The sequence below is a fragment of the Medicago sativa genome, chromosome 4 (assembly GCF_051527215.1).
Source record: "Medicago sativa cultivar Bolivia chromosome 4, Bolivia_mono, whole genome shotgun sequence".
In the NCBI taxonomy this organism is placed as follows: domain Eukaryota; kingdom Viridiplantae; phylum Streptophyta; class Magnoliopsida; order Fabales; family Fabaceae; genus Medicago; species Medicago sativa.
Genome location: NC_140752.1, coordinates 83,116,070 through 83,404,427, shown reverse-complemented (window position 1 = coordinate 83,404,427; position 288,358 = coordinate 83,116,070). Strand labels below are relative to the sequence as shown.

Below are 288,358 nucleotides of genomic sequence, written 5' to 3'. Positions count from 1 at the left end.
TTACCTCAGAGACAGTGTGCATGCTATGTTTTTCAACCATGAGTAAAGCTATGACTCTCAAATCTAATTACAATCACCAAAATTCAATCACATAGCTATGCCTCTCCCAACACAAAACTGCCCCAGGAAAGCTCCCAACACAGACAGCAGCTGTCCAGACCAAAACAACAGCAGACATGCTGCGCAACAGACAGAAAACACCACCAACAGCTGCTGTTCCGTCATGACAGCAGCACCAAAAACGGTACTCGGACCACCCCACAGCCGAAGCACTCTGAAACACCATAGGACAGCAGCAACATTACCTCAAAAGACACTCCTGAGGCACCAACTCCACTCATAAAAAATTACACAACGGTACTTGCATTCTCGTCTACATATGAAAAAAAATTAAGAATCAACTTGTAATAATAATTGTATTAGAAGCACTGATTTCTGGCTGATGGACTTTGAAATGAACTATAAATATGAGTGAAAATAAGACTTTAAGATTTGTTTTAGGGTAAGAATACAAATAAATTTTTACAAAATAAAACTTTGAAATTTTTACATTATGTTGATCATAGAATTACTCTTATATTCCACTCCCTATAGTCACATAACTTGGTGCAGTGCATATACAAAATGAGATATTATATTTTCTAACATCTCTATCAATGAAGCAAACTAAGGAAATCAAAATAAATTACTACCAAAATCATAACATAAGCATAAATGTAGACTTTGTTCTATATATCTACATCAATACTAAATAAGACTTTTACAACCCGTCAAAATGGCCTGAAAATAAAATAAGGCAATCAAAATGTTTAAAATTTATGAGCATGTTAAGCAATTAAAGGTAAAAGCAGTGCTTCATTTTAGCTAAGTGATGAATTGAAGCATATTCTTGAATGGTTCTGTGGACCTATTTTAAGAGACCAATTCAAGCTTTTTGTATTTTATTGACTGGAATCTGAATCTATAAAAGATAAGAGATCCACTCCAATGATCAAACCAATCATCCTACTATCATGTTTATCTTAAATCTCCATAATTGTTACTCAATCAAACATGATTGAAGAAATTTAAAGGAAAAAATATCACCAGGAAAGCATACTTTTCAACAAAGAAAAAATCAAATTTGATTTGTGATGAGGAAGACTCTAAGAAGATTAATCAGAAGAAACATGATTAAAGGCAACAATGGTCGGACTCACCAAGCAAATGATGGCTAAATGTGCAGCCAACTGATTTCCTTTATTAAAGTCAGTGTCAGATCACCAAGAAAGGGGATCTACAATCAGAAACCCTCCTAAGATACTTGATCCTTCAATGTGCATATTTAAAGAACAATTGTCATAGAGAAAGAGAAAAGAGCAAAACAGGAACTTGTAGCAAGAAACAATGAATGAGGGACAAAACATCATGCTTTAAAGCCTAGCCAACGATCAAGATGACCAAAATAGTCAGGGAGGATGAACTAATTACTATCGCCATCCAAACCAGAAGATAGAAATAAATAAAAAAGAGCTACAAAATATAAACCTGATTTTTTAGCAGCAACAACACAATGAAACAGAAAGGCATATGAAACATGGTGAGTAATTAAGTAGCAAAAAAACATTGTCTCACACAGTCACTAATCAAGATATGAAAAAAAAAATGATATGAAGAAAAAGACCCCTAAATAAACTTGTTTTTTTGTTATTTTAGAGATAACGTGATTTAATGTCGTTGAATCGTTACAAAGGAAAATAGCTAAAAATGTAAACATCATAGATTAGTATAACGTCGCAATGGAATTCTTAAGAAACACACTAATTATTTTCTTACTATATCCAGATTTTGGTTGTGCTACATCAAGGCAATAAGATAAACGCATTGGAAGTCATAACAAAATAAAATCTGAGGTAGAACCTTGTTACCTTGGCCATGTTTCAAATTGAAAGCAATATAACAATCAGCTGCCTGGATAGAGTAAACATATTGATCACTCATGTCAGATAGCCAAAAGGTTTGTTACGACTTACCTACCATATTTTAACTTTTTAAACACAGTAAAGAGGAAAGCACACATGATAAACTGTAAGTATGAGGTAGGGTATGCACCAGAACTAACTCAAGCATCAATTTTCAATGCACACACATATTCTAAACAAAAAAAATCATGAGAAGGAAATCTTACCCCGAACTCTAGTTACTTCTCCAACATATATACATAGTTGGCTCCGTAAATCATGAGTGCTAATGGAGCAGTCAATTCTTATATCTTTCATTGACTCCTTTTAGCCATGCCCAATTCACTGAAAATCACATTGCAACAAATCAATGCCTTTTATTTTAAACAAAGCAACAATATCACAACTAAAATATAATCATCATTAACAAATTGATACCTAAATATCTGATAAAAAAGACTGATATAAATATTTTGCAGAAAGAAAAGTTAAACTCATAACCTGCTTGTATCCCCTTTACTTTACAAATTGATCCATACCAAATCCATGGTAGACATTTGTTTCTTTATTTCATTACTTAATAAATTGCACTCATTTCATTCCTTAATAACCTCAACTGAATTAATTGACACACATTCTTCTTCCAAACAATGCCATTCAGGGTGCATAGATGTTGAAAAACTCACAAACTAAGAATTTCAGCTCTGCAAACATACAAAACAGGCTTAAGTGCAGGAAATTATTAACTTAAAAAATATCTTGTCTTCAATGTTACTTTGACCAGAATGACTGCTTAGGAAATACAATGTGTCAATCAACTTTGTTCAATTGGTCAACTATAGTGTTGTCTTCGGCTGTTATAATGGACCCAACCCATATGAATCCATTACAGCCAAATATCAAATCAATAAGATACTTGTACTGTTATAAAAGATCTGAAATTGCTCAAAGTAACTTATGATGGATTACTCTTAAACTCTTTTAAAGCATCAACTCTAGTTAATTACAAAGCTTACTAATGAAAATAAGACCATTGAAAACATTAAAACACAAAATGATTCAAATACACAAAGAAACGAAACTGTTTTTACAAAGTCAACCCAAAAAATTTCTCAATCTAAGGATAAATGCTATTGATAGGATCTGAAAAGGAAAATAAAATAAAATTCAGCAAAAACAATAAAAATCAAAGAAAAGTAAACAATTCAATTGCTCTAAATTCAGCTACCATTAGAGAAGCAGATCTCAGCACTACCTCAATGGTGGAAACCCAATTGTCACCGACAGTTTCTAAAAGTTGTATCGGTGTATTCAACAAAGTAAATAGTCTTTAACTATATCTCTTCAAAGCTTCTAATCATCTTCACACTATCCTCATGGAATTCATATCTTCATCACCGTAGAACCACTCGTCATCACCGTTGAGACATATGACAATACATTGTCATTGAAGCATATCAGTAGTGGTTGTCAAAATGAGAGTCGCAAAATATTTAGCTCAAAGTAGATAGGCAAAACCAACAAAATCATAAAACAGTGGATTCGCTGATAATCTAGTTCTTAACATAACCAAAGAATTAATTACCAAATATTCTCTCTTCAACAGTGGATTTCAAAACAGTTTTGAAAGACAAACTCAGTCAAAAAATTCAAGTAGTAAAAGAGGAATAAGGTGAAAAGAAAAATGTTGATATACAAATCTAAACATGCGCATCTATGAGTACCGCATTAAAAAAGCTCATTCGTGTTCAGTTATTTTTGTCGGGAGCGAACCAAATATGACCTGCAAAAAACATAAACATTAATTTGATTAGCGAAAACATATATGAGGGAGTTTTGATCTAAGAAAAAAGACAATGAAGAAGTAAAGTACCTTAAATTAAAAGGGAAGTAAACAGAAACATGTACTTAATTGCCACTAAACCTTCACAGGAAAAAAGAAAAATTAATTTGATTGGTAAAATCAAGTACGAAAATCTCAAAATTGACATACAAACCAAACCCCAACAAACACTTAACACTTACATCCCAAAATAAGATTACATCTGCAAATGAACCTTCAATGGTTGTCGCCGGTGCGAACACGCCGAAAGAGAAAAACGTAGAGGAAGATAAGAATTACAATGTTTTTCCAGCAATCTTGAGTGTTGACATCGACGTCGAATTCGATTATGCATCTCGTGACATGTATTCAGCGGTGGAGAGAAGCAACGTGAAGCGGAGTGCGGTTATCGTAACTTGTGGCGGTGGTAGGATTAGAGATTTAGAATTTCCGTTGCGGTAGTTTGTGGAAGGATGGTGAAAGATGGCGCCGCAATCTCATGATTCTTGCAGATGACAACTCTCGTATTCTCTCTCCTCCGCTTTGAACATTAGCGGTTGGTAGTCTTCTAAGAACGATGGCCGGAAATAGAAGCGGTAAGGGAGACTGGATTGTTGTGAGAGATGAAGAAGAGAATAGATGAATTTGTGTGGAGAAGATTGTAGATATTCAGTATTGATTTTTGGGTAATAGCTGAGAGTAAATGAATGTGATGTACAGTGGCATTGGAAAGTGATGAATTTACAGCACAGGTCAAAGATTGCAAAGAAATTTTGAATATGCAAGGAGAACTCAAAAGCCACGTTCATTCATTGGAAAGAGATCAGCATTACGTGTAGATGATCAACGGTTGATTTTGAATGGTGCTTAAATGATGAGCATCCAATGGTTTAGAAAAGCGGAGGAAAAATATTAGGGTTAGGGTTAGATTGGAGGGAAAATAGAAGAGAAAAATATAAAATAGTTGTTTCGGAAAATAAAAAAGATAAATATGAAATAGTTGTTTCAGAAAACAGAAGAGATAAATATGAAATAGTTGTTTCGGAAAAATAGGGTTATAGATAAATATATAAATATATGAAATAGTTGTAGGGCCAATTTGTTTCGGAAGTAGAGATAAATATGAAATAGTTGTTTCGAAAAATAGAAGAGATAAATATGAAATAGTTGTTTCGGAAAATAAAAGAGATAAATATGAAATAGTTGTTTCGGAAAATAGAAGAGATAAATATGAAATATGATCAATGGCTAAAATTGAATGGCGCCTAAATGCGCAAGATCCAATGGCTTAGAAAAGTGGAGGAAAAAATGGGGGGAAAAAAATTAGGTTTAGGGTTAACTTTACGGGTTAAGCTTTAGTAAATAAGATAAAGTAAGGTTTTTTATGCCACGTGTCACTTCCACATTCATTCTCAATATTTTTATTATTTTTTCTATTTTTAAAAACCAATATTTTATTTAACATAAATATCTCAACAAACTTTTGATCTTATGCACTCAGTATTTTTTATCTCAACAAACTACACATCAATCAATCAATCAATCAATCAATAGTATATATATAAAGTAAGGTTTTTTATGCCACGTGTCACTTCCACATTCATTCTCAATATTTTTATTATTTTTTCTATTTTTAAAAACCAATATTTTATTTAACATAAATATCTCAACAAACTTTTGATCTTATGCACTCAGTATTTTTTATCTCAACAAACTACACATCAATCAATCAATCAATCAATAGTATATATATAAAGTAAGGTTTTTTATGCCACGTGTCACTTCCACATTCATTCTCAATATTTTTATTATTTTTTCTATTTTTAAAAACCAATATTTTATTTAACATAAATATCTCAACAAACTTTTGATCTTATGCACTCAGTATATTTTATCTCAACAAACTACACATCAATCAATCAATCAATCAATAGTATATATATATAAAGTAAGGTTTTTATGCCACGTGTCACTTCCACATTCATTCTCAATATTTTTATTATTTTTTCTATTTTTAAAAACCAATATTTTATTTAACATAAATATCTCAACAAACTTTTGATCTTATGCGCTCAGTATTTTTTATCTCAACAAACTACACATCAATAAATCAATCAATCAATAGTATCAATAGTATATATATAAAGTAAGGTTTTTTATGCCACGTGTCGCTTCCACGTTTATTCTCAATATTTTTATATTTTTTTCTATATTTTATTTGACATCTTATTTGACATAAAAATCTCAGCAAACTTTTGATCTTATCCACTAAATATTTTATTTAATTTTATATTTAATTCCTAATGTTTTGTGTAGCCAAAATATTTCAACAAACTGTCCATTAAATCTTCCTTTATTTTTTTCTTTCTTTTTTTTTAGGAAAAGAAGTTTCTATTAGTTTTTTTTCATTGAGGAAAAAAAGGCTTCGATTTGTTTTTTTTTTTAACTATAAATAAAGGAGAATTTTTTAATCACGTAAACACATATTTTGAGGAGAAACTGAAACTGAAACCTTCTTTTGGTCTAAGCTTTTTCTTTCTTCAGGTTTGACAAACACCTATACTATTGTTTCTTTTACTTATGCTTAGATTTTTATTTTTATATATAATATGAGAGGGAACTAACACCTACGAGTGAGTTTACCGATTGTTTTTTTTTCTTTCAGGTCCTTGAACTATTGTTGCTTGCATCCATTACAAACACCTACAAGTTTCAGGTCCTTGAACTAACACATATACTATTGTTTCTGTTTCAAGTCCTTGAACTAACACCTATACTATTTTTTTTCCTTTCTGTTTCAAGTCCTTGAACTAACACCTATACTATTTTTTTTCCTTTTCGTTCCAACAGTAGCGTTTTAATATTATTAATCACCTATACTATTATCACCTATACTATTTTTTCAGATCCTTTTCGTTTTAATATTATTAATCAGTAGCGTTTTGATTTTAATAATAATATTTCATGACGTGAAATATTTTTATTTAATTTTATATTTAATTCCTAATATTTTATGTAGCCAAAATGTCTCAACAAACTATATATAATACTTTCAATACTATTCATTAAATATTTTCTTTTTTTAGGAAAAGAATTTTCAATTAGTTACTATCTCTTTTAGCACCATATTGTTCAATTAGTTTTTTTCATTGAGGAAAAAAAGGTTTCGGTTTGTTTTTTTTTTAACTATAAATAAAGGAGAATTTTTTAATCACGTAATCACATATTTTGAGCAGAAACTGAAACTCAAACCTTCTTTTGACCTAAGCTTTTTCTTTCTTTAGGTTTGACAAACACCTATACTATTGTTTCTTTTACTTTTACTTATGCTTAGATTTTTATTTTTATATATAATATAAGAGGGAACTAACACCTACGAGTGAGTTTACTGATTGTTTTTTTTTTTTGCAGGTCCTTGAACTATTATTGTTAGCATCCATTACAAACACCTACGAGTTTCAGGTGCTTGAACTAACACCTATACTATTGTTTCTGGTTCACGTCCTTGAACTAACACCTATACTATTTTTTTTTCTCTTTTTGATTCAACAGTAGCGTTTTAATATTATTAATCAGCTATACTATTATCACATATACTATTTTTTTCAGGTCCTTTTCGTTTCAATATTATTAATCAGTAGCGTTTTGATTTTAATAATAATATTTCAGGTCCTAAAATATTATTATTTCACCAGTAGTGTTTTAATATTATTAATCACCTAAACTATCATTTTATGATAACACCTATACTATTATTTCAGGTCCTTATTTCTAAATCAATAGTATATATATAAAGGAAGGTTTGGTATGCCACGTGTCACTTCCACATTCATCTCAATATTTTTATTATTTTTTCTATTTTTAAAAACCAATAATTTATTTTTTGTCAAAAAAAAACCAATATTTTATTTAACATAAATATCTCAACAAACTTTTGATCTTATGCACTCAGTATTTATTTTTATTTTTATTGAATTTCTAATATTTTATGTAGCAGAAATATCTCATTAAACTACACATCAATCAATCAATCAATAGTATATTTATTCTCAATATTTTTATTATTTTTTCTATTATTAAAAACCAATATTTTATTTAACATAAATATCTCAACAGACTTTTGATCTTATGCACTCAGTATTTTCTTTAAATTTTTATTGAATTTCTAATATTTTATGTAGGAGAAATATCTCAACAAACTACACATCAATCAATCAATAGTATATATATAAAGTAAGGTTTTTTATGTCACGTGCCACTTCCACATTCATTCTCAATATTTTTATTATTTTTTCTATTTTTAAAAAACCAATATTTTATTTAACATAAATATCTCAACAACATTTTGATCTTATCCACTCAATATTTTCTTTAATTTTTTTTTGAATTTCTAATATTTTATGTAGCAGAAATATCTCAATAAACTACATATAATACTTTCAACAAAGTTTACATATATGATCTTATTTTATGATTAAAAGACTTCAATTTGTTTATTTGTTTTTAGGAAAAAGAAACTTCAATTAGTTATTACTAATCTTTTAGCACTGTATCATTCAATTAGTTTTTATGTTTGAGGAAAAAAAAAGGGTTCGATTAGTTTTTATTTTTGATAAAAAAAAGGTTCGATTAGTTATTATGTTATATTTTAGCAGCATATTCTAATGCAATGTTAATTATAAATAAATAAATTTTTGTTAATCACATATTTACATATTTTGAGCACAAGCAGAAACCCCAAACCTTCTTTTCATCTAACATTTTTCCTTTTTCAGGTTTGCCAAACACCAAATTTATTCCCTTTCAATCGATTTTTTTCATGGGCCACGAAACAAACTCATGACCACATGTTTAAAGGGACCCAAAACTCTTACCACGTGGACTAATTCATTATTGATTTTGTTACACTTTTTATTCTAGCATTGGACATTCATCTCATCATTTATATATATTTTAAGATATTATTATAATTGTAAATTTAAATAAATTCAATCTAATATACTTACATGTGTATTCGTGCACACAAACTTATAAAACTTACTATTTAATATCTAACCCGGGCAGCGCCGGGTCTCTAAACTAGTATATATATAAAGTAAGGTTTTTTATGCCACGTGTCACTTCCACATTCATTCTCAATATTTTTATTATTTTTTCTATTTTTAAAAACCAATATTTTATTTAACATAAATATCTCAACAAACTTTTGATCTTATGCACTCAGTATATTTTATCTCAACAAACTACACATCAATCAATCAATCAATCATTAGTATATATATAAAGTAAGGTTTTTTATGCCACGTGTCACTTCCACATTCATTCTCAATATTTTTATTATTTTTTCTATTTTTAAAAATCAATATTTTATTTAACATAAATATCTCAACAAACTTTTGATCTTATGCACTCAGTATTTTTTATCTCAAAAAACTACACATCAATCAATCAATCAATCAATCAATCAATAGTATATATATATATATATATATATATATATATATATATATATATATATATATATATATATATATATATATATATATATATAAAGTAAGGTTTTTTATGCCACGTGTCACTTCCACATTCATTCTCAATATTTTTATTATTTTTTCTATTTTTAAAAACCAATATTTTATTTAACATTAATATCTCAATAAACTTTCGATCTTATGCACTCAGTATTTTTTATCTCAACAAACTACACATCAATCAATCAATCAATCAATAGTATATATATATAAAGTAAGGTTTTTTATGCCACGTGTCACTTCCACATTCATTCTCAATATATATAATTCGAACTGTATCAGCACAAATTCTAAACATGTTTGTAACATGGATAGTCATTTTAGGTACAATATTAATCTTCCTAACTCTCATCCTTCTGTTTTTGGGTCATTGTTACCTGTTCTTAGTCAAAAATCGGGTTTTCGGGCTACTTGATCGGATTGCTCCGAAACTTCCCAAGAAATCAGAAAATCCAAAATCCAAAATTCAAAATTCAAAATTCAAAATCTAAAAAATCTGAAAATTCAAAATTCAAAATTCCATCATTTAGACCCATTTTTCATTTTTATTAATTTTTCATATTCTCAAAAAAATTTGAAAAAATTTGAATTAGTTTTATTTGATTTTTAGAATTTTTTGGTACTATTTTTATATTTTTATGATTTTATTTGACAGGTTTTTAACATTTTTTACTTAGTTTTTTTGTTGTTTTTAAAAGCAAAACTCAAAACTATTGAAATGTGAGAGAGTCTGATGGATGATTATACATAAGAATTGTCCGGATTATAAAATCCGAAATAGTAAACATGAATCCGAATTTTAAAATCTGGAATGCACAAGGGCATTTTTGGAAATTTTACAGGGCGCAGGAGAAGACAATAGGGTGGGAAAGTAATAGTCCATGTTTAAAGGGACCCAAAACTATTACCACTTGGACTAATTCATTATTGATTATGCTACACTTTTTATTCTTGCATTGGACATTCATCTAATCATTTATATTTATTTTTAATTTTTTTTGAAATATTTATATTTATTTTTATGATATTATTATAATTGTAAATTTAAATAAATTCAATCTAATATACTGACACGTGTATTCGTGCACACAAACTTATAAAACTTATTTAATATCTAACTCGGGCAACGCCGGGTCTCTAAACTAGTTAGCTATAATAGCGGGCTTTCTTCCTCAAAATTAAGATGGGAAAGAGTTTTTTTATCATATTTATTGACAAATTATTGCTTTTTTTTTTGACAAATGACAAATTATTGCTTTCAAATTCAATGAAAATTTAGCAATAATAGTATATATTATATTAGCATACTAATATATGTTTATATACTATATATGTTAATTTTTTGATTTCTGTATATATTATATTAGCATACTAATATATGTGTATATACTATATATTTGACAAATGACAAATTAATTTTTTGATTTTTTTTAGAAGATATGACGTAAGGATATTTTTGTAGTCCTAATTATTATTATTAACTTAATATTCTTCCATGGGCTCCCCACCCACACCTTTCAAATCCTTACGCATATGTTAGAAAATTTCATCAGACAAAACAATTCTTATCTAGTAGAAAAGCCTTTCTCATAGTGCACTGAATTTTAACTTGAATAACAAGTTTTCTATACTCCACGAGTTTTTTTTTTTTTTTTGTGTGTGTGTGGATAAAAGAGGTATTCCACAAGTTTTGATGACTATTTCCTAGTCTTACAGCATAATACTATATGCTAGTAAATCAATCCACATCACTAATCACTTTTTGGCCTCTAACTCATTTTATTTTTTTCTTCTGAATAATTATTTCCAATTTGACTTGAAGGCTAAAGTCAACATTTTATCAATCATAGACACATTTACGCCACTTGGAATGTTCCAACTTGCCCTAATTTTTTAATATATTTTGTCATATAATCGTTGATGTATAAATAAATAAATTTATTCATAGTATACGGCAGCACGGCTTCCAATGCTTCCACACTAGAGTTGAGTTATTTTTTTGAGTTGAGTCTTTAATAATGTGAAAGGTTCCTCTTTGATTTGATTCTTTCATAAGTCAAGCATATTATTGACTGTTCTACCTACTATAATCCTTTCCACTTAGCATTATTTATTAATTAATTTAAGACGTGTTTTGCTCTTCATATGACCCACCAGCATGATCGAGAAAGAAATAGTCCTTTTTTCTACATTAATAATTAAGTACGTATTAGTCAAAATCGTTAATTGTAAAAAATTGTACTATAGTAGCTAAAGTTTAATTTGACGTAGTCATGTCTGATCACTTTTTTACCATATTGCCTTTCTCTCCAAAAGAATTGTCAACTTTTGTTCTTATTTCTGTTATATGCAAATGTTATACTCATTTCACAGATTGTTTCTATCACTTTCATGATCCGTGCCATTTTCAGTTTGATGAAACAGATGAAAATCCTTGTCAGTAATTAAAATGTAGCATAGTGTTACATAAGTGGTGGATTTATACTTGACAGTTGACTCATCCTTTAACCATTTCTAATGGGATTTGATCCATGGTGAGCGTGTATGAAAAAGATGTATATCGATCTCTTAAATGAATATCAATTACTTTAAGAGGTTAAGGTTTATAGTTATGAGCAAGGAATGCAATAGTTTATCAAAAACTACTAATAATTATAACCAGACAAAAATTACACATTGAACACTACTTTTGAGAAATCAAAAAGATGAAATCTTTGCACAAACTAAAGCACATCTACAAGATGCTTGAGTCGGCTAAATGGTCAAACAATCCAAATTAGGGTTTAATACCTCAAAATTTTGGGACAATAAAAAGTTTCACAAAATTTAATTTAGTTATAATGTAATATAACACATTAAGTATATGTATTTGCCTAGATAAGTTGGTCAAATGATCGCAAATCCTCAAGGTCCTAGTTCAAACCTTGTACTCAACAAAACTTTATATATTTTTAATCTTTTTATAAGCATTGTGTTAATATTTTATTTATTTTTTAAATATACACTGTAAAATTTGTTTTAAACCTCTTAGCATTTTAAGCCGATCGACCCTGCAAGAAACAAAAATGAAATAATAGACAACTTACAAATTGAATGTGATTCGACCCTCCATACTACATTCACGAACTTACAACAAAATGTTTTACTAAGATAAAATTACCAACCTTCTCACACAATTTTTTACAGAAAAATTGCAGCAAAACTTATATGAAAGATATGTTGTATGTAATAAAAACTTATTTAACCTATTCTCTTGTAGTTTCTTATTTCTCCATAGTTATCTATTTCTTTTTACCTGAAGTAAAACAAGCTTGAACTAGATATATATAAAAAATAAAAACTTAAGCATTTGTTAGATATAGTTAGAAAATTGTTAGCATTGGTTAAGGTAGTTATCAGTAAGATATAATTAGTTGATATTTGGTTATATTAGTTATCTTAGAATGACTATATAAAGAACATTCTCCAAATTTCTTATTTCTCTCGTTTTATTATTCTCTTCGTTGGGATCTACCATATTTCTCAACATAGTATCAGAGCTAGTCATTTTAAAGTAAATAATATAACCAACTAGCAACTAATTATACATAACTAGTAATTACCTTAATCAATACTAACAAATCTTTAACCATATCTAACAGTGTTCAAAACTCAAGTAATAAACTTCTAGAACACAGTGAGAAAGCAAGATCATGCAACTGAGATATATTTGATTGATTCTTCCAAAACCCAAAAGAAGCTTTTGAAATTTACAAACGTTTACCAAGTCACAGATATACTAGTAAAACACAATTATGTTGAACTTTCTATTCAACAATGAATTAGGTTGAATTCTCATAAACATAATTACCCGCTATCATTGCTATTTTGTTTGTTTTTCCAAGATGGAAACATAAATAATGATTGTTGCTTACACAAAAACAAGCTAAACAAAATAAAAAGAAAATGTTAAATGAAAACATAATGAAAGCAGCCTTTTGAGAACAAAATCAAAAAACCACACCTAATTCTTTCTTTTTATCTAGTATAGTACTACAAATTAAGACCCTTTTCATACTATGAATGAAAACCAAAAAAGCATAGTCTATCATTTAAATAATAGTCCAAAATTCAATTGGTTAATGACAATACTTACCTAATTCCAACTAGCCTACTTTATGCAAACAATCAGTCACATTCACATGTTTTTTAATCACTTAAGAATCTATGACTTGTTTGTTTTATTTTATCTCACTCAATTAACCTCTCCAATTGTGCCAAATATAACTTTGTCAAACAATTAACATGGAGAATGCTGCCAAGGTGAGTTTACCTTGAACTTTGTTGTTTAATATGCTTTCAATATTTTTCTTAATGGTCAAAAGACTGCACAAGTCATAGATAATGTGTACCTTTGACTAGCACTATGTGTTTTTGTCATTTTCTTTTTGTTTGGTGGCTTACTTGATGCTTCTTCCATCAAAATGAAACCACTACAAAAAGATGCAACCAGAACTTAATTATATATGTTGTATAAATTTATAAACTAGTTGTGGAAGAACAATCAAGTTGCTCAAAAGTATGAAAGGGCTATATAGCTTGACAAGTCAAAAGGTTTAAATTTTTGGAATGTTTAAAATTTGTCAAAGATGTCAGGCTTTTTAGATAAATTTTTTAGCCCACCACTCAAATGCACTCACTCATCTAGTAATTTTAGATTGCCTGCGATCAACAATCTCTCACATTCATGTAGTTAGTATTTTAGTTATTGTTTGATCGTAATCAGATCGTAATCAGACGATCTAAATTTTAAATTCACTATTTTAGATTTTTTTAAATAAAATGAATTAAATCGTCCGATTTCAATTCGACGACCAATAATTTTGTTAACCGCGTGAATATGTGAAATTTGTGAGTGCATACAATCCAATCCAAAGTCCCCTTCTAGGGCCTCATCATAAATGAATATTGTTCGTAAAGAGCTTAATTATTATTCTCTGATAGGATCAGTTTCAGGGAGGAATATAAAATGAATCTACATCTTAAGTTTTTGTCCTGTTTAGCTTATATATGTGGCCTAGCTATGAATATTTTTCCCTTGTAAGCTCAATAATGCATGTTGCCACGTGGTATACAGTAGATCTATGGCAATTATATATAGAGAGAGAGGGAGAGGGAGAGAGAGGGCATCATTGGAAGACACTAGTATTTTCTTACTTTTAACAGTTCGGTCAAATGCTGACTTAACCAAGGTCCAAGAAGATTTCAAGATCAATATTCTCTTGGACAAAATCAAATCTTGAGACCTTTGCTATGACAGTTTCATCCCAAATCTCAACAGTATTTGTTGCATTAGGGTAACTTCCTCTATCTCTCTAGCAAAATCTCACTTCAAAGAGATGGTAGAATTTGCCTTTTTTTGAGAGCTTGAATTTAGATGCATCTGGAGGTAACCTATTAGAAACGACTGATCACCTTAAAAAACAATACTATATCAAGTCCCAAAACCCAAAGAAAAAAGAAGTTTCATATTACTTGCTTTGTAAGGCATGTGCACAATATACAGCATTCAAAAACAATTACAACGAAGTAATATCTCGTGACTTGGCAAAATGAGAACTATAACCTTGGCTAATTGAATCATCCTGGCAAAAACAATACCAAGATGTTCCATATTGATTTGAACAATAATCAAGAGATATTATAAAGAATAAAGACATACATTTTCAAAAAGAATATGTACAAAATAATTATTTAACCAACCAAAACTGTCCCCTCCATTTACCACAAGCCATCTCATCAACCTAACTATACTGTAATTGATAATACCGGAATTACATCAAGATCAATTGCAAAATGCCGGCAAAAGAACTCAGAATTTCACCAGCATATCGTGTGCCTCGTCAAGTTACTGATTGTGCGACAAAAGGGTATGAGGGGAAATCACCAGCATGTAACTTGATAATCTATTATCCTTCCTAACCCTCAAAAGAAAAAAGTTTCCATCAAATGTGGTCTACACTAATCAGCATGCAACTTGAGAATCTGGCACTCCCTTTTTTATGTGACAGCAATGGATTTAGATTCCCCTTGCTCCTTGGATAGCCCCGACGCTGATCGAGCTCATCAATTATGACCCTCCATGAGATCACCAAGTGTTATTTTTCCACAGTTTCCGGTATCTAGTCTATCAAACTTCTCACTGATCTGCATGATGTCCTTCTCCGTCACTTTTCCCATCTCCTTGAGCTTGTATATAACATATTCTGATTTACTGCATACCAAAAACTTAATATATTCAACAAATGCACAAAATATGTGTAATCAAATTCAATCAAAATAAATTAACAAGTATTACTTGGATAAAAGTTAAAGAACATGGTTCAAACAAGAAAAGGCACTTGATCAGGCTTTCCTTTGTCAAAAATTTAATTAATAAATAACGTATTATCCTCCCTCAAAAAAAAAAAAAAAAAAGCTTTTTTCTTCCTCTTACAATATGCTAGTGATTCATATATAAAGATTTGTTCTTTTCAAGTCATACACTGGCAGCAGTAAGAAAGGGTTGTTAAGTCTTGTTGCTTTGCTGTCAGCCCATCGCTTCTTATGCCATATCCTGTCCAAAATGTCTCTGGGTCTCGACTGTTTCACATATTTTGTTGCGGCAAGCCCATATGGTTAATTTTTTTGTTCTATACTTTTTTTTTTCTCACTATTTAACAAGCATGCACAACTTGCCAAGAGGAATACAGTTTTTAAAATCCAAATACTTAATATGACTGCAGTTTTTCTTAATCTCCCTCTACCTCTAACTATAGGAATTTCTTTTATTTAATTTACCTTCCTTCATGGATGTTTCATGGATCCAATCCACATATACCCAAACATCTAACTAAAAGGACTCTACCATCTCTGTCCATTTGTAACCGTATGAATGAAAAATAACAACATGCAGATAGACTGGTAAATTAGTGCAAGTTATATCCTCAAGTGGTTTATAATTACTACAAACATCCACTTAAATGGCTCCTAGTAGCATTTCACTCCGACCTATCCATAGAATAGATATAGTAACTAGATACCTAATCATTACTAAATAAGGAAACTAATAATGAAATATAAAGACTAAGCACGGACAGTTATATAAATATTAATACTTGATTCTTAGTCCAAATAAAACAAGAAAATTAATCATCATAACAACTTAGATTCCTAATCTTAAATGATAAAGAAGCAAATCATGAAATATATTAAAGAAGCATGGAAACCAATTCTAAGAGATACTGCAAGATTCAACCCAAACATTATGAGATATTTTTATAAATTCTAATACTCCCCCTTCAAGCTAAAGCTTATTAAGTTTTGAACTTGTTACAAATAAATCCTTAAAAAATGAACATATAATTTGGGCTTCAAACATAGCTAGAAAGGAAACTCAGGGATAATGGAGACGCCAGAGAGACGAGCATTACTGGAAAGACAACTTAGCAAGATGGTTGGGAAGACCATCAACACCAAGAACTGGTTGGAATGTTGTTGCATAACCAAGAAATATGAGACTCACTGGAATAAACATCAATGCGAATTTCAGGGAAAACAATCTAATAGAAACTGCAATCAAAGAATAATAACTGAGAGAAGTAATATTCCAAATGAAGTAAACGAATACAGTGTATATCACTCTATAAACCGAAATGAAGTATCTGGGTATCAGAAATGAAAAAGGAAAATGACCAGGGAAATCAAGGATCCGACTGTATTCCTACCAAAGCATAAGTCATAACATCAATGATAAAACCTCTCTGCCTCTCCTTTTCAATATAGTCAAACACAATGCCCTAAGTAGGACCGGGAAGGCAGTGAAAGATCGTAACATGAATCATAAAAGGGTAAAATTGTACTTATATATATACAAACACACACAAACATGCGAATTATCACACATGAACAAAATAACCTCTAAATCCCAACATGAAACTAAGTTAATTAAAAATTCATAACCATCATTCCATAAGTTCATAAAAACCAAGGGAAACTGATTGAAAACAGGGGAGGAAGAGAGAACAGTGTCGCAACGAGGGTGAGAGTCAGAGGACGGCGTCTCAGGGAGTTAGGGATCTGTTTGAAGTAAGAAGGGGGGATGGACGAAGGGATTTACGCGTTTTAAAAACTATTTGTTTCTTCCACAAAACCTGACCCGTTTCAGCAAGGCCTGTTGCGGAATAGGTCGCCCAACACGAAACACATTAGGATCCTGCTCCGAACTTGTGATCTCGATCAAGACGCGCACCTCCGGCATCTTGCCTGAATCGCAGCACGCTTCTATGGCCAATGATTGTAGGATCATACGATCTTACGTGCTGGCACAGAATCTTGACTACATTGCTCCTATTCCTCCTCTCCCTCCTATTACAGATTCCCGACTTCCCTCACCCCTCGTGGGGCCCACACCTTGCCTAACCATCATAACCTGAATCCTTCTCCATGCATGCCCCCTTTCACCTCCTCCAATATACTTGTAAGTTCTATTAACCCCTCAAATTCATGGTTCACCTGCGAAACCGGTAATATTCCCTTATCCTATGCATTTTTGGACTGAAGATTCTCATCACAATCATACAGCAAGGATTAAAACTTCTCCAAATCCACCAAGAACAACATTTAGAAGCATTAAACCTAAAGAAAATTTAGTATATCAATAATAATAAAAGAAATTGAGACCAAGGCTCATCTGCATCACAACCACGGATAATCCATCATAGCATGCCTTATCAATAAGACAGGAGAAATCACTATTGGTATAACTCACAATGGGATATTGATATGAACTACAGCTAGTTCATCGCCAATCTGAAATATCCAAGGCCAAACTACATCTAAAATAGTTCAGGTTGGACTGAATTTGGAACAGTTGGGATCAAACTTCATCTGGGATAGAATTGCATTTGGAACAGTCAGGTTTAAATTTTATCCAAGATAGTGGAAGGCTACCAAAAGAGAGCGCGACAGTGAGAACTAATCTAAGGCTTTCGAGACATGCAGAAGTAGAAGGTGAAAAATCGACCAACCAAACGTGGTCATTCTACCAACCAAATACAAAAATATACAACCAACCACTAATTAGTAACTGAATCTACTGCTCTTAGGAAGTAGGGTGAACAAAAAAGGAAGCTTCATCAACCTCCAAGTACTGCACATAGTAACTACTAGCTGTCAACCTTGAAACAGAGAAGTTGAATTTATCCCATCTATGACAGACTATGAACCAATTGACTTTCTACTTCCCTGTCAAATTTTCAAGCATGAACCAATTGACTTTCTACTTCCCTGTCAAATTTTCAAGCACACACTCAAGATGCTTTTTTCTCTCAAATACAAATCTGTAAAGCAAGTTTTCGTAACACATTAATCTAATACTAGCGCACTCTCTGTAGGCTATGCATGATTACAGAAGCTCAACTTAAATAGTCCTGAATTCTAGGAGAAGTATAAACACGGGCATCAAAGAAGCACAATATACAATGTTATTTCATACGGAATTTATTACCATGGGGTATGAGCAAGACATGCAGACCTCAGGAAAATTACTTCACCAGGTTTCACATTCCTAGTCAGTCATTGAACACTGCTATAATAACCACCGAGGTTCAGCACACAGTTTCTACCCATACTTCTAACGTTATCAGTATTTTAGTCCCGTAGCTAATATCATTTAGTCTCTCACCGATAACATGATGATACCTTTCAGGGGCAAGCTCAACACTCAAGCAAGGACTAGTCCTATGTATAGGTGTAGTAAGGACAGCACATGCTCTATGGTAACATCATGTCTCATATGAGATAGAGATTATAAATTCAGTCTCGCTAAAAACAGATATTCAACCACAAACAATTACTCTGAATTGAATTGGATTGAATAGCAGAGATTAAAGTATATTGAAAATGTTTGTATGCATTTGTGCAGATACAAAATTCATACTTCAGAATATAGTCCGAAAAGCATGTTGGTTACGAAAAGAAAAAGTATATTGAATACCTAACTAGTATATATTTCATGTTCTACTTTCACAGACAGAAACATTTATTGGTATAAAAAATAATTTAACCTTTATGCAATGGAAACATATTATTGGTATAAAAAATAACTTAACCTTTATGCAATGGAAACGTATTAATCCATACCTCACAAATCCATTATTGTCTATGTCAGCAGCAAGAAACTCAGCAACAGTCATATCCTGACCAAGAATCCACTTAGCCATCCTCCTATGCCGCTTATCCACTCTCGCTTCAGCCAAATAAAGGAACGCTCGGGCAACCGCAAGCGTAGACACGAGCAACCAAATTGCAGCGAAGATACGACCATGCAAAGTCTTGAAAGCATGATCACCATACCCAACCGTCGTAACAGACATAACGGAAAGATAAAAAGAATCTACCCATCCAAGCCTTTCAACAAAATGCATAACCGTGACACCAAGTCCAATACAAAGTACCACTACCCCCAATGCCAATGCCACCTTCATCCTAATCCTCATCCTCCCTTTTTTCACATCAACTAAATATGACCTCCCATCCTTCTCCCCTCTTCCCTTCACTGTCCTCAACAAATGATTCTCTTGCAAATCAAGAACATAACTAACCATTCCACTTAGCAGTATATCAATAAAACCAAAACCAATCAACACAAACAATATAGAGAAAATCTTGGTTGCAGTACTATTAGGTGTAATATCACCATACCCTATTGTACACATTGTAACTATACAAAAATACAATGCATCAACTATAGGATGAGTTTCAGTTGCTGTAAAATTATGCCGATTAAACCAATAAATAACAACCCCTAAAGCCAAATAAAGAACAAGAAGAATAACAGCTTGATGAACAATAGATTGACTACCAAATTGAGGTCTTTTATCAGATGGATGATGATTGAAATCACTTATAACAGCCATCGCCGGGGCGGTTTTCGACCGGTGTAAATTTGTTTTCCTCCATGGATAATTAGGATCAATTAACCAAGAAGTCAATTGTTGTTGTTGAGAGTGTTGTGATGAATCAAAATCATGTGAAGATGAACTTGGTGAATTACGTGAAAGTGTTAAGGCATCAGACAAAGGTGAAGGGTCTCTTGGTGAAGGACCAAAAATGAGACGATCCTTGAACTCAGAAGGGGTAACAGGAAGAACCATTTCATCGTTTTCTGGTAAAGGATAAAGTTGAGATGGTAATGGTGAAAGCTTCTTTCTGGGGCTGAAATATGATGGGAGCAGTGGCTCCTTTTCCATGTGGATTCAAAAGAAAGAAAGACTGTAACTTTATTGGATTAAACCGCTTTTCTTGATGTGGGTCGGTTTCAGAACAGAGAAAGATTGTTCATTGAATAAAGAAATCAAAGAAAAACAAGTTACAGAGAAAAAATTTAAGCGCTTTTTATATTTAAGTTGTTTTATGTTTTCACAATGAATGAACGTGTTATGTGGGGATGGAAGTTGTTATGATTTGATTGAAGTGCGATCATTTTTGTTTCGTAGGTACAAAAAATGGGGACGGTGTTGACGTTGTTGTGTTGGGGGTGATAATGTTCTGTATTTGTTTAACTTATGTTATTGGTGCCATTCATTTTTTTTAGTGTGTTAAGGTCACGCGCTTATGAGTGGCGAGTGCGATAAATGTGGACCGTGTGATGTGTTGTGAGAGTCAAATTTTGAAGATTATTATAGACTTCTAGTAGAAAATAGAGAAAGGTGCAAATTATTGTGATGATTGGAACAATAATAGAAGATAAACTAAGAACTTTTGGGTTCAAAATAATAATCATTGATCATCAACTCAAGTAAAATAAGAAAAAGAGGATATCGTCATAGGCCATGTTGTGGCAGGTCACTGTGTTTTGCTTTCTGGTGTTGAGTTCATGTGTTACACGGAATTGGTCCCATAAATATTACACGGATTTGGTTCTGTCTGCACGTAATTAAGGAATAGAATAGAATACGATCTAGTCCAATATTTGATGCGAGAGGTGCTTACATTAATAGTTGATTAGACTTTATTTACTTTCCCTAAAAAAAGACTTTATTTACTTGTCCAACAAAATACTCCCTCCGATCCTATTTATAAGAGAAATTTAGGTCAACAAAAGTCGATGTATCTGGTTAAAAATTCAGTCCAAATACATTCACTTTTGTTGACCTAAATTTCTCTTATAAATAGGACCGGAGGGAGTACAATGCTGCTTAACAAACAAATCTGTCCCATGTAAAAAAAATAAAATAAATAAAGTTTGTTTAACTATCCTTAAACTCTTAAATTTTTGAACGATTTTTTTAGATAAGTTTAGAACACTATGAAAGGTTCATTCACTAAAAAGAATTTTTTAACATGAAAAGAATTAAATATGAATTTTTTAAAACGACGATTTTTTGTATTTTAGTAATGTTCTTAACATGTCTGCGAAAAAATTATTCAAAAACTCAAGAGTTTAAGCATAAATTAAACAAATTTGATTTGAGTAGGGACTAATACTGAGTGCAGAATTTTTTTTAAGGACTAAAAGAACTATTAAAATTAAGTAAGGACTAATCTTAAAAAGTCCCAATTTTATAGAGACCAAAAACATACTTAACCCATAAAGTAATTATGACAATCCAAACCAAATTCAGATAATAAAGTAATTATTATAAAAAAAAGAAGATAACAATCTGTTATTCGACCATGAAATTGGTTAAAATACATTTCCCTTATGAGTTATTTAATATAAGTATTCTAAGTTTTACTCCACATCTAAACTCGGTGTTGGCATGATTAAAAAAAACTCATTTATTAATAATATAAATTATGAAGAAAAAAAAAATACCATAACATCATTTAAATAGTTTTTTTTGGGTAATAGTCACTTTGGTCCCTGAAATTGTAATGAGTAATCAAAATAGTCCTTCAATGTATCAAAATTTTAAAGTAGTCCTTGATTGTGCATTTTGTTAGTCAAAATAGTCCTTAATGTTAAAATATTTCATTAATATTGTCAGATTAATCCTCCAATATACTTACTTATTGTCATATTAGTCCTTATAAGTACATGTTTATTGCCATTTTAGTCCCTGTATGAAAAGGGCTATTGTGAACATTGAGAGGTTATTTTAGTGTCAAGGACTATTTTGACTAACAGAATGCACAATCAGGGACTATTTTGAAATTTTGATACAATGAAGGACTAAAATGACTAATCATTACATATTCAGGGACTAAAGTGACTATTACCTTTTTTTGGAAGGATGATTTAAATAGTTATTATGTTCTCATATGTCACAAATACATGCGTTTAGATAAACTTTTTTGAGTATAGATACGTGTTGATCTAATCTATAATTGTATGGACATATCACTTTGTCAACCTAAACGTTATGAATCAACTTATTCCAGACATGTTTTTATTTATCAATGAAGACAGAGACTGATGTCATCCATGTATCGTGCTTCCAGATCAGTTATACCAGATATTAGGATGCAGGGCTTTGTTTTTAGGATTGATGCAAAGTACCTTTTCTCGTCAAATGATTGCCAAATTTTTAATCATTAGTTTCTTATGCTCAAGCTAGATGTGACAAATTCGTTCAAATAAAAATTCACCAACCACAAGGCAACAATTGTAATATCAAATAACACAGATTAAATATTCTCCTTGCTCTGCATAAAATACTCGTCTTACTTGCAAGTAGACGTCAATGAGGCAAGAAACAGCTGTAGTAATGCCTCATGGCATGAGCCATTGGACGAACACCTTTCCCATCCACAATTAACATACCTTTCACAATCATTCATTTGCGCACATAAATCAAATATCCAGTTTAATTTGGTGGCAGGCAAGACGCCCCAAATTTCAATTTCAATGTAAAACATTTCACAGCCAACTTACAAAATAATTTGTCCGTCAAATACACATATACATACATAATAAAGCATGAAGTCAATAGTCAATAAACCAGCTAAGAGACCGCGAAGCTAATCATCATCCTCAAGAACACTTCGACGTCTCGTTATCTGAAAAAGTAAACGGAAAAAAAAAAATGAAAAGTAAATAAAAAAACTGATAAATGAAAACGGAACAATGCAGCTAATATTCTACAACTTACCGTAACTTTTGTCTGCTTTGCTGTTTGGCTGTTAATCTGCTCCAGCAGTGTTATGAGTCTTTCTTCAGTAACCTAAGTATTCAATTTCATAAACAAGTCATGGAAGTTATCTTGGTACAATGATACTTCATATTGACTAATTACTTAATGTCCACCAGGACATGATATCTGTATATAAGCAACAAAAAAGAAATACAATTTGAACTAGTAATTTCTTAGTTTCATTTTTGAAAGGAAAATTTAATAGCTTTTATTATTCAAGGAAATATGGGGGTGGGGGCATTACAAAATGAAACAGCCTAGGGGAAAACAATGTAAAACCATCATCCAACAGATTTATATCAACACTAACACTATTGGAACTATCAAATATAGTGAAACCTCCAGTGACCTGAAATTGGATCACGCAAGTCACCATCAAAAAACCAAATCCTTGCATTTGAACATATTATAGAAAATCCACCTAAACAACTCATTCTCAACCAAGCCTCAGACTGCCTAACTGATATCTTCCGACTTTCAGCATCACTGTCAACCAAGGTTGTCATAATTACAACTCTAAATGTAGAATTGCACTACTATTGTGCAACTATCCATTCCAAGCCCAGTACCAAATTCTTGAAACACACTAACAAACCTGAACAAACCAAGGATAAACAAACACCTCCACCTCCAAAGAAAAAACTAAATGTATACCCACAACCAGCGAGCTTTGCAATGGGAAGGCAATTTCCCTTCTGAGACTAAGTGCTTCATGCCTGCTACTGATTCTGCCTTTGCAGTCCTGCAAAGTATCCATCTGAGTTGCTACTTAAGTATTTCAAGCACCAACTTCAATTCAGATGAGTTGAAACAGATTTATTGGATAGTTTTTGCAACGTGAGTTTGCAGGAAAAAGCCTTCCAGTGTTTCCCATCGCAGCACAGACTCATCTTTTCAAGTTTATATACGATAATAGCTTGCAAGGAAAGGGGGAAAAAGGTGCCAGTACTTTATTTCACTTGTATTGTAGTAGTATATAATTTAATTTTATTGTAATTTCTAAAGAATAACCATGTGAGGTAAGACCTAACGTGCCATATTAAGAACTCATGTGTCTAGTTCCCTACTCTAGTATAGGATTCTGAAAAAATTTATATCAAAGATCATTGTAAACAAAATAGTAGGGTTTTGGATGCAAGTTACATGATAGATTAGAACACTAAACCTCTAATATTGGAAAACTATGTTATACCATTCGTGGAATTGTTGCCAACATTTTTATAAATCCTAGATAGAGGACCTTTCTCGGCCCAACAATTGATTGAACAAATAGATGGTATAACTAGAACCTCACAAATCGTATGACAATAGATGCAATAAAATATTACCAACAACTTGTGATAAGTATGAGAAAGGTTGCAGCAAAAGACATGATCCAATATACCTTTTCAGCTATCTGACCCATTTGAGCAGCTCTCAATATAACATCTTCAACACCTTTTGCTTTCTCTGGTTTCACCAAAGCAATTCGAGCAACTGCACACAATTATATCACAAATTTAAAGGAGCGAAAGAAAGCCAACTCCATGTAGTAAAATACTTCATTCCTTCAAATTTTCATAGGAAAATTCAGAGGTAGATTGGCAAACATGTTTTCGATGTTTAAATATATAATTTTGAAATGCAAATGTGATTTATCATACCATGTCTACAAATAACTAAGACAATTACACTCACATCTTCATACTTATGTAAGTTTGAGGCAAAATGGTTCCATCAAATTTTCAACCCTACTTCGTTGAGTACATTCATAAGACAACTTATCACCTCCTAAATCCATCATCCATTTTTGTTGTTAAAAAAACCAGATACATCTCAGATTAGCAAGGCTTTTCAAAAAGCATACCAGCCCCAACAAAATGCTATCATCCTACGCCCCTTAATGCTAGGAAGTGAAGCAGGTATCGAGACCAACCATAGGGAATCTATCCTGTGATTCACCCGATTATACTCATAGGTTAACTACTTAGAAGACATATGCACACGGGGATAAAAGGAAAACAAGGGTAGAGAGGAAGAAAAATTACAAGTAATTTCTACTTACCAAACTACAGGTACGAAGTCTCAGAAAGACAAAGACATCACAAAAGTTACATTTTTCTATTACTGGATCAAAACCATAGAGTGAGTAAGAGACTCTTTGAATTATTCTAAGATAGACTTCAAATGTACCTTGAGTAAAAACCACGCTATTTAGGCACAGTGAGTACATAGTAACGCCCAAATATACTAATATTATTTATTGACTTTGATATAAAGTCTGATGGAAGACTTTATTCATGAGAAGATAGTACAAGCAAAATGGGTACTTCTTAACATATATATTCTATTCTGGCATATGATGTATGTTTTATAATTGTGAAGAACCTCTATGAATTAAGTTTGGTTTGTCAAAATATCTTACAGAATCCCGATGATACAGATACAATATATGGAAGTTCAAGAAAATACAAGCAGCTCTGCGCTATAAACTTATATACTCATCATTAAAGCCTGACTGAAGACATAATTTAAATATTAATTAGGCAAATGCAAATGACAAAGTTTTTGTCATTCAAAAAAAAAAAAAAACAACAGTACTATAATCGATAAAAGTCAGATAAAATCTAAGGAAAGATTATGTTATATACTTACGTCTTTCTCGTGCTTCAGCAGACAATATCTGACTAAGCATCATTTGTCTTCTCTCCTCTGCCTCCCTAAATTAATTATTTTTCAATTCAAATAAAAAATCGACGTCACTCCAACGAAAAAAAAAACATGGAAGCATATCATAAAGATAAGTGGATGGACAAGTTCTTGGAACTAAATCTATGCAACTGAGTCGAATAATCAGAATAACAGCGCAAGAAATCTATATTCATAAACTAACCTCTTTGCATCTTCCTGGGCACTCTGTTGTTCAGGGTTTGGCTGATTTCCCTGCAATATCAACAAAATCACAATCAAAGTCTCACTCTCTCATGCGAAAGAGTAACGATAAACGAAACATAGGAGTATGACAACGATAGATTACCGCGGCGCCATGTCGGCCCATAAGCTCCTGCATCCTTCTCTGTCTGATTGCTTCAAGCTCAGGATCAGCCTGAAATTACCAGTTGATATATAAACAACAAAGAAGCAACAATTATGATAGAAAATAAGCAAAAAAAAAAAAACAAAACAAAATCTGCACTATTAGAGCATAAAGCCTTAACACAAAATTTGCTATTTAACCATCCTAATAATTAAGGCAGTTCATAAAAAGCTCAAACGTAACATGATTTTGAGCACCACAGAACGCTAACATGTAAAATCTGCTATTAAGAAAATGGTTTCATAAAAAAAATCATCGACGCTTTTTCCATTCGAAGATTAAAATGCTTTGATTAGTGAAAAGATTGAACAATAAAGAGGGAAATGATGGAATGGGAAGTTACCATTTGGTTAGGTTAGCAGAAGAAGAAACCCTAGCTGGACTGTGAAATGAATGGGGGTTTTTGGTTTTGCCTTTGATTCTTCTGAAGCACCACCACCACCACAGATCGCGTTTGGAATAAGCGCTTCTTTACGACCCAAAATCTTGATGTATGTATTTCGATGGGTAGATTGATTCTCTTACACCCCCTCTTTTTACTTATACAGACTAATTTTCCTTTATTTATAGAAGGCCAAATACTAGATCTGGGCTGACCCGGCCCATCTATCTGGTGTTTTAATTCAAATCAAATTTTTTCACTAAATCAAATTCCACGGCAACAAACATAAAAACAACTATATATATTTTCTTTAAAAAAAAAAAAAAACTATATATTTAATTCAATTCTTGTTTATTTATTCTAGTATCAGTGTTACACCACTTCATTTCAAACAACCCACATTACATGTGTCAAATTGCTCTTTTGGTCCTTTAACTACTTTTAAGGTATCGTTTTGATCCCATAACGAATTTATGTAACAGATATATATTCAAAGGACTCAAACGGATTATAAGGTGTAACTTTTGCACAAAAAAAAAAGCACTCAAACAGACCAAAAATTAGTTATGAAACCAAAACGATATCTCAAAAATAGTTAAGAAAACAAAAAGAACAATTTAGCCTATATTCTTTACCTTGATCTTTCCACGCCTTTCACATCCCTTACCATTGCTGATCGGTTTAAATGTTGTTCGCTAACAACGCCAAGAAAGAAAAATTTGTGTTTTAATTCTAAAATTTGATTTAGAATACAACTTAAAATCACGATCATCCGATCATCAATGTACAACATAGGTTTAAATTGAGGTTAAAACTGCAGGAAATTAGACTAATGTAGTCCATTTCCACACTTCACATTCTAATTTCATTTATTAACCATTTTTCGTTCTCTATATGTTTACTCTATCAAGTGTTCGGCACTTTGTAATGGCAAGATTATTCCTTACATGTTCTAGCTAGATGGAGTAGATATTGCTCTCACTGGGAAACTTCTGCTGCATTGATACTATTTTTTAGAGCATGATAGGTCATATTACTGATGAATGTTGTTGATATTAAGGTTGTTGTAGATGTTTGGAACTATGGGTAGAAATAAAACCAATATTTTGGCAACGTGTTTAAATTTGAGTTTTTTTTTTTTTTTTTTTTTTTTACGATTCCTTCTTTCCTGACTGTTGTAAATTTGGATTTGGGGAAGACAGTGGCATTGTTGAAAGATTTGACTGTTTTGGTTGATTGTACACTAAAATGGTCGATTGCATACTAAAATGCTATCAACTTATTTTAAATATCGTTATGTATAAAACAATATGATATAATTGATCCAAAATGATAAATAATTTTTTTTGGTGGTGGTCAGGGTTCGAACCCGGACCTTGCATATTTTATGCATTGTCCTTACCAACTGAGCTAAGCTCACGGGGACAAAATGATAAATAATTTATTCATACTAACAATGATCCTGGCTCATACTCATACTTTCTATCAAATGCCATTCCTTTTAAATTTTTTATCATACGACCATCGAAGGCCTTTATTTATTTTGTTGGAAATGTAGCTTAGCATTTATCTAGCAGTCTATTCAAGCCTATTTTGTATGTACATGTACAAATGCAAAGAAGTCATATTTCCATATAGTGACTCTGTGAACAACGAACAAATCCCCATGAGCTTGGACAGGAAAAAATATTATTGCTTCTTACAGTATTATTTAAGCCTGCATATGCAGGTTTGAACAGCAAACTAATCCTTATCTCACTTTAATGAAAAATATAGTACTAAAAATACAAATCAGACCCACAAGATCAAACCACCACGCTCCACAGATACTTGAGCACAAGCTACAATTTAACTTCCTTCTGGTCTCTTGCAAGTCCTCCACTAGTAGGGCTAAAGTGTAACAGACATAAAAGGGAATTAATATCTGATTGGCATAAAGAATATTAGAAGATCAAATTGTCACCAATGAACAGTTATGCACATCATAACCAAGGTAGTGTATGCATAGAGAGCACACATACACTTGGCTAAGTAATCTCCTTATAAAACCAAACGGTGGTATTAAAGGATTTGAATTCAGTGAAGTCTGACTGTATGCAGTCAGCACATCTAGACCGTCCGATCTTGATCGGACAGTCCAGATGTGACCGACTGCAGTATAGTCACTACCTCCCGACTGCACACAACCCAGGTCCGGTATTAAACTACTTATAACATGCTTGATGAGACATATATGAAAACAACATGCACTGCATACAAATTTCTTTATGGTGGGTACACGCTAAAACAAGCAAATCTACAAAATGTACTCTTCATCCAAAACAAGACTATTGGAAGCTAAGCATGAAACTAGGAATGTGATGTTAAAAATTTGTTAGACAATTTACAGTTTACCCACGTTGAGATACATAGTTCACTAAAAAGCTCCCCTTCAGAAGTTTCCCTAATACTAAACACCCCAGACATTTGAATTCTGTTGAAAATATGACACTTAAAATAATGTATTAAGTTCAATCGAACATTCGCGTCAGATGCACATTTAGCTTCCAAGTACAATGTTAACTTCGCCAACATTCCATTGATGGATAAACATGGAAAGATATCAGCCCTCAACTCCAAATCGGATTCCCTGATGTACACCTTATGCAAGTTTAAATAAAAAACATAACAGAGGCAAACGAAATATGTGTTGCTTTTTTTGTAACTCCAAATCTCTGTTGTGGTGCCATGGTGGGAACCTACATGCCTTCAACTGTTGAAGAATTAACAAAATCTTGAAGTCTCAGGCAAGGAATGGATCTAGTCTGATAAGCTGGGAAAATATGACAGAAATGTCTATCAAATGATGGTGTTGGAATAATGAGGGGCCACTAATGGCATCTGGGGTTGAATCCTAACCAGGACATGCATTTCTGAAGATGTTTCTTGGATGGGCCTGTTGGTGCTGAAATATGGTGAGTGGAATGGTCTGATTTTGCTTCTGCATTTAGTGCTCAATTTGGTGCTGCATAGGGGTTCAAGATTGGTGCAAATATAGGTGGTTCAGATATGGGTTTATTGAAGAGGTGCTTAATTTGGTGCTCAATTGTATGCACTGAATTGGTCAGTTATCCTATTGTAATGTGATGCACATACACAAGTACAAAATTGAAATGTAGAACATAAGACACGGTATATTATGTTTCTTCATCAATGGTGGAGTCATATCATATGCATGTCACTTGTAGTCTGAAATATTAAACTTGACAGAAAATTTCAGTTGCACATAAACAAAATGGCTTTAATGTTTGTAACAATTCTTAAGACAAGTTTTTCTTAAAAATGTGTATCTCACAGGGGTGAATTATAAGTTTCCCTAATTTATTATATTACTGAAGAATTTAACATATTTCAGATTACCGGTACAACAACAACAACCAAGCCTTATCCCACTAAGTGGGGTCGGCTACATGGATCAAATTACGCCATAGTGTTCTATCAAAAACCAGATTACCGGTACATATCATGGAAAAGATATCATCTACGAAAGGATAGCTCAACAACAGAAACACAACTTATATCAACATGAATCTATCAGATCATATTGAAACTTAAGTTTCGAATTCTCACAAAATTATATTGCCTATTATAATACAGGAAAACTTATTAAAAAAGGTTTATAGTACAGGAAAAATTGATAAAAGAAGTCACTTACAATCCAGATAGCACTTTTATAGTGTCATATAGAAACCACTGCAAAGTTACAACTGGTCCTAGAAGTGCAATGCGAATAGGAAGACTTCTAGTGAACAGATTTATGAACCCAATGTTCTTGATAGCCTGAAAGTAAGCAAAACCAATAAAGTTAATTTGATTGATTTTTAATATTCCAAATGAATCAGGGCATAACATGTAATCCTACCTGCATAGCAGATTCAGCCTTTTTTTTATAAAGACTGGTCATGACATTGTCAGCCGGGTTGGAAATTACAGTACCAACAGCACCAGCTGTATAGGCTGCTAAGCACGTCACGCCAAGTTGTTGTGCTGTAGAACAATCCTCCTTTCTTCTATGCATGATTTTTTTATATATTAGGTCCACTGAATGCTCAAATGTTGAAAACATGACCATCGAGACTGTCAAACCAAAAATTAAGAAAACATAAATGTCATTAACAGTGTGCAACATGGCAATGGTTATGGTACATATGTGTTAAAGAGTACTTGATTTTAATAACTATAAAAGGGGTTTTGTTTCGAGATTGTCACTCATGATCATTGCATTCTGTTAGGACCCTAAGAGGTTAGGTAGAGAAAGAGAATTTTCTGTCTTCTCTGCGGAGCAATTCTGCTCTGGAAAACTTGTAATCTCACCCCATTTCATATTTTCAATAGAATAACATCATTCCTTCCCTTTTTCCAATACCTCTGTTCTATCACAACTTTTCATAAAATGTCAAGTTGTCTGATTTAATTAAATAGAAACTATATGCTACAAGAAGAGTCGATGACCTACCTCTTTTTTATCATCACAAGATCCCCAATTTCAATGCTCAAATGCTAATTAGCCCAATATGAGGACTTTTCTATGAAATGTTGCCTAAATAGTAGGAATGGAATTGGAAACTAAAAAAGGTGAGTTCTATGTGCATCAAATTGTATAATCTTTTTGTTTCTACCATAACAAGGACCACTCACAAGTCCAAATTATCGTTTTGACCCAAATCCAAAACAAGGCTTAAATATAAGAAGGATCTTGGAAGCCCGCCTTAAATCAATAAAAGGACAATAGAATAGAGAAGTTAGTAAGTGATGTGCCAAGTCCTCGTAATGAACAACAACCAAGACATTAATCAGCCTAGAAACGAATTTCTAATACTTAACCAGAGACGTTTCAAATATTTGAACTTACCCATAGACTTGATTCCAAATAGCAAAAGTGGAGCAATCCCATTCAAACTCCGTCAAAAGATCTATATAAAATGGTATCCCTCCTAGATGGGTCAATCCATCTCTCATCCACATACTCTTTTGTCTGTAAAATCTCTTGCTGTCGATAAGTGCATCGAGTGACTGCAAACAGAACTTCACCTCCTGTTGTTCTCCATAGCCTATTGTCAAAACCAGAATTTCTGTGTGGTAAAATCTGTCTTTCCATTAAGACGGACAAACATGATATCATGCTTGGCAGTGAGCATGACGCCGAGGAAGAAAAAACGCAAAAACTGAGAAAATGGTGGCAATGAAACAAGGAACTCAGAAACGACGGGGAATTGTGATTTCAATAGGTTTGTGGCGCCAAAAAAAAGAAGGAAATCAAGGTTGCGATTTTATCAGGTGGCAAACCCAGAAACCAGAGCAACAAGGTCTGGATTGCAATTTGTGCGTGGTAAAATCTGTCTTTTCCATTGGAGAATTTTTCTTTAATAATACTGATACAATATGATATGTAGCCTTAAAACTTGCTAAAACTGCAAACTTAAAGCTCGTTCTAACCAATTAGGAGAATGACTACATTACTAAAAATATGAACAAACCGGCACAATTAATGATTGATAAAACTGCCTAATTCCATTGGCATTTATGAGTTCGATAATAGTAGCTTGCAATAACTTCACCAAGGATGAATGGTTCGGGAGAACCCGAGTTCGATTCCTGCTGGAATAGTCCTTACCTCACGGCCGAACTCCAGATTACCAAGGAAAGACCGGAGGGTTAACACCAAAAAAAATAATATAGCTAGCAATATACCATGATTGATCAATGACAATACAAACAAACACTTTGCATAAGAGAAGGTAGGATCTTACTTACAGGGAAGATTGCGGCTCCACAATGGAACAAGGCCCCTATAAAAACCAGCAAGACCTTCATTTCTATATACTAACGGAAACCCATCCACTAAACCCTTAGCAAAATTAGGTTGAATTTGAACACGGATTTTAACAGCTTCAAAAGGAGCAAGAGTAACATCAGCTAAAAGCTGTGCAGACAAACCACTAAGAAAGAATACAGAATTCCTATTAAGCTTAATCAACCCATGATCATCGTCGGCGGCATAGAAGTTTTTGAAATACTCATAAAGACCGTATTTGAACCCTCCTTGAATACCATATCCACATAATTTGCCAGACCAGCCTCTCCAAAGAGCATAAGAACCTTCCTCTTTCCAAATGGTGGCAATGCCGGAGAGAATTCCATTGTTCTTGTATTTTTCTGGATTGACTTGCATGTTGACTTTGAGTACATCGAGAGGTGTTATAGCGAGATGGGTGGCGCCGGAACTAAGCATACCTCCGATAAAGCAAACTCCGTAATAATCATATTTCGACTTCGACGGAGGAGGAGGAGGAGGAGGAGATGCATTTTCTTCTTCAACGTCTTTCATTTTCTAATTATCTTCAAAGCATTGCTCAACAACGAAACAGAATCGTTGAGTTCAATTGGGAATGTTATGGGTTTGATTGATGAAAAGATTGAATAAAAAAAGAGGGAAATGATGGAATGGGACGTTGCTACCATTTAATGAGAAATATCAAGTGATTAATGCTGGATGCATCTAGCCCTAATTAATTCCCCATCATTTGTGTGCAGTGTGCCCTCCCATCTCTTACATACATACATACCTACTCACAGTTGCGTTGCATCCCATCTCTAGTTTGTCCTCTTCTGTCAGCATTAATTAATAGCACAAAACTTCCCCCACCGCCTCTCGCTGTACATGCACCAAACCGAAATAGAAAATTCAAATGAACTAAATTGAAAAAATATATTTTGTTTGGTTTGGTTCAACAATACCGAAACAACTTAAACTGATCTAATTTGGTTTGGACGTTCTCGTTCAAAAATATCGAACCAAACCAATCTGAGCTGATCTAATTTGGTTTGATTCTCGATTTATTATTTTAAGATCCAAAGAACCGATGAACTAAATCAATACTCTGGTTGGACTATGACCAACAATGGCACAAAGCATCGTCACTTGCAGGAGTAGAGGAAGAGGCAGTACAGACGTGTGCAGAACATTCCCAGACATCCGGACTTTGTGCCTCCCTTTCATTCAGCCCAAATACTCCATGCGTTCCAAGACTTCGTGATTCATGTCATACTATTGGCTAAGCGGGGTCCGGTGGCAGTGGATTCGTGGCAGACTGATACGGGGTACACTATATGGCTCTACAGAGTCTCTCATCTGTTGATGATCCCACCTACGGAGGTTGTTGAGCTACCACCTCCTAGACCGCCTAATGAGGACGTCATTATTGAGAAGGATCATGTCAGAGACCGTCCCATCATACTCCATATCATATGGACCGTCTGCGCCATGGCGAAGGAGCAGGTGTGTGACGGTGATTCAGTGGAGTACTTCTAGGGTCTCCTCAGAAACCACGCTTTAGATAACCCGAAGGAAAAGGCAGTAGTTTTATGAGTACTTGTTTTTTAGAATTTTTGCGATCGTAAATTATCGTTTTTCTATGACAATATTGTTCTTGGTGTAAATTAATGACATTTGTGTATTTTTCTATGACATTTGAATGATTTGGGAGAATGGATTTTGATTTTGCGTATTTGCGTAATTTTAGGTAGAATTGATTTTTAGACAAGGAATGTGTGGATGATTTTTTTTTGACAAAAAGGAATGTGTGGATGATTGAATGAATGAATGCGGTGAATAAGTATGTGTTTCGTTTGACTGTGAGAAAATTGATTTTGATAAAATTGAGTTTGAGAAAATTGATTTTGGTTGAAACTGAGTTTGGTGTGAATTGATTTATGTTTTGATATACTCACTTAAAAGTGATTCTTATGAGTTATGTTGTTTGAATAAAAATTTATTTTAATGAACAATGACTAAATTATCCTTTTAATTTTATTTAAAATCGAATATCTCAATTCTCATTTTGAATAGTTATTTCAACTTATCTAAAGTCATAAATTCATTTTTATCAGTTCATAAGTTCATTTTTTTAAAAGGATAAATTCATTTTAAAATGTTAATTCATAAGAGTCATTTTTAATATTTTTTCATGTTGATTTTTTTTAATAAAATACAAGAATTAAAGAGAGTAAACAAAAAAAAAATCAAACACTACTTATATCCACGATAATGGAGCACAACGTAAATAGGCATGACAATGGGCGTGGGGTGGGGACGAGTTTTACTTTTCTCGTCCCCATCCACAACTTATAATACTCACCCATTACACTACCCATATTCAACGGGATGAGAAATTGAATCTCATCGGGTTCAGGTATCCCCGCTCAATCTTCGTACTCGTCGTGTATCATTTTTTTTATTATAAAAAAACAAAAATATTTTTTTGCCCGAGGGAAATATTGTAATGCATAATGCATTATCCATCAACATGCTCACTTTAACGTTTCAAAAAATATGACCCTTTAACAATTCCCCTTTAACATTTCAGTGATCGAGGGTGTGAGATGATGGTGATTAATGGCTGTGATGAAGGAGAAAAGAGAGAACTCGAGTAAGTGTCGTCTGAGAGATACACTATGACTACATGAGTGAAATGGTTTAGGATTTGAGTTTCTATTTTTATATAAAAGGATCAATAAAATAGTAATAATGTAATATTCTACCCGTCCTGTACCCGTGTTTTGAAATTGGGAAAAACCTAAACCTAGTCAAAGCGGAGAAAACGCGTCATATCGGGTAGTGGTTTGAGTGGATAATTGTGGATACGGGTTTTTCTTCCATAACTAAGCGTAAAAGAAAGGAGCACCAACTTTCAACCATGGAAAACAACATGTTTGGTTCTTCCATAACTAAGTTGAGTGTAATAAAGGAAAAAAACAAATTAATTTTATAATTAAATCTTGCCGTTAGCGCAAAAGCTAGAAATAGTTTCTTCAACAAAACGATTTTAGAATGAAAATCACGTCAAAATTTGGAGAACCAAACATGTTGCTTTAGTGGTATAATTGATTATGTCAATGGAAATACACGTCTTAGGCTTACAAACAGGAAACCAAACAAGCACTAGGTTTGTGGTGAATCATACCGTGAATGATTAGAAATGAAAGAAAAAAAAGCAAGTTTTCATCATTAAAAGACAACAATTTTGTCAAGAATGTTGTGATGTCTACATATGAGAATCCAACAATAGTTAACCGTCATTGAGGTATTAATGTATTTTTAGGGTGTCGGTGAGTAATTTCTTAAGTTATATGAGCAATTTCCCAACTATATAATGATTCCCCTGTGAGCTTGTTTGACCTTACTCGCCAATTAAACGTTTTTTCTATTATATTTTAGAAAAGATATATAGAAGTCTCTCAACTTGGAAAGGTAATTTCCTTAATAAAGTGGGGCGGGTTTGCCTAGCCAAATCAGTTACTACGACAATGCCTATTTATACCATGTAGATGCATTATTTACCTACAAAATACTTGTGTTAAGATCGATAAAGTCACCAAGAGCTTTATTTGGGGTGGCACATGTCGTAATAGGAAGCAAAATAGAGTTAAGTAGTATACTGTTACTTCCCCTAAGAATTTTGGAGGCCTCGCCGTTAGGGAAACTAGACTATGTAATATTGCTCTTCTTGGGAAGTTAGATTGGAACCTTCATTATGATCATCTGGAACTTTGGGTGAGGGTTTTATCTCACAAGTACATAAAATGTGGCGACATTTGGAACATTAAAGCTGAAGGAAACATTTCTCTAACCTCGAGAAGTATTTTAAAGGCATTGAAAGCCTTGAGACAAGGCTTTCGATTCCGCATCGGTGACAGATGCTCCTAATTCTAGTTTGATAACTGGACCGGGCTAGGAGCGCTTTGTCACATGGTTGATTTAGTCAACGTTTTGGATACTCAATTATCGCTTAAGGATGTTAGTTTGATTGGACATGAGATTGGAATAAACTGATGGCAATGGTTCCAAACGAGCTTAACACGATTGTTGATCAATCCCCCTCCTTTGGACTTTGATGATAATATTCAGGATATATAGGTTTGTAGAGCTTCTCAAACATGAAGGTATTATTGCTCCACAACCTATAGTTGGCTTTTATCTCGTTATAGAGAGTTAAATGATAATGAAAGTTGAGATTTGATTTAGAAATTGTTAGTTATGGCCAAAGTGCAACATTTCCTCTGACTTTCAATGCACAATGCGATCCCAACTAACAAGCTTCAACATTATACTGCAACTTGGCAATATCTCTTATCTGCCAATAATATGGAACACATGATGAAGATGTGCTTCACTACGTCAAAGATTGTACTCCAACGAACGAAGTTTGGCAACAAATATGTAGTGTTAATCATCCATATTTCTTCAGCTTCACATCCTTAAAAACATATATGAAGGACCTTTTGGTAACATGTATACAACAGTTATTTGGTGGATTTGACGCTTCATAAATAACCATATATACTTTTGGCGACAAGAAATGGAAAACCCCAAATGTCATTCATTTTATAGACATTATGCGTACTGACCTAACATCTGTTAATATTCACTTCTTTGAGCACCACATTAATCGTCACATTGTTAAATGGATGGATGCGTTAAGTTGAATATTAATTAAAGTTGTGGTGCTTCCGATGACATTGGTTCTGGTGGTTTACTTCATGACAACAAAGGAAATTGAATGGCTGGATTCTCTTCTAACGAAGGGCATGAAGATGCTCTTTTTGCTGAGCTATTTGGGGTTTACCACGGTTTGATGTTGGTAATCAATACAGATTCTTTAGAAGTCCTCAATCTTCTTCAACATCCGGATCACTTCCATATGCATGTATACGCTTCTTTGTTATTGAAGATTTTCGGGTTAAAGGAGCATATTTCTAACATGAGGGGCAAGCATTGTGCAAATTTGTTGGCCAAGCTGAAACGCTCTTTAAGATTAGGTGTTACCTTTTGACACACTTTCTCATTAGAGTTAAAATTAGTGTTGAGACTTGATGCCTCGTGTTCAGCTCAAGTTTTAGGCTTTTATTTTGCTTTGTTTTCTTTTCATTCTAAAACAAAAAAAAAAAAAGAGCTTTTTCTTTGCAATTTAAATACCGATATAATTTGTATTTGATTATTACATCCTTCCTTCAAACACGGTTAACACTAATTCACGACTTTACGTTAAAGACTTTCAAAGTAGTAAAAAATTTCCAAAGATAGAACGATTAACGAAATCAAATGAATATTAAACACTCCCGACATGATCCATGACGAAATTCACGTGCATACCGCTGTCTTGCCCTTCGCATTTTCTCCTATTTCTTCTATTCACCCAAGTTATTTTTTTTTTATTCTTCCTCGTTAAGTTACAAAATTTACAATTTAAAACAAATATGATACCACTGAAAAACAAAAGAAACGCAAGAAAATCTGTGTCTACGTGCCAAAAGCTGAAAGTGATAACCAATTCTTTTGTCCTCATTGTTCAATGTTCACTATAAACATACATAAATAGGGACCCCATAAATAGAGAAGCATCCATAATTCTATGTTTATATTTACATCATCATCAAGACAGTAAATAAACACTTAACCCAGATTGGTCCCACATATATTACTACTAGTAGTACTAGATCATGATTCATAAATCAAGCAAACTTAGCTTAGAATCACATCACATATCATAAATGTTAGCACCACAGAGTGACACTACACACCTACCTACTCCAGTAGTACTAGCTCACTTCTCTCACCAACACTCACTCACATGAAATACTAATTCCAATTTCCAATTTCCAATTAGTCAACTCACAAACCCCACTTGTTAATCTTAAATTATCATACTACTAAGCTTCTCAAATCCCAATTAATCAAAACAAATAAGGACAACATAGTGAGCTAAGTTACTCTACTCTGAGCTTAAACAGAAGAAGAAGAAGAAGAAGAAGAAGAAGAAAGAAACCAAATGGGTTTCACATTCAGCACCATGACACTAAACCTTCTTCTCCTAATAGCAATGGTAGCAACCAACATTCTCTCTCTCTACCACCTCTCCACAACTCTCCAATCCCCTAAATCCCCAAAACCACTTCCACCAATCCCCGACGAACTCCTCCGTCAACTTCACACTATACGCGCCACCATTAACCACCTCACGCGCCTCCAAAACACCAACCCTAACACCAACGCAAAATCCTCAATCCCTTCAGATCTACTCCTCTACTCACACCTCTCACCAATTGCTTCTTCTTGTCATAACCACCCTGATCTTCTTCACAAGTACATGACCTACACACCGTTCTCGATTTGTCCTTCTGATTCGGAGCTCGCTGAAAGCTTAATTCTTCGCGGTTGTCATCCTCTCCCTCGCCGGCGTTGTTTCTCTCCGACGCCGAAGAAACAAACTCCGTCCAATTCGCTTCCGAAAAACCCTTTTCCTTCTTCCTTACCTGATTCCTCTGTTATCTGGGACCGTTATTCATGTAAATCATTCGATTGTTTTAACCGTCAAAACCCTGATCTCGGATTTGAACCTTCTCGTGAAGTTTCTAAGTTTACTAGCTACAATACTGACTTAGATCTCCCAGTTCAACAGCTTCTTCAGATCGCGAAATCAGCGAAATCGGTTTTACGGCTGGGGCTTGATGTTGGTGGTGGTACTGGCTCATTTGCGGCGGCGATGAAAGTACGGAATGTTACGGTGGTTACTACGACGATGAATGTTGTAGCGCCTTACAGTGAGGCGGTTGCGTTAAGGGGACTTGTGCCGCTTCATGTTCCGTTGCAGCAGCGGTTACCGATGTTTGATGGTGTCGTGGATATTGTTCGGTGTGGGAGGGCGGTGAATCGATGGATTCCGGTGACGATGTTGGAGTTTTTGTTGTTTGATGTTGATAGAGTGTTGAGAGGTGGAGGGTATTTGTGGTTGGACCATTTTTTTAGTAAGGGTGTGGATCTTGAGAAAGTGTATAAGCCTTTGATTGCGAAAATGGGTTACAAGAAAGTGAAGTGGGCAACGGGGAATAAGACTGATGCTGGTGGTGTTAAGCATGGAGAGCTTTACTTGACTGCATTGCTTCAAAAGCCTCTCTCAAGATGAGAGTCACATTCATAGGTAAGGAACTAACTATCTTTTTAATGGCCCTTTATCACTCATCCATGAAAATATTGATGGTTAAATATTGACAAATTTGAAATTGATGATTGAATAATGGTGCTAATGTGCTATTTTAGTGTTACACGTTAAGGTTTGCAAGCAAGAGTGTCGGTAGTTTATAGTCCATTATGATTCTGACATAGGTGAAGTTTTAAGGTTGATATGTTGTTAGCCATTTGCTTGCAGACAATGTGGTTTGTTAATGAGTTTGAATTTGATGCATATTTTAATGATGTGTTGACGCATTGAATTTTTTTGTGGCCGCACAAACATTTTTTAATAATTTGACTATGTATGATTGTATGATATTTTTTTTTTTTTGAGGGAATGTATGATTGTATGATAGTTTAAAATGAATTTTGCCATTGATATAGTGGTTTCATAATTTGACAATATTAGAATGATGCTACTTTATGTAATCATTATAAAGAGCTTTCCATAAGTGCACTGCTTCATCGCAATTAGATATGCATCGAGGATGGATAGAAGGCACGAGATCGACAACTTTAAAATTTATCTATATATAGTGATTTTTCTCTTTCACAAATGCAACACCAAGCAAAAAAGGGTGGTCTGGTGTCACACATTTGAGCAGAAAATGTGTTGTGATTTATTGTAATAAAAAATTGATCACATTCATGCCATATTTAGAAGCTATAATAAGGCTCATGTCAGACATGACCATCCACTTATCTTCTTTTAGTCTTCTGCATTTCCTTGATGGTTAGACACTTTATAGTACATTTATTCCTTTACGACACCTAAATAACTAAGTCATGTGTATTTCTGTTACTTTCAATCTCTTCAATCAAATTTCCACAAACTTATCAATAAACTCTATCTTTACTTTGATAATGTATAATCACTAAAACATTACAATGTTCTTCTCTTCAAAGTCGAAAATATTAGCAACACTCTTTACGAGTCTGGAGAGTATAAGCAAAATTCGTATGGTGGGCGAAACATCATGTAATCTTTCAGCACTAAAATTTTTTATCTTCAGGGAATCATCAACTCATTGACGAATTAGTCTTTGATAATCTTGTAGAGATGAATTGTAGGCCCTTGAGAAACACTATCAATTTCCCAATGTCTTCTTCCAAGTCCCTAAAATCAATTTCTACAATATTGTTAAGACTAATTTTCCAATAAGCTGATGATTCAGCGAAGCAAATGATTATGGTGTTGAAAATGTGTGTGATGTTTCTCCAACACGGTCAATTTTGATTTTATTCTCCAAATTCCCAATGAGATGCAACCATATATTGTGAATATTATTTGTGACCTTGAGGGAGATGGACATTGTGGTTTTCGTGTGATTGCTCGTTGTCTTAGTGAGGATGAGGTTTTATTGGTCTGAACTATGTAGGGGGATTTGATTGAAGAGGTTGAAAATAACAGATGGATATGACTTAATATCTTGGTCTTAAAGACATAAATGCATTAATCACTTGTCTAACCGTCATGGGTAAATAGAGTGTAGAAGGTTATAATTGGTTAACCATGCCTAACATAAACCTTATTATAATGTTTAAATACGTTGTAAACATGATCAACTAGTTGTTATAGTCAAGTACAACATGTTTTTTTCTTAGAGTTGTATCATCACGCCACCATTGTTGGTTTTGCAAATCTGATAACTTTTAAGGTTGTCCATCCCGTAGCTTTCCTTGAGTAGATATCTTATTGCGAAACACATTCATGTAAAACAATTTGTGATAATTGCATTAGGCATTATCATTCTTTGTTTGGAAAATCAAATTCTTCTTCTCCCAAAAGACATGTGATAAACCAATTTCCTAGAGCTCCAACTCCGATACCATCTTAAAATTTGGGTTGAACTGATTCAGTTCTTACGGAACCAATTTAAAAGGTGAAGTAAAGACTACTTACCACATTGTACCAAAAAAAAAAAAAAAGACTACTTACCACTTATAAACACATTTTCAGGCCTTATCTCATCTAATGTCAGACTCTTAATTGTTTTCTCATGAAGATGAAAATCTTATACAAGATAAATGGAAAGGATACGAGTATGGAAAGTTAAGTGTTCTCTTTACTTGCTTGGTTGGTAAGACTAATTGAAAGAAAGGGATTGGTATTTTGTGCAGACATTTCTGCTCTTATATAAAAAAAAAAGCATAAAAAATCAGTGTGAAGTAGTTCTGAATTAAAAAATGCGATGGGTAAATTTAGTATTTAGAATAAAATAGCGTATCAGCTCTTTTTTTTTTTTTTTTTTTTTGTCTTTTTGTAGACTTTTTGTATTGTCGGATTCGGTTCCACTATAGCAGTTCCATCTCAGGTATTTTTTTATGCAAACCAAGTGAGAGCAATGCTCGTTTTTGAGTCCACTTCCCTCACATTGACTCCCGCTTCTTGCACTTCCGTTGGAAGTTGAAAAAAACGTGTATGTTTGTTTAAGATTCTTCCAACTTCAAAGGGCCATTTGTCCCGATAGAGAAAATCTCTGATTTTGAATTTGGTATCTCAATGCGTGTTGTGCCACTGCTCTATTAGATGTTAGTAAAATAGGTCAGTAGATGTTCTGTTAAATTATACAAGTGAATTGCAGACATCAATTCTCATTTTAATGTATTACTACAATTTCCTAAAGTGGGTTGAATGTTGTGTGTTATTTCCTGTTTATAGTTATATTATTCTGCAACTTCCTTTTCTGACTCTGATCCGGTGGAATTTTCCCTCCTTTTTCTGGGCATGCAGTTCGATATATGCTGTAAGGAAGATTAACATGCCAGTTCATCCCGATATCCTTTGCTTTGGGTTTTAAAGGGGAGCTTAATGAAGCAGTTTTCATGTCCAATGTGATCCATCATCTCAATGTTGTAAAAAAAAAAGAATCACACATGGGAAGAAACCTAGAAGGAAGTCAAGCACAGGTGCATATCCGTGTGGACTTAGGAACTGGTGGGGGAAAATAGTATTTATGATAGTTTTTGCTTCTTCTTTTATTAAATTAAATAAATTGTGCTATCCCAATATTTGTTTTGGAATAAATTCAATAAACGTCGTTTCTTGATTTGCGTTCACTTTCACGCGTAGTTTTTGCTGCTTGTGATTGAGCGATCGGTTGAACCTTTGATCATCCCTTTTTATTTTGTCTTGAAAGTTTAACCTTAATTTATGATTTTTTAATCATAAAAAAATTGTTTTTTCTTTAAACTTGGTATCCGGCCAAAAGAAAATACCGACTGATCTGCTGAGTCTGATTTCACCAGTCACTTGCGGGGAGCAAAATTTTGGATGAACCAGCTTGTTGAAATTGACACCGGCGTAATCAAATTTGAGACCTTAAGGGCAGCAAAACTTTAGACCTTAATATTAAAAAAAAATGATAAATAACAAATCGGTTCCTTCGAAAAGAAAATGCTACAAATCGGTATATTTATTGGTTTCCATTTCAAATTGATCCATTTTCAAATAAAATAAAATTCTAATATACTTTTTTTAATAGAAAAATACTAATATACATTAATTACACAACCTTGTAAAAAAAAAAAAAAATCAAATTTGCCGATATGATCTTAAAAAATGGATTGTTTGCATTTATTTTCTAATTTTTTTTGGATAACTTCTATTTTCTAATTTAGAATGACCAGAAACCTCATCGTGGGAAATGTTAAGCACTAAGTACTCTTTTTTTTTGGATTAAATAACCAAAAAAACGATATTAATAATGGATATTGAAGTGTGAAATGAAAGATTGTGTCATATGAGGAGGTGACTCTCTATAGTGCACTTTCATTCGTTCATCTATAATAATAAATACAAGTGATTCTATACTTTGAATACCTAGTTTTCTCATCAAACAAACCTTAACTCTGTCGTTTCCAAAATATATTTCTGAGGTACGCAAGTAACGAAACTCAAGTCTTTCCATGATCTTCTCTTCTTTTCATTGATCACACTATACAACATTAATTTTTTTAATATCTCTCTGTGACTGCAATTGAACCTGCATCAACTGTATTAATATTATTGCGTTACAATGTGACTGCGATTTAACATCTTGATCATCATTGTATATTATCTTGCCCTTTTTAATATTGCTGTGCCTATGCATTTTACAAACTCTTTCTGCCTTATTTATTGTAAGCTTACTTGAATTCATCAAAGGCTTCCTAAAGACTACTTTGATCATTATACTCATCTCTGAACTCTGATTGAATAATTCTCTTGCAGTACTATCATGTCCGAATTTTTATATGAAAATAATACATTTGTTGCGATCTGTACCTGTTTAATATTTCTTTAATCAACAATTAGTTAATTACTAATAACTATTTTCCTGACAGATCAATATGTGTTCTGTATCTGGAGTTTTGGTATTTTCATTGGCCATATTTCTGCTTCTGATTGGCACACCATGCTCAAGTTCTTTTGTGAAGACTGAAGATAAGATAAAATCAGCTGTTTTTTTGTCCCCCAAATTTGAGCTAGGACCTGGATCAGTTATCAATAGATATTATTATGATATTGATTTTCCAAGAGGCCATATAGCAATCAAGGATTTCCATGCTGAAGTAGTTGATGAATCTGGAAATCCTATACCTCTCCATGAAACTTATCTCCATCATTGGGTTGTTGCAAGATATCATCAAAGAAAACATGTTACACACACAGAAAATGATAGCCACAGGTTGCTACAAAACTCTGATCATGTACTTGTGAGAAACAGTGGCATATGCCAGGGAAATTATCTTGGACAATACTTTGGCCTTGGATCCGAAACACGAGGAACAATGACAAATATTCCCGACCCTTTCGGTATAGAGGTAGGTAATCCTGCAGAGGTTCCAGAAGGGTTTGATGAGAAATGGATGGTTAATGTTCATGCCATTGATACGCGAGGCGCAGAGGATAAGTTAGGGTGCACTGAGTGTAAATGTGAGCTTTATAATGTTACGGTGGATGAGTACGGAAGGTCTGTAAGGCCGGATTATAAAGGAGGTATGTTATGTTGTTATGATTATACACGGTGCAAGTTGAAGGAAGATTTTGAAGGTCCAAAGAGAAGCCTCTACTTAAGATACACTGTGAAATGGGTTGATTGGGATGATTTTATTGTGCCTGTGAAGATATATATAATTGATGTCACCGATAGTTTGAAACCATCAGATGATTCAAAAGGAATGAACTTGGATCATGATTGCAAGGTAAATGAATTCATCAAGAAACATTTAGTTTGTAGAATGGATTCCGAGTAATTGAGAAAATACTCTGCATTTATGCACTCAATCCATCAGTGACGGTTGTGATGATTGCCTGAATGTAGAGTGAGAGTCTATCGACTGCAGGGAATCCATATTCATTGTTTGTTTATCTCAATCTTAGTTTAGCTTTTAATACATATATAACACTAGTCCATTACGTTGTTGGGTATAGTGCGAGCAACATAGATTTCTTTGTTTCAGGTTGAGTATGAAGTTGAATCTTGCAGCATAGATCAAAAGGAGGGAAATGGGTGTGTTCATGTGAAGAGGACGAGTCTCCCATTTCAAACTGGTGGCTATGTGATCTATGGTGTTGCTCATCAGCATTCAGGTGGAATTGGATCAACCCTATTTGGACAGGTAATTTGCAATAGTCGCAGTACATATATATTATAGTAATTTTTAAATACTTGGAAGGGTCTAATCAATAATGATTCTGCCTCTCACGAGGGATTCCATATTTACACCCAATATAGCACTGACACTTGAGATTAAAGATGTGTAACACGTGTCGGACACCGAGACAATATTGACATTTTTTATCATATATAATCATCTCTATTTGTTCATGTAATAGTTTTCGATCGAGGGTTACAAATGTTTAATAAAGAAGAGAATGGTGTCACATATTTTCAATTTAGTACTATCGATGTTTCTTATACTTTTGACCCAGAAGTTAAACATTATATTTGTATATTAGCTTGTTTTGTGAAATTTGTGGATTATGTTTTCAGGATGGGAGGGTTATATGTTCTTCTATACCAAGTTATGGAAATGGAAGCGAAGCAGGAAATGAATCAGGCTACATTGTAGGAATGTCCACATGTTATCCTAAACCAGGTTCTGTTAAAATAATTGATGGTGAAACTTTAACTCTAGAGTCTAACTACAAGAGCACCAAGGAGCACACCGGAGTAATGGGGCTTTTCTACCTATTGGTGGCAGAACAGCTCCCATATCAACAACTCAGTCTTTTTTCTCGTTCTTCTTTTGGCGTGGATGTAAAATTTTCTGATAGTTAGTTACATATATGATAATATAAGTGCCGTGTCATTGATGGTATTATAGTAAAATATGATCGATTTATTAAAGATGAATAAAGACATGATTGGAAAGGGTAACTGAATAATTTACACTTCTTTGTATATTCAGCTAGCTATAGGAGAAAAACAAATTTGTATTTTTGGCTTAATCCACTATTTTTTGTTTCATATATGGCTATGCCAGAAGTTTGTTCTACCATGTAACAACTGTGGGAATGAAAGAATCAGAGAAAGAAGGATTGTGGGGCATTGTGAAAGAGAGCAGCGAAGAAACTCTCGAAGTATCACTGAAACCATAATAACTCTGTTTCTCAGTTATTGTCTTTTGAAATCGGCAAAATCTTATTAAAAAATGTAGCACTCACACAGGAGATACAAGCCTCCCCAATACCGAACGCAAAAACAATAGAAAGGCTAAAATAAAACCTACTGTCATGCGTAACAGCACAGTTCCGCAAGGAAATTGCTGCACACAGCCCTAGCAAACAGCCCAAACAGGCCAGACCCAACAACATTTCCGCAAGGAACATCCATGTTGCGCCCAGACCAACAGCCACATCCCAAGCTGCCTGCAGAAAAAACAGCTAGCCATGGCTACCACAAAAATCCTCCTATTAACACACTCCACAATCCCTTGGATTCCAACGCCACTCATAGTACGCAGATGGTGATACACAGATGGTGGAATCTTAAGCCTTTTCAACCCCATTTCCAAGACAAAAATTTTATTTCGTCAAACAAATCCTCCACTGTGCAAACCTCATTGTTCAAGATTCTATTGTTCCTAGCTCTTCAAATCACCCAAATGGTTGTGTGCCAAATAAGTCAAAGCCCTTTCGACAACCAACGGCATGTAACTGAAATGCTAGAAAACCGGGTATTGTAACTGGTGGGAAAATAAATTAATTTTTCGTCCCTAAAAATACTGTGAATTTTGATTTTAGTCCATACAATATAAAACAAAATGTTCTCGTCCTCCCAAAGTTTCTAGTTTCATTTTTAGTTCTTAATGGACATAATATAACACATCCTTGACATTTCTTTAACATAATATGGTCATATGTGAGTTGGATATAATAGATTGACATAACTTGGGCATATCTTGAACATAAAAGGATCATAAGTTTAACATTGATTGAACATAAAATGACCATTATGTACAAAAAACAAAACAGGAAATTTTGAGAGGACAAAAACATTTTGTTTTATTTTTAGGGACTGATATCAAAACTCTGTGTTTTTAAGAACGAAAAACTTATTTAATCCTATAAAAATATAGAGGGAGTGCATGTAAAGTGCAAGAGACGACTTGTGGATCTAGCACATAAATAAAAAGTAACAAACCTTACACTACAAGCAGAATTCTCGATGACAAGAACAATATTACAACCCATACTCACACACACGTTGAAACTAAGTTGACCTTGCAAAACTATGCAGTGTGTCGAAGAAGGATGTTAGCCTTGACCTTACCATATTTTGATTGCACATTACTTCTTTTTTAAAACCCGAACTTCAAGTTCTTTGTAAGGCAGAAAGTTATTTCAACAAATGCATACACTTTTCTACGCTAAAGTCACACAAAATAGAGTTCCCTCTTCAGATATTCGAGGACAATGTTCGACGTTAATTTCCATGATATTTGTGAGAAAAGGGACAACACATACATCGACTCGTTTCTTGGATGAACGTACACGTTAGAATTTTACTTTTTAACTTGTCAAGAACCCACATTAAAACTCAAATATCGAGTTTAGTCGGAGACAAGCTAATAAGGTCGCTCATGAACTAACTCCCACCTCTACACTGATATACCGGCATGTATCTGGTCCATGATTTATAATGAAAAGAATTGAGTTTGTTTCCTTAAAAAAAAAAAAAAAATAGAACGTTTTCCATCACTTTAAAAAATCACTTGTTTAAAAGTTCAACTCTAACTCCAAGACAAGACAAACGCCATAACCGGTTATAACCAGGGTTAAGTTAGTTAAACCTCACTTTGTTTATTTTTTATTTTATTAATTATGGTGGAACATTGACTAAAAAATGGCTGTAATACATCATGGCTGACCCAGCATATAAAAACGACAGCATAGAACTTAAGCAAAGAAATAAATATATTAATACTATCTATCAAGAACAAGAAATGCTTACGATAGATTAGCAAAATAACAAAGAAATGCTTAAGATAGAACTTAAGCCACAAAGATTACAACATACTACATAGAACTTATGGGTCATCTCCAAACTATCTTTCTGAGGTACACAACTTAAGCCATTCCATGATCTTCTCTTCTACATGCCTATTTCATGTTTCTAAAAAACATGTTGGTCATAAGTTTATGTTAAGGTTTTCAAAATATTTTTTGACCACAATAGTAGTCACAACATTAATTTTTTTTTTTTTAACGTCTCTTTGTGATTTAAAATCTTGATCATCATTGTCTTCAAACAAATGTTCTTTCATGTTTATTTGTGTAGTTCATTCATTTGGTGAATAGAATCCCACAGTATATATTGTTACCCTTTTTAATATTGATGTGCCTGTGCAATTTGCAAATTCTGTATGCCTTGTTTATTGTAAGCATAATTCAATTCATCAAAGGCTTCCTAAGAAGACTACTTTGAAATTTATTTTCTACCTCTTGATTTACCTTTTGTGAAAATAATACATTTGTTGCAATCTGCATCTATTTAATATTTCTTTAATCAACATTTAGTGAATTACTAATATATATTTTTCTGGCAGATCAACATGTCGTTTGTACCTAAGTTTGTATTTTCAGTGGCAATACTTCTGCTATTGTTTGGCACACCATGCTTAAGTTCTTTTTTGAATGCTGAAAATAAAATAAAATCAGCTGTATTTTTGTCCCCGAAATTCGAGTTAGGACCTGGATCAGTTATCAATAAAGAATATTATGATATTGATTTTCCAAGAGGTCATATTGCACTCAAGAGTTTCAATGCTGAAATAGTTGATGAAGCTGGTAATCCTATACCTCTCCATGAAACTTATCTCCATCATTGGGGTGTTGCAAGATATCATCAAAGCAAACATGTCACACACACAAGAAATGATGGCCAAAGGATGCTTCAAAGTTCTGATATTGTGAAAGTGAGGAACAGTGGCATATGTCAGGGAAATACTCTTGGACAATACTTTGGCATTGGATCCGAAACACGAGGAACGGCAACAGATATTCCGGAACCTTTCGGTATAGAGATAGGTAATCCTGCAGAGGTTTCAGAAGGGTCCGAGGATAAATGGGTGCTTAATGTTCATGCCATTGATACACGTGGCGTGGAGGATAAGTTAGGGTGCACTGAGTGTAAGTGCGAGCTTTATAATGTTACGGTGGATGAATATGGAAGGTCTATAAGGCTAGATTATAAAGGAGGTTGGTTATGTTGTTATGATTGTACACAGTGCAAGTTGAAGGAAGGTTTTGAGGGACCAAAGAGAAGCCTCTATCTAAGATACACAGTAAAATGGGTTGATTGGGATGATTTTATAGTGCCTGTTAAGATATATATAATTGATGTTACCGATACTTTGAAACTATCAGATAACTCAAAAGGAACGAACTCTGATCATGATTGCAAGGTAAATGAATTTATCAAGAACACGCAGTCAATGCATCAATGAATGTTGGATCAAGACCAGTCAGTTCACAAAATATAAAAATTTGTTTGTTTTGATTAAAATCCAAAATACCGAGCTTGAAATCTAGGACTGTCCGATCTTTGATCCAACAGTCTGTGCTGATTGCGTGAATGTAGAGTCTCTCGACTGCTAGGAATCCAAATTTGTAGTTTGTTTGTCTCAATCTCGATTTAACTCTAAAATATAACACTAGTCCATTGTTGGGTATCATAATGAGCGACATGGATTTCTTTGTTTCAGATTGAGTATCAAGTTGAATCTTGCAGCACAAACCACAAGGAGCGAAATGGCTGTGTTAATGTAAAGAGGACAAGTCTCCCATTTCAAACTGGTGGCTATGTGATCTATGGTGTTGCACATCAGCATTCAGGTGGAATTGGATCCACCCTATATGGACAGGTAATTTCCATTAGTTGGAAGTACTGACACTTGAGATTAAAGACGTATATGAGTCGGACACGGAGACAACACTGAACTTTGTGATTATATATAATCCCTTCTATTTGTTCATGTAATAGTTTTCAATTGAGGTTACCAACTGTTTAATTAACAAGCAAATGGAGTGAATAATTAGCAGTTGAGGACTATCGGTGCTTGTTTTCATTGTATACTGGCTTGCTTAAGAAGTTAAACATTTTATAATAGATCAATAACTTGTTTTGTGAAAATTGTGTTTCATGATTTCAGGATGGGAGGGTTATATGTTCTTCCATACCACGTTATGGAAATGGAAACGAAGCAGGAAATGAGACAGGCTACATTGTAGGAATGTCAACTTGTTATCCTAAACCAGGTTCCGTCACGATAATTGATGGTGAAACTTTAACTCTAGAGTCTATCTACAACAATAGCCAAGAACACACTGGAGTAATGGGGCTTTTCTACCTATTGGTTGCAGAACAGCAACCATACCATCAACTCAGACATTCTACTCGTTCTTCATTTTTTATGGATATAAATAGTATACTTTTAGATAATTAGTTACTTATATGATAATATAACTGGCGTGTCATTGATGGTATATAACTACTAGAAAAAGCAAAATTAGGGAGGAAAATTAGTGACGGAAAAAATGAAATGCCTCACAAATTTCCTCAACGTAAAATCTAGTGACGAAATTAGAGAGGGATTTCACGTTTTCCCTCTCTAAAATTCCCTCACTACTTTTTGTTTTTTAGTACTCAGAGTAAAATATGAAAGATTTTTCAAAGTTGAATAAAGACATGATTGTAAAGGGCAACCGAATACTTACACTTCTCTTTGTATTCAGCTAGCTATGTGAGAAGTTTGTTCTACCATGTAGTTGCTTCATTGCAATTGTAATGCAAAAGGGACTTCCATTTATGCAATTTTCAGAAAAAAAAAGTGAATTTGGGAGACCAGAAGTGTCATTTAAGCCAACATAGTTTATGCAATTTTCTTATCCTAATGAACTTAGAAAAAGTGAATTTTCTAAGTGCAGTTTGAAGTAGAGAAATTGCATTTAAAACAGAAGTACTTTTTCATAACCTAATGAACTTTTATTTATGTAATTGGTGCAAGGTTTATTTATTTCAGTGTGGCTGCAAGTGTTTGGGAAAGGATTTGTTGTGCAGGGCCTATTTAGAGTAATCTGCATAATTATGCAGGTTGAGTCTTGTATGTGTGATTGGAGAATGGCACAAGAGGTGTCAATAGAGCCCCAAATTTCAAAGCCCACTTAAAAAAGCCCCCACCAAGCCCACTAAATTAAAGCCCCCTAATTGAAAAGAATTATTTGGGGCCAAGCCCACTATAAAATCTATTTATTTGTGGGCCTAATAAAGCCCCATATTATAATTTTTTTTCTTAACAGCTTACTACGATCTTATTTTAAAAAACAGCTTATTCAAAACAGCTTATTTATGCAAAACAGCTTATTACGATTTCATTTTAAAAAACAACTTATTCAAAACAACTTATTTATGCAAAACAACATATTTATGCAAAACAACTTATTCAAAACAGCTTATTTATGCAAAACAGCTTATTCGAAACAACTTATTTATACAAAATAGCTTATTTGTGCAAAACAGCTGTTGTGAAAGTGACTCAAAATTGGAGTTTGGAGGCCAAAATTGATGTTTGCTGAAAGTACAAATCGGTGGCCGATTTGGAAAATCGGTGGCCGATTTTGGCTGCCTTTTGGGAGGTTTTCTGTTCGGGAAAAATCGGTGGCCGATTTGGAAAATCGGTGGCCGATTTCGCGTGCTGTTATTTTTCAGAAACGTACTTTTGGGCCAGATTTGTTACAATTTTATGGGAGTTTCTTTTACTATAAATATAGGCCTTGTATCAGACTATTTTGAGAGAGATAGAGGGGGCTGAAACAAGGGTTTAGAAATCAAACTAGGGTTTGTATAGAGTTTGTCTCTTGGCAACAAACTAGGGTTTGAAGGTTGATTCACCTTGGGAAACACTATTAGGATTGAGTCTCTTGGTTACGGGAAGAGGCTGGGATTTGGGTAGAATTAGGCGGGAGACTTATTCTTGTAACCCATTGAAATCTCTTTTGTAACGTTACTCATCATATAGTGGAACGGAGGGCTGCTCTCTCCCCCAGACTAGGTCAATTTGGACCGAACTGGGTAAACAGATTCTTTGTGTTCTCTCTTCCCTTTTTCTCGCTGTTGTTTTCTACTTTTGGCTTGTGTTAATTGTTCCATACACTTTGATTTTGGTTGCTTAATTATCCCTTGCTCCACACATCAAGTTGTTATTGGTGTGAGTTTTTCATCGAATTCGCAACAACAGCTTACTCAAAACAACTTATTTATACAAAACAGCTTATTTGTGCAAAACAGCTTATTCAAAACAGCTTATTTATACAAAACTGCTTATTACGAATTCATTTTAAAAAACAACTTATTTATGCAAAACAACATATTTATGCAAAACAACTTATTCAAAACAGCTTATTTATGCAAAACAGCTTATTCGAAACAACTTATTTATACAAAATAGCTTATTTGTGCAAAACAGCGTATTCAAAACAACTTATTTATACAAAATAGCTTATTTGTGCAAAACAGCTTATTCAAAACAACTTATTTATACAAAACAGCTTATTTGTGCAAAACAGCTTATTCAAAACAGCTTATTTATACAAAACAGCATATTCCGATTTAATTTTAAAAAATAACTTATTCAAAACAGCTTATTTATGCAAAACAACTTATTCAAAACAACTTATTTATGCAAAACAACTTATTTATGCAAAAACAGCTTATTCGAAACAACTTATTTATACAAAATAGCTTATTTGTGCAAAACAGCTTATTCAAAACAACTTATTTATACAAAACAACTTATTTGTGCAAAACAGCTTATTCAAAACAACTTATTTATGCAAAATAGCTTATTTGTGCAAAACAACTTATTCAAAACAACTTATTTATGCAAAACAGCTTATTTGTGCAAAACAGCTTATTCAAAACAGCTTATTTGTGCAAAAACAGCTTATTCAAAACAACTTATTTATACAAAACAGCTTATTTGTGCAAAACAGCTTATTCAAAACAACTTATTTATGCAAAACAGCTTATTTGTGCAAAACAGCTTATTCAAAACAGCTTATTTGTGCAAAACATCTTATTCAAAACAACTTATTTATACAAAACAGCTTATTTGTGCAAAACAGCTTATTCAAAACAACTTATTTATGCAAAATAGCTTATTTGTGCAAAACAGCTTATTCAAAACAACTTATTTTTGTATAAGTAAGTTGTTTTGAATAAGCTGTTTTGCATAAATAAGCTGTTTTGAATAAGTTGTTTTGCACAAATAAGCTGTTTTGCATAAATAAGTTGTTTTGAATAAGCTGTTTTGCACAAATAAGCTGTTTTGTATAAATAAGTTGTTTCGAATAAGCTGTTTTTGCATAAATAAGTTGTTTTGCATAAATAAGCTGCTTTGAATAAGTTGTTTTGCGTAAATAAGCTGTTTTGAATAAGTTATTTTTTAAAATTAAATCGGAATATGCTGTTTTGTATAAATAAGTTGTTTTGCACAAATAAGCTGTTTTGTATAAATAAGTTGTTTTGAATAAGCTGTTTTATACAAATAAGCTATTTTGTATAAATAAGTTGTTTCGAATAAGCTGATTTGCATAAATAAGTTGTTTTGTATAAATAAGTTGTTTTGCATAAATAAGTTGTTTTGAATAAGTTGTTTTTTAAAATGAAATCGTAATAAGCTATTTTGTATAAATAAGTTGTTTTGAATAAAAAAAACTTTAAAAATAGTTTTTTTTTAAAAAAAACTTTAAAAGAAAATGTTTATAGAAATTTTGGGTCTTGGGGCCTTGAGGGCTTTTGATTTGTGGGCTTGCATGAATGTGGGTCTTTTAATCTTGTGGATTTTTAAGCCCCATTACTATGTGGGCTGGGGCCAAAACTTCAAGGCCCCATATGATATTGACACCTCTAAATGGCACAGTTTGGCAAAGTGATTGAGTGCTACAATGAATGTAGTAATTGTTGGGATGCTTTGTTTTTGTAATTTGTTTTTTTTGTTTAGCTAGCTTATATCTGTTAGATTTTCCTCGCAATGTTTCATCTCGGCGCATCTTATACTTAAGGACATTTATTTTAAGGTAAATGTTAACTTGTAACATAAAGACATAATTTGTACCCTAAAAGTACAAGATAAAAAAATTAAATGTAAAAATATAATCTTGAAAACACAAGTTAGCATAACCCTTTTTAATTATAAGTTGTTTTTATCTTAAAAAAGAAAAATTTAGTTTGACTTCAAATATACTTCTTCATTCTCTATTTTTCATTTGAGGGATTTCATTCACCAAATTATCTTATAAACTTTTTATAATTAGAAGTTGAAAAGTACTTTTGATAGATATTGTCCAAGGTGGCATTTACCATGGGAAGGGAAAGGACAATCCTTTCCCACCATGGGAAAAGTGCTTTTTTACCTGCAGTTGCAAGTCAAACAGATTGGCATTGGTTTTGTTTGGTGTTGCAATTCAGACAAAAAAAATCATTAATGACTTATTTGTTATAAATATTATAGTGGATGTCCAAATAGCAAATGGGTTAATGAGCTATACTACTAGATCATTGGGCATAGTTCATAAGCTATTCTATTTCCCTATAAATAGAGCTCATTTGTAACATTCTCAACTACATCAGAGAATAATAATACTTCTCTCTATTCTATCTTCTTCTCCTTCTCTCTATTATTGTTTCTATTTACTTAGTTTCATAACATTATTATATTAATCTGTGAACTACACCCCCATTCTAACAAAATCAAAATAGCATTTTCTCTAGTCAGGTTACTTCTTTTATTTCTTTCTCATCATAATATTAGGGGAAGATCCATCACCCAAATAGATAAAACGCATGTATAGTTGTATACTCTTATTCTCATTAACGCTAATTCCTTTAATTTTTTTTTTAAAAAAAAAACAAAATCAATTGCATATATATATAAAGAGTATGGTACAGTACATAGAAAGAGTATTATACGATACAAATATTAAATTATGAAGTGTGTCTCAATTGCTTGATTAATTTAAAGTTTCGATCATAATGTAAACTAAAAAGTTATATGCTGCTAGTGTTTAGAATTTTTTTCATTGTTGTTTACTTTTATTATTACGTTTAATTTTTTCATCCTTTATATTTTATTGTTAAGTTTATTTTTCTATAAAGTATAAACACTAAAATCAAAATAAATATAAAAATAAAATTTCAGCAATTAAAAATTAATTTAATAATAATATATAAAAGATGTATTTGATCAAAAAAATAATTTTAAATTACTAAATTCTAAATACTTGAATACTACTCCCTCCATTCCTTTTTAAGTGTCTTTTTAGGGTGAATTTTTCGTTACTGTTTAACTGTCATTTTGATATTGATATTTTTGGTCCCTATAAATATACAAACTTTTTGTTTTAGTTCCTATAATTTTTTCTCGAATTTCAGTCCCCTAAAAGTTTTTCATCGTCACTTTTGGTACCTCTTTTCAAATAAACTCAAATGTAGAATTCATATTTTTTAATAAAATGAAAAAAATATTATTTTATCGATGCTTTAAGTTCTGAGAACATGGTTCAGGAGGTCGAAATTATTTTACCAAATTTATTTAACCAACTAATACTGAATGTTTTGGTTTTTTGCGGAGTCAGAAATATGTAGACTGGGTTCCAATAGAATGTTTTGGTTTGGGTTTTGTGATTTTCGTTTGAATTTTGCTCTCCGCCTTGCACTTTTCGCTCGCGCCCTGCAGCCATTCCGAAAATACCCTTGCGCTAGTTACTAGCGCAAGTGTAAAAAAACGGGACTTAATATTTACACATGCGTGACTTAAGTCACGCTACGTGAGTTAACTCACGCAGAAATTAACACTTACGTGACTCACGCAGAAATTAACACTTACGTGAGTTAACTCACGCAGGTATTGTTTTTCATATTAACAATGCTTTAGCATATTCACAATGTTTTTCATCTTCAAGAAATCATCATTTTTTTTTCCAAAATTGAAATGACCCATTACAATTTATAGAATCCAGAAATTGAAATTGAATCTGAAATTAACATAGTAACCATCATCTTCTTCCCTCATGTTTTCAAAATGGAATCCGAAATTGAAATTAAAATTGAGCCATTTTGTAGTGAGTTTGAATGATCTAAATTTGTTAAAATTATGGGTGTTGAAGATTGAGTTTAAAAGTTCAAACTGTGTCTTGAAGATTGTTAAAAATTTAGATAACATGGCTCATTGTAAAAAGATTGAATTTAAAAAAAAATTATGGGTCTTCCTTTTGTCTTTTAAGATTTTGGATTTTTTATTTTACGGATGAAAGTGATGAAGATGTTAATGAAGAAGATAAAGAAGATATGAGGGAAGAAGATGAAGAAAAACAAATAAAACAAGATGAAGATGATGATGGTTACTATGTGAATATGCAATACCTGCGTGAGTTAACTCACGTAAGTGTTAATTTTTGCATGAGTTAACTCACGTAGCGTGACTTAAGTCACACATGTGTAAATATTAAGTCCCGTTTTTTTACACTTGCTCTAGTTAACTAGCGCAGGGGTATTTTTGGAATGGCTGCAGGGCGTGAGCGAAAAATGCAGGGCGGAGAGCAAAATTCTTTTCGTTTTACTATAGGCCCATTGTCCATTATTGTGCCAATAGCCCAAAAAATATAATATCATTAAACCTTATCATGTGGAGTCAATTTTTTTGTGAAATCTTTAAAAACAAAAAGTCAGCAATGGGTTGCTAGTGGACAATCTCAACCATTCAATATTTTTATTAATATATTAAGGGTTCAAATTCACCTTTTCCAGGGAAAGGTTAATCCGTTCCCATGGTAAATGCCACGTTATACTTTTGGTATGTTTGGATGTTTTGTTTTTCAATAGAATTCATCTCTGGTCCAATAGAAAATGTTGATGATTCGACTTTCTTGTCCTTTTCAAAAGATTGTTTTTATTTCCTTACAAATTTTCGAGAAATGATATTCTAACAACCATTTTGTGACAACCTATATGACAACTTTATCTCTCATACTCACATTATCTTTTTACTTTCTCTCTCTATTGCTTTGGTTTCCGTGTCACTATCTACTTTTCCTTTGAAAATTTGTGGTTATCACAAAAGTTGTTGATTTTTGGTTGTTAAAATATCATTGCTCATCAAATTTTCTCTACCTCTTATCGCTCTAATGCGTCATGGCTGACCAAGCATATTAAAGTGACAGCATAATACATAGAATTTGGTTTCCGTGTTTAATCCGTATTTGGATGTTTCAAATTATTTTATAGGGCATTTATAAATTTACCTATAATTATCAATGACTAGACAATTTTGTCAAAAAAAAAAATCAATGACTAGACAATTGTTAAAGTTTTGTCAAAAAAATTAATTGCTAAAGTTTCTCTCAAAAAATTCTATTTTGTTAAGGTTGCATCGATAATTAGTTGTTAGATTAATATTTATTTTTTCGTTTAAATTTTAACTTAGAATTTACAACTTCTTATTCTTTAATTCAAACTAGTTGAATTATCTAAAATTTTAATAGTTTCTTCTTCTAAATTCTAAGATGTGTTTACTGTTTACCACTCGAATACTAACTTTTATATTTCTACAAATATATTTAAAACAAAATTTTAAGATTAAACCATGAATTAAAGATTTGTGATCTTCATATATCTTTTGTTTTTTTCGTATGAGAGGAAATGCTATATAAACATATGTTTATGGTAATAATCGGTATCATATATGCTCTAAACTCTAGAAATAAACTCTTTCTAGTTCTTAAATAATATTAATTAATAAAACTCCGTTCTAGTAGTTTTAGAAATTTGCGATCATAAATTTGACTCATTCACGCAACATATTTGTGATGGTCGGATTGAAATCGCATAATTTATATAACTTCAGGATAGACAATTGTGAATAAAAATATCAAAATTTGTGTAAAACATAAAATAAAAATATCAAAGTTGAATTTTTAGTTTGTCTGATTTTGATTTAACGGTTACAGATGGATCATGGATACATTTTCAATGTGACTAAACAAAATCAATTTTTAATATCTTATAGTTTAACAACTGAAATTTCAATCACAATTTCAATCGCTAAACATATATATTATCAACTAACTTTAGTCATTAAAAAAAGAAATTTCTCATTTTTTATTTTTTATTTTTAAATTCTAGAGTGGCCGGCTACACACACTATGCTTTATGGATGAATGCCTTAAGTTGTCGACCATATATTTTCCAACACATATCCAAATTGAAGAAAGAACAAAACAGACAAATAATGAATCCAAATAGCTCGCTCATTTGGACTTTACTTCTCCTCCAAGTTTGAAAACACAGATTTTGTAGAACGTTCTCACGTGATGAGGTGGCTCTTTAGTACACTTTCATTCATTAATCTATAAATATAGCTGAAATTACTTTGAATGATACCGACCCACACCCAGTTTTCGTCAAACTTTTTGAGGTACGCAATCTTTTTTACATGTTCTTTCTGCATATTGCTTGTCATATCCCTAAACATTTATCCAGGTAAACTTTTTTTTACTTTCATCTATATATTCTTCATCATATACTTGCATGGTATTCTACAATCTTACCATTTTGCTTCACGTTTCTATAATCAGCATCTAATGCTAATTCATAAGTAACAAGTTTATAAAGATAGACACCCCCAACTTACAATCTGGTTTTGCGGTTTTGTTAGGATTAGTTAAGTCTAATATGAAATTAGAGCATATTGATTCGGCCACCCAATGTTTTGGAAAAAACAAGTCCCACATAGATTAAAGATAACATCTAACTCGAGTTTATAAATAGATTAAAGATATTGTTTGATAGACTAGAGTTTATAAAGATAGACACTCATCACTGTGAGCCGGTTTTGTGGGGGTTTTGTTAGGTGACTGCAACAGTTGTATTTATTTTGTTGTGACTGTGATTTAAAATTAAAATTTTGGCCATGATTGTGTTCAAACTATTCTCTTGCCCTTTTTAAACTAACTTAATTCAATTCTTCAAATCCTTCTTAAGAGGCCTACTTTACAATACATTGTATAGCTCTATATTTACCTTTTGATCACTATACTCATTTCTAAAGCATTATTATATGGTACTTACATATCAGTGAATTTTATGAAGACCATACAATTTCACAATCTGCATCATCTGTTTGGTATGTCTTTAATCAACATTTAGTTAATAACTAATAACTTTTTTCCTGACAGATCAACATGAGTTTTGTATCTAGAGATTTGGTATTATCATGGGCAATATTTCTGCTGTTGTTATGTATACAATGCTCAGGTTCTTCTGTGAAGACTGAAGCTAAGATAAAATCAGCTGTATTTTTGTCCCCGAAATTTGAGCTAGGACCTGGATCAGTTGTCAATGGATATTATTATGATATTGGTTTTCCAAGAGGTCATATAGCACTCAAGAGTTTCAATGCTGAAGTAGTTGACGAATCAGGGAATCCTGTACCTCTCCATGAAACTTATCTCCATCATTGGATTGTTGTAAGATATCATCAAAGTAAACATGCAACACAAAACTCTGATAATGTGCTTATTAGGAACAGTGGCATATGTCAAGGAAATACTCTTGGACAGTACTTTGGCCTTGGATCCGAAACACGTGGAACTGCGACTGATATTCCGGATCCTTTCGGTATAGAGATAGGTAATCCTGCAGAGATTCCAGAAGGGTTTGAGGAGAAATGGTTGCTTAATGTTCATGCCATCGATACGCGAGGTACAGAGGATAAATTAGGGTGCACTGAGTGTAAATGTGACCTTTATAATGTTACAGTGGATGAATATGGAAGGTCTATTAGGCCAGATTATAAAGGAGGTTTGTTATGTTGTTATGATTCTAAACAGTGCAAGTTGAAGGAAGGTTTTGAAGGTCCAAAGAGAAGCCTTTACTTAAGATACACTGTTAAATGGGTTGATTGGGATGATTTTATAGTGCCTGTTAAGATATATATAATTGATGTTACTGATACTTTGAAACTATCAGATAATTCAAAAGGAATGAACTCAGATCATGATTGCAAGGTAAATGCATTCATCACAAAACATGTGGTTTGTTGAAATGGGTTCAGTATAGTTGAGATAGCCTGAATTCACACAATCAACGCATCAGTGACTGTTGGATCAAGATCGGTCAATTCACAAAATATACAGATTTCGATTGTTCTAAAATCCAAAATACTGCGGGCATGGAATTTATTATCGTTCAATCTTGATCCAAGGGTTATTGAGGTGCTTATTGTATGGATGTAGAGTCTCTCAACTGCAGGGAATCCGCGCACGTATTTTGTTTGTGCAAATCTCAATTTAACTCTAAAACATAAAACTAGTCCATTACTTTATTAGGTATTATAGGGAGCAACATGGTTTTCTTTGTTTCAGAATGAGTATCAAGTTGAATCTTGCAGCACAGACCTTAAGGAGGCAAATTCCTGTGTTCATGTGAAGAGGACAAGTCTCCCATTTCAAAACGGTGGATATGTGATCTATGGTGCTGCTCATCAACATTCAGGTGGAATTGGATCAACCCTATATGGACAGGTAACCATATATGTAATATGTTCTCTGTTTGCGTTTTATGTATCTGTTTACTTTTGAACCGGAGTTGCTATTCTAACAATTTTACTTTTGATCAAGAAGTTAAACATTGTGTAGTGGCTTGTTTTGTGAAATTTGTGGATTATGTTTTCAGGATGGAAGAGTTATATGTTCCTCTATACCAAGTTATGGAAATGGAAGCGAAGCAGGAAATGAAGCGGGCTACATTGTAGGAATGTCCACATGTTATCCTAAACCAGGTTCTGTCAAGATAATTGATGGTGAGACTTTGACTCTAGAGTCTAACTATAACAGCACCAAGGAGCACACTGGAGTAATGGGACTTTTCTACCTATTGGTGGCAGAACAGCTTCCATACCAACAATTCAGACATTCTACTCGTTCTTCATTTTTTATGGATATAAATAATATACTTTTAGATAATTAGTTACATATATGATAATATAAGTGGAGTTTCATGGATGGTGTCAAAGTAATATATGATTGATCAAAGAGTAATAAGTTTGGCAAGTGTAACTGAGCAATTACACTTCTCTCTGTATTCTGCTAGCTATTGGAGAAAGACAAGCTTGATGCCATTTTTGTGATATATAGTTTGTATTTTTTACTTAATCCACTCTTTTTTGTACCATATGGCTATGCAATAAGTTTGTTCTAGTATGTAGTTGCTTCATTGTAATCGTAATGTAAATCGCACTTTGTTTGATATTAGGAGCAAGAGAATTAAAGAATCCTCGATTAAACCATGCTATTGCAACGATGCCAAGGCGTGTTTCATGTTGCGAGCTGAGGACTTGTAATGGCTACTATTGAGAGATGGTGTAGTGTAACCAATACAGTATTGTAACTGAAACTACCAGCTAGTCAACTAACTGAGCTCTAGCCAACTTATTTTACATCCTCTTCGTTATTGTTTATTAAATAGATTTTTTGACAAACAAAATGATCAATAGTAGTAAAACTCAACATACCAAATGCAAATGATAGGAGACAGTAAATAAGAAGTGGCAACATAATTGAAATGTCTTGGTTTACTTATCCAAAGAAACATCACACGGGAACAAAACTCATTTTAATCAAACTTAATTTTGAAAAATTATATTTAATTAAACTTTGTATATACCTTAACAGCAAGCCCTAATCAATGCCTAAGGGAAAGTTGTTAGCCTTCTCCAAACTTTAAAACTCATCCTAGATTGCTGTTCACCTTAAAACTTCAAGTGTTTTAGTGTATGTTTAGTAAAATGTAAATTCACGATATCAAGCCACTGTCGGACAAAAGCTATGTTTTGTTTATAGATTTGGTTCAACTTTTAATATATATTTGGTGCAATTTATGAAGAGGTTTTTCAGGGATAAAAATGCTATTTTTTAGGTGGATTTGTTGTTAATTTGTACTACATCACTAGTGCTTTTCAAGTTGAGCTCCATGGGCTAATTAATGCTATTGGAATAGTTTATAAGAAGAATTTGAGCAGACTTTAGTTAGAGACTCACTCTCAGCTAGTTACTATGGCTTTCAGAAATTCTAGTATTGTTCCATGACACCTAAGAAGTAGATGGTTAAATTGTATAAAGTTAAAAAAAATTAAAAAATGCAGTTCTACATCCCTCATACTTTTAAAGAGGGCAATAGACAAAAAAAATTAATGTTGACCTTTAGTAAAATGAGATGCTTTAGATGGATTCTACTTCGCCTTGCATATTTTTTTTGTTTAAATCGGAATAGATTAGGATTTACGACATTCCAATGTTGTTGATGTTGCTCTTTATCAAGGGCCTTATTTTCCTTGTTGTTTTTATTATTTTTTTTTTTTGAAAAAACTTGTTGTTTTTATTGTTGTTCGCTCTGTACTCATTTTTTTCATTTTTCTTTGTTAGGTTTTATCCATTTGGATTTTTCTGATAAAGTTTTTCATGAGATAGATGCTGAGTTTTCTTGATTACTCTAACTTAGAATTTGATCTAATCCCATCAAATGCTTTTGTATCTTTCTTTTCTTTTGATCTAATAATATTTCTGAGTGTTGTGATTGTTAGGTGGTGGTCAATAGAGGTGTCAATAGAGCCCCAAATTTCAAAGCCCACTTAAAAAAGCCCCCACCAAGCCCACTAAATTAAAGCCCCCTAATTGAAAAGAATTATTTGGGGCCAAGCCCACTATAAAATCTATTTATTTGTGGGCCTAATAAAGCCCCATATTATAATTTTTTTTCTTAACAGCTTACTACGATCTTATTTTAAAAAACAGCTTATTCAAAACAACGTATTTATGCAAAACAGCTTATTACGATTTCATTTTAAAAAACAACTTATTCAAAACAACTTATTTATGCAAAACAACATATTTATGCAAAACAACTTATTCAAAACAGCTTATTTATGCAAAACAGCTTATTCGAAACAACTTATTTATACAAAATAGCTTATTTGTGCAAAACAGCTTATTCAAAACAACTTATTTATACAAAATAGCTTATTTGTGCAAAACAGCTTATTCAAAACAGCTTATTTATACAAAACAGCTTATTACGAATTCATTTTAAAAAACAACTTATTCAAAACAACTTATTTATGCAAAACAACTTATTTATACAAAACAACTTATTTATGCAAATCAGCTTATTCGAAACAACTTATTTATACAAAATAGCTTATTTGTGCAAAACAGCTTATTCAAAACAACTTATTTATACAAAATAGCTTATTTGTGCAAAACAGCTTATTCGAAACAACTTATTTATACAAAATAGCTTATTTGTGCAAAACAGCTTATTCAAAACAACTTATTTATTCAAAATAAGCTGTTTTGTATAAATAAGTTGTTTTGAAGAAGCTGTTTTGCACAAATAAGCTATTTTGTATAAATAAGTTGTTTTGAATAATCTGTTTTGCACAAATAAGCTATTTTTGAATAAATAAGTTGTTTCGAATAAGTTGTTTTTGCATAAATAAGTTGTTTTGCATAAATAAGCTGTTTCAAATAAGTTGTTTTTGCATAAATAAGCTGTTTTGAATAAGTTGTTTTTTAAATTGAAATCGGAATATGCTGTTTTGTATAAATAAGCTGTTTTGAAAAGCTGTTTCGCACAAATAAGTTGTTTTGTATAAATAAGTTGTTTTGAATAAGCTGTTTTGCACAACTAAGCTATTTTGTATAAATAAGTTGTTTCGAATAAGCTATTTTGCATAAATAAGCTGTTTTGAATAAGCTATTTTGCACAAATAAGCTATTTTGCATAAATAAGTTGTTTTGAATAAGCTGTTTTGCATAAATAAGCTGTTTTGAATAAATAAGTTGTTTTGAATAAGTTGTTTTGCACTAATAAGCTATTTTGTATAAATAACTTGTTTCGAATAAGCTGTTTTGCACAAATAAGCTGTTTTGCACAAATAAGCTGTTTTGAATAAGCTGTTTTGTACAAATAAGTTATTTTGTATAAATAAGTTGTTTCGAATAAGCTGTTTTTGCATAAATAAGTTGATTTGCATAAATAAGCTGTTTTGAATAAGTTGTTTTGCATAAATAAGCTGTTTTGAATAAGTTATTTTTTAAAATTAAATCGGAATATGCTGTTTTGTATAAATAAGCTGTTTTGAATAAGCTGTTTTGCACAAATAAGCTGTTTTGTATAAATAAGTTGTTTTGAATAAGCTATTTTGCACAAATAAGCTATTTTGTATAAATAAGTTGTTTCGAATAAGCTGATTTGCATAAATAAGTTGTTTTGTATAAATAAGTTGTTTTGCATAAATAAGTTGTTTTGAATAAGTTGTTTTTTAAAATGAAATCGTAATAAGCTATTTTGTATAAATAAGTTGTTTTGAATAAAAAAACTTTAAAAATAGTTTTTTTTTTTAAAAAAAAAAACTTTAAAAGAAAATGTTTATAGAAATTTTGGGGCTTGGGGCCTTGAGGGCTTTTGATTTGTGGGCTTGCATGAATGTGGGCCTTTTAATCTTGTGGATTTTTAAGCCCCATTACTATGTGGGCTGGGGCCAAAACTTCAAGGCCCCATGATATTGACACCTCTAGTGGTCAAGGGGTGTCAACATTGTTGAAATGTTTTGGTCCATCAAGTGATGCTTTTACAAAAATCTTTTGTTAAAAAAAAACAATCCTATTAGAGGTGTCAAAATTAATTCTAAAGATGTAGAATTGATTTTGATATATTTAAATGTTTTCAATAAAATTGAAATTCTACTCCAAAATTGATAATAATTTGAATTTAAAACTCGTAGTTTTTTAGACCTCGAGTGTGATTTTTATATAAATTGTTTGTTATCACTTTGAACAAAATTTAATTTATTCAAAATTAATTTTTGTTAGTGTTGTACTTAAAACAAAAAAGAAAAGAAAAAGGAAAGCATTCAACTTAGCCCATGTTTGGTTACCCGGTGAGAGTCTTCCAAAACAGCCAACATCACCAAACGCGATTTTGACTTGTTTGGCTCTCCACTGAGACTCCGCCGCCATCGCACTTTTTCTCTGTAGAATCGATTTTTCGTGAAGCTGTTCATCCTAGCTTTTTGAAATCGAGTCTCCCTACCTTGGAAACACATAACATCAATTTGTCTCTTTTACCCTTGAATCTAATCACTTCATTTCACATACCTTTTATATTTGAAAAAACCGTTTCACCTATCTGAGAAATTCATTACTCCATAATTCTATTGATTGAAATCTGCTGATTTTTTGTGTTGCTGTGAATTTTTTTTGGGTTGTTGCAGAAATCTGAAGGTTGAAGATGACACTGTTTAGTGGAAAGCATGATTTCTTCTTTGCTTTCTCAATACAGGCTCATCCCAAAGTCTTTATTAATTAATGGCCCACGATCCTGATAGAACCAGTTTTTTTTTTTTAAGGGATAGAACCAGTTAATTTTTATGTTTTTATAAAGATAATAATATGAATTTTAGTTACCAAATGTTTTCTTTTTTAAATAATCTTTGAACATTTTTTTTTCGGGTACAAATCTTTGAACAATTCTATTAAATTTAGTATTGCAACGTAAAATTAAATAATTAAAAATGGAATGAAATATGTAGCAAAAAATAAATGAAATCTAGTTTAAAATCCAAAAAAAAAAAAACCCATTTTGGTCATTTACACACCCAAAAGCAATTTTAACACAAAATATCCAAACAACATTTTTCATTCAAATCACTTCTATTAAGAAGATATCCAAACATAAATCACTTTACATTCAACTCACTTTTAACTAAAATCGATTCTAAAAAATCAATTCACTCAAAATCAATTCTCGCCGCCGCATAACCAAACACATTAATATAAAAAAAAAAAAAACTAAAATTTTGTAGAGTTTCCCAACCGTGAGTTGAGCTCCATATTAATTTGGAAGCAAACGTGCTATTATTCAAAAGCTATACTTTTTCATATAAGATATTTCCATGACCAACTCTATGGTGTATAAATGATGCAAGCATTGCTTCATACACAAACTAGGTTTATCATTAAATAAATAATACCATTAAGTCAAATGAGATATGATATAATTTAGGTTTAAACGTACTTTTGATTTCCTATTAAAAAAAACCACTTTCCAACCCCTTAACTTTACCTCCTTTTGCAATTCATAGGTCCCCTCTAATTTTGACCCGGTCAAAGGCCACTGTGTAATTTAAAATTAAAAAAAAAGATTAGAAATAATTAATAGGCTTATGATTAAAAATCAGTGGTCAAGATTAAAAGAACTCACATGGTCCCTCTCTTAGCTAATAATTTTCGTTAAACCCATTTACATTTCATCTTCTTCAACCTACCAATCTATTTGATGTTAATTTTTCATTTTCCAAGGTACATTGATACTCCATTCGTCCAATAATAACTGAGCATTTTGTTTGTTTCGCACATATTAAGAAAAAGTTTACAAGTTAAAGAGAGAGAAAAATGGTTGAGTATCTTGTCAAATATTTGGTGCATTCTCCATTATCATAAATACAAAATAGAATATATTGAATTGAGAGTGATGAAAATATTATTAATTAGAGTTATAATTGAAAAAAAATTAATATTACATTGAAAAGTGAAATGAATAAATTATTTTAAGATTTTCTATTTTTTGCAAATGGCTGAGTTATTTTGAGACGGATGGAGTAGTTCATTAAAAAAAATACATGATAATATTCACAGGGAGTATATTTGAATAGAGAGCCAAAAATGGCTTTAATTTTTTTTTTTTAGGAATAACATAATTTTTAACAACAAAATAAGCTCAACTTATCCGCTTTTGAAAAAAATTGAATTGCTTTTATTTTGGTGGCTGAAGGCCACTAATCCCCATTTGACCCTGTTTTTCCACAACTAATGGCAATGTCCTTTTGTTTGTTTAGGCATTTTGTTAAGAGTGCGACTTCGCTCCATTTGGAGTGTTAATGTATGTTTTCTTTTAGTGTTATGTGGCCGAGTTGCTCCTTTTTTGGGCTTTCATTATTGTCGTTGAACTTTTAATTCTTCTCTAATATGTTGTGCTAGGGGAAATGTTTTTTGGATATAAATATTTATTCTATTTTAGCTTGTTAAAAAAATGCCTCTAAAAATTTATAGATGATTTTATATTATATTTAAAAACAAAAACTTTTTTTTAATGATCTTATAATTAAGGAGAAAACGACTCTTGGAACTTGTGTTGGGTTCTGCCGCAATAACCTAATCAATAAGATGAACATGATGAATATTGCACATATATTGCAAAGCGTGTTTGAGACACACTAACCTTTAGGTTCGATTCCCCCCACCCCCCAATTATGTCAACCGGATGCAAATCGACGAATCCACTTCAGGATACGATGAAATCTTTGATGTGACTTGCACATTCACACAAAAGCGTATCGACAATGGTAGTTTACAGAGTAAAGTTCTGTCAATTGCTCTCGTGCACTAGAGAAAAGAAAGAATGCTTTAATATAATTTTTGGTAAAATTTAGATTCATTTCTTTCAATTTTCCTATATTTTTCTCCCTCCAAAATGTCTACATTTATAGAGAAACTTTTGTCCTTTGGTGAAAGGAAACCCTTTACAAGATTTTGTTCATGAATGATTACATTGCTTCAATTGTAAAACAGTACATCTTTTATCTAAAATGTCTCTTTTAACCATTGCAACTTTCCAAATATATTTTAGAAAATTTCTTTCACAACGACTACTCGGAATTGTAGAACATTAGTAGTACATCTTTTATCTAAAAAGTCTCTTTTAACCGTTGCAACTTTTCAAATATATTTTTGAAATTTCTTTCACAACGACTACTCGGACAAATTAATTAGGAACGGAGGTAGTACTTCTTTTATCTAAAAAGTCTTTTTTAACCATTGCAACTTTTCAAATATATTTTAGAAATTTCTTTCACAACGACTACTCGGACAAATTAAGAGACTTATGATTTAGAATGACATTGATTCAACTAACTTACCAACAACTGTATCGAATTGCCGACATCCTTCAACAAAAAAAAAACGTGCATCAAATTGCCGACTTATTGTAGATTTCTATTTCTACTGTATTAATGAGTGATACGGCGAGGCTTAGATTTTCCATGACGTGCCCGTGTCCCCCGTGTCCCAAACGCATTTCAAGAAAGAACAAAACAAATGAATTCCAAGAGGCATATTAGCAAAAAAAGGAAAAAATGAATCGAAGAGTGAAATACTACCTTTGTCACTAAATATAAGACTATTTTAAAAAAAAATTGTCTCTTTTTATAAGTTCCTTTTATCATTTCTAAGTACATTAATTGATTCTTTACCATCTTTTTCTTTAATCAACATTAAATACTATATTGAAAACATAAACTAATTCTCTCTCTTCAAGGATAAAATTGTAAAAACAATAGTAATTACAAACAAATTTATTACCAATATCAATTTTCTTAATTTCCGTATTTTTCTAAAAGGGTCGTATAATTAGAGACGGAGGTAGTAATATAAAATGAATGAATAGTAAATTCAAATAGTTAATTTTTTTTTTTTTTTCATATAAAAAAGTTAAGCAAATATATAAAAAACCAACCACCGCTCCTTTCCGCTCCTTTAATATAAGGCGTACCAAATGAAGTTAAAAGATCATGATATTTATTACAAAGAAATAGTCAAGCTACCACAAGGTAGCCATCAAATACCAAAATTACATTTCAATTTGAAAACATAACAAAGAATTCATCCTCCAAGCCGTGTAATCAAAATAGAATAGAACATAATACGATTTTAATCACCAATAAGCTTAGAGTTTCACCTTTGTCAATGAAGAGATAAGTTGTTCCGTCTTATTATGAAAAAACCTCCTATTATGATCCTTTCAAATAATAAAAAGAACCAATATCAAAATTATATTAAAAGCCAAGCGAGACTTGTTGGAGAAGCCCCCAAGACCTCCAAACTGAATAGAGTGATCAAGGAAAGAACTATGAAAAGTCGTCGAGATGCCTAACCAACCAAATGTCAAGGGCCAAATTAGTTGACGATAACCAACACAAGAAAAGAACAAATGATCCTGATTCTCTACCAAGTCGCACGCAGCCAAGCACAGGATGTCAAGATAACCCAAAATATTTCTCTTAAACATATCCATCTTTGTTGCTAATCTATTCAAGAACAAACGTCAGATAAAAATATTGAATTTAAGCGGCACTTGCTTACGCCACAACACATGATTAAACCCTTCATTAAAAACAACTTCAATAGTAGTCAAATTGTTATAAGCGTTTTTGATTGTCTATCGTTGTGAAGAATGAAGGCAGAGTTTATCGATTTTTAATTATAAAACTATTTACAAAAGATTGTTGATATATAAAATCATCTACACTTTTTCAGACATATTTATAATTCTTTTGTAAAAAAAAGAAGATATATTTGTAATTCTTTTTTTTTTAAAAAATATCTCTTTAAGTAACAATTTGTTTTGGGATATAAAGGTAATATTAAATGCATTTAAATATAAAAGATAATACTCCCTCCGTTTCATAATGAGTGTCACTTTAGCTAAAAAAATTGTTTTAAAATGAATGTCACTTTACATTTTCAATACAACTTTAATTTTTTTCTCCCAATTTTACCCACAATAAATACTATAACTTTTCTCTTGCACAATTTTCAATGCAACTTTAAGTTTGTCTTTTTCTTGGGCAGTTTAGTAAAACTGTTATACCTAATGATTATTTCATTTCATTCCTTAATTTGTGTGCAATTGGTTAAAACGACACTCATTTTAAAACGGAAGAAGTGTAATAATAATTACATAAATTAGATCTTTATTATAAAAAGGGACATAGGGTAGCAAATTGGGACTTTACTTTCCCGAGAGTGAAAGTAATTTGAATGTTCTCACATGAGGAGGATGCGGCTCTTAAGAAGAAGAAAAAAAAAGCAAAATTACATAATTTGTTCATTAACTTCATTTCAGATAATACTTTCGTCATTTATCGTTTATTTATTCCAACTTAATCCTTTATAAAAGGGCAATCCGGTGCACTGAAGCTCCCGCATATGCAGGGTCCGGGAAGGGTCCCACCATTTGGTGTATTGTACGCAGCATTACCCTGTTTTTACACAAGAGACTATTTCCTTTACACAAGAGACTATTTCCAGGACTTGAACCCATGACCTTACGGTCACATGACAACAACTTTACCAGTTGCGCCAAGGTTACCCCTCTCAACTTAATCCTTTATGTTATGATAAAAAGATAAACGACGAAAATGTTATTTGAAGAAGATAAAAGACGAAAATGTTACATGATTATAACATAAAGGATGAAATCGAGAAAATAAAAAGACAAAGGACGAAAGTGTTACAAATTAAGTTAAAACACGAATCGTGTAATTTTGCAAAAAAAAAAAAAACACTTTCCTACGATTCAACCCTATGCACCTATAAATTACAAGTGTGTCTATTTTGTAAGGACTAAAAATAAAATTCTGAATATTTATAAGGACCGTTTACTTAATTAACCCTTTAATAAATAATTGTTGGTTTTCACTAAAAAGTTCTTACTTTTAGTTCTTTAACATATGTAATATAACAATATTGCATTTATTAGACAAAAGCTTTTATAAAAAGGGACGTTGAGCAGCAAATTTCGACTTTACTTTTCCGTGAGTGAAAGTAATCTGAGGACGTGGCTCTTAGCTCAGTTGGTTTGGACAATGCATTAAGATCCGGAGTTCAAATCTTGGTCACCACAAAAAAAAAAAAAATTATATTTTCAAGACAAAATTTCTATTTATAAATTTTTAACTATTGCTTTGAGGACACTTGTTAGCAAGACCTACATGATTAATGTAGTAAAAGTACATCAATTCAGCATAGGGACCCGCCACGGATGTGGCTTGCTCTCAAGTAAAAACGATGCTTTTATTGCCACCATGATAGAAGAATATCTTCCTATTTTATCCAACTTTGAAAATAGCAATTATTCTCTTTCTGTTACATTTTAAACGACATGATTAAAAAAGTGCATCATTTATATATCATATTTTGATCATATTTTTTATTTGTTTTAAAGGTATATCATATTTTTTTATTAATATACAAAGATAAATTGTAGAATATAAGATGTTGTTGGATTTATCTCAATAAATATTTTTAAAATATCAAACTTTTATAATTTTTTCTAATAGTTTATTAAATATATTTAAGATCAAAATTATGCATTTACATGCGTGACAAAATCAAAAGTGTCACATAATATTGAAACGTAGGGAGTATAATTTAGAAAAGATCAAATTAATCGATCATATATTATTTTTATCGAAGATGCTAACATGTACATTTAGAGCAAAGGTTAGTATATCAAAAATAAAAATTATGTATTTAAAATTGTGTGAATTTATAAAAAGTTAATTTTTTTTTTAATAAATACTTATTATTTGTAGAATCCTTAATATATATATATATATATATATATATATATATATATATATATATACACACACACACACACACACACACTTTTAAGCACATAGCATAACTCTATTTTTATTAGGGGGGTGTTTGTTTCACCTCTATAAATTAGATTCCCAGGAATCTAAGATGGGAATCATTTATTCCCCAAGCACATAGCATAACTCTATTTTTATTAGGGGGGTGTTTGTTTCACCTCTATAAATTAGATTCCCAGGAATCTAAGATGGGAATCATTTATTCCCCATGTTTGGTATACATGCACACAAAAATGTTCCAAGGAATAAAACATGCCCAATAATTTTCTTTCAATTATGTTACTCTCTTTTTATTCCCGGCGTAAATGGATGGGAATGATGTATTCCTGGGCGGTTGACACAAGTTATTTCTTAAAAGTTCATTTATACCCTTTAAATAACGGCAATGCAAACCCACTACATGCACGTCTCTACACACAATTTATGTGCCACATTTTCCATTTATGCGGTTAAACACTTTTTCTTCTTCATAAGCTTAATCAATTTTTATCACTTGCTTTTATTGATTGAATGTGGTGGTGCATTTATTTATTAACCGAAGGTGTTAGAACAATAAAACACTCATGTTATTTTGACAGCATTAATAAAAGTGGACATGGATAAATTAATGTATGATCAACTAAAATTGTCTAACAAATTAGTTTATATTGTTGCTACAATGACCAACAATAATTTAGAAAAATGAGCACATGTCTAGTCTAGTCTATTTTACATAGTAAGGGTATTTTAATAATTACATCATTTTCTTACAAACGAATTACTGGGATTCCAAATCAACAACCAAACACTTTTTTCAAACTTTCCTAGGAATAAAGTTTCCAATGTTATAATCCTGGAAAGTTAATCCTGAGAATATATTTTGATTCCATGAAACAAACGCCTCCTAACAATTATGTTAATTTAAACACACAAACACTATATACAAATGAGTATGAAAGCATATCTTATGTGAGAAAAAACTGACATACGAGCAAGACCGACATAATAATTATCGAGGTTTATATCGAACACTAAAGCAACATGGGCAAAATATTTTTTTGACTTATTTATACTTTTGGTACTTACAAATATAACTTATTTAGAGTTTGGTTCATGTACTTACTAATTATTTCAAACAGTCACTACAATTATTAATCACTTATAAATTACAAGTGTGTCTATTTTGTAAGGACTAAAAATAAAATTCTAGATATTTATAAGGACCGTTTACTTAATTAACCCTTTAATAAATAATTGTTGGTTTTCACTAAAAAGTTCTTACTTTTAGTTCTTTAACATATGTAATATAACAATATTGCATTTATTAGACAAAAGCTTTTATAAAAAGGGACGTTGAGCAGCAAATTTCGACTTTACTTTCCGTGAGTGAAAGTAATCTGAGGCTCTTAAGAAAAACACTTTCATTCAATTCAACCACATTCATCTATCTATAAATACATGTGAGTCTATTTGAATGATACAAACCATCTCACACACACTAATTTGAGGTACGCAATCTCTTCTACATGTTGTTGCTTTTTATGTTCGTCATATCTTACTTTGGTGTGATCAATTGTTATAATACTCCATATACTTGCACAGCACTCCACCCTTTTGCATCAAGTTTCTATAATCACCATCTATTGCTAATTATAGCTTTGTCTTATTAAAAAAAGTTGTTTGGCTACAAGTTTATGTCATAATTAAGCTTTGGCTATAAGTTTATGTCATAATTAAGGTTTTAAAAATCTTCTCTTAGGTACAATTCGAAAACTCTGTATGCCTTGTTTATTTTTTAAGCTTAATTATTCAATTCTTTGGAGGACTAGCTTAATTTTTTATCATTGTATATATATATACTCATTTTGTTGCAGTCTTTTTTTATTAGCACAATGCATTTCTCACAATCTTCTATTTAGTACTTTTTTAGTCAATAATTAGTTAATTACTAATAATATTTTTTTTTTTGGCAGATCAACATGTGGTCTGTACCTAGAGATTTTATTTTTTCATTGGCAATACTTGTGCTGTTGTTTGGCACAACATGCTTAAGTTCTTTTGTGAAAACTGGAAATAAGATAAAATCAGCTGTATTTTTGTCTCCAAAATTCGAGCTAGGACCTGGATCAGTCGTCAATAAATATTATTATGATATTGATTTTCCAAGAGGTCATGTAGCACTCAAGAGTTTCAATGGATGCTGAAGTAGTTGACGAATCAAGGAATCCTGTACCTCTCCATGAAACTTATCTCCATCATTGGGTTGTTGAAAGATATCATCAAAGTAAACATGTCACACACACAAGTAATGATGGCCAATGGATGCCTCAAAATTCTGATAATGTTATGCTGAGGAACAGTGGTATATGCCACGGAAATGACAATGCACAGTACTTTGGGCTTGGATCTGAAACACGAGGGACGGCGACCGATATACCGGATCCTTTTGGTATAGAGATAGGTAATCCTGCAGAGATTCCGGAAGGGTATGAGGAGATATGGATGGTAAACGTTCATGCCATTGATACGCGTGGTGTGGAGGATAAGGTAGGGTGCACTGAGTGTAAGTGTGACCTTTATAATGTTATGGTGGATGAATATGGATTGTCTTTAAGACCAGATTATAAAGGAGGTAAGTTATGTTGTTATGATTATACACAGTGCAAATTGAAGGAAGGTTTTGAGGGGCCAAAGAGAAGTCTCTACCTAAGATACACTGTAAAATGGGTTGAATGGGATGATTTTATAGTGCCTGTTAAGATATATATCATTGATGTTACTGCTACATTAAGACTATCAGATAACTCAAAAGGAACGAACTTTGATCATGATTGCAAGGTAAATGAATTCATCAAGAAACACGCAGTCAATGCATCAATGAGTGTTGGATCAAAACCAGTCAGTTCACAAAATATACAAATTTTGATTGTTTTAATTTGATTAAAATCCAAAATACCGAGCTTGGGATCTAGGACTGTCTGATCTTTGATCCAACAGCCTGTGTTGGTTGCGTGAATGTAGAGTCCCATGAGTCTAGTTTGTTTGTCTGAATGCAACATTATTAATTGTTGGGTGTTATATAATTAGCAACATGAATTTATTTGTTTCAGATAGAGTATCAAGTTGAATCTTGCACCACAAACCATAAGGAGGGAAATGGCTGTGTTGATGTAAAAAGGACAAGCCTTCCATTTCAAACTGGTGGCTATGTGATCTATGGTGTTGCTCATCAACATTCAGGTGGAATTGGATCAACTCTATATGGACAGGTAATATGCACTAGCTAGTTACAACTTACGGTTATTCTTGAATACCTGATGTCGGTAATATTTTGACCTTACAACCTCAAGATATAGAGTTTGAATTCTTTCGGAGATAATTGTAAAATTGTTATTAGTGTAGCATTAGTTATAGAGTAAATTACCCTCCCCTCCCCTCCCCTCACCATTTAGTAATTTTTCACATATTTTTATTTTATTTTTTGTTGTTTCATATTTTATAATAGGGTTTAAAACTACATGTAAATGAAATTGTGAATAATAAATAGCAAAAAATATGTATTCAAATTTTGATTATATTTAAATAGACCCGCAATCCTATTTTTTTTCCCGAAGTGTGTTAGATTATTATTTTTTTACTAGATTATTAGAAATAAAAAAATTTGAGAGAATAAAGTGTAAATTTTAACATAAGAGGGGAGGGGAATGTAATTAATTCAAGCTTCTTTTAGGGGAGGGGAGTGAAATTTTTTCTAATATGTTTTGAATAAGAGGGGAGTATATATTTTAACATAAGATGGGAGGGGAGTGTAATTCAAGCATCTTTGAGGGGAGGGGAGGGGAGTGTAATTTACTCTTATTTATATTATATAAGAAGTGTGTTTTGTGAAATATATGGATTATGTTTTCAGGATGGGAGGGTTATATGCTCTTCTATACCAAGTTATGGAAATGGAAGCGAAGCAGGAAATGAATCAGGCTACATTGTAGGAATGTCCACATGTTATCCTAAACCAGGTTCTGTTAAGATAATTGATGGTGAAACTTTAACTCTAGAGTCTATCTACAACAATAGCCAAGAACACACTGGTGTAATGGGACTTTTCTACCTATTGATGGCAGAACAGCTCCCAAATCAACACTTCAGACTTTCTACTCGTTCTTCATTTTTTATGGATAATGTAAATAAAATATTTTTATATAAGGAAAATGTTAACTAGTGCCCCGGGGGCACTAGTTAAGGACTTTAAATAGTAATATTTTGTAAAAATTTGTGTAATAAAGTGCATTGAAAATTGAAAACTTTGACATTTTTATGAAATACTTACTTTATTTGGAATGTTTAAAGAGTGCTTCGGGAGCACTCGTTAACAAGACCCCTTATATAATTAGTCACATATTTGTAATATATGTGGAGTGTTATGGATTGTAGAAAAGTAATGTATGATTGATCAAAAAAGGAATAAAGACAAGTCTGAATGTGATGACTGAATAATACAGTGTGTAACTATTGGCTTAATCCACTGTTTCCTGTATCATATAATATTCAACGTGATATGTTTGTTGTACTGCCATATATATCTGCTTAATTAATGTAAGATGCAACGTTAACGTGATATATATATATATATATCTACTTAATAATTAATGTAAAGGGACATCAATTCAGCATAGGGACCTACCATGGATGTGGCTTGCTCTCTAAAAATGATAGTACTCTATTCTATTGCATGCATGATTGGAGAAGATCTTTATGTTATGATGACGTTTAGCATGCGCCTATACATGTATTCACCACACTAAATCTTATTTCCACACATCAAATATATTTTTGGGAAAAATACTAAAGAGGGTTCTTATGACATTAGTTAGGAGGATCAAATAGAAATATTGTATCGGAAACTTGTTAGCATTACTCTATATTTTTTATTCTTTCTCTTTCTTCTCTTCCTCTATGCGAATGTAAAAGCATCCATAATGAAGACACTCATTTTTGGGTTCTTAAATGGGTCCCACACATACACATCAATTATTTATAATTTTTTAATAGTAGTACCTAATAAGTACTCAATCCCTCCAACCCAGATCTCACACAAAGTTCTTAAATGTGACACACTAATCAACTATCAATAATTTTATATCACTACATTTAAATTTTTTAATATTAAAAGAGTGCGGGTCCCGTTTAAAGTTGGGGGTCTTAAGTAAGACCCCATGTCTTATAATACTCTGAAAAAGATTATCCTCAATGGGGATACCTAATAGGTATCGGGTCTTAAATGTCTAAGACCCTCCCATTGGAGATGGTCTAACTTGTCAGAAACCCTTTTTCTTCTCCATCCTTTCTCGTTATTCTCCATCCTTCTTCTCACCATTAATGGTGATTTATACAATTGGAGAACCCTTGCTCATTTATGTTAGCTAAACACAAATTCATTTTCCTCTCTCATTCATAGTTAATACCATCTTGTTTTTTATCCACCATTACCTATAGCATTACCTATAGATAAAGAATTACCTATAGATAAATAAAATTAATCATTTAGGGCCTGTTTGAAAGAGTTTTGATTTTTAGTTTTTAAATTCTATTTTTTAAATTAGTTTTAGCAAACTGTTTTGAAGAAGAAACTAAAAAAAAAATCTGTTTGGTAATCTCAATTTTAAAAACTGTTTTGGAGAAGTGTGAAGGAAAAAACTTGTTTGGCAAATAAATTTGACAGGTATTGTGTTGTGCAATTATAAACGAAAATCATTGAGAAAAAATAAGAAAAAGTTGCAAGTATTTACAGGCTTGCCATTATTGAAAAGTGTCTCTTCTCCGCGTGTTTTCTGTTTTTCACTTTCGAGAATTAAAAGCGATGAAAATCGAAAAGCAAAACTACTATTAGCTGTTTTACTTTTTTAGTTTTTAAAACTGATATTTAGCAAACAGTTTTGAAAAATACTTTTGCAAAATTGTATTATCAAACAGGTTTTTTGTTTTGAAATTTTTAAAAACTAAAAAACTGTTTTGTAAAACTGAATCAAACAGGCCCTCAGTGTTTGAATAGAATCACAAGCAAAAATAAGGAGTTCGACAACTAAATCTTGATCTGAGATTTTCGGCACGCATGTTTATTATCATTTTGAAGCATTGTGGGAACGAGGCAGCGTTGTTTTTTGGTGTTGTAAGGGTGGCGATTGGCCATTTTTTGACGGAGGAAATCACCTATGTACGATAGAGATTTGCAACAAGATCATATTCTCCATCACGATGGTTGTGCCGAAAGTGGAAACAGTGACGAGTAGTTGCTGTGAATGTTCAAGATGTTTGTATCGGTTGGGGTTTATCAATGTCTATGGGTATATTCATAAACCATAACAATGAAATCAAAAACAAAAAAGTACGCAAGAAAAATACACAATTTTGATTAAAAAGGGTAACTTTATATATTTAGTCATAATTTAACGATAATAAGGGTATAATAATGAAAAAAAATAATAAATACTGCATTGATATTGTAAAGTGACAATTGTTTTGAGAAAAAGAAAAAATGTTAAAGAGACCATTATTTTAAGACGCATGGAGTAATAAACAACGAGATAAGTTTTGCTAGAATGACATATAAGATCGAACGGTGAGAATATATATATGAGAATGATAACTAGTGTCATAACGGCAATGATTAAGGATCTAAAACAAGTTTTTATGAAAAAGTTGTATAATTATTACTTTATCAAAAATAACATCTTATATTCAAAAAAAAATCTTATATGTCTTCGTGAGCTTAGCTCAGTTGGTTTGGACAATGCATCAAGATCCGGGGTTCAAATCCTGGTCACCACACAAAAAAAAATTATATTTTCAAGACAATTTTTAGTTGTAAATTTCTTAACTATTGGTTTGAGGACACTTGTTAGCACGACCTCCATAATTAATGTAAAAGCACATCAATTCAGCATAGGGACCCGCCACGAATGTGGCTTGCTCTCAAGTACTCCCTCCGGTCCTTATTATAAGAAAAAGTTGACTTTTTAGGTTCATAGAATAATTAATGTATCTTAGTGTAAATATAGACTAGATACATCACTTACACAATGAACCAAAAAAATCAATTGTTTCTTATAATAAGGACCGGAGGGAGTAAAAACGATGCTTTTATTGCCACCATGATAGGAGAATATCTTCCTATTTTATACAACTTTGAAAATAGCAATTATTCTCTTTCTGTTACATTTTAAACGACATGATTAAAAAAGTGCATCATTTATATATCATAGTTTGATCATATTTTTTATTTGTTTTAAAGGTAGATCATATTTTTTTTATTAATATACAAAGATAAATTGTAGAATATAAGATGTTGTTGGATTTATCTCAATAAATATTTTTAAAATATCAAACTTTTATAATTTTTTCTAATAGTTTATTAAATATATTTAAGATCAAAATTATGCATTTACATGCGTGACAAAATCAAAAGTGTCACATAATAATGAACGTAGGGAGTATAATTTAGAAAAGGTCAAATTAATCGATCATATATTATTTTTATCAAATTGCTAACATGTACATTTAGAGCAAAGGTTGGTATATCAAAAATAAAAATTATATATTTAAAATTGTGTGAATTTATAAAAAGTTAAATATTTTTTTTTAATAAATACTTATTATTTGTAGAATCCTTAATATATATATATATATATATATATATATACATACACACTTTTAAGCACGTAGCATAACTCTATTTTTATGTTAATTTAAACACACAAACACTATATACAAATCAGTATGAAAGCATATCTTATGTGAGAAAAAACTGACATACGAGCAAGACCGACATAATAATTATTGAGGTTTATATCGAACACTAAAGCAACATGGGCAAAAATTTTTTTGACTTATTTATACTTTTGGTACCTGCAAATATAACTTATTTAGAGTTTGGTTCATGTACTTACTAATTATTTCAAACAGTCACTACAATTATTAATCACTTAAAATTTGGTCCCTCAACTCGGTTAATGACTACCACGTCACTGATTAGTTGACTTGGTAGTGCTGACTGATTAAATGAGATGACGAGCCAGTAAATAATAATGTAAACTGACAAAAATGCCCATGGGACTTCAACCAAAAACAAAATGACCATTATGCCCCCAAACTCTTTCTTCAATCCAACTATTCATCTTCAACCTAAACTTAATCTTCACCCCATTTTTTTTTAACTTCAATGAATATACAACAAAAACCCATAAAACAATTACATAATAGAATCAAAACTTATTTCCCTTTCCTTTCTTGCTTTCTCGTTTCCCTTTTTCCCTTTCTTCCTTTCTTACTTTCTTTACTCCCTTTTCCCTTTCCTTTCTTACTTTCTCCTTTCCCTTCTTTCATTCTTCGGTACCAACTTTCATACCAACACTCTAGACATTCTACTTGTTCTTCATTTTTTAGGGATATACTCCCTGTCTCATTTTAATAGTCATCTTAGAGTTATGCACGATTTTTAATGAAATGATTAGTTTAGTTGACTCCAATGGTTAAATTAATATTCCCTCTAGTCACATTTATAAGCAAAAATACACTTTTTAGGTTCATTGAATACAAAATGTATTTGACATATATATTGACCAAATACATTAAGAATTGAATGAATCTAAAAAGTGGTTTTTTTTGCTTATAAATGTGACCGGAGGGAGTATAATGCAAGTTTAAACACACTCTCTCTCACTACAAGAAAATATGTTATTACCCAGGGATAAAAGCCGTCTGAAAGAGCAAAAAGCCGTGGGTAATTTTAATTACCCACGGCTTACCGAGGGTCCCGAGGCCGTGGGAAAATGCCTCGTCGGTAACGTTGCCCACGGCCATGAAAACCCTCTGTAATTACCGTCGGCCACATCATGGATAATTTGTGGGTAATCATGGTTTCAACAACAAACTATTGGTCATATATTACCCACGGCTTAGCCGTCAGTAACATTACCCACGGCTTAACCCACGGCTTAGCCATCAGTAACATTACCTAAGCCGTCTGTAATGCTTTAAACTTCAAGCATTTATACCCATAGCTAAGCCTGAGAAATGTTTTTTTTTTCCCTGTATACAAGGATACACACAATATATCTCATTCGATTGATGGTTCTTTTGTTTCATATATGGATTGCACCTTAGCTTTTGAATTGTTATTTTAGAACCACCTATATATCACATTGACCTTTATGTAATCATTAAAAGCTAAAATAAAATCCAAACTCAATAACTTTCATAACTCCAATGGATTTTAACATAAACAAGTCTCAATCATTATCAATCCACAATTCTCCGAATGAAATAAACATTAAGTTTGACATAAAGTTAAAGAAAACATAAAACAAGTCTTCAATAAAACATAGTGCGGATGTAAAAGTAATACTAAAGCAGAATTAAATCCTCTATGCTGTCAACAGAGTCGGCATCGGTGTCAGAGTCATCGTCATAGTTTGGAAGGCGACGGTGTCCGCCACCCTTGATAGAAGCAACACTCAGCCAATTCCTTCCAATTCCTTCAGTTGTTTCTCCAAATCATGTGTGCGCTTATTTGCCTTGCGATGTTCCTCCAACTCGAGCATCATCCTCTGCTGCATTTGCTCTGTCTTCAATTGCTGCCATCTGTGCAGCAATCCCGGCAGAAACTTGGCTACTATATGGAGATACATGTGACTGCTGGGTCAAGGAGGATAAACCTGGCTTGTAGCGCTTGGTGATGGTGCCATTATCAGATGCCTTATCCATCTTCTCCTTATATGTTTCCTGCTCAAGAGAAAACAATGTAACATACATATTACATTTAAGCTGTCACGCAATGTATGAAATTACTTATCAATCAAAAGCATACAAACATGCTCATTTTCATATGATGACCAAAGCATATAATAATATGGTGTAATCAATTAAGATACCCAACCTGCACAATTTATTCAACATTCCTGTGAAAATTGAAAATTATATGCCACTAATATAGTCTTAAAAAAAATGTCACTAATATAGTAATTGCAACATCAATTCACATAGAAGTAACACCAAATAGTTGACAGTTATTCAACATGATTGTAGAGGTGCAGTTAACAATTTTTTGGGTGTAAACCCATAGGTCTCCTACCATTGGAAGGATTCTTGTCTAAGAATTTTAAATTTTTTATTTTGAAAGAGGAAGGATTCTTGTTTAAAGAATAGTTGGGCATTATATGTGAGCGCCTCGTACAAGAAAAAGGACAGACTATAATCCAAGAACAAAAACAAATATTATTTGAGCAATAAATCTACACCCAGCCTTAAATCTATAAAAATGGAATGAATGCAATAAATCTATAAATAACTTCAAAATGTAATTATTAAAGGAGCTACGCCTACAAGGAGGCCAAAAGAGATTCACAAAGCTATGAACAAAAAGAACACTAAAGAGGCCGAAACCCAAAAACAGCAACACCCAAAATAGAAACTACATCTGCTGAACAACAATAGACACTTTCTTCCCAGCAACAGACTACACTTCCCCCTTATATTGGAAACAGAAAATTGTGACAACAACCACCACCAAACCATCTTTTAAGTGAGTATGAATCAGCCGTAGAAGTTATTACCATACTTTTTAGTTTTTTTTCTTCTTCATTTTAATAACCTCAAGATAAAAATAAAAAAACTAAGTTCATTAATTACACTTACATATGCCCAGATGCCCTGTATCCAGCAGGTCGGCATCCCGTTCCCCTGCATCCCGCTCCTCTTCATTCAGCTGATATGCATCCCACTTCTATGGTGTTGAAGCGTTATCGCTGAAAGGCGACTTCACAGCTGATGTATGTAGAATATTAGTCGCTTGTTTCAACTTATGCGACATAATCATCCGCTTTTTCATCTGTGGACCTTTGACCTTCTTACGGTTTTCTTTAGGAGCCATGATCTGTCCAAAAAACATCAACGAATATAGTTGATAATGAGAAACAACAAAAAATATATGCGAACTTTTAAACATATGGTATTTTAGAACATAAATTAGTAAAAGAGATATATTTATTACTAAAGCTCAAGGGCTGAAGCATAAGAGCAAGTATGGTATATAAATTAACACTATAAGCTCAATTGGATAATCAATCTAGATATAAAAATCGAAGGATTATTTTAGAAATTGTGTGACTCCCAATTGTGCATTTGGCATATGACTTTGAAACATATTAGTGCTGCTCAGTTAGCTAATACATTAATTCACTTACACTTTAGCTGTGAAATCAGGGTGAAGTTTTAACTCTGCAATATATTCTCCTGTTTCCCTGATCTCTGGAAGATTAACAATTCTCTTGTCCACTTCCCTAAAAATGAATCATAGAAAATCATGAAAATCTGATTAATTGGACTACAAAACACGTGTGAACTTAGACCAACTGAAGTAAAAATATAAATCATCAACTGGTCCTTGAGAACAGCCAGTCATGTTCGGCCATGGACTATGATGACCATTTCAAGAAAAATTAAACATCTGGTATGGAGAATTTCAAAAAAAACGTAATCCAAGTTTCTTCTAATTTTTAGAAAATTGCATACACTGAACACATACAAATGAATCCACACAATTATGTCTATCATATACCCAACTGTAATCTAGAGGGTAACCATCCATTTTATGGAAGTTATCGAAAACGAAGGATCTAAAATAAATAAAAAATATCAGCAGTCTTACTTAAGAAAATGACAAGCAATTCAACATCAAAATTCAGAAGATATTTGGAGATGACATTAATTAAAGAGAGGTAATGCATCATAATAATTTTTCAACATTCTAAGGGAAGTCGCAGAAAGGTAGCTTTTATAAGTGAAAGCAACTTTTATAATAAAAACAAGGAAAAACAAACAGTGTTAAGAACCATATATTATTGAAACAAATCCGGCACAAAGCATGCTAAACGGGTAGGCACCCGAACATCAAAGAAAAGCAAAAACAGAAGCTTCTGTAACAAAAAAACAGCTGCTGTCACGCCTAATACAAAAGGAAAAAACCCTATTGCAGCCTCTAAACACGGCACAACAGAACCAGTGACTAACCAAACGGAATCAGCTTATACAAAAACAATTTAACAATATTTATAGACAAGTGTTTAAACATCTAAATTTTTAAAAAACTTGCAACTTGAAACATTTGTTTACACTAACAACACGATATCACGAAAGATAACTTTTGAACATGTATGGCTTACAAGTAGTATAGAGACATATGCTTATTTTAATGTAAATAAGAAGAAAAATGGATATCATGGATACTCTGTGATTATGCAAAAAACTTATGCTCATTTTTTTTTGTAAATAACTAGCCTTTAAATATTTCCTAACCACCATCATAGGTATTAAAGTTCACATAGTTTGATATGGTTTTGAATTTTTGTGAACAGAGCACTGGACAAGAGATACTTTGTGGCTTTCTAAATGACGATATGCTTTTTTTTAAATCAACTAAATTTTATTTCTGCCAACCCCTGCAAGACGCAAGAAGATGGGAACTAAACAAGGAATGCAGAGTTCCATATATATGCGGAAAAGCCCCAACTCACACAAAGCCTAAAACACGACTGAAGCACACACCTAGGCAACAACAAACCGCACTAACAGCAAAAAAATAGGCCTCCGATAAAACAACTTATAGCTTATACAAAAACAATTTAAGGCACAATCTTTACACGTTCAATATAGCATATAGCTTATATTGAAAACAACTTATAGCTTATACAAAAACAATCTTTACAATATTTTCATATAAACTATAACTACCAATATGAAAATAGATTATAGCTTATACAAACACAATTTAACCATATTTAATCTGTTCATATAGAAACAACTTATTGACAAGTGTTTGTCATGATTATATACAAGAACTAATAATATGAATCAGCCACAATCACATTGAACAATTTGAACCACAATAAGCCACAATCAGAGTCAATTGAAAAGCACAATCAAATGAAAATCTAAACCCTAATAACCACAAATATGCATGTATGGAACACAAATTTGTAATTAACGATTAAGAAGGTGAGAAGACTTACAAAAATTGAAAATGGAGAATCCCCTTCCTCTCGCGAACCCCTTTTCTGACCAGAACCCTTTCTCACGAGAATCCTGAAATCGATTAGAGACAGAGAGAGAGAGAGAGAGAGAGAGAGAGAGAGAGAGATAGGAAGCCGGTGGGTGATAGAAGAAAAGAATGAGATGGTTGGGCCATCGGAGTAGGACAGTGGCCAATCGGAAGAGATCGTGAGCGATCAAGAGAGATACGACCGGGAGAGTTCACGAAGAGAGGAATGGTAACTGTTCTGTCAATAGGAGTTTTTATTATACGCTATGTCTTAGAGAAATGATATTTTGACAACTACTTTTTGACAACTTTTGCACAACTTTCTCTCTCATACTCACATGATGTTGTTATTCTCTCTCTTCCTTTTTCTCTCTCCATTGTTTTTGATCAATAAGAAGTGAGAAAAACAAGGTTGTCAACAAAGTTGTTATCAAACGGATGTCAAAATATCATTACTCTATGTTTTATTTCTCTATCAATAGGAGTTTTGGCAAAAAAAAATTGGAGCCAAATAATTGAAATTTTGAGATTAGTGGACAAAGTTTGGAGCCAAAATCAAAAACAAATATATTATATTGTTGCAATTATGAATATGAATTAATATAAATAAATAAATGCATCATATAGAGGGTTAGACCGTGGGTAACTATTGACGAGAAAAAACCGTCTATAATTATTGATGGCTAAGCCGTGGGTAGCCATTTCAAAAAATTTACATTGAGCTGTTAACCTTAGAGACGGTTTAGCCGTGGGTAATCCGTCACAACTCTAAAAAATTACCCACGGCCTGACGGCCGCCGGTAATTGTTCGTGGGTAATGATAGATTTTCTTGTAGTCTCTCTCTCTCTCTCTCTCTCTCTCTCTCTCTCTTTCTCTCTCTCTCTCTCTGTTGTGATTCATCAGCTGTCGTATCCACCATCCACCAAAGAGGGATGGTTTAGGGTAAATTTTTGACCTCAAATCACCCCTCTAGATCGGTTTTCTTCTTCCCATTAATTTTAATAAGTGATTTTCACATTTGTTTCGTTTTTTATTTCATGATTTCCTTGTCTTAGTGTGATGTTGTTTTGTTCCTCGTCTTTGTGCGACATTGTTTGTCTTTCCCGTCTTGTTCAAGTGTTTGTTCGGTTCAAATTGTCTGATTAACTTCTATCCAGTGCAAATCAAATTAATGATTTTGACGTCGTCAACATTGCATATCCAGAGACACGAGTATTCCGGAGACTTGAATATAGTCATATTTGTACTTTGTTGTTTTATACTGTTAATAGATATGAATGTTGTAAGTTTGTTTGCAGATTTATCATTTTTGTTTTTAACGAAGTTGAATTGTATCGATGTATTCTATCAATTTGAATAAATAAATATAGTTTAAACTTATTAAAAAAATATAGTTCTCTTTTTCTTAAAAAAATAAAAATAAAAAATATATAGTTCTCTCTGTATTCATCCAGCTATAGGAGAAAAATAAACAAGTATGACCCGGTATAGTTTCCATCAATTTTTCTGATGCCGTGTTTTAGTGATATATAACCAGTATTTATTGGCTTAATCCACTTTTTCTTGTATCATACGAGTATATGACTGTGATAGATAAGTTTGTTGTAGCATATATGTTCCAACAGTTTCCTCTCTAAAAATGACCTTTGCATGCATGATTGGAGGAAAAACGAGTACGAGTTTCCATCAATTTTGTATGCCGTGTTTTAGTGATATACTCCCTCCGTTTCAAAATGAGTGTCGTTTTAGGTGTTTACACACATATTAAGAAATGCAATGATTAAAAGAAAGAGAATGGTTATCTTACCAAATTATCCTTATTAACTATTGGTTAGTTTTAAAAGTAATATTTTGGAAGTAGTGTGCAGAGTATTAATTGGAGGGTACAATTGAAAAGAAAAAGTTATTATTGCATTGGAAACTGAAAGCGACACTCATTTTGAAACAAATTTTTTTGGCTAAAGCGACACTCATTTTGAAACGGAGGGAGTATTTCTCTTGACCCAAGAACCGGCATTTTTTTATGAATCAAGAAAGGAAGATATCGAAAAGCAACTAGACATCCCATAGTAGCTTCCGTCCTCTACCACATGCTCTAAAAATTTATTAAAGAAAATAAAAATTATATAGGAGGAGAGACTAGGTCAAAATTCTCAAAAATGAAAACAAAACAAAGAACAAATAAACTAAGAGAAACGAATATTCGGAATACCATATTTATCCCTAAAACGGGCATTTAAAGTGTTTTAGTGTTAGATAGTTTGTACTTTTGAACTAATCTACTCTTTATTGTATCATATGGCCATGTGAAAGTTTGTTGTACCTTATATATAATTGCTTAATGTAAAAGGGAATTCCATTTAGTATAAAATGTATCTGTTTTCGCATAGCCATGTGATACATTAAAGAGTAGATTAATCCAAAAGTACAAACTATCTATCACTAAAACATTTTAAAATATAGAACACTAATTCCTTATCTGTTTTCCTGAATTTAGATCTCATATGTGATTTGTGATATTTTATCATCATATTCAAAATTGAATCAACTAATCATCACTTATTGGGATTTTAATTTTATAAAGAGGGGACTATTTTTGTGAATGAAAAAATAGGGAACAAAATTACTGCTAAGCCTAAAATATAAAACACTATAAATAATTAGTGTACTATTTAAAAAAATAGGTTTAAATGCAATTTTTTCTCTCTAAGTTTTTCAATTGTTCGATTTAGAAATACCATTTTTTCAATTATGCTATTTTGACCTCTTACATTTACCTTGTTTTTTATTTAATAGTCTCAATTTGTTTTCTTCAAATAATACACCTTGTTGGGAAATTTTGATGACTTGGAAGTTGGAAGTATTGTCATCTAGCCGGAGTGGACTTTAAAAAATCAAAACATTAAACTAATTAACTAAAAATAAATAAGAACTCAATTGCAAGTTAAATATTGAATATGATACTCTTCAACAAAATTAAGAATAAATTGTCAATCAAAAAAAATTTACTCATTATGAAACGGGAGTTAACTCTAGCTTATAAATGGAAATTAACTTTAGTAAAATTAAGGGAATAAACAATTTTTTTTCGTTAAAAAAAACAATTTTAAAAGGGAGAAGAATAATTTTCAAAATAAACTAATTTTCAAAATAAACTATAAAGAAAACATGCATATAATGACGATAGTGTGACTGTGAGAAACTTTCTCATGTGAGATACGCAACTCAAGCCCTATCCATTTTCTCTTCTAGTTTGAATTTTTTCCATCTATAAATATAAGTGAATCTAGTTTAATACCACACTCTAATTTTCTCATCAAACAAAGCTCAAACTCTGTCATATCCAGGTTCTATTCTCGTTTTGAGGCTCTATTCTATTTCTGCATTCTGTTGCTGCCTATTTGCTTGTGTTCATTAAATTTGATGTGAAGTTGCATTTTTTTACTTTAATTTCATCTATTTGTTCTTCAATATACCTGCACTATACTTCACCCTTTTTCACTCACGTTTCTCTAATCAGCGTCTAATGTGATTCATGGCTTTGTTTTATACTTCATTCCCCTTATTATAGGAACTAGGGTCTAGGAACCTCTACATAAAATTATGAATATTAAGAAAAATTATTGGTGTTACATATTTTTTCCTATAAATTATTAATTTTATTATGTGGAGTATCATAAAAGACAACATGCATGTATTTATTTTAGGGTAATGCTAACCAGTGCCCCCGGACACTGGTTAAGGAAGCCAAAATAGGAAATTTTAAGCCAAAAGAGGAAGCATTTAATGCATTGATTACACAACTTTAAATGCATATATTACCCTTTTTGAGTCATTATTTAAGTTTTTAATGCAAATATACTATTTGACTTTTTAACCAGTGCCCCGAAGCATCGGTTAGCATGCATGACACTTTATTTTATTATTGGTAAATTAAACGGGAGCATTTCTATAAATAAATTATTGTAAAAACATACCTGGATGTGCAAGCTTAGTGGTAAAAGCTTGACATTTAGCATGGTTGTTCCAACGGTGACATTGCCGCAAACGTGCATTTCATAAGAAACTACTCTTTATGGCTTTTATTTTTCACGTTAAAATTGTCTCGTAATGCGAGAATTCCAAACTAGCCGAGTTTCCAAACAAATCATTTGAAGGTATTGAGTTTGAGTCCTCACGAAGACAATTCTAAAAATACTTTAGTGCCACTCATTAATAATATTAATAGATTCCCCTTTCTCAAAAAAAATAATTCTTGTTTTTTTTTAAAAAAAATCTTATATTACATGACAAAGAAAAATAGAGGAAATATTTTAAAAAAGAAAGTGAAAAGAAGTCATATAAATGGTGAGAGGGAGTAATAAAAAAATACTAGTGTTTGATCTTTAGTTCATGTCAGACGAGTTCTTTGATGGACAAATTTTATAGTTGGTATATCATGAACTGGTGTTTAAAATTATCTGAAATTTTAACGATTGTGGACGACACTATTTAAAAATAAAAATTTCTGACATTTTTGTACCAAAAAAAAAATCTGACATTTATCTTATTTACAGATAAAACAGTGACTTGATTAACGTCCGTTGAATACAAGTTAAATATTTATTTTCCATTGTTTTAATAAAATTAATATCAATTAAATTATTATTTCAGCCTATAATGTAGCTATGATAGCTCTATGAATATTTAAATACAGGGGCAGAGTTGGAATTACATATTTCCCACTTTTCTCGACACTATTAGTGTGTGAGTCTAGCAATTATATTACTTACTAAAAATTACATATTCCTTCAAAAAAAAAATTACATATATTATTTCAATTATAAAAATGAAGAGGTTCATTACCATTTACTATCAAGAAATGACATATTTCGTCGTTAGATGTTTAAATACACTGTGTGTATTGGTACACTTATAGAAATTGTTTTGTTTTAATCAATAATTAGTAATTACTAATAAAAAAATTCATGACAGATCAGCATGTGTTTTGTATCTAGAGATTTTGTATTTTTAGTGGCAATACTTCTACTATTGTTTGGTACAACATGCTCAAGTTCTTTTGTGAATGCCGAAGATAAAATAAAATCAGCTGTTTTTCTGTCCCCTAAGTTTGAACTTGGACCTGGATCAGTTATCAATAAACATTATTATGATATTGATTTTCCAAGAGGGCATATAGCACTAAAGAGTTTCAATGCTGAAGTAGTTGATGAAGATGGTAATCCTATACCTCTCCATGAAACCTATCTCCATCATTGGCTTGTTGAAAGACATTATCAAAGAAAATATGCCACACACACAGATGTTAACTACATGATGGTTCAAAACTCTGATCATGTTCTTGTGAGGAACAGTGGCATATGCCAGGAGAATGTTATTTCACAATACTTTGGCCTTGGATCCGAAACACGTGGAACAGCGACCGATATTCCGGATCCTTTCGGTATAGAGATAGGTAATCCTGAAGAGATTCCAGAAGGGTTTGAGGACAAATGGGTGCTTAATGTTCATGCCATCGATACACGGGGGGCAGAGGATAAATTAGGGTGCACTGAATGTAAGTGTGACCTTTATAATGTTACGGTAGATGAACATGGAAGGTCTATTAGGTCAAATTATAAAGGAGGTTTGTTATGTTGTTATGATTCTACACGGTGTAAATTGAAGGAAGGTTTTGAGGGTCCAAAGAGAAGCCTCTACTTAAGATACACAGTTAAATGGGTTGATTGGGATGATTTTATAGTGGCTGTTAAGATATATATAATTGATGTGACTGATACTTTGAAACTATCAGATGATTCAAAAGGAATGAACTCAGACCATGATTGCAAGGTAAATGAATTCATTATGAAACATTAGTTTTTAGAAATAGATTTCGTATAGTTGGGCTACCCTAGATTCACGCAGACAAATCATCTGTGAATGACGGATCAAGATCAAAAAGTTCACAAAATATTTAGCTTTTGATTATTTTAAAATCAAGGACACCGGGTTTGGAATCCAAGACACTGTTTGATCTTGATCCAACAGTCATTAATGTGCTTATTGCGTGTATGTAAAGTCTGTCGACTGCAGAGAATCCTTATTTGTAGTTTTTGTCAACTCAATTTTACCCTAAAACATAACAATAGTCCATTACTTTGCCGGGTATATGGTGAGCAACATGGATTTTTTTGTTTCAGGTTGAGTACCAAGTTGAATCTTGCAGCACAAACCATAAGGAGGAAAATGGTTGTGTTCATGTGAAGAGGACAAGTCTCCCATTTCAAACTGGTGGATATGTGATCTATGGTGTTGCTCATCAACATTCAGGTGGAATTGGATCAACTCTATACGGGCAGGTAATTTACAGTTTTCAATTGCAACAGGTAGCTACAAGTTACAGCAAAATATTTTGATTTGATTAGATGTCACTTTCTAGTGGCATAAGTTTATTCAAAAAAGAAATCATTGAAGGATCTAATCCATAATGATTCTCTGCTCCTTAAGAGAGACTCTCAATTTACATCATGTATAGCACTAACACTTAGGATTAAAGATGTGTTCGAGTGTCTGACACATGTTGGACACCGAGACACATTTGTGACTAAATATAATCTCTTCTATTTGTTCATGTGATAGTTTTCAATTGAGGCTAACAAATGCTTTCATTAACAAGAAAAAGGTGAATAGTAGCTTGATTAAGAAGTTAAATATGGCATAATAGATTAATAGCTTGTTTTCTGATATATGTGGATCATGTTTTCAGGATGGCAGAGTTATATGTTCTTCTATACCAAGTTATGGAACTGGAAATGAAGCAGGAAATGAGGCAAACTATATTGTAGGAATGTCCACATGTTATCCTAAACCAGGTTCTGTCAAGATAATTGATGGTGAGACTTTGACTCTAGTGTCTAACTACAACAGCAGCAAGGGGCACACTGGAGTAATGGGACTTTTCTACCTATTGGTGGCAGAACAACTCCCATACCAACAACACTTCAGACATTCTACCCGTTCTTCTTTTTTTATGGATATAAATAACATGCTTTTAGATAATTAGTGACATATATATATATATATAGGAACATAAGTGGAGTGTCATGGAACATGGATAGTATCGAAATAATATATGATTGATCGATCAAAGTGGAATAAAGACAAGATTGGGAAGTGTGACTGAATACTACAGTGCTACTATGTGATGTTGTTTTAGTGATATATGTAGTTAATTACTACTATTTTTGTCTTAATTCACTCTTTAGTGTATCATATGGCTTTGTGATAAGTTTGTTGTAACGTATAGCTGCTTAATGTAAAAGGGAATTGCTTAGTATGAAACTTATCAGTTTTTATCAGATTGCCACAACCCGTCCTCGTGAGCTTAGCTCAGTTGGTAGGGACAATGTATAATATATGTAAGGTACGGGGTTCAACCCCCGACCACTACAAAAAAAAATTTTTTTTGCAACAACCCATAAGCTATGCATGTTTTTTTGTGTTTTGATGTTACACATCACAAGTTATAGGCCGTGAATATGGACAAACCAAATATGGTTTAATATTTGAATTGAAATGAAGAATGTTTGGAAGTTGCCTCAAACATTTGAAACGAACTTGCTAAGTGCAACTTATTTTTGAAACGGGTGTGGCTTGGTCTCTATAACAGACTTTGCATGCATAATTGGTTTCCTAAAAATCGTAGTATTGTATGTATATACTGATTTTATTTACCCTTGTAGAAAAAATTGTTAGAATTTAATTAATTAATTAATTAATTTATATAAACTCAAGTGGCTAGTATATATGATAACCTGATATGAAGAATGTCTTCTTCAACCAGATAGCCGTCCCGTGACAGAATAGCCTAGTTTAATGCATTGTCAGCCTTGTTTTCTAACCTATATTGTTTGACTTTGTTGTTAGGAGTTGGGACCACAATGCTAGTTTCATGATTGTTTTGAGATTAATTAATTTGTTAATAGAAAAGAAACAAACCAATATTATGGTTGCTATTTTGGTCATCTTTTGCTGCTCCTTTTGTGTCAAAATAAATGTCGTTTCTAAAATTTATAATTAATTAGTCTCTTATCAAAAAGTTATAATTTTTTTGGAACGTCATGTTTTAATATCGTTAACATGCATGTAAAAAATGAAAATTTTTAACTTTGAAGTCACTTTTCTGGATTACGCGTATATTAAAGAATAAAAAATAAAAAGAATCTCAAATTACAGAGTTATAATATGTATTTTTATTTTTATGGGTTCCAGCCTTCGTGTATATTACGATGTCAATTTGGACAATTAACTCATAAATATATAATATTATTAAATTAAATAAGATATAATATGATTTATTGATCCAAAAATAACACTTGTGTAGAAAAAAAAATAGCACTTGTGTATAATGTAAAGCTATTTTACCTATGTGTGTCAAACAAAGTCTATTCTCACTTATGGCCACACTTTCTCACTTGTATTGGATTTAGGGTTGTGTTATTTTAACATCCATTTGATTGACAACTTTTGTAACAACCATAATTTTACAAAGAAAAAGAGGTATTGAGACAAAAACCAAAACTATAGAGAGAGAAAGTAAAAGCATAATGTGAGTATGAGAGAGAAAGTTGTCACAAAAGTTGTCAAAAAATGATTGTACAAATATCATTTCTCTTGGATTTATTGGATTTGTGTAGTATGGAAAATGTTGATGATTCGATCTCTTGTCCAAATTTTCAAAGGAATGTTCTTATTTCCGTCATAGCTATACACGTGTTGCTATACCCCTTATACACGTCATGGCTGACCCAGCATATAAAGAATTTGGTGTACCGGTACACTCAAAGTATTGGGTGTACCATAAAATTTGCCAATTTATGTAAGTTCTTTAAAAAATAATTGATCTCCGTGTTTAGTCCGCCTATGGCCGTTTAAGAAAGAGAAGAATTAATCCGTGAAGATAACTCAGTTGATAAACACGTTCAAATATAAGAAATCTATTTGAACTCGGTATTTTTCATATTATACACATTAATAAATGAATTTATAGCTCAGTTGTCAGGGACATGCATTGTTATATACAAGGGTCGGGATTCGAACCTCAGATACCCCACTTATTCACTTTGAAAAATGTAAAATTCTAACCACTAGATTACTTGAACAAAAAAAAAATTATAGCTACTAGGTTATTTAAAAAAATGGATGAATTATTTAAGCGGACATAATATAGACCTATAATTGTGAATTCTTGTGACTTTTTCTTTTAACTAGATTGCCGACCCGTGCGTCGCACGGGTCTTATAAACTGAACGAATTCATATATAATTGCATGCTGATTTAATTGAATGTTGAAAAATCTAAGTTTTTTAATAGTTTCATGACACGGTGAACTTTTCGAGATTCTCAAAACAACATATTAGATCAATTCATATCAATCATTTCGAAATACTTCTTCGCTAATTATCATTATCTTCATCCCTTCATCCGTATGCACATAATGAACCTAAGTAAGAGAACTCCCACCTATCGAAGAGCTATTGATGCAATGAGTGAGAGGAAGGCTAACAGATGTTTCACCACACTATGTTTTTGTCTACAACCTAAATTAATGCCCTTGGGAAGCAAACAGCCGTCTGACCCAAAATTGAATAAATATCAGTCTAATATTTATTCCCATTGTTTTTAAAATCATCAATAGAACTAAAACGTTAATGATTGCCATTGTAATTTCCATTGTTTCTTCATCGTTTTATCCATTGTATTTACCACTGTCAACAACAATCACTTCAACTTCTTCTACTAATTTCCCCGTATATGCACACTCAGTTAGAAAATTGAACAACGAATACATTTGCCTACTTTCATAACAGTATTTGTTTTCTTTCTAAATGTTGGATGAAATTAGTATTCAACTCCATGATAAAGGAAACAAATTTCAGGTATTGTTCTTATTATTAAAAGCCTGTCAGATTTTGTTATAGTTCAGTGCTGTAGTTGCTTATTGTCATGAATGATTACTAATTAATATGTATAAGTTGCATATCAGAAGTTTTTTTTTGTTGATAATATCAGAAGTTGCTAATTGTCTCTTTTTTCCTCTACTTCTATTATTTCCTCCTCAGTCTTCATATTCACCGCCCACAATTGTTTTTCCACCATTTTAATCATAATATAGTCAACCCCTAATGGTTAGGTGCTTACACAAAAATTATGAATACAACTTGTACCAAAAATGAAATCATGAATACAACTTTAATCATAATATAGTCAACCCCTAATTGTAGTTCATAGAATTTTTTTCCTGACATGCACTAAATCACAACCAAAATATAGAACCTAGAAATAATTCACTAAATCTTACTAAAAACCCAAAAACGAAATTCAAATTATGAACAAAAATCAGAAATCAGAAATGAAAAGCACCCAAAATCTATGTAAATTACATATACCATGATGGGTTGAAGGGACTCTCCTGAGTACACCGCAGAACACCAGCCACCGTAAAAACCCCATCGAAACTACAATCCTTCTGATTGCATCTGTTTCAGTGTACTCTCTAGCACAAGCACAACGACCAGGATAACAATTAGAAGCCGATAGAGCTTGTAGGCAGAAGGAAGCTTCGTTTATAAACCCAGCAAAGAAGGTGATGGTAGAGATTATATGACTACTTATTTGAGATCAGCTTTGAAGAACCAAAAGAGAAGATTGAAGATGGTTTATGGGAAAATTTGAAAGAGACATAGATTGATTTTGTTTTGCTTGGAAAGAAACTAAACCATCTGATTTTGTTACTATAATCTGATTTTGAAATAGCTTTGCGTTGGAAACTGATATATTTAATCAGATACCCACTTATTTTTGCATGGGGTATACCAAAGTTTTAAATTGAAAGCAGACATATGGATTTTTTGGTATTGAAATAGACTTGCATTAATTCTGGAGCGCATTAGAGCATGTGCAGGAAATACAACCATCAAAAGTTTGAAATTCAAATTGGGCATCAGCCGTTTGAAATACAACCATCAGCCGTTAGCTATTTAAACGTCATCCCATCAGACGGTTAATTGTATTCTGAACATTCTGGTGCTAAACGGAATGAGGGTAGTCATCCCTCTCATCCTTCTGCTTCTTTGGTCAACCTAATTCAAGGTACACAATTTCTTGTTCTTTCTTTGTTATTGATAATATGCTATAATTTGTATTTAGTGATCTATGGCTAAAAATTCTAAAACTTTTATCAATTGGTATCAGAGCCAAATAAATACAATTATGGCTATCACGTATGAACCCTATTTTGGTTGAATCACAATTTGTGTATAAATCGATTCAATTATTCTTGATATTAAATTAGGGGTTTTGTGTATGTCGTATATGGCTTTATTATTTTACTTGTATGTGGCACGACTTGAAATTAGTTTTCAATCATATATGGGTGTGGCTATTTGAATCAATGAATTCCAATAGTATTAACAATTCTCAAAATTCTTAAAAGGTTTTCCTTGTTCAATGTATAGCGACTGTGTTCCTTAACAAACCCAAGTTAATCGCTGTGTATTGGTATGTTATGAGAAATCTATGGTTTTATATTCTAATTTGTCAAAACCCAGTTTTTCGACGTATGATTTCAATCTATTATTCATTCATATATATATATATATATATATATATATATATATATATATATATATATATATATATATTATTCTAAAAGTTGTTAAACGGATTCTCTTGGTTAATCGCGAACAAAACCCGATATTTTCGATTTGCGATTTCCATGAACTGGGTCGATATACCTTAAAATTGATATGTGGGTTCTTTTCTTCTCTCAATTTTGATCAAATCCGTACCAAAATATCCGTGTTTCACCGCTAAATCGTCATAAACAGTCGGGTCATCGGCGGGTCAATCTCGACCCGTTTCAACCAAACCGGGTGAAGATGAAGACAGGCGCGTGGTAACACGCGCACATAAAAAAAGGGAAAACTCTATTGCAAACCCACGCGCGAACAGGCGCGTGGGAGCGCGTGTGTAATGATAAACTTTTATAATTTATAGTGGGAGTATTGAAAAAATTTATTCTAAGAGTTCTATTCTGGATAAAATAGAAAACTATTTGACACACTTGTATTCTAAATAATAACTTTTGTTATTATACTACTTCATATAAATAAATTAAGTCATATTTATGATGTGCTAATTTTAAATATTGTTAAGCACATTTTTCTATTATTTGAATATGACCAAAATTGAGTAAATTAAGAATTGTTTATGCATGATATTATTTTATCATATTCTTTTAGGCATAAACATTATTGATTTGTATAATTGTAATCTCACCTATCGTGGATACAATTATGCAAATTTTGTTAAATAGATTAGCATTATATTGGTGACAGTCATACCCTATCGGTGTTTTGTTATTAATATAATTGTTATTATTCAATGTACATAAAATGTTTATACTTATGTCAATTATAATACTCTATCATTGTTTAAATTTTGAGACATAAGAATTGTACATTGTGATGATATAGTTCTTACTTATTATTATCCTTAAGGTCCTTGAACGAGATTATAATAAGTAAGTTACTCTATTAAAAGACATGTAGAAAATTGTATAAATTTTCCAATCCAATATTATTACATTTTGAATTAAATTTTTACCTAAATGTGATTTTATATATATATAAATATATCGGATTGCTACTATCCCTTTGTTATGTGAGTGACGGACATACCCTATCGGTGTGACGTTACTTAACATATCATTTTGTGATAGAGAAATAGTTGAATATTTTATTAAAATATCTTTCAAACTTTTTAATTCAACTATCATTGTTTATTCTCTATCAAGTGGGAGAATCATTGCTATGTATTGTGTAACGTGATGGACATACCCTATCGATACGACATTACTTAACATAATCATCCTTTTGTGGGTAAGATGGTTTAACTATCATTCTCCACCAAGTGGAGAAAATATCATTCTTCAACAAGTGAGAAAAATTCTATGTCAACTAACTATATCTCATAAACAAATATATTTATTTGTTTCTTAACTTTAGATATGAAATTATTGTAGAGACTTATATTGAGGATATTAATTATGCTATTGCTATTCTTTAATACTTATGGAAGCTTATGACTATTTTCTCTTATATCCTCAGTAATAATAAAATATAAGTCTTGTGTATTTCCGCTGCTTGTAACCTAATTTTTTTTTTCTTTCTCAAATGTGGGGAAGTATAATTGCAGCATTTGAGTTTTGAGTGAGTTACTAAAAATTGTGAATAGAGTCTTATATCGTATTTTATAATAATAAGATACTTATCTCACTCATATGATGATAAACTTTTTTTCATCATATTCTGTCATATAAAGGTTACTATATTTATAAAATTCTTTGGAATTTTAATTGTGAAAAGGAGATCTTGTGTTATAAAATTCTTAAATGAAAATTTACATTCTCCTTAATTCCAAATGCAGAATATGTGGTTAACTATGAAAACCAATTTTTGATGATATCTGTCATTGATAAAATATGTATTTAAGGGGTTTTATATTATCCTTGAGTTACCAATTGTGTTAATAATTATGCTATGCTTATGTTCAAAATATGTCGTTGAGTTCATGCAACTCTGTTAGTTAAAATGATATAACCACTTTTGTTAATAATTTTGCACTAGCAATTAAGTATCCCACTCTAGAATATTACATTATTATAATATTTTTATATCAGTGATCACTAATGAGAATCCCACTTACTCTTGTTTATATATATGTGGGATCAGTGGGAGTGTGTACACAACACTATATATTATGAGCTCAAATGAGAAATCTCACTCTTGTTTATATTATATGTGAGATCAAGAGAAATCTGTACACAATATTATTTTCGTCATCGCCATATACTCTTGTGCACACTATAAAATATGGCATAGCTTACGAGACTTTAAACTTTAGTCTCATTCTATTATATTGAGATATATATTAAAATTCTATCAATCTCAATGAGCATCATAATTGGATGCTTAAGTCAATTTTGTTGGAATATGCACAATAACTTCTTGGCATGCAAATATACATTGTGCTTCTGTTTTACCAACATTCCACATTTTATGAGGTCATAAATAGTAAGTACAAAGTATAATATCAATACTCCTATCGAGTATGATATTGTGTTCTTGTGGTACTTATAATTTGAGATAATCATAAATGTTCTTTTGTTATTGACATTCTAGTGGCCACATTAATCCACATCTTTTTCTTTAAATTAAGTGTCTATGTTAATCCAATTTGGGGATTATTGAATTTCCTATTTTGCTTTTATGGATTTTCATAGTCACATTTTTTATAAAACTTGGATTAATTGAATGTCGTAGAACATTTATTAATTTTGACTATATATAATTACACTCTCTTAATATGATATCCCTATAAGTAATTACTATTCGTGTACCTATGTGGATATATGACTTCTGTAATATTGAAAACTCATTGGCAGAACCACTAACCACAGACTTATATATATGAGTATTGTAACTCATAATGATTTGATTAAGTCTATGTTATTTTGGGTTAGTGGGAGTTTGTTATAGCATTTTAAAATGGTTGGGCTATTCTTTAGTGACACATTCTTTTAATTCAAACGTGTCACTATAAATTCATCATTTGTTAGAAAAATGAATCTTTGATCTGTATGTTTTGTTTTCCCTAACGGATTCAATTTCTACAGCATTAAAGCTTACTTCTCTTTTGAATGATTAGTGCTTTGACCATACATATAATTTTAAAATTTAAATTATTTATGACAAGTGAATTTTTTTTTATTCTTTTAGTAATTGAGTATTGTCATCCAAGTGGGAGATTGTTGGATTAATTATTTAATTAATCAATTATGGATTGACAATAATCAATTATTATAAGTTAATGTCATAATATAAATTATGGTCTATTGTGTTAAGCACTAATTAGTTCATGAATATGTGTGATTGGGCTATTCTTTCTAAATGGACCGTGATGGGTTGGACCATTTAGCCAAGCTCAATGAGAGGTCTCTGCCCTCAGCCGTTTAGCTATTTAAACGTCATCCCATCAGACGGTTAATTGTATTCTGAACATTCTCGTGCTAAACGGAATGAGGGTAGTCATCCCTCTCATCCTTCTGCTTCTTTCGTCAACCTAATTCAAGGTACACAATTTTTTGTTCTTTCTTTGTTATTGATGATATGCTATAATTTGTATCTAGTGATCTATGACTAAAAATTCTAAAACTTTTATCAAGAGGCAGATAAATTTTTTGAAATTCAAATAGGTTAGTAGAAGAGGAGGGTTAAAAAAATTAGGGTTGCTTCTATTAGTAATTAATGCAGGATTAGTGGAGGGAAATATTAGGTTAAGTGATAAGCTAGATCTAATAAGCTTTAAGAGTATGTGATAGAATATAATTTTCAATTACTAAACGACAGTTAAAATTGTACTAGGTATTTATCTTTCTAAATTTTAAGATGTATTTTTTTTTCCTCAAATACCAATTTTTATATTTTTAAAAAATAATTAATTATCATACAAGCTAGTGAGAAATGAATAAAATATGTAATCTTGATTTCCCCCTAAAAAAATGTATTATATAAAATGTATATATTTTAGGGTCTTGTTAAATTGTACCTAAAAGACACATGTTAAAGAATATAAAAGTATAAGTTTCGTATTGGAATGATTAATTTGTAAAGTTTAAAGAATTGAATGTACATATGCAATAATAATGTCGATAAACTATCAAACTTTAGTAATTTTCTCTATTTATAGCATAAACACAACACAAAAGTGTCGATTATTATTATACCAATGTTAGCATACATAGACTTGATCGAAAAAAATGTTAGCATACATAGTTCATAATATTCAAAATAAAAATTTAAATATAAAATTATGGTTATATAAAATATAATCAATCCCCACTTACTTTTGTGTAGAAATTTGTAGATGATTTTATATTTAAAAAACAAAACTTTTTTTTAATGGTTTTATAATCAAGGACAAAATAAGTACCGATTCAGATTAATCAAGAGACTTAAAATTTGAACTGACATCGATTCAACTAACTTACCAATACTTCCATGAACTTATTTACGAAAGAAATTTGGGTAAAAAAAATTAATATATATTTTTTTTGGTGGTCGGGGTTTGAACCACCGACCTTACATACATTATGCATTATAATTATGCATTATACATACCAACTAAGCTAAGGAGAAAAAATTGATAATATTTACTGGCCCGATTGTGTGTTCCAATTGCCTAAGTGTATTGAATTGCCGACTCATGGTTTGTAGTTTTCAACTGTATTAATGAGGGATACGACGAAAAATATGAATAAATGAACCCACCATTCGGAAAAAATGAACAATGAATCCAAGAGTGATATTAGCAACAAAAAAAAAATGAATCCAAGAGTGAAATAAATAATGAATACTTTCCTCAAAAAAAAATAATAATAATGAATACTGGTAATAATAAAGGAAAAATAAAATGACTGAATAACGAATTCAAATAGTTGATCAGTTCCTAGTTACAAAACTATTTACAAAAAATTGTTCACATATAAAATCATCTACAAATATATTTATTACTCTTTTTTAAAATATACTCTTTATTGATACGGACAGGTCAGAACCTTGGGTTGTGCAAGGAGCTCGATGGAGCCGGGCTTCCCCAAGGTATGGGTCTCAAAAAAAAATTATAGTCAAGTAGTACTACTAAGTACTACCCCATTAAAAAAATCCTTATTCTCTTTCTCTACCATGCGTTCCATCACCATCACTCCATCGGACTTTCCTTTTCTTCTTCTCTGATTTGATTTCCTTTTTCGATTCTATTGTCTTGTTTTAGGCTTATTAGAATTGAGTCAACTTGCTTTTGGTGTTAGGTGGGTGTTTTTCTGGGAGGGTGGTTTGAGGTTCCTCGTGTATACGGTAGTGATTTTCACTTTTGGGTGTATCGCATATATACGGCACCTTGTATTTATCTTTTAAAATTTTTACATAGAACATTGTTCTTTTAAAAAAATACATTTTTATTTTATTACGGGCCTCTTTTCACTTACAAAACCGAGCCTCCGGATTCGTAGAAACGACCCTGGATACGGAGTATCATTTTGTTTTGGGTATAAAAAGTAACATTGAATACATTTATTCATAAAGAATAATATAGTAATAATCACATAAGTTTCAAACAAATTTACTACTCCAACAACTTTTTTCAATAATCATGATTTTTGTTATAGTTTTTTTTTTTATAAATGAATTCTTCTATCATGTGAAAATTTGCATATGTTAAGGAAATTAAAATAGTAAGTTTTGTATTGAAATTTGTAGATTTTATATTAAATATATAATTTCTTCATTTTTTTCACTAAAAAGTTGCTATTTATAGTTTCTTTAACATGTGTAATGTAGCAATATTGCACTTGTTTGACAAACCCTTTTATAAAAAGGGTCGCTGAGTAACTCACTTGAGTTGTCCTGGTGGTATTGGCTTGGGACCTGGGAGTGTGCTCCTCCTCGAAATCTTAGGTTCGATTATCTCCAGTATCAATTTAAGTGGGTTAATTTAACTTCTTGAAAAGAAAAAAAAAAAAAAAAAGGGACGCTGAGTAGCAAATTTGGACTTTACTTTCTCATGAGTGAAAGTAATCTGAGGACGTGGCTCTTCAAAAAAAAACACTTTCATTCAATTCAACCCCATTCATCTATCTATAAATACATGTGAGTCTATTTGAATGATACAAACCATCTCACACACACTCTAAATTTGAGGTACGCAACCTGTTCTACATGCTGTTGCTTTTTATGTTCCTCAAATCTTACTTTGGTGTGATCAATTGTTAATACTTCGGCACCGTCTACCGTGAGAGACCTTTGTAGGTCTCCTACGGTGCGCAAGATTGATTTTTTTTTTTTTTTTTCTGACAAAAGTGCACAAGAACAAATTGGCCGTTGGATAATAAAGGCATGTAGATCTTATTGTACATTGTCGGCACCTATCCATCTCCCTTTTCATATTCTCTCTCCTTTCAACCCAGATATGAAGCTATCAGATGCACAAACAGTACCGCACCACAACAAAATTATCAAGATCTGGGCAAGGAAGGAATGCTATTATCCATTGATGTCGTCGCCGTTCCAAACCCTGCACGTCAATACCATCTACCGAAAATACTTCCTCCGCCGACATGGGTGTTGCAATTGTTTTGATTCCTTCAAAGAAAGTACTATTACAAGTTTAGATTTTTCAAAAATTAGAGAGAAAATTTTCTAACCTCTTCCATTTTCATCCAATATCATTTTTTTTTGAGGGATCATCCAATATCATTTATAAACCATGAAATAAAAATCAAATAAAAGTCAAATAAATCTCCTTCGGTGCATCAAATTTGTTGTTGTTATGTTACTGTAAGGGTTTAGCTTCTTATTAATTATATCATGTGTTCTTTTCTGCTATGAATTCCATTTTTTGGGGGTCTGTTATTCTGCTATGAATTTATGTTCTGGGTTCTTTTTTTTCAATGGGATGAATAGAAAATTAATTGAAAATGGGTTTAGCTTCTTATATGAATCGAAGAAAATTAATTGAAAATGGGTTTAACTTCTTATATGGAAAGAAAATTGATTCATGTCATGTTTTTCTCCTTTTTCTTTGTTGATGAAATTTGAGTCGCAACAACAAGAAGATCACCAAGGTTAGGTTGGTACCTGGTTGAGAGAGAAAATAGAAGAGTAATTTAAAATAAAAGAAAGTGATTGGATGTTGTTGGTGTATAGTAAGTATTTTGATCAAAAAGTTAATTAATTCTTATCCAATGGTTCATACTCATTTTGTTAAAAAAAAAAAAAAAAACAACCATGTCTCCTACCGTAGGTACACGTATTCACACATTCACATATTAGAATATGTTCGATCAAAATTGGACGATCCAAAATCCAACTCGATGTTTTATAATAGTAGAGTAAATATTAAAAGGGAAATGTTAAGCAGTGTCTCCGGGGCACTAGTTAAGGAATTATAAAAGAAAATGTTTTCTCAGAAATTGTGTATTTTACTTTTTGAAACTTGAAAAAAGTGTTGCTTTTAATGCTGACTTTGTTTTTACTTTCCATTTTTAGCTGTTTAACTAGTGTCTCGGGGACACTAGTTAACATGATCCATGTTAAAATATGCATTTTCTAAGGTGTTAGATCTAGATCTGACAGTCACTAACGTTTTGACTTTATGAATGCATGAAAACACTGAAATGAAATCAGAAAGTTGTTTAGCTCTCAGTTTATGTCATAATTAAGGTTTGGCTATAAGTTTATGTCATAATTAAAGTTTTAAAAATCTTCTCTTCTATGCAATTTGAAAACTCTATCTGGCTTGTTTATTTTTCAAGCTAAGTATTCTATTATTTGGAGGACTAGTACTTTGCAAGTTTTTTTTTTTTTTTTTATCGTTATATATATACTCATTTAATTTCATAATTTTGTTGTACTAATATGAACACAATACATTTTTCACAATCTTCTGTTTAATATTTTTTAGTCAATGATTAGTAAATTACTAATAAATATTTTTTTGGCAGATCAACATGTGGTCTGTACCTAGACATTTTGTTTTTCCATTGGCAATACTCTTGCTGTTGTTTGGCACACCATGCTCAGGTTCTTTTGGGAAAACTGAAAATAAGATAAAATCATCTGTATTTTTGTCCCCCAAATTTGAGCTAGGACCTGGATCAGTTATCAATAGATATTATTATGATATTGATTTTCCAAGAGGTCATATAGCAATCAAGAGTTTTCATGCTGAAGTAGTTGATGAAGCTGGTAATCCTATACCTCTCCATGAAACTTATCTCCATCATTGGGTTGTTGAAAGATATCAACAAAGTAAACATGTCACACACATAAGAAATGATGGCCAAAGGATGCCTGAAAATTCTGATAATGTTATGCTGAGGAACAGTGGTATATGCCAAGGAAATAAAAACGGACAGTACTTTGGGCTTGGATCTGAAACACGAGGAACGGTGACCGATATTCCGGATCCATTCGGAATAGAGATAGGTAATCCTGCAGATATTCCAGAAGGATATGAGGAGATATGGATGGTAAACGTTCATGCCATTGATACGCGCGGTGTGGAGGATAAGTTAGGGTGCACTGAGTGTAAGTGTGACCTTTATAATGTTACAGTTGATGAATATGGAAGGTCAATAAGGTCAGATTATAAAGGAGGCGTGTTATGTTGTTACGATTATACACAGTGCAAGTTGAAGGAAGGTTTTGAGGGTCCAAAGAGAAGCCTTTACTTAAGATACACAGTTAAATGGGTTGATTGGGATGATTTTATAGTGGCTGTTAAGATATATATAATTGATGTTACCGATACTTTGAAACTATCAGATGATTCAAAAGGAATGAACTCAGATCATGATTGCAAGGTAAATGAATTCATCACGAAACACGCAGTCAATGCATCGAATGTTAGATCAAGATCGGTCAGTTCACAAAATATACAAATTTTGATTTTTTTTATTTTTTTTTATATTAAAATCCAAAATACGGAGCTTGAAATCTAGGACTGTCCGATCTTGAACCAACAGTCTATGTCGATTGCGTGAATGTAGAGTCTCGAGAATGCAAGGAATCCAAATTTGTAGTTTGTTTGTCTCAATCTCAATTTAACTCTGAAATGTAACACTATTCCAATGTTGGGTATTATAGTAAAGCAACGTGGATTTCTTTGTTTCAGGTTGAGTATCAAGTTGAATCTTGCAGCATAAACCATAAGGAGGAAAATGGTTGTGTTCATGTGAAGAGGACAAGTCTCCCATTTCAAACTGGTGGCTATGTGATCTATGGTGTTGCTCATCAACATTCAGGTGGAATTGGGTCCACCTTATATGGACAGGTAATTTCCAATAGTTACATACAACTTACGGTTATTTTTAAATACTTGGTGTTGCGTAATACTTTGATCTTGCAACCTCAAGAGACATATTCTTCGAATTTTCTCGAGGTTAAGTATAAAATTGTCATTAGTGTCATTTTGTTACATAGTAGTGTGTTTTATGACATTTATGGATTATGTTTTCAGGATGAGAGGGTTATATGTTCTTCAATACCAAGTTATGGAAATGGAAACGAAGCTGGAAATGAGACAGGCTACGTTGTAGGAATGTCCACCTGTTATCCTAAACCAGGCTCTCTAAAGATAAATGATGGTGAAACTTTAACTTTAGAGTCTAAATACAACAACACCAAGGAACACATTGGAGTAATGGGACTTTTCTACCTATTGGTGGCAGAACAGCTCCCACATCAACACTTTAGACATTCTACTCGTTCTTCATTTTTTTTGGATATAATGTAATATGCAACGTGATAAATTTGTTGTACCAAATATATCTGCTTAATTAATGTAAAACGAACTTCAATTCAGCATAGGGACCGGCCACGGATGTGGCTTGCTCTCTAAAAATGACACTGCATTGCATGCATGATTGGAGAAGATCTTCTTTGGCATCTTTCATTGAAAAATGCGTATGGTAAGTAAGAATAAGAATGAACGGAAGGATGAGTCGATTAGATTAAGAGGAAGGAGGAGTAGGCATCGACCTAGTTAGTCGTTCTGAGTGAAGCTGAGGAGGTTCTTGGACTAGTTTCTCATGTATAAATAAATAAAATAATAAGGCTGCTTCTTTCTAGAAAGGGTATTTTGTCCAACTTTGAAAATAGCAATAATTATTTAGCAAAGGTCAAATTGGTAAATCATATATTATTATTGAAAATGTTAACGTGCGTCTAGAACAATGTTAGTATACCAAAAATAGAAATTATGTATTTAAAATTGTGTTTATTTATCGAAAGTAAAAGATTTAAATTTTCTTAATAAATATTTTTTTTTACAAATTTATTAATAAAATACATGTTATTTATAGAATATTTAAATATATAGCCTCAAGACACATATCATGACCCTATTTCTATCGACAACTTTGTTATTTAGACACAGAGATGGACGCTGTATACGAATGAGTATGAAAGTTAACCTTATGTGAGAGAAAACTAACGGAGGAACAAGACCGACACAATAATTATTGAGGTCTAAAGTGAACACTAAAGCAATATCAGCAAAATAAAAGTTTTGGTCCTCCAAATATTTGACGTCACCACTTTTGATTCATACCTTTAATTTGTGTTAACTCATGTGTTTCATACAAGATTTTAATTTATTTATTTTTTGCAGTCGGGTTTATTATAATAAAAAAAATCCTTTTTTTTGCAAATTTTTTGAATTTTTTTACAAAGATGAATTAAATATAAACTTTTATATTTTTGGTGCGTAAAAAACTCATTTAATATTTAATTCATGTTTTGTTAAAAAAAATGGAAGAGATTCTCATAATGTCTTAAAAATTCGTGAAAAGTCATTAAAAAATGTGAAAGGTATACACGACATGAAGCATTGACCAAAAGTGTTGACGAAAAATATTTAGAGGATTAAAAATTGAAGAAATTTTTTGAAAGACTAAAAGCGAAACTTAAAAAATTTATAGGGATAAAAAAATAATTTAACCCTTATATTTTTTTAGGGGAAATTTAACCCTTGTTTAAATTTTACATTTCTTGCTTTATGATGTGGGCATAGCGAGCCAGGTTTGTTCAATTTTTCGAAGAAAATAAATTTTAATCAATTTAAAAACTTACGTTTTTTAATGATAAATTGAAAAGGAGCATTTTGTAAAGAAACAATACTTATAAAACTTTTTCTTCAAAAAAAAAATACTTATAAAACATTGAAAATGATATTATATTTCCTCTTACCTTAATTATAATTAAGAAAAAAATTGTATTTGTTGGCATGAAATACAAGCAATCATCAAATAATAATATATCCCCGCTTGTCCCCACAACATAAGAAGCCGATTTTGTAATAATGAGTTAGGCCCCAAATTTCAACAGTATTTTTGATCCCGTGAGCTTAGCTCAGTTGATAGGGGTATTGCATTTTATATGGAAGAGTCGGGGATTCGAACCCTGAACACTCCACTTTACCACAATTAAATTGTGTGAGCTCTAGCCACGAAACTACTTAAAAAAACTGCGAGGAGGTGACTATCAATTACGTGTAGGTATAAGTAATTTCTTATATATTACACGAAATCATAACATTTATTTTCAATTATCATAAGTATCTTCCTTCAAGCAATTATTATAAGTAATTGCTTTTTTTCAATTATAAAAAAACTTATTATAAGTATCTTCCTTCAACAATTTAAATAAATTGTTGTACCCTGCGAGCTTAGTTCGGTTGGTATGAAAATTGCATGTTATATATAGAAGTTGGGGTTCGAACCTCGGACATTTTACTTCTTCATATTTAAAATTTAAAATGTGTGGACTCTAGCCACTATGCTACTTAAAAAAATGTTGTACCAAATAAACACTTAAATAATCTAATAATGTTTGGCTAAAACTTAGGACAAGTCCATGTGATGATCTACGTGTTAGCTAGTAACTTGGGTTGACCCACTTTGTAAAAGAAATGGACCTTGGACCAATTTGGAACACTGCTAATACTCCCTTTGATCCTAAAAACTTAAGTCGTGTTTAATGTTTATACAAAAAAAGTCGTGTTTAATGCTATGTTGAATATTGAATATGTGTGCTATTCAACATCGAAAAATCCAGCTATAGCGGACTTTGAAATTTTGCGTTAAATTTCTTTTTATTTATATTTCAGTATATATATATATATATATATATATATATATATATATATATATTTCTTAAATTAAAATTTGGATCATTTGATAAAGCATGTGAGCATTTAATGACTTGATGAGAGACGTCGGATTAAAATGGATTGATGGTTAGGATTTGGTGTCAAATTTAGTTTGACACCTTGGTGTCGGCAAAAGTTATGGTGCATAAGAAAATCCTTATGCACCGTGCATAAATCATTCACAATCATCAGATCTAGTGTACATGTGTAATAATCCTAGGTTTCTCCTCTCAAACTACACCAAATCTTTTTTTTTTTGACGTTTACACCAAATCAAGGAATAAAGAAAGAGGTATAAGTGAAACATAAGTTAAAATGCTTCTCTCTCTAAATTATTTTAGAGAGAGAAGCTCTGCAACAAAGGTTATCTTCTCCGATCAAAATTAAAATGCCGGCGCGGTGATGGCCGACCCAACAGGGCGGCGCCACCGCGCCGGAAAATTCAACGTTCTTTTTTTTGAAAACTGAAGACACTTTTCGACATCCTTTTTCGCACTGGTTATGAATATGGCCTTAGATTTTTCGAAAACTCAACGGTTTGTTCTAGATCTATAAAAATAGATCACGGTTTTACCTTTCCTTTCTTTTTCTTCTTCTTCTTCTTCTTCTAGATCTAGAACCAGCTTTGTTTTGTACAGATCCGGTTCGGATTGTGTTGTGATTGCTTGAGTTCGGATTTGTTGTGTTATTCTAGATGATGATGATTTGAAAAAGGTTGTTGTTATTTGTGAGATAAGGAAAAAATATTGATGGAGATAGTGTTGTTCTTGAAATCAAAAGAAAAAGATTGTTGCTGGAAATTTTTATCTGATGATTGTTTGCTGGAAAAGTGTTTGATGGATTTGTAGTGAAAGCTCAAAAAATGAATTGCTGGAAAATATTGTTCATGTTGTTCTTGCTGGAAACCATTCCCACAACAAAATGGTTTTGGAGTACAACTAACAGAAACCATTTCCACAGCAAAATGGTTTTAGAGTACAACTCACAGAAACCATTTCTTTCCCCCTCCTCCAATTGTGTTAATCCAAAACTGAATGATGGCAATGACTCTAGGTCCTTAGTTTTTTTCACCTACTGAAAACCATTAAGTACATCCAATGGTTTTGGAGTACAATTCACAGAAACCATTTCCACAGCAAAATGGTTTTGGCATAATTTCATGTTTTCATTTTTTATTACATGTTTTCATTTTATCTAAGACATGTTGAGTTTTTTACATGTTAGTGTACAAAATTTCTGAACTGGAGCATTTTTCTTTGTTTTATTAAAATGATTTTAAGCATTTACGTGAACAATTAAACTGAAATTTCGATTGTCAAAAAAATAAAAATTAATTAAACTGTGATTCACGTAAATGCTTCAGGCTACTAATCAGACCAATGATCACTACTAATGTGAGAAAATAGACAAATATTAATTAGGACATTATGAAAACAAATTAAATTCCGTAAAAACAAAATAAATGGTAATGAGATATTAATTGTTATTAGAATTAAGCTTTCACTTGGGGTGTAGAAACAATTATGTTGGGCTACCGGTTAATGGACTGAGATTTATGCACGGTGCATAAGGATTTCCTTATGCACCATAACCACACCCCTTGGTGTCATTTGATCCTATCCCATATATATATATATAATCAATTTTCTTATGATTTAATAGTTTGAGGACCTATCCACAAATTGTAAATAAATTTTAAGGATCGAATTAGATGATACGTCTACATTGACTAACCGTTAACTAACGAAATGATTTTAATTAAAAATATGTATTTCTTCTAGTCACTATTATAAGAAAACACAATTTTTAAATTCATTAAATAACTCGTGTATAAAATCAATAATGTAGACTAAATGTATCATTTATTCAAAGAATAAAAAAAATGGTTTTTTATTTAAAGGGTGACCGAAGGAATAATATATGATAGTTTAAAGACATGGTTATCATGGATATTTAAAAAGGAAAATGCTAAACGGTACGGGTAATGTTTCCACGAAATTTCACGGATGATTAATTTCAATAAAATCAGAACAATGTCCCACATATTATATTACTAAGTTTGTTCTCAAACTTCTCAAACTTCATATTTAGAAAAGTAAATTCATCTCTCCTGCATCACAGATTAATATCGGTCCTGATAAATCTCATCACAAATTCCTTTTGATTTTATGATTAATTAACATCTAATTGATTCTCATTTCATTCCATTACCATGTATAAAATCACCCCATTAGAAGATAAAGCTAGGTGAAATCATATCAAACAAGCTCAGAAGTTTTATGCAGTTTTGGAATGGACCCCTAATAAATCACCACTTTTGTGCATGAATGAGATACAGTTCCAAACAGAATCAGTGAAGAGAAAAGAAACATATCGTTTATTTTTTTTTTATGACTCAGTATGTAAAATAACAGAGTTGGTTTAATATTCTTTTAGAAAATTGTTGCTGACACATCTTGTTAGGCTGAGAAACACGAGTAAAATACCAAAATATCCTCTCGGTAGTTAACTGCTGAGGAAATATGAAACCGGCTGCAGTTAACTACTGAGGAAAACCTCGGCAGTTAAGTACCGAGGAAAACCTCGGCAGTTAACTACCGCTGGTTTCATATTTCCTCGGCAGTTAACTACCGAGGAGCCCTGATGCTATATCAAGGGCAGAAGCTTCAGCTTCTGGTCCTGCAATATGTTAAAAACACAAACATAATGTCATCACAAATAACACAACTTAATTGGCGCATAATGTGTTCAAATGGCAAAACAAAATTGGCTCAATTTAACAAACACTGATTAAACGAAGAAACTAATGAACCAATGTCATCAAAATACATACAACATAATGTAACACCCCGTTTTCCCAACATAAAAATTTCATTTAAAATCAGAGTATTTTGATCACAACGGAATGTCACATACTTCATTTAAATCATAAAACGGATAATAATAATTATCCTTCAAATTCAACATCATGAAAATCTTAAAAATTGTTGCAGCGGAAAATAGTTCAACATCTAAAAGTCTTGGCACGCAGGCCTTATTGGAAAATCTCATAAATTAGTTCATAAAAGAGACACGTAAGGAATAGAAGTAAAAGCAAGCCCCCATCCCGTTACGTATCAGAGCACCTAGACACCAACAAAGAGTCCACTCACGAACGCCTCTAATCTTTATTACCTGCACATTACCCACGGTCGAGGCAACATATACGTAGAAGGGGTGAGATTTCATAATCAATACATTAAGCATATAATCCAATAAAATGCATTTAACAACTTAAACATTAATAACATATCAACAATTAACAATTAGCACATTTTTCATTACATAACAAATACAATCATCAAATACCATTACTAATTTTCATCACAAATCATCCTTGACCATGCAACTCTATCAACTCAACAACAACTTAACAACACGACTCATCTTTGACCATGCAACTCTATCAACTCGACAACAACCTGACAACTTAAACATCATGAACTTCTTGATATGCAAATGCATGTGGTACCAATCAGCAACAAAATGAGCATAATAGGCTCTTCAACGTGTGAGCACAAAGGCTGCCGGGCCTAAAGCCCCCAACTTTAATGAGCACAAAGGCTGCCGGGCCTAAAGCCCCCAACTTTAATGAGCACAAAGGCTACCGGCCCTAAAGCCCCCAACTTTAATGAGCACAAAGGCTGCCGGGCCTAAAGCCCCCAACTTTAATGAGTATGCAATGAACTCAACTCCCAACAACTTAGACAACGACGTGTACAACTCATATGACTCATAATCTTGGACAACTTCTTAAATTCCAACAACATAGACCGACTCATGCAACCTCAAGACACTAACAGTCGACAACAGAAAACAGCAGCAACATACAACAATTAACAACGCTTGATTGTGTTAACGTTCACATAAAGAATTAATTACATCAATATAAATATCATAAAACATCATTATAGCATTCATGCAGCAACACTTCTAGTTTCAGTCACCATAACAGACTTCCGGAGCTTATGAAAGCATCCTAAACAGCTCTCTAACTTACTTCTAAGGTCATCTCAAGACTACACGTGCGAAAGGATCGCATCGGACAATTTTGGGCAACTAACAGCCTAACTCGCAGTGGCGAGTAACTTCACTCGCAATGGCGAGCAAAGTGTGCATTCTGGATGCCTACGTATTTACTCGCAGTGGCGAGTTATTCTGCTCGCAGTCGCGAGCTCACAGGTCACTCGCAGTTGCGAGTTGTGTTGCTCGCAGTTGCGAGTTCTGGGTTCTAGCTCGCAGAGGCGAGTGTTCTTGCTCGCAGGTGCGAGCGATGAATGTCAGTACGGCCAGAAACCTAAAAATTCCAACTTTTCACTTAATCTCCTAATTCTAACCTCAATTTAACATCTAATTATCATCTTATGGCATAACTAAGTTCTGTACACTAATTTAGCATCAACCTAACATCTTTTCATGATTCAATCATCAAATTCGGTCTTAAACCTAATTCCCAATTCTCACCAAAACTTAACCTAATCATGCCAAATTCATCCTATAGAATCATACCCTTAATAGTAATGAAAATTAGTCTCACCCTTACCTTGTAATTGCAGAGTCGATAGCCTCTCCCTCTGGTTCTCCTATTCTGACTTTTCTCCCTTTTCTCCAAAAGCGTTTCACGTAAAAACGTTTCCCACTTATGTCTGTATTATTTATTTACTCTTATTACTCATCTCACCTATAAACTTACTCTTTCCACCTCACAGCCTAACTTCTAATATTTTTATTTTATTTCTAATATCTTATTTTATTTAATAATAAAATAAGTCACACCAACATAACAACTTCACAACATCCTATACTCCACATAATTTCTTCATAAATCGTATAACTTACTCAAATCATAAATCATATAAATTACTCAAATTATAAATCATATAAGCATATATTTATAAATATATTCTAAACTTCATTGAATTAATTAAATAGTTAAGACGGGCGTTACACATAATGTCATCAAAATACAAACATAATGTCATCAAAATCCGAAAAGTAAAAAACAAGTCCTAATTCTACTGCTGGTCTAGGTCCTGCTGATGCTGTTGGTGCCTCCTCCTCGGCCTCTGGCCTCGCCTCCTGGTAATGATCGGCGGGATCTGCTGCCTAACATCATGCAAGGCCGCATACAACTACTAAGGGGTCATGCTCATCGCCTCCTGACCCAAAAACTCATCAGCATGGGCAACAGCGCCGCTAACCATGTCATAGGTATCAGGCGAGCTTCTCGCCTCGTACCGCTCCCACTGCTCTAAAATGATCTGCTCCTCATTTGGAGGCCTCGGAATATCTCCCGAGAGAAGTGGCAAAATCTGAGGGTGAGACACAACGGTGTACCATCGTACATAGCCATCTGCCATACGCCATGTCTGCTCTCCTGCATGCTCACCCCAATTGGCCGCCTTAAGTGTGTGAGTGCGGAAGTCAGCGAAAGCCTACACAATCTCAGCCGGTGACAACTCTACAACATCTGACGGATGTCAAGGAACGATCTGGACGTATCCGTACTGCCTCAAAACCCTCTCGGGAAAGTGACGGTACACCCTACGATCACCGCACATAATCCAGCCTGAATACCAGAATACCTCCTCGAAAGCCTGAAAGTCCCTGTGCTCTTCGTACGGCCTCCAGCATATGTCAACAAACGTAATACAATCAAGCAATGACCGATACGTGACCCCCTCTCCATGACCCTTCTGAAGCTCCCACCTCGCTGCAACCGGTAAGTTTTCAACATAGTCGGGGTTTGGACAACAACATAAAACTTAGGAAAGTGCGCCAAAAACCATGCTTGCACAAACCAAACAAATCACATTTATAAATTATTACGCACGGAAAATATATCAAAAAAATAAAATATAAATTTTCTTAATTTTCTTACAGTGAGCAGTGTCACGCTTCCCCCAATTTGCCTGTCTCCAGGCAAACCGGCCTCAGCTAACTCGCTGTATAGGTATGCAAGTTTCATCCATCCCCACGAATAATTATGCATCCCCGCGTAGCCGTCCTCCATGGTCGTCAAATAGACCAACTCGATGCGTTTGTTGCTTCTATCCCCAAACAACAAGCATCCAACCAAGTAGAGAAGGTAACACTTCACACAATAAGTCCTAACCCTCTCCAACTCCTCTAGCTCCTCTGGATCCTCTGTATCCGCCAAAATGTTAGCCTTACCAAGGCTAGTTGTATATAATTCCTTCAGCTTTGGATAACTAATGTACGCATCATACTCTTTATTGCAAATTTTCTCTGCCTCCCTCTTCGACGCACCCAAGTGCTTCACCAGTAGTGCCTCTCCCTCCTGTCTCAACATATTCTTTCGGTGGCCCAACATCCGCCTTTCAATCTGAACATGCATAAGACATGCGACATCCTCCAAAGTCACGGTCATCTGATGTAAGATTTTTCCTACATGTCATATAACTATGTACACGTGAGTATATATAGGATCGTTTCCACAGGGAGTTACGTTAATTATAAGCATTTTCACAATCGTTCAAGTTAAGGGTTTGGATATAATTTGTTTGTTTGTAACACTATATCCATATTTGACACTAAAGTAAAAACGAGAGGGGATCGAACTATTTCGCTTGCGGTATAAGATAACGAGCAAGCATAACAGCAGCAATCTCTCGATCGATTAACAGACTCTAGCTTTATAACCAATATTATTACAATCATTTCTACAATATCCTTCGTGTCCAAAGCGATATCGTTATTTCCAAGTTAGCGTTTAAACATTCGTGTCCAAATTCCTTAAACGATAACAAAGTCGATCGGATAACTTAATCGACCGTGTCCAGCCTGATTAAGTATCCGAAAGCATTAAAAGCTTGATTAAAAGTAATTATCAAAGGTTTTCAAACTTGTCAAGAGTGATATAACATAAGATAGATTGTTATTCTAGTTCTAGATTCAAGAGTTTGTGTCCAAATCATCTTGAATCTCTTTGAAAGCATTAAAAGCAAGAATAACAACAATATTGAATCATTAAGCTAGAACCTTATATATTAAAAGATCAAAAGATTACATAATAGCTTGATAGTTACCTCAATACTACAAAGAAGGTGATAGTTACACATAGACATGTAAACTAATGCAAGGAATGAAGGAAAGATGAAGATTCCATGCCAAGATCCTTGATGTCTCAATGAATCTAGGGTTGAATCTACTCCTTAATCACTTGCTTTGTGTTTCTCTCTATGAAATAGCTCTAACCTCTCTCTAGAAATGTATAAAATGTTTCAATGGAATAGTGAATAAAATTAGAGAGAGGGAAGAATGCTATTTAAATGGGCCTGCATTAATGCACCTGCACTAAAAGCGCAACTCACGCTAATAGCGTGGTAAGGCGGCCTATTTTCTGGCCAATAGGAGTGTGCCACGTTGGCCCTGCCCTGATGCTACGCTCCAGCCACGCCATTAGCGTAGCTCTCTGGAGTATTTACGCTAATAGCGTAGGTTACGCCAATAGCGTAGTTCTTCATGGTTGCTACGCTCCAGGTACGCATATGGCGTAGCTCTCTGGACAATGTACGCTAATAGCGCAGAATACGCTAATAGCGTAGCCTTCAAGAGTGCTCCAGATCCTACGCCCCAGGTACGCTAATGGCGTATCTCTCTGACCTTGGTCATTTCTTCATCACGCTAATAGCGTAGGACACGCTAATAGCGTGGGACCTTGAACTTTGACGTTTCTTGCTCCTTGCTTGTATTTTCCTGCACAAAAAGGGTAGAATAAGGCTCAAAAGCGTAAATGACATATTTACACAATAATTGGAGTTTTCCATAGAGAATCTTGCAAAACAAGTCACTAAAATGCCTAAACTCCTATATGAAATAAATCACTTTTAAACACTTATCAAACTCTCCCCAACTTGGCTTTTTGTTTGTCCTCAAACAAATCAATTGAAAAGGAAACTAACAAGGCTTTGGACAAGGTTTTCAACATGGTGTCAAACAATTCAAAACAAAAATAAACAAATGGTGATTCAAATATGATCGCGTGGATAAGCATGAAGTCCTCCGCTACTCTAGGTTCAAACTAAGAATGCGAAAAATGTCCTAAGCACAAACTATACATCATAAACTTCAAAACATAAACATATCTATCTATGAACCACACCTAACACACTTCTTTGAAAGTAAACGCAATATAATGATAACAATGAATGAGGTAATGAACACACATCCAACAATCATGCTAACATCCTATTTAAGTTAGGTGTCCATCCAAATATCATCTCAAAAAGCATAAAAGCATGGATCAAAAGGTCTTGCAAGGGTTATAACTTGGCCGGGCTACAAAAGAAATGTCATATGTGGGACAATTGATCAGAAAGCCTATCAAAGAGGAACATTTTTTTGTATCACAACTTGAAATCCATATACTTCCCTACCAAGAATTAAAACCTTTGGTGATTAACAATCAAACTTATAACCTTGACAACTTATTCTCTTTTTGATTTTTCTCTTTCTTTTTCTTTTCTTTTTCAAATGTACAATTTTTTTCTTTGATTCAATGTTGTCAGGTTATTTTACAATTTCACCATAACTTAACATATAATGCCTCCTTTTCCTCCCCAACTTGAATACAACAAAACTCTAATTGAATGTTCCCCTATCCTAAGGCAAGGGACAAAGTACAAAAAGGTTAAGGGTTCAACAAAGTAAAATTATCAAAGTCCTATAAGATTCAACCATGAACTGGATTTTTGAAAAATTTCAGGCAAATTCAACAAGCATTGTGCTTATGAATATTGACAGTTCATGTTTGAGGACTTGATTCATTTGGCTCAGATTGGGGTATCAGATACTCGCTCTTCTCACAGGTAGGCTTTATGTGGTCAAGTAGGTTACTCTCAATTCAAAAAGTGCCTTGATCCTTTCCATGCTTTCAAACAATTCAAAATAATTATCAGATTTAACATAACTAAAACAAGTTAGACGATGATTATCGGTCTCCAGCATATATACAACAGATTGAAGCTACCTCACATTTAGGTTAAGTACTAAGTGGTTCAAAGATATTTATGTTTATGAAAAGACTTACATGATATATATTTTGTGCAAAGTACAAGTTTCAAATTCTTATTAAAAACCTAGAATAACAGGAAACCAATACCTTGGCCTTACGCTTTATCACAAGTAATATCATTATCACTCACCTGCTTTTGCTCAAACATGGCTCCATGGAGCACTTTAAAATTTATTGTTCATGAGCAATTTTATTTTGAGAGACACAAGCAAGATGTAAACAAAAATTTCATCCAAAGCATAAGTTATTAAACCAAAAAGCTAAGTTATTAAACCAAATATAAAGTAACAAAGTAACAAATCAAGCACTAAAACCACAGTGCTTGAAGAGTACAAAATACAACCAAATAAACAACTGTTCCAACATGAAATAAAAACATAGAGTTAGAAAGCAGAAAGAAAAAACATCACTAAAAACCCAGATCACTGATCATCCTCTCCAGCATCATCCATATCAAGATCCTGGTACACATCATCATCACCCACAACTCCAGCATCATCAGGTGTCGCCTCATCATCAACAGCATCAGCCACCCCCACATAAGGATTTGGCCTGCCCTCAGGCCAATGAACATAAGCCTGGTACTGCTCAGGAGTCATAACCGGGTACTCAGCATTTCCCGGATGCATGTGAGCATTGTAGAGGTCCTGGTGTATGCCCATGTTGCTCCTCCAAATTGCCTCATTCTGATCCATTAAGAAGCTGTTCTGGTCCCTCACGTACTGGTTATGCATCTGCTGCTCCAGCATAAAGGTCTGCAAACCTGAAAAGTCAAAAGAACCAGCACCCTCAGATGGGCCACCTTCATCATCAGAGAAATGGTATTGGGCTGCCCTCTGCTCTGATTTCTCCCAGGTGCGAATATGAGTGTCAGTAATGGCCCCTTCAATATCTTCATCATAGGGTCTAGAAATGGGCACTCCATTAGCCTTAAGCAATCCCATAATCAAACCCGGGTAGAACAATGCCACCTTCTTAACACCCGTGGCAACTTTCAAAGCCACAGCCTTCATCTCATTGGCTATGATGCGAGCAATATCAACAGGCACTTCTTTCATAATGCACCAGATGAGTGGTAGAACGGCTTTTGGGGCATCGGATGTATGGGCTCTAGGAAGGGCATTGTGGACAAGGAATTGGAAAACTAAGCGGGCAGTAGCGGTCATCTCCTTGGTAAGTGCATGCCTAATCTCTCCCTTGTCATTCTTTACAAAGCACCTACCCTTGTTCATGATATCACGCTCAATTTGCTGAAATTTCCAATTGCCTTGAGCGTTTCTCTTAGCATAGGTACACAAGGTGGGCATTGTGGGGTCTTCAGATGGTTCAAGGTTTAAGGCATTTTCAAGGAAATCATTGATTGCATCCCTATCAAATGGGATTTGCTTTCCTCGGACATAAGAAGTCCAAGAGAAAGTCTCAGCAAAGGTAGCGGGTGAGGCATCAGGGACAGCATTACAATAGAACTCCCTGATTAGGTCGGTGTTAATCTCAGTTGCGGGCACAAGGAGTTTGGTCCATTTGCGACCAGTGAAAATGTGGAGCATATCAGCATGCTCACCACTAGGGTGAATGTCAAAGGTTTTCTCGTGCCAGGTTTTGTACTGTGCCATCTTCTTAAACCTGGCAGAGTGGGCAGGGGTGGGGAAACGGTTTGGGATTGCAGGTGCAGCAGAGGTAGAGGCACCTTTGCCTCTTGGACGTTTGGTCCCGGTAGTTTTTTCAACATTTTTCGGTGCCATCTGCAACAAAACCAGGAAACACCAACATATTGCATAGAAAATATTAGCACAAAGCAGAATTGGTTATTTAAAAACATCAAAAATTTTGAAAATCTGGGCAAGTAGGAAGATCTACGCTATTAGCGCCTGCCACGCTAATAGCGAAATTTTTCTGGGAAACTTTCGCTATTAGCGTAGGGTACGCTATTAGCGAAATTTTCTGGAAAAGTTGCGCTATTAGCGTATATTTCGCTATTAGCGTAGTTCTTCGTACCTGCAATTTTCAAATTTTCAAAATCTTTGTTCCTGCAATTTCACAACACCAACCAGCAAATTTCAACCCTAGGTTTCATCCTATGTCTCTAAAACACAATAGAATCATGAAAAGGAATCAGAATCACAACCTTGGTACACAAATCATTCAAAACCCTTATTTTTCAAATTTACAAAATGGGTCAAAATCAAAAGATGAATGTTTGTTGCATGTGGGTTATGATTATTGTTCCTTTTCCAACTATTATCAATGAAGAACAATCTCTATTCACAAATCAAAACTCTAACCCTAACCTAACCATCTCTAATCATGTCAAAAACATGGATTTTTTTAAATTCAAGAACAAAGATAGGAAGAGAAGATCAAACCTTGTTAATGCAGAGAGAAACAACACAAATGCAAGAAGATATGATGCAAAAAATGGATGCTTGAAACTAATTGAAAAGTGGGTTTGATTTCTAGGGTTAGTGAGTGGGAGAGAAGTTTTTGTGTGTGGTTATGAGAAAATGAAGTAATGAAACCGTAAAAGGGGAAAATGAGGGGTTGTGGGAAGTTAAGGGGAGTTAATCCCCTGGGCCCACAAAAAAATTTTTCTCCCACGCCAAACTCACGCTAATAGCGTGGCTCTCTGGAGCTCTCACGCTAATAGCAAAAAATACGCTAATAGCGTGAGGCTTCAGGATCAGTTTTTCAAAGTCTTTTATTTCTGCTTGTAAATGTATATGTACTACTACTATATGCAATAAACATAAAAATACTTACAAAATTGGGTGTGCCTCCCAGCAAGAGCTTGTTTTACGTCCTTAGCTTGACGCATTTTGAATAAATCATGGCTCGATTAGTGAAATCGTCGTCAAACACCGATCAATTTCACCACCGAAGTAGGGCTTAAGCCTTTGCCCATTAACAGTCCAGTTGGCTTTGGTGACTGGGTCCTCAAGTTCAACAGCTCCATACGGTTTGACCTCTTTAACCATGAAAGGTCCGGACCACTTAGACTTCAATTTGCCCGGAAACAACCTCAGTCTTGAATTGAAAAGTAATACCATTTGTCCCGGCATGAATTGTCTCAGAATGATCTTCTTGTCATGATACTTCTTGGTCCTTTCTTTGTAGAGCTTTGAAGATTCATAAGCTTGATTTCGCAATTCTTCAAGCTCATGCATTTGAACTTTTCTTCTTTCACCGGCCTTCTCTTGATCAAAGTTTAGGAACTTCAATGCCCAAAAGGCTTTATGTTCGAGCTCGACCGGTAAATGACAAGATTTGTCATAGACCATTTGGAAAGGAGTGAGGCCTATAGGAGACTTGTATGCAGTCCTATATGCCCACAAAGCTTCATCAAGTTTAGCCGACCAATCCTTCCGAGATGTAGAGACCGTCTTCTCAAGTATGCGTTTGACCTCCCGGTTAGAAACTTCGGCTTGTCCATTCGTTTGCGGATGATACGGTGATGCTACTTTGTGCTTGACTCCATAATGATCTAGGGCCTTGGCAAGTTGTGTGTTGCAAAAGTGTGACCCTCCATCACTAATGAGAACTCTTGGTGTACCAAACCGGGTGAAAATATTCTTTTTTAGGAACTTCACTACCGTCTTGCTATCGGCTTTAGGCGATGCTACGGATTCCACCCACTTTGAAACATAATCAACAGCTACCAAGATGTACTCATTTGAATATGATGAAGGAAAAGGGCCAACAAAATCTATACCCCAACAATCAAACACTTCCACTTCAAGGATGAGTTGTAGAGGCATCTCATTTCTTTTTGACATTGATCCGGTTCTTTCGCATTCATCACAATACTTGCAATGTAAATTGGCATCTTTGAATAAAGTTGGCCAATAGAACCCGGATTGAAGTACCTTTGCGGCTGTTCTCTCCCCGTTGAAGTGACCTCCATAGGGCGAATTATGACATTGCCATAGGATCTTCTTTGCCTCTTCATCATCCACACACCTACGCAAGAGATTGTCCGCTCCAATTTTGAACAAATAAGGCTCATCCCACACAAAGTGGTTAGCATCATGAAGGAACTTCTTGCGTTGTTGCCATTCAAAATCTTCCGGAATGAACCCGGTTGCTTTGTAGTTCACCATGTCGGCAAACCACGGTCTCACATTGATTGCTAGCAACCGTTCATCTGGAAATTCTTCACGAACCTCCGGTTCATTCTTGGTTACCTCATTGTTTGTCAACCTTGAAAGGTGATCAGCTACAAGATTCTCTGTGCCTTTCTTATCCTTGATCTCTAAGTCAAACTCTTGAAGCAACAACATCCAACGGATGAGCCTTGGCTTTGAGTCGGACTTAGTAAGGAGATACTTGATAGCTGCATGGTCAGTGTAAACAACAATTTTGGAACCTACAAAGTAAGAACGAAATTTCTCCATTGCATAAACTATTGCAAGTAACTCTTTTTCAGTTGTGGCATAATTAATTTGTGCCTCATTTAAAACCTTACTTGCATAGTGAATAACATGAAAAATTTGTCCTTACGTTGACCCAAGACCGCACCAACAGCATAATCACTTGCATCACACATTAATTCAAAATTTAAATCCCAATTAGGAGCAATGATTATTGGTGCGGTGGTCAACTTTTCTTTTAAAGATTCAAATGCATCAAGACATTCATTATCAAAAACAAAAGACTTATCTTTGTTGAGCAAGTTGCTCATTGGCTTTGCAATCTTTGAGAAGTCTTTGATGAATCTCCGGTAGAACCCGGCATGACCAAGAAAACTCCGAACACCTTTGACATTTACCGGTGGAGGAAGCTTTCCTATGACATCGACCTTTGCTTGGTCTACCTCAATACCCTTAGCAGAAATCTTATGACCAAGGACAATACCCTCGGTAACCATGAAGTGACATTTCTCCCAATTGAGCACCAAGCTAGTTTCAATACACCGCTTCAGCACGGTATCCAAGCTATTCAAACACGTATCAAATGACGAACCGAAAACCGAGAAATCATCCATGAACACCTCCATGCATTTTCCAATAAGTTTGGAGAAGATTGCTTGAACACACCGTTGAAAAGTTGCGGGTGCATTACACAAGCCAAATGGCATTCTTCGATAAGCAAAAATACCAAAGGGGCAAGTGAAAGCCGCCTTCTCGTGATCATCTGGGTTCATGGCGATTTGATTGTAACCGGAGTAACCATCTAGGAAGCAATAAAAGGATTGACCGGAGAGTCTTTCAAGCATTTGATCCATGAAGGGCAAGGGAAAGTGATCCTTCCTTGTTGCTTGATTGAGTCTTCTATAATCTATACACATCCTCCATCCGGTGACGGTTCTAGTTGGGATCAACTCATCTTTATCATTAGTGATCACCGTCATTCCTCCTTTCTTGGGAACTACTTGAACCGGGCTTACCCAAGCACTATCCGAGATAGGATAGATCATGCCGGCTTCAAGCAACTTCACTACTTCCTTTCGCACCACCTCTTTCATATTTGGATTTAAGCGGCGTTGTGGTTGTGCTACCGGCTTGAAGTTTTCTTCCATCATAATCTTGTGCATACAATAAGATGGACTTATCCCTTTCAAGTCGGATAACTTCCACCCTATTGCTTCCTTGTTGGCCTTGAGAACCTCTACCAACTTTGTTTCTTCATCGATGGACAAGGAGCTACTAATGATCACCGGTTTTGTACCATCTTTCTCAAGAAAAACATATTTCAAATTAGATGGTAAAACATTTAATTCTACCTTGGTGTCATCAACTTTGGCTTCTTCCTTGGATTCTTCTTTCAAATCTTCAAGTATGGCTTGATTAGGAAGAACCTCCTTCAAGGAATCTAGCTCCTTCACACACTCTTCAATGGCACTTGCTTCGTCTTCATCAATAGCATTGAGTGCGTCCACCAAAGCACTCTCAAGGGGTGTTCTATTGTGCATTTGCTTCCGAGTAGTCAAGATGACTTCTTCGGTTGCATCCATTTTGAAACACGCACCCTTGTCTTTCGAGTACTTCAAAGCTTCTCGGATGTTGAAGGTAACCTCTTCATCATTTACCTTGACCTTCATGATATTATCATCAAGATCAATCATCATCCGAGCCGTTTGCATGAAATTCCTTCCCATTAAGATAGGCACATCCTCATCTTCTTCGACATCCATAACCACAAAATCAGCCGGAAAAATAAATTTGTCCACTTTTACAAGAACATCTTCGGCCATACCTAGTGGTTTTGCAAAGGATTTGTCGGCCAATTGCAACATCATCCTAGTCCGCTTTATACAAAGGTCACCAACTCTTTTGGCAACGGACAAAGGCATGAGATTGATGCTTGATCCAAGATCAAGTAGTGCTTTACCTACATGTGTTGTGCCAATAGCTACCGGTAGAGTGACTCTTCCCGGATCTTGCTCTTTCTTTGGCATTGTTCTTTGAATAATAGCACTACAATTGGCATCGATTTGGATCGTCTCTTCATCGTTGATTCTTCTTTTCTTGGAAAGGATATCTTTCATGAACTTCGCATAGACCGGCATTTGCTCCAAGGCTTCTGAGAATGGTATATCAATTTGCAACTTCTTGAAGAGTTCAAGAAACCTTGCGTATTGCCGCTCTTTGTCTTTCTTCGATGGAGCATGTGGGTAGGGTAAGCGTTGAGCCACCACTTGCTTCTCAACCACTTGTTTCTTCCCTTTATCTTTCCCCACATCTTTATTCTTCCTCTCCATCTCCACTTGTACCTCAAGATCTCTTTTTTGATTTTTTTCTTTTTCAACTAATGCTTCTTTATTCTTTATATACACTTCCTCCTCTATCTCTACACTATCCTCCTCGAACTTCTCTATATCCTCCTCGTTAACAACTTCATCTTCCTTCTCTTCAACAACAATATCATCACCTACCCCTTTACCTACTACTCTCTCACTCCTTGTAGCTATAGCTTTTGACTGCTATGCCTTGTGGTGCTCCTTAGGATTTGGTTGAGTGTTAGCGGTGAAAGCTCCCAATTGCGGAGGACCTTGAGCCATTTGTTGTGCTAACTGACCAACTTGCGTTTCAAGGCCTTTGATGGACGCGTCAGTGTTTTTCTGGTTAGCCATGGACACTTGCATGAATTGTTTCAAGACCTCCTCGGTGCTTTGGGAATTATTCGGTTGTTGGGGGTTATTTGGTGGTGGGAATTGGTATTGATTATTGAAGGGTTGTTGAAATTGGGGGAAAGGTTGTTGGTAGAAATTTGATTGAGGATATTGGTAGTTATTGTTGTACGGTGTTCTCCAAGGTCTTTGTTGGTTTTGGTTGGCCGGATACCTTCCTTGGAAGTTGGAAGTACCCGGATTTTGTTGTGAGGTTCCGGCTTGTTGTGGTTGGTTAGGCCTTTGTTGGTTTCCCACATAGTTGACCTCTTCCTCTTCAAAAGAACCGGGTTCGGGACAATAGCCGGTTGGATGATCCCCCGTACAAAGTCCACAAGTATTGACTTGAGCGGTTCCTCCTTCTTGCTTGAGAGATTCAAGAATTTGTTTAGGCATAGCTCTCATCTCCTTTTGCATAGCTTCTATTTGTTGAGTGAGGAGCTTATTTTGAGCTAAGACCGCATCATTTGCTTCTAGTTCCAGAATACCGACTTTCCTTTGATTAGGATTCCGGTTGTGAGAGGATTTTCTTGTGTTGAGAGCCATTTGGTTAATGATTTTAACAGCTTCAGCTGGGTTTTTCAAAGCAATAGAACCTCCAGCACTTGCATCTAGCATCGTCTTGGACATGTCTTGTAGCCCTTGACGAAAAAAATATAGTTGCATTTGGCTATCAAATCCATGCTTTGGAGAATTCCTTAGCAATGATTTATAACGCTCCCAAGCTTCACAAAGAGTCTCACTTTGGCCTTGAGCAAAAGTTGTAATTGAAGTTTTAGCCTCAAGATGCCTATCCTCCGGAAAGAACCTTTCTTGAAATGCTTTCTCTAGCTCACCCCAATTTTCCATCAAAGAAGTTGGTTGATCAAGATACCACTCCTTAGCCTTCCCGATCAAAGAATGAGGAAACAATTGCACAAACACACCCTCTTCCTCATCTTCCTTCATACCAAGTGTACCGGCGGTAACATAGAAGTTGGTAAGATGTTTATATGGATCCTCATGATCCATACCGGTAAACTGGTTATGAGTTATCAAGTTTATCAACCCCGACTTCAGCTCAATTGATTTGGCATTACGATTGCCAAGATTAGCTACCCTCCTCGGACTAACCCACATAGGTAGAGCATTCTCATCTTCATTAGCCATGTCTACTTCTGGTTCATTCCTCGGAGATGAATGTGCAGAAGAATGTGAAGAATCACCTAGTGATATAGTATGCACCGAACCTGACGGAGAAGGAATAAAAAGTAAAGATTCCGGCTGAGCCAGCCTGGCTAATCTCCTAGCTTCCTTTGCTTGCTTTCTAAGTAACCTAGCAGTTTTCTCAATCTCTGGATCAAATTGTAGGTCTTCGTGAGCAACTGTACCTCGCATAAACAAAGTTCACCAAGACTATACCAAGTGGTTAGCATAAAAAATAATGAATGATATATGTGTATAAGTATATGCATGAAAGAATTTTGTGCAAAATTGACTTAACATGACAAAATTGTTTCCATACTTATAATAAAATTTCCGTTACTCCCCGGCAACGGCGCCATTTTGATGTAAGATTTTTCCTACATGTCATATAACTATGTACACGTGAGTATATATAGGATCGTTTCCACAGGGAGTTACGTTAATTATAAGCATTTTCACAATCGTTCAAGTTAAGGGTTTGGATATAATTTGTTTGTTTGTAACACTATATCCATATTTGACACTAAAGTAAAAACGAGAGGGGATCGAACTATTTCGCTTGCGGTATAAGATAACGAGCAAGCATAACAGCAGCAATCTCTCGATCGATTAACAGACTCTAGCTTTATAACCAATATTATTACAATCATTTCTACAATATCCTTCGTGTCCAAAGCGATATCGTTATTTCCAAGTTAGCGTTTAAACATTCGTGTCCAAATTCCTTAAACGATAACAAAGTCGATCGGATAACTTAATCGACCGTGTCCAGCCTGATTAAGTATCCGAAAGCATTAAAAGCTTGATTAAAAGTAATTATCAAAGGTTTTCAAACTTGTCAAGAGTGATATAACATAAGATAGATTGTTATTCTAGTTCTAGATTCAAGAGTTTGTGTCCAAATCATCTTGAATCTCTTTGAAAGCATTAAAAGCAAGAATAACAACAATATTGAATCATTAAGCTAGAACCTTATATATTAAAAGATCAAAAGATTACATAATAGCTTGATAGTTACCTCAATACTACAAAGAAGGTGATAGTTACACATAGACATGTAAACTAATGCAAGGAATGAAGGAAAGATGAAGATTACATGCCAAGATCCTTGATGTCTCAATGAATCTAGGGTTGAATCTACTCCTTAATCACTTGCTTTGTGTTTCTCTCTATGAAATAGCTCTAACCTCTCTCTAGAAATGTATAAAATGTTTCAATGGAATAGTGAATAAAATTAGAGAGAGGGAAGAATGCTATTTAAATGGGCCTGCATTAATGCACCTGCACTAAAAGCGCAACTCACGCTAATAGCGTGGTAAGGCGGCCTATTTTCTGGCCAATAGGAGTGTGCCACGTTGGCCCTGCCCTGATGCTACGCTCCAGCCACGCCATTAGCGTAGCTCTCTGGAGTATTTACGCTAATAGCGTAGGTTACGCCAATAGCGTAGTTCTTCATGGTTGCTACGCTCCAGGTACGCATATGGCGTAGCTCTCTGGACAATGTACGCTAATAGCGCAGAATACGCTAATAGCGTAGCCTTCAAGAGTGCTCCAGATCCTACGCCCCAGGTACGCTAATGGCGTATCTCTCTGACCTTGGCCATTTCTTCATCACGCTAATAGCGTAGGACACGCTAATAGCGTGGGACCTTGAACTTTGACGTTTCTTGCTCCTTGCTTGTATTTTCCTGCACAAAAAGGGTAGAATAAGGCTCAAAAGCATAAATGACATATTTACACAATAATTGGAGTTTTCCATAGAGAATCTTGCAAAACAAGTCACTAAAATGCCTAAACTCCTATATGAAATAAATCACTTTTAAACACTTATCATCATCTCCCCCATGGGCATGTGAAAAGTGTTTGTCTCGGGATGCCACCTCTCGCATAGAGTCATCAGCAAAGCATGAGGCACAATGGCGTAGCCCAAAAAAACCAAATCATGTAACCCGCTCTCCCTAAGCGGATCCCAAAACCATCTCTGATTACTGTTTGGACGTCCGAGACTCAAAATCTTAGTGCCATGATTAATCTGTTTTACATAACGGAACTTACGACACTGAAATAATAGAAAAATAAACATAGTTTAAAGAGACTCAAAATCTTAGTGCCATGATTAATCTGTTTTACATAACGGAACTTACGACACTGAAATAATAGAAAAATAAACATAGTTTAAACAATGTAAACATTTAACTAATAAAAATAAACTTAACAAATGCAAAAATAAAAATCACAAATTTAATTTGCCGCACATATTTTTAATTTAAGACATAACACATGTAAAACTTAAAAAAACACATAACAAAAACAATTTAAATCATAATTAAACATAAAGAAAACAATAAAAGTTGAAAGAAAATATAAAGAAAATAATTAAACATAAAGAAAAGAATTAAAAAAAAACACATATAAAAGTTGATGTAATAATTAAACAAACACACGTATAAAGAAAATAATTAAACATAAAGAAAGAACATTTAAAAAAATTACACTTACGTTCTCGGAATTATACCAAAGCGGCAATGCCACATGGTTGGCATAAAAGTGCAGCAGAGATAGGTTTTCCGGTCCTCCAGGAAAGGGAGGGTCCACATGTAACACCTTCGGGGCAGCCGCAACTGCAATGTCATCCTCGTCTGGTATATGTTGCTTCTCTGGCATATACTGCTCGTCGTACCCACCATCAGTGACATCATGGTGATCCTGATAATTCAGGTACTCCACCTCCTGGGTCAGGTCAACCACCTGCGACTCTTCAGGCTGTGCCTGAGAAGCCTCAGAAGCATGAGAAGTCCCTGAACCATCCCCCCTCCGACCTCTTCCCCTCTTTGGGATGTGCCCCCTTTGCCTCTCCTTCTGGTGGCTTTGAGTCATCGCACGCCTACCACCAATCATCTTAGATGGATCAAAGGGGTCTTGATCGGCCATATCTACACAAAAATTTAAAAAATTAACATCATTTCCATAACCTAATCAAACACATTAAACCTAGACTAAACATAAACATTAACATTAAACCTAAACTAAACATAAACATAATCAAACACATTAAAAGTACAACAATGAACATCATTTCCATAACCTAAAATCATTCAATATAATCATCATTACAATAAAATTTATGTCCATCATAACTTAATCATTTCTATACACATCATTTGTGTCCATCATAATTCTCATAACCTAAACTAACTAAAAAATCAATATACACTTAATCAAAATATAATTAACATCATTTCTATCATTTCCATAACCTAAGCTAACAAAATAATCAATATAATTTTTATTGAGGCATTTGATCAAACACTTTGTGTGCAAGGTATAAAACATATTCAAATTGTGTTCATTTGCCACCATTCAAAGCCACGTTATCACTTAAACAACATAGGCAACAACTACATTCATTTATCAATTCATAAACTACACATGCAATCATCAAATTGTCAATTTTAAAATCAACCCTAACCACATGCAAACTACTCTAACTTTTTTTAAAAAATAAACCTAAACAAACTAACATTATCATTAAAATGATTGATATAACTTACTTGTGATAATGTGCGATTGATTTGCTTGCAATTCGTGAAAATGGCTTTGGTGAAGATTGGAAAGAATTTGAGAAGTTTGGAGAAGTTTTGAAACTGATATGTTTGTGTTTCTGCTTCTGTTTATGTTCAGCACGCCTCAGCAGTTAACTGCCGAGGTTTTCCTCGGCAGTTAACTGTAGCCGGTTTTTGAATTCCTCACCAGTTAACTACCGAGGGGGCATTTACGTATTTTACTTGTGTGCCTCAGCCTTATGAAATGTGTCAACAACAATTTTCATTCTTTTATGACTCAGTATGTAAAAGAACATAGTCAAACCTAGCACGCATGGGAGATAACGTTCGTGAATTTTCGTAGATGAGAGATCCGTACTATATAGCATCACTCATTTAAAAATTGTCATATACTATGTGTTATAAGGCACAACCTACCTTTCATAAAAATAAAAAATATTGGAGTCAGTCATCTAAAACTCTAATTTTTTCTCCTTCATCCATCAAAGATTGGTGGTTTAGGATCAATTTTTGATCCTAAACTATCCCTCTAAATCGTTTTTCTCCTTCCCTTTTATTTAAACAAAATGATTTTCACATCGATTTAGGTTTTTCTTTCGTGATTTCGTCGTCTTAGTGCGACGTTATTTTGTTTGTCGTCTTTGTTTGGCGTTGTTTGTCTTTCTCGTCTTGTTCAAGTGTTTGTTCAGTTCAGATTGTCAGATCAGCTTCGATACAGTGCAAATCCAACTAATAACTTTGTCGTCGTCAACATTGCAAATCCAAATGCATGATTATTCCGGAAACTTTAACATAGTCATATTTTTAAATCTATGTCAGGGCCGTCTTAACAAATTCATAGGCCCGGTTTAATTTTATAAGGGATGCAAAAAAAATTAAATTCCGGGCCCCAAAAAAAATAAATAAGCCATTTTAAAAAAAAATTATAAATCATACTTTGGTGGGTCTTGAACACATGACCTCACACTCAACAAAAAATGGCCATGCCACTAAAGCAAGCTGTACAGATTGAAATAATTTGCTTTTATTAGATATATATAACCATTATTTTCGTGTCTTACATATAAAAAAAAAAATATTTTGGGCCCCAAAAAATTGGAGGCCCGGTGTCGTCGCCCAACCTCGACGGGCTATGGGCCGGCCCTGATCTATGTATTTTATCGTTTTATGTTTTTAATATGAATGATCTGAGTTTGTTAGTTCTCAAATTCATCCTTTTTATTTTTAGCAATTTTGTATTATATCAATGTAGTCTATCAATTTAAATGAATATTGTTTATTTATTTATTTTTTTAAAATATTGGAGGGAAGGAGTGCTTAATTTGAGTGGAAGCCACGCGTCTCACAAATTCAACAAAGAAAAAAAAAAAAAGGAGTGTTTGCAACACTCTCTTTTCAACAGTCTCTCCAATACTCACTTTTTAATTGGCTTAAATTATGGTGGGTCTCACACTTTAAAAATAGAAATGAGTTTCACTTAAAGTGGTAGGTCATACATTGATTTTATCCAATAAAAGAATGAATGTTGAAGAGAGTGTTGAAAAGAGAGTGTCCTAGCTTTGCAAATATGAATGAGTCCGTCCGAATAGAATAATAGGTAGCAAATTCGGACTTCAGATTTCCTTTTGTTCACATAGGCTGTGAAATGAAAGGATGTGAAAAACGTTCTCATGCGAGGACGGTGGCTGCCTCTCTACACATTCATTCATTCATCTTCATCTATAGATATAATATAAGTTAATCTATTTTGATAACCATACGCTCTAAATTTCGAGTCAAACAAAGCCCAACCTCTCTCTTTTTAAGGTACGCAATCCTGTTTCTACCTGTTGCTTCTTATTTTCCTCTAAATTTACAATTCCTCAAAATTACTCTCTACTATCCAGTCACTAAATTAATTAATTAATTACTAGTAAACATTTTTGTGACAGATCAACATGTGGTTTGTACATGGAGATTTTCTATTTTCATCAGCAATACTTGTGCTGTTGTTTGCCACACCATGCTCAACTTCTTTTGTGAAAACTGAAAATAAGATAAAATCAGCTGTATTTTTGTCCCCTAAATTCGAGCTAGGACCTGGATCAGTTATCAATAGATATTATTATGATATTGATTTTCCAAGAGGGCATATAGCACTTAAGAGTTTCAATGCTGAAGTAGTTGATGATGCTGGTAATCCTATACCTCTCCATGAAACTTATCTTCATCATTGGGCTGTTGGAAGATATCATCAAAGTAAACATGTTACACACACAGAAAATGATAGCCACATGATGCTACAAAGCTCTGATCATGTTCTTGTGAGGAATAATGGCATATGTCAAGAAAATGTCAATCCACAGTACTTTGGCCTTGGATCCGAAACACGAGGAACAGCGACAGATATTCCGGATCCTTTCGGCATAGAGATAGGTAATCCTGAAGAGATTCCAGAAGGGTTTGAGGACAAATGGTTGGTTAATGTTCATGCTATTGATACGCGCGGCGCAGAGGATAAGTTAGGGTGCACTGAATGTAAGTGTGATCTTTATAATGTTACAGTCGATGAATATGGAAGGTCTATTAGGTCAGATTATAAAGGAGGTTTGTTGTGTTGTTATGATTATACACAGTGTAAATTGAAGGAAGGTTTTGAGGGGCCAAAGAGAAGTCTCTACCTAAGATACACTGTAAAATGGGTTGATTGGGATGATTTCATTGTGCCTGTGAAGATATATATAATCGATGTTACTGATAGTTTGAAACCATCAGATGATTCAAAAGGATTGAACTCGGATCATGATTGCAAGGTAAATGAATTCATCAAGATACTAGTAGTTTGTGGAAATGGATTTCATGTAGTTGGGTGAATACCATGCATTCACGCAGTCAATGTACTGATTTTGATTGTTTTAAAATCCAAGATACCAAACTTGGAATCTAGGACAGTCCGAACTTAGTCTAATGTTTGATGATGTGCTGATTGCGTGAATGTAGAGTCTCTTGACTAGCAAATCCATATTCGTAGTTTGTTTGTCTTAATTTAACTGTAAAATATAACACTGGTCTAATACTTTGTTGGGTGTTTAATGAGCAAGATGGATTTCTTTGTTTCAGGTTGAATATCAAGTTAAATCTTGTAGCAGAGATCATAATGAGAGAAATGGTTGTGTTAATGTGATGAGGACAAATCTCCCACTACAAACTGGTGGCTATGTGATCTATGCTGTTGCTCATCAGCATTCAGGTGGAATTGGATCAACTCTATATGGACAGGTAATTTGCAATAGTTACAACATACATTCATTGTTAAATACTTGGTGTTAGCTAGGGCTAAGACTTAGACCTTTTAACTGTTAGGAAAAACAACAAAGAGAAATTAAAGAACACCCTTAGAACACAAGAACAATATAACATGGAAAACTCCAAAACTGGAGGGGAAAAAACCCGCTATTGTCTAATGCCAATCATTGTTGTAACTCATAGACTTCTCTCAAAGACCTCACGAGCTCAATACTCACCCTCTCCAAAGCCAATATCTAACTTACACCCCACAACACTCTAAAACCAGAATATAAGAGAAAAAAAATAGTCAGATATAAACTTGGTGTTTCTGACCGGTGCATTTTGTAACGAAGAACTAGAGCCCATGTATATAACCTTAGCCTCCCCCTTCCTTTACAATACTAGGCAGTGTGAGACATTTTCCAAGATGATTCAATTTCAACCTACACCAAAATAACTTAAAAGGGACAAAATTCAAATCCCTTCCGGGTCAATTGTAAAGTTTAGTTATTACTTTCTATATGCATTACTTCATTCAGAAAGTAATAATGGAAGGGTCTAACCAATAATGATTCTGCCCCTTAAAAGGGACTCTAGACTAGCACTTTTTCCCCCTTTAGTCTTTCCATGTCGTAGTTTTCAATTCAGGGTAACAAACGTTTTAATTCACTAATGGTGTGAATTATTGGCAATTGAGGACTATCTGTTTTTTTTTGTTGAGTTGATTAGCACGAGTATGGATCAGGGGTAATCTTGTCAACCAAACTGTAGTATTCAAACAGAAGTTGTAATATATTAAACTAGACAGTAGACACAATTGGCCGAACGCCATGATAAAATCTCGAGTGTTTTCTGTTTGCATTTTTTGTATCTGTTTACTTTTGTATTAGGGTTGCTGCTCTAACATTTCTACTTTTGATCAATAAGTTAAACATTGTGTAGTGGCCTGTTTTCTGAAATATGTGGATCATGTTTTCAGGATGGCAGAGTTATATGTTCTTCTATACCAAGTTACGGAAATGGAAATGAAGCTGGAAATGAGACAGGCTACATTGTAGGAATGTCCACTTGTTATCCTCGACCAGGTTCTGTCAAGATAGTTGATGGTGAAACTTTAACTCTAGTGTCTAACTACAGCAGCAGCAAGGAGCACACTGGAGTAATGGGACTTTTCTACCTATTGGTGGCAGAACAACTCCCATACCAACACTTTAGACATTCCACTCGTTCTTCATTTTTTATGGATATAAATAATATACTTTTAGATAACTAGGGACATATAAATGGTAATATAAGTGGAGTTTCATGGACGGTGTCAAAGTAATATATGATTGATCAAAGAGGAATAAAGACAAGATTGGGATGTGCTACTGACTAATACAGTTCTCTCTGTATTCAGTTAGCTCTAGGAGAAAAACAAGTGTGACCCGGATGTGGGCATATTCTCAAGTTTCCATCAGTTTTTTTATGCTGTGTTTTAGTGATATACGTATATATTTTGTATTTTTTGCCTTAATTAACTCTTTCTTGTATCATGGCTATGTGATAAGTTTGGTGTACCCTATAGCTGTGATTTCCATTTAGTACGAAAATATATCTGTCAATCTTTTTCGTTTTTATTTTTAATTTTACACATCGCAAATTATAGGTTGTGGATATGTACAAACCAAGTTTGGTTTAATACTTGGAATTATGAGTGGCTAATGTTGCTTATGTTTCAAAGTTGCTTCAAACATCTATCTTGAAAAGGAATTTGGATTCTCTCAATTGAAAATTCTCTCAAATTTTCTCAAGTTGAATCTCAGACCATCAAACATAAGAGAGAAAATGAGAATTAAATTATAAAGAAAAGTGGTTGAAGGGTTCATGGGCCAAATGGACCTTTTGGGGCCGATAGGTATTACATATGTCTTTGTTAACCCGATATGAGTTGTGCATGTTCGAACGACCAATGCGATTGAAAAATTACCGTAAACCACAGTAATTTTGTGAGGCTACAAAGTATAATATTTGTTAAAGGCGGATATCTTACTATGATATTATCTATCTCACTGTTCACTCAAATATGGACGAAGACGGTCTTCTTCAACCAGGGATACGTGACATGATAGTCAAGATACCCCTTGCCAGTCTGGTTAGATGCTTGTCATTTTCAGGCTTGTTCTCCAAATATTGTTTGATTTTGTTGTGAGTTGGGACCACAATGCTAGTTTTGTGATTGTTTTTCAAACACGCGACCTGTGGGGGGTTAATCACAGAGTTTCGTGATTGTTTTGAATTTACTTTGCAAACAAACAAAATAAAAGAGGAACAGACCAAAGACTTCGTACACTCATTTTTTGTTATTATATGACTTGTTTGTATTTGTAATTTCATTTTTCTGTTTTTCACACCTTTCGTTCTTCATTGGCAAACTAGAACAAATTTTGGATATGTTTTGGTGCACTTAATTAGTTCCCAAAAGATCTGATTTGAGGTGTTTTTTGAATGGTGTTAGAAATATCTCAACAAGTCTTATGTATGTAAAATCATTGACCTCATACTGTGATGAAAAATTGGTCCAAAGTTGCATGTGATGTCTTATGTTGGCAGGTTGTTGCATCCAACCATAATATAATGATTTGTGGGAATCAAAATTTATTTAAACTAAAACTAAATGAAAGTTTAAGAGACTAATTAACAATTTTCACGAAAAGCTTTCCAGCTTTTAGATGATATCAAGATGCTCTCGTTTTGGTGGCTTAGGGCAAAATTTGTCACCTTTGATTTGATTGTAGTTATCAAACTTGGTGGCTTAACTCTTTTATGTGTTTGAGCATTGGCTAAGCCCCCTATTGTTTCTCCTTTCTTACTTACTTATGTTTTGAACTTTATTATTGTTACAATAACTTTTGTATTCTTCTTTGATAGGTTTTGTACTAAGGAGAATGTTTGTTCGGTGTTATATAATTTATATTGACTTATTCAAAAAACAAAATGTTTGTTCGGTGTTATATAATTTATTTTGATTTATTCAAAAAACAAAATTCATGAAAACACTTCAATTTAGTTCATATGTTATGGGCCAAAGTGTATTAAACTATTGAGTATTAGGATAAATATGATAAAAGAGCTTTGATGTACTCAAATGAGAGTGAAACATATTGATCAAAAGATTGTGATTTGTGTACATAATACATTGGGTCATGTTAACATATAGCTTCACAAAATACAAACACATTGGTCCTAAAAAAAGAAATTAGCATTGGTCCCCTAACATGTAGTTTCACAAGATACACAAACACATTGATCTTAACATGTAGCTTCACAGGTTGTTCCTAAAAGAAAAATTAAATTTTTTAGTCTTTGACAAAAACAAGTTGAGACACATAAGTCTCTAAACCAGAATCTAGTCAAATACGATATGATAAATGTTGTTAGAGATTTATAATCTCTTACATAGACTAAATTATCATTTTCATGTATGTTAAGGTTATGACATATGAAATGTCACACTAGTTCAAATATGCGGAAAAAAATAGTTGTGCTAAAAGTTTGATTGAAATTTAACATGTTTCACTTTAGAGATGTTCACGTTAGTCTTTGAGAATGTTAAAAAGCCTCACATCGGACAAAATATGACATGAATATGCATTTATAAATAGGAGTAATTAGTTCACAAACCGGTTTTATAAGGATGAATTTGACCTCAAATCTTAAGATGGTATGTGCTCAAATATGATTATGTGGAGGGAACAAATATAACAAAAAAAAAATAAATTTTCAATTTAGTTTTTAAACTAAAGATTATGCCAGTGAAGGAACCTACAAGAAAAAGGTTTGTATCTAAAAGACATTTTTGAAATTTTTAAATAATTGACTACACAACTTTCAATATTTTATTACTATATTTACTTGCTTAATAAGCACCATAGCATTTTCCTTAAACTATAAGTATAACTTTACTTGCTTAATAAGCACCATAGCATTTTCCTTAAACTATAACTATAACTATTAATTAATAGATTACTATGTCTTTCTTCTATTTGGTGTATAAAAAGAAAAATGCTATGTACTCCCTCCGATCTCAAATGTAAGAAACTTTTCACTTTTTAGGTTCATTCAATAATTGATGTATGTTGTCCATATTATAGACCACATACATCAATCATTGAATGAACCTAAAAAGTGAAAAGTTTCTTACATTTGAGACCGGAGGGAGTATTCCTTAAACTATAACGTGAATTGTAACACGATAAATGTGGCATGTATTCCACTCACCAACTAAGTATTGACTTTTGAAAATTGCTGTTCACACATTAGAGAAGGCTGTGACACACATGTAAAATACGTTTTTGCCCCCTCGGCAGTTAACTGCCGAGGAATTTAAAATCCGGCTGCAGTTAACTGCCGAGGATTTCCTCGGTAGTTAACTGCCGAGGTTTTCTGAACATAAACAGAACGAACAGAAGCAGTTTCCAGTTTCAATATTTTGTTTCAAACACATCCAAATTCTCTCCAAAATCACATTTTCACGAATTGCAAGCAAATCATCACCACATTATCACAAGTAAGTACCCTTAATCATTGCAATGTTAATGTTATTTTGTTAGGTTTATTTTTTTAAAAAAATTAGAGTAGTTTGTGGTTAGGTTAATGATGATTTGATGATTAAAATAGACAATTTGATGATTGCATGTGTAGTTTTTGAATTGATAAATGAATGTAGATGTTGCCTATGTTGTTTAAATGGTAATGTGGCTTTGAATGGTGGCAAATGAACACAATTTGAATATGTTTTATACTTTGCACACAAAGTGTTTGATCAAATGCCTCAATGAAAATTATTTTGATTATTTAGTTAGTTTAGGTTATGGAAATGATAGAAGTGATGTTAATTATAGTTTGATTAAGTGTATATTGATTTTTTAGTGTATTTAGGTTATGATGTGAATGATTAAGTGTATAGAAATGATTAAGTTATGATGGAAATGATGGACATAATGATGATTGTATGAATGATTTTATTGTAAGTGTATAGAAATGATTAGTTTAGGTTATTGATTTTATTGTAATGATGATTGTATGAATGATTTTAGGTTATGGAAATGATGTTGATTGTTGTTAATGTTAATGATTAAGTTATGACTAGTGTGTTTAATGTGTTTGATTATGTTATGGAAAATGATGTTAATTTATTAAAAATTTGTGTAGATATGGCCGATCAGGAGCCCATTGATCCATCTAAGATGATTGGTGGTAGGCGTGCTCAGACACAAAGCTACCGGAAGGAGAAGGAGAGGAGAAACGCACATATCCCAAAGAGGGGAAGAGGTCGGAGGGGGGGGGGGGATGGTTCAGGGACTTCTCAGCCTTTTGAGGCTTCTCAGGCACAGCCTGAAGAGTCGCAGGTGGTTGACCCGACCCAGGCGGTGGAGTACCTGAACTATCAGGATCACCATGATGTGACTGATGGTGGGTACGACGAGCCATAACAGCCGCATATGCCAGGGGAGCCAGACGATGATGACATTGCTATGGCGGCTGCCCCGGAGGTGTTGCCTACGGACGCTCCCTTTCCTGGAGGACCGCAGGACATATCTTTGCTTCACTCTTATGCCAATCATGTGGCATTGCCGCTTTGGTATAATAAGGATGAGGTAAGTATTTTTTTTTTTAAATGTTCTTTCTTTATGTTTAATTACGTGTTTTTTATATGTGTTTTTTTATATGTGTTTTTATATGTGTTTTTTTATATGGATGACGTAAGTAAAAACAATTATGTGTTCTTTCTTTTAGTTAACTTTTATATATGTTTTTTTTAATTCCTTTCTTTATGTTTAATTATTTTCTTTATTTTTCCTTTCTTGATTTAAATTGTTTTATTTATATGTTTAGATTATATGTTTTATTTATATGTTTTATTGATATGTTTTATTTATATGTTTTATTTATATGTGACTTTCTTTAAATATGTTTTATTTATATGTTTTATTTATATGTGATTTTCTTTAAATTGTTTTATTTATATGTTTTCTTTATATGTTTTATTTATATGTTTTCTTTATATGTGATTTTCTTTATATGTTTTCTTTATTTTTATTTTAGCATTTGTTAAGTTTAATATTTATTAGTTAAATGTTTACATTGTTTAAACTATGTTTATTTTTCTATTTTTTCAGTGCCGCAAGAAGCGTTTTGTAAAACCAATTAATCATGGCCCCAAGATTTTGAGTCTCGGACGTCCAAACCCCAATCAGAGATGGTTTTGGGATCCGCTTATGCAGAGTGGCTTACATGATTTGGTATACTTGGGCTACGCCACTGTGCCTCACGCTTTGCTGATGACTCTATGCGAGAGGTGGCATTCCGAGACCAGCACTTTTCACATGCCTATGGGGGAGATGACTGTGACTTTGGATGATGTCGCATGTCTTATGCATGTCCCGATTGAAGGGCGGATGTTGGGCCACCGGAAGAAGATGCTGAGACATGAGGGAGAGGCACTACTGATGACTCACTTGGGTGCGTCGAGGTCGCAGGCAGAGAAAATCTGCAATACTGAGTATGGTGGATACATTAGTTATCCAAAGCTGAGGGAGTTTTATACGACGCACCTTGGTAGAGCCAACCTTTTGGCGGATACACAGGATCCAGAGGAGCTGGAGGAGTTGGAGAGGGTTAGGACTTATTGTGTGAAGTCCTACCTTCTATACTTGGTTGGATGCTTGTTGTTTGGGGATAGAAGCAACAAACGCATCCAGTTGATCTATTTGACGGCTATGGCGGACGGCTACGCGGGGATGCGTGCTTATTCATGGGGAGGGATGGCACTTGCATACCTGTACGATGAGTTAGCTCAGGCCTGTTTGCCCGGAGACAGGCAGCTTGGGGGAAGCGTGACACTGCTCACTGTAAGTAAATTAAATTTAAATTTAATTTTTTTTGTTAACTATTATTATTTTGTTATATTTTGTTATATTTTTTTGTTAATTGTAAATTTTATTTTTTTAGTTAACTTTAATTTATTTATATGTGATTTGTATGGTTTATGCAGGCATGGTTTTTGTCGCACTTCCCTAAGTTTTACACTGTTGATCCAAACCCGGACTACATTGAAAATTTACCGGTTGCGGCGAGATGGACTCTTCAGAAGGGTCATGGAGAGGGGGCCACGTATCGGTCATTGCTTGATCGCATTACGTTTGATGACGTATGCTGGAGGCCGTACGAAGGGCACAGGGAGTTCCAGCCTTTCGAGGAGGTATTTTGGTATTCTGGCTGGATCATGTGCGGCGATCGTAGGGTGTACCGTCACCTGCCGGAGAGGGTATTGAGGCAGTACGGATACGTCCAGTCCGTACCTAGACCTCCGACGGATGTTCCAACGCTGACACCGGCTGAGATTGTGCAGGCCTTCACGGACTTCCGCACTCACACGCTTAAGGAAGCTAATTGGGGTGAGCAGGCAGGAGAGCAACCATGGCGTATGGCAGAGGGCTATGTACGATGGTACACGGTTGTGTCTCACCCTCAGATTTTGCCACTTCTCCCGGGAGATGTTCCGAGGCCTCCAAACGTGGAGCAGATCGTTGCAGAGCAGTGGGAGCGGTACGAGGCGAGAAGCTCCCCTGACACCTATGACATGGTTAGCGGCGCTGTTGCCCATGCTGATCAGTTTTTGGGTCAGGTGGTGACGAGCATGACCCCTCAGGAGCTGTATGCGGCCTTGCAGGATGTTAGGCAGCAGATCGCGCCGATCATTACCAGGAGGAGAGCCCAGAGACCGAGGAGGAGGCAGCAGCAGCATCAGCAGGACCAGGACCAGCAGTAGGATTAGGACTGCTAGTATTTTATGTTTAGGATATATTTTTAGGACTTGGTGTTTATTTTCATGACATTTGGCCGTTTTGTTAGTACTTTCAGTACATTTGTTGTTACTTTGTTTCGATGACATTTTTTTATGACTATTGTTCGTTTCCGTATTATATTTTCAATTTCAATTATGTTGCTAATTTTCTTTGATTAGGTTTTATGGTTTGGCATTCAAACAATGTGTTTACAATGTGCAAAAACACATGTAACAGGTTCTGCCTTCAACAGGTTCTGTCATTTTCTGGCTTCAGGACGACTCGGCAGTTAACTGCCGAGGAAATAATGAAACCGACGGTAGTTAACTGCCGAGGTTTTCCTCGGTACTTAAGTGCCGAGGTTTTGTTTTTTTTTTTTTTTGAGGGAATGTTTTGTTTTATTTTGTTTAGAATAGAATTGTGTTAGAAAATGTTAGGAATTATTTAGAAATTATTTTATGTTATTTGAAATATTGCGATAGAGTGAATTCCAATAAATATTGCGATAGCGTGAATTCGAATAAATATTGCGATAGTGTGAATTTCAATAAATATTGCGATAGCATGAATTCGAATAAATATTGTGATAGAGGTTTCGTTACATTACATAAACTATCATTACATTACATTCGAAAATGTACCTTCCAACTACAACAATTATCTTACCTTTGAATGGGTTTAATTCAAACTAGCTAAACAGCAGGACTCTAGCATTCGTCCAGAAGTGCTTTTGTTCCATTCCAAATGTTAAATTCTTGTTGGTCTTGGTTTAAAATGATAGTATCTAAGTGCCAACGGAATGAGGTCCAGACCTTGACACTTCGATACCATCATTTAAACGAAGCCAACAAGAAATTAACACTTAGAATGGAACAAAAACACTCCCGGACGAATGCCGGTGTCCTGCCATTTAACTAGTTTGAATGACCCCATCCAAAGGAAGACAATTGTTGCAGTTGGAATGTGCATTCCAACTACAACAACTGTCTTACCTCTGAAATGGGGTAAATTCAAACTTGCCAAACAACAGGACTCAAGCATTTCGCCTCGCGTTCATGCTTTCCTTTGAAAAGAATAAATTTTTGTCAGATTTGATTTAGATGATGGTATTCAAGTGCCAACGAAATGAGGTCCATTCCTTGACACTTAATACCATCATCTAAATCAGTCTAACAAGAATTTAACCTTTTCAAAGGAAAAACATGAACGCGAGGCGAAATGCTTGAGTCCTAGCCGTTTGGCAAGTTTGAATCACCCCATTTCAGAGGTAAGACAATTGTTGTAGTTTGAATGCACCTTACCCTAACTAATGACGATCTTCTCGCGGAATCAAGCTGTTGATGATATCTTCAGTTGATCTCAGCAACGTCACCCGCATATCGATCCACTGGAACTTGGTGTGCTCCCAAAACATACTCGTCACGTTTTCGTCGTTCTTTAACTCCACCCAAGTGAATGATACGCTCCCCTCGTCGAGCTTTGGACGTTTATACCGAACATTTTGCACCCTTCTTGTGTCTCTTGGGTTGACTCCTTGGTTGAATTCATTCAGTTGATCCTTGAGATCTCTTAACGTTACATCAAGGCACCGAACCTTCAACCTTTGAGGTTCTCCTCCGTTGAATGTTGCATGAACGTCGATCCATCCGGCCATTGTTTCAAATCTACGCACATAGAAATTTAAAATAATCAATGAAAAACTCATTCAAACATTTCATCAAACACTTAATGTGCAAATTATACATAGACTCTAAAAATCATAAAAATAACCCTAAAATGTAATTGTCTAAAAAAAAATTAACGTAAAATATAGCAAAATTATTCAAATTATATTTACTCTTAAAATAAATCATATAGTCTTACTAAAATAAAATAAAAAATATAAAACACCAAATTAAAAAATAACCTAAAATTTTTAAATTATAACATAATCATCATGCAAACATTTTAACAAAATTAATCAACTAACATCTAATCTAAAAATGATTTATAACATGTAAATCTAATTAAAAATTAAAATAAAAAATTAATTTAAAACACCAAATCAAAATATAACCAATAAACTTTAAACTATAACATAAACATCATACAAACATTTTACTCTAAAAATGAATTATACTATGTAAATCTACTCAAAAACTAAAATAAAATAAATCTACTCAAAAACTAAAAAATAAAAACATTTATAACAACTAAAATTTAAGTTAATAGCATTATAATTACTTACTTGTGATTTTGTTGAATAAATTTGGTTGGATTTGGTTGGATTTTTTAGAGAGATTTGTGAGAGAGATTTGAGAAAAATTTTTTGAAGATGTGATGAATAATGGAGATGAGAGAGCTTCCGCCAGACTTGTAGCAGAAGATCCTCGGCAGTTAACTACCGAGGAAATCCTCGGCAGTTAACTGCAGCCGGATTTTAAATTCCTCGGCAGTTAACTGCCGAGGGGGCAAAAACGTATTTTACATGTGTGTCCCAGCCTTCTCTAATGTGTCAACAGCAATTTTCTTGACTTTTTCCCTTCAAAAAAAAAAACTAAGTATTGACTTCCATTAATATCTCCACCCTTCCTTAATATCCACTTTACTCAAATTTCTCATTGCTATCAGGATAAATTTGCGACAATTCTTTTTCGTTATGTATAACATGACTATACTTTTAAATTAATCGAGAGACTAAGTGGATTGATAAATACTTCAAGTTTGTCAATGAGCTTGTTGATTCTCATACTTTTAAATTAATCGAGTGACTAACTTGATTGATAAATACTTCAAGTTTGTTCTGGAATTTGTTGGTGTAAGTCTTAGAGACCAATATGTTAAACTCATGTCATGTATCATGACTTGTATTATTGTTGAAATTGACTAAAAATTTCATGGATGAAGAATATTGTTGCTAAAAATATAAAAGATTTGTTTCAAATATATTTTGTGCTTCCAGAAGATTGTTGCTGAGAATATAAATATATTTTTGTATCATATGAAGGAAGATTTGATGCAAATATTTTTTTTTTTTGACAATTTGATGCAAATATATATTTGAAAAGGAGTATTTGATGCAAATATATTGTGCTAAAGGAGAAAAAAAGAAACGTATCCATTCCAAATTTATGAGTTATATTTTTTTATAAATATAAACCTTGTATTAGATGAAAGATAAGAGAGTAGAGAGCAGAAAACAAGGGTTTAGAAGCCAACATCAAAACTAGAGTTTGTAGAGAATTCTCTTGGCAACAAACACTAGGGTTGGAATTGATTCACCTTGGAGAAACACTATTAGGATTGAGTCTCTTGGTCACAGGAAGAGATTCGAGACTTTAGGTAGAATTATGTTTGAAGACTGATTCTTGTAACCCTTTGATATCTCTTTTTTGTAAATGATATCTCTTTTTTGTAAAGTTACTCATCATTATAGTGAAACGGAGAGCTGCTCTATCTCGCATAGGAGGTAACAAATTTTCGTGTGTTTTATCTCTCTATTTCTCCTTTGTTGTTCTATCTTTTGCTTGTGTTTATAGTTGAACATTGATTTGTAGTTAGGCTTTAATATGAATTGAGATAATAATATAAAACTTAGAGACTATTATGTATATAGACTGATAACCACATTTAACGGGTCATGTTTATACATATGTATAAATATTAGGAGTTATATTTATACTAGATTGACCGACCATGGGAATACTACATAATATCTAAGAGGTGCGGGAGTCACATGGTACTGAATAAACTAATCATTTTTTTTTTTTGAGAAACCCTACTTGAAGCTTTGATTGACTTGGCTAACATCGATTACCGGAGAATATCTGTTCATGAGGACTGATTAGATGTACTTCAACAACAAAATTTCTTCATGTCAAGAGGTGTTAAAACACGCATTTATCATTGATTCATGACAAATTTGTAACAATAAAGGGAAATAAATTTTAATGGTATGTTACGTGTTATATGCTGATTTTCCTTTAAAACTATAATTCATTCTCATACTTTTAAAGTAATAGAGTGACTAACTTAATTGATAAACTAGTTTAAGAATCACATATATACTTCTATAATAATACAAGATCAAATAAAAGAACATCAATGACAATAACTTGATTTGATTGAATACATACTTAAAAAAATTATTTGTTTTTTAAAACTCGATATCTGATTAAATTAAAGATGGATGATGTGTTAAAACTTAACTTGCAAGTTAGTAGCAGCAATGATTCCGTTACGGAACAGGGACAGTACGCTTTTGGCGTGAGACTGAGTCTTAGAATCTGAGAGAGCTAAAAACACTTAAAACTTTCCCTCTTTCGTCTTCCACTCTTTTTCCTTAACACTTCATTTCATTCTATAAATTGCTACTCTACTTCATTTTTCTAAACCCTAATTTCATACACATTCATTCTTCAACAACAACAAACCTTTAGGTACATTCTCTCGCTCTCATTCTTCAACTTTCTTCACAGTTCCGATTCTCGCTTTTTCCCTTTTCCACTCACACTCGCTTTCAATTTCACTCTTTCATTCTTGCTTTATTTTATCAAAATCAACGTTATTACAATAGATTAGCGTAGTAACATGCCTATTTTTGCATTATGCTTCTGAAAAGTTGTTTTTTTTTTTTAATACTTTTTTGTTTTGTTTTTCATTTCTATGTTTTAGGGTTTAAGCGTTTTCTTTTCCTTTTTGTGTGTGTTGAAGATATTGTTGCAAAATTTCTGGAAAATGCGCATGGGTTCACAAGTATTACTTAAAGTTACACTTTTTATTATTTAGTTTTTTTTTCTTTTTTCAAATGCCGATTAAAAGATAAATTAGCTTTTTATTTAGTTAATTCTTCTTATAAGTTCATTCCTAGATTTTTATAAGTCACCCTTGTAATTAATTAGTTAATGAGTATTGTGTGTAAAGCCCAATAGACACATGTGGTTACATCCAATTAATTATTATTTTTTTCAAATTTTTACGGATGTCAAAGTGTTCGTGTTTGTGCCGTGTTCAGAGTATGTGTTTGTGTCGGTGCTTCATAGTTTTTGGCTGATATATTGTTTTATGGTTGATTTTCAAGAATACGCTGGAAATGTTCTGAGCTTTCTCATGGCAACAAAAGAACGTCCTGTGGCTGCGCCGAAAAAACCAGCCCTTACACCGAAGGCTATAATACACCAAAAGTTTGGTAAAAATGCTTGCTATGTGGTAGAGGAAGTGAAAGAGGTCTCTCAAAATGAATGTCCAGGGTTAAGCATTCCTCAGACGAGGCCATCTCTTTACCGTTGCACACTGCAGCTTCCAGAACTTACAGTTGTGACAAGGACATTTAAGAAAAAGAAGGATGCAGAGCAATCTGCTGCGGAGATGGCTATAGAGAAGGTATTACTCATTTCCAATCAGTAAGCAAATTATTGATAATAATGAATAATATCGTTGTGCTTGTACTCGATTATCCTTTTACTTACATGTTCATTTCTTTATTGGTTCAAACAAGTTATTTATAGTTACCAAGAAGTGGTAGAATTGAACTGATAAAATACTTACTCGGTTACATTTAGTTATTGATGATTATTTCTTATTTTTAGTCCTGCTGTGAAGATGATAATAGCCTAAGTAGAAAGTTGAGTTTGATTTCTTGCATTTGGAGATGTCAATGCCAAACACACACTTATATGTTAATTTTACTTTGTTGAGTCTTTTCAGTAATACAGTCATGCATTTGAAATGTTACATAACTTATAATGCTATGGTAGACATTTACTAACTTTCAGTTCCTCCAACCCACTTGGGTTGACCTGGTGGTGCTGGCTTGGGACCTTGGAGTGTGCTCCTCTCAAGGTCTCAGGTTTGATTTTCCCCGGTGTCAATTTCAGTGGGCTAGTTTGGCTTCTTCAAAAAAAAAAAAAAAACTTTCATTTTCTTCTTGTTGTCCTCATTCAGCCCAACAAACGATTGACAAATATTGATCAGATGGGCTCAATTAAAATGGCAATTTTTCACTAGAATTTCAAGCCCTTAAAATTTTCTAATGATTTTTGTTTTTGTTTTTGGGGTCAATGTCTTGTATTTTAGAGGCTTTTTTTAATGTAGGTTTCAATTGTATTTTATACCGACTCATTGTTGCAAACTATATATTTTAAATACAGAGGATAGGCAAATGGATCTTTACCTAGTGCCGATTATACAGTAACAATTTATTCAGTATGCATGCTTCCTATCTGCATATTATTTTTTAAATTGCCACTGCTATGTAGGAACTCCTTTGTGTTGTATCATATCTGCTATTTCAAGTGTTTATCTGTTTTGAGAGGATTATGACATTTAAACTTTCACAATATTACAACTATGAATTGCTCTCCTGCAGATTGGTATCATTACAGAGACTGCTGATCTTACTCCTCAGGATGCACAAGAAAGTTTAGTTGCTCGAATCGCCTATATCTTTTCAGAAAAAGTAGGTAATTTTTTCTGTGTATTGAATGATGCCTACTTTCAGTTATGAAAATAAAGTATTTTAGGAGTACTGCAGTCCCTTTTATGTAATAAGAGGTGTTTGGAAGAGCTTATTTGAGCCTATCTTGTGACAGTAGCGCTTATGCAAGTGTGTGAATAGTTTTTAGAAATAGTTTATGATAGTTGGCTTATAAGCACTTATCTTGTGTTTTTGGTATATATGATAAACACCTTCTATTGTAGAAACAGGTTATATACTTATATGATAGTAGTGCTTAAGTAAGCTGTTCTACAAACTCGCCCTAAATCATTTTGTTGTGTTTAGCCGGATGATCCAATGATCCTTCAGGTTTCTAATTCCGTTTCACCTGGCCATCCCTATGATTTTTTTTTCCTAACTGCTAGATTGCTCTGTAAGTAGCCAGTTCTTGGTTGAGCTGGTAACTAAGACATTTGGTGATGAAGTTTGAGAACAGATTCCTCACTGATGTTGCTGTGTACTATTTAGTCTGTAGTTAGTTTCAAGTTATTGAACATCAATGTTTGTTGCAATGAACATTAAGGATACACTACTAGAAATTACTATATTCTTATTCCCTTCATTCCCGATTGTTTGATGGCAAGCAAATAATTCTTTTAGAACTGGTCTGATCTCTGAACGTTGTTGGACATTCATAGGTTGAAAACATCAAGTTTATGAATTTTATCTTTCTTCTTTCTTGTAGTTTTTTTCTCCTGTATTTTAGTAAGATATGACATACAATTACACCTTGCTGGTCATCACATTGAAAAATTAGTCAAAATGAAGTATTATTTTTTTGGACTTCATGATTTTCCAATATTACATGTGTTTGTCAGTGAATTTAAATTCAGTCTGATACCATTTTTCTTTGCCATTCATCACCTATACAGTTTCTTATATCTGATCATCCGCTCAGTGGTCACATTCGGGCTAGTTTGAGGACGAAGAGCGATCATTGTGGATCAATTCCTATTTCTGTCATTGCTGTCTGTGATGCAAAGATTTCTAGTTTGTGTAAATGTATTAATCCTGAGGTGGAGTCAAATCCGTTTTTGGTCCTTCCATATATAGTAAGGGCTGCTACAAAGTTAAATGAGTTTCTTGTTACATCTGAACAACATATCTGGATTAGAAAGCTGAGTCCATATCCACAAGATATTATAGAGTCGTTAATGGAAGAGGGTGATTCACAAGAATGCATTCAGGTTGAGGCCATACGCATTCCTGGTTCAATGGAAAAACATGTTGAAGCTGTGACTCTCTGTATGTCTTTAAGAGAGTACTACCTTGATATCATTGCAAATGAACTTGGGTTAGAAGATGGGGCCAATGTTCTGATTTCAAGGTATGATGTATTTACAAAGAATTTTCTTAAACTAGATAATTGCTTTCTAACTTATTCTTGATCTTTGTGGCTCCAATAGGAATATAGGCAAAGCTTCTTCAGAGACCAGACTGTTCTTTGCTGCTCGACAATCATATCTACTGGATCGGTCTTTTGTATCGGGAAATGGAAAAGAAACCATTCATTTTGAAGGATCTCTAAATGCAAGGGCAAGATACTTGTCTGGGCAAGATATAGTTGGTGATGCAATCTTAGCATGCATCGGATATACACGGAAATCTAGAGATCTTTTCTACGAGGATGTAACTGTTCGGTTATATTACAGGTCTCCTTAAATTCAAATGTTTATTGAAATTGTAATAGTACAATGGTCAACCTTATATTACATTCTTGGCTAAACTTAATACTTGGTGAAAAGGTGTTATTATGTCATGCATTTTTGCTTTATTATTGCGGCCAACTGAAGTATTTTTATTTTGGGAGACCAACCTGTAAAAACCTTTGCTGTTTTTGATAACTGAGTAGATTTCCTTTTAACTCGTCATAATTTAAAACCTATCTATTAAATAATTTCTCCAGGTTTTAATTAGGCATCCCACGGTTGCTTAGGCTAAGAAAGATAAAGGGACCTTTCTGATGTTGCTGTACAATGAATGTTCATAATAAAAGTAGAAAACTTTGATTATTTGACTAGGAGGTTTTTCTGATCTTCCAACTTTTGTTTCTCGTTTGCATGATGTTTTTTTGGAGACGTATACTAGTTTTGTCCTCCAATCCATTTTTGCATCCATTGAATTCTTTTAAATGAGTATTTGTCTTTTTTGTTGGTTAGAAGTATTTGTCAGTTTCTGTTTGTGTAAAATTATTCAACTTTGCATCATTTAGTGATTGCTAGGTTTTCTATACAGGATGCTTCTAGGGAAGACTCCCGGGGGAATTTACAAATTATCCAGAGAGGCACTACTCACAGCTGAGTTGCCTTCAAGATTTACCACAAGAGTTAACTGGAGGGGTTCCCTTCCTAGGGATATTCTTTGTATGTTTTGTCGCCAGCATCGCCTGTCTGAACCTCTCTTTTCCATTATAAGTCATCCTCTCAAAATACCAACTGAATCATCAAAGTCATGTTTTAAGGCTGCAGGCTTGGGAACTGATGTGATTGAATGTGCCAACGGGGCCTCTGTAAATGGATGTCCAAAGCAATCAGATTCAGGGATGTTTAAATGTGAAATAAAGTTGCTTTCTCGGTGTGCGGAAGTAATACTTTTTTGTTCCCCTGAGGATTGTTATAGGAAGCAGAATGATGCTATTCAGAATGCCTCATTGAAACTTCTATCATGGCTGAACAAGTATTTTAATAGTGTAACTGCTCCTTTTGAACGGCTCTATGAGACTGCAGGGAACTTCAGCATCCACGTTTTTTCCAAAAACCTTTTCAGAGAGATTGTAATTGGTCAATCCATTCAGAATGGCCATCTTTATGCAATGCAGTGTAATAAATCACTTGAGCCAATGTGTGCAAATTCATTACAAGACATGTTAGTAAATGGCGTTTGCAGCTTAAAGATTGAAGGTCCAGACTCTGGTGTCTGTCCATGCAATGGATCTTTACCTTGTATTAGTTATTCAGTATCTTTGGTTGTGGAGGGTGAAAATATGAAAGAAGTTATTGAATCTTGTAATGAGTTTGAGTTTGAGATTGGGGTTGGTGCTGTGATTTCATTCATTGAGGAGGTTGTGATGCAGATGTCTGTTGGCCAGTATGCTTATTTCAACACGAACTTGGTCAATTCTGATTTGATTTTTGCTTCAGCTGGTGATTCAGCCATAATGCCGTCCTTATCTTCTAGTGAGTTACTTTCTCCTGTTACCCTCCCCCTAAGCACCCACACATGTACGTTGTTTTGCAAGTGGCTAAATTGCTGATTCTAAATTGCAAATTGTGTTGATGGTTTTATATTCTTATTTTGCAGAGGCCTGCTGTGTGGAGTATGAAATAAGTTTGACCAAAGTTGCAGAACCTCCAGAGGAAAGAATGGAGCAGGCTCTTTTTAGCCCTCCACTTTCGAAGCAACGAGTGGAATTTGCAGTGCAACACATTTTAGAATCACATGCTACTACTTTGGTACGCTTAACTTTCTCAACTTATTTTCTTTTGTTAGTCCGAGGTCCAAGTTGTGAGTTTGAGGTTCTCCTTCATTGCAGCTTGATTTTGGATGTGGATCTGGAAGCTTGTTGGAAGCATTGCTAAATTACACAACTTCGCTGGAGAAAATTGCTGGTGTTGATATTTCACAAAAGGGTCTTACACGGGCTGCAAAGGTTTACATGCACTTTCCTATCTCAAAATTTGCATTGTAGTTTTTTTAAGTAGAGTAATTAGGGTTTAGGCTTAGATGTGCAAGAAAAAAAGTGTCTTCTATAGTTTGGAATATATAATACCAGGGAGCGCTGTCTGCACAAGATTTATCCTAAATATGCCAAAGTAATGACTTTTGTCTGACCGTGAATTCAAGATAACGAAACATTTTTTTATTGAATGATAAAGGTTAGCTCAAAGGCTCTACAATGGTGGAATAATAGAAAAGAAAGGATAAACCGGAGTGTGAACACTCTTACCAGAGCACAATGCTCCTAACCAGAGAGAGAACTTTCCTAACTAACTTCTAACAATCTCAATGGGTTCCTCACTACATTCCCCTCCCTTTTATAATAGAATATTCCCTAAAATCAACGAAAGTGCCAACTAACTCTCATTTCCTATGCTTCTGCAATCTTCTAGAATGTGCCTTGCCTAGGTGTCCTATCATTGTCCCGACTCCATCAAGATCTTTAGAAGGTGTTTATTATGTCCATCTTGTATTATGTAGTCTTTGTGCATAATTGCCAGGAACCCAAGAATTGAATTTAAAAGAATTAATGAAAGAACACTTTTAGTGGTAAAATAAGAAAGAATAAGAGAGAACTCTCCTCCAAGGGTTTCCCACTCTCTACAATAGAGCTACTGCTCTATTCACCAAACGTTAACAAATATTATTAATCCTTCCCTTCTCTACACAAAACCATATACATGATAATCCTAACTACCCCACTACCTAATACTTCCCTAACTCACTTCTAACCTCATATCCTAACAAACTCATCTTTATCCTTGTCCTAACAATAATGCTGCCCATAACTTTTGAAAATAGAAAAGTAATTGGTCATACAATTGTCATTATTATGTTGAGTATCATGTACGTGCCTTATTTAATAGATGCAGATATTTTAATATTTGAGTAGATGTCTTTGACTTGATTTTTACTGACTTGAATTCTGCTCAGTGTGGAAATATTGTTTAAAGTAATGAATTTATGTTGGATGAATAGTTGATGCTGGCAGCCTTTTGATCTTGGAGGTCTTGGTCTTATACTTTATAGGACCTTCTAGTGCTTTGTGTTGGAAGCTGAAATCATAATTTTGTTCTTGTATGTATGTGAAATTTCTTTCTGTAAGCTGCTTGATTTTGTGTGCATAAATTGTGCAGGTACTGAATTCAAAATTAGATGCAAATCCAGATACTGGTGGGACAAGAACTGACATAAAGTCAGTTATTCTTTACGAAGGTTCAATTACAAATTTTGATTCCAGGTTGCATGGGTTTGATATTGGTACTTGTTTAGAGGTATTTCTTAATCCATTTTATATTCCTATTATTGTTGACTTCATATTTTTTGATAAAATGTTGACTTCATTTTTGATATGGTGTGTCCTAAATCAAGATATATTAGTTCTTTATTACTTGTATAAAATCATCTATGATGCATGGTTTGTTTGGCGCTGAACGTGTAACATGTTTATGTTTATCATATGATAATTAAGTTCACTGGTCTGTAACTTGCTTGAGTTTGTTGTTTTAAATTGCACTGTGTCTGATGATTTCATATTGTGATGTTTGAATTCGAAGAAATCATGTGACTTAAAAAAATTCAATTTAGCTCTTCCGTTTAAATTGCAAATATGGAAGAGTTTCATGAAAATTTTAGTAAGGAATCGATATCACATTAGCTCACTTTAGAGGAGATAAACCCACCCCATGTTGCTACCATTCATTTTAACACGTTTAAATACTTTAGGCTTAAAAACCGGATAATACTGCTGATGTGGTCGTTCTTTAGCCCGTAAACAAGCACTTCTACATAAACTGATGCTTGCTAGCATTCATTTTAACATATCCTAGTTTAAACGCTTTAGGCTTAAAAACTGGATAATGCTGTTGATGTGGTCTTGCTCTTTACCCTGTGAACAAGCACTTCTACATTTTTATCACTTGGAAATACCTCTGCTTCAATTTGCTGGAATATACTTTATACATGCAACCAGTGTCATGTTCTTGGAAATACCTCTGTTTCAATTTTGCTCATACATGATGTTTAAACCTGTAAATCTGCATTTGTGTAGAAACTCTGATTATCTTGGTACTGAATCAACCGATATAAATTGCTTATATAATAATGCAGGTGATTGAACATATGGATGAAGATCAAGCTTGTCTCTTTGGGGATGTGGCATTAAGTCGTTTTTCTCCAAAGATTCTTATTGTTTCTACACCAAATTTTGAATACAATGTAGTGCTACAGAAGTCGAATCCCCCTACCCAAGAACAAGAAGAATTGGACGGGCAAACCCTCTTACAGTCATGCAAGTTTCGCAATAATGACCACAAATTTGAGTGGACCAGAGAACAGTTCAACCAGTGGGCATCTGACTTGGCTGCACGGCACAATTATAATGTGGAGTTTAGTGGGGTTGGTGGTTTTGCTGATGTCGAACCAGGTTTTGCTTCACAGATTGCTGTGTTCAAAAGAGAATGGAGTCATGAAGATGAAGTCCAGACGCATACTGATATAGATAGCCATTATAATGTAATATGGGAATGGAATAGCAAAAAGAAATAACTTTTTTTTTTCCTTAAAAGAAGCCAACAGAATGAGACTTATATAGTTCTGATTGCTTGGCTTGCAAGAAGACAACCAAAATAGAATGGATGCTAGGAAATAAGGGAAGGAAGTATTGATAGGTTTAGTTAAGGGATAGAGTCTGAAATTGCTAGGATATATGTGGTGAGATATTTTGTGAAGCTGGATGTTTAAATGTTAGGGTCTTCCCCTAGGGTGACATGAAGTTTAAAAGAATACACATGATGGTTTTTTATGGCAGAATCCTATTATTATTTTATTATTAAGATAATGGCGATGTTTGGTTTATTTTGCATCCATCGACACAAAAGATTGTGTTTTGGTTTTTCATCAATTCATTCGGCGTATTCAATAACACTAATCAAAAAGTTGTATATATAACTTAAATATCAACTATTCGTATGAGCAGATTGAAAGACAAGAGAATTGCTATAAATGAAGTTCAACACAGTGGCTATTAGTTATACGCACATGACCCACGAAAAAATTTTAAAGAGACATTTGCTTGAGTTAAAGAAATTTGAAACAATATTACAGAAAACAAGACAAATATGCATAAAATGCAGGAGCATGTAAGCTAGAACATAACAACTATGCATGAAATATCATCACAGCTTCCAAGAGATTTGGCTTCTTTGACTAACTTTGTAGCTGCTTTTTGAGCATCATCCACATCCTTGATACAGTCACAAGCCTCTTGATTCGTCATCACCTGCAATAGTAAACCCAATGTTTAAGTTGATAATTACTTAACACAATTTATTATCATTAATTCTAGCATAAACGAAGTATCCACGTACCTTCCACAAACCATCACTTGCAAAAATGATGAATTCAGTGTCCTCATCAATTTTCTTGATCATCACGTCTGGTTCTGCAGTGATGTGCTCCTTCAGTTTTCCATCTCCAAATGATCTTGTCATTGCTAACTGGCCATCCACTCTTGGAACATCCCCTTAATAAAATGGAGGGAAAAATGACGCATATCGAGTTATAGACAAGAGAACTTCAAGTTGAAAACTTTTAATCTTTCATTCTGATAGTTATATTATTATTAGAAACCTCTATCTATTCAGCAAAAAAATAGGTGTCATGCCAAGACTTGAAATTCTTATGATATACAAAAGTAAGGTTATGTTCATGTATGAAAAAAGAAAATTATTACATGATGAAGGAAGTTATGCATTTATAGATTTTGTTGAATTTATTTCATCATTACCAGGTCTCTTAAAAACACAACCTCCTCTGCTCTCAACCAGATCTTTTTCCTTCTCCGGTTCGTGATCCACAGTTAGTTGGTTTGCAAGACCATTTTTACATGATATTGCTCGAGAATCACCAACATTTATTACTAGTAGCTTTACTCCGTTAATTAGTATTGCTGCCACAGCTGTTGATCCTCCACGCCAATCGGCTATGTTTTCTAAAATCTCGTTGTCTGTAGCTTTACATGCTTTCTTAACAGCATGCACTGGATTCTCCCAGAAATCAGGCTATCCATGCAGGATTAAGAAATCAAATGGAAGTGAGAATAATAATGTGTAGACTGAAATATATATAATATATCGACCACTAAAGTATATACCTCACTCAGTATATGTTGGAATAGATGGTTTTGCAAATATTTTGCAACATCAGGACCTGCGTGTCCATCGAATATTGCATACAGTCCTAAATCATATCCATTGAGCTTCCGGTGTTGAGCAAAAACATAGTCCTCCATTCCATGGTTCATCTTTCCTTCAGCTAAATGACATCCATGGCTGAAATGTCGAGTCGAAGTCTTATTATCTTCATCAGCATCTTTCGTGAACATACCTTTGTGAATTCCGTCCTGTGAGAAGAATAGAAAAGATTGTTATAAAACGTATTTTGTAATCGTCAAGTATTCGTAAGTGTAACTTTAGTTTTTGATGACATTGCAAGAATGTATATACGACAAAATTTCCCACGAGATAAACTGAAAATGTATACTTCTGTAACTGCAGTAGGACCGTCGTCTCCTAGTAAGTACTCTCCTTCCTCTTGTTGATCATCAGTCACATCATCATCTCCTCCAGATTTTTCTTCATTGTTGTCATCACCGGCTTCGTTGTTATCTTCATCCTCACTAAGTTTTTCTTCTCTAGTAAAGATATCTTCTGCCTGCTGTTAAATGAAAATTATGAATTTGCAGGCTATGATAACGAGGAAGGTGCAGTACCAAGGAAGTATCTTTGAAAGAATGTTTATTGATGTAATTTGTTTTATTTCTTTGCTTTATCACTTGGACAATTCTAAAGTAAATCAATTCATGTGATTTGCATGTTCATACCGTGTAATACTAGCTCTATTTTCCACTATATACACCTGCATCAGCCTTTGATTACATTGTAATGCTAATGGGGAAAACAAGAGTAAAAGAGAATAACCTTTCTGTCAAGAGTCTCCACATAGCTTCCCTTTCTTGATGTCTTCTAATATACAAGGAGTTAACTTAGATCATTGATTCATATAAGCTTGTGATATCAATAGAAAGAGACGTATATATACCTTAAAAGCAGCATGATTCCCATCAGCAATCAAAGTAGACTTTCTCTTATGCAAGTTAGAATGAGCCTGATCAAGACACAACAAAATCATATGTGAAATGTAAAATACTGAAAATGTGAAGACTAAATGTAAAAACCAATGGTCAACCCCTTTTCTTTTGGATTTATCCATGAGCATATTTGATCAAATTATTATCAATGGCTGTGTCGTGTATCCGTGTTTTTAGTATTTCGCATGCTCAAAGTCGAAGAAACTATGTATTTCTACACTATCTAGAATTTCTTTACCTTACCTCTTTTCTTTTTGTTTCATCTATATACTCAAAGAGTCCACAGAAGGAGTACATTTTGCTTTGCTAACAGATCACAATTACCTCTACATTTGTTTAGGCAAATCCAAAGTTGAAACACCTTGTGTTTTTCAAACAACTTTCTCAAATCCCAATGTTTTTCCCTTGACAACTTGAATTAATTTCCTTACATTCTTTCTGAGAATTTGACTTAGTTTTTACCATCTTTGACAAGACTTTGCCAAAGAAAAGGTACACTATCTTTTATGACTTATCCAAACAATTGGATTCATGCACATACTATACACTCATATTTTGAGACATAACTCCTAAATCTAAACCCCATGGGATACATGCTGTTTCTTCTTCTAATTATAGAAAACCAATCATCAGATGCAAACAATGTTTCAAACCAGAAAAACAGCAATGTTTTCTCAGATAATTTGCTGGAATATGCTAACTTCTAATGCAAGCAAGAACCGATTTTATCAGTGAAGAATGAAAATAATGAACTTTTACCGAAAGAGGGTAGGAAAAAATTGTTAGTTTGTTTGATTGAACTTTCTGCAAAATATATACAAGATTGACACTGTCTCTTTAGTTAAAGATATTGCCTGGACAATTCTCAAAATTTAAATTTTCGCATAAAATTATTCTTGTTTTCAAGATAAACGTATAATATAAAAGTTCCCTTAATACATGATAAGTAACACATGGACACATATTATATAATATAAAATATATAATACATGATTATTTTATTTTTTTACAAAATGATTAAATATGTTTTTATTCCCTATGAAGTTCACTGCTTTTAAGTTTAATCTCTAATGAAGTCTAGTCTAACTTTAATCTTATTTTGCTTTTATAGTGACTAAATATAGAACTAAAAACAGTATTTTTTTTTTTCAAACAAGTTTTACAATGACTAATATTGGACAAAATTTATGCCGAGGCTAAGTTTAAAAAGTAGTAATTTTGTAGAAACATGAAAACATATTCAATATATATATATATATATATATATATATATATATATATATATATATATACATACACACACATTAAAGTTTCAAGCAAAATGGTGACAAATTCATAATGAGCAATGATATATCTCTAGAAAAATAACATCAAGAATTCTTCAAGAATAAAGAGTAGCCAATCACAATGCACTATTTGCCACAATTCAAGGAGGTGTGACTGAAAAATAGGAAGTGGACAAATAAATCATCCAATTAAAATTTGCCAACTGTGTCTTGAAAAATTCTTGAAGCTATTTTTCTTGAGAAGTAGCATTTTCCATTCATAATGGAGTGTGACACACATATATAGCAGCGTCTTGAATGATTTAAGCGTACCTTCATGATATTTGTTTGATGGATGAATTTCTCTACGGTTGAGTTCAATACTTGAGGACAACAAACAAAAGGTGGTGAGAGTTGAGAAGAGAAATGATGAATCATAGTTTATAACATGTAACAATTTAGATATTTTAAGAATGTGCTATGTGCAAGTGTCGAGTGTGTAAGGAAGTATAATTCTTTGCAGGGAAAGGAAATACACGTGGTTATAGAATGTGTAGGGCAGTGTCCCTCACCGTTTGCATTTGATTTTTGCAAACTCACAACACAAGTAACCATTTTATATTATCAAAAGAAAAAGATGGTTACCATTTGAGATATGAATTACTTCTCTTGGGACAGTTAATACTGTGACTCTATCCTCAGTAATTTACTAAAAATAATCAAGAATAAACTTAGTTAGATAGTGATAGATCCAGTATAGTTAACACTTAACAGATAGCCAAGTCCTCTAACCATGTTGCCTTGAGTTAAATTTAGTCTGCAATCTGCATATATAGAAAATGTCTTGTTGATATAGATTAAGTTCACTTTTAGTTGGGTTTAGTATGTAATCTGCATGTGGATTAGTTTCTATAATTTTTTATTGAAGAATAACTTTTTATTTGATTCAGCATCCTTCTAAAACAATCAACTATTTGTCAACAAATAATTATTTTAGGACTGAAATTTATTAACTTAATTTTTTCCAAAACGAGAGATGAAATTGGGCCTAGATTGGACCCATGATGCACTGAGTCATCCAGGCCCAGGTTGCATTCATTTTGTTTTCTTGTTTAATTTATGACTGTTACTTTTCTCATCCTATGAGTTTATCGCATGTCCTATTCGGATTTTAAAATCCAAAATATTTTAACGTGATTTAGAGGTTTTTATATGGTGTTTATGCCGTTTGGATTCTATAATCCGAACTTCATAAGACGTGCGAGAAACACAAAGTGGGAAAAGAAGGTGTCTTAATTTGTTTAATCAAATAAAATTGAAGTGACTTTACAAAATGAAGATAACATGAAACATAGTAAGCACTTAATTGGGAGAAGTTTCTAGGGAGGTCACAAACACAAATAAAAAATACCTAGCAACATACACATAGATAAGAAAAATTAAAAGATAAAAGTAAAAAATGATGTGACTAATTTATTTCTCTTGTAATTTTACTAATTGTGTATGTGTACCCAAATGTTTTTCATATAAGATTGTGCTTATAGAAGAGTTGTTCGTTTGTGGGAAGGGAGGGTTTGAGAAATCTAAGTCTATATCTTGATATATATTTGATATTTAAAAAAAAAATAAAAGATGTCGTTATTAATGATCATATAATAGTTCAATCAGAGCCAATTGACTTTGAAAAACTTGTTATAGTCTTTGCAATTCCAAAAAGAAAAATAAGTCCTCTCATCCCTTCCTCTTCTAAACCCTCCATCCAAAAATACCCTTAAAATTTTTGAAAAATAACTTGTCAAATGCTCAGCTGGTCTTTTTTTTCAGGCTTCAGATGTTAATTTAATGATTAGTGTTACCAAGTTTCATATGGTCACCTTGAGGAGTGGGTGAATCTCATGGTACAAGAATTAAGAAATTTTACTTGAGGAGAAGTGCTTAAAAGTTGGCCAAGAAGTTTGATGTGTTTTTTGCTCCTTGCCAAACTGTTTGAGTGATGGGAAAATCCAGAAGTGGTGCTGTTAGGAGAAACATTGCTTGATGAGCAGATGTTATTTTGCTCATTTAAACTCTTAAAAGGACAAGTTTAGGTGAAACATTAATAGTGTTGGAACCATTTATATGTTTTTGTCTAAAAACATTGTTCTTAACATGGTATCAAATTTTTCAAGATCAATCATTCGTGTTTCACTCAACAAACAAATTATCTAGGACAGTTAACATGTCACAGCATTATATCGGTCTCTAATTTCTATAACTGAGCTATCAACGGTTTTTAGCAGTTTCATTCAACAATAATATTTTAAATAGTTGGTTAGGAATAAAAAAATATTAACTGATAAGGTTACAAATAAGAGTGAAAAAGGGGAAAAAAATCTCCATCATATCCTCATAAATTCTAATCAAATTCTCCCTTGAGATAAAATTTATACTTAAATGAATAAAAAGATATTACAATTTGAGAGAATATCTTACCTTTTCCTATCTTCTTTATCTCACCAAATGGGAGTACACACAGAAAACATAGACATGTAGTTAATTTATTAGTTGATTATATCTTAAATAATCATTTTCTTTATTTTATTTGGAATAGGAGAAACTTTTGAATCCGTTGATTTTTGCTGTTATTGTTAGTTGGTTGTCCGGCTTGCTTCCATTGGACATGGAGTTGGTCAAGGTGCAACTGCAGGGAAAGCTACACAAGGGATTGCATGCAACCAGTGGCAAAAAATAAACTATGGAGTAGGAAACTTTGTGATGCAACTTCGAAGTCTCTACTGCCTCCATGACATTTGGTGACTGTGTTTGCACTAAACGCTTCCAAGCTTGCATGACGAAACCAAGAAAACCAAAAAAGTTAGAAACAAGCATAAACAAACATGTAGTTCATATGATTTGTGCCTAGCCTATCTCTCTGCTTCTCATGACATTAAAAAATTGGGACTCAATTCTAGACACAAAAAATTCTCATGATTTGGTCATGTCAGATTTTGATATGGGAGGATCCAAACTGAGGGTCCTAATGTGTATGTTTAATAACAAATCTGAACTGTTGAAGCGATATTCAAAGCTAATATTGATATCCTTATACCTATAGCTTATTTAATGTAGAACAATAATAGAAATGAAAAAGACTAATTGGTAGAAAATCAGAACAGTTCTCTTTCTTCCCTTCGTAGAAATATAAAAGATGCAAGTGAAAACAATGTTAGTTTTCCTTTTGTAGCAGGCATGCTTGCGGAGATAATTTCCCGTAACAGACACACCAACACAAACAGGTGAATTAGTCCATTCAAGGTTCCTCCATGTCCCATCATTATAAGGAAAAGATTTGCGTTTATATATTGATTATCCCTTTCACAGAGGCTGACAGGATTGAAACCAGGCTTAGCTTGAGGCAAACCATGCAATCTGGACAAGCATATTCTTTATCCCTGGTGTCCTATATGAGTTTCAAGCAACGTTGGTTCACATACGATGTTAGAATAAGGTTGTTTGATAGACAAGAAGGCTGCAGCAAGGAATGGTTAAAAATTAACGTTGCTGCAGTTTTGGCTTGGTGTTTGTCAGGGATCATGCGAGTCAGAAATCACAGGACGACTCTTTTGGGGCAGGATTGCTAGCTACTACAGAAGGGATTTATTTATTTGGAAGTTGAGCTACTGAGTTTGTTTGGAAAGTCATGAGTCTGTACCATGCCCTTTGAATAGGAAATAAAGACTTTTCATCTAGTGAACCTTAACTAGGAGATATCAGTATGTAAGTATGTATGCCGTTTGGTTTGATGAATGGGACTGAGGGTACACTCTTAGATCAACATAGTTTCAGATGCTTCTATTTCTAGGGGTTCACCTCAGGCATGGATTAAAGATCTTGAAATTCTTTGTAGCATGTTACTTTTGAATTATTCTAGTTAGAAATCTAATATTTACATCATACTGTAAAACCATTAAAAATTTTACAGGTGCAATAACTCAGTCGAAAAAGATTATAAATTTTGTTAAGGTTTGGTATATTATCCAGTCATAAGAAAAACTAAAAGAGAGAATTGATGTAAACGGTAACACAACTTCAGTATAATGCAATGTTTTCAACAGGGAAGTCTAAAATCCAAATTGGATTGCGCCCGCCTATAGAATGAATTGGATTGAATTAAAATGATAAGCAGGATTCAGTTAGACAAGCAGAATAAATAAGCAATAAGTACATGTGAAATAGAAGGCAAAAAATAAATAATGGATTTACACTTCAACATTTGGGATATGAGCTATCTTGTGCCAGTCACTGCCTGTATTTTGGTCACATCTCTCGACTAGCTGAGGACATCCATATATCTTTAAATTCTGAAGGTTTTGAAGGCGATTCATGTGTTGGGGTAGTGTCAAATTTGGACAGTCAGCAATGAGAAGCGTCTCGAGTGATGTTAGATTTACCAACCATTCTGGCAATGCCATTAAACTCGAACACTCTGAAATGCCCAAGTATCTCAATGTTGTACCAGCTCTTCTAAGCCAACCAGGTAATGCTACCAAATTTGGTAATTTGTCAATTGAAACCCGTTCAAGTTTCAAGGAGTAGTTTTCATCCTCTTCTCCTTCATCCTCAAAACTAATCACCTCTGCACAAGCCTCAATAGTCAGTCTCTTTAAAGCAGTCAAGTGCCTCAAATCACGTGGAAGGGAGACCAAATTATCACAATTCCACAAAATTAAAATTTGTAGATATTTCAAGTTTCCAATACCTATGAAAGACAAATCAGTGATTTTTGTGGTAATCCACAAAACCCTAAGGCTGATAAGATTCGGCAAATTTTTGGGAATATATGCAAGTGCTACACATCTACAGAGATTTAATACCTCTAGGTTATGAAGCATGCAAATGGAATCTGGGAGTTTTTCCAATCTCTGGCAATAGCTTAGATCAAGATACCTCAAATGCTTCATTTTCTCGAAACAATCCGGCAAGAACTGAAAATTAGAACCTTGAATATTTAACACCCTTATGTACTTGAACTTGTTGGAGATCCATTTGACAAACGGTTCGGTGATTGCAAGTTCCTTTTGACCTGCATGCCAGAATCCAATGGTTCGGATCTTACTCGGCATTTTACCAAAGGTAGGAACTCCTTCACCACTGTCTGAAAATGATAAATGCTGCACTTTTTCTTTTATATTTGTTGAATTAAATTTTACGACTGCCCTTTCACTTTGCATTGTGAACACGGCAAGGTCATGAACAAGATCATGCATTTTGAAAAAGCTGATGCCTAGAAGTTCAAGTTCTTCAGAAATAAGACCGTCAATAACCAATTGTTCTTCAGCAGCACATTCAAAGAAAGACCTTGAAACTAGCTCCTGAATATAAATCTCCCCAAGATCTTCTGGTTCCTCATCTTCATTTTTGGTTTGCAGTAGTCCATGTGCCATCCAAAACGAAATCAGCTCCAAATTAGTATACTCGTAACCCTTAGGAAAAATTGAACAATAAGAAAAACATTGTTTCAATCCAGATGACAAGTGATTATAGCTTAGTTTCAACGCAGCCAAAATGCCATCATCATCTTGAGGGTTCACTTTCCAAATTTCACTATCTCTTACTTTCTTCCACTCACTTTCACTAGGCCTTGCTCTAAGCAAGCACCCTAAACTTACCACTGCTAGGGGTAACCCTTTACACTTTCTAGCAATGTCCTTCCCAATCTCCACAAGCCTTGGGTTGTGTTTCCCCTCTCCTGCTGGAAATGCACACTTAGCAAAAAGCTGTAAACAATCTTCTTCTGGGAGATACTTCAAGTTGTGCTTATAAGCATTCCCCATTATCGAAGCAACCCTGTCACTACGAGTGGTCGTGATAATCTTATTCCCAAGTTTATCATCATCATCGTCATGCATCCCCAGTAAAAGCTTTTTCAATTCAAGCCATTCTCTATAATCTTCATTCCAAACATCATCCAGAACAAGCAAAAATTTCTTCCCCCATAACCTTTCGCGAAGCATATTTTGCAATTGATCAAAACTATACTTGTGAGCATCTATTTCCATTCCATGCATAGCTTTAAGAATCTCTAACACTAACCTCTTAACATCAAAATCATCAGAAACAAAAACCCACATACGCAAATCGAAAAGCTCAATGACCCTATCATCATTATAAACTAATTGAGCAAGTGTTGTCTTTCCCAACCCTCCAATTCCAACAATTGGAATAACATCAATCTCATCATCATCACTTTCTAATGGTGGATCCATCAAAAACTTAATAATCTTTTCTTTCTCTCCATCTCTACCAATCACATGAGAAGGTCTAACATAAGAATGAGTCTCTCTTGTAACCCTAGTACTAGTACTTCCACCACTTCCACTTCCACTAGCATGATTCTCTGATACTATTAAACCCAATTTCATCCTAAGAGAAGCAATCTGATCTATTCTAGTATTCATGTGTTTGATCTTATGAGCCATTTTAACACGAAATGTAAGAGGGTTAGTAGAAGATGAGAGAAAACGTTGTACCTTAGTGTTGAAGGTTCCATGTTTTTTGACAACATGTTTCCTTAAAGATTCAAATTCAATCTCATCAAAAATGTCCCTAGCATCAAACAAAGCATCTTTGAGTTGTTGAAGCCATAGTGAAATGGAGTTGTTTTGTGTTTGTTTGTTTTCAGCATCAAGAATGAATGCATTGATGATGGTGAGAGTGTTTTGGAGATTGGTTACTTCACCTTGGAGACCCTTTGCCATTGAAATGTTGTGGAAAGCTGTTGTTAGTAGTTTGTCTAACATGTTTGTTAACAAACCTGAAACTGTTGAAGCCATGTTCTTGTTTTTCTGTAAATGTGAAAGTTGAAGTTTAAGGAATAAACAAAGTACGATAAGGTTCCAACTTCCAACTACAGGATCTGCAACTGGGGATACAGCAGAGATGGAGAAAAATATAATAATGTGAAAAGGATGGTAAAGTTAGAAAGGTGCTATGTAGTGATTTTTTTTTGGGAGGAATTCTATATATCAAGAAAGATTTTATCAAGAAAAATTCAAGAATGACATGGCAGAATAACCACCCTTAGAATCCCAGACTTTGTATATTTTATGCATTGTCTGTATCAACTGAGATAAACTCACGAGGACGGTGCTATGTGGTGAATACTGAAAGAGGTATATTTCCCGAACACTCTTTAAATATTTTAAAATAAATAATTATTCATTTGAGAAATATGTTTTATCAAGTTTAATATTGAAATGTAATCATATGAAATTATTGATAGATGATCAATTAATTAATTGTATTAAAATATCCTAGAGAAATGGTTAAAATATATATATTTTATATTAAAAAAAACTTTTCAATTTTTAAAAAGTTGAATCCATCATTTTCCAACACAATCCATTAGAATTTTGTTTTAATGATTCTCTTTTTTTTTTAAGGGAAAAAAAAAGTAAATTACTTGTTGTAAAATAAAGGAAGAATAATACTTTCTATTTTATTTTTATTGTTTATAATTTTAGTCGCATTAGGTCGAGTTGACAAAAGTCCAAACTAAGTGTAATAGTGAATCACATGAAAGTGAATTTGGACCAGACTGCTTTCAGACATGGTGGCATTTAGCCTACACACTGCACAAATTTGTGTATCATACACAAGTTAAAGAAAGTATTTTCTGAACCATTAGATTAAAAAGAACATTGATCTTTATTGTAGTCTGCCCATATCACATCTTTCTTACTTTGTCTTCACCAAACCAATAACACCATGTTATTCCAAGTCGTTGTTTCCAGATTGTCTTGATTAAAAAAATAATCAAAATCTTTTCCTTTTCCATTCCTTCATTCATTTCATTCTCCAGACTCAAAAGCATAAAACTTCATTTTTATTCCTATATCTTCATTTTAACATTTTCTACGATCTGATTAAAGTTGAACCAAAAGATAAACGGTGGAGGAAGATGGGGACTTAAATCTGGCGGTGGTGCTACCGTCGTTCATCACCAACGGAGAATTTTCTCGACGGCGCCACCACCTGTAACCGTTGGCTCCAGTTTAGATAAAAAATCGTTGTTCATCAAGCATATCAAGTTTTTTTTTTCCAGATCTGTAATTTATAGATCTAGTTTGTAAAATCAATTATCTGCTGATTGTTCTTATTATATGCAGATCTGTAATACATTTGGATACAACTCTGTACAATTATGTGAAAACCATATGTAGATTTTATGTGAAAATGTGAAACAAGATGCTAAGTTTGAAGAGGATGAGTTGTTGAAGAAAATGCTTGTTTGTTTATTTTTCATGGGTTAGTTGAAAATATGAATATATTCAATACTTTTACAGAAAAATAGAATCTTTAACGAAATGGTTCATGAGCAAAGATGCACACGTTTTAACCGGATTGATAAGCCCAGCCAATAATCTATTATTTGAATCCTGTCCTTTTCTACACATTCAATTATTTGAATCCTGTTAAAATGCTAAGCCCAGGCAACAACAAACTTATGTTGGGATTTTATCAGTGGTGTGTGAATGTAAAATTCTGAAATCTGAAAAAATTAGTACTAATGGAGGTTGAAGACAACATGATAAAGAATGTAAAAAATATAATACAGCTAGACCATGATAAAATCGGTACTCCTCATTGATCTAATGGTGTACCAAAAACTTGTGCATTGAAAAAGTAACTTTGTAAATGTGCACAAATTTGTGCTTTGTGCATACTAAATGCCACCTTCAGACATGCGTGTTTCTTCTTTCTTGTGATTTCCAATTGACTGTGTCGTTGGCACTAAAGTGGTGATTTTGTCACTCTAGATTAAATCTAACGGCTGAAAAACCAGAATAGAGACCGCAAGTGATAGAAGCGCATTAGGTGATCTGAATTCTTTTCACCTTTCTCCCATCTTCCTAATTCCCGCGACGCTAACCCTGAAATTAATTGAAATCTGAGATGAATAAAAAAAATTGCATTTTGAGCACTGATCATTGAATTGGTGTTTCAATTTCAACTTTCATGGCCTTGTTTCTCATAATCGCTTCTTTCATTTTCCTTTGGATTATTTCTCTTTGCAAAATTTTCCTTCTCCCTCGTACCCCTTTCACCAAACATTTTACCCTCAATGGTAAGCTTCACTTTCTTTCTCAACTTTTTTTTTTTTTATTTCATTCTAAAATTTATTCTTTTTCTCAATTTTCATTTTGCAGGTAGAGGTTTTCGCAAGAGAAATGTCTTGCTGGTTATTGCTCACCCTGATGATGAATCCATGTATGTTCTAAACTCTCAATATTGTTATTATTTTTCAATTTGCTCATGATATTGATTCAAACACTTATATCTATGTAGAACTGACACTTCAGATTGATTGAAAGAGTGTCTCATGTTTGACATGTGTCGCTGTCCGACACCACACACACACAATGCCTTAGAGGGTGTATTTGAAAATTGTTTACTCAATCTGAAAAGTTTTTGATAATTGACTGCTCGGACTACTAAACGCCTGCTATGGTTTAATTCAGTGTAGAGCTATTTTGTTAAGTTTTGATTAGTGTTCCTTAATTCTTTTTGCATATCACTGATACATTTGAATGAAGAAAAATAGCATATAAACATTGGTGTGTCTCAGATAGTCACCTATTATGTATTGATTGGCTGTTGTTTGCCTATTATGTTTTTGAAAATATAGGCTGATTAAAATTGGCTGGAACTATGTATATGAAGTTCAATGCCAAGTTGAATCCTCTGTATGCCTTATAGGGTTGATGGTAGCAATTTAGTTTGAGGCAAAATTAACTTCCGGAAATCAGTGAGAAATTTGGGAAATAATTTTTGCGTGCCTTCTCATTCAGTCAGAGGAAATTTATAGACTGTTTGAATATTCTTGATCATCCTTTCATTTTGTAATGCTAATTACACACTCAAACAGACTATATTTGCTAAATGAGTTCAACAACCTATTTTGCCGACTCTAATGTATGATTTAGGCATGCGTATATTCATCGTTTTGGGCTTCAACTTCTTAATAAGATGTCCTATTATTCTTCAGGAGGCTTGTTAATGAGTTATGACTAATTCTAGAACTGTATTCCTTTCATTTTCATTGGCGTTTCCTATACTATCTGCTCCAAACAGGGATACAAAATATGTCTTTTAGATTTTATTCATCATTGTACTGATTCTAATTCTGAATACTAAATAATAAGTAAACCTTGAAGACTAAACTCCTAATTGAAACTGTACGAAATTGATTCATGTTTACACTTAAACGACAATTTCTTTGTATGTGAATCTAACAGTTTTGAAGTTTATATTTTCTAACTTCATTATAATTTTACACTGTCTTGAAAATTTATTCCATTTCTGCAGGTTCTTCACTCCAACTATAAATTTTCTGACTTCAAGAGGGCATAATGTTCAAATACTCTGCTTATCTAATGGTGATTACTTTAGATAATTTGTTTATATTGTAATTTATAGCAGTAACGCTATGTGTGTGTTTATGTTGATTTTTTTGTGATCATGACTTTTAGTTATTCTCATTTTTAATTAATTTTAAATTACTCTTCGAGTGGAATCTTTGTATATGAAGCAAGTTCAAATTTGACAAAATATTATTTTTATCCGTTTTCAATGTAAATGAACTATCTGTTGCCACTAAATACATCCACACCTTGTCAATGGTATTTAGCTAGATTAGTAATATGCAAAAAGAAGTCCAATCTTGTTGATCATATGCTAATAGACGTCAATGTTATCAAATAGCGGCCATAGTAGAGTGCAGTAGCAGATCTTTTCTTAACCACTGGCTAATTTGTGAAGGATGACGCCGCCATGGCGTTTTATGGCGGAAATGGTACATATTTTGCTTTTGCCATCCGCAATCGATAAACAGTGATAGACGTATATGTTATCATCAAACTAATTAACTATAGTAGCATTATGAATCTGATTTTATTCCTAGCTGCATAATTCATATTAATTATTATATGTTTTCACTGTTTGCATGCAATTAGAATTTCTTGTTTGTGTTTATTTGTTTTTCTATAATTCTATTTAAAAGCCTTTAAATTATGGAGGATTTATTTTGCGTGTGAAAAATTTATGGCGTGGATTTTTCTTTGAACGTTCTATGGGATTCTGGACGTCACAGAATCAAAGATTCTACCTTAGGCTTTAATAATGATTAGATGTTTATGTTTCAGTCCCTTAGATGGTTTTTATTTTTGATTTTTTCTGTAGGTGATGCAGATGGCAAAGGAAATGTCAGAAAACAAGAGCTATTTCAGGCTTGTGTATCACTCAAGGTGATTTACAAAGTAGATTGAAATTGATGTGGTTGAAGTAGTCATAGTTAATAGCCATCCTTATAGCAAAATTTTCTTGGAAAACATAGGAAGTCTTTTGCTTGAAAATGTTATTTTCTTATTTACTTAAGTTAAAGGTAGTCTCTATCTACCAATTTGATAAGGGTATTGTTTGTGTAACATTGGCACACAGGTTCCTATGCAACATGTGAAGATTGTCAACCATCCAGATTTGCAGGTTTTGGTCAAATTTGTCTATTGGAGTTATAAAATTTAGTTTTACTAATTTTTTTTTTTGTTAGTTCCTTATATTGCCCTTGTTTATCCTGTTGTTATACGTAGGACGGTTTTGGTAAAGTTTGGAACCATGACTTAATGGCAAATATTATTGAGCAAGAGATAACTAGTCACTGCATTGATATGGTAAGATCCTGCCTTTGTAAACATAGTTTAAGTCCTGAAGCTTCCATTTTTGCTGCCATAAACATCTTTTGGCAGATTACTATTTCTGTCCAAATATATCTTTTAAGGAGGCAATTCTCATTTATGCCTTTTTCCCCAGATTATTACTTTTGACAAATATGGTGTCTCGGGACATTGTAATCATCGTGACGTGCATTATGGAGTATGGTAAGTTGAATTTTTACTATGTATGACTATTGATTGATTAATATACAAGTACTGCAACTGGAAAAATCTGGAGATATAGCACATACAGTTTGAGATTTATTTGACAAGATATAATTTCAGAACTAAATTAACAATAAACGAGTGATAATGGTGTGCACAATACTCTTAAGTCAATTCCCCGGCCCTCCTTTACCATGCTATGATCCCATTTGCATCTGTGTAGTGTTACTTTATTCTTGTTATAAGAGGAGTAGCTTAGTCCGTCTACTTAAAACACTTATAAACTCAAATAATCTTGAATAGCCTTTCTAATTCCTGTCAGTACCTTTTTTAAACATGGTGAACTTTTATTTCATAAGTTCCTGCAAGCTAAAGTGGTTCAGATTATATCATCATGTTAAATTTGATATCGATGCCTGACCACACATGCTTCTGATGGTAATTGTTTGAATTTTATGAGTGATCTTTCTGTTTATTGCACCTTGCTGATCATAAGAATTGTCCTTCTCAATTCTTTAACAGTTCTCTTATTCCTCGTGTCATGTGTGTGATCTCTAGCACAGTATCAAAGCAAATGAAAGATTAAGTTTAGTGCAAGAAACAGATTATATTCATATTTAGATTTGATTCAGTAAACTAATCACATCATTTTCTCTCAATCTTATGCTTCTACCTCTGACATCTAAAAAATTTCCATGTTGTAAGCAGCAGGCTACTACATGATAATTCACGAAGAGATATTGAAGCTTGGGAGCTTGTATGTTTTCACATTCTTAATTTTATTCTCTTATCTTATTTAGCCAAGTGCTTTATTAGAACTTGTTCGAGTTGACTTACTCTCCTTGTGTGTCTTCATTATTCTCAGGTCAGCACCAACATATTGCGCAAATATAGCGGTCCAATTGATATATGGTTGTCCATGTTTTGGGTCATGCTGCCCTCAAATGGAACAATGCAGTGTTTGGTGAATGAACATACACGTAGAAGTTTTATTGCTATGGCCCAACACAAAAGCCAGTGGGTTTGGTATGTGCATGCTTCACCTAATTTTTATTGTGAAGCTGTATGCATTACATAACAAAACATCATGTTTTTTTCCTCTTCTAACAATTGATTTCGTTTCTACAGGTTCCGCAAGCTTTTTGTAATCTTGTCTAGTTATACCTATATGAACACTCTTAGAAAGATTGAGTGAAGTTACAAAGTGAAAAAGTTGTGTTGCTTGTGAGATCAACTTTCATTTGCTGCTATTCTATTTGGATCTTCATTATCAGACATCAAACTTCTATTGGTTCAAGCTATTCATTATGTGGATCTATGGTTCAATCTTCAGCGACCTTCCCACTTTCTCTCAACAAGATTGAATAGAATCTGCTAATTTTCTTCAAATTATCCTTAGATGTTATAGGTTCATTAAGGGTGCTCTAAGTGAGGTTTTGCTTGCTTAGTTTGTAATTATTTGTATTAGTAAAGTAGCACAATAGTTTTTCTTTACAGCGATATAGTTGAATTTGGATGAGGAAGTCAATAAACTATATTTATTTAGTCCCTGCAATTAACAATGTGTACACCACTACATTTTTAAAACATCCTTCATCCACTCTGCAGTTTGCGCATATTTTTTTTAAAAAAAATGTGTGCCATTTTTGTTATTGACTCGCAAAATCACTTCATTTCATAGATGATTTGAGGAGAATAAAAATCATTATGAAGAGTCTTCCTCATTATAAATAAGGCAAAATCAAGCCAAACTAAATGAGTGCTCACAATTATTTGTAGAAAATGAAGATTAGGCAAGCTTCAGATCACATAGTTTAAAAAACTAAAAACTAAACGATTTATATACAATGAGTAATTTCGTAAATCAAAGATATGTAATATATTTCAAAATTCACATTAACCAAGCGATAGTTATATGAATATCTTTTGTTCCTGAAATCAAATATAGCTGCCCCAAATCAAATACATCGAATAAACCACCAATAAAATTCAAATCATGGTCCAATAGGACCAATGTTAGAAATATGCACCCTAATGTTAGAAAATGATAACATAATAAATTGAGTGATAGTAAAATGTACCCTAATGTTAGAAAAAATCGAACTTCTCATATTTTAAATCTTCCTCGAGTAAATGGGACCTCCCAAAATATGACATGATTAAGGTACCGTTTGGCCCGGTTTTTTTTCAGCTTATCTACATTTTTAAGGAGAAGCTAGGTCAAACACAATATCAATAAAACACCTTCTAAAAAAAAGTACTTTTTTTAGAATGCATAAAATTGAATGGAATGAGCTTTGACCAAAAATTGTTGAATGCTACTTAAAAAAACCACTTCTCGACAATTTATTTCACAAGGACCTCTCTTCAACTCACGCTGAAAACCTTTTCTTTTATTTTTTTCAATATGCTTTTTTCTTCAATTTTATTTCATTTTATTTTTTTTAACCGGTCCATTTATGTCTGTCTGTTTGTTTTTTTTGTTACGCTAATGCATATAATTTTTTTTAGTGTTGCTTAATGCGTATAATTATTTTTATAAAATTTTGATTTTAATTAAAAGTACAAGTATAGTTGCCTAAAAAAAATTATACTTATATATATTTTACACATTTGTACTGTAACAAACTATGCATATCTTCTCTCAAAAAAAAAACTATGCATATCTTTTTCTTATTAAAAAAACTAAACATGTTTTTTTCAATGACACCAGCAATGTAACAAATATAATATTATATAATATAAATTCTTATCTTTTTGACTGACACTAAAAATATGGTATTCTTATAACAAAATTTGTTATAACAAAATTTATTATAGAGTATATTTGAAAAATAAAAAACCAACTATTCTCATTATACACACACACATATACATATTATAGATATATTCTTCAGCTCCACAATTCATAATAAATTCAATGTTTTGCCCTTGTGAGCTTATCTCAGTTTATAAAGATAACGCATAAATATATACAAGGTCCGGGGTTCGAACCCCGGACACCACCAAAAAATTTAATAAATTCAAAGTTTTGTACAATATTTTGCCAAACAACTTTTAACTTAAAAATAAATTTAAAACTAAAAAATAATAAAGAAACCAAACAGTTTTAGCTTCTTCCTTAAAGAGCTTTACTTTAACTTTGTTTTAAAGTAGCTTTTACACCCAAAAAAGCCTGGTCAAACAGTACCTAAAGATATTAGAATTTACACCTCTTATTTTAGTTTCTTATATTTATGTTTTTTAACTGTGATTAGTCCTATGAAAAAATGAATATTTTTTCTTGCATATTAGGGCATGTAAATATATTATTTTCTACTTACATGGCACTCATAATTTATACTCCCTCTGTCTCACAATATTAGTCGTTTAAGGTTTGTGCATGAATATTTTTTCTTGCATTAGGGCATGAAAATAATAAATGCTGCATTGGTATTGTAAAATGACAATTATTTTGAGAAAAATAAAAAATGCTAAAGTGACAATAATTGTGAGACGGAGGGAGTATTTACCCAACCAACAAACATTAATTGTGAAATGTTTCAAAACACTAGTTTTTTTTTTTTTTTGAGAGGAAAACACTATAGTTGTACTACTTTTTAATCAAAATGTAATTATAAAACATTACTAAGCTAAAAAAATACACTCAAACAATTTTATGGAGTATCATAAACATAACTAATTATCTTTGCAAATATATCTTTGCACGCAAATATTTTTCTTGGCTTCAAATATTTAACCACAAAATCAGTTACTAACAGTATATTTTTAGAACAACAACACTAAAAAACAGGTAGAAAAAAGAAAGGATTTGGGTGGTTGCAAGATTTCCACAATACAATAAAAACCAACTCATGAATATAAAAAAATGGAATAAAATTTTCACAAAAACAAAACGACAGAAAAAAGAAATAACGAGTACCATTAATTCAAACCCGTCAAAAATAACAATTTTCAAAACGACACCGCACAATCGCGCCTTTAAATTCTCTTAACCAATCACAATAACGCCAATTCTCTCGCTTTCTCTCGTTTTCTCTCGCGCATTTTCCCTCGCTTTTCAATTTTCCCGAGAAAATGAGAGAAATCCTCCACATCCAAGGCGGGCAATGCGGTAACCAGATCGGAGCCAAATTCTGGGAAGTTATCTGCGACGAACACGCCATCGATTCCACCGGACAATACAATGGCGATTCCGATCTTCAGCTTGAACGTATCAATGTCTATTACAATGAAGCTGGTGGTGGAAGGTACGTTCCACGCGCCGTGCTTATGGATCTTGAACCTGGAACCATGGATTCTCTTCGTTCCGGTCCGTTTGGGCAGATCTTTCGACCGGATAACTTCGTTTTCGGTCAGTCCGGTGCCGGAAATAATTGGGCGAAAGGTCATTACACCGAAGGCGCTGAGTTGATTGATTCCGTTTTGGATGTTGTGAGGAAAGAGGCTGAGAATTGTGATTGCTTGCAAGGTATCACATTATCAATATAATTCAATTTTCAATTATTATTAACGTTTCATTGAAGTGTAGTAACTAAGCACATACATCTGACACGACTTGAACACGTGGACACAATCACACAAATATAATTTGATAAAATAACATAATTCTACGTAACTGACACACTAACATGTCAGACGCCGATAATAATTTGAGAAAATGATATAATTCAATGTAATCTCATGTGTTGATGTCGGACAGTATCAGACACCAGACGCGTCCTCGGTCAGAGGTGTTGGTGCTAGAGACTAGTTTATGTGTTGTGTGTTTGAGAAGTTTGTAATGTGTGAACAGGATTTCAAGTGTGTCATTCATTGGGAGGTGGAACTGGTTCTGGAATGGGAACGCTTCTTATATCGAAGATTAGGGAAGAGTATCCGGATCGTATGATGTTGACGTTTTCTGTGTTTCCTTCACCTAAGGTGTCTGATACAGTTGTGGAGCCTTACAATGCAACGCTTTCTGTGCATCAGCTTGTTGAAAATGCTGATGAATGCATGGTTTTGGACAATGAGGCTCTCTATGATATTTGCTTCCGTACATTGAAGCTTGCCACACCAACTTGTAGGTTTCTCGTTCCTTTATTCTGTTTGAATTTCACTGCAGTTTGTGCTGTGCATTTTATGATATCCTGGCAATTTTGGTTTTGATTGTTATTAGTATTAATATAAGATCATTAGATTTTGATGAATATGATTAGATAATGATTGGCAAATAGGAGAGGACATGATTTATTTGATGTCTTTTGTAGACAGAATGGAATATAATAGAATGGACCAGGGTAGATAACTGTATTTGATATGTAATAAAAAATGAAAAAAGAGAAACATAAAGTGAAAGTGGTACATTTGGTATGCTTGAAAAGATGGCATTTAAAGAGAACGGATGAAAGCAGATGGTTTGTTCTGTTTTATTCACGTGCCAATAACTATCTTGTTGATGGTGTTGGGCTGTTGTTTCTGCTAGTGTTGATGGCAATGCTGGTGTAGTTATTTGTTGTGAATTCGGACAAAATCACACCAATGAATAACAAAGATGTGTGGAGCAAAGGAAGTGGTAATCAATAGATAAAGTGTCTCCAAGCAACAACAACAAAAACAGATCTAAATCTAAGTGTAGAGCAACACCACAAGCATAATCAAAGCAATAAAGATAAGCAATGAAAGAAAGGAACAAACACACCAAGATGGTAACCCAGTTCGGTCCAATATGACCTACTCTGGGGGAGAGAGCAGCCCTCCAATCCACTAAGATGAAAGTGATACAAATGGGTTACAAGAAATTAGCTTAAAAGCTCTCAAAAGAACAAGACCTAATTTCTACCCATTTTCATGTCACCCACACTCACAATGAATCCTAAGAGAAAACACAAAAGGAAGCTTTTGATCCTTCCAATGGTGAAATCTCACTACCCAAGGTGTTTACAATGTTTCCCAACCCAAGAGATCCTCACTACAAAGACATTCAACCCTAAAGTTACCTCCTTTGTAATCCAAGTTTCTCTCTCTTTTTGCTCACCTTCAAAATCTGCAAAGAAACACTTATATAGCAGTCTTCAGATCTGTCAAAATCGTGTCACGTTTGTCCAAATCGTGCCACGATTGATACGTACGACCCAAGGTACGACCAACCTTATCCTGAAAACGTGCCCAGCAAGCCGAAAATCGTGTCACGTTTTCCAAAAATCGTGCCACGATTATACACCAGCAAAACATGCTTTCGGCATAGCCAAAATCGTGACACGTTGATGAAATCGTGTCACGATTTCTCTGTTTCTCAAAACCACAAATTTGAAGCCAAAAACAACATTCTCCACCTTGACTTCTAATTTGGTGATGATGTCAGTTTAACCATCAACCACCATGCTGCTCTCTCCAAAAGGGAATTACTCTTCAACAAACTTGATCAAGTCCAAGCAATGCTTGAACCTTGATCTAGGCAATGACTTGGTAAACACATCCGCCGGATTCTCTTCCGATGCCACTTTTTCCACCACAATCTCTTTTGATTCAATCATGTCTCTAACAAAGTGCAAGCGAATGTCAATGTGCTTTGTCCTCTCATGATACACTTGATGATTCGCCAAGTGAATGGCGCTTTGGCTATCACAATGTATCTTCACACATTCTTGAGTAATTCCTAACTCACCAATCATCCCTTTCAACCATATGGCCTCTTTCACCCCTTCAACAAGGGCAATATACTCCGCTTGAGTGGTAGATAATGCCACCACGGATTGTTGATTTGCCTTCCAACTAATAGCCGTGCCATAAAGAGTAAACACAAAACCCGATAGAGATTTTCTTGTGTCCACATTGCCCGCATAGTCCGCATCAACATACCCCTCTAAAGCGTCTTCATCTTGAGCTGCTCTTGTGTATTTCAAACCGCACTTCAAAGACCCGTTTAAATACCTCAACACCCACTTCAAAGCTTGCCAATGCACAATACCCGGATTTGCCATAAACCGACTCACAATGCTAACCGCATAAGCTAAGTCCGGCCTACTACAAACCATTCCATACATGATGCTTCCAACCCCACTTGCATAGGGAGTACTTTCCATCGCTTGCTTCTCATCCTCAGATTGAGGACATTGTTTTATGGACAACTTTGTGTGGTGACCCAAGGGAGTGCTCACGGTTTTAGAGTTTGTCATTCTAAAACGCTCCACCACCTTCTTCAAATAACTAAGTTGAGATAAGAAAAGTTCACCTTTGTCACGATTCCTCAAGGTATCAATTCCAAGAACTCTCTTTGCCGGACCAAGATCTTTCATCTCAAATTCACCATTTAACTTTTCTTTGAGCTTCACAATCTCATCCTTGCTAGAGCTTGCTATCAAGATATCATCCACATATAGAAGAAGGTAGAGAATGACTTTCTCACCCCTCTTCAACATGTACACACAAGAATCATACCCGCTTCTCACAAAGCCGGTCTTCAAAAGAAATTCATCAAACCGACGATACCATTGCCTTGGGCTTTGCTTCAACCCATACAAAGATTTCTTCAAAAGACATACCTTAGACTTATCCTCCACAAAACCTTCCGGTTGCTCCATGTAGATTGTCTCTTCAAGGTCACCATGTAAGAAAGCGGTTTTTACATCCATTTGTTCCAACTCAAGATTGAATTGATTCACAATAGCCATAAGTATCCTTATGGAACAATGTTTCACCACCGGTGAGAAGGTCTCATTGTAGTCGATCCCCTTCACTTGAGTAAAACCCTTGGCCACAAGTCTTGCTTTGTACCTAGGACCTTCAACTCCCGGAATACCTTCCTTTTTCTTGAAGATCCACTTGCATCCAACTACCCTTTGGTGTTTAGGTAGCTTCACAAGTTTCCAAGTTTGGTTCTTTTCCAATGAATCCATCTCTTCATTCACCGCCTTCAACCAATACTTGCTTTCTTTGCTCTCAAATGCCTCCTTGAAGTTTCTAGGCTCCGAGTCTTGCACATCTTCAGCCGCATTTAGAGCAAAACACACCAAGTCCGCATAACCATATCTTCTAGGTGCCGTAATGGTCCTCCTCTCTCTATCTCTAGCCAAAAGATAATCGGGATCCACTACCGGTTGAGTTCCACTTGTATCCGATGTTGAAGCTTCATCTTTCTCTTCATTTGGAAGCTCCACCTCAAACTGAGTTTCCTCCACCATTGTTTCTGGTTCTAAAGTCTCTAGGTCTTTACACTTCATCCCCATACGGGTCTCATCAAAGGTAACATCCCTACTAATCAAGACTTTTGATCCTCCACTAGAGTCCAATTTCCACAACTTGTAACCCTTCACACCTTCCGGATAACCAATGAAGACACATTTCAAAGCTCTAGGCTCAAGCTTGTCTTGCTTGATATGCGCATATGCCAAAGCTCCGAAAACCTTCAAAGAGGAGTAATCTGCCGGTTTCCCACTCCATACCTCCATAGGTGTCTTGAAGTCTATTCCCGTTGATGGACATCTATTGATCAAATAAGCAGCAGTTGTCACTGCTTCACCCCAGAAACTCTTAGGTAACCCAGCTCCTAGAAGCATGCACCTCACCCGCTCCAAAAGGGTCCTATTCATCCGTTCAGCAAGACCATTTTGTTGCGGTGTTCTCGGTACGGTTCTATGCCTCTTGATTCCTTTTAACCTGCAAAACTCATTAAATTGCTCTGAAACAAACTCCAGGCCATTGTCAGTTCTCAAACCTTTTAGTTTAGTTCCCATTTGATTTTCTATGAGAGTGTGCCATTCCTTAAACTTCTCAAATGTGTCACTTTTGTTTTTCAAAACAAAGACCCACACTCTCCTAGAATAATCATCAATGATGGAAAGAAAATAGGAACCCCCTCCATGAGTAAGAGTCTTGGAAGGACCCCAAAGGTCCGAATGCACATACTCAAAAGGTCTACTAGAATGATGCATACCACTACCAAACTTCACTCTATGTTGCTTGCCTAGTATGCAATGCTCACAAAATTCTAGCTTGTCCAATTTATCTTTTCCTAGCAAACCTTGTTTAGCTAGTTCAACTAAACCTCTTTCACTAACATGCCCCAATCTCAAATGCCACAATTCAGAATTATTATGAGGTACAACACTAGCTACCGATGCATTACCAATTACTATGGAACCATCTAAAATGTATAAGCCATTCATTTTAGACCCTTTAACCGTAATCAATGCACCATGCGAAATTTTACAAACCCCATGCTCAATTCTAGTGCTATAACCTAGACTATCAAACATGCTAAGGGAAATTAAATTTCGCTTAAGTTCGGGAACAAACCTCACATCCTTTAAAAGGAATTCATGGCCATCAAACATCTTTAGACGAACGGTGCCCATGCCTTGGACTTTGCACGCTTTGTTATTTCCGAGTCGAACAACTCCTCCTTCTTTTAGAGCCAAAGTCTCAAAATATTCCTTCCTAGGACACATGTGATAAGAGCATCCCGAGTCCAAAACCCAACTCTTCTCCGGTTCCCAACTTGTGACCACTAGTGCACCCGCACTCTCATAACCATCTTCATCGGACGCCACCGCAACTTGAACGGAAGAACTACCATTGCCCCCTTTATCCGGGCAATCCTTCTTGTAGTGACCTTGCTTATGACAAAGAAAGCATTTATACTTTGATTTGTCAAAGCCCTTGGACTTAGACTTGGACCTCGACTTCCCCTTGCCTTTTCCTCTTTGCTCACTTCTCCCTCTTGTAACATTCAAGCCTTCACCACCATCATCAATCTTCAAGTCCTTGAACTTGGTCAATTCCTTGGTTCTCAAAGCCGATTGGACCTCCTCCAAAGTAGTGGTGCCCTCCTTACCATAAAGGATGGTATCCTTGAAATGCTCAAAAGACTTTGGTAATGAACAAAGTAACAACAAAGCCTTATCCTCATCTTCCATATTAACTTCAATGTTGGCCAAATCATCAAGAATTTTGTTAAATTCCGCCAATTGCTCCGAGATTGTTTTAGACTCCACCATCCTAAATGAATAGAGTTGTTGTTTCAAGAGTTGCCTATGAGCCAACGATTTCGTCATGTATAATGACTCCAACTTAGCCCACATCGACGCCGCGGTAGCCTCCCTCGCGACATCCCTTAAAACCTTATCTCCGAGACATAAAACAATGGCACTCTTTGCCTTGTCTATCATCTCACGCTTCTCCGCTTGTGTCAAATGTGCCGGCATCGCCGCTTCACCCTTCAATGCTTCTACACACTTTTGTTGTGTCAAAACCGCTTGCATCTTAACCTTCCACAACCCGAAATCATTACTTCCGGTGAACTTCTCGATGTCCCACTTTGAACCCATGATACCAACTTTACCAATTCACGCCTATGCCCCACGGTGGGCGCCAATTGTTGTGAATTCGGACAAAATCACACCAATGAATAACAAAGATGTGTGGAGCAAAGGAAGTGGTAATCAATAGATAAAGTGTCTCCAAGCAACAACAACAAAAACAGATCTAAATCTAAGTGTAAAGCAACACCACAAGCATAATCAAAGCAATAAAGATAAGCAATGAAAGAAAGGAACAAACACACCAAGATGGTAACCCAGTTCGGTCCAATATGACCTACTCTGGGGGAGAGAGCAGCCCTCCAATCCACTAAGATGAAAGTGATACAAATGGGTTACAAGAAATTAGCTTAAAAGCTCTCAAAAGAACAAGACCTAATTTCTACCCATTTTCATGTCACCCACACTCACAATGAATCCTAAGAGAAAACACAAAAGGAAGCTTTTGATCCTTCCAATGGTGAAATCTCACTACCCAAGGTGTTTACAATGTTTCCCAACCCAAGAGATCCTCACTACAAAGACACTCAACCCTAAAGTTACCTCCTTTGTAATCCAAGTTTCTCTCTCTTTTTGCTCACCTTCAAAATCTGCAAAGAAACACTTATATAGCAGTCTTCAGATCTGTCAAAATCGTGTCACGTTTGTCCAAATCGTGCCACGATTGATACGTACGACCCAAGGTACGACCAACCTTATCCTGAAAACGTGCCCAGCAAGCCGAAAATCGTGTCACGTTTTCCAAAAATCGTGCCACGATTATACACCAGCAAAACATGCTTTCGGCATAGCCAAAATCGTGACACGTTGATGAAATCGTGTCACGATTTCTCTGTTTCTCAAAACCACAAATTTGAAGCCAAAAACAACATTATTATCTAGAGATAAAGTGTTGGGTTAATTAATGATGGATATAGTGATGTTGTTGATTTTTTACATTTACAACAAATTAAATTAGGATTATAATCATCATGGTGGTGGGAGGATTCTAGTAGGTTCAATTATAGGCCTTGTTTGATCTCACTCATAACTGCTGGTTATGGTTGTTGAAATTCTGTAATCATTAGGTTTTTGGGAAGCTTTTTGTAAATACTGAATTCTCATTTTAGCCGTATGTTCCATTTTTAATTTTTTATATGTTTTTATTGCAGTTGGTGACCTTAACCACCTCATTTCTGCTACCATGAGTGGAGTTACTTGTTGTCTACGTTTCCCTGGGCAGCTGAACTCTGATCTTAGAAAGCTAGCTGTCAACCTTATCCCATTCCCTCGTCTCCATTTCTTTATGGTTGGGTTTGCACCCTTGACATCAAGAGGATCCCAGCAGTACCGTAACTTGTCTGTGCCTGAATTGACTCAGCAGATGTGGGATGCTAAGAATATGATGTGCGCTGCAGATCCACGCCACGGTCGTTATTTGACTGCTTCAGCAATGTTCCGTGGTAAGATGAGCACCAAGGAGGTGGACGAGCAGATGATTAATGTGCAGAATAAAAACTCTTCATACTTTGTTGAGTGGATACCCAACAACGTCAAGTCTAGCGTGTGTGATATACCACCAAAGGGACTTAAGTTGGCATCCACTTTCATTGGCAATTCAACATCCATTCAAGAGATGTTCAGGAGAGTCAGTGAGCAGTTCACAGCTATGTTTAGGCGCAAGGCTTTCTTGCATTGGTACACTGGTGAGGGAATGGATGAAATGGAGTTCACTGAGGCTGAGAGTAACATGAATGATTTAGTGGCAGAGTACCAGCAATACCAGGATGCTACTGCTGATGAGGAAGAGTATGAGGAGGACGAAGAGGAGATTGGTGCTTGAGGCCTCTCTGCGAGTTGTCAAAGTTGTTTCAAACTGCATTATGGATGACTTTGAACAAGTTTAATTTGTTGATATTCAAAATACACTGACTTGTTCATGTGGTGTTTGTATGAAATTGAAGTCATTGTATAAGCTGGTTTGTGATAATGCTTCTGTTATTAAATCATTGGATGTTTTACTAGGTAGATGATTTCCCGATTCAATTTTTTCTTTTATTTGTTCATTTTATGTCAATATATGTCAATTACGATTGGTTGGGGCATGGAATTAAATATGAATTCATACTTTTGCCTTTCTCATTTGATTGGAATATATTTATGTTTGGATATATAATGGAGATGAACAGGATGAAACGAAAAAAATAAATCAATAAATATAATAGGAATTATCATTTTATTATTTTATATTTAACTTATTTAAATAATGAATATTTTTAAGATAAAGTTTTGATAAGCCACTGTGATTTGGTTCGTGGTGAGGTCCTATAGTTTGCATGAAGTCAGGTTTAATCTTTTTTGCCACTAAGGTCTAAGGTACATAAAAAAAAAAAAAATTGGATAGAATTTTTAACAAATGTTCACATAGAATGAAAAGTAGAAATTATTCTATCCTTTTTCTTTTTATCAACTGAACCATTAAGATATTGTTTGGAGTGAAGAAAGAAAAACACAGTTAATTTGTCTAAATCGCTTTTCATAGATAAGTTACTTTTTCAACTTAGATGTGAATATAGGTAAATGCAAATCAGTGTTTTTTTTGGTCTTGTTCACTATTCACGTTCATTTCAATTTTCATGAATGATTTGTAAAGTTGGAATGATATTTATGATTTTTTGGTTCCTTCCAATTTCATCGGTGATCAAAACACTTGACAGTTTCAATTTCATTCACTTTTTCATCATCTACTTTTCACACAAATTGTTAGCGCAATGAATATGACCAGTTCTTAAATAATCACTTCCTGCATAAGTTGAAAATCATGCGCTAAGGCTCCCATGCCAATATGATTGTTCAAACTTGAGAGGAGAATGTCAAAAATTGAAGTGAGTGATAAAGTTATACATGATGAATGAATGAAATACTGAATGGAGATAATATAAGAGATAAGAGAATAAATTTAGATCTAATAACTTGTGATTTTCAGGTTAACACAATTTTAAGTTTCTACTTTACTGCTGTTCAAAAACAAAAGAAAAAGTTTATAATTTTCTGTTTTTTCATAAAAAAAAGTATGTTTTTACTTGGTTTGTTCCATTGATAATGGTCAACTAGATACACAAAAATGTCTGTCTGCAGCTGCAGAAGCGTCATCGCTATGCTATATTGCATGTCCTTTGTGATTTCTGCAACTCGTGAGCTTGGATGAGAATAAGGTTAAGCTCTGATTGATTGGTGTTAAAGCTACGAATGGTGAATGTTCGATGATAATAGTGGACAGGTTTGGCCTCAGCATGAGTTATCGGTTAACACTGCATAATGTCCCACATCGCTAAGATCGAAATAAAATGTGATACAATGCTATATAAAACCGAAGCTGAATGGGAGTTATAGGCATCTTTGCGCTTGGGGCAATGACGCAGCTAATGAGGTTCTAACCGAGGCGCGTCTATTGCTGGTTGAAAACTATTTCCAAACCCCCTCTTAGGCCTTGGTTTATCCTTGGCCTTTGAGAATTTCTGGAAGGGCTCCCTTTGGGGTAAAGCTCTACCATTTTAGTTTAAATGTTTGATAAAATGTCTTTTAGTTCCTAGCTAAAGTATAAAGGGTTAAATACATTTTTAGTCTTTAAAAAATCATGATTTTTTAAGGTTATTTTAATGAAATTGTATCCTTTATAATATTATAGTCTGTAAAGTTCAAAAATGTGTGAATTTAAAATTGGAGGATCTATTTCATGAGTGATCAAGAAAAAAAATTAGGTTTTAAGGAATTATTTTGAAACTACTAAATAAACAATTTCATTTTGTAAGAAAAAATTCTTGAATAACTAAAAAATTATATTATATACGTTAGATAAGCTAAAATGCTATGTGCTCAAAAAAAAAAAAAAAAGCTAAAATGTATGATATATATAATATGCAAATTATTGCAGAAAAAAGATTATATGCAAATTACAAAACTACCCATGCAAAAAATGATAACGAAGTTTATAAACAATTGAATTAATATTTATACATTTTATTTAAATTATTTATTTAAAATATTCTAATTTCGACAGCTTTTAATATTTTAGACCATTTAAATTACATAATTACCCTTATAAAAAATCATACATATTTTAAAATTTAATTATTAATTTTTTAAGTTAATATAATTTTTTTAATTATATTTTATCATATATTATTTTTAATTATATTTTACATGGGTAAATCTGTAAATTATATTCTGCTATCTTGTTTGTTTGTAACCAGGCTCTTATTGAGGATAAAATTTTGAATTATTGAGATAGACTTATTATATCATGTTGTGTCACGTTTAATCGAAAATATTCAGGTGTTCCTATTATCCACTCCAGAAGTAAGAGGGAAAAATATCAATACATCCTAGACAAAGTTAAACAAAGGCTTACTAAATGGAAATCAAATAATTTATCTCTGACAGGGCGGGTTACTTTAACTAAATTTGTCATTCAGGCTCTTTCCTCTTAGACCACTTACAATGGGCTTGTTGAATCTCAATTCAACCTATTGAAACCATTGCAAGACCCTATTGAAAATCATGCAGAGGAAAGAGAGGATGAAAAAATTAAACAAGTTGAAATCCTGTGCGAACTGCCACGTGGCGTTGCGGCATTGGGCAAAACTAGCGCGTGCACGTCACGCGCCGACAGGGAGGGTGAAAAGCAGCTTCACGCGGTGAGAGAAAGGGAAGGGGTAAAGATAATGCCACGTGGCTTGCGTTGATTGGCTGCTTGGATTTTTATCTTCTTAATAATTTGGACTCAATTATTTCATTGCAAATAATTTTTTTTTTTTTTACCAAAATTCGTGATTTTTTTTCTCTATAAATAGAGACTTGGATCATTTCATTTGGACACAGAAAAAAAATCGAGTTTTTCACTCTCTTAATCTCATTATTAGTCTTTCTTTTAAAGTTTTAGTCTTTGATTAGTGAAATGGATCCCAATAACAATCAATTCAACACCCAAAATTCTTCTGATTACCCATTTAGCTACCAAAATCCCAACAATTATCAACACCCAAATCAATTTCTCAACCAACATCCTCAAAACCCAAATCAATTTCCCAACCAATATCCTCAAAACCCAAATCAATTTCTCAACCAAAATCCTCAAAACATGCCTAATTTTGGTTTTGCCTCAAATTTCAATCACTCATCCTCTGTTCCAAACAACTTTCATCCATATTCTAGATCTATGATGGGATATCCATCTCAAACACCCCCATTTAATGGTTATATGCCGATGATGAATGAAAATTTTCAGAGTGTTGGAGAAATGACAAGAGACAATGAAGTCACTCCAGAGGATACAACTCCTAAGAGCAAAAAAAACCCCCAACCATCATGGAACACTGAACAAAATTTGGTGTTAATTAGTGGGTGGATAAAATATGGAACATCCAGTGTTGTCGGGAGAAACCAGACAAGTGAATCATATTGGGGTAAAATTACTGAGTATTGTAATGAGCATTGCTCATTCGATTCTCCACGCGATGTCATTGCATGCCGAAACCGTTTTAATTATATGAGCAAATTAATAAATAAATGGGTTGGTGCTTATGATACCGCTAAGCGTCAGCAAGCAAGCGGTTGGTCGGAAGATGATGTTTTGGCAAAAGCCCAGGAAATATATGCATGTGGGAAGAATGGTAAATTTACTTTAAAGGAAGAATAGCGCGCTCTTCGTGATCAACCACGTTATGGCAGTCAAGTAGGAGGCAGTCAAGTGGGAGGAAATGTTGGCTCAGGTAGTAGTGGATCTAAGAGATCTCACGAGGACTCTGTAGGATCTAGTGCTCGTCCAATGGGAAGGGAGGCAGCTAAAAAAAAAGGAAAAAAGAAAAGCAATGACGCTGGCTTGAAGGAGGTGGAAAACGAGTGGGTTCAATTCAAAGAAATGAAGGTGCAAGAGATGGAACAATTTAAAGAGTACACCGAAAAAATGGAAAAGTACACTGAAGTGCAACAGGAGAAAAACAGATTGAAGAAAATGGACTTGTACATGAAGTTAAGTTCTCAAGAGCATCTCGATGACAGGAAAAAAAAATGTTGGAAAACTTGGAGCGTGAGCTGTTTGGAAATTAATTTCACTAATATTTGTTTGTATTCGGTCAAAATTGTCAGTGTTGTCTAGTCCCCAATGTTTACTTTAAATAATTGTCAGTGTTGTCTAGTCCTCAATGTTGCTTTAAATAATTGTCGGTGTTGTTTAGTCCTCAATGTTGCTTTAAATAATTATCAGTGTTGCTTTAAATAATTTGTCTCGTGACTTTACTATGCTTTACTATGCTTTTACTATGCTTTAAATAATTTGTCCCGTGACTTTACTATGCTTTACTATGCTTTTACTATGCTTTAAATAATTTGTCCCGTGGTATTCATAGCCCATGGTATTCATAGCCCATGGTATTCCTAGCCCATGGTATTCATAGCCCATGGTATTGCTTCAACTATTTTCTTATATATAGGGACTTGAATAACATTCATATCTACTTCCAAACATATTTGCCACTTCAATATTGTTTAAACTATTTCCTTTCTCAAATTACATTCATATCCACTTCCAATATCTACTTCCAAACACTATCAATGGATCCTTTTGGTTTTGATATGAAAGCCTACTTCCAAAAACGTGATGCTGAAGACACTTATATGGTCAACCGATTTATTCAGCGTCGAAAAAAACTAGAGGAAGGTAGTGGATCCGGTAGTGGATCTGGTAGAAGAAAATATTTAAATAGAGATCATGCAGCAGCTAACCAAAGACTCATTGACGACTACTTTGCCAATGAGCCTACATATGACGATGCAATGTTTCGTCGTCGGTTTCGGATGCAAAAACATGTTTTCCTTCGAATCGTTGGAGACCTTTCAAGTAGTGACAACTACTTCACCCAACGAGTTGATGCCACCAACAAAGAAGGTATATCACCCTTAGCAAAATGTACCACAGCAATGCGAATGTTAGCATATGGTGTGGCAGCAGATGCGGTCGATGAATACATTAAAATTGGAGGTACTACAGCATTGGAGTGCTTACGTAGATTCTGTAAAGGAATCATACGATTGTATGAGCATGTGTACTTGAGAGCACCAACCCAAGATGACCTTCAAAGAATACTCCATGTTAGTGAAATGCGGGGGTTCCCAGGGATGATCGGGAGTATTGACTGCATGCACTGGGAGTGGAAAAATTGTCCTAAAGCATGGGAAGGTCAATTTACTAGGGGGGATAAGGGAACCACCACAGTTATTCTTGAAGCAGTTGCATCTCATGATCTATGGATCTGGCATGCCTTTTTTGGATGTCCAGGAACGTTGAACGATATCAACGTTCTAGATCGATCACCGGTGTTTGATGATGTGGAACAGGGAAAGACTCCAAGGGTGAATTTCTTTGTGAATCAACGTCCCTATAATATGACATACTATCTAGCTGATGGTATCTACCCTTCTTATCCAACTTTCGTCAAATCAATTAGACTTCCTCAAAGTGAACCCGATAAGTTATTTGCAAAACAACAGGAGAGCTGTCGAAAGGACATCGAACGTGCTTTTGGAGTGCTTCAAGCTCGATTTAAAATCATCCGTGAACCAGCTCGCTTGTGGGACATAGCCGATTTGGGTATCATCATGAGGACATGCATCATATTACATAATATGATTGTTGAAGATGAAAGAGATACATATGCTCAACGTTGGACCGATTTTGAGCAATCTGAGGGAAGTGAATCTAGTACACCGCAACCATACTCGACCGAGGTGTTACCCACCTTTGCAAATCATGTGCGTGCTAGATCCGAGTTGCGTGATCCAAATGTTCATCACGAATTGCAAGCAGATCTCGTGAAGCACATATGGACAAAGTTTGGAATGTTTCGTGATTGAAGATGATTTGTATCAGAATAAATAAATTAGTTGTGTTTTGTGTGCTTGTTTGTTGTCTTGCATTTTAAGCTATTTGTGTGTCGCGTGCTTAGTTTGTTGTATTGCATTTTAAGTTAAGAAAAAAAAATATTTCAATAAATATTGTTTTTAAAAAAAATTAATTGTATTATTTTAATTTAATTTAAATCGATAATTATAATTTTATGTAATTATAAAAACAAAAATTAAATAAGAATAAGAAATAAAAAGTGGTGGGGTAGGGTGTTGAATATTTACCATTGGAGTGATAAAAATTGAATGGGTGTTGAATTAAGAGAGAGAAAATGATGTGGAGTGTTGGGAATTGAAAAAGTGGGTGTTGAAGGTTATTGAAAAAATTTTCCCATTGTATATGGTCTTATGTTATGCAGACAACAGTGATTCCTACAAGTCTTTGTGATGAGATTGATCGAAAAATGTAGAGGGTTCATATGGGGAGATTCCCCCAACAAAGATATGCATCTCTTGCTTTATTGGAGTTTGAGTTTGAAACGGTTTATTGGAGTCGCTATATTTCCAAGATAAATTTTTTATGGGTCTTGTTAACAAGTGCCTTAAGGGCATTGTTTAAGGAACTCACAAAAGGAAAATATGTCTTGAAAATATAAGTCAAACACTTGTTAAAGTCATACTCGTACAATTTCCAATGCAAAAGTTTTTACTTTTATATGCTTAAACAATGCCTTTAAGGCACATTTTCCATTTTTTATTTGTAGAATCTTTAACAAAAAAACACTTGTTAACAAGACCATTTATGTATTTTTTTGGGAAAATACTTCCATGACATAGCTTGTGTGTCATTGGTGCCATTGGAGAAATCCTGGCCATTGATGTGTGGGGATGTGTGTGTGTGTGGTGGAGATGCAAGCTATGACACCAATGACATACAAGCTATGACACCAAAGTGGAGTCCTTTTTTTTGGGAGCATCGAAGGAACCCAAACGGTGTTGACTTATCAAACACTCATTTGAGACACGTCCTAATTCCTACTACCCTAGCACATAACACATGATAAACAACACGTTAAAAGGTGCAAAAAATAAATATCCTAATAAAAAGGGTCCAGTACCCCCACTGTGACACTATCTCTTCACCTTCCTTCCTCTTTCCACACTCATACACATTTCTCTTTCCGTGCCCCTCCAAACATATTTTTAAAACGAATCAAATCAAATATTGATTCATTCTATTCTATAAATAAAACCACAGCACTCTTCATAACCCTACTTTTACATAACATAGCAATAGTGTTGATTTTTGTGAGTCAACAATGCCTCTTCTATGGACCAACAAAAACAGGGTAAACCGAGTTTTCCAAATCGTCGCCGATCTTCATTCATCTAAACGCAGTTCTTCTTTTGCCGTTCAGACCGGTTTCCCCACCTCCCTCATCGATCTTTTAATCAAAAACCGTACCCGTTTCACAAATCCCAAATCCAATAAACCGTTTCAAACTCAAACCTCTGATCCACCGCCGCCAGAGACACCCAGTTTTAACGATTGCAAGGTTGATTGCGCCGAACCGGACCACACCGACTCTCAGAATTTAACTCAGTTGATCACCGATGAAAACCTAAACGATGACGTGGTTTTGAATTCGGATCAAGGGGTTACTCGGGTTGGAAAAAGTGATGATGGGTCGGGTTCAAAATCGGTACTTGGGATTTTTCTGATGATGTTTATAACTGTCGTTTCGATTGCGAGTTTTGAGAAACTCACTGTTGGGGTCACTGTTTCAGCATTAGTGCTTTTGTTTCTTGAATACGCGGTTTTGTGTTCTAAACCGAAAGAGGAAATTAAGGTTGTTCTAACTGATTCCTTGTCATTTGAGGAAATTAAGGTTGTTGGTGTTTCTTCAGAAGACACTTCTTCGTGTGATGGTGTTAAACTGGATTGTGTCGAGGAAGATAAGAAATTGGAATGTTCTGAAAAAGTTGTGGATTCATGTAAAGTTTCATTACATGAAAATAAAGTTAACAATAGTGTTAAGTTTAAATCTATGTTGAAAAAACTTTTGGGTCAAAAGTTTCAACGTTCTTCAAGAAAAGAGGAAAAAGAAGAATGCAAAGTTGAGAGTAGAAGCGGTGAAGATGGTTGTAGTAACAATTTTGAAAAAGATTTTGAATTAAAAGAGGAGGTGGTAGTGGTAGATAGTGGAAGCAAATCACCATTGTTGCTCAATGTTAAACCAGAAGACATGAGAGTAACTAGTGAAGTGAAGACAGTAGATAGTGTTGGGAATTCAGATTACATGATTTTATTTGGAATTGCACTTGTTGGGCTTGTGATGGGTCGTTTTCCAGCACTAATACTTACAATGACATGGTGTTTGATGGTAAAGATAGCTGCAGTACGAGGAAGATCCAAGAAGCCTCTGATCAAATCTTGTGTTCCAAATTCTTGATGGAATATTGGATGGTGGTCTTTTGGTGAATCAAGTTTTGCATACTCGATTTCATTATTGTTTTTGTTTTCTTCCTCGCACATTTTAGTTAGTATCATGTAATTCAATTGGTGAATTTACATGTGAGCTTATACTCTCAATGCTCATCCTTCATTGTGATTAGAACTCCAATTATTTGTTGGGATTTGGGAATCCAACTTGATGAAATATGTAAATTTTATACTATATACACCTTCCGGTTACAAATATAAGCAAAAATCCATGTTTTAGATTAATTCAATAAATGATGTATGTGGTCTTTATTGTAGATAACATACATTATTTATTGAATGAATCTAAAATATGAATTTTTGCTTATATTTATGACCGGAGGGTGGACGAAATTATAGCGACTATACATTCTTTTGAGTTAGGTTGCATAAGCAATGTGTGCATCACATAGTAGAAATTAAGCATTCATTTAGTTGTCCATGATGATACCTAAGACGATACACAAACTCAACAACAATATTAAAGATCACAAACATAAACTCACTATATTTTGATAATATCCATTAAGTTGGAACAGTTTTTGTGAACAAACTTAATTAACTTGAAGACACCTCCAACACATAAAATTTTGATCCCACATAAAATCATCTATCTAGATCCAAGCTTTGTGGTTCTCTTTTTTCCAACATCCTTTTTCATCAAATCACAACTAATTTCATCATGTGCGGGTTATACAGTGTAATCTTGTTGTATTCATATGATCTACTCAAAATTAGTGTGTAGTGTCTGCAAAATAACAATAACATAAACATTTCAGCTTTAATTATATAAGAGTTAAATAAGTTTTCCGTCCCAAACAAGTTACTAAAATATCTAGGTTGAGATTATATATCTTTAAATGGTTTTTTTTTTCTCGCAAACTTGTTAAGAACGTTATAAAAAAAACTCTCTGATTAAAAAGAGCTAAAAATTTGATTTGTAGTTTGAGACTTTAGTTATTTTTTATCTTGAACTTTTGAAATTTATAAAATTCATCCCACGTTAAAAATTCTACATAAAATTTTAAATTTTTATAAAGAAAATTTCTATAATGTACTGTATAAACATGTCTGAATTTTTGTTTTGTTTTAAAACTTCAAGGATTGCGTGCTTACTTTTTTTTTAATGACGGAAATGTGCCACTTTTTTATGGGGACAAAATTTGATAATTTTTTGGGGACGAAGCGATTTATTTAACACATTACTCCCTCCGGTCACTATTATAAGCAAAAATTAACTTTTTAGGTTCATTCATTGAATGATGTATTTGGTCTATATTATTGACCAAATACATCATTTAATGAATGAACCTAAAAAATTGATTTTTGTTTATAATAGTGAGTGAAGGGAGTATATCATAAATGAGTTTCTTTTGACATGCGTGTTACACATTTTACTCTTATCTATTTCACATTAGGTGTTCCATAAAAAGTCAAAAAAGTTTTTTTTTTTTTTTTAATAACTTCCTTTGTTGGTATTCTTAACTAGTGTTTGAGGGCACCGGTTAGCATGACCCTTAATTGCGTTGATTTTGATGGCAAAATATGTATCATTTACTAAAATACTCCTATTAATTACCATTAATGGAGTAATTATAGATGATTGAAGTGTAATAAATAAGAGTATGTTAGTGGAAAAAATAATAAATATTGTATTAGCATTATAAAATGGACAAATAATTTGAGATACGAAAAAATAGGAAATGGGACGTCTAATGTCAGACAGAGAGAATAGTTTTTATAAAATACCTTTGCATCAAGTTAATTCTTTATAAAATATTCTTATAGTTTGTTATTGTAAAACACTAGGGTCATTTGATAGAGTTGAGAGCCGATGTGATGATCTCTGGACTCCCTCGTAATCCAACAGCGGTATCATAGATGAAATTCCATCGATTTTTTTGTGTCAAAAGTTTTCTTGACAAGGTGTCCAACTAGAGAGTTATGTTGAGTGCGGCAAGAAGGGTACGAGTGGATGAAAAAGCTTCCGTCCGAGGGGGAGCATACCCATAAAGAATGATGGACTCACACTTGAGGGGGAGATTGTTAGTATATAAAGTGTGATTAATATGTTTCAGATCGGATGGAAAAGTGAATGTTGAACACTTTATAAGTGAGAGGAGCCATAAATCTAATGCCTTAAATTTTTTTAGTTAACGTGTCGTGTGTCTCTCACTTATATGATGGTTCAAGACCCGATGTGATGATCTCCCGGAGCCCCTAATGACCAAACACATAGAATATAACACTTGTATAACATTCAAAGAAGGATTCCACTAATCGGATGCTCATGGGCTAGAAACATAGTTGCTCAGTATAAAAACCAACTCATAATCTCTCTAGGTGTACACATTTTTCTACCTAAAATACTTCCCATATTCGATGCATTCTTACTTATTCGTCAGAGTATTCATTGATATGGAAAAGTCAACTAAATAATATTTAGTCGGTCTTAGTCTTTCACTCATTGCAAAGAGATGATTTTAGGTCATTTTTGATCTGTTTATTTTTTCCCATTTATTTTGATCTAAATAAGTGATTTATGTCATTTAAATAAATGATTTTCACATATATCATGTGTTTTCTTTACGTTTTTAGCAACATTGATTTTAATGTATTATTCTCTTAATTTAAAATAATGAATATCGTTTTGTTGTAAGAAGGATTGCACGAATCGAAGAGCTACAACTCAAAGTTGTCACCTCTTTCCACACCACAAATCTTATTAGATCGACATAAATCAAACTTTTTAAAACTTAAAGTAAAATAAAAGTTAAAACCAAACATGCTATCTTGCCCATAAATAAACTCTACGTGTCACATTTGATGTTGAAATAACAGAGCTGTCACGAGTTGAATTAATACAACTTGCAATAAGAAAGATTTTGTGGGAAGTGCGTCGTTCCCAATTTACCACTGTGTCGTCCCCAAAACATACCCCACTCACTCACTTACCTGTGCCAATGATCTTTCTCATATTTTTTTTTCCAGATCATCATGTTCGGAACAGCATTTTTTTTGTAGTGTTTAGTGAAGAGACTATACAAAAAAAAGAGGACTAAAGAGCAAAAAAGGAAAGAACATTTGGGGGGTTAGAAAAAATAGAAGAAAAAACAGGGAACAACCTGTAATAAACACGTTTGACACGAAAGGTCGAGAAGCGGTTTAACCTGTATACTGTATTTGTATATTTGAATTCTATTATGAGGTTGTCTTTTTGTTTAACGTGTGGATCACATGCCCCATTCCTTAATTTAGATTACATATAATAATAATAATAATTGTCATCACATTATTCATTCATTCATTCACAAACTTAGATTCCAATTCAGTTGTTGAGATTTTAGCCTCCCTCTTTCAAAGAGGGAGACTTAACACTTCTCTTCTCAGATCTCCTCGGTTCGTTTCATTTTCCAGATCTGCTTCTGCTTCTTTTTTTTTTTTTTTTCAATCCTAATTTTTCTTCTTTTGTTCTTATTTTTCAGTTGCAAGATGGTTGCAAACAAATTTGTTGTTGATTTGAATAAACCCCTTGTTTGTCAGGTAACCAACTCAATTCACTTTTTTTTTTTTGTTTTGTTTTTCATAGATTAATCCTATTCGAGTCGTGTCGGACACTAAATGTGAGTATCTCTGAGCTCCAGACATTTTAATTATCTCATCTCTATTCGTAATACTAATGCGTACCGATACTCAACCAAACTCCAGAGTACTTAAGAATTTACTTTATTTTATACTAATTGAATTGACAACACTATGTGACAGGTTGGTCATCTTGGTGAAGATTATGATAAATGGGTTCATCAACCTATTATGGGCAAGGAAGGCCCTCGTTTCTTTCATAGCAGTATCTTGGAGGTACCTACCCTACCCTACCCTACCTACATTAAATTTTCATCATTCATGTCCATATGCATTAAAATTGATTATTTTGGTTTTACTCGACTCAAAAGATTAGTCTCTGGAATTGTGTTTAGAGGGTTTTGGTTTTCAACAAACAATGTTGTATCGAAATTAATTACATTATTAAGATTTGTGTTGTTGGAACAGGTTTTCACGCGAACTGCTTGGTGGGTGATTCCAATTATTTGGGTTCCAATTGCATCTTGTTTCATTTATAACTCTTTCAGATTGGGACTCCCTGTTCCTCACCTCCCTCTTTTCGTGCTACTCGGCATTTTTGTATGGACATTGACCGAATACTTATTGCACCGTTTTCTTTTCCATGTTCAAACTAAGAGCTATTGGGGTAATACATTGCATTATCTTCTCCATGGTTGCCACCATAAGCACCCTATGGATAGCTTAAGACTTGTTTTTCCACCAGCTGGAGCCGCTTTAATAGCCTACATGGTATACCCCTTTCTACATTTTTCTTTTGTTCATTCTAAATAATGCCTTTTCATTATATGCATGATTTTGTTACCTCTAAAGATAACTGTGACATAGTTTCTCTGGTAATTTGAATCAATAGTAACTTCATCTTTATATAAACTCTTTATTATGGATGCCTCTAATCATTTCAAGTAGAAATTATACATTAGTATTTTGTTTTTGTGCGTGTTTTACGCTATTTTAATGCATCATAAGATTCATAACTGTGGTGTTAGTGTAAATGATGGATTTTAAATTTCATTGTTTAGTTTTGAAGGAATGAATGGGAATGGGATAACAACCTTAGAAGTTTGTTTTAGATACTTATACCAATTCAATTGATGTTGGTATCAGAAGTACGGTGTTAAGTACTTTGAAATCTTGAGGATGTGTTATAATATTTGACATACTTGTAGGGGATATTGAAGTCTGTTAGTATTAGACGAGGAAGAAAGTAATGTTAGGGTCAAATGCAGAGGTTAGGATACCTTCATGTATTGCTACCATACAACTCATAAGCCTTATCAAACAAGAAAGACACATTAATTAAGCTACGTTCATCCGTTTCAACTAGCCAGAAATACATGTCTTGTTTCGAATGATATGTAATCTAAGACAAGCAGCTCTTCATTAGTATTAGAGAAGAGAGTGCAGTAAATGAGTAGTACATAGGATATCCTCTATAGAAGAACTATTGACAATATCTCATTAAACATGAAATTATATTTGTTCAATGAATTGATGCTAGCATTTTTGTCTGCAACGTCCAGATCTGGTCCTCAGTGAAGCTTGTATTCCCTCCTTCAATTGCTCCTGCTGTGTTTGGAGGCATTTTGTTGGGCTATGTGATGTATGATTGCACACATTATTACTTGCATCATGGTCAACCAAAGAGTAATGTGCCAAAAAATCTCAAGGTATAAGCACTTTCCCTTCTTAAAATGTGGACGACAATCTGCAATTCCTTGCTCCAATGTGTTACTTTTGCAAAATCATCTTGTCAATTAATAACCATTGTATAGTTTACCTTACCAAAGCCAGACATATTAGTTGATCGAAAACTGGTCTTTTAGCATTTACCACTAGTTACTACTGTGACATTCTTTTCCGTTTCATTTATCCATATGGGTCTCTTAAACTTGGGTCACAAAACTTAATAGCATTCTTCTATCAACTATTTTAAAGAAATTTGGTCCTTATTTTCTTCAGTAACAACAGTGACCTTTTTGGTGAAAGATAAACAGCTCCTACTAAGAATATGATGGTGCATGCCTTTCTTTTTCGAACATGACATTGTATACTCTTGTAGTGTTGCACTTTCTTTATGATGCATTAATGATTATCTAAATCTTGCAAGCCTTAGAAAGACAACTGACAAGTAATCGTTCCTTCCTTATTTTGCAGAAGTACCATTTGAATCATCACTACAGGGTCCAGAGCCTTGGCTTTGGCATCACTTCACCACTATGGGATAAGGTTTTTGGAACGGTTCCTCCTCCATCAAAAGTGGATGCCAAACGTAGATAAGTAACAATTGAGATTTGCATTTGTTCATTGGTTATTTATAGCAAATTGAGGAGTTCAGACCAAAAAAAGTGAAGAATTCTCTTTGTGATTGTCTAATTTTCTTTGCTCCTTTGGTGTTTTTTGAGGGTTAACATGCCATAACATTGTGTAAAAATCCATAATATGTATCAAATTTGATTAGTAGATAAACTCTGCTACCTCTGCACAGTCCTTTCTCTGGTAACTTCTTCCTACCACCATTCCTTCTTCCTTTAGATTGCTTAATGTAGGTTGACTTCTAGTTTCAAAGATATCAAGGGATTCAATTACACGTTATTTCCATGATAGGAAAAAATTGTCATTGACAATTTTACAAATGACATTATTGTCTATCATGGAATTAATGTAACAATCTGTTTGAAATATCTACACAGTTGATGGCAATTAGGTAAAAGACTGCAGCTGCCATAATTGTTAAGCTTACACAAATACCATGCAGAAGCGAAGTGCATGTTTCAATTGTACGAGTTTGGCTAAATTATGGCTGCACTGTGATTTTGTTGAAGCTCTACAATCTTTAAACATAAATCTGCACTATCCCGTGCTTTTCTCATTGCACAATATTAAGCAGAAATATATGCATACAATCTTTATTCTTCGTTTTATAATAATTCAACATGTAAACAGATTTAACTTAACCATATTTGTGATATTGAAAATATGATCTAGCTTTCTAGCCATAATTACTCCTTTGATCTTCTCTTCTTCTTGTCTTATACACTTTCTTACTTACCAGTTGGCAATGGAGGGATGCTCTGCTCATGCCTAAAGAAATTGGATGGAGCAACTTTAGTTTTCACCTTTACTAACCTGTTGAAATTACCCTAAAATAGCTATCTGGCTACTTGACAAAATAAAATAAAATTGAGAGATAAAAAATGCATTTAAGCACAATTTTTTTTGGTTACAATTTAAGCATCTTCGAATAAAGACAGTAATTTCCCATTATCTCATTGTTTTTTAGTATTCTGGTATTGCAGCAAATTTTTTCTGTCTTGATTCCTTATGTGTTGTAGATCTGTAACCCACATTTTTCTTTGATGCTGGCAGTTAAGGATGCAACATAAAGAAATGTATCAAACTTAAATTTGCCAGAAACTAGAAGAGAAAAAACAATTATGATTTCGTATGTTTCTTTTTTAAAATTTAAGATGACATGGTAAATGGATAAAACTAATTGAATGACATTGTAAATCAGTGTTGCAATGCATATAAGTTACTCTATTTCCAAACCAATAAGAGATTGTCTGCTCCACTACCTTTTATAGAGACTAAAATATATTTAACCGTTACCAACACTAAAAATGCATTTAACCCTTACCCAACATTAAAACCAAGAACAGTGGTGAAGGTGATGAGTGTGCCGAGGTAGCCTTTTACCTCATTGTCATCGGAAAAGCTAATTAGGACACACAATATGGTTTTCGAGCTGAATCTGGTAATCCTAATTAATTGTAAGCGTCGACATAACTTTCCTGGTATATTTGGCTCCTTCGTTGTCAATGACTAGAATCATTGTAACTGGTAGGAGGTAGCAAGTAAGACATGAGAGGTGTGAATATGGTGGTCGTACTTGGGGACGATGCCCACTATTTACATTGGTGGTTTGCATGATAAGCTCCTTGTAGTTGTAGTCAGCTAACTTCACTCATTGAATCACTACTTGATAAGTCAATTTTGTTACATGATATTGTGGCGTGATTAGTGTAATTAATAGATCCCGAATAGGTGGGTTAGGGGCGGACCTGGACTTACAATGTTGGTGAGGCACAATATTTTTGTCAAATAATTAAATAAAACTAAATTTAATAAGAAAGAAATTATATTATAAATAGTTGTAGCAACCAAAATTACAAAAAAATACTCTATTTTTCATTTGTTGAAAATGAGCTAAAATTGTATCGTTACTAATTGTTTTGTTTTATATATGTTACAAGACGATCCATTGGTCACTCATCTTGCTACTTAGTTGACTCTATACATATTCTGCACGTGCTCTGTAAAACATAGATAGATACTAAGTCTAAGTCCCACATCGGCTACATTGCAAGCTTACAAAGCCAAACTATAATATAAATAAGTGAACAACATGAGGCAAAAGTAGAACAATTCTCTTTGTGCTGCATCAAATGCATGTGGGTCATTCACGTTGTGCATAAAATGTACTGCACTAGTTTAAAGTTTTTGACTATGCTTGTGTTTTGGACCAACATTTGATTATTACTATCTAGAACAATTATTGAGCATACTTTACTTACATCGAGACAAACTCTAGACTATATTCCCTTAGAGATCGAAAGGTTATAAACAAAAAAAAAAAAAGTAATTGAGAATTCAATTGATCAAATATAATTTTCCTTAGTTGAATATTATTTTATTTTTGCTACTAAGAATACAAATAATATACATAAATTGATCATATATTTAGTTTGGAATTAGTTTTTGTTTGAATTTATATATTTTCAAAAAGGAATATATATAAAAGAAAGAAAAACGTGAATTAAATTGCATCTTTTTAATCGACATGTCTTCTAAGCTTGGTCAAGTAGCGGTGGACGGTTCATGACTACATGTATGATAACGAGAACTAACTTAATTTTCCTATGAAAATGAGTTAATGACTTTTATTGCTCAAAAGTGTGTATGCTACTGATAAATAGGCATCATCACATTACCTCTTCAAAAATATCACTATAGAAGTGTGTATGCTACTGTCGTACATTGCTAAAATTTGTCTTTAGTTTCAAGATGGTTGCAGAGAAATTTGTTGTTGATTTGAATAAGCCCCTTGTTTTCCAAGTAACCTCAAATTATTACATTCCATTTTTATTTATCCTCAAAACTTTTTTAATCACTGCACCATCACAATTTAATTTTAAAACACTTTGTGACAGGTTGGTCATCTTGGTGAAGATTATGAAGAATGGGTTCACCAACCTATTATGCGCAAGGAAAGCCCTCGTCCTAAAACTCTAGTTACATTACATTTTTCATATCATTCATTCATTCATTTTAATGTATCAAAATTAATTATGAATTTTGTGTTGGAACAGTTTTTCACACGCACCGTTTGGTGGGTGGTTCCAATTGTTTGGGTACCAGTTGCATCATGTTTCATATATAACTCTTTCAGATTGGGACTCTCTACTCCTCAAATCACTCTTTTCGTGCTTCTTGGCATTTTTGTATGGACATTGCTCGAATACTTGTTGCACCGTTTTCTTTTCCATGTTCAAACTAAGAGCTATTGGGGTAATACGTTGCATTTTCTTTTCCATGGCTGCCACCATAAGCACCCCATGGATAGCTTAAGGCTTGTTTTACCACCAACTGCAGCCGTTTTATTTGCCTCTCCGGTATTCCCCTTTCTACATAATAATGATATTCCTTATATTTTGCGGATGTGTTAGAATATTTTACATTATTTTTGTTAACATTATATTATTTTACATGCATGTAGGTTGATTATATTGATGCATGTTATTTTTAAACAAGAAATTACAATATTAGAGTGAGTGGTGAAATGCAAAGGTGAAGATACCATCACGATTCAACGCGTTAGTCTTTTTAACGAACAAGAAAGATACTTTTTTTTAAAGACAGATCAACTATGTCGAGTTCATGGTTATTACCTAACAATAAATAAAACATGTCTTTGTTTCCCCGAATCGGAATGGACCAAAATTTTTGGAGGTCTAAAACAAATCTTATAGTAAAGATTTTTAAAATAAATAAAAAATAATACATAAATAGGGGGGTAAAATCTTGAAAAATGTAAAATGGGGGGGGGGGGGGGGGGTGAAATTCCGAGTTTTAAAATAGGGGGGGTAAAATCCAGTTTGAGTCAAAATAGGGGGGGCAAAACTGCACTTAAGCCTTCTTTTAAAAATATACCTCTTAAAAATGATTTTTATGAGAAGATACTCAGAATAATTTCGCATTTTAGGTATTTTTAAAAATTTAGTAACGAAAAAATGACATAATAAAAAGATTAGGAACGAATATACCTATTACACAATGGAGGCAGCTGACCCCATATAACCCTTATTTCTTTTAGCCAATAATGATTTTTTTTCTTATTTAGACCCCACGTCAAATATAGTGACGTCCCCACATAGTCCCACTAATAACACTAGAGACAAACTAATACTATAGTTGAAAGGAGTTTTTGCTGTGGACGTATGTAAAAATTAAAATGTCTATTATTAGATGTATATTTTGGTGGAGGCATAAAGGAAGGATTTGGGATGCCTAATGTTTGGGTAAAATGTAGCTTGTTTTCGCAAATGGTCAAAAACTTGTTGACGTCTTACAAAGTGATTGATTGCATTTACATGTATGCGATATTGGTAAAATGTTGATATGCTTAATGTTTGTAAAAAGAGGTATGCTTACTGATTTTTGTGTGCATTGTCCAGTTCTGGCCCTTGGTGAAGCATGTATGCCCTCATTCAATCGCTCCTGCTTTGTATGGAGGCATATTGTTGGGCTATATGATCTATGATTGTACACATTACTACTTGCATCATGGCCAACCTAAGAGTCATGTACCCCGAAATCTCAAGGTATATCCACTTTCTCTTCCTTAAATGTAGACGACAATCTAATGTTTTACGTTACAAAATGATCTTGTTATCAAGATAAACGGTGTTGACATTCTTGTAGTGTTGCACTTTCTTTATGTAGCAATTTTGCATGTAAATCGTGCAAGCCTTAAAAGGATCATAAGTAATCGCACCTTCCTTATTTTGCAGAAGTATCACTTGAGTCATCACTATCGGGTCGCAAGCCTTGGTTTTGGCGTCACTTCACCACTTTGGGACAAGGTTTTTGGAACGTTTCCTCCACCATCAAAGCTAAATGACAAACGTTGATAAGTAACTGTTGAGGTTGCATTTATAGTTGGTTAAGTATTGTAAATTGAGGAGTTTATACTTTAGACCAGAGAAGTTTAGAATATGGAGGAGGGTAATGTGTCATCTTCTGTGGAATCATTGTTATTAAAATCCCGATCAGAATCCTAGAATCCTACAATCTTGTGTGGAATCAATTGAATAGAACTTTTCGATTTTAATTGCGATTTTTGCGATTTCACTATCCTCTTTTGATTTGAAGCAAAATATCGATTTTAACAACCTTATGTAGAATGGTAGAAGAATAAGGAGAAATATTCTCTATGAATATGATTATGTTTATTTTTGATTTAGTTATTCCAATTTAATTTCTCTTCTTAGGTTAGAGTCACGTTGTAAAGTGTTTAAATTTTAGTGCAACGCATTCTTGTCTCCTATTTTTTCATCTCCCTAATCGCGTGCTATAATGACAAGAAGACGACAACGATAACACCATTGCATCTGCTGCTGAAGGTTACTTTTATGACTATCTAGTGGTCTCTTTTGTAGTGGTTTGGTTGTCCCAATAATAGTTTCTTCAATTTTTACAACCATGAGGAACCTTTTAATGTCCTCAAGGTTGAGATTTAACACCCTTAGTGGAAAAAATCATGCGGTGTGGTCCTGAATTGTTACTTCTTGGATGTTCCTTTGCATGCAAGTAATGTTTTCACTTTTGTTGCAACTTTGCGCATTGTTCAAGAGCCAATTACAAGTATCTCGTATGTCATTGCAGTGATCATTCTAGTAAAAGTTGCATTTGCTCGAATTGATTTAAAAAGGTGAATAATCGATTTTAAAAGTGTCTCAAATATTGATCAACGATTAATTGTTGTTTGGTTGGTACGTGAGAGCAATCACTAGATGCCTAAAGAACAATCGTCTTATGTTTTTGTCAAACATTTTCTTGAAAATGGGGATGTTCAACAAAATTTCTATGTGAATACATCCCCACAAAATGGAATTGCTGAGATAAAGAATAGAAATCTTCTTGAGGTTGCTAGAGCTTTACTTTTTACCTATGAAGCCCCGATATGGATACGGATACGGGTACGATACGATACGGGTACGCGAATACGTCAAAAATTTCAAATTTAGGATACGATACGGCTTGGATACGTTTACAATTTTTTTTAATATATATATATATTAGACATAAACGCACAAAAAATAAATAGCGTGAAATCTTAAAACTAATTACACCAAGTCAAAATACAATGGACCATTCACCAACTAAGATATCCTTTAAACCAAAACATACCATATAAACAACCTGCACTATGATGATACCAAGGTAGTATGAAGATAGTCACCCTTTTCAAGTAATGGCCAATATAATGATCCCAATTTACAAAAATTAATACTTGTGATCAAAATACAAAGAAAAATTTTAAATAAAAATTAAATTAAATCATTCGGATACTTCTGGAATACGTATCCGGGAGTATCCTTAACGTATCCTTAAGGTATCCAATATATTTTTAAATAAAAATTAAATTAAATCATTCGGATACTTCTAGGATACGTATCCGGGAGTATCCGCGGAGTATCGGTATCCGATACGTATCCGACACGGGTACGGCACCATTTTGGAGTATCCGGGCTTCATAGCTTTTTACAAATAAGGTTCTAAAATATTTATGGGGTGGAGTTGGTTTTATTAAACTGTTACACCAAATGAAACCATCTAAGAAAAGTCTTCATTCACCATATGTTTTTATTTTATCAACTTTGCGAGGTTTTGTGACTTGTATAATTTATATAGTTTTTTTTAAAAAAATAACAATTTAGAAAAACTAAATATCATAATGTCACAATTTTATTTAATTATTAAATTGATCAAATTTTCTCAAAAATATTTAGACGAATTTCTAACTCGTGTTTAACACGGATTCCCATACTAATTATTTTAAAAATTGATGTGGATTTATAGTAGCATACGCCATAGCACTCCTAAGTGAGATGCAAATGCATCCAATTATTTATATAAAAAATAGCCCAAAATCATAAATCTGCACTATCCCACTCTTTTCTCAGTGCACAATATTGAACAGAAATTTTTGTGATACAATCTTTATTCTTCATAAGTCAACACTAAACATATTTAACTTAACCATATTTGTGATATTGAAAACTTGATCCATCATTCTAACCATAAGCATCCCTTTGATCTTCTCTTCTTCTTGCCTTCTACACTTTCTTACTTACCAATTGGAAGTGGAGGGATACTTTGCTCATGCCTAAAGAAATTAGATGGATCAACTTTAGATTTCACCTTTACTAACCTATTGAAGTTACCCTTAAAATACCTATAACCCCAAGAGTTAGCAAGAGAAAGACTTGTACAATTCTTCTTGTTCATCCCTATATCCAAATCTCTATAATTCACATAGTTTTCCCTTGGATTTTTTGATGCATAAGGAGTCATATAAGAGTAAAATTTCCTCATCCAACTCATATGTTTTGCCATATTCTTTTCTCCATCAATCCATCCAGATAAGTACTGAATTTTGTAAAGAGTTCCTTTTCTGTGAGGAAAAGGTGTTGCAGATTCTGCAATCCTACTCATCATTCCTCCATAGGGATTCCATATCATTAAAGGACCATCATCTTGAAGAAAAATTTTCCATAGGGAATTGAGGGAAGTTTCTGGAATCACTTGTCTTACAAAATCTGATTTTGCTTTGAAGTAAGCCTTGGATGTAGGTTTTCCCTGGAGCAGAACTTCTGGAGGTGTTGTATTGGGATAACCGGCGATATAAAGAACCGATTTGATCCAACTAGTTTCCAAACAATCCTTTCTTGTTAAACCCAATTCAGGAAAACTCTGCTTCATAACTTGGAGAAGTCTATTAGCTCCACCTAGAAACAGAGCTTGGTAAGAAGTAGTTACAGTTCTTTGACCAGGAACACTACCATTGCCTGGTTGAATCAAGACTCTGATGAAGAGATTTTCATCAATATTTGGTGCTACTTGTTGCCATCTATAAAGAAGCTTGTTTCCACCATGTTCTAGACTCTTTGTTACCGTGAAAACTGTCACAGTTTTTGGCACAGGAACCAATTTGATCTTCCACCAGAGAATAACTCCGAAGCTGCCTCCTCCGCCTCCTCTTATTGCCCAAAATAGGTCTTCTCCCATTGCTTTTCTGTCAAGAATTTTTCCATTAGCATTAACGATTTTAGCGTCAACAACGTTGTCAACACCGAGGCCATACTTTCTCATCATAGAACCGTAAGCACCTCCGGTAATGAGGCCACCGATACCTAAAGATGTACAAAGGCCTGCAGGGAAGCCATGAACTGAACTTTTTGCGGAAATTTTGTAATAGACTTCACCAATAGTTGCACCCACTTGAATCCAAGCCGTGTTATGTGGAATATCAACGTTTACTGCACGTAGTTTAGCCAGGTCTAGGATCATGAACGGTTTCTCGATAAGAGAAACATAAGAAAGACCTTCATAGTCGTGTCCTCCGCTTCGTATTCTCATATGAATACCATGTTTTTTTGCACATATCACAGCTGCTTGGACTTGTGAGTCATGGAATGGTGTGAATATGAAATCTGGTTTTGGCACTGAAGGCAATAAATACCTTAGGTTTTGAGCAGTGGATTCAAGGATTGAAGTGTAGGACTTATTGGTTGAGGTATAGATTGAAGAGGGAAATTGGTTTGGAATTTGAGCATGAAGTGATAGGCAATTATTGAAAATTTCTTCAATTGAAACTGAAGTGGAAAGTGGAACAGATAGCAGAACTACGAAAGTTGCTAAGAGGGACATCATAGACTGCATGATGTCTTTTTTCATGTTTTGTGATAAAATGTTTCTCCAGCTTGTTAATATATACTGGATTACTGGTTAGTAGCACGTATACGGAAAGTGACACTCCGACACGACACAGACACTCTGAAACAACTAATAATTTGAGAAAATTATATAATTCAGTATAATTATAAGTGTCGGTGTTGGACACGACACGTGTCTGACACCCGAACATGCAGCGGTGAAGCTTGCGAAAAATTTATGCAGGGGCTAACTATAAAGGAGAATTTTTATGAAAACAGACGTATTAAATTTAAGGATAAAATATATTTTTAGTTCCATAAATTATAATTTTTTAGGTTTAGTCCTTAAAAAAATTATTCAATTTTTTCTCAGTTTTTTAAAATTTTACAAAAAAAATGTTTTTAGTCTTGAATTTAATCTCTAACAAAAAATTAAGGACTAAAATTAACAAATCTTAGAAACTTAACATAAAAATCGCTATTTTAAAACGTTGGGCAAAATGCATTTGAAGAACCCAATTTCATCAATAACTGCCTGTTTAATAATAGATTAATAATGTCTTTTCAAATATAAATAAATAAATAAGTTATTTGCAAGAAACTCATTGTCCATATAATTTGTCTATGACTATTGTCTTGATAATTTTTATTGTTGAAAAAGGTTTCTCTATTGTTGTTATTGAGACCGAAAGTATCAAACCAATACAAATAAATCTATCAATTTTGTAGTAGTTTTTTTACTTTATTATTTATGCTAACTTTTGCAACTAAACTTGTTTAGGGTAGCTCAATATTTATTATTTGAGGTAGCCAAATATAAATACATACCGACTAATTCAAGAATAATATTTTTTTGGGGTAGCCAAGGCTACCCCTCCCGTATGAAGGGCTACGCCCCTGCGGACATGCCTATTCGGAGGAGTGTCCGTGCTTCATAGGCTAGTACTTCTTAGTCTTAGTTTTATGGCAACAATTTCTACGTGTAATTGAGCTAAGAAAAACGTCATGTGAATGCATAATTAATTTGATTAGGTCCACTTCCAGTGTTATAGTGTATATAGTTGAAATTATGAAATGTGGAAACGTTAGTATTTGACTTGCAGTAAGTATGCACTAGGAATTATTGGATACATTCAGACCTCAAGATTGTAATTATGTGAAAATAACGTGTTTTTCCTACATGTACAAATTATTATCTTCCCACTACCATGTGTACTGCAATTGTATATGATTGATGATGCCAATATGTAATCATGGATTTTTTTGATGGAATCATTTTGAGGATAAGGAGAAAATGCTTTCAAATTATTTTTAATTCTTTCTTTGGGATAATGTAAATTTTTATTTCATTTTATTTTTTAAAAGATGCTTTGAGAAAATGCTTTAAATAACATTTTTCTTTAAAGAAAGGCAACAAACAGAAAAGATGTTTTCTAACAACCATTTATATTTGCAGGAAAGTTCAAAATCAGAAGAAGCTGCCATGTGCCAAATATTGCCAAATCTCACTCAAAAGTCGTCTTCTTTTGAGAGAAATGTATTCTCCTCATAAAGAGTATTGTTATTGCTACTTGAAAAAATTTAACATCATACTGTTGGATGGGTCCTTCTCAAATGAGAGCCCACACCTAATAAAAATGAAAGAAAAAAATTGTAGGGTAATACTTTTTCGACTTTACTTTCTTCTCGCGCGTTCTACAAATTTTAGATTTATAATTTAAACAACGTAAACATAAACTCAAATCCTCCAAAACATATTAAAACACCCTTAGAAATTCTCCGTTTTTTCGAATTTTATACTTTGAATATGCTACGTGAGAATAGAGTATAATGGAAAAAGAAATACCAAAAAATGTATGTGTGTGAATGGGCCAAATCCGTATGAAAAGGGTGTCATTTGAATGTTATTGACTTTTTATGTTTTTGTTTGCATTGCTCTTTTAACCGATCATTCTTTCTAATCTTTTTTTTTTTTTTTTTTTTTTTTTTTACAAATTTTCTTTCATTTAAGTATACTAAAGGGCAAAGACATCAAAGTTAATTGCACCCATGTGAAATCCGTGTCAAAAAGGTAGATATAATTCACTGATGATTTTTTCTTGCAGGTTCAACTAAAAACAGAAATTTTTAATAAAGTCGAAACCAGACAAAAAGTTATAATAAAGTCTACTATTTTTTTAAGGGCATAAAAGTCTACTATTTAATTCTTCAAAATATTTTTAAATAAAAGTAAAATAAACTTTTTACTCAGAAAAAGAGAGAGTAAGATAAACTAAAATTAAATATAAGAATTTAATTTGAATACACCTACTGTGTAATTTTTTTATATATTCATCTAATGAAATCACTTTATAAAGTCACCTTTTAAGTTAGTTCCTAAATCATTTCTAGTTTATTTAGCATGATTTGATTGGATGTATGTGTAAAAAAAATTAGACCGTCATAGAATAAAAGTTAATTTCTAAATATAAATAGAAATGTGTTATTTTATGAATTAAATCTTACAGAAAATAATATAAATTTTTTCTCAAATAGTTATAAAATGTACCATTTTTTTTTCTTTTTTATCTTTGTTGCACAGGTTAACACATAAGTACTCATATAATGAGGTCACTTTAGAAGAAAAAAAAATACTACTTTGTGTTTATGATGATGAGATGCACACAAATAGTTAATAAGGTTAATTTAGTAAAATTGTTATATATTTTAATACTTTATTATATTCTTAATATGTGTTTAACAACCTTAAATTAAACGACACTCATTTTAAAATTGAGGAAATATAATGATAGATCTTCAAAGACAAAACAAAATTAGTTTAGTATCATGAAGTAGTAGCTTAGTGATATGACTTTAAACATTGAAGCAGCATTATGTAGGAGGTCATTGGAGGAATGAGTATAATAACTCACTCAGCTCAATCACCAGAATAATATCCAGAAGTCATCTTAAATAAATCATTCCACTCTCCCATTCACCAAATCAAGATTCCTCCAACTTTCATTAAATATCAAATTCATAATAGTATAGTTACAATTCTTTTACATCAGAATCATATTTAGAAAACCCACATCCTTAAAAAAAGACCACTAGTTGCACTGCACTTTTTGCTTGACCAACAAACACTTACAAGCAATTAGACACCTAAATCACACACACACACACACAAAGACATCCAACATTACAATTAGGCACTCAATCAGTAGTATCTTACAACATTAATAATACAATAAAAGTAACAAACCTAAATGTATCTTTATTTTTCTAAACTAGATATGACCCCTTCCAACAAATTCATAGATACCATTCTTCTGATACTAGCAGCAAAGTGTCTTATTTTCCCTTTCTTGTGTTTTGACATTTTTTTTTATATTGGAAGTGGTGGAATACTTTGTTCATGCCTAAACACATTTTCAGGATCCACTCTAGTCTTTATCTGAACCAACTTGTTAAAATTACCCTTAAAATACCTATAACCCCAACCAGTTGCTTCTATATAGCTTGTACTATTCTTAGAGTTAATTCCCAAATCAAGATCCCTATAATTCACATAAGCTTCCCTTGGATACTTAGACACATAAGGAGTCATATAGTTATAGAGCTTCCTAATCCAGTCTACATGCTTTGCAACATTCTTGTCACCCTCTTGCCATATAGACAAGTACTGAATTTTATACAATGTTCCATTTCTATGTGGAAAAGGGCTATCTGATTCTGAAAATTCACTCATTTTTCCACCATATGGATTCCAAATCATCAAAGGACTATCTTCACTCAACAGCCTCTGCCACAGTCCTTCAATACCAGTTTCTGGTATTGGTTCCCTCACAAAATCTGATTTTGCTTTGAAAGAATTCTTAAATGTTGGTTTCCCCTTAAGAAGAACTTCAGGTGGTGTAACACTTGGATATCCAGCAATATAGAGAACAGATTTGATCCAACTAGTTTCTTGACAATCTTTCCTTGTCAAACCCAATTCAGGAAAACTTGTTTTCATGACTTGAAGTAATGTTCTTGCTTCACCAAGAAAAACAGCATTATAAGAAGTTGTAATAGTTCTTTGAGTTTTGTTTCCAACACTAGCAGCTGGTTGGATGATGACTCTAATAAAGAGATTTTCATCAATAAAAGGTGCTACTTCTTGCCATCTATGAAGAATTTTTGTAGCACCTTGTTCTAAAGTTTTAGTGACAGTAAAAACTGTCACTGTTGGTGGAACAGGAACAAGCTTTATCTTCCACCAAAGAAGTATACCAAAGCTTCCACCTCCACCACCTCTTATAGCCCAAAATAGATCCTCTCCCATGGCTTTTCTGTCTAGAATGTTTCCATTTGCATCAACGATTCGAGCATCTAAGACATTATCAACACCAAGACCATATTTTCTCATCAATGTTCCATATGCACCTCCTGTTATGTGTCCACCGACACCTAAGCTTGTGCATAGACCTGCAGGGTAACCAAGAACCGAACTTTTCTCGTATATTCTGTAATAGACTTCACCGATTGTGGCACCGGATTGAACCCAAGCAGTGTTGGTTTTAGTGTCAATGCTTATGCCGCGAAGTTTGACTAAATCGACAACTATGAAAGGTGTTTCGATTTTGGAAACATACGAAAGTCCTTCATAGTCATGGCCACCACTTCTTACTCTTAGATGGATTCCGAGTTTCTTGGAGCAAATTACGGCTGCTTGGACATGGGAATCTTGGGAGGGTGTGAATATGAATTCGGGTTTCGGTGTAGATGGTGCCAAACACCTTAGGTTCATTGCTAAGGAATCAAGGATGGTTGAGAATGAAGGTTCATTTGGAGTGTAAATTGTTGTATGAAATGGATATGTTTTGTCTGAATTCAGGTTGAGACATTGGACAAAACTGTCTTGAAGTAATAAAGAGGAAACTTTTAATGAAAGTGATGATAATAGAAGGACTAAAATTGGCAAGGGTAAGATTGGTGACACCATGATTCTTGTTTGTGTTCTCGTTTTTGTGGTGGAAGAAGGTATCACCAATGCTCTATATATAATGTGAGCAACTATGCAAAAAATTTGAAACAGTGCATGAAAATTTGAGCTAATACATACGTCATACACATGAAGAGTATTGGTATTGTTTTAAGGTCAATGTTCTAAATTTAATTATGATAGTGTTGAATATAAACTTTTTTCATTTTAACTTGTTTCCAACAACATGTACCACTTTAAGCAAGGAATTCAAGTGGTTAATAAATTTCAGCTAATAACGAATGACGAATCGTTCGGAAGAACATAACTCGTGTTTGAATCTTGTCCGAACAATATTTGACCTGATTTTACTTATCTTTTGATTGAATCCCAAAATTATGAGGATCCTTTCCATAAATATCAGTGTGTTAACACAAAAATAATTAATTCAAAATAATATGACAAGACTTGTTTGCTTTGTAACCATAAAAGAATGGTATTGGTGTTGTTGTCCATTAGTCATGTGCAAGGCAAAGCATTATTCTCTTGAATGGCCCCCATTAGAAATAAGCATGTCTGTATACTTGAAGCATTATATGATCATACAACAAATAAAGTATATTCTGTATGCTTAATTATATGTTATCTATCATATCCATAAATCTATTCTTTGGTTTTCTGGTGGTTATAACTGTATGGTCCACTGTCCACATGTTAAATTAATCAATTAGTATATTTGTTGCTTCACATTATGGTGTTACTTAAAGTTTAATGACCCATGTCAAGTTTTGTAATACATGTTTGGAATGTAGGAGGGAATTCCCAATCGCTACTAAGGCTTAACTCAGGTAGAACCGTAGTAGTCATTGTTTAAGATGCAGTGTAGTTTTTTGAACGTATACAAAACAATGTAAGTTGGGGTGTTACTTTATGAATTTTTTGAAAGACAGGGCAGCAGAGCTTGAAATAGGTTGGAGACATTGTATGAATAAATCTTTGTCTATTTTAAAATTTATGGCATAAATCTTGTTTTTAGATATCACGTGGCTGTTTTAGTTCCTACCGTTGAAAAATTTATCCCCTTTTTTTACGTGGTAAGAAATGTGAAGCTGACATGAACTCATAGTGCTGACGAACCATGTCAATTTCACACCTCCCCTGACATGTCAACATTTTAGACGTTATCATCTCCCTTAAATGTTAAGTATGTGTTTTCTTTGTACGATTCACCGTTGCCACCATGCGTTATATAGCCTTGGAATGTGAAAATACAGAAGCTATAAATCAGTGACGGATCCAAGAATTCAGGAAAGTGGGGGCACCACATCTATATAAATTTGAAACATTAAATAAACATATATATTTATGGCTTAATAGCAGTTTTGACCCCCTATGTTTCAAGAAGTTGCGATTTTGGCCCCGTAACTAAAATAATTCGATTTTGCCCCCTTTGCACTTTTGGCCCCCTAGGCCAATTTTGACCAAGTCAATGCTGACGTGGCGCCAAGTGTGTAATTTTTTTTATTTTTTATAATTATTAAAAAAATAAAAAAAACTTTTTTAAATTTTTTTAATTAAAAAATATTTTTTAAATTTTTTTTATTAAAAAAGTATAAATAAAAAATAAAATAAAAATTACACATCTGGCGCCACATCAGCATTGACTTGGTCAAAATTGGTCTAGGGGGCCAAAAGTGCAAAGGGGGCAAAACATAGGGGGCCAAAATCGAATTATTTTAGTTAGGGGGTCAAAATCGCAACTTCCGTAAACATAGCGGGCCAAAACTGCTATGAAGCCTATATTTATATTACATTTTTGAAAGCATAAATATACATCATAATTGTCCTTTACGATTCTCCATATTCTAGAAATATTGAATGATTTTTTTTTCATTTTCAATACCAACAAGAGTATCTCTTTCTATATAAGTAACTAAACAATTGTTTAATCATTCATTTTCAATGCGAGTTCGCATCCGATTCTTGACAAGATTGTGTTGTTGTGTCAAGGTGTGTGTATATGTGTGGGCCAAGAGAAAAGTATTGTGTAGTTTGTGTGGGCCATTTGATCAACATTTCAACTATTACTATATATTACTATATTATTACCAACTAAAAAAAATTCTACAAAATTAACGCAGGCAGAAGCCTACATACCTTTGTAGGTAGATCCGTCCCTGCTACAAATTGTAGCATATGTCTAAACGCACGTCATCTAACCCCAACACAAACATGCACTAAATTTGAAATTGACACATAGGAAAATTGAATATGCATTTAAGTGTAAATTTTAAATTGTTATTAAAGTATCAGCCAAACTAGTTTTTTTTGGTACCAATTGCTGAATTGCAGTTGTCTCTAGGGCTGGACAAATCAACTCGACCCGCCCGAAACCATCTGACCCGCAAGCAAAAAAAGGACAGTGGCCGGGTCAAATCGGGTTACACGGGTTGACGGGTTGAGCTAAACGGTTTGTGTTGGTTTGCTGTGGACGGTTTTGGGTTGAAGTATTAGAGCCGTAAGAAACCGAACCCGAACCGCCCTATACATACTCAATACAAAATATTGGGCCTATCCAATCCTTAAGCCCAAATAGTTTCAGACTTTGCCAACCCAACCCAACACAACATCATACAAATACTGCTAATATTGGATCTCTCAAACCCTAGCTTCTCTGCTGCGCCGTTTCAATAGTTTCTTTGCTACATCTCCATTCTTCATGATTCTGCCACAATCTTTCTTTCTCATCCCATTTTCGTTGTTGTTCTGGATTGTTCCCACAAGTCTGACAAATGCTTGTTGCGAATGGAATCAGATCTGTGTTAATTTTCGCAACAATTTCCTCTGTCGAATCTGTGTTTCTTCATTGTTTTCTCTGTTGAATCTGGTTGTTTTCTTCTTCTTTTAAACCCGTCGAAATCCGACCAACCGAACCGCCAAAACCGCCAAACCGTAAAAGCTAAAACCGCTATGATAGGCGGTCGAGTTTGGGGCTGAAGATGGAACCCACAGTTCACGGCGGAATTGGGTTTTGGGCCCGAAAACCGGTCGAACCCGTCCGCTGTCCACCCCTAGTTGTCTTCGATAGTTTGACCTTCCATCACACTCAATGTGATTTGAGTTATTGTCTAAAAAACTGCAATTAGTATGTTATACGTAAACTTCATTGTAAATCGTCAGTAAAGTTGACGGTTCTTCTTGACTTTACATAGGGATTAATTTCGCCTAATCTACTCTTTTTTTTTTTCCTTCATAAAAAGGTAATATGCTTAGTCATGCTATTTTATTTAAAATTGTTCTATTTTTTTTAACCACTATAAGTGAAGGAGTCGAAGTTCGAACACCGATTACAATGTAGCTTAGTGGCTAGAAATTCGTTTTTTTAAGGTAAATAAGTGTGGTGTTATACAATGTCCTTACCAAACTAAGTTAAACTCATGAGCCGGTTTTCATACACCTGTTTTCATATATATAAATAAATAGAGTAATAGTCATTTTGGTTCCTGAATGTGTATCAAGTAATCAGAATAGTACTTCAATGTATCGAAATTTCAAAATAGTTCTTGATTGTGCACTTCATTAGTCAAAATAGTCTCTAATATTAAAATGTTTCATTAATAGTTATATCAATCCTTATAAATACTTAATTATTGTCATATCATTCCTTATAAATAGTTACTTATTGTCATTTCAGTCCCTATATGAAAATAGTTATTGTGAGTATTGAAAGCTTATTTTAGTGTCATGAACTATTTTGACTTATAGAGTGTATAATCAGAGACTATTTTAAAATTTTGATACATTGAATGATTATTATCAATACTCATTACACATTCAGGATCAAAGTGACTTTTTTCCCATAATAAATAGATTAAAATTACACGGTGGATGTTTATCAATTCAATTAATTTTCTTTATTCCTTGTGCAGAATTTCTCCACAGTAATATGATTGATTAGGAACAAAAATTATTCAAGTTAGTTATTAGAGAAGTATAATTTGGAATGTGTAGAGGTCCAGAGTTTGCATAAAATGAAGCAAAGTAGAACAGGACAGAGGCAGTTCAACAACCACCTTAAAGTTAGATGCTGAGTGAGGGTCAAAAGGTCTATGCATCGATCGAGGTTCCTTTGCCTTTTATTTTTAGTGTGAATGGATATTTGTCTACACGGCATAGACTAATCTTTTTGAATCGGATGTGACAACAATAAGTGGTAAAATAAGAGATTTAACATTGTTGTATTTTTTGCCATAAAAAAAAAAAAAACATTGTTGTATTTTTAGGATTATATCCAAACTCGTACAATCTTCTGATTAAGCTACAAGAGATGTTTATCATTTCAGTCAAATGTTCTGGAATGATTATATCTCCTCCTTTGTTTGTTTATTTATTTTTTATTACATACTTAAAGATTTGAACCATCAATTAATTTTCTTCCTTGATTGTAGCCCTGATATATGTCTTTCCTGCCGTGAACGACCATCGGAACCCACCATGGCAAGCGAGTCAACTAATTTGTCGCTATGACTTGCAAAAGAGTGCTTATTGCTTACCATCTTTTGGGGATCTTGGAAGCCAATTAGAAACCTTAATGTGTTCAAACTTCATTTCATTATAATTCTTGTCATCCTAATCACAAATGATGACAAACCAAAAAGTATATAGAAGGAAGAAGAAACTCCTCAAGGTGTGGGTCACAATTCCATGTTAAATCACCAGTGACACTGTATATCAAGAACAATTCTAGTCGTGAGAAGGGATTAGTTCATCTAGAACAGGGGCGAAACAAGACTTGTAAGCCTATACAGGCTAAATTTAAGTTTGACCGATTTTTTTAACTCGGTATCCGACCCAACTGCAGATTAATTTGAAAGATCTAATCTCATAGTAGTATATTTGTGGAAATCTTGTTTTTAGATGGACTAACCAATCAAAATTAACACCAATAAAAATGACCATTTCATCTTATTGGTCATTTGAATTGGTATGATTACACCGTCAATATTTTTAGGGCTAAACATGTTTTTAGTCCTTACATTTTGCGTCTCTTTGAAGAATAGTCCCTACATTTCATTAAATGTTTTTAAAATCCTCACATTTTATCTCTGTTATCAAAATTAGTCTATGCTGTTAATTCTCTAACGGAATGCTGATGTGGCAGTTAGTGGGTCCCAATTATTTTAGGGTTAAATATGTTTTTGGTCCATACATTTTGCGTGATTTTGAAGAATAATCCTTATTATTTTAGGGATTTTAAAAACATTTATTGAAATGTAAGGACTATTTTTCAAAGTCAAACAAAATGTAGGGATCAAAAACATATTTAACCCTAAAATAATTGGGATCCACTAACTGTCACATCAGCATTCCATTAGATAATTAACAGCAGGGACTAATTTTGATAACGGAGATAAAATGTGAGGATTTTAAAAATATTTAATAAAATGTACGGATTATTCTTCAAAGGGGCGTAAAATGTAAGGATTAAAAACATATTTAACCCATATTTTTAACAAGTTTGTTAGAAATAGTACTCATAACATTTCAATATTAAAATAAGTCGTGTAGATATATCATGTTTGTCACTTCCTTTCCCCATTCACTTTCTTTTATTTAAATCTAAAATCACAAATTCAAAAACTTTGCAATGATACTATCTTTTTTTAGCAATGTCTTCATTCAAGAGTCATGTTCGACTTCACAAACGCAAAAAAAGTGACTTGTCCATCTCTAATAAGAGATATGATGAATGAACACCTAAATGTCGATCATCTCTTGTTGTGAATTAAGAGTTGTAAAGAAAATCACAAAATGTGACGTAAAAGATAATAATGCAAGAGAAACACAATTTAAAGGCTAACAGGGTAAAAAAAAATGTCACATAAATGATCAATTTGAAAAGAAAAAAATAAATTAAGGATTGATAAAAAAAATGGTCAAAGTTAAAGGACCACAAATGTAAAATAGGGGGACCAAATCCATAAATAGAAAAATAGGGAGATCAAAATTGCAATTAAACCTTTAATAAATTATTAGCATAAGGCCCAAGACGTTAACCTCTTCTGTTGCCGGCGGAGGATACCCAGTTTACACATAAAAAATATCCTGACAAGTCCTTGTTTAAGTTACACCATGCTCGTATTGTAATTCTCGGTATCATAATTCTTGCATAGCAAGGGCATGATTATGTTTTAGCTTGATGGTTGTGGTGCAACACGAAAATATTGCCTATGTCGGAATCCAACAACATCCATGATGGAGATATTTATTTTTGAGTATTTAAATAGATCTTACATGTACATATCACTAATTTATAATTTTTGTAATAATAATATTTAATGGATCTTGTTAATCAGTGTCCGGGGCACTAGTTAAGGAACTAAAAGTAGAAGAAAAAAAAAATTCAAATTTTGCATTGAAAATAACACTTTCTTAATTTTCAAAAAGTAGAATACACAATTTCCAATACAATATTTTCTTTTATAATTCCTTAACATTTATTCAATCTTTTCAACTTAGCATTTCATATTAATTTCAACATGACCCAGTAATCATCTATCAATAACCGAATATCATTACATTTTAATTTTTAATATTAAAAATGTGTAAAGTCCATTAACACGAAGAGTGCCTATTTGAGACTCTGAACTCGATAAACATCCAACAAAATTTCGTACAACGATACTCCCTCTGTTCCTCAATAGATGACCTAGTTGACTCCGACACACGTACCAATGCATATATTTTATCTTTGATATCTTCAATTCTCTATTAAAAAAAATTATGAAAATTTAATATATTAAAAATATTCATCGAGACGAATCTAACAACATCTTACGTGATATTATTTATCTTTGTAAATTAGTAGAAAAATATGGCCAAAGTATGTCAAGTCAATAATGTATATTGTCAACTAGGTCATCTATTGAGGGACGGAGGGAGTAGCACTTAATATGTACCAATGCTATGCTTACGGTGATAAGCACTGCCATTGGTGATGGTCTGACGAGGACTATGCAAGTACACAATTTAATGATAATCTACTCAAAAAACTATACTCCTTAGGCATATCATTGCAGGTTCATACTATATCTATTTAGAGGGAGAGTAAAATTGCATATTGGTCAAGGGCATATGGTCTGCAACTAATTATACGACACTCTCAGAACTGAAGAAAGTGATGAGTGGAGATAACGCAGTCACTCGATTTCGTACTTTTTGGATAATATCTTGTTCATGTGTGTGAGTTCATGACTTTTTTGGATAAATTTTGTCATTTTAAATAACTTTTTATATTTTTTCGTTAAAGATAACAATAGAATCATCTTACAAAATTTTCTTTCACTCTTAATTAAATAAGTGATTTCACAATTATTTAGTTTTTAATTCATATTTTTTGTAATCTTATCATCTTAATAAGATATTTTCGTATTTGTTGTGATTTTATCATCTTAGTAAGATATCGTTTGTTCTAATTTCTCATTTCTGTACAATGTTTTTTATTTCTCTTCTTGGTGCAATATTTATTTATTACTCCCTCCGTCCCATATTACTTGACCTAGTTGACTCTGTCACGTATGCCAATGCACAGTTTTAAACTTAAATTTCTTTAATAATCTAGTAGAAAAAATTACGAAAATTTGATATTTTGAAAATATTAATCGAGACGAATCTAACAACATCTTATATGCTATATTTTGTTTTTATATATTAGTAGAAAAATAGAGTCAAAACATGTTACATGAATAGTGCAAATATTCTAAATAGGTCAAGTAATATGGGACGGAGGGAGTAATAGGTTAAAAAATGTTTGATATAGTGCATATCCAATCAAATTAATGAATTTGCCATCGTTAACCTTACAGATCTGAAGGTATGAATATTTCAAACACTTGAATATAGTCATATTCGTATACTTGCTATTATCATGAATATTGTGAGCTATTTTATACTATTAATATCAATGTTGTGAGTTTGATCATCAATTTATTCCTTTTGTTTTTAGCAACTTGAATTTGTGTTTTATCAATTTACTCTGTCAATTTGTTCAAAAATTTCCTCTATCAATTTGAATGAATGTCGTTTATTTTTAGTAAAAAAATAATAAAATCATCTTCATGGGGTGTTAAAATAAGTAATATTAAATGATGTTAAATGCTCACTTTAAAAATTTAGGCTGATAAATGCAACTGTATGTAAATTAGAGTGGTAGCAAAATGCATTTGACCCTTCTTTTAATTTATTTTTAGTATTATTTTTGCTTCAAAGATTATTATATATTTTTTTTTGTCAAGTAGTCTAATGGCTTAAATTAACATTTTTTAAGGTAAATAAGCGGGGTGTTCGGAGTTTGAACCCCGACCCCTGTATATAACAATGTATGTCCCTGCCAACTTAGTTATGCTCACGGGAACGATTATTATATTATTATTGTTGTTATCATAAAGCAAATGTTAATGTAAGTAAGAAAGATGAAACTATAGAATCAGATACTCAATTCAGATCACTCTAACTAAAAAAAATTCAACATTGTTTTATTCTCAAAGACCTTTTTACATAATAAAGCAAATATTTTTACATAAAATTAAGGAGACTAATTATTTCTGTAACAAAAAAAAGGAGACTAATCATTTAAGTCATAGTACTAGTTAGGCGGAGTCTTTTCTTTTTAACTGTATGATTAACTGAGAATTAGAGCCCGTTTGTTATAGCTTTTTTTAGGAAAAAATCACTTTTTTTAAGAAAATAATCACTTTTAAGAATATTGCATCCGTTTGTTACAGATTTTTTTAAAAATCAGAATCTAAAAAAAATCTAAAAACAGCTTCAAATGAGAAGCTGTTGAGAGCAGCTTCTCAAAAAATAGATTTTTTTTAGAGGAGAGAGAAAATATGGATTTAAAGATTGAACTAATTTTGTAACAAAAAAATCGCTTTTATATAGCTGTATCCAAACAAACTAAATTATTTAAAAAAAAAAGTGATTTTTATTACGGTAAACAAACGCATAATAGATTCTGATTTTTCAAAAAATCTCTAAAAAATAATCTCTAAATTATTTTATGTTAAAATCACTTTTATTTTAATCCGTAACAAACGGACCCTTAATCATGCATTTTAAATGGGTCCTTTTCTTTTTACTCTTCAAAGACACGTTGGGGCGGGGTGGCACTTTGGTGACATAATGTCACCGTGACATTAAATCTGGGCCACACAACACACACCTTTGTGTGGTCCAGATTTAATGTCACACATACAACACATCTGGGCCACACAACACAACCCTTTGTGTGGCTCAGATTTAATGTCACGGTGACATTATGTCACCAAAGTATTATCCGTTGGGGCGTTTATACTATGCAGTATATGTCTTCTTCATTATTTATATAATGAATGCACTAGCTAGGCATGTGCAAACCAAATGGCGTCTTTGTCATTGAAAATTGACAAAGATAGTACAATGGAGAATTAGTCACTTTAGACCTGAATAGGAAATGAGTCGTCACTTTAGTCCCTGAATGCAGATAAATTGCAAAATAGTCCATGAATGTAAACTTTGTTAGTCAATTTAATCCCTGAATGCAGACTCCGTTAGTCAATTTAGTCCCTGAATGTAGACTTCGTTAGTCACTTTAGTCCCTGAAATTGACCAACACAGTCTACATTCAGGGACTGTTTTACAATTTCTCTGCATTCAAGGACTAAAGTGACTACTCCTTTCCTATTCAGAGACTAAAGTGACTATTTCTCCAAGATACAACAGTAGTTTTCAGCTGAAAGCCACAAAACGACAACAAATAAAGATCATAGAAAAAGAAATAAAGTAGTGAGAAAAGTTAGCCAGCAAAAGAAACAGTTAATTTCTTTCAAAAAAAAAAAAGAAACAGTTAATTATTCAAAAAAAAAAGAAACAGTTAATTAATTAATTAATAAAGCAAACGTGGTTTTTGTCATTACTCATTAGTGTTCTTTCTACACGAAGACTCAGATGGTACCCCTCTTGTCTAATCCAAAATCTAATTTGATATGGTTTGATTAAATTAATCTCAAAACGTTAACGTCTTCTTATTCTCAATCAAAATTCTGTTCTTTCTTTTACGTTTTGCTTTTTGTACACAAGAATAAAGTTTTCGTTTGTGTATGACCTGCAATTTTCAATTCTTATTACATAAAAATCTGGAAAATTTGAAAATTATTTAATATTTGAGGTAAGCAGTACGTCAATCTTTCGTAATGCTCTTCTAAATCATTGAATTCTTTTCATGGATAAGGTCCCATAATAAGCTGGAATTATATTTACCAATTTTAATATCCACATTGTTACCCGGAAAAGACTTCAGTGCCATAGCAATGGTGCCATTGGTGCCATAGAACCAATCCTGGCCGTTGATGTGTGTGGATGTGTGTGTGATGTGTGTGTGTGTGGTGGAGATGCACTGGTATGGTGCCATTAATGGCACCAAAGTGGAGTCCTGTGTTTAAGGATGCGTTTGTTTCAGCTTTATAAAAAATAGATTTTGTGTCAAAAGAATCTAGAGATTTTTTAAAAAATCTGAATCTATTTGTGTTTGTCTATTAACCATAAAAATCTATTTTTTTAAAAAAATGAGTTCTAACATGTACATGTGTTATCTCCTTGTTGTTGAAAAAAATAGATTTTGAGAAAAGCTAATCCTAATAGCTTTTCATTTTATGGTCAAAATAGATTTTTTTGATAAAATGATTTTTCTAAAAATTCTAAACAAACATTTAAAAATGAAAAAAGTGATTTTTTTAACGGAAAAAATAGATTTTTTTTGAAAAAAATCTGAAACAAACTGGCCCTAAGTTAAGGGTTAAAAAAGTTGGAGGTTGTGGGTTACATTCAGATGAAGAAATAAACATATTAGTCGTTGTTTCACATAATTTGAACTTTGGAGTTTATATAAAATACAAAAAACTGCGTAGGACGATATATTTAATTTGGTTCGCTACTATGTAGGTATCGTGGTTATATAGAAATGTTGTAATAATCAAAGGGTTGCTTGTAGCGTTGGTGGAGTGGGAGTTACGGGAGCAGATTCTCTCTTGTGATTGGAGAGTCTAGCGAGATTGATGTAGATTTTCTACATGTCATATAACTATGTACACGTGAGTATATATAGGATCGTTTTCCACAGGGAGTTGCGGTATATCATAAGCGTGTTCACAATCTTTCACATTAAGGTATCATTTATAAAATGTTTGTTTGTAACACTATATCCATAGATGACAAAAGTAAAACCGAGAAGAGATCGAACAATTTCGCTTGCGGTATAAGATAACGAGCAAACATAACAGCAGCAATCTCTCGATCGATTAACAGACTCTAGCTTTATAACCAATATTATTACAATCATTTCTACAACATCCTTCGTGTCCAAAGTGACATCATTATTTCTAAGTTAGCGTTTAAACATTCGTGTCCAAATCCCTTAAACGATAACAAAGTCGATCGGATAACTTAATCGATCGTGTCCAGCCTGATTAAGTATCCGAAAGCATTAAAATCTTGATTAAAAGTAATTATCAAAGGTTTACAAACTTGTCAAGAGTGATATAACATAAGATAGATTGTTATTCTAGTTCTAGATTCAAGAGTTCATGTCCAAATCATCTTGAATCTCTTTGAAAGCATTAAAAGCAAGAATAACAACAATATTGAATCATTAAGCTAGAACCTTATATATTAAAAGATCAAAAGATTACATAATAGCTTGATTGTTACCTCAATACTACAAAGAAGGTGATAGTTACACATAGACATGTAAACTAATGCAAGGAATGAAGGAAAGATGAAGATTCCATGCCAAGATCCTTGATGTCTCAATGAATCTAGGGTTGAATCTACTCCTTAATCACTTGCTTTGTGTTTCTCTCTTGGAAATAGCTCTGACCTCTCTCTTAGAATGTATAAAAATATCAATGGAATAGTGAATGACCTAAAAGAGAGGTAAGAATGCTATTTAAATGGCCTGTGTTTTTGTACCTACGCCAATAGCGCAAGATACACTAATAGCGTGGTAAGTCGGCCTATAATCTGGCCAATGGGCTTGTGCCACGTTGGCCTTGCCCTGCTTCTACGCTTCAGCTACGTTAATAGCGTGGTCCTCTGGAGCTTCTACGCTTATAGCGTAACACACGCTAATAGCGTGTTTCTTCATGACCAGCTACGCTCCAGGTGCGCCAATGGCGTAGCTCTCTGGAGCTTGTACGCTAATAGCTCAGTATACGCTAATAGCGTATTCTTCAGGAGTGATCCAGATCCACGCCCCAGGTGCGCCAATGGCGTACCTCTCTGGACTTAGGCATTTCCTCATCACGCTAATAGCGTAGGACACGCTAATGGCGTATGAAATTGAATTTTGACTTTTCTTGCTCCTTGCTTGTATTTTCCTGCACAAAAAGGGTGGAATAAGGCTCAAAAGCATAAATGACATATTTACACAATAATTGGAGTTTTCCATAGAGAATCTTGCAAAACAAGTCACTAAAATGCCTAAACTCCTATATGAAATATATCACTTTTAAACACTTATCAAACTCTCCCCAACTTGGCTTTTTGTTTGTCCTCAAACAAATCAATTGAAAAGGGAACTAACAAGGCTTTGGACAAGGTTTTCAACAAGGTGTCAAACAATTCAAAACAAAAATAAACAAATGGTGATTCAAATATGATCGCGTGGACAAGCATGAAGTCCTCCGATACTCTAGGTACAAACTAAGAATGCGAAATATGTCCTAAGCACAAACTATACATCATAAACTTCAAAACATAAACATAACTATCTATGAACCACACCTAACACACTTCTTTAAAAGTAAATGCAATGATATGATAACAATAAGTGAGGTAATGAACACACATCCAACAATCATGCTAACATCCTATTTAAGTTAGGTGTCCATCCAAATATCGTCTCAAAAAGCATAAAAGCATGGATCAAAAGGTCTTGCAAGGGTTATAACTTGGCTGGGCTACAAAAGAAATGTCATATGTGGGGCAATTGATCAGAAAGCCTATCAAAGAGGAACATTTTTTTGTATCACAACTTGAAATCCATATACTTTCCTACCAAGAATTACAACCTTTGGTGATTAACAATCAAACCAATAACCTTGACAACTTATTCTATTTTTGATTTTTTTCTTTCTTTTTCTTCTTTTTCTTTTCTTTTCTTTTCTTTTTCAAATGTACAACTTTTTCTTTGATTCAATGTTGTCAGGTTATTCTAACAATTTTCACCACAAACTTGACATATAATGCCTCCTTTTTCTCCCCAACTTGAATACAACAAAACTCTAATTGAATGTTCCCCTATCCTAAGGCAAGGGACAAAGTACAAAAAGGTTAAGGGTTCAACAAAGTAAAAATATCAAAGTCCTATAAGATTCAACCATGAACTGGATTTTTGAAAAATTTCAGGCAAATTCAACAAGCATTGTGCTTATGAATATTGACAGTTCATGTTTGAGGACTTGATTCATTTGGCTCAGATTGGGGTATCAGATACTCGCTCTTCTCACAGGTAGGCTTTATGTGGTCAAGTAGGTTACTCTCAATTCAAAAAGTGCCTTGATCCTTTCCATGCTTTCACACAATTCAAAATGATTATCAGATTTAACATAACTAAAACAAGTTAGACGGTGATTATCGGTCTCCAGCATATATACAACAGATTGAAGCTACCTCACATTTATGTTAAGTACTAAGTGGTTCAAAAATATTTATGTTTATGAAAAGAATTAAATGATATATATTTTGTGCAAAGTACAAGTTTCAAATTCTTATTAAAAACCTAGAATAACAGGAAACCAATACCTTGGCCTTACGCTTTCTCACAAGTAATATCACTATCACTCACCTGCTTTTGCTCAAACATTGGCTCAATGAAGCACTTTAAGATTTATTGTTCATGAGCAATTTTCTTTTGAGAGACACAAGCAAGATTTAAACAAAAAATCATCCAAAACATTAGTTAAAATCCACAAGCTAAGTTATTAAACCATAATAATATAAAGTACTAAAGTATCAGGTCGAGCACTAAAAACCACAGTGCTCGAAGAGTACAAAATATAACCAAAGTGCAAAATACAACCAAATTAAATAAGTTTCAACATGAAATAAGGAAAGCAAAAGTTCGAAAGCGAAAAGAAAAAACATCACTAAAAATCCAATGAATCACTGATCATCATCAGCATCACCCATGTCAAGATCCTCATCCAAATCTTCACCATCAACTCCATCATCATCAGGAGTAGCCTCATCATCCACAGCATCTGCCACCCCCACATAAGGTCCTGGCTTGCCCTCAGGCCAATGAACAAAGCTCTGATACTGGTCAGGAGACATAACCGGGTACTCAGCATTTCCCGGATACATGTGAGCATTATAGAGGTTCTGATGAATGCCTTGGTTGCTCCTCCAAATTGCCTCGTTTTGATCCATCAAAAAGTTGTTCTGGTCCCTTACGTACTGGTTATGCATCTGCTGCTCCAGCATAAAGGTCTGCAAACCTGAAAAATCAAAAGAACCAGTGCCCTCAGATGGGCCAGCCTCATCATCAGAGAAATGGTATTGAGCTGCCCTATTCTCTGCTTTCACCCAGGTACGAATAGAAGTGTCAGTAATGGTCCTCTCAATGTCTTCATCAAAGGGTCCAGAAATGGGCACTCCATAGACCTTCAGCAATCCCATGATAAGTCCCGGGTAGAACAAAGCAACCTTCTTAGCACCTGTGGCAACCTTCAGAGCCACAACTTTCATCTCATTGGCTATGATGCGAGCAATATCAACAGGCACTCCTTTCATAATGCACCAGATGAGTGGCAGAACGGATTTTGGGGCATCGGATGTATGGGCTCTAGGAAGGGCATTATGGACAAGAAACTGGAATACTCAGTCATCTCCTTTGTGAGAGCATGTCTAACCTCTCCCCTATCATTCTTTACAAAGCACCTACCCTTGTTCATGATATCCCGCTCAATTTGGTCAAACTTCCAGTTCCCCTGAGCATTTCTCTTAGCATAAGTACATAAAGTGGGCATAGTGGGATCAGGTGAAGGCTCAAGGTTTAAAGCATTGTCAAGGAAATCATTAATGGAATCCCTATCAAATGGGATTAGCTTCCCTCGGACATAAGAAGTCCAAGAGAAAGCATCAGCACGGGTGGTTGGTGAGGCATCAGGGACAACATTACAATAGAACTCCTTGATTAGGTCAGTGTTAATTTCAGTACTGGGAACAAGGAGTTTGGTCCACTTGCGACCAGTGAAAATGTGGAGCAAATCAGAGAATTCACCACCTGGTTGAATGTCAAATGTTCTCTCATGCCAGGTTTTGTATTGTGCCATCTTTTTAAACCTGGCAGAGTGGGCAGGGGTGGGAAAACGGTTAGGGTTGACTGGTGGGGCTGAGGTGGAGGCAGATTTGCCTCTTGGACGTTTGGTCCCGGTAGTTTTTTCAACATTTTTCGGTGCCATCTGCAACAAAACCAGGAAACACCAACATATTGCATAGAAAATATTAGCACAAACTAAAATTGGTCATTTAAAAACATCAAAAATTTTGAAAATCTGGGCAAGTATGAAGAACCACGCTAATAGCGCATGCCACGCTAATAGCGAAATTTTCTGGAAAAAATTCGCTATTAGCGTAAATTTCGCTATTAGCGTATTTCTTCGTACCTGCAATTTTCAAATTTTCAAAATTCTTGTTCCTGCAATTTCACAGCACATACCAGCAATTTTCAACCCTAGGTTTCATCCCATGTCTCTACAACACAATATAATCTTGAAAAGGAATCAGAATCACAACATTGGCACACAAATCATTCAAAACCCTTATTTTTCAAGTTTGTACAAAATGGGTCAAAATCAAAAGATGAATGTTTGTTGCATGTGGGTTATGATTCTTGTTCCTTTTCAAACTATAATCAATGAATAACAGTCTCTAATCACAAATCAAATTTCTAACCCTAACCTAACCATTTCTAAAATTGCTAAAAGCATGATATTTTCAATTCAATTAAAGCAAAGGAGAAAAGGAAAACAAACCTGTTAGAATGATGCAAATTCAAGCAGAAATGCAATGCAAAGTGTGGTATTTGACTTGAATTGAAACAATGAAAATGGGTTTGTGAGTTAGGGTTATGTGTGTGAGAGAAGAAGTTTGAGAGTTAGGGTTGTGTGTGTGAATGAATGAAACCGTGAAAAATGGGTAAATGAGGGGTTGTGGGAAGTTAAGGGGAGTTACTCCCCTGGGCCCACAAAAAATTTTCTCCTACGCCAAACCTACGCTATTAGCGTAGCTCTCTGCAGCTCCCACGCTAATAGCGAAATTTACGCTATTAGCGTGATGCTTCAGGATCAGTTTTTCTTTGTTGTTTCAATTCAGCTTTCAATGCTTATGTACTACTACTATATGCAATAAACATAAAAATACTTACAAAACTGGGTGTGCCTCCCAGCAAGAGCTTGTTTTACGTCATGAGCTCGACGCATTTTAAAGAAATCATGGTTCGATTAGTGAAATCGTCGACAAACACCGATCAATTTCACCACCGAAGTAGGGCTTAAGTCTCTGCCCATTCACCGTCCAGTTGGCTTTTGTGACTGGATCCTCAAGTTCAACAGCTCCATATGGTTTGACCTCTTTAACCATGAAAGGTCCGGACCACTTAGACTTCAATTTGCCCGGAAACAGTCTTAGTCTTGAATTGAAAAGTAACACCATTTGCCCTGGCATGAATTGTCTCAGAATGATCTTCTTGTCATGATACTTCTTTGGTCCTTTCTTTGTAGAGCTTTGAAGATTCATAAGCTTGATTTCGCAATTCTTCAAGCTCATGCATTTGAACTTTTCTTCTTTCACCGGCCTTCTCTTGATCAAAGTTTAGGAACTTCAATGCCCAAAATGCTTTATGTTCGAGCTCGACCGGTAAGTGACAAGATTTGCCATAGACCATTTGGAAAGGAGTGAGGCCTATAGGAGACTTGTATGCAGTCCTATATGCCCACAAAGCTTCATCAAGTTTAGCCGACCAATCCTTCCGAGATGTAGAGACCGTCTTCTCAAGTATTCGTTTGACCTCCCGGTTGGAAACTTCGGCTTGTCCATTCATTTGCGGATGATACGGTGATGCTACTTTGTGCTTGACTCCATAATGATCTAGGGCCTTGGCAAGTTGTGTGTTGCAAAAGTGTGACCCCCCATCACTAATAAGAACTCTTGGTGTACCAAACCGGGTGAAAATATTCTTCTTTAGGAACTTCACTACCTTCTTGCTATCGGCTTTAGGCGATGCTACGGCTTCCACCCACTTTGAAACATAATCAACAGCTACCAAGATGTACTCATTTGAATATGATGAAGGAAAAGGGCCAACAAAATCTATACCCCAACAATCAAACACTTCCACTTCAAGGATGAGGTGTAGAGGCATCTCATTTCTCTTTGACATTGATCCGGTTCTTTGGCATTCATCACAATGCTTGCAATGTAAATTGGCATCTTTGAAAAGAGTTGGCCAATAGAACCTGGATTGAAGTACCTTTGCGGCTGTTCTCTCCCCGTTGAAGTGACCTCCATAGGGCGAATTATGACATTGCCATAGGATCTTCTTTGCCTCTTCATCATCCACACACCTACGCAAGAGATTGTCCGCTCCAATTTTGAACAAATAAGGCTCATCCCACACATAGTGGTTAGCATCATGGAGGAACTTCTTGCGTTGTTGCCATTCAAAATCTTCCGGAATGAACCCGGTTGCTTTGTAGTTCACCATGTCGGCAAACCACGGTCTCACATTGATTGCAAGCAACCTTTCGTCGGGAAATTCTTCACGAACTTCCGGTTCATTCTTGGTTACCTCATTGTTTGTCAACCTTGAAAGGTGATCAGCTATAAGATTCTCCGTGCCTTTCTTATCTTTGATCTCTAAGTCAAACTCTTGAAGCAACAACATCCAACGGATGAGCCTTGGCTTTGAGTCGGACTTAGTAAGGAGATACTTGATAGCTGCATGGTCAGTATAAACAACAATTTTGGAACCTACAAGGTAAGAACGAAATTTCTCCATTGCATAAACTATTGCAAGTAACTCTTTTTCAGTTGTGGCATAATTGATTTGTGCCTCATTTAAAACCTTACTTGCATAGTGAATAGCATGAAAAATTTTGTCCTTACGTTGACCTAAGACCGCACCAACAGCATAATCACTCGCATCACACATTAATTTAAAATTTAAATTCCAATTAGGAGCAATGATTATTGGTGCAGTGGTCAATCTTTCTTTCAAAGTTTCAAATGCTAAAAGACATTCATTATCAAAAATAAAAGACTTATCTTTGTTGAGCAAGTTGCTCATAGGCTTTGCTATCTTTGAGAAGTCTTTAATGAATCTCCGGTAAAATCTGGCATGACCAAGAAAACTCCGAACACCTTTGACATTCACCGGTGGTGGAAGCTTTCCAATAACATCGACCTTTGCTTGGTCTACCTCAATACCCTTAGCAGAAATCTTATGACCAAGGACAATAACCTCGGTAACCATGAAGTGACATTTCTCCCAATTGAGCACCAAGCTAGTTTCAATACACCGCTTCAGCACGGTATCCAAGCTATTCAAACACATATCAAATGACGAACCGAAAACTGAGAAATCATCCATGAACACCTCCATGCATTTACCAATAAAGTTGGAGAAGATTGCTTGAACACACCGTTAAAAAGTTGCGGGTGCATTACACAGACCAAATGGCATTCTTCGATAAGCAAAAATACCAAAGGGGCAAGTGAAAGCCGTCTTCTCGTGATCATCTGGGTTCACGGTGATTTGATTGTAACCGGAGTAACCATCTAGGAAGCAATAAAAGGATTGACCGGAGAGTCTTTCAAGCATTTGATCCATGAAGGGCAAGGGGAAGTGATCCTTCCTTGTTGCTTGATTGAGTCTTCTATAATCTATACACATCTTCCATCCGGTGACGGTTCTAGTTGGGATCAACTCATCTTTATCATTAGTCATCACCGTCATACCTCCTTTCTTGGGAACTACTTGAACCGGGCTTACCCAAGCACTATCCGAGATAGGATAGATCATGCCGGCTTCAAGCAACTTCACTATTTCCTTTCGCACCACCTCTTTCATGTTTGGATTTAAGCGGCGTTGTGGTTGTGCTACCGGCTTGAAGTTTTCTTCCATCATAATCTTGTGCATACAATAAGATGGACTTATCCCTTTCAAGTCGGATAACTTCCACCCTATCGCTTCCTTGTTGGCCTTGAGGACCTTTACCAACTTTGTTTCTTCATCGATGGACAAGGAGCTACTAATGATCACTGGTTTTGTACCATCTTTCTCAAGAAAAACATATTTCAAATTAGATGGTAAAACATTTAATTCTGCCTTGGTGTCATCAACTTTTGCTTCTTCCTTGGATTCTTCTTTCAAATCTTCAAGTATGGCTTGATTAGGAAGAACCTCCTTCAAGGAATCTAGCTCCTTCAAACACTCTTCAATGGCTCTTGCTTCGTCTTCATCAATAGCATTGAGTGCGTCCACCAAAGCACTCTCAAGGGGTGTTCTATTGTGCAATTGCTTCCGAGTAGTCAAGATGACTTCATCGGTTGCATCCATTTTGAAACATGCACCCTTGTCTTTCGAGTACTTCAAAGCTTCTCGGATGTTGAAGGTAACCTCTTCATCATTTACCTTGACCTTCATGATATTATCATCAAGATCAATCATCATCCGAGCCGTTTGCATGAAATTCCTTCCCATTAAGATAGGCACATCCTCATCTTCTTCGACATCCATAACCACAAAGTCAGCCGGAAAAATAAATTTGTCCACTTTTACAAGAACATCTTCGGTCATACCTAGTGGTTTTGCAAAGGATTTGTCGGCCAATTGCAACATCATCCTAGTCCGCTTTATACAAAGGTCACCAACTCTTTTGGCAACGGACAAAGGCATGAGATTGATGCTTGATCCAAGATCAAGTAGTGCTTTACCTACAGGTGTTGTGCCAATAGCTACCGGTAGAGTGACTCTTCCCGGATCTTGCTCTTTCTAATAACACTACAATTGGCATCAATTTGGATTGTCTCTTCATCGTTGACTCTTCTTTTCTTGGAACGGATATCTTTCATGAATTTTGCATAGACCGGCATTTGCTCCAAGGCTTTTGAGAATGGTATATCAATTTGCAACTTCTTGAAGAGTTCAAGAAACCTTGCGTATTGCCGCTCTTTGTCTTTCTTCGATGGAGCATGTGGGTATGGTAAGCGTTGAGCCACCACTTGCTTCTCAACTTCTTGTTTCTTCCCTTTATCTTTCCCCACATCTTTATTCTTCCTCTCCATCTCCTCTTGTTCCACTAGATCTCTTTTTTGATTTTTTTCTTTTTCAACTAATTCTTCTTTATTCTTTATGTACACTTCCTTCTCTATCTCTTCCTTATCCTCCTCGAACTTCTCTTTATCCTCCTCAATGACAACTTCATCATCCTTCTCTTCAACAACAATATCTACACCTACCCCTTTACCTACTACTCTACCACTCCTTGTAGCAATAACTTTTGACTGTTATGCCTTGTGATGCTCCTTAGGATTTGGTTGAGTGTTAGCGGTGAAAGTTCCCACTTGCGGAGGACCTTGAGCCATTTGTTGTGCTAACTGACCAACTTGCGTCTCAAGGCCTTTGATGGACGCGTCGGTGTTTTTCTGGTTAGCCATGGACATTTGCATGAATTGCTTCAAGGTTTCTTCGGTGCTTTGGGAATTGTTAGGTTGTTGGGGGTTATTTGGTGGTGGAAATTGGTATTGATTATTGAATGGTTGTTGGAATTGAGGGAAAGGTTGTTGGTAGAAGTTTGATTGCGGATATTGATAGTTATTGTTGTAAGGTGTTCTCCAAGGTCTTTGTTGGTTTTGATTGGCCGGATATCTTCCTTGGAAGTTGGAAGTACCCGGATTTTGAGCTTGTTGTGAAGTTCCGGCTTGTTGTGGTTGGTTTGGTCTTTGTTGGTTTCCCACATAATTTACCTCTTCTTCGAAAGAACCGGGTGTGGGACAAAAGCCGGTGGGATGATCTCCCGTGCAAAGCTCACAAGCATTTACCTGAGATGTTCTTCCTTCTTGCTTGAGAGATTCAAGAATTTGTTTTGGCATAGCTCTCATCTCCTTTTGCATGGCTTCTATTTGTTGAGTGAGAAGCTTATTTTGGGCCAAAACTGCATCGTTTGCTTCTAGTTCAAGGATACCGGCTTTCCTTTGATTAGGATTCCGGTTGTGAGAAGATTTTCTTGTGTTGAGAGCCATTTGGTTAATGATTTTGACAGCATCAGCTGGACTTTTCAAAGCAATAGATCCTCCAGCACTTGCATCTAGCATCGTCTTGGACATGTCTTGAAGCCCTTGACGAAATAGGTAGATTTGCATCTGGCTATCATAACCATGCTTAGGACAGCTCCTAAGCAAAGACTTGTATCGCTCCCAAGCATCACATAGAGACTCACTTTGACCTTGAGAAAAAGTTGTGAGTGATGTTTTAGCTTCAAGATGCCTATCCTCCGGAAAGAACCTCTCTTGAAACATTTTCTCCAATGCAGGCCAATCTTTCATCAAAGAAGTAGGTTGATCTAAGTACCACTCCTTAGCCTTACCAATCAAAGAGTGAGGAAATAATTTGCAAAACATTGGTTCTTCCTCATCTTCCTTCATACCAAGAGTACCGGCGGTAACATAGAAATTTGTGAGATGCTTGTAAGGGTCTTCATGATACATTCCAGTGAATTGATTCTGAGTTATCAAATTTATCAACCCCGATTTCAACTCGACTTGCTTGGCATTTTGATTACCAAGGTTTGCAAGCCTTCTTGGACTAACCCAAATTGGAAGAGCATTCTCATCTTCATTAGCCATAGTTACAATAGTTTCCCTTTCTGGTGATGATGGTGGAGTTGTATGTAGAGAACCACCCGGAGTAAGTGTCTGAACCGAACCCGAAGGAGAGTGAATAGAACTAGATGATCCCGACTGAGCCAGCCTGGCTAATCTCTTAGCTTCCTTTGCTTGCTTCTTAAGTAACCTAGCAGTTTTCTCTATTTCTGGATCAAATTGAAGGTCTTCTTTAGAAACGGTACCTCGCATATACAAAGTTTACCAAGACTATACCAGGTGGTTAGCATCAAAAATAATGAATGATATAAGTGTATAAGTATATGCATGAAAGAATTTTGTGCAAAATTGACTTAACATGACAAAATTGTTTCAAAACTTATAATATAAAATACGCTACTCCCCGGCAACGGCGCCATTTTGATGTAGATTTTCTACATGTCATATAACTATGTACACGTGAGTATATATAGGATCGTTTTCCACAGGGAGTTGCGGTATATCATAAGCGTGTTCACAATCTTTCACATTAAGGTATCATTTATAAAATGTTTGTTTGTAACACTATATCCATAGATGACAAAAGTAAAAACGAGAAGAGATCGAACTATTTCGCTTGCGGTATAAGATAACGAGCAAGCATAACAGCAGCAATCTCTCGATCGATTAACAGACTCTAGCTTTATAACCAATATTATTACAATCATTTCTACAACATCCTTCGTGTCCAAAGTGACATCATTATTTCTAAGTTAGCGTTTAAACATTCGTGTCCAAATCCCTTAAACGATAACAAAGTCGATCGGATAACTTAATCGACCGTGTCCAGCCTGATTAAGTATCCGAAAGCATTAAAATCTTGATTAAAAGTAATTATCAAAGGTTTACAAACTTGTCAAGAGTGATATAACATAAGATAGATTGTTATTCTAGTTCTAGATTCAAGAGTTCGTGTCCAAATCATCTTGAATCTCTTTGAAAGCATTAAAAGCAAGAATAACAACAATATTGAATCATTAAGCTAGAAACTTATATATTAAAAGATCAAAAGATTACATAATAGCTTGATTGTTACCTCAATACTACAAAGAAGGTGATAGTTACACATAGACATGTAAACTAATGCAAGGAATGAAGGAAAGATGAAGATTCCATGCCAAGATCCTTGATGTCTCAATGAATCTAGGGTTGAATCTACTCCTTAATCACCTGCTTTGTGTTTCTCTCTTGGAAATAGCTCTGACCTCTCTCTTAGAATGTATAAAAATATCAATGGAATAGTGAATGGCCTAAAAGAGAGGTAAGAATGCTATTTAAATGGCCTGTGTTTTTGTACCTACGCCAATAGCGCAAGATACGCTAATAGCGTGGTAAGTCGGCCTTTAATCTGGCCAATGGGCTTGTGCCACGTTGGCCTTGCCCTGCTTCTATGCTTCAGCTACGCTAATAGCGTGGTCCTCTGGAGCTTCTACGCTTATAGCGTAACCCACACTAATAGCGTGTTTCTTCATGACCAGCTACACTCCAGGTGCGCCAATGGCGTAGCTCTCTGGAGCTTGTACGCTAATAGCTCAGTATACGCTAATAGCGTATTCTTCAGGAGTGATCCAGATCCACGCCCCAGGTGCGCCAATGGCGTACCTCTCTGGACTTGGGCATTTCCTCATCACGCTAATAGCGTAGGACACGCTAATGGCGTATGAAATTGAATTTTGACTTTTCTTGCTCCTTGCTTGTATTTTCCTGCACAAAAAGGGTGGAATAAGGCTCAAAAGCATAAATGACATATTTACACAATAATTGGAGTTTTCCATAGAGAATCTTGCAAAACAAGTCACTAAAATGCCTAAACTCCTATATGAAATATATCACTTTTAAACACTTATCAAAGATCTAAGCCATTTATTTTTCACTACTCTATATGGGGCCCTCTACATTGAAGTAATTGAATGATATTGATGTCCACGACACTCTCTCCATTGAGTTACATCAAGTTCTTTAATGCAATTGGTTCTTTTGTAGAGAAGGTTAAAAAAAAGTGATACAAACATTTTCATTGATATGTTTTTGTAGAGAAGGTTAAAAAAAAGTGATACAAACATTTTCATTGATTCTCATGATGATTCTCATGATATGTTTCTCATCTTTTTTGGTGGTGGCCATGTTTTTGTAGAGAAGGTTAAAAAAAAGTGATACAAACATTTTCATTGATTCTCATGATAAAAAAAGTGATACAAACATTTTCATTGATTCTCATGATGATTCTCATGATATGTTTCTCATCTTTTTTGGTGGTGGCCGGGGTTTGAACCTCGTACCTTGCATACTTTATGCATTGTCCATACCAATCGAGCTAAGCTCACGAGGACAGATATATTTCTCATCTAACATGGTTAAATGCTTGCGTGCGGAGATTTATATTTGTATTGGGTATGAGTACCCATTATACTCCCTTTGAAACAAATAAAATTTGCTAATAAAATAAAAATACCAAGTATATACACCCTCCGGTCACTAATATAAGCAAAAATCCACTTTTTAGATACATTCAATTAATGATGTATGTAGTCTTTATTATATGTCACATACATCATTAATTGAATGTATCTAAAAAAATGAATTTTTGCTCATATTAGTGACCGGAGGGTGTATTTCTTAAATTTTCCTCTCCAAATATTAATGGTTCTTGCATTATTTATTACCAGTTACCACCATATGTGTTTTGGTTCCCCACATGGATTGATCCAATTGTTTTCAACTGAAATTGAATTATGAAGATCTTAACATGTGCAAGTTGAAAGATTCAGCTTGCGACTAAGAATCGACAATGGTTGTTTGTTTTCCTCATTATTCACCTAAGTTTGCTGCCTCTTAATGCGCATGAAGCAAGACTCAATGAACCATTTTCTGCTTTCATACTTTGGAAGTTTGAATTCAATTTGCGTGGGCTAAGTTATGAAAAGAGGGAAATAAAATAAAAGGTCAAAGGTACTTTTTACTTATGTTAAATGCAGTGTAATTTATTTATATATAAATACATTCATATATAGATTTTAGAGTCGAAAATTATAAATTCCAACTTCAACCGAAAAATCAAATTTCGAAACAAAATAAATTGTTATCGAGGATAACTTCTTTTTTTGACAAATGTTATCGAGGATAATTAAATATGTCAAAATCAATTTCTACACTCAATAGTTTACTTTGGTTGCTCGAATGAAATCAATTATACAGTGATATAAAACGGTGGGATTTAGTATGGGAAAGGGAAGTTTTTTCCCACCATGGGAAAGTTATTCTTAGACCATTAAATTAAAGAGGTGCACAGATTTTATGATGGTCTGTCAACACTATATATTTTCCCCACATCATCTTCAACCTTGAGAATGCAAATCTGCAGCTATAGATTTCTTATTTTCGTTTTTTTTTTTTCCAGAACATGAAATTCAAAATATAAAATACAAGGAATTGAAGCTCTTTTTCAAAAATTCCAAAATACATGAAATTCGTGAACATTGACTATTGTGTTTTCTGGATTCAAAATTTAACTCTTTTGCAAATTTAAAATTAGGTAGATTCAGAAGAAAAGTGCTTTTGGTTAGTGTTGTATTTGGATTTGGTTGCTGAAAGTCTTAAACTAGGATGGTTGAAGCTTTTGAAAGGCTTTATACATGTGGGCAGGTTGAAGGTTTTGAAAGGTTTTATCATGAATGTCTAAACCAATTTCTAAGAGTTTTGTCATTGTTCTGAGTCAATACCATTTGAATCACTACCCTTGAAGGATGACGAGGAGTGTGGTAAAGTAACTGCAATTCCAGATCTGAGATTGCTGCAAGTGGTTTGTGAGAGAGACATGGAGGAGAGTGAAAAAAATCTTGTGTTGAGTGTTTATAATAAAATCATGTTCTCTATTTGATCTAATGGTCAAGAATAACTTTCCCATGGTGGGAAAAAACTTCTCTTTCCCATGCTAAATCCCACCATATAAAACACTATATAGCTTTATCTAGTGTCTAAATTTTCAGCTCAAATCACGCACCTAACCTGATACACAAGCATTGTTGACCCATCTTTGGTTGGACCTTAAAGTTATATACTTGCATTACATCTAATACACTAGTATCTAATTCATGTCTCCACGAACTTTTGCCCAATGGATTCGTGCACCACTAATTAGTCAATCTCGTGAATCTTTTTTGCTACAAACTCAAGCAGAATTATACCAGGACTTACTTCTTTTTTTTTTTTTTTTTTTTTTTTTTTTTTTTTTTCTCTCTTTAATAACCAACATATCCCCTTGTGCAATTATGTATATTAATCATCGAGATTCATTTAAGGGGTTATCCTCTTCTAATATATTTTGTTTTTTATTTGCACTTGTTGTACTGTTAGTGATCGAACCTTTGATTAAATAGTTAAGAAATCTAACCATCTCCCACTTGTCTTAACATTTGAGTTTGACTTAACTCAACCCTTGCAAAGTCGGTATGTAAAGTCTATTGACTTAGATCTGGTAGAGGTATACAAATAACATGTTATCACGGGGTGTTGCATGTAATTCTAGCATGAGCCTAAAAAGTGTAAATATATAGGAAGTGTGAGTCTGTGTAAAAGAATAGAGTGAAGTAAGACAGTGTTATAAAATAATATCTTAAAAAATATCTGTCCACATACTAGATTGAGACGGGTAACCCGTGATGTGAACCGAACCCGATCCCTGTCTTGTCACTAATTTTTGTCCATGATTATTGTTTTGAATATATCAAACACAACCCATTGCATTAGGGTTGGGACAAATTGTAAGATTGGGTCGGTTTTATACATCCATAACACATGATGTCAATTATTACTTATATATTTTTCTAAAGTCAATTATACTTTTTCATAGACTAATACGAGTCGAGTCCACGTATCCTTTTCGAGGCTATGTTGGCTCATGAGTCTAACAACTTGACATGACATAAACACTTTGGTATGAAAAAAGAATCATAAACACTTTTTTGTGAACATTTGAAAACGACGAAACTACACCTAATAATAATAGAATATATCTTCTAAAAAAAATAATAGAAAAGCTAGGAGGTGTCGGCAATGCCACTAATGATTGAAAATTTAGACAATCTTTTATTTTGAATTTGAAATTTATTAGTAGAAGCAGCAAAAAAATTACTTTCTTTTTTGAGAGAAAAAAAAAATTACTTCCTATTTTCTTCAAGAAAGAGTAACATGCCAAAAAAAATTTTAAAATATTTTTGGAAAGAAATATCTCATCCTTTTTTGATTATTCAGTTTTTATCAAAATTAAATATGCTATAGAAACAAAAGATGTTTGACCTCTCAAAAGATGTATGCACTTTGGTGGTTATCAGTTATTCAAAAAGAATTTGTCTTGCATTTGAGTTATTTGGAAGGAGAGAAATTTTCGGTTTTTAATAGCAAAACTCAATGTCTCAACCATTTTCTCACAAGATCAAACTTGGGTCAACCTTTTTGTTAATACAATTTGAATTATATAATCAGAACATTTATTTCCCATGATTTTTTAGCACAAGAGGGTGTATATATACCGAAAAACAAGCACTTTCAGATTTTATAATTCAAACGCCCCCTAAAGATGCTTCACAATAGGTTATATACGAGTTCGGATTATTAAAAATTCAAAATATTTATTTTTCGGATTTTAGAATCTAGACTAGTGAAAAAAAATATTTTTCCACCAAATCTACTTATCGTACACGGTTAAAAAAAAAAAACTTCTATAACCTCATTCTAGATTATATAATCCAACTATTCCAAGTAGGGGTGTTCACGGTGCTGTTTGGTTCGGTTTTGAGCAAAAAAGTCATCCAAACCGCGAGATAAAAAAGCATGCGGTTTGGTTTGGTTCGGTTGATTTTTAAAAAGTCATTCAAACCAAACCGAACCAAACCAATGCGGTTTGGATTGGTTCGATTTGTACGGTTTGTCGCGAGATAATAAAAAATATTACATTAACTCTAATATTGCCAACTTGTTACAAAATAAACATAGGACATTTTATTTTGATGTTTATATCATAAAATATTAGGTAAAACTTATATCAAAATAGGTAAAATTAAGAAGAAACATAAGCATGAAACAAATTATTGGGAAGTAAAGAAAACAAATTCATCACTGGAAATGAATTGAAAGAGATGGAAAGGAATTATAATCGAACCTGATGGTGCAACGATCGAAAAATCGAATCAAAAGAGATTATTCTTGAGCTATGTAATTGGGCTAGCACATATTTAAGTAATATTCATTATTCTTGCGGTTTGGTTTGGTTTGGTTCGGTTACTGAGATGCAAACCGCAAACCGAACCGAACCGCGCGGTTCAGTGCAAAAGTCATCCGAATTCATCCGAACCAAGTGCGGTTTTTTGCGGTTTCGGTTTGGATTGGTTTGGTTTACGGTTTTTCTATTGGGTTGGTTCGGTTTTGAACACCCCTAATTCCAAGGGCATTTTTAGGATTTTGAAGGGTGCACAAGAAGGCAGGAGGGTGGGAAAGGAAATTCCCTTATTAACCTGGTTCTTTGTATATGCGGTAGTACCAACCCAATATGTGGGTGGTCTTATTGTAAAAAAAGAAAAGAAAAAAAAGGTGTGGGTCATCCATCCATATAGTAGTGATTGCATTGCATTTGATAATGGAAGATTGCTCTTTAGGCACCCGGTGATTACTCACTGACACTCATCGAACGAAAGTTAACCGTCATTCGTCAAATTTTAGATTGGTTGAGACATTTTTAAATCGGTTCACTCAATTTGAAAAATTCATCCGAATGATAGTTAACTACCGCTAGACTTTTCTGGACGTCTAAAGAGCAATTGTCTTGAAATGGTATGATGATGCAATCGTTGTTAAAACTCAGTTGGGGAACATGGAAAATGACAGAGAAGCACCGGCAAAAGTATGACATATGACCATGTAGGCCTAAATTCAGTTGGGCCTTTCTTGAACTATACACAATATGATCCTTATTCCTATCACACTGTTTCTTCACTTTCCTACAAGCTAAATTTGATACTGTCTCTGCACACAATTTTTCTAAAATTCATAGATGCTAGTTTTTTAGTTGTTATTTTGTTAGTAGAAGATTATAACCTACTACTTTTTTAGCAGTTTAACCCTTATGTTCCTTCTTCCTAGAGGTGGGAATAGAGTTGAGCTTTGCAAATCCTAAGTTTGATATATATTCAAAATATTAAGGTCCAAACTTGACCGGTTACCTATCATAAACTTATTTTTCGTTAGACTCGACCTATTACTGTCATAGACTTATTTTTAAGCTCAAACTTGGTATGCCAATAACAAATAGTATGAGACAAATAAAAATTTCAAATACAATATTTAATATGAAATCAACTATCCAATGAGCCTTTGGCTCCTATCATTCATAATAAAAATAAAATTAAACTATTCAATTCTTCTTCTGTCGGTTAGGTTCCCTATGCCTTGCTTGGAAGTGTAGGGATACTCTGCTCATTCCAGAAGAAGTTTTCAGGATCAACTGCAGTCTTAACCTTCACCAACCTTTCAAAATTTTCACCAAAATACTTCATTCCATAAACCACTCCTTCTTTGTATGCATTCTTATCATGACTATTAATACCAATATCAAGGTCCCTATAGTTCAAATAAGCACTCCTTGGATTTTTGGACACAAATGGAGTCATGTAACTATACATCATTCTAATCTGATTTATAAAACTCTTTTCCATACCAGCTGCTGAATTTTCCCAACTCACAGTATATTGAATTTTGTACAGATTCCCTTCACGGTGAGCAAACGCGGTAGCTGCGGAGGATATCTCACTCATTTTTCCTCCATAAGGGTTGAAAACAAGCTCAACTTTTCCAAGTTCAATCAATCTATTCATTATCCATTTCAACCCTTCTTTAGGAATCGGTGACTTTACATAATCAGATTTTCTTTTGCTGAAATGCACTTTGTAATGACTTCTGTCGAGAAGTGTAATTAAGGATGATCCATCATTGTAATTAGCCCAATAAAACACAGACTCAATCCAACTCATTTCCTTGCAATTTTCCTTCTTTAGTCCCAACAAAGGAAACTCTTTCCCTAATAATGTTACAAGTTCATCAGCACCTCCAAGAAACATAGCTTGAATTGAAGCACTTACAGTTTTCTTACCCTTTAAGATCTTTGAATTCACAGGCTGCAATACTAGTCTCATGAAAAGCCTATTGTCTGTATGCGGCGCAACTTGTTGCCACTCGAAAACAATGTCAGTAGCATTCTGCTCCAAACTCTTGTCTACTTGAAAAACTGTAACCTTTTCTGGTACCGAAACAAGTTTAACCGTGTATGATAAGATAACTCCAAAACTTGCTCCTCCACCTCCTCTAATAGCCCAAAAAAGATCTTCTCCCATAGTTTTCTTGTCAAGAATCCTACCAATAGCATCAACAATTTTAGCATCAACAACATTATCAATAGATAACCCGAATTTTCTCATCATGTTACCATATCCTCCTCCACTCAAGTGTCCACCAACACCAACAGTTGGACAAACACCGGCAGGAAAGCCATGAATTTTACTCTTTTCCCATATCCTATAATACACTTGTCCGAGACTTGCACCGGTTTGAATGATAGCGATCTCGTTTTGTATATCGACAGTGATGTTTTGGAAATTGAACATATCAAGGATAATAAAGGGGACATCCGAGATATACGAAATACCTTCAAAATCATGGCCTCCACTTCTGATTTTGAGATGAAGACCAATGGTTTTTGAGCAAAGAACAGTGGCTTGTACTTGGTTTTCATGCAGAGGGGAGATGATAAGTAATGGTTTTGTGGTGGAAGGGGTGTTGAACCTAGCATTTCTAACAAAGGCTTGAAAAATAGAGGTGTATGATGCATTGGTTTGAGAATAGACTATGTTGGAAACTTGATTTGGTTGGGTAGTGTGGTTTTTAAGACACTGTAGAAAAATTACATAAATGGACTCACTTGATGGGGCTGCATGAGAATTAGAAACATGTACAAGAAGAAGAAGAAGTATAATAAAAACAGAAAGAAATGGAACAGGATTTGATTTATCCATTGCCATTCTGAAAAGAGTAAAGAAACATAAGATAAGGGTGATTGAAGTTAGGACTTTATACAGAAGAAGACATATTGGACCACAAAAGTCTTAAGTTTATCCAGCTCATTCAAGTCTACCTGGCAAGCATGCCAAAAATACTACTTTTATTCTCAACTATACACCCTCCGGTCACTATTATAAGCAAAAATCAACATTTTAAGTTCATTCAATAAATGATGTATGTGGTCTTTAATATAGACTACATACATCATTTATTGAATGAACCTAGAATGTGGATTTTTGCTTATAATAGTGACCGGAGGTTGTACATTTCATTGTTTTTTCTACAGTTATCATTTTCTAGACTATTAATGCACTTTTATTCTCATTGGCCATTTTGGACTCATGAGAAACATGCGTATATCTATTGGGAAAAGAAAAAAGAACAGCACAGAACAGAACAGACATTTCACAATACTTGATAATAATTCTGGTGCAATACATGCAGCAATATCAGCAATAATTGTATTTCTTTAAGGTTTTCACTTTGATTCTGTATCTTGAAATGTGACTCTATCATTAACACAACTCAATCTGGTTAGGTACATAAGAGAAGATAGACGGAACATAATTTTTAAATATTGAGGGTATCTCAAAATTCTTTTTTAAAGCATGTAGTCAGGGCCGTTCCTTGCCAAGCGCAAGGAGCTCTACGGAGCCGAGCCTCCAATTTATAGAGGTCTCAATTATTTGTAGGGGTACAAGTATAATTGTTGGGATGTAATATAATGTTTTTTTTTGTTACGTAGGTCTAAATCAAACACTTATTATTTGACAGAAACAAAGAGTAAATGAACAAGTTAGGCCAAACACACACATCTATCAACAAACAAAAAATTCAACAAAACAAATTAAAATCAAAATAATTCTCATTGTTTATTTGCAATTGTTTAAATTATCATTAATTATTTTTATTAGGGGTCATTTTTAATATTAGAGCCGAGCCTCCAATTTTATAGGAACGGCCCTGCATGTAGTCATTTATTTTATTTGAGGGGAGATGATTCGTGCTATAATATATATATATATATATATACACACACACACACACACACACACACACACACACACATATATATACATATATACATATGGGCTTTGCTAGAATAGACCCACTCATTTTCATGAAGGTCTATTTTAGCAAGATGCACCTTTTTCTTTTAGACCAAAAACCCATTTTTTGTTTTTTGGAAAAGACAAAATTAAAAGACATAATTGTAATTGATGTTTTAAATGATTATTTTTATTTTTATATTTTATATTTTGAGCTTCTCTTTGGGTCCCACTGTCATCATCTCTCTCTCGATTCCGTTATCTTCTTTGCTGTGTTTTTGTTCATCTTTTCAAATTCTTCAATAGCACAAAACCATACTAATTTCATTGGAAGCAGGGGCGGATCTCCTTTGAGACCCCCATGTGCCACTGCACCCCCCAACTTCTCTATAAATACCATACTAATCATAATATTTCACATGCTTCATGGTTGTTGTAGTGGTTAGACACACCCCAGATGCTTTCATGGCGTGTGTTCGACTCTCTCAGACTCTCTTTTTTATATTTCAATTGTATTTTTAATGTTTTTTATTCAAAAAAAATATATCCTGGCGGGAGTTGAACCGAGGTTATACAAGTTACACTCAAGCAAGTAAACCACCACAACAACACATAATTCTGAAAATGTTTTGAAACTGATTTATATATATTCTAACAATATTTGGCTCCCCCAAGAAAATATCTCAAGATCCGCCACTGTTTGGAAGGAAGAAAAAAGAAACCCAATTCAATATAATAACAAATCAAAGTCCAAAACAAAAAGGTGCATCATTCTAAAATAGACCTTCATAAAAATGAGTGGGTCTATTGTAGCAAACCCCTATACATATATATATGGGTTATGATAGAAGACACATTTTGTGAAGGTATCTTTTATCAAGTTACTCTATGAGCTTTTGCGAAAAGACACCAACTTACTTTTATGAAGGTGTCTTTTAGCAAAGTTATAACTAAAAAGTGAAAATCACACCTTAAGGTGTTGCTTGATAAAAGACACCACCAAAGGGTGTCTTGTAACATAACCCTATATATATATATATATATATATATATATATATATATATATATATATATATATATATATCACATTCATTCTCATAAGTCATAGCCATGTATTTTGAACGTTCCTATTGATTGATTTATTTAATTTGTGCGAGCTGATTCGTGCCTTAATATAAAATCATATGCAGTGGTTGTAGACTTTTGATCAGTTATTTTTAGTTGACTGATGATCATTATCTTATACAGTGGTTGGGACAAATACTTTGGATTGAGGGAGATAACCGAGGAACCGAAAAATCCTTTATAGGGGAAGTCGGTATTTGATCGAATTGGGATGTAAAATGGTAACAAAGGAAAGATAGAATTAGAGATGAAATAGATTAAAAAATGATAATTTATTTCATTCTGAATTCTGCAGCATGCTAAATAGCACAAGCTCAATTCATCAAAGAGAGAGAAAGCTTTCTGTAACAATGCTACAGAATGCATAACCTCCTAATAGAGAGTAATTGCTGACTCAATTCCTTCTAGAATTACTTTCAACAGAAAAGAAAAGTAAAAACAATTTTCTAAATTTAAAAGTGTGCACAGTAAAAATACAGTGTACTAATACTGTAACAGTGGTGTGTTTCAAAGTCAATAGTATTTTAACTTCTCTGAGGCTTGCTCCAAGAGAAAATATACACCCAGATCAATATGCAGATAAACGGAGCTATTAAATTTCGAATGACTTGGAATTTTGGACTAATGGTTAAACTCAATGTTTAATAGGTGAGTTTTTCATTAGACTCGTTTACAAAATTCATAGGATATGAAAAAAGAGAAATTTTTAGGTGTCCAGGACCAAGAAATTTTCTTTGGTCGCAACCAAAGAAAGAAGAGAGAAGAGAGAAGAGAGAAGAGAGAGAAAATGGAAAGTATTTGTTTATTTGCGAAGAGAGAGAAGGCAAAAACTCTATGTGTGACCAAACCAAATTTCTTGGTCCTGGTTCACACAAGAGTTTCTCATGTAAAAAATAACTGTAGTAATAAATTTGTCAAAACTCAAAAACGTGTCCCTTTTTCTTAATTACCCTTATAATTATGGCAAATGTTAACTTGTGCCCTCAAGGGTACATGTTAAGGAACTAATTATAGAAATATACGTATCAAAAGTCGTGCAGTCAACTTCTTAAAAGTTAAAATATTATGTTTTTCAATGCAAAATTACTCTTTTTAGGTTCCTTAACACATGCCCTTAGGGCACAAGTTAACATAACCCTGTAATTATTATATCATACAAGAGAAAAGGAATGTGTTTTTTTATCGTAAATTAAATAGGTGCACTTTATAAAGAAATTCTTATTGCATGTTAAATTTTGAAAAGGTCTAATATTAAAGGACATGAAAATCTCAAAAGTGAGTCTTATAATTAGAGGAGGAAGTATCTACTTATCTTTGGATTCATATGATCAAGTCATAATGCTTAGTCACACTTTTCTCTTCAATCTGGAAACTCCTAGTGCTAAAGAGTCTTTTCAATCTGGAAACTCCTAGTGCTAAAGAGAGCTACACTTTTAACTATGTAATTAATAATTGAAACTTAATTTGATTCTGATACTGTAAGGTGTGTTTGGATTGGAAAAGAAAGTGTGAGGAAAGATAGTAAAAGGAAAGATTGTTGAAGAAATGAAAGTTAATAGAAAGTGAGAGGAAAGTGTGATGATTTTTTTGATTGTTTGGTAGAAGTGAAAGTGAATGGAATGTGAGAGGAAAGAAAGTGATATATTTCATAAATGACATAAATATCCTTACATTAGAATAAAATATTATCAATGTAAAAATATATGTTAATATTTATATTAATACATGTATATATTTTTACTTTATTTTAAAATAAAATATTATTATAGAATTTATTTATTAATTAAATTATCGATGCATCATTCTTATTAAATATTTATTGCAAATCGAGATGCATTTGGACATTTGGTACGTATAACCACAAAACTAGAAAATAACTCAAGCACGTCAACCAAAGCAAGGGTAAGAATGTCCATTTGAAAAATTGAACAATCTTCCCGTTTTCTTCACAATTTTGGACGGAAAGCTTTTATGTTGCAGGTCCCACCAAAATTGATCTTTCCTCACCCTTTCTTTGCAGATCCAAACTATGGAAGCCCAATTTCCCATAAACTTTCTATCCTTCATAGCATCTTTCCTTTCTCTATCAGTAGTTCCAAACACAGCCTAAAAGATTGTAATCGCAAGTCAAACTAAGATATATTTTATGTTTGAGATCTCACATCAATCAATTAAGGGTCTGTTTGGAACAGCTGATCATATAAGGAAAGAAATCATCAAGGATAGAAACACAGATTTCAAGAAACTTTCTATTGTTTGGTTGCACAAGATAGAGGAAGGAAAGACCACTTTTTTCTGGGTCCCACACAAGATTCTCATCCCTCCTAATTTGAGAAGAAAGTTTTCGATGGTAGGGGGCATTGCAAAAAGACAAAAACAACCTAATGTCAAAATATAATCTTTATTTTATATTATTATTATTATATAATATTTTTTATTGAAAAACGTGAGAATAGTATCTTATAAAGAGTATATATTATCATTATATATTTGAGCTATATATTTAGTGATATACTTCAGCAATATATGTGTATTTATTTTATTAAAGATGTGTATTTTATTAAGATTATATTTTAAAAAAATTATCTTTATATTTTATTTTACTTAAGGGCATGTATGTCATTTTATAAGTATACTTCTTTCTTTCCTCTCATTTTCTATTCACTTTCACTACAATCAAACAACCTAACAAATCATCTCACTTTCCATTCACTTTCCTCATACTTTCTTTCCTTTAACAATCTTTCCTTTACAATCTTTCCTCTCACTTTCTTTGGTGATCCAAACACACCCTTTAGTGATATGATAAAATAAGTGGTTATAGGTGATAGACAGTCTCACCTTAATTTCGGTTTTGTATGTTAAGTTAGACTTGAATCAAATTCTAAGATTTGACTCGGTCTCCTATGCAGAAGTATGTAAGCCAGTACTATTATATATAGAGGAGTTACTTTTGTATGACATTCATTGTATTTTTTTCCTTCCTCATCTGAAACCACTTGCCAGTGTGATTGTTACTGATCTACTGACAGTATCATACCTATTTTCAGTTACAATTTCCTTTACAAGGACACAAAGGTTTTAAGCAAATAAACAGTAGAGTGTATCTTCTTTATAGGATATTTAATCTAAATCCGTGTACAATTACAGCAATCAGATGAACAATTCAAGCATGAGAAACCATACAATTACCACCTTTACCATAAGTTTCCCACACATGCTGGAAAGTAACAATTTGTCCGCGCTAGAGGCACTGGCAGTGGCACTGGAGTTGGAACCTGCAAGCATTGAAGGAAAGACAATCAAAATTGAATCCTACAGCATATATTTCATAGAAGAGATCAATTTATCAGTACGAAGTAGGAAATAGTAGGCCCACCGATAACACATGAACAAACAAATGCATCAAACAATTTCATAACTCCATCCTCTATTACTTACCAGGGTGAGTTGGAATACTTTGTTCATTCCTGAAGAAATTTTCTGGATCAACTGCAGTCTTGATCTTAACCAACCTCTCAAAATTGTTACTGAAATACTTCATTCCATAAACAACTCCTTGTTCATAACTATTATTTCCAAAATCATTAGTACCAATATCAAGGTCCCTATAATTTAAAAAGGCTCTTCGTGGATTATTGGAAACAAAAGGTGTCATGTAATCATACAGCATTCTAGCCTGATTTGTAAAATTATTTTCTATATCAATTCCAGGCTTATCCCAATTCACCGAATACTGAATCTTGAACAGATTCCCTGCACGGTGAGGAAACGCGGTAGCATTAGATGCTATCGAGTTCATTTTTCCACCGTAAGGATTGAAAACCAATCCTACTTTTCCCAATTCAATCACCTTCTTCCATATCCCTTCTAACCCATCTTTTGATATTGTATTCTCCACATAATCAGATTTCCTCTTCAGAAATTTTGCCGAATCAATATTCCTGTCAAGAAGCTCATCTGGTTTTGAATTGCCAATACTAGCCCACCAAAGCACAGAACCAATCCAACTCATTTCAGAACAATTTTCTTTCTTCAAACCAAGAGAAGGAAAATCCTTCCCCAATAGTGTAACAAGTTCATCAGCACCTCCAAGAAACAAAGCCATAACAGTCACTCTAACAGTTATCTCCCCTTTTACAACCTTAGAACTCACAGGCTGAATAAGCAGCCTCATGAAAAGCCTATCATCGGTACGTGGGGCAACATTCTGCCACTGCAACACAAACTCAGTGATATTCTGATCCAAACTATCCAAACTCTCCGCAACACGAAAAACAGTAACAATTTCAGGTACTTGAACCAACTTAATACTGTATGATAAGATAACTCCAAAACTAGCTCCACCACCACCTCTAATAGCCCAAAAAAGTTCTTCCCCCATTGATTTCCTATCAAGAATCCTACCATTAACATCAACAATTTCAGCATCAACAACATTATCAATAGACAAGCCAAATTTTCTCATCATATTACCATACCCTCCACCACTCAAGTGACCACCAACACCAACAGTAGGACAAACCCCAGCAGGAAAGCCATGAACTTTACTCTTCTCCCATATCCTATAATAAACCTCACCAAGTATAGCACCAGACTGAACCACAGCAACCTCATTTTGTATGTCAACAGTGATGTTCCTGAACTGAAACATGTCAAGAATAATGAAGGGTTGGTTAGAGACATATGAGATACCCTCAAAGTCATGGCCACCACTCCTTACTTTGAGTTGAATTTTAATGTCTTTGGCACAAAGTATGGTAGCTTGGACATGGGATTGTTGCAGAGGAGTAATGATTAGTAAGGGTTTTGGTGTTGAAGTTTTGTTTAATCTAGCATTACGAATATATGCCTGGAGAATAGAAGAAAAAGAAACATTGGTTTGAGAAAAGAGTATGTTGGAGACTTGGTCTGAAGGGTTTGCGTGGTTTGTTAAACACTCAAGGAATGAGGTGTACACTGATTCTTCTGTTGGGGATGCTTCTGAAACAGTAACATTGAGAAGAAGAAGCAGAAGAAGAAAAAGTCTAGAAGAACGAACCATAGTACTAGATTTTTCCATTGTGTCAAGTGTAACTGTGTTAGTGTAACTGCGGGTTATTACTTATGGAAAATAATCGGTTTGTTTTGTTTCATTGCACATGTTACAACAACATAATAATTGTCAAAAACAGGTTTATATGTCGGCATAGGAATGAAAATAAAATAAAAAATTATGAAGCTATGATATTATCAATCGATTTTTACAAGAGAGCATGCAAAGGAACATAGAAGATGCTGGATTAAAAAAATTGATTATTAAGTTCGAAGTCGATAAAAACTTGGCAATGTTGTTGTGTCATGTAACACAGGACTCGAATTTACACTTTCAACTCAACATGTATGACAATATCTTTTCCCTCAAAAAAAAAAATGTATGACAATATCTTACAAAGTTTTTATCAATTATTTCTTTAAAATGTTAAAGATTTGTGTTGTCTAGACACACAAAAATTAGACATAGTAGATGACATTGCATAAAATACAATTTGAATGTGTGTGAACGATAAGAGAAAGAAAATAAAAACTTGAAAACTGTATATACACACAGAATGTTATGTTGAATTTTGTATTGGAGGGCAGCCAGTGAGCACCTAATAGCTAGCGGACTATTGAGCGCATGTTTGACACCGTGATTTTAACAAATTCACCGTGATACCAAACATGCACTAAAATGGTCAATGAGTTGATGACATGCTAAAAGTTGTGACTTGATCGACACATTTGAAAAGGTACAAAATAGAGGAAGAGATAAAGATATACTCCTTCAACATAAGTGTCATTTTCAATATAATATTTTTTTTTTCTGTTGTATCATCTAATTAATACTAGGTGCATTACTCATACTTGTAATAACAATGAATTGATAGGGATTTCTTTCATTCAGTATAGACTATTTTGAATCTGTATTGGATTATTCTTATATGGTCACAAGATCAAATATAAATATTATAGGCACACTCGCTAAATATTAATTATACCTTTTATTCTTTTAATTATTTTTTTATGGAATTTCTTTTTTTTTTTGAAGGAAAAAAAAAATTCCATAAAAAAATAATTAAAAGAATAAAAGATATAATTAATATTTATGGAATTTCTTTTAATTATTTAAAACATAACCAAAAAAAATTAATTCTACATTTTACTTTTTTGTGAGTGTGTCTATAGTTTTGTCACAGTGGAAGACTTGGTTAATCCGTATAATTATAAATTTAGCAAATGTCTGAAATGCAGTAAATATTTCATTTCCTTGTTTCTCATTTCAAACTTGGTGTGCAGGGGTCAAAGCAGGAGTAAATGCAAACCTACTTAACAAGGACTGCTATTAATACTAGAACATGATGCAATTCGCAACAAACTGTGGTTCTTAGCAGTGGGAATAATCCATACCAAATAAATCAAAATTAAACTTTGTAATAGCTCAATTTAGTCCAATCTATTTCTAGATCTAGACCTATACTGTATGTCTCATCATGGTAATATACTCTTAAGACTTTCTACGAAAAAAACATGACAAATACTATGTAAAGTCTTCAATTTTGTGAGCATATTCATATATATATATATATATATGTATATATATATATATATATATATATATATTAATACAAAGTCTAGTTCTGTTCAGCATTTTTCCAACCTTAAGTGCAATTGGGAATAAACCGCAGAGTCCCGCCATACCTTTCAAACTTGTGGCAATGAATTGTTTATTCCAATCACATTTCACATTACATGTATTGACTAAACTACATGAAATATTGAGGAACTCTTATTGAGGAACTCTCTTTAAATCTTACGGTTCTGTACGTCGCAGCCAAGGTAGACAAACTCGAGATCCTAAGTAAGATCGGGTAGGACCCATGAGATCGTGAATCGGGGGATCGTAACACGGATCGTAAGATCCTACCAAATTTAGAAATTCATATATATTACATATAAATTCATACATATTCATATGAAGCAACATAATCCATCTTAAAAAACCCAATGCAGCTGCATACCAGAACAGAAAAAGAAAAAAAAAACACTTAAAAAGCTTCAAACAGTACTCATACAACTCCATAACAACAATAAAACTTAATCATAATTATCTCAATGGTCAATTCCCAAATAAGTAAGTAACGTGAGATAGGAGATTGAGTGCTATGAATATGGGAATTGCATTGGTAAGGTTCCATGATTTATGGGTGCATTGGAAAATTTCCCTAATTATTGATAGTGGCTTTATTGGGAAGATTTTCAATAACCAATGGGTTTAATGAGGGAATTTGAAACCGTTTCAGAGAAAAAGAAGAGCGAAGCACGTTTTTTTTGCCTTTCTCATAGCAGAAATGCGTTTTTGGCGATGTGGGTCACGAACCCGACCCGAAAGATCCAGATTTCTGGAAACTGAAACACCAAACAGGTCACGAACCGACCCGCGAACCCGGTTTTCTGGGTTTCAAAACTAACTCGTCTGGATCTACGATACCAACGCGTTTACGTTTTTCAACTACGATCCAATCCGCGACCACCAAAAACCGATTCCGACGACTTTCCGGCACGGTGAGGGGATGTGAGATCGTGAACTCGGACGATCCTACGAGTTGGATCGCGAGTTTGTCTACCTTGGTCGCAGCACTGTGCAAATGTTGTAAATGATCCATACAAATTACAATAACATGCAGGATCTAAGAAAACAAGTTTAACCACCCTTCACATTTATAATTAAACCTCTGGAAGCGTATTTTCAGACCTAAGAAAAACTGTATTTTTCTAGTACACATCCGGACGGCACAAAAATTGTGTTTTGTTTTCAGATGTGTACATCGAAGGTGATTTTGGGAGTGAGAAAAGTTAATACCGTAACATTTAATAAATATCATAGAAATATTTTGAAAAATATTGCCAACTCATTGGTGGTTCAGGAGTCGTAAAAACTTGTGTAGATCTCATCTGGACTTTGAGCTTTAAAGACACTATAAAAAATCATCTACAACCTGACAACCTCACCAGCACTTTTCCCTCCTAAATCTAATTAATTACCCAACACAACGGCAGGCAGCAGCAGCCAGATTTTGCTCCATCAAGCCAGCCAAATGTAGGTGTGGCTTTTGGTAGATAAGTTAGAACAGGGTACATGATAATATTAAAAAAATCAGGATATATGGTAAATAAATAAATACATTTTGGTTCCGTTGAAAAGATGAAACCAAGAAAAACAGAGCATTAGTTCTGTTCTGTTTGCATGTCAAATACTACAAAAGTCTCAACAACTCCCAGGATAATTCCCCACTAAAATGTCATCCATTAGCCCTGCACTCCAATTCTGTAACTGCCGTCTAATTGTGCGTTTGGAACTGCGGTTTGCGATCAACTCAAGCTACTAGTTTCAGTCGCAACACACTGTGAAAATAGTGTTTACAAGACACATGCCGGCTAAACCTACCCCAGCCAACATCCTCGTCACAAATAAACATCCATCATACAAAGGATTCCCAAATCTCACCTTTGAATGATCTATGGATACAGAGCCAAGTCATGATAGATTTCCAGTGTTGCAGGCTAGGTAGTCAATCCTGGACAGCGGCGTGGCCGGCCCTGCAACTTGAAGGAGTGAATTTCCTAGAAAAAATTCCCATCCACAAGCAGGATCATCTTCACATATTTTGCTATGGGAATGCAAAATAAAGAGCGCTGGCGGCAGGATGTGTAAAAGAGTCAGCCTCATAGTTGATGTCAAATAAAACACATCTATATAAAATTAGGAAGGAAGGGATATGGAAGAGGTTGCAGAGTTACTGGGGAAAAAAACTGGTTGAAACACGTAGCTAAAATAAATAAAAAATGAATTGCAGTACTTAGCATGAGTCTTCCCAGATTTAACTGAAAATGTTAGCGCTTTTAGTTGGAACCAAGTCAAGAATGGCCTACACCACAGTGGTAATCGGTATCTTACACTTTAGAGAGAAAGCCAATCTCGAGATGGCCTACACCACATATTATCACACAACTCAATATATTTGTTCTATTTTCAATTTCAAGTAGTACAATATTTCATGCCACAACACCAAAATATGGGAGAAAATAAACTTATGATATAAAATTGCTTTTGCAATAAAATTTGTGTATATATATTATAACCCTGAATGATAAAATCAATGCCATCAAGTTTCACCCTCATTCCAGTCAAAGCCTCTAAAATCAAAATGTGTAGCTAGGAATTAAAGCACAATTCTTGCCAGTTGTGTTGCTGCTGGAAATAGGCCAATACCAAAGAAGCCAAGTGACTTTAAAATGAAAAACAGTAAGACAGATTGGCTCAAATTCCATAAAACATGTTAACAAAATCATCATTGGACATACATACCCTGGTGTAAGTATGCAGAAAATAATATGTAATAATTCTAGCAACAAAACAGAAGCATTTACCTTAGAAGGAGCCTTTGCCCGCCCAAAGGATTTAAATATTGAAAACTTCTGGACATTTCAGTTCATAAGCTGCAAGAATAATTTACATGTATAAGAAACAGAAGGATCAAAGAAAGATTTACTAGTTCATAATGAAACTACTTTAACTTTCTCTAGATTTTAGAGAACTTAGTAGAATGTGAGTTGTGAGATTCATCAAACTGTTACTGGGCTGGATCTAGTTTGGATAACTTAAAGGTTATTTTTCAGTATACAAAGATATTGATCCTTGTATTGATTTGCTAAAACTAGGCTCAGAATAGTGATTAATTTTCTTTTACAAAGGTAAATACACAAGCAAATAAAGGAAATTATGAAAGAAAAGTGTATTCAACCTGACTGGCATATTAACTATTAGAAACGCCACTGCTGCAAGCTTTGTCATATATATCAGCTGACTGTGGATTCATCTATGCTGTTTTGAACCTAATGGTAGTCAAAGATTCTGTCTTGAACATCTTATCTGCTACCAATAATCACCACATGAGCAGACCCCATCTTGAAAATGATGATATCGAATAGGGTCTCTAATTACAATGTGCCGCTGCTCTAGCTTTGCTATAAGTTTCGCAAATATATGACAATCGCCACAGATCTTTAGATTCTTCCATATTCTAATAGTTTTCTCCCTAGGAAAGCTTATAATACCAAAAACAATTGCCAGTTTTTCACTGTGGTGTCGAAGGGAGTATTCACTCTGTTCCCCTTCAAGATCTTGTAGCACAAAATTCGTGTCAGGAACATAACCAGCATCAGTTAGTTTACAAATATATTCATTTAACTTTCTATTGATCTCATCAATTTGAGGATGCGATTTATCTCCCACAATAAAAGCATGTATTTGGTTATTGACTTCAATCCAACTACATCCAGGTTCTTTCCTTATCCCCCTTGCGCTCATAGTCCTCCGAACTTCTGCAACATCATCCCACCTTTTTGAATTTGCATAAATATTAGATAACAATACATAGGCTCCTGCGTCCTGTTGATCCAACTTTATAATCTCCTTAGCAGCGTATGTGGCTAAGTCTACATTCCTATGGGCCCTGCACGCATCAAGCAGAGTCCTCCATGTCACAACATCCGGCTCGCAGGTCATTTCATGAATCAACTTAACCATGTCATCAAGCTTCCCTGCTCTTCCAAGAAGATCAAGCATGCAACTATAGTGTTCTCTTCCAGGATCTATCCCGTAAAGGTTCTTCATTGATCGAAAATAGCCCCAACCTTCATTTACTAGTCCCGCATGACTACACGCAAACAGAACCCCAAGAATTGTAATATAGTTTGGTCTTGGACCCGAGACTTTCATGGAATCAAACAAATTGAGTGCCTCCACACTGAAACCATTTTGGGCGAACCCCGAAATCATGGTGCTCCACGAGATTACGTCCTTAACAGCCATCCAATTGAAAATTAATTTTGCATCTTCCAAACTACCACACTTACAATACATATCTAAAAGTGCATTGCTAAGAATAAGATCTTGATCAAACTTCAACACATGTACATGCACCTGCCTCCCTAATTCCAACAATGACGAACCAGTACACGCTCTCAAAACACTCGTGAGTGTAGACTGATCAGCTGGAAACCCTTCTCTCCTCATACTCTTGTATAGCTCTAAAGCTTCATCCCCATCACTATGCTGAGCAAAAGCAGCTATAATAGAGTTCCAAACAACAGAATCTCCAGTCACCATCTCACGAAACACACCTACAGCTTCCAACAACTCACCCAACTTCGAGTAAGCATCAATAAGCGCACTCCTAACAAATACATCCGACTCCAACCCTACTTTCAATATACTTGAATGCACCTGTTTGAGATCACATAGCCTCTCACACGCTCTCAAAACAGACGAGAAAGTATACATATTAGGCATGACACCATCCCTAATCATAAAAACTAATAGCTTCATAGCTCGATCGTTCAGCTTAGCATAAGAATAAGCAGATATCATAGTAGTCCACGAAACAACATTCCGTTCAGGCATTTTATCAAACACCATCTGTGCTTCTTCCAAAAGGTTGAATTTCACATACATATTGAGTAGGGTATTGATCAAAAACGTTTTTGGGTGATATCCATTTGAGAATATATGATTATGAACGCGTTTACCTTCTCGAACAGCTCTATGAGCCAAACAACACTTGATGAGTTCAGAATAGGCTATTGCATCAGCATAGACACCGCGTTTTTCCATGGTATCCAAGATTTGCATTGCTCTGGGAAGATCTCTGTTGTAGCAATGGTTGAGAAGTGAACTAGTTTCTGGGGCTATGTTGTGTTGGAATGAAACGTATGAACAACTACGCGACCATGTTGTTCGTAGCAAAACTAAGTGCTTTGAAACACCTTTCATCGCTTCGTTTTAAATTTCGCAACTTGTTTTTCCGTTGTTTTTCTTTAATAACTTTGCAAATTGCAACTATGTGGCAATATTTATTACTCCCTCCGCCCTCAGGTCAACCAAAAGTTAACTTTTTAAATTAATTGAATAAATGATGTATGTAGTATAAATATAGACTATATGCATCATTTATTGAACGAACCTAAAAAGTCAACTTTTGTTTATAACAGTGACTGGATGAAGTATTTGATAAGGGTTGTTTTGGTACTTAAAAGCAAGTAACCATGGTGATATATCAATGTATCAAAATTTTAAAATAGTTGTTGGTTAAAATAATTCATGAGGGTAAATACTTGTAAGAACCGAAGTATCAATAACAACGTATATCGACGACTAATATGATAATGTTTACGAAGCATTTTAACGTAAGAGATTATTTTAGCTAACTCATGATACACTTGATATACACTAGATTGTTTTGTTAAAAATATTTGATGTGCACAAATAATCCAAGGAAGATAATATATATACACAGGGGGCTGTTAACTTGCACCCACCTAAAAACACTAAGGTGCAAGTTAATAAGCTGCACCTACTTGCACTTTACTAAAACACCCTTTTGTCTCTATTAAACTTTATTTTAATTAAAAGGACATTTTTGTAAATAGCATAAATAATATTTGTTTATAATAGAAAAACATGGGTGTTTTGGTAAATAACTAGTAGGTGCAGCTTGCTAACTTGCACCTACTTGTACTTTACTAAAACACCATTTTGTCTCTATTAAACTTTATTTTAATTAAAATAACATTTTTGTAAATAACATAAATAATTTTTAATTAAAAGGACATTTTTGTAAATAGCATAAATAATATTTGTTTATAATAGAAAAACATGGGTGTTTTGGTAAATAACTAGTAGGTGCAGCTTGTTAACTTGCACCTACTTGTACTTTACTAAAACACCATTTTGTCTCTATTAAACTTTATTTTAATTAAAATAACATTTTTGTAAATAGCATAAATAATATTTGTTTATAATAGAAAAACATGGGTGTTTTGGTAAATAACTAGTAGGTGCAGCTTGTTAACTTGCACCTTAGTGTTTTTAGGTGGGTACAAGTTAACAGCCCCATATATATATATATGTGTGTGTGTATGCGCGCGCGTGCTTATTTACCAAAGAAAGAACTAAAAAGTTGATCTAATTTATAACTTGTAACACAATTTACAACAACTTAGGTCCAAATCCTGATATCTAGTGAACTCTTTTATTCGACCTCATCTGAACTTTTAAAGATATTTACAGAAGAAAGACCAAAACTTGTTTTAAGTGGCAATGTTGTTACTTGAAATGGGGCAATCTTATATCACCCTACTCTTTAATTTTTCTAAAACAAATGAGACAACATGAGCATACATGTTTTAGTCAAAACAAACTAAACAAGTTGTCTAAAACTTTCAATAAATTATATTAGAGGATCATCTTGCTTAAAGCATCAATCTACAGCCTAATGACATTAGCTACAACACCAAATTCTTAATCTATACATCATTGGCCATCTCAGCTTACAACTCAGATGAACTAAGTCCCTTAAAGCAGGGAATATACAATTTGTGAATAAATAATGTTCTAACTTTTCTAACCAATCAAATATTATGACATACTTCAATCTGGGTCTAAACTAGTTTTCCATGATATTAACATGCTTCAAGATACCTCTTACAATGATACACTCTTTCATGGCTGCTTCTATTCTGCCATTACACTAATCTCAGATGCAAGTGATGGAATACTTTGTTCATATTTGAAAAAATTGCTTGGATCAATTGCAGTCTTTACCTCTACAAGCCTATCAAAGTTTCCTTTGAAATACTTTTTACCCCAAATACTAGCTTCTTCATAACCAACATCCCCCTCTCCATTGACACCTATATCAACATCTCTATAGTTCACATACGAACTTCTTGGTGAATTTGACACATAAGGTGTCATGTAATCATAAAGCTTCCGAATCCGATCCAAATATTGATTCGCAACATCATTACTTTCCTCTTTCCAATTTACTGAGTACTGAATTTTAAACATGTTACCAGCTCTATGTGGGAATGGTGTTTCCACCTCAGAAATCTCACTCATTTTCCCACCATAAGGATTGAATGTGAGTGAAATCTTTCCTAGTTCAATCATCTTCTTCCATATACCATCCAACCCAATTTTCGATATCGGCTTCTGCACATAATCTGATTTCCTCTTCAAGAACTTCTCTTTTGATGAATGCCTTTCAAGCAAAATATCAGTCGAAGTTCCTACCGGATAGTTATACCAAAACAACACTGAATCAATCCAACTCATTTCAATACATTGCTCACCAATCAAACCCAATTCAGGAAAACTCTCATTCATCACATCAAGCAACTCATCTGCATTTCCAAGAAACAAAGCATTGAACTTAGCCTTAATCGTTTTCTTCCCCTTTCTCTTAGCAGGACTAACAACAACTCTAATAAACAACCCATCATGTATCTTATCAGCAACATTTTGCCACTGATGAACAACATCACCCCCACCTTGTTCCAATGTTTTTTCAACTCTAAAAACAGTTACAATCTCAGGCACAGAAACCAACTTAATCTTCCAAGAAACAATAACACCAAAACTAGCTCCACCACCACCTCTAATAGCCCAAAAAACATCTTCCCCCATTGATTTCCTATCAAGCACTCTTCCATCAACATCAACCATTTTGGCATCCAAAATATTATCAACAGATAACCCAAATTTTCTCATCATGTTACCATACCCCCCACCACTAAAATGTCCACCAACACCAACAGTAGGACAAACCCCAGCTGGAAAACCATGAACACCACTAATCTCAGCAATCCTATAATAAACTTCACCAATTGTAGCACCTGATTCAACCCATAAAGATTCATTTTTTAAGTCAATAACCACTGATCTAAGCAAGAACATGTCAAGAACAATGAAGGGTTTTCTTGAAACATAAGAAAGACCATCATAGTCATGACCACCACTTCTGATTCTGATTTCAAGGTTGAATTTTTTGCAGCATATGATTGATGCTTGGATGTGAGAGATATGAGATGGGGTGAGAATGAAAACGGGTTTTGGAGTAGTGGATGAGTTGAATCTAAGGTTTCTGATGTAGGAGTTTAAGGTGGGTGAATATGAAGGTGTGTTTGGGAAGTAGGTAACTTCTGAGATTGGATTAGAAGGTTCTGAATAGAGAGAAAGACATTGGAGAAGGGTATTATTGGTATTAATATCATTATGTTGGATCACAGAATCTGAAGAAGACACTGGTACTAGAATGTGGAATACTATGAAGAATGGAACAAGGGATGCACCAATTGTATGCATCTTGATGGTAAGTTGATTGAGAGAAGAGAGAGTCCTTGTGAAACAAGTAAATATTGCTGTGTTTAACTGTCAACTACTTGAAGATAATGGGAAAGTAATAAATACGCTAAGCGATTTTAATGTTTTGAAAATGTTGTTAGTTTATCGTACAAAAAGGGCTATAGGCTAGTATAACCTATAGGTCAAACAATATTTTTAAAAAGATCCGTTTCAAAATGAATGTCGTTTAAGGTTGTTACACATATATTAAGAAATGCAATAATATTGTCTAAAGACATGACACTTTTACTAAAATAGCATTATTACCTATTGGTGCATTTTCCTTTATGATACTTTGGAAGTTGTGTGCATAGTAATAATTTAAGGGTACAATTGAAAAAAAGTACTCCCTCCGTCCCATATTATAAGCAAAAAAAAATAAAAATCACACTTATTAATAAAACTAAAACATAGTAGTTTGTAACGTAGTTTTTTGTGTTACCTTTGAAATAAGTTTTATAGAAAGATGTAAAAACAATTTTCATTGGTAGTTGATTATAGAGAAAATGAAAAAGAGAGTAAATTGAATGCACTTTGCATTTAATTTTCCTTTGGAAAAGATAATTTTTTGAAAAACATAATTAAATATGATAAAAGTTGGTCTTTTTTACTTATAATTTGGGACAAAGAAAATGAGTTTTTTTTGCTTATAATTTAGGACGGAGAGAGTAATTAATAGTACATTGAAAAGTAAAACTGACATTTATTTTGAAACAAATTATTTGTGCTAAAGTAACATTCATTTTAAAACGGAGGGAATACTATTTTTTAAAACTATATATATAAGAACTTTTTAAAAAGTATTTGAGAGAACTTCTCAAATCTAGTAGAAAATCTTTGTAAATTTATCTATTTTTACTCCCTCCATTCAAAAATAATTGACATTTTCATTTTTCAACACAGCATTAATCGCTTCTTTTCTATTGTACACTCTAATTAATATTACTAACATCACTCTAAATTCAATATTTTCTATTTTGTATTTAAGAAAATGCTAAAGAGTGTTCTTAAGACATTGATTAATGAAACAAAAATAGAAAAATTGTATTAGTAAATGGTGAAAAATTGTGATTTTAATTTTTTAAAAGTAAAAAAAATGTAGATTTCAATCCAAACAAACTACATTTAGTTTCTTTAACAAATATCCTTAGAGCACTTGTTAGCATAACCCTTGTATTTATGATACCAACAAATAGATCAATACATGGTAAGGGTATTTTAGTAAAAATATTATTCTCTATTTCATTTATACACTTTGGGACGATCAAGTAGGTCAATTATTAGGGCGGATGAAGTATTTTTTTTTTTTTGTTTTTGAAAGAAGGAGATAAAGTATTGTTAAGTCAAATTCTACCACTTCACCAACATAGTATGACACAAATAATAGATAGTCAAGTCGTTTTACAATTTGATTCAAGATTCGATCCTGATCCTCAAGGTGAGTATGTAAAATTGTTTGTTGTGAAAGATCAATCTTGTAAATGAATTTTTACTTACATCCAAGATATTTATTTTTCAGACAATGATCCATCGAATATTTTTTGATCAATAAATTTGATCCTCGTCATTAAAATAAGTTAAAGCGATACTATATAAAGAGACTACACATGAAAGATGTATTTATAACGATCAAAAGCTTATTTTAACAGTTTTTTTTCACTATAAATTCGTTATTTTTTATTTTTAGACCTTCCACTTGTAGGACTTTTAAGGACTGGGACTAAATAAATTTGTTGAAAGAAAATATTAGGAATGGATCATCTGCGGTGATTGCAGGGTGCAGTTAAATATCAACCTTTAAAAAAAATTAATGCTTAAAAATATAGATGTTGAAAACTTAAAATTAGAAAAGATAATACATTTAGTGGTGTATATTTCACACCGTAGAAAATCGGAGAAAACTATTTCCGAAAATACCAGGGGAGTTTAAAGAAAAACTATGGAAGGACTTAAAAGGTGTGCATTTTGTTGGTGAAATGATGACTAGGTGTAACTAGGAAGATGAAGGAGGGTGTAATTAGCAGTAAACACAAAACCCCAAACTTAATCCACCGTTTAGGTACCGAAAGAGACAAATAAGGGTGTTAGACTTTTAGTCGTAGAAAATTGCTCTTCTAACTTAAAAAAATGCTCTTTAACGCCCCAAAAATACTAAAATACCTACGACGGTAGTAAAGTGCACAAACACTCTTTGATGATTCTTTTCGGCCATGTTTTGAGGTTTCTCTTTTCATTTGTTTTATCATTTACTTTGCAAATGATAATGAGTTTCTTTGTGAGCAAGCTCACAATCTAAAAAATCAGTTATACTACGTTCTGTTTTTGGTTTACTTTTTTTTTTGCAGAGGTAAACCCTTCTTTCGTTATGTTTGTCTCATTGTTATGAGACTTCCAAATTTACACCTTTCCCATGTTAATATTTTCCCTTCATGAGCTTCTATTTTTTCTTTTGCATATGATTTAGAAATATTTTGTATTACAATTTAGTACTATATATAGAACACTGAATAAAAGTTTAGAGTGTGACTTATCCATATATGATAATTGATATATCTCATATTATATAGTACTATTAATACAAATACAAACTAAACCCCTGTAGGATTGATGTTTTACACACACATAAAAATCAATTTACTTTTATTATAACAAAAAAAAAAAAAAATACACATATAAAAGAGAAATAACAAAACAGCTACTATTTTATTATTATGACCTCTGCCACTCCAGAAAACTCTATTTGTGTCCCTTGAACACATGAGAAGGTATACTCTGTTCATTTCTGAAGAAGTTTAGAGGATCAACTTTTGTCTTCACTTTTGCCAACCTTTTGAAGTTATTCTTGAAGTACTTAACACCCCAAATACTAGCTTGCTTATAGCTTGTGTATCCATTGTTATTATTCACCCCAATATCAAGATCTCTATAGTTAATATATGCAGCTCTTGGTGACTTTGAAACAAAAGGTTCCATATAACTATACAGTTTTCTAATCCAATTTATGTGCAATTTTTCCACCTCATCACCTTCTTGATGCCAATGAACCGAGTATTGAATCATGAATAAGTTTCCACTTCTATGTGGAAATGGAATTTCAGACTCTGAAATATTATCCATTTTGCCACCATATGGAAACCATATCATCATTGCATCTTTGGAACCATCTTCATCAAATAAAGGCCATATGCCTTCTAATCCAGTTTCAGGAATTGGAATTCTCACAAAATCAGATTTTGCTTTGAAAATATCAAGTGTAGCTTGTGTTCTGTTAAGCAACACTTCAGTTGGAGAACCTTTTGGAAACTGAAAAAAGTAAAGAACAGATTCAATCCAACTCATTTCAATACAATATTCTCTAACCAAACCAAGCTCAGGAAACTTCTCTTGAACCAAGGGTATGAGTTTATCTACACCTCCAAGAAACAAAGCTTGAAATAAAACTAGTACTGGTGACTTTGACTCACCTTTTTTACTTGAATTTAAATTTACCCTTTGCCAGACAATATTCATCTCTATATTTTCATCAAGTTTACTTGCCAAAAATTGCCACTTGTGAACAAGCTTTGTTGCATTTTGTTCCAATGTTTTTGGAACAGTAAACACAGTAACAATTGATGGAACTTGAACAAGTTTAATCTTCCATGAAACTATGACACCAAAACTTGCTCCTCCACCACCCCTAATAGCCCAAAACAAATCCTCACCCATTGCTTCTCTGTCAAGAAACCTACCCTTCACATCAATTATGTGAGCATCAATGATGTTATCGGCTGCAAGACCATATTTACGCAACAAGGTTCCATATCCACCACCACTGAAGTGTCCACCAACACCTACAGTAGGACAAACACTTGCAGGGAAACCTAGAGTTTTGCTTTTTTGGCTAATTGCGTAGTAAAGTTCACCAAGTGTTGCACCAGATTGAACCCATGCAGTTTTTTTGTGTACATTTATTTCAATTTCTCTGAAGTTTATGAGATCAATGACGACAAATGGAACTTCAGAGACATAAGACAGACCCTCAAAGTCGTGGCCGCCGCTTCGAATTCGAATCTGTAGGCCATGGTATTGGGAACAGATTATGGTTGCTTGAATATGGGATATTTCTAGAGGTGTGACAATTACAAGAGGTTTTGGTGTTGTGTTGGTTGCAAATCTGAGATTTTGAGTTGAGAATTGGAGTATTGATGTGTAAGAGGAATTGGCTTTGGTGTACACAACTTCAGAGATTGAAGTTGAGTTATGTGAATAACTATGGAGACATTGAAGGAAGTTATTATCTTCATTAGTAGTAGTACCAATTGCTGAAGAGGTAAATGAAAATAAAATAGCAATTAGTATAATAGACAAATATGAGCTTCGAGGCATCATTTTTTGTTAGTCTGGTATTGTGCATAAGATGCTTCAAATTTATAAGAGTCACTATAAGCTCTAATTTTTATTGGTATATGGCGGTGTAGACAATATATATATAAAATTTGGAATTGAAATCTATAAACTTAGCGCTTGTAGGCAGTAGCATAACCGCTTATCAAATAAGTGCTTATGTATATATTTTTTTGTTTCCTTTTTATAAACTTCGCACCAACCACTTGTGCTAGAGTTTAGACTCTCGTGGGTGTAGAGAGTAAATCTACAGCGGATAGACAAACTAAACACTTATAGCATAACCGCTTATCAAATAAGTGCTTATGTATAATTTTTTTCGTTTCATTTTATAAACTATTTTACAAAAAAATAGGATAAAACAATCTGTTTTCATATAGTATAAACCGTTATCATAAGTTATCCTAGGAATCTTATAGAAATAAGTTGAAAAAACAACTTATGAACTTGTCAAAAGTTGTTTGCATAAACTCTTCTAAAAAATTTCACAAACGCTTATCTTCTAAGTAAATTCACATAAATTAATCCAAACATACTTAAATAAAGTATGCTAAAACTACAATGGTAGACAAGTCAAGCACGTCAAACTACACATTTGAATCTTGACTTTTTCAATTTTATACAACAGTCCTCCCTGCTAAGCCGGCATGGTATGGGATTTTTCTTTTGTTGTTTTCCTAACTTCATTGAAATCATTTTTTTATTTGAAAAGAAGTGGTTGTTGCTACTTACTACCATGCTAAAAATTTGCACAAAGAAAGCGATCAATCGACTGGTCATATAAATAAACTGCAAGTCTGCAACTAATAGTAATAATTGAGATCATGCTTCTTATTTCGATATATAAAAATGAACTCATCTATCAGAAACATATTTAAGTATTAATTCTAGTTTAAACATCATAGTCCAATTCAGAGATAAGGAAATATGTTTAAAACAAAGCTTAAACAAAGAGTTAACTTGCACAAAAAATATAGTTTTGAAGTATGCAATTGACAATTGGAGAGAATATAACTTGGTTCAATCCAATCCGCTTAATTAATTAGTTTAGTCTTTAAATTATTACATTTCAAGTGTAAGGACGACGACCAAAGTAGGTGGGATGCGGTTGTCTTTCACTGGAGCAAAATGATGTACTTGTAATAAAAACTTGAGGTGTTATGAGGGGAAATACTTGTGTGACATTAATGTCACGGTGACATTAAATCTGGGCCACACATTGGACGACATTAGATGTGTTGTGTGGTCCAGATGCATGGCAATGGCAATTTGTGGTCCAGATGCAATGGCACGGTGACATTAATGTCACCAAAGTGCCACCCTGTTATGAGGCTTTTTTAAAATGAGAATGTGCACAATTTTTAGAGGGCAAATTCTGTGGTACACCCAATAAATTTGGGTGTATTGGTACACCAAGTCGTAAAATTAATAATAAATGAGTTGTTTTTTTGAAGAAAAATAATTATTTTCTATCATTGACAACTAAAATACTTAAATTTTATTTACCAAAAGCTTCAACAAAATAAAATTTAATTTTTACGAATTTTTATTACTCATAACAATGAATATTGATTATTTTTTATGACAAAATGTAAATATTTTAATATGATCCTTATAAACAATGAAATGATGTTTTTCTTATGAAATTATGTTTTCTAAAATATAAATATTGACAAATACCTTTTTATTTCATAAAAGTGATCGTTAATTTATAAATTTTGTGAAATAGAGTACCGGTACACTAAAATTTGTGAGTGTGTACCGTAGAAGTTCCCTTTTTAGAGTGGGTGACTCCTTTTATAGACGGTTTAAGTTTCCACGTAAGGAGGAGGTTGTTCGGCGGTTGCGCCTTTTCGGACATATAATCCCAGTAATCGTGTGATTGTGATAAGAGTACCTAGATTGCTCCGGGTCCCTTTCTCTGTTTTGCAGCCTTATGTAGGAGTAGGCGATCCATATTTGGATCAGAATCTTTATTGGTCCTTCGCGCTTTAGGATTGGGCCTTGATCCAGTCTGGAACAGTTGCCTTCCAAGTCGTGGTCTCATAGCTGGAGACGTGGACTTGCGATGGTTGAACAACATGAAGGTGGTCCCAGCCAACATGTTATAAGAGCAGTTTGATTAATTCTAAAAAACTGCGGGTCAAATATATTTTTTTCAAACAAACTGAAATTCGAAATGCATAAAAACAGTAAACAATATAAACACTTATGTAGTTCTCAAAATGTTTACAATAGAGCATGGAATACAGCTTATAGTTTCATCCCATAATTCTAAGTAACACTCCATGGCAGGTTTTAAAAAGCCAAAATATAGCAAATTATCCCAAACTCTATCAAATTCTCAAATCTCACCAAAAGTGTACTTGGACAGAATTTACTTAAACATACTTATCCCAGAATTTACGTAACAAACTTCGGATTGTTGTTCTCAAACAAGTGAGTGACTACCATAACGATGCTGCCTTATTTCAACCAACGAAGAAGATGAAGACGTGTATGAGTATCAAGTGGAACCTGCCTCTGCCAGGATGCGTTCATATCGATATTGATCGTGCTGCTCATCAAAAGTCTAGGTTAGCATGTTTTGGAGGGGTGTTAATGGATGCAAATGGTGCTTAAATTGGAGGTTTGTCCAATTTTTTCTGTATAACTCTGACCAGCATAGGAGTAGATGATAAGAGGGTCTTCATATGAATTCTAAATTTAATGTAGTTGATTGTTTGTGAGGCAAGGATGTAAGTGCGACTAATGAGTGAGGTCTTGTTTTTCACAATCAGAAGATGTTGAGGGAGGATTAGGAGGTCAAAATTAAGCATATTTTCCGAGAAACTGATAAATTTACCGATAGTTTAGCTAACTTGTGATATCATTCAAAGTTTGAGCATGTATCTCGAAAGTTGTAGCAACTGTTACCGGCTAATTATAGGCGTTCTTTGGCCAATTTGTTGATTAAATGGTGTGAAAGGGTTAACTAGGAATATAGGGGATGTAACCAGCAGTTTTCGCAGCAAAATCCTTTCAATAAACACAAACATATGTCAAGTTTAACACCAAACTTTAGTAATCTATTCAAGTATCATTGTTTTAAGTAAAAGTAAACAAACATCTTACTTAAAAATAAATATACACATAGAATATCTAGGGGTTCATGAATGCAGCATCAGATACTCATCCAAAAAAGATGTGGAAATCTTGCTCCCGATTGAAGAAGACCTTGTTGGCATGTAATATGTAACTATCTCTCTAAAAATGCTCTTTGACCCTTGAAGCCATTACCCCTTAGCTCTAGACCCAACTCCCCTAAACCTTTATTTATAAAGAAAAGATACACATATAAAAGAGAAATAACAAAGCAACTTATTTTTTTATTTATTTTCATGACCTTAGCTACTCAAATTAATTTATTTGTGTCCCTTGGGCACAAGAGAAGGTATACTCTGTTCATTTCTGAAAAAGTTTAGAGGATCAACTTTGGTCTTCACTTTTGCCAATCTTTTGAAGTTGTTCTTGAAGTACTTAACACCCCAAATACTAGCTTGCTTGTAGCTTGTGTAACCATCAATGTTATTCACACCAATATCAAGGTCTCTATAGTTGATATACCCAATTCTTGGAGACTTTGAAACAAAAGGTTCCATGTAATTATAAATTTTTCTAATCCAATTAATGTGCAGTTTTTCCACCTCATCACCTTCCTGTTGCCAATCAACCTGGTAATGAATATGGTATAAATTTCCTTTTCTATGAGGAAATGGAATTTCAGACTCTGAAATAGTATCCATTATTCCACCATAAGGAAACCATATCATCATTGCACCTTTGGCACCATCTTCATGAAACAAAGACCATATTCCTTCTAATCCATTTTCAGGAATAGGAGTTTTCACAAAATCAGATTTTGCTTTGTAAATAAATCTTGGGCTGTTTGCAGCCAGTGTTCTGTTAAGCAACACTTCAGGTAATGCGCCTTTCGGAAATTGAAAAAGGTAAAGAACCGATTCAATCCAACTCATTTCAATACAATTTTCTCTAACCACACCCAACTCAGGAAACTTTTCTTCCATCAAGGGAATGAGTTTATCTACACCTCCAAGAAACAAGGATTGAAATATAGCTAGAATTGTTGTCTCACCTTTTTTACTTGAATTTATCCTTTGAAAGACAATATTGATGGCTATGTTTTCATCAATTTTACTTGCCACATACTGCCACTTGTGAACAAGCTTTGTAGCATTTTGCTCCAATGCTTTTGCAACAGTAAACACCGTCACAGTTGATGGAACTTGAACAAGTTTAATCTTCCATGAAATTATGACTCCAAAACTTGCTCCTCCGCCACCTCTAATAGCCCAAAACAAATCTTCACCCATTGCTTGTCTGTCAAGAAACCTACCCTTCACATCAATTATGTGAGCATCAATTATATTATCGGCTGCAAGACCATATTTACGAACCAAGGTTCCATAGCCACCACCACTGAAGTGTCCACCAACACCTATTGTAGGACAAGCACCAGCTGGGAAACCGAGATTTCGGCTTTTTTGGCTAATTGTGTAGTAAAGTTCACCAAGTGTTGCACCAGACTGAACCCAAGCAGTTTTGCTTTCTACATCTACATCAATTTCCTTGAAGTTTACAAGATCAATGACAACAAATGGAACTTTTGAAACATAGGATAGACCCTCAAAGTCATGGCCCCCACTACGGGTTCGAATCTGGAGGCCATGATTTTGGGAACAAATTATGGCTGTTTGAATATGGGAAGGTTCTAGAGGTGTGATGATGACAAGTGGTTTAGGTGTTGTGTAGGATGCAAATCTTAGATTTTGAGTTGTAAATTTGAGTACTGGTGAGTAAGAGGAATTGGTTTTGGTGTACACAACTTTAGAGATTGAAGTTGAGTTATGTGAATAACTAGAAAGACATTGAAGGAAGTTATCTTCATTAGTATTAGTATCAATTGCAGAAGATGCATATGAAAATAAAATAGCAATAAGTGCAATAGACAAATATGAGCTTAGAGGCATCATTTTTATTTAGTGATGTTGTGCATATGATGCTTCAAATTTATAGGCGGGTTTCTACATGCTCGAAGATAAATATCTATGTATTAACAAATTAAACACTTATTGCATAATTGTGATTTATCTAATTGTTAAAAAAAAAACTATTTTTCTAACAAAACTAAAAAAACAATTTGTGTTTTTCATATAAGTCGTAGTTTGTTTTCATAAGCTATCATAGAGAGCAAATGAAAATAAATTCTCTCAAGTTCTTCTGAACAATGTGTCATTAGTAGAACTTCTTAATCACTTAAGTCAAATCACTTGATTAATCGTAGAGAGCATATGAAAATAAGTTGAAAAAATAATTTATAAACTACCAAAGTTGTTTTCATAAATTCTCTATAAGGAAATTCCAACTAGTTAAAGTATTCTAAATCCAACATGCATAGTAGATAAGTAAGTCAATCCCGTGAAACTAAAGCTTAGAATTTGAATCATTTTATATTAGAAAAGTCCCCTTGCTTACTATAAAAAACAAAACAAAACAAAACCCCGGTCAATCATACAAGGTATGAGTTTCTATCAATTTCATTAAAATAAATATTTTTATTTGATTTTAACAAGAAGAGGTTGATTTTTTTTTGACTAAAAGAAGTGGTTGATACTACACTTGCTAAACATGCAGGAAGACCATTCTAAAAAGTTGAATAAACAAAGCGAATTTTAAGTTTACTGCAATTATTAATTTGAATCACGCTTCTTATTTCAATATATAAATGACTGTTATATATTAGAAGTATATTTAATTTAAATTATTGTTGAAACATCATAATCAGATCCAGAGACAAAAAAATATGGTAGAAACAATGCATAAAAAAAGACTCAAAAAATTAGTTTAATTGTATGCAAATGACAATTGGAGAGAACACAACTTGTACCCTTGGGCCAATCCTCTTAATTCAAATTGGTATCTAGTTAATTAGTTTAGCCTTAGTCTTTAAATTATACTTTAGGTAAATTAATCTTATGTAATTTTATTCGGAATTGTTGTTGAGTCACTCACATGATATGTAATTTAGTCTTTAAACAATTTACTATTTAATTTTAGATATGTTTTTATGTCTTTTGGTGGCTTGTGGTAGTTGGCGTCCTCTTGTTTTTGATTATCTTGTCTAGCTACTACTTCAATCGACATTAGTACTAAGTATTCCTTTCATCACTGCATTTGCATTTTTATTAAAAAAACAAAGAGGACCGAAAACTCGAACAATATCGTATTTATTCATGTTAAGACAATTAATTAGAGAGTAGTTCTTGACCAAAAATAAAATAAAATAATTAGAGAGTAGTTCTTGACCAAAAATAAAATAAAATTAGAGAGTAGATAACAACAATCTAATCTGACTCTTAAAAAAAAAAAAAAACTAATCTGATTCATCAATAAATCTCTCATCAATCTCTTCAAGTTGCAACATTACTTTAATCCAATTGATTAGGCTTATGATTTTTCAATAGAAACAAGTGGGAATGCATGCTATAGGAAAAAAATTCAAGCCTTCCATTGATGAAAAAAATTATAATAGTCTTGTGTATGCAAACAATTATTTAAAATATATATATATATATATATATATATATATATATATATATAGATACAGACTTTTTTTAAAAAAAAGGGAGAGAGTAAAACTTCTTGTAGAATAACTTGTATGGAATCAAAAAATGCGATTTTCTTTTATGACTACAAAATACAAAACTTGATAATTTACATTTAGAGTAACTAAAAATGTATTTTACTAAACAAAAACAGGTATCAAACTCACAAATATAGCTTGTTCAATAGACCTCAAAACACTTAATAACATCCCACATATGTGACACATAATACGACAGGCACACCCAAAATTGCCAACTTTTTCCAAAGAAGTATTTAATGGTATCATGGCAAATATTGAAGAGTTTTTTGATACAATTGTTTTTTAACTATAAAGTAAATTATTTTTATACGAACCAATAAACTATTTGTGAACTCATGTATTTTAAGAAACGTCATTATAAATAAAAAAATATCATTTTATTATTTTAATTATTTTATTCATATTTTGTTAAAACACATTGGTTAATTGTTTACTGTGATTTTTGGTAAACAAGCACTGATTAATAAAATTATTACTTGCAAGATCAACCAGGAATCTCAGGACATATGTGTGTTAATATTTCTCAGAAATGCTTGAATGTTCATGGTGTTTTTAAGTTTGTTTAAATAAAAAAGGAAAACAATCTTCATCCTTCGAACTTTTATTTTTCGAACTATATCCATGTCAAAGCGAGAAATTAGTAACAAGTCAATGTATGAATCCTTGTAAACAACTTTTATTGCAATTCAATACAATTTAAATTCAGTTTCTTTACATTTACTTATCTTTGCATCCTTCGACATCTTCAATTCTCTTTGGATTTGAAGATTGTTTTACATTAGAATATTAATAGTATTCTGAGTGTAACTAAAACTGAATTATTACTAATTTCTCGCTTCTATTTATACTAAGAAAATTAATTGTACAATCTTATCTAACTATTACTGCTTCCAACGTCTCTTTATTTTTCGAACTCTTCTTCCCTTCGACAGCAGTTACTGGATCTTATCCATTATCAGCCCAATCTTCTCTTGTCGAGCTTGCTATCCTCCAGTTTCCTCAATATTTCTAAGTCCCACAATCTGTCGAAATCTTCAACAACTCCATGCATGTCGAGAGTTTTATCTTTATCTTTAGATTTGTTTCGAGCTTTATGGTGTTTATTTACCCTTTGGGGTTGTTTTTTGTCTGGGTCAGGTTTTTTGTCCCCCAGGTGTTTGTATTTCTTATTTTTATTTTATCCTACTTAGGGTGTTGCATTTGATTTGCACCCCTTTTGCTTAAAAAAAAAAAAAAAGTCAAACTTCAATTGACTGTATTTATTGAGTCTGTCGAAAATACAGGCTAACATTAATTTAATCATTTTTAAAGATTGTTTTTTTAATTAAGTGTGCAAATTTATATATGAAAAAAGAAAAGAAATCTGGGGGCATTAAGCTAACCAGTAGAATAAAAACCTGATAGTGCTATGTGAGCGTCATAGGGATAATATTATAGACTAATTTTTTTTTTTTTACTTGAATTTAAATTTTGCCTTTGCAAGACAATATTAATGGCTATGTTTTCATGAAGTTTATTTGCTACAAATTGCCATTTATGCATAAGCTTTGTGCATTTTGTTCCAATATTTTTGGAACAGCAAATACTGCCACAATTGATGGCACTTGAACAAGTTTAATCTTCCATGAAATTACGACACCAAAACTTGCTCCTCTACCACCTCTAATACGAGTTTAGACGCACCATTTTTTGTTATTGATTTTGTGCATATGATGCTAAAAATTTATAAACAGTTTCCAGTAGTAATAGAGAAGTGATTAACTAAAGTGTGCTAATTAAATCTACTATGTAGACAGGTACACAAGTATGTGACGCTAGCTTCAAAATTTTAATCATTGACTTTTTCAATTTTAGAAAATTCTCCTTGCTAAACATTTTATTATTTAAATAAAGTTTCTTTGGTTTGAATAAGAAGTGGTTATGGCTACTTGCTAAACATGCAATGCACGGAGACCATTAAAAAAGTTGCATAAATTAAGAAAACAGATAAATGACCGTACATCTTGTATTAGAAACATATTTAATTATTAGTTATCGTTGAAACATCACAATCCAATTCAGAGAAATTTGTACCAAAAAAAAAAATCAGAGAAAGTATGCACTAAATTATTAATATATATGTGACAATTGGAGTCTAAGCCACTTATTCCAAAGTGACATCATTTAAATTAGTTTGGTGTCTGAAATTGCATAGGCTAAATAATTTAGTCTTTAAATTATACTTCACATAAGTCTCACTTATTTGTATTTATTGTTAAAGTTTCATAGAGTTGTTTTATTGTATTTTGGTTGCTTGGCTCCCTTACTGTTTCTAATGTTGATTATCTTGTCTGCTATTTCAATAAGCATAATTAATTATTCTATTCATCAATTTTTTATATAAAAAAAGAGGACTAAAGACTCAAAAAATATTATAGATATAAAGAACATATGCTTTATCCCCTAAAGAAAAACATGCTTTAATTAATCTCTCATCACTCTCTTCAAGTTGCAACAAATTAAAATTTAATTCAACTGATTTTTCGACTCATAATCCAAGTGATTAGGCTTATGAGTTTTCTAAATAATCAAGTATTTGGAGTCTAGCGTAAGTAGTTGATGTGTAATGTATGTGAGTGTTTTATATCACACGGTTCAAGTTAAACCGAAGTAATGTTATTGAAAATGTAACATTGGCGTGTGTAGTTTGATATGTATCTCTTCCTCCATCCATATGTCTACTTTCTGTGTATTTGTCAACAACTCAATCATGTAGTTTTTTTTTGAAGAAGTACCTATCATGTAGTTATTTTTTGGTTAGACATTTTTTTAAACAAGTTTACCCCAAGTAAATCATTTATTTATTAAGTTTTTTTTTTTGAGGAAATTTATTTATTAAGTTTAAATTTAAATTCAAATCCACGACATAATTATAGGGTATTTGAAAAGTAATTACCCATCTTTGTTGAACATTATTTTTATATTTCAAATTTAAAAACGTATAAACTTAATATTCCTCTAAAAAATAAACTTAATATTAAAAATGGAATTTAAATAAGTTTATGTAAAATATATATACAACGAAATACAACAAAAAAAAAGTGAATAGATGGACACATTAGTCCATCTTTCCGATAGTTTTTATAAAGGCAACTCGATAATTAACTATCAATTAACTACCTTTTGCTAAACAAAATTACCCTTAGCAAATTCATTTTTTTTTTCAAAACTTAAAATATAAATATACACCAAAATTATAGGAAATTCGACAACTAACTATTTTTTTAGTTGAATATTTTTTCTGCTAGAACCCTTAATAATCTAATATTTGCAAGACTAAAGTTCGATATGTAAAAAATTTAAGGCTTAAGTCTAATCTTTTGAAAGTCTGATATGGTTTATTAGTCTATTTAAAAGTCTATTTCATATTTTCGACCAAAAAAAAATTATTTCATATGATTGGTCCGGTAGTGTTGGCTTAGGACTCCTCCTCAAAATCTTGTGTTTGATTCTTCATGTTGTCAATTTGGTTGGGCTAGTTTTGTTTTTTCAAAAAAATAATTTAACAAGATATTTTAGAGTATTTGACGACACATATATCATATTTTAATTCTAGTTTATAATAACATATTTAAATTTAAATATGTGAAAAAATAATGTAGAACAATAAGCTCAAATTAGAGAAAAAGTTAACAAAATTATAATTTATCAATAGTACAAAATTTAATTTTTTTTTAAAACAAACCGGGTATCTTCCACGTGCAACTACGAAAACTAATCCCTTGAACCTTATGGAAGTACAAAATTTAATATAATAATAATTTTAAAAATATCATTAATGTTTGCTTAAATAGATCAGACTGAAAGGTTTTAAAGGTTATTTTATGATCTACATCGTGCTCTTTTTAACATAATATATTTCTAAAAGGTCCTCAGTCATCTTTATTTGAAAAAGGTCTAATTTGACCTAGACCTGACGCAGGTTAGATCGTAAACCTTGTAAACCGGCCTACATCATTAAATCCAAAAGTAACTATTTAGAGTTACCCTACATAATCCCAAAGGTTTGGTTCACCTGAATCCACTTCTGATAAGTAAATTATTTGCTAGGTACCAATTGATCACGTTTGCTATTGGTACGTAATATCAACTGCTCTAAATGAATCTCAAGTTCCCTTGTCGATAAACCTACAGATTCAAACTATTTTCTTTAAAAAGGTGTGATTTTGCCAAGAACATATCCAACATATCCATGTTTTGGCCAATTCGTCTTTTCTTTTCATATGTTTTGGCCAATTCTATTGTATTGAAGTGAAACAAATCTCACTTATTTAAAAAAAAAAAAAAAAAAAGTGAAACAAATCTCACTATTAATTTAAATCAAATATGATATGATTTTTTAATCCAATGGTAAAAAAAATATTTGTGCATGATGCAATACCATTTTACTTGTGCATGTTAGACAAAGTCCCCCGTTCACTTTTTTTCTTTAGACCTCTCTAATTCACTTTTGAGAAATACAACTATTTTTATATAGATTAAGAAAAGTGGTTAAATTTAATTAATTTTCTTGATGTAAACAAAAACATAGTTGTACTTCCTAAACAAACCACTACTTTTAAGTACTAGTAAATTTTGTATGGAAATTGATTTCATTTAAGGACATTTTGCAAATAATAGCATTAAATAGACTGAAGTTGTAACTAAAAACCACTTCCAAAATTCTGAATTTAATCTTATCCACCAACAGAGCACTTGCTCGTACAAAATTAACCAATCAATTTCTTGTACATGAAAAATTAAGCAATCACATAATTTCTCCTTATAAATAACCATTGTCTTTGTGATTTTAATCTCACTTCATTAGCTATAACCCTTCTTCTTCCTTCCTTCCTCTTTCTTCCAAGATCACGATTTCATCAATCACATTTCCTCAACCATTAACTGCTACCACTCCACTAGCGCTTAATGATCCAGTTCTGAAAAAGAAATATCTTTGGCAACCAAGTTAGATAATCAACCATTTCAAGCATAAGAAATCTTCATTATCCCTTGCTTTTCTTGGTCCTATGCTTGCCCCGGAGCTTGTGCCAAATTTTTGTTAGGGAACTTTCCCAAATTTTGAAAACCAAGAAAAGAAATTATTGCTTTCTCTTCCTTCTTATTCCTTCCGGTCCTAAACAACTTTTGTTGATTCAACTGTCTTTTGTATTTAGGACCCGAGAAAGAATTATACCGTTGTTTTCAAGAAAAATATGCATTCTATCAGATCCCCTTTTGACAAGAAAAATCGAAAAGCCTTTAATTATAACTTTTTTATTCTTTTGGAACAGCACCACTAGTAATTTTCATTTTCAATATGGCATGATGGGTTGTTTGAGGTATTAGACATGACGACGAAACTATCGACCCTTCTGTCGAAAATCCAGTTAGGCAAACCAATGACAAATCTATTAGTAGTTTTTCTCCGTCATTAAGGCTTTTCACGAAACTAATTCAGAAGGTTCTAATGAGGAACATGTTGCCTTTATTTTCTTTGGCTTTCTGCTCATATTTTCTGCAACAAATCCTTTTGCATTTCTCCTAACTTTCTGAAAGAAAAGCGAAGATTGGCTCTAGGCCATTACCTAGCTGACCTCTCTTTCGCAACATGTGTGCTGCAGTTTCTAATTTAAGAGCCCTAACTTAAAAGCGGAGGACCAATTTTGCTCATGTTTCGTAGAAATACATTAATAGTGATGACAAATCTGATTTCGCTCACTTTTTTTATCTATTTGTCGAAAGAATAATTTGGTCCTATATGATTTACCTGAAAATTTGGGAAGCTTTCATTTATGCAATCCGTTGTTTGTCTTTCTTTTGTTACTGCTTATGAAAACAATTTAGTTTCTATCAATTGTATAAAGTTTCATACTATCAATTCCAAAATAAACCTTTCTATCATTTTATTTTTCTATTTGTTGGGAATTTCCATACTTCTCAACATTTTACAATAAGCTTATCAATCTGCCACTGCTAATCTATAAGCATTCATTCATTCCTTTCTTAAGTATGAGTATAAATTAAAAGAGTACACATGTAAAAGATAACTATCATTGAGAAATAACAAAGCAGCTTGTATTTTATTACTATGACCTTTTGAGCTCCAAGAAATTCTATTTGCGTCCCTTGGACACATGAGAAGGTATACTCTGTTCATTTCTGAAGAAGTTTAGAGGATCAACTTTGGTCTTCACTTTTGCCAATCTTTTGAAGTTGTTCTTGAAGTATTTAACACCCCAAATACTAGCTTGCTTATAGCTTGTGTATCCATTAATGTTATTCACACCAATATCAAGGTCTCTATAATTAATATATGCAGCTCTTGGAGACTTTGAAACAAAAGGTTCCATATAACTATAAAGTTTTCTAATCCAATTGATGTGCAACTTCTCCACCTCATCACCTTCTTGATGCCAGTGCACTGCATACTGAATTTTGTATAAGGTTCCATATCTATGTGGAAATGGAATTTCAGATTCTGAAATCTTATCCATTATGCCACCATAAGGAAACAATACCATTAGTACCTCTTCCGCACCATCTTCATCAAACATAGGCCATAATCCTTCTAAACCAGTTTCAGGAATAGGAATTTTAACAAAATCAGATTTCGCTTTGGAATTATCCTTTGCAGCTAGTGTTCTGTTGAGCAACGTTTCAAGTGGTTCGCCTTCTGGAAACCGAAAAAGGTAAAGAACCGATTCAATCCAACTCATTTCAACACAATCTTCTCTAACCAAACCAAGTTCAGGAAACTTTTCTTCCATCAAGGGTAAGAGGTTATTTACACTTCCTAGAAACAAGGATTGAAATAAAGCTAGTACTGTTGACTTTGGCTCACCTTGTTTACTTGAATTTAAATCTAGCCTTTGCAAGATAATATTAATGGCTAAGTTTTCTTCAAGTTTATGAGCTACAAACTGCCACTTGTGAACAAGCTTTGTTGCATTTTGTTCCAATGTTCTTGGAACAGTAAACACCGTCACAGTTGATGGAACTTGAACAAGTTTAATCTTCCATGAAACTATGACACCAAAACTAGCTCCTCCACCACCTCTAATAGCCCAAAACAAATCTTCACCCATTGCTTCTTTGTCAAGAAACCTACCTTTCACATCAATTATGTGAGCATCAATGATGTTATCGGCCGCAAGACCATATTTACGCAACAAGGTTCCATATCCACCACCACTGAAGTGTCCACCAACACCTACAGTAGGACAAACACCTGCAGGGAAACCAAGAGTTTTGCTTTCTTGGCTAATTTTGTAGTAAAGTTCACCAAGCGTTGCACCAGATTGAACCCAAGCAGTTTTGTTTTCTACATCTACATCAATTTCTCTAAAGTTTGTGAGATCAATGATGACAAAAGGAACTTTTGAAACAAAGGATAGACCCTCGAAGTCATGGCCACCGCTACGAATTCGAATTTGCATGCCATGGTATTGGGAACATATTATGGCTGTTTGAATATGGGAAATTTGTGTAGGTGTGATAATGACAAGGGGTTTTGGTGTTTCTTTGGTTGCAAATCTGAGGTTTTGAATTGAAAAATTGAGTATTGATGAGTAAGAGGAATTGGTTTTGGTGTACACAACTTTAGAGATTGAAGTTGAGTTATGTGAATAACTATAGAGACATTGAAGGAAATTATCTTCATGAGGACTTGTATCAATTGCAGAAGATGTATATGAAAATACAATTGCTATTAGTACAATTGTCAAATATGAGCGTAGAGGCGTCATTTTTTGTTTGTGATTTTGATTAAATGATGTTCAAATTTATAAGCGAGTTTCTATAGGTTATAATATTTATTGGTACTTAGTAGTGCATATAATATAAAAAGTTAGTGTACTATGATATGCCACATAGTGCAAATGATTTATTCAATATAAAAAACATACTACCTAGTCCCATGAGCATAGCTCAGTTGGCAGGGACAATGCATTATTATATGCAGGGGGTCGGGGTTCGAACCCCGGACATCCCACTTATATTCTAACACTAGACGTTACCTTGACAAAAAAAACTACCTAATCAACCACGTGACGTTACCTTGACATTTTGAATGATTGAGTGGTTTTTATTTTATATTAATAAAATCAACCACGTGACGTTACCTTGACATTTTGAATGATTGAGTGGTTTTTATTTATATCAAAAGTCCTCTTTGCTTACTATAAAAAGATGTTAGTTGTGCTACTTGCTAAGCATGAAGGAAGACCATTCCAAACATTGAATAAAGAAAGTGGACAATCAATTGGTCATATTTTTCGTTGTCAATGCTCTAAGCCTGGGTTTTTTCAAATGATTCGCATTTGGTCGAACTTATTATCCATTATAGTTTAATTTTTTGTTTATCAATTGGTCATATTAATTAAAGGGGTAATTAAATTTTTAGTCCCTATAAATATCCATAGTTTTGATTTAGTTCCTACAAAATAAAATAACACTTTTTTTTAGTCCCTATGACATTTTTCTTAAGCATTTTAGGGACAAAAAATGTTGATGGAAAAATTTTATAGGGACTAAAAATGATGATGAAAATTTTTTATAGGGACTAAAAATGCTGATGAAAAATTTTATAGGGACTAAAAGTGTGATTTTATTTTGTAGGGACTAAAAACAAAATTCTGAATATTTATAGGGATCATTTACTTAATTAACCCTTAATTAAATAAAAATGATAAAGATTAATTAAAGCATATTGTTCTTAAATATTCTCTAATTCATTTTGTTTTATAGCATGAGTAAATATGATATTGTTTAAGTCTTCGTTCCACTTTTTTTTTTTTTTTTTTAAATGCAAATGTAATGATGAATCAAATGATAAGAAATGCTGATTGAAGTAGCAGACAAGATAATCAAACAAAAACAAGAGGGAGCTAGCCAAGCCACCAAAAAACATAAAAACAGCTCTAAATAACACACAAACCAATTACAATGAAACACAAGATTAATTAGTTAATTTAGTAAAAAAAGACTAATTAGTTAAATTGATACCAATTAAGACCTGACCTCTAACAATGAAGTTTGTCGCATATTATGTAAGGAAGCCGATGGAGGCACCTTACACTCTCGGTTTAACTTATTGTACAAACTCAACAACAATTCCGAATAAAATTACCAAAAGTATAATTTAAAGACTTAATTATTTAGCCTATATTTCAGCGACTAAACTAATTAACTAGATCTTACTTTGAATTAGTCCATTGGACCAAGTTGTATTCTCTCCAATTGTCAATTTCATACCATTAAACGATTTTTTCGTGCAAGTTAACTTCTTGTTTATGTTTTGTTTTAATCATATTTACTTGTATCAGAATTGGATTATGATGTTTCAACAACAATTAATATTTATTGTATGTTTCAACAATATAAAAAACGTGATCCCAAAAAAAAAACAAAAAGTGTAGTTTTACTTTGAAAACGACCAATTTTTAGTTTATAAAAAGTTTATTTTAAAGAAACAATTATTTAATTTTAAAAAAGTTGAATTCACTATTTTTTACAATTTCTCAACAATTTTTTTTATTCTTTTAATCAATGTCCTAACCACACTCTCTTTAAGTTACAACAAAATTTCAGTCCAAGTGATTAGGTTTATGATTTTTCTAAATAATCAATTGGCTCACATTATGTATTGTAGTGGGAATGCTTGCCACTATGACATCATGAAGAGAATATTTGAGTAAATAGAGAGAGAGAGAGAGAGAGAGAGAGAGAGAGAGAGAGAGAGAGAGAGAGAGAGAGAGAGAGAGAGAGAGAGAGAGAGAGAGAGAGAGAGAGAGAGAGAGTACTTATCTTATCATGCAAGTTTTCAAAAACACTAGTTACGTACATCTATATGGTTAGTCTTCGTTGTACAAATCTTGTAGTACTTGTGAGCTGCATGTTAACAGTTGAAACAATATAATTACATTTTCTTAGTCCTATATGTTTTTAATTTGGGTCTTTTAAAAAAAACTACTTTATCTTAGTCATTTAATTAACCTATATTAGTCTTATAATTACTTTATCTTAGTCTTTTTTGTTACTTGTGAGCTGCATTGTACTCTAACAACCCAGCTTTTAAAAGAAGTTAAAACTTGTTTGCCACGAACGGTTATAACCGTGACTAACTTTAAAGAAATGCAAAGTTTTTTTTTTGGGTGGTAAAAGGCAAAGTTTTTAATTACGTTAGCCACGGTTATTTTTTTTTAGTTTTTTTTTTTTTTGTCAAGTAGTCTAGCAGCTAGAATTCACCTTTTTCAAGGTGAATCAGTGGGGTGTTCGGGGTTCGAATCCCGACCCCTGCATATAATAATGCATGTCCCTGACAACTGAGCTATAAACGAACGGTCCTAATTAAATGCATTTTGTCCAAATATCATAGGAAGAACAAGAAGGGAGCACTAGACAAAAGCCTGAATTAGAGAAGTCCGTTCCAAAACAAAGAAAAAGTGCAGAAATGGGGAAGCAACATTGACGTGAAATAATAATTCAATAGACAGAATTATTTTTACAAAATTAGTGTATGATAGACCTGTAAATAATAGGAGAAAGGTGCATATAAATTAAGGGTCATCATAACACTGGCTTCTTAAAAAAAAAAACGCCTTAAGATAACAAATATTTATTTATAGAAAAAATAATTTTCTACTTTTTAACAAATAAATTAGCACAATTTCAAATACATAATTTATATTTTTTTCTAGAATTTTTTTCTTTCTGTTTTTTATACTAAATGTGCCCTAAGTACACATATTCACAATTTTCATGAATTTAAAACATACATCTCTATAGGCACTCATTTTCCTAAAGACACATGTCAATTTAGAAAGGTGTTAAATGGGGAAAAAAAAAATCTTTCACCGTAGGTGGTCTTAGAATAAATGTTTGCAAGACCCTAATTAAATGTCTCCTAAAAAAAATTATTCTCATAACTTCATGTTTATTAGTTCAATCAAATTTATGATGAAATTTATAACATTTTTTCAACTCACTAGTTAAAATATGTTTTGATCCCTATAAATTTTCATATTTCTATTTTTTGTTTCTCAAAAATTTCATCAAGTTTTAGTCTCTCAAATATTTCCTATCACCATTTTTTGTCTCTGTTTTTATGTCTACTCATGTGTATCATTTTCATTTTTGAATGAATTTTATACAAATATTATAGTATTATAACAATGTATCGCACAAATTTTTAATTTTTTTTAACAAAATATGAATTTTTAAGCGCGAATAACTTCAAAATTCATATTTAATTTATCCCTTAGTAAAAGAAAATATAATTTTGGAAGAGAAATTTTTATAATGTACTAAACATGACTGTAAAAAAATTGAAGGATCACTACTACAAAATGTGGAAAATAAGGCGCCTCATTAATAGCGCTTTTAACACTAAAGCGCTATAAATGGGAACACGGAAGTCTTAGATAGCACTTTTTTAAAAAAAGCGCTATCTATGGTAGTAACTTTATATAGCGTTTTATTGGAAAAGCGTAATCATAAGTTTATTGAAAAACGATAAATATAATTAAAAATTAAAGAATAATCTTATATAGCGTTTACTATAGAAAGCGCCATTTATGGCTGAACCTTAAATAGCGTTTTTAAAAACGCTATGGTAAGTTTAAGAAAGATAGCGTTTAAATTTATTAAAAAAGCGCTACATATCAATTAAATTCATGTTGCCGAGTGGCAAAGTGTGTTAACAATCAACACATGGTCACCTTGCGGGAATATTTTTTTATTTAAATAAAATTTGATCCTTTTTGGATTTTTTTTCATTTATATTAAAAAAAATCGCTGTATATATATTATAACAATAAGCACTATTTTTTTGTCAAAAAAACAATAAGCACTATTTTGTTGGTTCCTAAAAAAAAATAAAGATAAAATCAACTACAAACACAAATTTTAAAAAACGTATTTTTATTTATTTAAGATATGCCCATAACTAATTTCTTTCTCAGATAGTGCGATCCACTCCAAAACCGGTGCCCCTCTCTTTCAATTCCAGATCCGCCATCATTCTACTTTGATTCATTCACCACCATCACTCTACGAGATCGTACAACCACCACCTCTCATCACTGCCCTCGATTCGTCCCAGAACCACCATCTCCTGTCTCTCTCCTTCGGTTCGATTCTAGGTACCATCTTCATTCTCTCCTTATATTTCCTCTGTCAATTTTTCATATTATTGTTTTAGGGTTTTAGGGTTCAAACTAAAATTAAGACTACAATGTTGGTATTTATGATAATTTGACAATGGGAAATTGAAATTTTGCATTGTGAAATTGAACTTGACATTGGTGTGCTGTGAAACCGAATTTGGGTTTGTGAGTTTTCTTATTTAATTGATTGTTGTTTGGATTAGAGAATCTCAACTAGCATCGTAACAGTGTTTCTTGTTTGATGTGTAACTAAGAAAAAGTTTAACTCAAAAAAAAAAAATCAAATAAAAGTTTATGATTACTATTTACGGGGGATATTTATGGAGTTTCCCATTTTCATAGTGGGCAAGTTGGAAGCAAATACTATGTCCATGATTTATAAGCTGTGCTAGTATTTTTGTTTTTGTTTTGGACCTAAATTTAATCTTTGATTTTATTCACGTTGATATTGGATTAAGACATGCAAGATAGGAATAATGGGTTTTTGAAGATAATGGTATGGTTGCATTTTGATTTTTAGAAACTCTAATGTTATTGTGGTGTAGCTTCTGATCTTCTAATTAATATGGAGAGAGTAAACTAATCGTGAAAGCATTTATAACTATGAAGCATTGACACAAACACGGACACCAGACATTGTACGGACACATCGACACCGATAAAATTTTGTGAAAATGACATAATTTAATGTAATCACAAGTGTCGATGTTGAACACAACACGTGTCGGACACCGAAACACTCCTTCAATTAAAAGTGTTTGTGCAACATAGATTTATAGTAAGTATATGAATAATATGCTGTATAGATTATTCTTCTTTCTTTTGAAAAATACCTGATTGAATAGTTTAGTAGATTATTCTTCTTTAAAAAATACCTGATTGAATAGTTTTTGTTTTAAAAAATACCTGATTGAATAGTTTAGGTTTGTATTAGCAAGAAATTTGGGTTGGTAGTGAGTATCTTTGAAGAGAAAATTGTAAATCCAATAGATTAATCAACAATAACATTATATATGTACTACATGACCCATTTTTTATAATATCCAAATAAGATAATCTCTGCTAATCATGTCTTTACTATTGTGGATCCGTCCATGGCTTGTGTATGAATATAAATTATTTCATTGATATAGCTACTTATTTTATTTTTTGTAGTGTCCTCGCCAATAAAATAACATAGATTGTGGGTACTTTGTGACAAAATTATGAAAGAGATTATCATTTCAAATATGAATGAGATTCCGAAGCCGGTATGTAATTTTATATTTTAAAGTAGAACTAGAATATTTAAATATAATTAAGTGTAATTAACTAAGTTACATTTTGATGTTATATCATATATGCAGTACATTTGATGATTTTAAGAGTTTGACATACTCTAAAGATAAACTAATAGAAATTCATGTTACTTAAAAATTAAGTTTATTAAGTAACATGGTTATTTTTTGTTATAATATATGCAGTACATGGATGGTTTCAAGTGTGTGACATACTGAAAAGATAAACTAAGAAAAATCCAAGAAAAATGGTGTCAGTTCATGATCAGCTTAAAAGTTATATGATATTTTTATGATAAGGTGAGTTTCATGTTTCTAAATATATTTGCTAGAAGTGGCAGTGTTTTTAATCTATAATTTTGCTTTAATTTGTACTCATGATCAGTAATACTTTGAATTTGTCTCTAATATAATATAGTTGCTTATTGCTTAATGGTGTTTTCTGCTATATATGCAGGTGGTGGAGAGTGAACGAAATTTTGAAATGAATAATGATTTGTTTGCTTGTTTTGGATAAAAATGTTGAGACGACCAAGAAGATCGATGAAGACTACACGCTGTTGGAACAAAATGTGTTTAACAATGAACCTTAAAGAGTTTTGATGATAACAAGGTATTAAAAATTGTAAATTGGACTAGCTAATATTTGTTCAAGTGTACAGGACCATAATTAAAAGTTACATCATTTATTGGTTCTGAATGAGCAAATAAAGAGCAAAAGGAATCAACAAAATTGAAGCTTAGACGCTCCTGAAGGCAACTTGCTTCTGAAGAGAATAAGCGCGCTCCTGAAGTAAAGCCGCTCCTGGAGTTAGTAAAGTGCTCCTGAAGAATAGTGCTCCTGAAGACAAGAGGTCCAGAAGCTGCATCATCAGAAGCTGCATTATCAGAAGCTGCGTTATCAGAAGCTGCCTCTGTAACGCCCACTTTTTCATAATTAATATTTAAGTGATTTATGGCTTTTATTTAGAATATTATGTGAATTATTATATATATGTATATATATATATATATTGGTAGAAGATATGTTAATAATATAAGTATTTTCTTAAGTGGGGGAGAAATATTGTTATTAGTAGAAATAATTAAATTACTAGGGGAAAGAGTAAGTTGTGGTGAGAAGAGCAATTAGGGAAAGAATAAAAGTCTGTAATTGGGAGAGAAAATTAGAACGCGTACAACAGAGGAAAGAAGAGAGAAAGAAGAGAAAACCAGAGAGAACCCTAAAGAACGAAGAACGCGGCTGTTGGATTTCAGAATCATAATCTAAGGTAAGGGTGAGACTAACTCTCATTATTAACAAGTTTTGATTCATAGAAGTGATCAATTGTTGTAGGTTTAAGGGATTGGGATTAGGTCAAAAATCGTTAAAAACGGAAGAATTAAGTGGACCTTGATGTAGTTTGATGTAGACAGATGTTAATTAGTCATAGAAAACGTTTAGATGTTGAATTATGATGAATTTGGGGTCTGGGTAGTGAGAATTCGAGTGCTGAGATGTGTTGCAGAGCTCCGACAGAACCCTGTTCTGTCATCGCTCGCAACTGCGAGCGTTCCCATTCGCACCTGCGAGCAAACCCGTTGAGCTCGCAACTGCGAGTAGTTTTACTCGCCACTGCGAGTGCCCCTTTTTAGCTCGCCACTGCGAGCAATGTTGTCCGCCACTGCGAGTTCCCCGTTGAGCTCGCCATTGCGAGTTGATTAGTTCGCAACTGCGAGTTAGTGCAGAACAGACCTGATGTGGTGCGAAATTGTGTCCCTTCGCCCGTTCCTTTGATGAGTTAGTTTCTGATGTTTATATTATAGATGATGTTGCTAATTACGATGTTCCAGTGATGCTGTTTGATGTAAGGAACTGATGTGGATCATTTGTTAATTAATTTAACATTAAAAATGAAGATTGTTGCATTTAGAGTCGAGTTGTTGCATAGTCGGCGATGGGGGCTTAATGCCTGACAGGTTTTTATGACCTTAGCGATGGGGGCTTAATGCCTGACGGTCCAAATATGACCTTAGCGATGGGGGCTTAATGCCCTGGTGGTACCACATGCATGTTGTTGTTGTCTAAGTAGTTGTTGTTGTTGTTGTTGCATTGTAGAGTCATCATAACTAAAAATAAATGATGAATGCTGTGATGATGTTGCTGTTTTGATGCTGTTGTTGCTGTTCCATTAATTATAATGATGTAAATGGAGTAAATTAAGATGAATATGTTACCCTTGAATGACTATGAAGTTGTGGTTACTTGACCTCGTTAAATGATGATTAAATGATGATATTAATGTTAAGATATATGCTGTTGGTTATCTTTTATGAATTATTATTTGTTTTTAATGAATGTGAAATCTCACCCCTTCTGCGTATATGTTGCCTCGACCGTGGGTAATGTGCAGGTAATAAAGACTAGCTGTGTTCGTGAGTAGACTCCTCACTTCGTGTCGTCTAGGATGCTCTGATACGTAACGGGATGGGGGTGTCTGATGATTGTTTTCCTTGTTACGTATTTTATTTAATAAATGTTGAACATTTTATGAAGACTAATTGAGATGTTAAGTTGTGGCCTTTGTGCCAAGATTTTATGTGACGTTGCGAACTAAATTTCCGCTGCATTTGATTATTGAATTTTATAAAGATAGGTTGCTTAAATAAATAGTATTTTCCCATTATTATATTTGTTGTTAAATGATGTATTGATGTATGTGATGCTCCGTTATGTTGATGAACTCTGATAATTTTAACGAAATTTTTAAGTTGGGAAAACGGGGTGTTACAATTGGTATCAGAGCAGGTCGGTCCGTCCGGCCAAGTAGTGAGTCAAGTTGTGTCATTTTAGCAATTGGAATACCATCATTATGTTATTCTAAACGTCGTGTGTTGTGCAGTGAAGAAGAGTAGACCTGGAGGCTGCAAACCTTATCTGTTACAAGAGGACTAGAATGGCTGGAAGAAATGATGCTGCGATTGCTGCTGCTTTGGAAGCTGTAGCCCAAGCTGTAGGACAACAACCAAATGCTGGTGTTGGTGTTAATGCTGATGTAAGGATGTTGGAGGCTTTTCTGAGAAATCATCCTCCCACTTTCAAAGGAAGGTACGACCCTGATGGAGCACAGGCATGGCTCAAGGAGATTGAGAGGGTGTTCAGGGTTATGCAGTGTACTGATGATCAGAAGGTGCGTTTTGGTACGCATATGCTATCTGAGGAGGCTGATGACTGGTGGGTGAGTCTTTTACCTGAATTAGAGCAAGGTGGTGCGGCTATTACTTGGGCTGTGTTTAAGGGAGAGTTCCTAAACAGATATTTTCCTGAAGATGTTCGTGGAAGGAAAGAGGTCGAGTTCCTTGAGCTGAAGCAAGGAAACATGTCGGTGACAGAGTATGCGGCAAAGTTTGTGGAGCTGGCTCAGTTCTATCCACACTATACTGGAGACAATGCTGAGTTTTCTAAATGTATCAAGTTTGAGAATGGTTTGCGTCCTGATATTAAGCGAGCCATTGGTTACCAACAGATCCGTGACTTTTCTGCGTTGGTGAGCAGGTGCAGAATCTATGAAGATGATTCAAAGGCTCATTATAAGATTATGAGTGAGAGAAGGGGTAAGCAGCAACAGAATCGTGGGAAGCCTTATAGTACTCCAGCTGATAAGGGTAAGCATAAGGTGAATGATGAGAGGAAGCCTAAGAAGAATGAGACTCTTGCTGAGATTGTTTGTTACAAATGTGGAGGAAAGGGTCACAAGAGTAATGCTTGTGGTGCTACTGAGACGAGAGGGTGCTACCGTTGTGGTGTCAAAGGGCATACAGTTGCAGAATGCAAGCACGATGACACTATTTGTTTCAATTGCGGTGGGAAAGGACATATTTCTGCTCAGTGTACTGAACCGAAGAAGGCCCCGGCTAGGGGTAAGGTTTTTGCTTTGACTGGTACTCAAACTGAGAATGAGGATCGTTTGATCAGAGGTACTTGCTACATTAATGATACTCCTTTAGTTGCTATTATTGATACTGGTGCTACACATTGTTTTGTTGCTTTTGATTGTGTTTCTAAGATGGGCCTTGCTATGTCTGATATGAATGGAGAAATGGTTGTCGAAACTCCAGCTAAGGGTTCGGTGACCACTTCTCTCGTCTGTTTACGTTGTCCCCTGTCTATGTTTGATCGTGATTTTGAGATTGATTTAGTATGTCTACCTTTGAGTGGAATGGATGTGATTCTTGGTATGAACTGGTTAGAGTACAACCATGTTCTCATTAATTGTTTTAGTAAGTCGGTGCGTTTCTCTTCTGCTGAAGAGGAAAGTGGCGCGGAGTTTTTGTCTACTAAGCAGCTGAAGCAGCTAGAACGCGATGGAATCCTAATGTTTTCTTTGATGGCATCCTTATCTTTGGAGAATCAAGCAGTGATCGATAAATTACAAGTAGTGTGCGATTTCCCTGAAGTTTTTCCTGATGAAATTTCTGATGTGCCACCGGAAAGAGAAGTTGAATTTTCTATTGATCTTGTTCCAGGAACGAAGCCTGTGTCTATGGCACCTTACCGTATGTCAGCTTCTGAGCTGGCTGAGTTGAAGAAACAGTTAGAAGATCTACTCGACAAGAAGTTTATTAGACCAAGTGTTTCACCTTGGGGAGCTCCAGTGTTACTGGTTAAGAAGAAAGATGGTAGTATGAGGTTGTGTATTGATTATCGACAGTTGAACAAAGTAACTATAAAGAATAGATATCCACTTCCAAGAATTGATGACTTGATGGATCAGTTAGTGGGTGCACGTGTGTTCAGCAAGATTGACTTGAGGTCGGGTTATCACCAGATTAAAGTAAGAGATGAAGATATGCAGAAGACGGCTTTTAGGACGCGATATGGACATTATGAATATAAGGTGATGCCTTTTGGTGTTAGTAATGCACCTGGTGTATTTATGGAGTATATGAATCGCATTTTTCATGCATTTTTGGATCGCTTCGTGGTTGTGTTCATTGATGATATTCTGATTTATTCTAAGACGGAGGAAGAACATGCTGAGCATTTGAAGATTGTCTTGCAAGTGCTGAAAGAAAAGAAGTTGTATGCTAAATTGTCTAAGTGCGAGTTCTGGTTGAAGGAAGTAAGTTTTCTTGGCCATGTTGTTTCTGGTAGTGGTATTGCAGTTGATCCATCTAAAGTTGAAGCGGTATCACAATGGGAGACTCCGAAGTCAGTTACAGAGATTAGAAGCTTTTTGGGTTTAGCGGGTTACTACCGACGATTTATTGAAGGATTTTCTAAGTTAGCACTTCCGTTAACGCAGTTGACGTGTAAAGGTAAAACCTTTGTGTGGGATATTCATTGCGAGAACAGTTTTAACGAATTGAAGAAGCGTTTGACGACGGCTCCGATTTTGATCTTGCCGAAACCTAATGAACCTTTTGTAGTGTATTGTGATGCGTCCAAGTTGGGTTTGGGAGGTGTACTTATGCAAGATGGTAGGGTGGTTGCGTATGCATCAAGACAGTTGAGGACTCATGAACGAAACTACCCTACTCATGACCTTGAATTAGCTGCAGTTGTATTTGCACTTAAGATTTGGAGACATTACTTGTATGGTTCGAGATTTGAGGTGTTTAGTGATCACAAGAGCTTGAAGTATTTGTTTGATCAGAAGGAATTGAATATG

At 33.7% G+C, this 288,358-nt stretch overlaps 23 protein-coding genes, 3 long non-coding RNA genes, 1 other non-coding gene and 6 pseudogenes across 55 annotated transcripts in view; 15 read left to right on the top strand and 18 right to left on the bottom strand.

Annotated features, from left to right (window-relative positions):
• The window catches only part of LOC146932818 (uncharacterized), a 4,899-nt gene extending 356 nt beyond the window's left edge, over positions 1 to 4,543 (bottom strand). Inside the window, exons 1-8 of one of the 5 annotated variants that reach the window (XR_015008061.1) lie at positions 3,966 to 4,543; positions 3,814 to 3,864; positions 3,196 to 3,723; positions 2,442 to 2,644; positions 2,168 to 2,285; positions 1,908 to 1,950; positions 1,200 to 1,309; positions 1 to 373 (exon numbers count right to left, since the gene is read on the bottom strand). The exon at positions 1 to 373 is cut by the window's left edge and continues 356 nt beyond it. This is a non-coding gene — a long non-coding RNA (uncharacterized LOC146932818). The remainder of the gene's footprint in view (positions 374 to 1,199; positions 1,310 to 1,907; positions 1,951 to 2,167; positions 2,286 to 2,441; positions 2,645 to 3,195; positions 3,724 to 3,813; positions 3,865 to 3,965) is intronic. The other 4 variants (XR_015008062.1, XR_015008064.1, XR_015008063.1 and 1 more) reach the window with 4 other exon arrangements.
• A 10,240-nt stretch (positions 4,544 to 14,783) lies between these two features.
• Positions 14,784 to 20,852, bottom strand: LOC146932817 (two-pore potassium channel 3-like). The gene is made up of 2 exons (XM_085707994.1): positions 19,455 to 20,852; positions 14,784 to 15,546 (listed from the first exon to the last, which is right to left on the bottom strand). Exons 1-2 carry the CDS (start codon positions 20,561 to 20,563, stop codon positions 15,399 to 15,401), a joined length of 1,257 nt encoding a protein of 418 aa, XP_085564120.1. The 5' UTR covers positions 20,564 to 20,852; the 3' UTR covers positions 14,784 to 15,398.
• A 2,211-nt stretch (positions 20,853 to 23,063) lies between these two features.
• LOC146932815 (double-stranded DNA-binding family protein) lies at positions 23,064 to 26,990 on the bottom strand. Its single transcript, XM_085707993.1, has 7 exons — positions 26,869 to 26,990; positions 26,466 to 26,534; positions 26,322 to 26,371; positions 26,084 to 26,148; positions 24,834 to 24,925; positions 23,408 to 23,479; positions 23,064 to 23,315 (listed from the first exon to the last, which is right to left on the bottom strand). Exons 1-7 carry the CDS (start codon positions 26,869 to 26,871, stop codon positions 23,277 to 23,279), a joined length of 390 nt encoding a protein of 129 aa, XP_085564119.1. The 5' UTR covers positions 26,872 to 26,990; the 3' UTR covers positions 23,064 to 23,276.
• Positions 23,825 to 24,179, bottom strand: LOC146932816 (uncharacterized). Its single transcript, XR_015008060.1, has 2 exons — positions 24,045 to 24,179; positions 23,825 to 23,935 (listed from the first exon to the last, which is right to left on the bottom strand). It is a non-coding gene; the product is annotated as an uncharacterized LOC146932816 (long non-coding RNA).
• Positions 26,991 to 28,513: 1,523 nt separating the features above from the next.
• On the bottom strand, positions 28,514 to 33,542 carry LOC146932814 (mitochondrial phosphate carrier protein 1, mitochondrial-like). 2 transcript variants are annotated; one of them, XR_015007277.1, is made up of 5 exons: positions 32,701 to 33,542; positions 31,799 to 31,997; positions 30,809 to 31,023; positions 30,602 to 30,726; positions 28,514 to 28,797 (listed from the first exon to the last, which is right to left on the bottom strand). XR_015007277.1 is itself a non-coding variant. In XM_085704567.1 (4 exons), the coding sequence occupies exons 1-4, from the start codon at positions 33,272 to 33,274 to the stop codon at positions 28,749 to 28,751; spliced, it is 963 nt and encodes a 320-aa protein (XP_085560693.1). In that variant the 5' UTR covers positions 33,275 to 33,542; the 3' UTR covers positions 28,514 to 28,748. The 2 variants fall into 2 exon arrangements, 1 of the variants encoding a protein (XP_085560693.1); XM_085704567.1 differs by lacking the exon at positions 31,799 to 31,997.
• A 4,940-nt stretch (positions 33,543 to 38,482) lies between these two features.
• On the top strand, positions 38,483 to 43,015 carry LOC146932813 (S-adenosyl-L-methionine-dependent methyltransferases superfamily protein). Its single transcript, XM_085704565.1, has 2 exons — positions 38,483 to 39,923; positions 42,690 to 43,015. Exon 1 carries the CDS (start codon positions 38,775 to 38,777, stop codon positions 39,906 to 39,908), a length of 1,134 nt encoding a protein of 377 aa, XP_085560691.1. The 5' UTR covers positions 38,483 to 38,774; the 3' UTR covers positions 39,909 to 39,923; positions 42,690 to 43,015.
• Positions 43,016 to 43,666: 651 nt separating this feature from the next.
• LOC146932812 (uncharacterized) lies at positions 43,667 to 46,410 on the top strand. Its single transcript, XM_085704564.1, has 4 exons — positions 43,667 to 43,834; positions 44,282 to 45,142; positions 45,401 to 45,559; positions 45,934 to 46,410. Exons 2-4 carry the CDS (start codon positions 44,288 to 44,290, stop codon positions 46,219 to 46,221), a joined length of 1,302 nt encoding a protein of 433 aa, XP_085560690.1. The 5' UTR covers positions 43,667 to 43,834; positions 44,282 to 44,287; the 3' UTR covers positions 46,222 to 46,410.
• Positions 46,411 to 48,386: 1,976 nt separating this feature from the next.
• LOC146932811 (uncharacterized) lies at positions 48,387 to 51,288 on the top strand. The gene is made up of 4 exons (XM_085704563.1): positions 48,387 to 48,503; positions 48,992 to 49,849; positions 50,150 to 50,308; positions 50,597 to 51,288. The coding sequence occupies exons 2-4, from the start codon at positions 48,998 to 49,000 to the stop codon at positions 50,888 to 50,890; spliced, it is 1,305 nt and encodes a 434-aa protein (XP_085560689.1). The 5' UTR covers positions 48,387 to 48,503; positions 48,992 to 48,997; the 3' UTR covers positions 50,891 to 51,288.
• Positions 51,289 to 58,879: 7,591 nt separating this feature from the next.
• LOC146932810 (uncharacterized) lies at positions 58,880 to 61,746 on the top strand. Of its 2 annotated transcripts, none has more exons than XM_085704562.1 (4): positions 58,880 to 58,915; positions 59,676 to 60,506; positions 60,864 to 61,022; positions 61,174 to 61,746. In XM_085704562.1, exons 2-4 carry the CDS (start codon positions 59,682 to 59,684, stop codon positions 61,465 to 61,467), a joined length of 1,278 nt encoding a protein of 425 aa, XP_085560688.1. In that variant the 5' UTR covers positions 58,880 to 58,915; positions 59,676 to 59,681; the 3' UTR covers positions 61,468 to 61,746. The 2 variants fall into 2 exon arrangements, with proteins under 2 accessions (XP_085560688.1, XP_085560687.1); XM_085704561.1 differs by having other exon boundaries at positions 58,880 to 58,980.
• Positions 61,747 to 73,360: 11,614 nt separating this feature from the next.
• On the top strand, positions 73,361 to 76,312 carry LOC146932809 (uncharacterized; annotated as a pseudogene). Its single transcript, XR_015007276.1, has 4 exons — positions 73,361 to 73,482; positions 73,948 to 74,812; positions 75,085 to 75,243; positions 75,885 to 76,312. The product of XR_015007276.1 is annotated as an uncharacterized LOC146932809 (transcript).
• Positions 76,313 to 81,202: 4,890 nt separating this feature from the next.
• LOC146932808 (uncharacterized) lies at positions 81,203 to 85,292 on the bottom strand. Its single transcript, XR_015007275.1, has 4 exons — positions 85,036 to 85,292; positions 83,212 to 83,307; positions 82,664 to 82,901; positions 81,203 to 81,751 (listed from the first exon to the last, which is right to left on the bottom strand). It is a non-coding gene; the product is annotated as an uncharacterized LOC146932808 (long non-coding RNA).
• Positions 85,293 to 88,364: 3,072 nt separating this feature from the next.
• Positions 88,365 to 92,388, top strand: LOC146932807 (uncharacterized). Of its 3 annotated transcripts, none has more exons than XM_085704558.1 (4): positions 88,365 to 88,412; positions 90,045 to 90,897; positions 91,248 to 91,406; positions 91,814 to 92,388. In XM_085704558.1, the coding sequence occupies exons 2-4, from the start codon at positions 90,046 to 90,048 to the stop codon at positions 92,108 to 92,110; spliced, it is 1,308 nt and encodes a 435-aa protein (XP_085560684.1). In that variant the 5' UTR covers positions 88,365 to 88,412; position 90,045; the 3' UTR covers positions 92,111 to 92,388. The 3 variants fall into 3 exon arrangements, with proteins under 3 accessions (XP_085560684.1, XP_085560683.1, XP_085560681.1); XM_085704557.1 differs by having other exon boundaries at positions 90,040 to 90,897; XM_085704555.1 differs by having other exon boundaries at positions 88,365 to 88,431; positions 90,040 to 90,897.
• Positions 92,389 to 102,834: 10,446 nt separating this feature from the next.
• On the top strand, positions 102,835 to 106,701 carry LOC146932806 (uncharacterized). Of its 2 annotated transcripts, none has more exons than XM_085704559.1 (4): positions 102,835 to 102,866; positions 104,669 to 105,529; positions 105,841 to 105,999; positions 106,186 to 106,701. In XM_085704559.1, exons 2-4 carry the CDS (start codon positions 104,675 to 104,677, stop codon positions 106,459 to 106,461), a joined length of 1,290 nt encoding a protein of 429 aa, XP_085560685.1. In that variant the 5' UTR covers positions 102,835 to 102,866; positions 104,669 to 104,674; the 3' UTR covers positions 106,462 to 106,701. The 2 variants fall into 2 exon arrangements, with proteins under 2 accessions (XP_085560685.1, XP_085560686.1); XM_085704560.1 differs by having other exon boundaries at positions 102,835 to 104,387.
• Positions 106,702 to 114,050: 7,349 nt separating this feature from the next.
• LOC146932805 (uncharacterized) lies at positions 114,051 to 129,309 on the bottom strand. The gene is made up of 5 exons (XM_085707784.1): positions 128,739 to 129,309; positions 128,065 to 128,298; positions 114,798 to 115,306; positions 114,470 to 114,707; positions 114,051 to 114,350 (listed from the first exon to the last, which is right to left on the bottom strand). The coding sequence occupies exons 1-5, from the start codon at positions 129,168 to 129,170 to the stop codon at positions 114,051 to 114,053; spliced, it is 1,713 nt and encodes a 570-aa protein (XP_085563910.1). The 5' UTR covers positions 129,171 to 129,309.
• A 2,120-nt stretch (positions 129,310 to 131,429) lies between these two features.
• Positions 131,430 to 134,688, top strand: LOC146932804 (uncharacterized). 2 transcript variants are annotated; one of them, XM_085704554.1, is made up of 5 exons: positions 131,430 to 131,608; positions 131,734 to 132,594; positions 132,902 to 133,060; positions 134,049 to 134,365; positions 134,411 to 134,688. In XM_085704554.1, the coding sequence occupies exons 2-4, from the start codon at positions 131,740 to 131,742 to the stop codon at positions 134,340 to 134,342; spliced, it is 1,308 nt and encodes a 435-aa protein (XP_085560680.1). In that variant the 5' UTR covers positions 131,430 to 131,608; positions 131,734 to 131,739; the 3' UTR covers positions 134,343 to 134,365; positions 134,411 to 134,688. The 2 variants fall into 2 exon arrangements, with proteins under 2 accessions (XP_085560680.1, XP_085560679.1); XM_085704553.1 differs by having other exon boundaries at positions 134,049 to 134,688.
• A 10,416-nt stretch (positions 134,689 to 145,104) lies between these two features.
• HEN1 (double-stranded RNA binding protein-related / DsRBD protein-like protein) lies at positions 145,105 to 153,946 on the top strand. Its single transcript, XM_085704543.1, has 10 exons — positions 145,105 to 145,316; positions 145,958 to 146,259; positions 147,245 to 147,334; positions 148,246 to 148,700; positions 148,780 to 149,025; positions 149,609 to 150,549; positions 150,674 to 150,825; positions 150,906 to 151,022; positions 152,227 to 152,364; positions 153,200 to 153,946. Exons 2-10 carry the CDS (start codon positions 145,987 to 145,989, stop codon positions 153,635 to 153,637), a joined length of 2,850 nt encoding a protein of 949 aa, XP_085560669.1. The 5' UTR covers positions 145,105 to 145,316; positions 145,958 to 145,986; the 3' UTR covers positions 153,638 to 153,946.
• A 122-nt stretch (positions 153,947 to 154,068) lies between these two features.
• LOC146932802 (putative protein phosphatase 2C 58) lies at positions 154,069 to 157,987 on the bottom strand. 6 transcript variants are annotated; one of them, XM_085704547.1, is made up of 8 exons: positions 157,838 to 157,987; positions 156,191 to 156,256; positions 156,070 to 156,114; positions 155,633 to 155,806; positions 155,244 to 155,492; positions 154,878 to 155,151; positions 154,459 to 154,613; positions 154,069 to 154,370 (listed from the first exon to the last, which is right to left on the bottom strand). In XM_085704547.1, exons 1-8 carry the CDS (start codon positions 157,940 to 157,942, stop codon positions 154,236 to 154,238), a joined length of 1,203 nt encoding a protein of 400 aa, XP_085560673.1. In that variant the 5' UTR covers positions 157,943 to 157,987; the 3' UTR covers positions 154,069 to 154,235. The 6 variants fall into 6 exon arrangements, with proteins under 6 accessions (XP_085560673.1, XP_085560675.1, XP_085560674.1 ...); XM_085704549.1 differs by having other exon boundaries at positions 155,633 to 155,803; XM_085704548.1 differs by having other exon boundaries at positions 156,070 to 156,111.
• Positions 157,988 to 159,858: 1,871 nt separating this feature from the next.
• Positions 159,859 to 164,480, bottom strand: LOC146932801 (putative disease resistance protein RGA1). 3 transcript variants are annotated; one of them, XR_015007272.1, is made up of 3 exons: positions 162,358 to 164,475; positions 161,749 to 162,119; positions 159,859 to 160,326 (listed from the first exon to the last, which is right to left on the bottom strand). XR_015007272.1 is itself a non-coding variant. In XM_085704546.1 (3 exons), exons 1-3 carry the CDS (start codon positions 164,314 to 164,316, stop codon positions 160,312 to 160,314), a joined length of 2,460 nt encoding a protein of 819 aa, XP_085560672.1. In that variant the 5' UTR covers positions 164,317 to 164,467; the 3' UTR covers positions 159,859 to 160,311. The 3 variants fall into 3 exon arrangements, 2 of the variants coding, with proteins under 2 accessions (XP_085560672.1, XP_085560670.1); XM_085704546.1 differs by having other exon boundaries at positions 162,243 to 164,467; XM_085704544.1 differs by having other exon boundaries at positions 161,749 to 164,480.
• A 1,743-nt stretch (positions 164,481 to 166,223) lies between these two features.
• LOC146932800 (uncharacterized) lies at positions 166,224 to 170,974 on the top strand. Of its 3 annotated transcripts, none has more exons than XM_085704538.1 (10): positions 166,224 to 166,610; positions 166,693 to 166,753; positions 167,852 to 167,922; positions 168,725 to 168,789; positions 168,983 to 169,027; positions 169,132 to 169,212; positions 169,352 to 169,419; positions 170,131 to 170,176; positions 170,285 to 170,445; positions 170,548 to 170,974. In XM_085704538.1, exons 1-10 carry the CDS (start codon positions 166,502 to 166,504, stop codon positions 170,612 to 170,614), a joined length of 774 nt encoding a protein of 257 aa, XP_085560664.1. In that variant the 5' UTR covers positions 166,224 to 166,501; the 3' UTR covers positions 170,615 to 170,974. The 3 variants fall into 3 exon arrangements, with proteins under 3 accessions (XP_085560664.1, XP_085560663.1, XP_085560662.1); XM_085704537.1 differs by having other exon boundaries at positions 170,128 to 170,176; XM_085704536.1 differs by having other exon boundaries at positions 170,125 to 170,176.
• A 2,358-nt stretch (positions 170,975 to 173,332) lies between these two features.
• On the top strand, positions 173,333 to 181,841 carry LOC146932799 (tubulin beta-7 chain). Its single transcript, XM_085704535.1, has 3 exons — positions 173,333 to 173,890; positions 174,215 to 174,484; positions 180,872 to 181,841. Exons 1-3 carry the CDS (start codon positions 173,497 to 173,499, stop codon positions 181,540 to 181,542), a joined length of 1,335 nt encoding a protein of 444 aa, XP_085560661.1. The 5' UTR covers positions 173,333 to 173,496; the 3' UTR covers positions 181,543 to 181,841.
• Positions 181,842 to 183,094: 1,253 nt separating this feature from the next.
• Positions 183,095 to 183,245, top strand: LOC146932798 (U4 spliceosomal RNA). The gene has a single exon (XR_015009047.1). It is a non-coding gene; the product is annotated as a U4 spliceosomal RNA (small nuclear RNA).
• A 5,443-nt stretch (positions 183,246 to 188,688) lies between these two features.
• Positions 188,689 to 190,462, top strand: LOC146932797 (uncharacterized). The gene has a single exon (XM_085704534.1). The coding sequence runs from the start codon at positions 188,921 to 188,923 to the stop codon at positions 190,052 to 190,054; it is 1,134 nt and encodes a 377-aa protein (XP_085560660.1). The 5' UTR covers positions 188,689 to 188,920; the 3' UTR covers positions 190,055 to 190,462.
• A 2,452-nt stretch (positions 190,463 to 192,914) lies between these two features.
• Positions 192,915 to 196,191, top strand: LOC146932796 (dihydroceramide fatty acyl 2-hydroxylase FAH1-like). Of its 3 annotated transcripts, none has more exons than XM_085704540.1 (6): positions 192,915 to 193,235; positions 193,569 to 193,626; positions 193,849 to 193,941; positions 194,134 to 194,436; positions 195,228 to 195,374; positions 195,862 to 196,191. In XM_085704540.1, exons 2-6 carry the CDS (start codon positions 193,576 to 193,578, stop codon positions 195,982 to 195,984), a joined length of 717 nt encoding a protein of 238 aa, XP_085560666.1. In that variant the 5' UTR covers positions 192,915 to 193,235; positions 193,569 to 193,575; the 3' UTR covers positions 195,985 to 196,191. The 3 variants fall into 3 exon arrangements, with proteins under 3 accessions (XP_085560666.1, XP_085560667.1, XP_085560665.1); XM_085704541.1 differs by having other exon boundaries at positions 192,916 to 193,255; XM_085704539.1 differs by lacking the exon at positions 192,915 to 193,235 and adding an exon at positions 193,382 to 193,482.
• A 2,449-nt stretch (positions 196,192 to 198,640) lies between these two features.
• On the top strand, positions 198,641 to 201,024 carry LOC146932795 (dihydroceramide fatty acyl 2-hydroxylase FAH1-like). The gene is made up of 4 exons (XM_085704542.1): positions 198,641 to 198,822; positions 198,918 to 199,379; positions 200,442 to 200,588; positions 200,778 to 201,024. Exons 1-4 carry the CDS (start codon positions 198,772 to 198,774, stop codon positions 200,895 to 200,897), a joined length of 780 nt encoding a protein of 259 aa, XP_085560668.1. The 5' UTR covers positions 198,641 to 198,771; the 3' UTR covers positions 200,898 to 201,024.
• A 1,895-nt stretch (positions 201,025 to 202,919) lies between these two features.
• Positions 202,920 to 204,733, bottom strand: LOC146932794 (monolignol oxidoreductase AtBBE-like 13 pseudogene; annotated as a pseudogene). The gene has a single exon (XR_015007271.1). The product of XR_015007271.1 is annotated as a monolignol oxidoreductase AtBBE-like 13 pseudogene (transcript).
• Positions 204,734 to 207,677: 2,944 nt separating this feature from the next.
• On the bottom strand, positions 207,678 to 209,697 carry LOC146932793 (monolignol oxidoreductase AtBBE-like 13 pseudogene; annotated as a pseudogene). Its single transcript, XR_015007273.1, has one exon. The product of XR_015007273.1 is annotated as a monolignol oxidoreductase AtBBE-like 13 pseudogene (transcript).
• A 29,199-nt stretch (positions 209,698 to 238,896) lies between these two features.
• Positions 238,897 to 240,751, bottom strand: LOC146932792 (berberine bridge enzyme-like 21). Its single transcript, XM_085704532.1, has 2 exons — positions 239,750 to 240,751; positions 238,897 to 239,677 (listed from the first exon to the last, which is right to left on the bottom strand). The coding sequence occupies exons 1-2, from the start codon at positions 240,672 to 240,674 to the stop codon at positions 239,043 to 239,045; spliced, it is 1,560 nt and encodes a 519-aa protein (XP_085560658.1). The 5' UTR covers positions 240,675 to 240,751; the 3' UTR covers positions 238,897 to 239,042.
• A 5,088-nt stretch (positions 240,752 to 245,839) lies between these two features.
• On the bottom strand, positions 245,840 to 248,624 carry LOC146932791 (berberine bridge enzyme-like 21). The gene is made up of 2 exons (XM_085704531.1): positions 246,330 to 248,624; positions 245,840 to 246,166 (listed from the first exon to the last, which is right to left on the bottom strand). Exons 1-2 carry the CDS (start codon positions 247,948 to 247,950, stop codon positions 246,042 to 246,044), a joined length of 1,746 nt encoding a protein of 581 aa, XP_085560657.1. The 5' UTR covers positions 247,951 to 248,624; the 3' UTR covers positions 245,840 to 246,041.
• Positions 248,625 to 251,072: 2,448 nt separating this feature from the next.
• REME1 (Pentatricopeptide repeat (PPR) superfamily protein) lies at positions 251,073 to 254,821 on the bottom strand. Of its 2 annotated transcripts, none has more exons than XM_085704530.1 (3): positions 252,713 to 254,821; positions 252,339 to 252,407; positions 251,073 to 251,896 (listed from the first exon to the last, which is right to left on the bottom strand). In XM_085704530.1, exon 1 carries the CDS (start codon positions 254,740 to 254,742, stop codon positions 252,844 to 252,846), a length of 1,899 nt encoding a protein of 632 aa, XP_085560656.1. In that variant the 5' UTR covers positions 254,743 to 254,821; the 3' UTR covers positions 251,073 to 251,896; positions 252,339 to 252,407; positions 252,713 to 252,843. The 2 variants fall into 2 exon arrangements, with proteins under 2 accessions (XP_085560656.1, XP_085560655.1); XM_085704529.1 differs by having other exon boundaries at positions 251,073 to 251,603.
• Positions 254,822 to 256,177: 1,356 nt separating this feature from the next.
• Positions 256,178 to 258,189, bottom strand: LOC146932789 (berberine bridge enzyme-like 8 pseudogene; annotated as a pseudogene). Its single transcript, XR_015007267.1, has one exon. The product of XR_015007267.1 is annotated as a berberine bridge enzyme-like 8 pseudogene (transcript).
• A 2,494-nt stretch (positions 258,190 to 260,683) lies between these two features.
• On the bottom strand, positions 260,684 to 262,537 carry LOC146932788 (tetrahydroberberine oxidase pseudogene; annotated as a pseudogene). The gene has a single exon (XR_015007270.1). The product of XR_015007270.1 is annotated as a tetrahydroberberine oxidase pseudogene (transcript).
• Positions 262,538 to 265,585: 3,048 nt separating this feature from the next.
• LOC146932787 (tetrahydroberberine oxidase-like) lies at positions 265,586 to 267,580 on the bottom strand. Its single transcript, XM_085704528.1, has one exon. It carries the CDS (start codon positions 267,570 to 267,572, stop codon positions 265,944 to 265,946), a length of 1,629 nt encoding a protein of 542 aa, XP_085560654.1. The 5' UTR covers positions 267,573 to 267,580; the 3' UTR covers positions 265,586 to 265,943.
• Positions 267,581 to 275,144: 7,564 nt separating this feature from the next.
• LOC146932786 (tetrahydroberberine oxidase pseudogene) lies at positions 275,145 to 277,020 on the bottom strand (annotated as a pseudogene). The gene has a single exon (XR_015007269.1). The product of XR_015007269.1 is annotated as a tetrahydroberberine oxidase pseudogene (transcript).
• Between the last annotated feature and the right edge of the window lie 11,338 nt (positions 277,021 to 288,358).

Bases quoted from the DNA above. Each gene is read 5' to 3' on its own strand.
- LOC146932807 (XM_085704558.1), top strand. From the start codon at position 90,046: ATGTGTTTTGTATCTAGAGATTTTGTATTTTTAGTGGCAATACTTCTA. The intron at 90,898-91,247 runs GTAAATGAATTC...TTTTTGTTTCAG, and splicing joins ACTCAGACCATGATTGCAAG to GTTGAGTACCAAGTTGAATC. The intron at 91,407-91,813 runs GTAATTTACAGT...TCATGTTTTCAG, and splicing joins GATCAACTCTATACGGGCAG to GATGGCAGAGTTATATGTTC.
- HEN1 (XM_085704543.1), top strand. From the start codon at position 145,987: ATGGCAACAAAAGAACGTCCTGTGGCTGCGCCGAAAAAACCAGCCCTT. The intron at 150,826-150,905 runs GTACGCTTAACT...CCTTCATTGCAG, and splicing joins AATCACATGCTACTACTTTG to CTTGATTTTGGATGTGGATC. The intron at 151,023-152,226 runs GTTTACATGCAC...TAAATTGTGCAG, and splicing joins GTCTTACACGGGCTGCAAAG to GTACTGAATTCAAAATTAGA.
- LOC146932796 (XM_085704540.1), top strand. From the start codon at position 193,576: ATGGTTGCAAACAAATTTGTTGTTGATTTGAATAAACCCCTTGTTTGT. The intron at 194,437-195,227 runs GTATACCCCTTT...TGCAACGTCCAG, and splicing joins CCGCTTTAATAGCCTACATG to ATCTGGTCCTCAGTGAAGCT. The intron at 195,375-195,861 runs GTATAAGCACTT...CTTATTTTGCAG, and splicing joins ATGTGCCAAAAAATCTCAAG to AAGTACCATTTGAATCATCA.
- LOC146932802 (XM_085704547.1), bottom strand. From the start codon at position 157,942: ATGATTCATCATTTCTCTTCTCAACTCTCACCACCTTTTGTTTGTTGT. The intron at 155,493-155,632 runs GTATACATTTTC...TTCTTCTCACAG, and splicing joins GTCCTACTGCAGTTACAGAA to GACGGAATTCACAAAGGTAT. The intron at 154,371-154,458 runs GTACGTGGATAC...TTACTATTGCAG, and splicing joins CAAGTGATGGTTTGTGGAAG to GTGATGACGAATCAAGAGGC.
- LOC146932811 (XM_085704563.1), top strand. From the start codon at position 48,998: ATGTCGTTTGTACCTAAGTTTGTATTTTCAGTGGCAATACTTCTGCTA. The intron at 49,850-50,149 runs GTAAATGAATTT...TCTTTGTTTCAG, and splicing joins ACTCTGATCATGATTGCAAG to ATTGAGTATCAAGTTGAATC. The intron at 50,309-50,596 runs GTAATTTCCATT...TCATGATTTCAG, and splicing joins GATCCACCCTATATGGACAG to GATGGGAGGGTTATATGTTC.
- LOC146932787 (XM_085704528.1), bottom strand. From the start codon at position 267,572: ATGATGCCTCTAAGCTCATATTTGTCTATTGCACTTATTGCTATTTTA.
- REME1 (XM_085704530.1), bottom strand. From the start codon at position 254,742: ATGAAAGGTGTTTCAAAGCACTTAGTTTTGCTACGAACAACATGGTCG.
- LOC146932815 (XM_085707993.1), bottom strand. The intron at 26,149-26,321 runs GTTAGTTTATGA...TAATTAATTTAG, and splicing joins GCCCAGGAAGATGCAAAGAG to GGAGGCAGAGGAGAGAAGAC. The intron at 24,926-26,083 runs GTAAGTATATAA...AATTGTGTGCAG, and splicing joins TGCTGAAGCACGAGAAAGAC to TTGCTCGAATTGCTTTGGTG.
- LOC146932817 (XM_085707994.1), bottom strand. From the start codon at position 20,563: ATGGAAAAGGAGCCACTGCTCCCATCATATTTCAGCCCCAGAAAGAAG. The intron at 15,547-19,454 runs GTATGGATTAAT...TTTGGTATGCAG, and splicing joins GACAATAATGGATTTGTGAG to TAAATCAGAATATGTTATAT.
- LOC146932812 (XM_085704564.1), top strand. From the start codon at position 44,288: ATGTGTTCTGTATCTGGAGTTTTGGTATTTTCATTGGCCATATTTCTG. The intron at 45,143-45,400 runs GTAAATGAATTC...TCTTTGTTTCAG, and splicing joins ACTTGGATCATGATTGCAAG to GTTGAGTATGAAGTTGAATC. The intron at 45,560-45,933 runs GTAATTTGCAAT...TTATGTTTTCAG, and splicing joins GATCAACCCTATTTGGACAG to GATGGGAGGGTTATATGTTC.
- LOC146932806 (XM_085704559.1), top strand. From the start codon at position 104,675: ATGTGGTCTGTACCTAGACATTTTGTTTTTCCATTGGCAATACTCTTG. The intron at 105,530-105,840 runs GTAAATGAATTC...TCTTTGTTTCAG, and splicing joins ACTCAGATCATGATTGCAAG to GTTGAGTATCAAGTTGAATC. The intron at 106,000-106,185 runs GTAATTTCCAAT...TTATGTTTTCAG, and splicing joins GGTCCACCTTATATGGACAG to GATGAGAGGGTTATATGTTC.
- LOC146932810 (XM_085704562.1), top strand. From the start codon at position 59,682: ATGAGTTTTGTATCTAGAGATTTGGTATTATCATGGGCAATATTTCTG. The intron at 60,507-60,863 runs GTAAATGCATTC...TCTTTGTTTCAG, and splicing joins ACTCAGATCATGATTGCAAG to AATGAGTATCAAGTTGAATC. The intron at 61,023-61,173 runs GTAACCATATAT...TTATGTTTTCAG, and splicing joins GATCAACCCTATATGGACAG to GATGGAAGAGTTATATGTTC.
- LOC146932800 (XM_085704536.1), top strand. From the start codon at position 166,502: ATGGCCTTGTTTCTCATAATCGCTTCTTTCATTTTCCTTTGGATTATT. The intron at 167,923-168,724 runs GTGATTACTTTA...TTTTTTCTGTAG, and splicing joins AATACTCTGCTTATCTAATG to GTGATGCAGATGGCAAAGGA. The intron at 168,790-168,982 runs GTGATTTACAAA...ATTGGCACACAG, and splicing joins AGGCTTGTGTATCACTCAAG to GTTCCTATGCAACATGTGAA.
- LOC146932801 (XM_085704544.1), bottom strand. From the start codon at position 164,316: ATGGCTTCAACAGTTTCAGGTTTGTTAACAAACATGTTAGACAAACTA.
- LOC146932805 (XM_085707784.1), bottom strand. From the start codon at position 129,170: ATGGCCGATCAAGACCCCTTTGATCCATCTAAGATGATTGGTGGTAGG. The intron at 115,307-128,064 runs GTTTAAAAGTGA...ATCTTACATCAG, and splicing joins TGGGGGAGATGATGATAAGT to ATGACCGTGACTTTGGAGGA. The intron at 114,351-114,469 runs GTGATCGTAGGG...GAGATTGTGTAG, and splicing joins TTCAGGCTGGATTATGTGCG to GCTTTCGCTGACTTCCGCAC.
- LOC146932814 (XM_085704567.1), bottom strand. From the start codon at position 33,274: ATGAAAGACGTTGAAGAAGAAAATGCATCTCCTCCTCCTCCTCCTCCT. The intron at 31,024-32,700 runs GTAAGTAAGATC...TTGGTTTGACAG, and splicing joins GTGGAGCCGCAATCTTCCCT to TCTCGATGGTCATGTTTTCA. The intron at 30,727-30,808 runs GTAGGATTACAT...GCTTACTTTCAG, and splicing joins AGGCTGAATCTGCTATGCAG to GCTATCAAGAACATTGGGTT.
- LOC146932791 (XM_085704531.1), bottom strand. From the start codon at position 247,950: ATGGAAAAATCTAGTACTATGGTTCGTTCTTCTAGACTTTTTCTTCTT. The intron at 246,167-246,329 runs GTAAGTAATAGA...CAATGCTTGCAG, and splicing joins AAGTATTCCAACTCACCCTG to GTTCCAACTCCAGTGCCACT.
- LOC146932792 (XM_085704532.1), bottom strand. From the start codon at position 240,674: ATGGCAATGGATAAATCAAATCCTGTTCCATTTCTTTCTGTTTTTATT. The intron at 239,678-239,749 runs GTAAGAAAACTG...TAACATTATTAG, and splicing joins GAATTCAAAGATCTTAAAGG to GGAAAGAGTTTCCTTTGTTG.
- LOC146932795 (XM_085704542.1), top strand. From the start codon at position 198,772: ATGGTTGCAGAGAAATTTGTTGTTGATTTGAATAAGCCCCTTGTTTTC. The intron at 198,823-198,917 runs GTAACCTCAAAT...ACTTTGTGACAG, and splicing joins ATAAGCCCCTTGTTTTCCAA to GTTGGTCATCTTGGTGAAGA. The intron at 199,380-200,441 runs GTATTCCCCTTT...TGCATTGTCCAG, and splicing joins CCGTTTTATTTGCCTCTCCG to TTCTGGCCCTTGGTGAAGCA.
- LOC146932813 (XM_085704565.1), top strand. From the start codon at position 38,775: ATGGGTTTCACATTCAGCACCATGACACTAAACCTTCTTCTCCTAATA.
- LOC146932804 (XM_085704554.1), top strand. From the start codon at position 131,740: ATGTGGTTTGTACATGGAGATTTTCTATTTTCATCAGCAATACTTGTG. The intron at 132,595-132,901 runs GTAAATGAATTC...TCTTTGTTTCAG, and splicing joins ACTCGGATCATGATTGCAAG to GTTGAATATCAAGTTAAATC. The intron at 133,061-134,048 runs GTAATTTGCAAT...TCATGTTTTCAG, and splicing joins GATCAACTCTATATGGACAG to GATGGCAGAGTTATATGTTC.
- LOC146932799 (XM_085704535.1), top strand. From the start codon at position 173,497: ATGAGAGAAATCCTCCACATCCAAGGCGGGCAATGCGGTAACCAGATC. The intron at 173,891-174,214 runs GTATCACATTAT...ATGTGTGAACAG, and splicing joins GAATTGTGATTGCTTGCAAG to GATTTCAAGTGTGTCATTCA. The intron at 174,485-180,871 runs GTAGGTTTCTCG...TTTTTATTGCAG, and splicing joins GAAGCTTGCCACACCAACTT to TTGGTGACCTTAACCACCTC.
- LOC146932797 (XM_085704534.1), top strand. From the start codon at position 188,921: ATGCCTCTTCTATGGACCAACAAAAACAGGGTAAACCGAGTTTTCCAA.